The sequence below is a fragment of the Macaca thibetana genome, chromosome 6, assembly GCF_024542745.1.
Source record: "Macaca thibetana thibetana isolate TM-01 chromosome 6, ASM2454274v1, whole genome shotgun sequence".
NCBI lineage: Eukaryota > Metazoa > Chordata > Mammalia > Primates > Cercopithecidae > Macaca > Macaca thibetana.
The window spans coordinates 132654023-132909005 of NC_065583.1; the positions used below are offsets into that span (position 1 = coordinate 132654023).

The 254983-nt window shown below is 40.9% G+C and overlaps 3 protein-coding genes and 1 non-coding gene across 5 annotated transcripts; 2 read left to right on the forward strand and 2 right to left on the reverse strand.

Moving 5' to 3' along the window:
- Nucleotides 1-13062: 13062 nt before the first annotated feature.
- On the reverse strand, nucleotides 13063-148295 carry DROSHA (drosha ribonuclease III). The gene is made up of 38 exons (XM_050793002.1): nucleotides 148163-148295; nucleotides 146984-147110; nucleotides 145262-145327; nucleotides 141974-142807; nucleotides 137034-137126; nucleotides 131340-131450; nucleotides 130874-131105; nucleotides 126976-127117; nucleotides 124535-124689; nucleotides 120388-120533; nucleotides 117380-117473; nucleotides 116674-116774; nucleotides 112887-113074; nucleotides 112591-112781; nucleotides 110831-110917; nucleotides 103865-103936; nucleotides 102244-102325; nucleotides 100884-100958; nucleotides 87740-87909; nucleotides 83332-83456; nucleotides 81571-81670; nucleotides 79316-79423; nucleotides 66068-66175; nucleotides 63808-63946; nucleotides 63073-63133; nucleotides 51609-51668; nucleotides 49832-49931; nucleotides 45615-45717; nucleotides 43551-43621; nucleotides 36800-36844; nucleotides 35150-35307; nucleotides 33547-33652; nucleotides 22795-22936; nucleotides 21275-21357; nucleotides 21081-21184; nucleotides 18887-18979; nucleotides 17725-17771; nucleotides 13063-13473 (listed from the first exon to the last, which is right to left on the reverse strand). Exons 3-38 carry the CDS (start codon nucleotides 145279-145281, stop codon nucleotides 13343-13345), a joined length of 4677 nt encoding a protein of 1558 aa, XP_050648959.1. The 5' UTR covers nucleotides 145282-145327; nucleotides 146984-147110; nucleotides 148163-148295; the 3' UTR covers nucleotides 13063-13342.
- On the forward strand, nucleotides 56303-173401 carry C6H5orf22 (chromosome 6 C5orf22 homolog). 2 transcript variants are annotated; one of them, XM_050793846.1, is made up of 11 exons: nucleotides 56303-56306; nucleotides 148477-148645; nucleotides 150457-150602; nucleotides 151929-152078; nucleotides 154418-154847; nucleotides 157095-157157; nucleotides 157415-157536; nucleotides 160600-160666; nucleotides 163761-163958; nucleotides 167190-167329; nucleotides 171389-173401. In XM_050793846.1, exons 2-11 carry the CDS (start codon nucleotides 148565-148567, stop codon nucleotides 171516-171518), a joined length of 1527 nt encoding a protein of 508 aa, XP_050649803.1. In that variant the 5' UTR covers nucleotides 56303-56306; nucleotides 148477-148564; the 3' UTR covers nucleotides 171519-173401. The 2 variants fall into 2 exon arrangements, with proteins under 2 accessions (XP_050649803.1, XP_050649804.1); XM_050793847.1 differs by lacking the exons at nucleotides 56303-56306; nucleotides 163761-163958 and having other exon boundaries at nucleotides 148473-148645.
- Nucleotides 173402-216132: 42731 nt separating this feature from the next.
- LOC126957677 (U6 spliceosomal RNA) lies at nucleotides 216133-216239 on the reverse strand. Its single transcript, XR_007726863.1, has one exon. It is a non-coding gene; the product is annotated as a U6 spliceosomal RNA (small nuclear RNA).
- Nucleotides 216240-230230: 13991 nt separating this feature from the next.
- On the forward strand, nucleotides 230231-230676 carry LOC126956708 (40S ribosomal protein S26-like). Its single transcript, XM_050793891.1, has one exon. It carries the CDS (start codon nucleotides 230251-230253, stop codon nucleotides 230557-230559), a length of 309 nt encoding a protein of 102 aa, XP_050649848.1. The 5' UTR covers nucleotides 230231-230250; the 3' UTR covers nucleotides 230560-230676.
- The last annotated feature ends 24307 nt before the right edge of the window (nucleotides 230677-254983 follow it).

Consider the following 254983-nt stretch of genomic DNA (forward strand, 5'->3'; position numbering starts at 1 on the left):
GAGTTTCAAATCATGATGGGCTAATATTCAGCATACAAATGATTAGCTAGCGCAGGTCTGGTTTTTCTTGTTTTTTTTTTTTTTTAAACTTCATTTACAACTTCTTCTTTAACCTGACAAATATTTCAGCAGAAATGAAAGAAAACTTCCAGAAGCAGCTACTGGATGATGGGACAGCAGTGCTCATTCACTGCTGGGTTCCTGGCAGGGGTCTCTTCAAAGGGATGTCTCTGGGGCCACTGACAGTGCAAGAGAGACTGAGAATCTAGCTGGGGGAGTCTCGAGGAAAAATGGGGAGTTCTGCCCTCACTTGCTTACTCAGAGCAGCTCCCAAGTATCTACATGGGAACAGACCAGTGACAACAATCTAGCTGGAAATGAAAACTGGAGATGTGTTTACATAGTTTGATTATATAAGATTGAATGGAGATCACTTGTCCATAGCAAAGAATATTAGAGAGGGAGTTGTTCCTGGAGATGATGGGAGTCGGTGACTCAAGCCTGTCCCAAGCCACCCGATAGTGCTGTCACTGATGACTAAGCCTTTCCTTGGGTTTCTGGAGCTCTGTCTTATCATCTAAAATAATGCTACGGGAGCTGTTATTCAGCTGCTTTGTCCATTTTATATGAGCTCCCTGCCTCGAAGAAGTGGAAAAGCCAGAAGACAGGACAAGATAAGCTCCCCTGCTTCCTGCCAGATTCCACCAGGCTGGTGGGGTCTGTTTTAGCATTTAGCTCGCAGTCAAATCCAATGCAGAAATCCAGAAAGGGTGAACCTGCTCCTGTCTCCAGGGGGTCATTCTCTGCCTTAGCCGAGTCCCTGCAGGAGGGTTGCATCCAGGAAGCGGGAGTTCGGCTTTAGGGCAATTGAGGCTTGTGGAAGAATGGCAAGGAATGCCTGGCTATTTTTACTCAGCGAACAGTAATGCAGGGCTCATGAAGAGCCAGGCACTGTGCTAGGAGCCCATGGTTCCGAGGTGGGTCAGTGATGATCTTGTCCACCAGGGGCTTGTGGCCTAGTTGGGGAAGATGGGTAAGCCAAGAGACAGCGACAACTCAGTATGAAAAACGTGATTCAGGAAAGAGCCCATGAATATACACTGAACCTGGCTTTAAGGTCCAGAGGAATGTTTGCAGGAGATAGTGCCTGAGCTGAGGCCCGAAAGACAAGTAAAAAAATAATCAGCAAGGAGGTCGCCTATTTCAGGCATTGCCAAGTCCTGTAGGGGAGAGATGCAGAATGTATTTAAATATCTGCAACTGGCTCATGCCTGTAATCCCAGCACTTCGGGAGGCCGAAGTGGGAGGATCACTTGAGCCCGGGAGTTCGAGACCACCCTGGACAACACGACAAGACCCTGTCTCTACAAGAAATAGAATAATTAGCTGGGTGTGGTAACACACACCTGTGGTTTCAGCTACTCAGGAGGCTGACGTGGGAGGATCACCGAAGCCCAAGAGGTCAAGGCTGCAGTGAGCTGTGATCATGCCAATGCACTACAGCCTGCGTGACAGAGTAAGACCCTGTCTCAAAAGCAAAAACAAAAAATCTGCAACTAGTTCTGTAAGGTTGGGCTGAATACCTGCTCATGAGGCAATTAATGCCATCACAAGGAACTTGGGCTTTATTCCACAGTCTGTGGGAAGCTCTGGGTTGTTGTTTTATGTTTTGCTTGCTTGTTTTTGTTTTTTTGGAGACAGGGTCTTGCCCTGTTGCCCAGGCTGGAGTGTGGTGGTATGATGATGGCTCACTGCAGCCTCAACCTCCAGAACTCAAGTCATCCTCTTGCTTCAGCCTCCCAAGTAGCTTGGACTACAGTTATGTGCCACCACACACGGCTAATTAAAAAAAAAGAAAAAATTAGTAGAGAAGGGGTCTCACTTTGTTTCCCAGGCTAGTCTCAAACTCCTGCACTCAAGCGATCCACCAGTCTCCACCTCCCAAAGTACTGGGATTATAGGCATGAGCCACCATGTCCAGCTGACAAAATATTTTAAACACAATAATAACATGAAGAGATTAGCTGTTTAGAAAGAGAACTGGTGTGTATTAGGTGTTTTGGGGGGAGTTTTGAGACAAGGTCTTGCTCTGTTGCCCCAGCTGGAGTGCAGTAGTGCTATCATGGTTCACTGCAGCCTCGACCTCTCAGCCCCAAGCAATCCTCCCATCTCAATCTCCCCATCTCAATCTCCCCAGTAGCTGGGACTACAGGTGCATGCCACCACATGCACCTTTTTGTATTTTGTTGTAGAGACAGGGTTTCACCATGTTGCCCAGGCTGGTCTCGAACTCCTGGGCTCAAGCAATCTACCTGCTAAGTGTAAGCCACCATGCCTGACTGGAATACATTAGTTTTCTATTACTGTGTAACAAATTTCCTCAAACTTAGGTGCTTAAAGCAACATCTCTAGCCTGGCCAAACTGACATATAAAATGAACCATCACAATTATCTATTACCCCAAAGAATTTGAGAGCTGGCACTATTGAAATAATTATTTTGGGGGGCATGGAGGGGGAGAGAATCATGAGATACACATTTGCCACAAATTTTGAACCTAAGCCTTAAAATCAAGAGTTTATATCAAATACAGATGATAAAGGGAAGAAAAAGTAAATGACACCACAAGAAAGCAATGCATCATATGCAGAGTGTGGGAAAGATTGTGGGACAACTGGCCCAGTTTCTTCAACTAGTCATGAAAAAAAAGGGAGTAGAGAACTGTTCTAGATTCAAATGACCTAAGAGACAAAAACCAAATGCAATGTGTGGATTTCTCTAAAGTGCAAGACAGAGATCAAGAATCTAGTTAGGGTGGTCTCAAAGAAAAACTGGAAGTTCTGCCCTTATTTACCTCCTCGGGGCAGCTCCCAAATTTCTACATGGGAACAGCACAGCAACAACTATCTACTGGGAAATGAACCTGGAGATGTGTTTACAAGGCTTGACTATGTAAGAGTGAATAAAGATCATTTGTCCATAGCAAAAAACACTGGAGAGGAAGTTGCTCCTGTAGATCATGGGAGCTGGTGAATCATTACTGGAACAAACTAGCTGTACATGTGAATATGGACTTTTTTTTTTTTTTTTAAGACAGAGTTTCGCTCCTGTTGCCCAGGCTGTGGTGCAGTGGCAATCTCGGCTCACTGCAATCTGTGCCTCCCAAGTTCAAGTGATTTTCCTGTCTCAGCCTCCCGAGTAGCTGGGAGTACAGGCATGCACCACCATGCCTGGCTAATTTTTTGTATTTTTAGTAGAAATAGGGTTTCTCCATGTTGGTCAGGCTGGTCTGGAACTCCCAACCTCAGATGATCCACGCCCCCTTGGCCTCCCAAAGTGCTAAGATTATGGGCATGAGCCACTGTGCCTGGCCTAGACTGATCATTTTAAGTTATTAAGGAGTTTTTTATAATTTTGTTAGGTGTCATAATGGCAATGTAATTAAAAATAAATATATAAAATGTTTGGCCTGAAAACAAGCTTTGTGTCCTGGGGAGTATGGTGAGGTAGAGTCAACAGCATGGCAGACTAAAGTCACCCCTGAAGATTAAACTGATCTCTCTACCCTTCCAGAAGAAATGAGTCACTCTGTCTTCTATGACCTTCTATATGGCACCTTATATTCATGGATGTATGTGTTTTCTTTTTGAACTAGAGAGCTCCTTGAGGACAAGGTCTCTGCTTTTAACCTTCCACGCCCAGGATATAGTAGATGTTACAAATACTGATAAAATAAATCTCAGAATGCAACCCATCCTCAAAATCCCTAATTCATAAGAATTTGTTTTATATTTTGTTATATTTGTTATATTTTAAATTTGTTATATTTTAAATTTTCTTTTAATCTAAGAGTAGGGGCATTTCTGAACCACAGGTGAACAAGTCAACATTAAGGAACTATATTAGCCCATTCTTGCACTGCTATAGAGAAATACCTGAAACTGGGTAATTCATAATGAAAAGAGGTTTAATTGGCTCACAGTTCCTCAGGCTGTACAGGAAGCATGATGCTGGCATCTGCTCAGCTTCTGGGGAGGCCTCAGGAAAACTTACAATCATGATAGAAGGCAAATGGGGAGCAAGGTGTCTCACTTGGAGAAAACAGGAGAATGGAGGAGGTGCTGCATAAATGATATCTTGTGAGAACCCACTATCATGAAAACAGTACCAAAAGGATGGTGTTACAGCATTCATGAGAAATCCACCCTGCATTAGTCCATTCTTGCACTGCTATAAACAAATACCAGAGACTGGGTAATTTTTCAAGAAAAGAGGTTCAATCAGCTCACGGTCTGCAGGCTGTGCAGGAAGCACGGCAGCATCCACTTCTGGAAAGGCCTCAGGGAGCTTTTACTCATGGTAGAAGGCAAAGCAGAAGCCAGCGCTTCACATGGCTGGAGCAGGAGGAAGAGAGGGTGGGGAGGTGCTACACACTTTCAACTAAATGTAGGAAGAACTCACTATCACAAGAACAGTACCAAGAGCATGGTGCTAAACCATTCATGAGAACTCCACCCTCATGATTCAGTCACCTCCCATCAGGCCCCACCTCCAACACTGAAGATTACAATTCAACATGAGATTTAGTGGGAGACACAGATCCAAACCATATCACAACCCCATAATTCAACCACTTCCCAATGGGCCCCATCTCCAACACAGGGGACACAGATCCAACCATACAGTTCCACCCCAGACCTTCAAATCCCATGTCCTACTCAAACTGCAAAATACAATCATCCCTTCTAAACAGTCCCCCAAAGTCTTATTTCATCATTAACTAAAAAGTCCAAAATCCAGTCTCACCTGAGACATGGCTAGTCTTTTCCACCTATGACCCTGTAAAAAAAACAAGTTAGTTACTCCACAATACAATGGGGGTATAGGCATTGGGTAAATACTCCCATTCCAAAAGGCAGAAATTGGCCAAAAGAAAGGGTCTGCGGGCCCCATGCAAGGGAGTAGGGCAGTCATTGAATCTTAAAGCTCCAAAATCTCCTTTGATTCTATCTCTCACATCCAGGGTGCACTGGTGCAAGGGGTGGGGTCCCAAGGCTTTGGGCAGCTCCACCCCTATGGCTTCTCAGTGTTCAGCCCCTGCGCTGCTCTCACAGGTCATAGTTGAGTGTCTTTAGCTTTTCTATGTGCAGGATGCAGGCTGCTGGTGACTCTACCATTCTGGGGTCTGGAGAATGGTGACCCTCTTCTCATGGCTCCACTAGGCAGTGCTCCAGTGAGGACTGTAGGAGGGGGCTCCAACTCTACATTTCCCCTCCACACTGCCCTAGTAGAGGTTCTCCATCATGGCTCTGCCATGGACATCCAGCCTGTTCTATCCATCCTCTAAAATCTGGGTGGAGGTTCTCAACACTCAACTCTTACACTCTGTGCATCTGCAGGCTTAACACCACATGGAAACTGCCAAGACTTACAGCTTGCACCCTCTGAAGCAGCAGCCCAAAGCATACCTGGATCCCTTTTAGCCACCAGCAGAGCTGGAGCAATTGGGCTGTGGAAAGCAGTGTCCCAAAGCTGTGCAGGGCAGTAGGGCCCTGGGCCTGGCACATGAAACCATTTTTCCCTCTTAGACCTCTGGGCTGTGATGGAAGAGCCTACCAGGAAGTTCTCTGAAATGGCTTTGAGGTCTTTTCCCCATTGTCTTGCCTATTAGCACTTGGCTTTTTTTTCACTTATGCAAGTTTCTGCAGCCTACCTGAATTGTTCCCCTGAAAAAGGGCTTTTCTTTTCTACCACATAATCAGGCTGTCAAATTTTCCAAACTTTTACATTCTGCTTCCCTTTTAAGTTCCAACTTCAGGTCATTTCTTTACTCATGCATATGAGCATAAGCCGTCAGAAGCAGCCAGGTCACATCTTGAATGCTTTGCTGCTTGGAAATTTCTTCCTGGCTGGGTGCAGTGGCTCACGCATGTAACCCCAGCACTTTGGGAGGCCAAGGTAGGCCAATCACCTGAGGTCAGGAGTTCGAGACCAGCCTGGCCAACTTGGCGAAACCCCATCTCTACTAAAAGTACAAAAACTAGCCAGGCATGGTGGCGGGTGCCTATAATCCCAGCTACTCAGGAGGCTGAGGCAGGAGAAGCTTGAACCCAGGAGGCAGAGGTTACAGTGAGCCGAGATCGCGCCACTGTACTCCAGCCTAGCTGACAAGCACGAGACTCCGTCTCAAAAAAGAAAAAAAAGAAACTTCTTCCACCAGATACCCTAAATCCTCACTCTCAACTTCAAAGTTCCACAGGTCCCTAGGGTAGGGGCACAATGCAGCAAAATTCTTTCCTAGGGCATCACAAAAGTGACCTTTTCTCTGGTTCCCAATAAGTTCCTCATTTTCAGCTGAGACCTCCTCAGCCTGGCCTTCACTGTCCCATATCACTATCAGCATTTTGGTCAGAACCATTCAACTAGTCACTAGGAAGTTCCAAATCTTCCCTCATCTTCCTATCTTTTTCTGAGCCCTCCAAATTCTTCCAACCTCTGCCTGTTACCTAGTTCCATCGTTGCTTCCATATTTTCAGGTATTTTTACAGCAATACCCCACATCTGGTACCAACTTTCTTTATTAGGCTGTTCTTGCACTGCTGTAAAGAAATATCTGAGACTGGGTAATTTATTACAAAAAAAAAAAAGGTTGAATTGGCTCACAGTTCCACAGGCTGTACAGGAAGTATGATGCTGGCATCTGCTTGGTTTCTGGGGAGGCCTCAGGAAACTTACAGTCATGGTGGAAGGCAAAGGGAAAGTGAGGTGTCTCACATGGTGGGGGCAGGAGCGAGACAGTATGAGAGGGGAGCTACTGCACTCCTTTAAACAACTACATCTTGCAAGAACTCACTATCACGAGAACAGTACCAAGGAGATGATGCTAGACCATTCATAAGAAATCTACCCCAATAATCAAACCACCTCCCACCAGGCCCCACCTCCAACACAGGACTGTGATTCAACGTGAGATTTGGTGAGGACACTGATCCAAACCATACCAGGAACACATCAGCATTGGCTCAGAATAGCATTCAGTGACAGGTGCGAAAACATATTCATCTGGTTGGACTGGCAAATATTTTATTCGTGTTGTTAAGTACCTGCATCAAAGGGTGGTATCATTTAGGTTGACACTAGCTGCTATAACAGAGAAATCCCCAGACTAAGTGGCTTAACATATAGATACTTGTTTCTCACTTACACAGTCTAAGTAGGACCCCCCTATCAACAGAGGGGAAGGGGTAGGGTGGGGTATGAGTGGGAGACTGCTCCATGCAGCCATTCGTGTGCTCACTGGTGGTGGCTGTAAAGGTCACCCTCCTTGGGTATCGAGATCTTCTAGCCAACAAATCAGGACAAGAGGAGGAAGAAATAGCAAACCTGCTTCCTAACACCACAGCCTTAGTTCTTTACATTCCTTGGGTGGGAGCTAGCTAGCCACTCAGCCTCAATGAAATGCAAAGATACTGAAGCGTAGTCTCCAGTTGGGCCGTCATGTTCCGACAATAATTCTACAAGGAGAAGAGAAATCTTTGGGGGTCAAGTAACCATCTCTTGTGTAGGTTGTCCTTTTTTTTGTTTGGTTGTTTTTTGTTTTGTTTTGTTTTGTTTTTGAGACAGAGTTTCGCTCTTGTTGCCCAGGCTGGAGTGCAATGGTGCCATCTCGGCTCACCACAACCTTCGCCTCCCCAGTTCAAATGATTCTGCCTCAGCCTCCCAAGTAGCTGGGATTACAGGGATGCACCACCACACCTGGCTAATTTTGTATTTTTAGTAGAGACAGCGTTTCTCCATGTTGGTCAGACTGGTCTCGAACTCCCAACCTCAGGTGATTCACCCACCTTGGCCTCCCGAAGTGCTGGCATTACAGGAATGAGCCACCACCTCGGCCTAGGTTGTTCTCTTAAATGTTCTGATATTTATAAGAAATATGATAATACCTAATATGCTTATCTTTATTTCATCTTTCATGAGATAATAAACAAGTAATAAGTCTGGTGATGAATTTTGGGGCTGGTAGCTATAAGGAATATTTCCGCAAGGCTTCTATAAATATGTCTTTACTCCCAGTTCAGAACAATCACCTGAAGAATTCACAAGGGGTCTTCATTTTGTACAAGGTAGTTGTAGAGAAATTTCACAAAAACTTCACAAACTTATGGAAGAAGATGGAAATAATTCTTTAAAAGCCTACTGGTTTAAGAAAATCTCATCTAGTGATGAAATAATTCAAAGGAAAGTTGAGTTCCTTCGCCAGTATAAATTTATCTAATGTATTAAACCTAGTTTCAAAGCAATATGTCATTGAAATGGTTTTCTGTCTTCAGCCTGCAAAAACAATGCCCTCCCTTGTAGAAGTACATATGCCACTGATTTTTCTGTATCTGTTTCTAATCTATACTTCAGCCCAAGCATCTTTGTTGGGCTATAAAACCTTATATGAAACTGCTTGTTAAACATCTCCACGGAGCCATTCTACAGGCCCCTCAGGTTCAACACAGATAACTAAACACCTTACTTTCTAATACTGCTTCTTTGTTTGAGATGGAGTTTCACTCTTGTTGCTCAGGCTGGAATGCAATGGCATGATCTCAGCTCACTGCAACCTCTGCCTCCCGCGTTCAAGCGATTCTCCTGCCTCAGCTTTCTGAGTAGCTGGGATTACAGGAATGCACCACCACGCCTGGCTAACTTTATATTTTTAGTAGAGACAGAGTTGCATCATGTTAGCCAGGCTGGTCTTGAACTCCAGACCTCTGGTAATCCACCTGCCTTGGCCTCCCAAAGTGCTGGGATTACAGGAATGTAATCACAGTGCCTGGCCTAATCCTGCTTTTCTAAAAATAGTTTGCATCTTGATTGCGCAAAAACTGGCCTGGTGCTCTCTCACTTCCTTTCTCCTACGCTAGTCGTTCTTGACCAGGGGTGATTTTGCCCCCAGGGGATATTTGGCAATGTAGAAAGACATTTTCGGTTGTCACAACTAGGGGAAGGGGTGTTACTAGCACCTTGTGGGCAGAGGCCAGGGATTCAGTTAAACACCTTACAATGCACAAGAGGGTCCCCCTGCTCCAACAGAGAATTATTGGGCCCCAAATATCAACAGTATTAAAATTGAGATACCCTGCCATACCCCATGACCTGTAGATTTTTCTCTCCTATGTGTCTCCAATCTGTTCCATTCCAGCATCCATATTCCCATTGCCTTGTTTCAGACCTTCATCACATCTTTCATGGAACATCATAATAGATTTGCTACAATCTGAGTGTTGGTATCCCACCACACTCCAAATTCGTGTTGGAAACCTAATCACCAATGTGGCATTAGGTGAGGCCTTTTGGTATGTGATTAGGTCAAGAGGACAGAGCCCTCACAGAGATTAATGCCCTTATAAAAGGCCCAGAGGGCAACCTTGCCTCTTCTACGAGGTGAGGACACTGCAAAAAGTGGGCCTTCACCAGACAGCACATCTGCAGGGACCTTGATCTTGGACTGCTCAGCCTCCAGAACTGTGAGAAATACATTTCCCTTTTATAAGTCACCGAGTTTGTGGTGTTGGTATTTAGTTACAGCAGCACGAACGGACTAAGGCTCCTAACCCATTTTCTTGCCTCTCAATCCTGTTGCTTCCTTGGAAAGGCATGTCCTCCCCCACCTTGCAAACTCCCTCTCATCAAGCTTCAGTGAACTCCTCAAGTATTAACTCCTCTGTGAAGCTTTCCCCGCCTGGGCTACTTTCCCTTCTTTCCTTCCCTGTTTAGAAGCCCTTTGTCTGCGCACACACACCATCATTTGTCTCCCCAGCCAGACCCTAAGTGACTTGTGAGAAGAAACCTTCATATTCAGGCTCTGTGACCAACAGCACTTAATACTCAGCTGAGTGAATATTTGAACATACACTCTTGCTGACTCTTTTAGTCAAACTGGAACATGTGAGAACATTGGGTTGGGTAGGAGGCGGGGCTGGAATCTGTGGTCACAGGGACCTGCTGAGTTAGCCTATGTGGCTAGCTAGTTACAGAATTTAGTGTCGGCCTCACTGTTGCTCTGTAGAACCCTGAGAGCTACGCTGCACTGATGTGTGTGGCAGGTTCCACTACAAGAGGTACTTTAGTATTTTCTGGACTTGACTTCTCCAGGTTTCAAGAGCCATTAATACGGACAGAGAACTTGAAAAGGGTCAAAGTGCTACAGAGAGTAAAAGTCAAGGTCCAACAGAAATTCCTGAAAAGCATGTCGGCTTTGACATTATTTTTATGCAATTCAAGAGTAGTAAAAGTGCTTATTTTTAAAAAATTCAACTATTTCCCTGGCTTTTTTGCTTTTGCTGGCAACATTCTCAAGGCCATCAGCGTTCTTTTCCTTCCAGTCCTGCTGTCTGCTGCTCATGTAACTTAAATACAATGCTCAGAAAGAGCGCACCAAATAGGGTGGTGGATGTACCAAAACCAACATAGCTCAGAAGTGAGCTCTCTTGGCCAGGCGCGGTGGTTCATGCCTGTAATCCTAGTAGCGTGGGAGGCTGAGGAGGGTGGATCGCTTGAGGCCAGGAGTTCGATGCTGGGGTGATCAGACCCAACACCAGGTCGTGGGGGCAACGAAGTTCGGCGGAGTCAAAGGGTTAAGAAAAAGACTGTTTAAGAGAGAAAGGTGGGACACCAGGGGGGCCATCGCTATTGTGGAGGCTGTGAAGGCCCTGAGCTCTGGAAGCCCATGGTATTTATTGGTAATCCAACAAAGAAACAGGTGGTGAGAATGTGGCGGTCAAAAGGACACATTGCATTAAGCACATGATTTACAGCTATGATGGTTTATCATTTATATAGAACTTGTTCTGCTACTTGAGATAATGGGACTAGGAACCTAGGAGGGCTAGAAGCAAGGAGCCAGCAAGTCTAGACACATTCCAGAGGACATTATGCAAGCCCTGCCTCAGTTTTCCTCCCAACACTCAGCTTTTTCCCAAAGGTTCGAGACCAGCCTGGCCAACATGGTGAAACCCCATCTTCACTAAAAATACAAAAATTAGCCAGGCGTGGTGGTGCACACCTGTAACCAGCTACTTGGGAGGCTGAGGCAGGAGAATTGCTTGAACCCGGGAGGTGAAGGTTGCAGTGAGCCAAGATCACGCCACTGCACACCAGCCTATGTGACAAAGCAAGACTCCATCTCAAAAAAAAAAGAAGAAATGAGCTCTCTCTCCTCCTTCCCTAGTGATCTCCTGGCATCACTGGTGGGGAGGAAGGGCATCAGGACAAGCCTTTTTTTTTTTTTTTTAAAGGCACCACCTTACATTTTTATAATTAGCAAATGAAGACATCTTAGAGGTATCTCTCTCTCCAATATGTGTGTGTGTGTGTGTGTGTGTGTACACACCCTCAAAAAGGTATGTGGCAGCACTGTCTATGACAATAAATTGCTTACAACCTATACATTTTTTATGAGATTGGTTAATACAGTATATCTACAATTGGCATATAATTATGATGTGCATTACTATGTAGCCGTCAACAACTATGTTATGTAAATGTGAAATCGACGCACAAAGATATTCATATTATTTTAAGAAGTTAGAAAGGCTATGGAAACCATATGTATGGTATCCTGTTAACACACGAGTGCATGTGTGTATTTAAGTACAAAGACAGTCCAACAGAACATAATTCTCTGGGTGATGGAATCATAAGTGATTTATCTTTCTGCTTATGCTTTCTATTTTTTCCGTAATAGTTTCTAAGCAACATTTGTTTCTTTCTCCTGCTAATAAAAGTAATATATTTTTCAACTTTTTTGAGACTGAGTCTTGCTCTATCACCCAGGCTGGAATGCAGTGGCGCAATTTTGGCTCACTGCAACCTCCACCTCCCGGGTTCAAGCAATTCTTCTGCCTCAGCCTCCAGAGTAGCTAGGATTACAGGCACCCACCACCATGCCTGGCTAATTTTTGTACTTTTAGTAGAGATGGGGTTTCACCATGTTGACCAGGCTGTTCTCGAACTCCTGACCTAAAGTGATCTGCCCACCTCGACCTCCCAAAGGGCTGGGATTACAGGCGTGAGCCACCGTGCCCAGTCCATTTGTCAAAATTTTGACAATACATATGTAACATTTAATATTTATATAAGAAATACTTCCAGATACCTGAAGGGTTCACTTCGTCTCCTCTTTCCCATCTTAAATGATACCTTTTTAGGGAGAACTCCTCAAACACCTCATTGAAAACTGCAAACACAAGTCCCTGCTTTATTTCTTGCCATTGAGCTCTTGGTCTGTTGTGGGTGTTCCTGCACTAGCACCCAAGCTCCTCAAGGACCTCTTCACTGCTATAGCCCCAGAGACTAGAGCAGTGTCTGATACATAGGAAGCATTCACTATATATTTGCTGAAATGATGAATGAAACAGATTTGTTTTACAAAGAAGTTTTACCTTTATTAATAAGAAACCAGTGATATTTAGTTTTAAATAACTTTTTTAAAAATATCATGTCTTTTAATGTCATGTTAGCCTTTTACTGCAGGGCCCACTTAGAGAGGCTGATAAAAGCTCTAAACCCTCCTCCTTCCTGCTCCCCATGCCCTCTCAAATCTCAAACACACACAGAAAATGGAATTTGGTATTGGGAGGTTTTGACTTCCCTGAAGTCTGTTCATTACCTTCTTAAAGGTTCCACTAACCTCAGGGTGAGAGCACTTGGTTTAAAGTGTGGCCTGGCTTAGAATCATGATTTCTCTCCTATTCTAATGATTCAGAGAATCTATGTGACTTGAATATCAGTCTTTCCTCTTCTCCCATTAGCCAATTAATTGTTAAACGGATTCCTTCTACAAAACACTCACTGCTTAGAGACAGGTAAGTTCAATATTTGCAGCTGAGAACTTGATACAACAGCCACCAGATGAAAGCTGAACAATCTACTTAAAAATCCAGAGATTTGAAAAAGTATAGATGTTAATAGAGCATAGTCAAAATGTCTAGTAAAGTCAATTTTTTACTTGTCAATTGAAAGTCTAGGGTCACAATCTGGGACAGAGATGGAAAAAACAGGATCTATTCCACATAGAATATGCTTCTTGAATTTTATTATTTAAAGAGCAAAACAAAAGGAAGTAATGCACATTCACCAAAGTCAAGTTTTCCATTAAATAGAAGAAAAATCTAATCCTTTGTAATAAAGACCATCCAGCTAAAAACAGATCATTAAAACAATAGCAATTTGACTTGTATTTTATTTCAATGAGCACACTTCATTCATTGTCTGTAGGAAAACTAGGCTAGGTCTCAATAGACAACAGTCACAGTACTGAGCAAGTAAATACTCCACACTTGCATGCCCTCCTTTATTTCTTGACGTCTTCAGTCTCATCTGGCTCTCTCTCTTGATGCTCTCTTTCCCACCTCATTTCTTTTAACTCTTGTCTGTACTTCCGTTCGATGAACCGCTTCTGATGGGCCATCTGGGGAAAATTATCTGACACAAGGAAATATATTTTGTATTTAATAAAGGATAGCCACTAGTGCAAAGAGTGATGCAACTAAACATATACACATACAAATATACATGCATATGAAATGTGTATAATTATATTTCGTAAGGCACAAGATAGAAAGTTGTTTTCTTCCCTTATTCTTTCATCACTCAAAAACACATCAGAAGCCTGGATGAGCACCCCGATTGTAAATTTCAATATCTGATGTGAACTTGAGTATAACAGGCATCGAACATACAGAAATGTCAAAACACAGACATGTGGCTTGGGAATGTTACTAAGCAGGTGCTTTAGCATCACTCTCCTAGCAACAGGTGACTTTCAGGGAGAGATGAAAGGATACAGTAAAATGGAGTCACAGTTTTTGAAAAGCTCAAACTAAAAACTTCAAGCAAATGACATTATGACACCATTATTTACCAAGAATTAAAGTCTCAGAAAAGAGCAAAGAAAGATCAGGTGGACAAAAAGAGGCCACATTCTAAGTCATTATGTCTGATAATTAATTTTTAAGCTTACAATGACAGGCCCAAAACTGTATCTGCAAAAGTAACTCAAGTAGAAAACTTATTGAGTCAAAGCGGACATATAACTTCATGTTTCAAACACATGAAGAATCCAAGATGTAGGAGAGCATGGCATGCTTGGGGGCAAGTTCATTTATTTCCTTTAAGGATGATGCATAATGAAGTTGATCTACATATAAGACAGCAGGCCCCTCATCAGTGATCTTGCTCTCCATGGTTTCATTTACCTGTGGTCGACCATGGGCTGAAAACAGGTGAGTAACGTAAAATAAGATATTCTGAGAGACAGCAGACACAGCATACAATCAAGAGTACATTCACACAACCTTTATTACAGTATGTTGTTACTGTTCAATTTTATTTATTGTTAATCTCTTTCTGTATCTAATTTATAAATTACATTTCATCTTTCAATTAAATTTTGCACATGTAGGAAAAAATACAGCGTACATAATGTTCAGTTTTAGGCATCCACTGGGGTCAAGTATCCCCCAAGGATAAGGAGAGATGACTGTATAATATATCCTAAATTCTTTTATCCCTATTATATTACACTATCCCTAAATTGTATAGTGTACCATCCTCACAGTAGGTTGAAGAAAGGACAGGGTAGTAGGAAAAGCATCTGAAAGACAGGTGGGGAATCAGCAAAGACCTGATATGTCTGAGAGTCAGAGATTGATTGAATTAATTAATTAATGTATTTATTTAGAGATGGAAACTCACTCTGACACCCTGACTGGAGTGCAGTGGTGCAATCTCGGCTCACTGCAGCCTCTGCCTCCCAGGTTCAAGTGATTCTCTGCCTCAGCCTCCCAAGTAGCTGGGATTACAGGTGTGCACCACCACACCCAGCTAATTTTTGTATTTTTAGTAGAGACGGGGTTTCACCATGTCAGCCAGGCTGGTCTCAAACTCCTGGCCTCAAGTGATCCTCCTGCCTCAGCCTCCCAAAGTGCTGGGATTACAGGCATGAGCCACCACACCCGGCCCAGAGATTGATTTTTTAAAAAAAGAGGAACATGACATCTGTATTTTGGAAATAAAACAGTAATAAAATCCTATTCCTGAACTGATAAAATTTATTCCTTATGTAGGTTTCAAATATAACTACTTTTTAAAAAATAAATCCCACTGAGTTAACTGTAAAGCAAGTCTCTACAAAATGAACTCTATTTCCTCAGTAGTACAGAAGTATGTAATAATCCCCAGTAAATTCTACTGTAAAATCAAATTTGCATTTGAAAAACATAACTCAGATTTAACTATTGATAAAACTTTTTAAATATATCCTTATGGCCTTTATGAAGCTATACTACATATATATGCAGTGTAAATGTGTGTGTGTGTGTACATACACATGCGCACACACATATACCTAGACACTTGAACATTTAAAATCATTTTCCTATCTACTCTTTCGGAAAGTTCAGTATAGGTATGTATTTAATAAGGGTATGCTTTCTTATTCTAGTATAAGCATTTTCTCATATCATTAGTTTTTAAAACCACTAATGGATACAACATTTGGATATAGCAAGGGTTGGTAAACTCCTACCCACAGGCCAAATACAGCTATCCATCTGTTTTTATAAATAAAGTTTTATTGGTAGACACACCCATTAAATAGACACACTCATTAGTTTGCATACTGTCCAGGCCAGTGGGCTACAATGGCAGAGTTGAAGAATTGCGACAGAGACTGTATGGTCTGGGAAGTCTAAAATACTTACTATCCAGTCCTTTACAGAAAATGTTTCCTAACCCGGGGATATACCAAAATTTATGAAATATTTTCCTACTCTTAAACACGTAGTTTGACTTTTTTTCCTGCTATTATAAATCAAGTTGTCATGATTCTCATGGTCCAAACTTTTTTGGAGAGGAGGGGAAGAGACAGGGTTCTCACTCAGTTGCCCAGGCTGGAGTGCAATGGCATGATCATAGTTCACTGCAGCCACAAACTCCTGGGCTCAAGTGATCCTCTGGCCTCAGCCTTCCAAGTAGCTGGCACTACAAGTGCATGCCACCAAGCCTGGCTAATGTTTTTTGGGTTATTTTATTTTTTTAAATTTTTTGTAAGGACAGGGACTCACTATATTCCAGGCTGGTCTCTTAACTCTTGGCCTCAAGTGATCCTTTCCTTGGCCCACCAAGGGTATGAACTTCTTTAAGGACCTGCTACATACTGCCCAATTGCTTTCCAGTAGTTTAAACAACTCACTCCTATCAGTATGGATATGCAGGCCTGTCTCAGAACAGGTGATCTCTCCAGTACTGTTTTATAGTCGAAAACAAACAAAAAATGGAATCTCACTTTATTTCACTCTGACTGCAAATTTATATGTACAATGGATGAAGTTCCTAATAGCCAACTTAAAACTCTCTGTGAAGAATCCATGGATGCTGGACCCTGGCAGTACCAGCTTCTGTTCCCACTAACCTCCCTGCCCCCGAACAGGAACCTTTATCTGCTGATTTCCACTTGGCTCTTAGCCTGCTTGCCTTTCCTGGAATCTCTCCCATGCCTGAAGATTCTGGGCCTCTTCACTTTTAGCTTCCCGCACTGTACTGTCTGCTACCTCATTTAGCGGGGTACTTGAAGCATAATAGAATTGCACTGTCATGTTGTGCCCACAGGTTCTGCTGTGCAGCACAACAGACCTCAGAAGAAAAATCCCTTGCACTTAAGCCTTCAGTTTACAAAAGACTATGCAATTTCCTACAAGGTCAATCATGTAATTGAAGTTTCTTCAACCCACGCATCCCACTCCTGGGAACCTATTCCACAGAACTAAAAAGCACCAATATATGACATTTGTTGGTAATGATGATTTAAAAAAAAGTGTCCACCAATAATAAAAAGGCTGAATAAAATATAGCACACCTCTAGCAGGAAATATTATGCAGCCAATAAGAATGAATTGGAGCTGTTTTCTATAATCTGCAGGGCTGCTCATGATACATTATTGAGCCAAAAAAGAAAGGTATAGAGAAGTATGTAATAACAGCCCATTTAATAAAACAATGGCCAAAAACAAAAAAGAAAAAACCTTCACATGTATTCTTTTCAGTTACAGGATTTTAGAGAATACAGAAATGTATGAAAGAAAACACAGACCAGGCGCGGTGGCGCACGCCTATAATCCCAGCACCTTGGGAGGCAGAGGTGGGTGGATCATCTGAGGTTAGGAGTTTGAGACCAGCCTGGCCAATATGGTGAAACCCCGTCTCTACAAAAAAAACAAAAAAATTAGCTGGCCGTGGTGGGAGACACCTGTAATCCCAGCTACTGGAGAGGCTGAGGCAGGAGAATCACCTGAACCCGGGAGGCAGAGGTTGCAGTGAGCCGAGATTGTGCCACTGCACTCCAGCCTGGGCAACAAGAGCAAAAGTCCATCTCAAAAAAAAAAAAAGCACAAGAAAACACAGCAGGTTATTCACACAGGTCACCCACGCTGAGATTAGGACTCTAAGCAAAAAAGGAAAATGCAAATCAAAAAGCATTCAGGAATACTTTCATTTTTAAATATAAGTCCATTTTAGAATGTCTCACATTCTACTATATTCTCTGTGTGAAGAATAATTATGAAGAAAACAAAATCACATTTTATCAGTACTTACCATTTTTCTCCCTCCTCATTTTCTTTCCATAAAACACTCATTACATGATGAACATAATTATAGAAAAAGAAATAGGCTCACATTTTTCAAGGGCATCCATTGCTGCTCCCATTTCCGCTTGCTGAATACTATTACATAAAATAAAAGTAAGATACACTTTAATTTTGAGATCCTTTTTTTTTTTTTTCCAAAAATGCAACGTATGGCTACAAATTTTTCAGGTTGATTTTCACGTTTGGTGCATAAAATTTCCTCTGATTACTTCCACTGTCACACACTGAATTGCACAGATAGGAATATACACAAGAGCATGCAGAAATGTTGATTTGCACAAAGCCTCCTTAAGTTATTCACTCCACACTTTAATACTGCAATAAAATGCCTTCCATTTATATTAGGTCTGAAGTATTTCATACTTAAGTTTGAATACCCTCACTGTAAAGTTTAAAGAGGAAAAGAAAAAAAACATGTAGACAGGTTTCAAATCATTTCTCAGTTTAAGATACAGACTGGAGGGTTCAAAGAAAGGTGATAATATACATAATTCTTTTCACCTAAAGATGCTAGCATTTCTACACAGCTCAGGTGAGTAGTAGTAAATCAAATGTCTAACAGAGCTGGGCACGGTGGCTCATACCTAAAATCCCAACACTTTAGGAGGCTGAGGCTGGGAGGGGGGACCACTTAAGGTCAGGAGTTCGAGACCAGCTTGGCCAATATGGCAAAACCGTCTCTACTAAAAATACAAACATTAGTGGGCGTGGTGGCATGTGCCTATAATCCTAGTTTCTCGGGTGTCCGAGGTACAAGCAAAGGTTGCAGCGAATGGAGATCATGCCACTGCACCCCAGACTGGGCAACAAAGTGAGACTTTATCTCCAAAAAAAAGTCTAATGGCTGTGTCATGTGCGACATGACACATCTTACATGCACAGCTTGCATCAAAGTGCACTCTGCTGGGTAACTAAAACTAGGCAGGCCGTCTTACCAGGTAATGTGGTTTTCTTAAGGTAGCTAAAGCCCCTTACACAATGGTATTCCCATTGTCCAGGGCTGATTCAGGGCTTGGCTTTGAGACAACTAATGTGGGGGCATTAATCCCTGGAATTCACTTTGCTACTACTCTTGAACATTTTCTTCTCTGAGTTGAAAAAGACAGATGATTCCGTTTGGAGATACCAGCTAGGGAATGAGACACACAGGATGTTCATTAAAAGCAATTCCAGGTATTTTCTTCTCATACCTTGGTCCTTTCCCACAGCCTATTCTTTCTCCCTTGAAATAAACAGCCACAGTGTAGGTTCGGGCATGGGATGGGCCCACTGTCTGCAGAGTCCTGAAAGGGAAAAGAAAGAACATTTATTATGGTAAAGTGTTATTTGTCATGGTTACTATGAACTATGAGGAAAACCATGTACTTACTGCCTAGACAGAGGAAAGTAAAATAATAGGAAATGTGAAAATGGCAAAAAGGTAAAAAGCGTTTTTGATTTGCTAACCCGACAAATATTGAGAGCATTTAAAATAGAAATTCTTAAAAATTCTGCATTGCATTTTAATATTTCTTCCCAAAGTAGTAACATCCAAAGGCTAACAGTGAAGTATAAAATATTTTTAAAGAGTTTCTAAGTGTGCATATTCATAAACTTTTATCACGAAAAGAGCTCCAGTCTATTGTTTTTCAGTGCTAATCACAGCCTAAAACAATAAATATTGGGGTAATACACTTCAAGCCACATCTAATTGCTTTCACATCCTTTATGGATTCTTTCTAATGTCTGGTATCTTATCTAAAAGATCAGAAAATGTATTTAATTTCTGAAACATCTGAGATCACTTCAAAGGTATGCTTTAATGCCAAGTACACAACACAATCGCCAAAAAAACAAAGCTCCAGGTACTCTGGATTTTAATGGCATGGTGCAGACTTCAAATGCAGTAAAACTGATAACTTCATGGAAAAGGGAAATTAAAAGTAGCCAACAAAGATAATGGAATGAACACAATAATCTTAAAAAAAAAAAAAAAAAATGTAAAACAACCCCATGATCTTGATAAAAAGAGCAAACTCATCTTGTACTTTCATTTGGGGGATTTATGAGAAGGGAGCATAGCAATTTCCTTTGTGTTCATACGCTCCATGGGATGAATGTGCACGAGTGGCTTCTTGAAGGTAGTACTTATTACAGTGATCATGCCTGTGCTATGGAAAGTTTAGCATCCTCATTTTATTTATGGAACCTTAATTATCACTCGGATGAGGAAATGCTATGAGCCTTTCATAGAATACAGTTTGGATATTCATTATGCTTATTAGGCACATAATAAAGTGCTATTTCTAAACATTTGGGGCTTTTTTTCCCCCAATAAATAAAGGAAACATTGTTTAGCAGTGACAGCTTCTTGGCATAATTTATAGTAGCTTGCTGTGGGGTGACTCAACCTCTTCTCCTGGCCTTCGTTTTTCTTTAGCAAAAAGGCCTATAAAGTGTTGTGACTGTTAAATAAAAACATGTGAAAGGATTGAAAATTCCCAACTGCCAGTCTAATGTTTTTCCTTGTGTATTATGAAATTTGAGAAAGTCCAAAGGGGAGCTTTTACTCCATACAGAACACACACACACAGATGTGTATGCTTGCAACTGTGTATGCAGCCACCTGGGGTGAAACAGTTTTGAAATAATCTTTAAACATCCTTAAAATCACATACCCAGACAATACCTTGAGATGCAACCCGCCTATTTCAATAATCCTTTCATTTTGTAATTCCACTTTGAAAGCATCTTCTTAATCAACCTATGTGTGTCTCAAGATACTCTACTTCAGAGCTGAACCTCCTGTTTTCATCAAAACGGGTATTAAGTGGTGTAGTGACCCACTACTTACCTACATTCCTTTTTAATGACTTTTGGCTACCACTCAAAGGATAAAGATATTCAAAGTACGTGATGGCTTTTGATACACATTCTGAGAAGAAAAGTTCCAAGCTGAAGCTAATAGGGGTTCAGGGAAAGTGCAGAGAGGCACCCAAATATTGCTACAAATAATCATACATGATCTTCTCATCTGGAGGCACAGCCCGGCAGAAGTTACAAGCAAGAAGACAAATATACAAATGTATATAAAAATCACTGAATCCAAATTTTCTTTTCGATCTCATAATCTTAGTTTGTCTCCCTCTCAGGCAGTAGTTCACAGAGATTTTTAGGAATGGGAGAGAGCACAGAGATAATGGAGTGGGACCCACTTATTACAGCTAAGACTGAGAGCCCCAGCGAGTTTCCCTGTGGGGCCCAAAGTCACACTGACAGTCAAGAAGTCTGAATCCTGGGCTCCTGTCATGATCACCCCTCAATGACTCGTTCTCCAAGGCACATGGAAAGTCAATTCTAGGCATGCTGGATCCAACCAATGGCCTGCAAGCAGCAAGTACTTACTTGTACAGAGGAATGTCTGGCTCTTTTCCTTCTGTCCTAAGTGTCAAGCAACACTGCTGAAGCTGGGATTTGGGGTCATTCCAATCCTGATTCAAAATGAACTCCTGTGGAAGTCCCCAAAAACTCTTTAGTAACGGGTTCTGGAATCACCAAACATAAAGCAGACCACTAATTCAAACTTTATATGAGCTTACTTTCAATCGTGGAAAGAAGCAGACATTCATGAAAGTATGAACATATTCCAAATCCTTATCAATGTATAGCGCTGCAATAAATGCTGGGGAAAAAAGGATACTTTAAAATAAACCACAATCACTGCCATTTATCAGAAAGAGTAAGAGACCTAGACTTTTAAGCAAAATTTTAGTAACAGTTTCAACTTCCACGCCCTCTTTGTTTTTTAGCATTACCATTTCATCTTTCCCCACTTTTTATCATTAATATCAGAGCAGCAAGAGATGTGTAAGATGCAAATCATAGAGTACAAAGACCAAACTGCATTTAGCTAAGGGCTAAATGGTTAGTTTAAAAGGTACACAGAATGCCGCTGTATATCAGGGAAAACGTGCTATCTGAGCACCCAACCCTGTTCACATCAAATAAGTCAAAATACTACTTGAAGATTAGATATGATGCCAGAATATGCACATTCTTGGGTCTGGTCATTGTCAACACCAATCCTGAGATCCCCTGTTTTATAAGGATTCTGTTAAATTTCATGAGCAGAAATGGGATAATTTATAGATTCAATCTGCCCAAAAAGAGAAAAACTTACTACTGATCTTAATGACAACAGTATGTCAAATTTTGCATGAATAAATGGTGACCCCCTAGGATGACTTCATTTAAAGGTACCTCAACAAAGCAAACAAATGGTGGATTTTCAAAAGAAGGAATAAAAATAGCTTTCATTGAGCTAAAAAAAAAAAAAAAAAAAAAAAAAAAGTGAGAATGATCTCTCAATTTAATTTTTATGTGATTTTCATCTTTAAATTATTTTTCTTTCACTGAAAAAGAAGTTCTTTTAAGTTGCTTAGTCAGAATGCCTTTGCACTTTGTAAATAAGCTGGTTTTGCATGGCAGACTTTGATACTTGAATATAATTCCAATTGTCAAAAATACTATAACACTAAAAAAGAAAAAAAGTTCTAAGGCTCAGTGAATGGCCCACTTATTTTGAAGTAATACAAACAATACAACATGTGTATAATCCTTTCATTAACTATAATAGGATTATTTACAATGCTACCAGACCATATCAGAAACTGCAAAAGATGACATTTGTCCGCAGAGCTTTGCACTCATTCAAAACAATGGATAATAGTTTCAGTATTTAGTGAATAAATTACCCTTCTTTCTTCTGTGCCCTTATATGAAGGCTGCTGGGTGGCAAAAAGGTTCTGATTCACAACAACTGATCTTCATATCCTATTACTGTTTCACACAAAGGGATGTGGTAGCTGAGTGTTAGGATGGAGAGGTATGTGTAGGGGGTACACTGAGCATAGATTGAACATAAAATTCACTATTCACATGTCTTAGTTTCAAATTATTTTCCTTCAGAAAAGCTTTGGTAAAAAGCATAAATAAAAATTAAAATAGCAAAAAAGGTTTCTTTAGCCAGAACATAATAATAATGAGGAGGAGGACAAATACGGTTACTTGGACTTAAACTCTGAACCTGAAGGTTGAGAGAAAAGTGTGTGGCACTCACATTCCAAAAGGTCCGCCAAGGTCTTGGTGCGAAGGGCCACGGGCCTCTTGGTCTTGTCGTTGGTTATGGCATACTCCTGCATGCCCAGCTCCTCCGCTACCTTGGCCTGAGTTCTATTATTCACCAAAGAGCTTCGCAACAACTGCCCAAAAGGAATGGGGGTACATTGAGAACACATTTCATTTTTGACCTCTCTTATTCCTGGGTTGGACCCAACCAGTCTGAGAGGATCTCACTGATGGGGACACCAAAATAAGTGAGGTCTAGGTCCTCAACCATCACCCAGATGACGGTGATATGCTCCATGCCTGTCTACCCTCTCCTTAGTAACGTGCTCCACTCTGCTATACTGGATTTTTACCTTACTAATAAATGGCTCATTTACTTCTTTAGAAGCAGTGGGGCAGGGTTGTGCGGGGGGCAGGGATGTATAGTATGACTTAAGGTCATAGCTTCTAATAAGTTTAATGCTACTAAATGAGGAAGGATTAAGAGTTCTAAAAATCAATTTTATTAAAGTATAACTTACATTCAATAAAATGCACCCATTTTTAGTGTACAGTTAGGTGAGTTTTGAAAAACACGTACGTTTTTATCACTCCAAACAAATTCCCAGCATCTCCATGCAGTGAATCCTTCCCAACCCCTGTCCAGGCAAACTCGGCCTGCGAACGTTCTGTCACTGTACATTAGTTTTAAAGGATTCTTTTTTTAAAGTCTAAAATAAGCTTCAAGTTTCATGGCATTGATGCTAATTTTGATATTATAGGACTTAAGTGAGGTTTAAGTAAATATTATGAAAAGATTTAAATTATTTACATTTTTACTTTTATTATTATTTTAAAGATTTATGGTATCTAGCTTGAGTCTCAGTTTTTCATACTGATATCCTTTTTTTTTGAGACAGGCTCTTGCTCTGTTGCCTAGGCTGGAGTGCAGTGGCGCTCCATCTTGGCTCACGGCAACCTCCACCTTCTGGTCTCAAGCTATCCTCCCATCTCAGCCTCCTGAGTAGCTGTGACTATAGGCACCTGCCATCATGCCCAGCTAATTTTTGTATTTTTTTGTAGAGACAAGGTTTCACCATGTTGCCTAGACTGGTCTCCAACTCCACAGTTCAAGTGATCCACCCACCTTGATCTTCTAAAGTGTTGGGATTTACAGGCATGAGCCACTGCACCTGGCCCATACTGGTATCCTTTGTCTCTAATCAAATTAAAATATAATTTTCATATTTCAACTTTAGGAATTCAAAACAAAAATTTCTACTAGGAATTTCATCAGACAGCTAAGAGTCCTCCAAGAATTATCCAACTAGTAACACTATACGCTGCATGAAAATTATGCAACGAATCCATTATAGAAGTGTCCATAAAACAAGTATGGTTTAGGCATTTAACACTCATTAACCACTCACTAGGGAAGAGGAGAGGAGGACAGCTGGGAGCAAGTAGGTACATACAAAGATGGGAACTCACCAAACAAAAATGGAACATAATCATCCCTGATCTCTTAAGATTTGGGAGAATAATGCATCTACAACTACAACTTTTCTTAGAATACATATAACAAATTCTTGGTCTATTAAAAAACTTCCTGCTAAGAAACATTCCTGAAAACAGGGACGAGGAGCAGGAAGCAGCTGTGAGTTGTGCTGGTATTCCACTCCCTGCTGTTCCATGTCGCACTTTATTAGATGCAAGTTTTATGCTCTGTGGCTCCATGGTGTCAACAGAGCTTATGAAAATCAAGATTTATTCTCAGTGTCTGATAGTGAATCCTTGACAACAGATAAATAAGAAACAATATGTTCTTAATTTGTCTGACAATGATTCATAAAGCAGAAATATAACTTGATCTTCATAAGCCATGCTTGCTGTTGAATTTCAGACTATTATTCTTTGCCTGTCTCTGCTTTCTTTCCTCCTCCTATCTCCCCCTTAGCCCCATCTTTTCTTCAATATAGAGTTTCACTGAAATTAACATCCATAGAGGAGCTGAAAATTAAAAGGCTAGCATATAACATTAATAGAAGACCCAACCAGTAAGGAGCCCACTAGCCTAATATCTTGTAATTATGGAATAATTGAGCTGACAGTGATATATCTTTTTTGGTTTGGATTTCAAATGGGGACGGGGAGCTTTCCTAAAGTAGAGTCTGTGGGGGAATAGGATGGCTACTATGGGAACAAGGCTATGCTGAATAAGTTGAGTCCTCTCCGAATATATGCTGTCGGTATGGGAAGAAAACTCTTTAAGCCATGGACATGGAATGTTCATGCCTCAGATACAACAAGCCTGACGTACACATGAGCACACGCAAATTATGACACATCACTGGCTGCCAGGCCCAGCGGCCACCTTCCAGTGTCAGGGCCCCTCACTCAGTGCTGTACTGATGGGGAAGGAGGAAAGCAGTGAGGATGGAATCAGAAATGCTTCCAGTTTTATTTCAGACAAGCCCTGACAGGTCTGAAAGCAGAAGGGTGGCCAATAATAAGTGAGATCTGTAAGTTTTTGCCAAAAACTCAGAGGCTGAACCAAAAGTCAGTGGGGGAGAAGGAAGCTATACATCATCCATATTCTCATCGTCAGTTTAAATTTAGAAAATGAGTTGAAAAGAGGGAAGACCTTGCTCTTTACCTAGACAAGAAAGTCTGAATGGCAGTTCTCTAAATGACAACTTTCATCCTTGTCCTTTGCTGAACTCTACTTCATAATGAATCATGTTATTTGCCAAAGAACATGACCCAGGGGGATGAGCAAGAAAGAAAACCTGAGGTTACAGCAGTTCAGTGCACCAGTGGTGCAGGCCAATTACATGCCAGGCCCTGTGCGGACAGCTGAAGATCCTGAGAGGAGCAACATGCTGCTGCTGCCCTCAGGCACTGACACCCTCCTCGGAAGTCACGTGCAGACCGGCTGTTGCAATGCACTGTGGTGGCCGCAGTGCCAGCACAGAGACTGCAGGTATACACAGGTGCTCCTCTAGACCTCAGCCTTCCAGGGAGGCCTCCTGGAGGAGGGCTGACATTTGAGTAAAAGCATTTCAGGGCCTCATTTCCCTGGCTGTACCACCAGAATCGTAAGGTGCTTCTGAGAAGCTGGTGCCCAGGCTTCTTTCAAGAACCAACGAATCAACATTTCTGGAGATCAAACTTTTGAAAAGATTCATGTAGGTGGATTCCGATGAACACAGAATCAGAACTGAAAAAGACTGAGTCAGCCAGTTGAGAGAAGGGTGGGAAAGGGTTTCCAAGGAAGAGAGAGCAGCTATGGCAAATGCAAGGGGCCATTACACTGCTGGGTGGACCTGGAGGGGAAATCAGAGCCAGGTGAGGAGAGCTGATGCAGTGCGGCTGGCAGGTGATGTAAAGAAGCCTGAGCTTTCCTGTAGGGGAAGAAGAATCCCAAAAGGTATCAAACGGGGGCAGTTGTGAGGTAACTTTTTTTTATTTTACAAAGATTATTTTGGCAGAAGGATTTAAATGGGGGCAAGACATGAAGTTGAAAAGCCTGTAGATGGTGACATTATAAATTACTATTTTACAAAGAGGAAATATCTATATATTTTAGTGGAAATCTAGAAAATAAACCTTAAGCACCCAATTGAGCAGAAAACAGTTATCAGACTATTTTGCAAACAATGCCTTGTATTAAGAGATAGCAAAAAGCAAAATATTTCGCACCAAGTTACCTGGGTTCAAACTGTGGCTCTAGCACTTCCTAGCTAAGTGACCCTGTCTAAGTTATTACATCTCTCTGAGCCTCAGTTTCCTCATCTATAAAATGGAGAATGTAGTGCCTAGCTCTCAGGGTGGTTTTGAGAATTAGAGTGAATGACATATAATCTAACTACAATGACTGGCACATGATAAACACAACAGAAATGTTAGCTGTTGCTGTGTTATCCACAATAGCATCATCACAATTAGACAAAATACGTTTGCTCTTCAGTTATGGGGAAAAGTTTCTAGAAAATTCCAAGAATTCCTCTGAATTTGTTTTCAATGTCAAATGTTTTCGATACCTGTCCTGTCCACTCACTGTCCTCAAAATTCCCCATTTTACCAGGTGCTAACCTGTCCTTAACAACTTTTAAAAAAATACTTCCAAAAAGACAAAGTTTAATTTGAAATCACCAGAAATGACTAAGAATGCTATACTTAAAGCTCTCTGTAAACCTGAGAAAAGGACTGCTGAATTCCTGGTGCAATGTCACAGACCAATGTAAATATCCCAGATCTCAAACTCTGGTATTGAGAATCCAGGATGTTTTCTATTATCCCAGCATAGCACTCTTTCATCATTACTTTAAACTTTCATAAGAAAAAGATTTATTCGTTTAAATAAAACATACATATTGACAATCTTCCTTCAAGTTCCCTATTTCACTCTTGAATCTAAAGAGAAAAACCACAGTTGGCAGATGAGCTACCAAAGAGGGCCACCTAGTGTAAAATAAGCAGACTGTGATTTATTATTTTGAGGGCTTTAATATAAGAACACGGGGTGAAAGCAGAATATACTATTGAAAGTGACAGTGATATGCCACACAGGTCTATTATACCGAGAGTGGTCGCCAGATGGTCTCCATTTCCCGTGATAACTAAAGAAAAGGTACATAAATGCTAGCAGGCAAATACAGGTCAGATACAAAGAGCCAAATTATGTCAGTGACAGAAATCCTCAAACAGGAGGCTGTGGAATCTATCTTCTCAACGAGATCTTTTAGATAAAATACCTGTTTGTCTGAATGATTTATGCTCAGTGCTGTGTGGAAGCAGCAGGGCAGGATTAGATCACTGGTTCTTGAGCTTTGTATCTGTAATCCTTGCTCTCTTTCCCATTATCCCGAATCATTAAAAACAAACAAAAACTGTAGGTTCATCACCACTATAGTGCATGCCACCATTGGGTACAGTGCCTTGCACACAGTAGGCATGGAGATGAGCAACTATTTTTACCACACACTAAAGGCTAAGAAAAGAAGAATGATACAGAGGAGAAAACTCCTATGGCTAAAGATTTCCAAGTGTTACATGACAGGCATCCTGGCCTGTGTCAATACTTTCTTTGAGGCGTTCTCACAATTTATACTTTGACCCTACTGCATACACCATCCTAAAAACTAAAAACTTCAGCATGTGAAACAGAACCTCTTCCCTCTATAGCCCAATGCAGACTCAATTATCCTAGAACAATTGGATAAGCCTAACACTCCTTCCCGAGTAGGCCTTTTTGAATAGCCAACTTACAGAACAGAATGTTTTTCCCCATCAGCATTCAAAACTTGAAAACCATATTACATTTGCTCAATTGTCCTTATTCCCTTTAAGTGTGCAAGGGAATGGCTCAAAGCTAATTAATGCCTCCCAATGTGAATTACTGTAGCTGTGTGCTCTTTAATCACAATAATGAATCATTTGCCATCCCCCCACCAATCCAACTGCAATAAGTAATCCTCTCCAAATTTTAAATTAATTTTAATCCTTAGACACTCATAAGTAAGTCCTCTGCTTCTTCCCTTATACATAAAGCAACAGTCCACTTCCCTCCAGTGCCACTGCCTCTTCCCTCTTGACTTAGCTGACTGCACAATTGTCACTCTTTTATTTATTTAGCAAAGATGTACTGAGGGCCTATCATATGCCAGGATGAACAAAAACATGCTCTCAAAGAACTTCTAGTCTACTGGGGTATGCAAAGTGAAGTAAAGGCCAGGAAGGAAAACAACACAGAATTTTGATGGGGAGGGGACCAAGGGTAGGGAAGGATGGTCAGGGAAAGTTTCCCCCACATCCAGAAGTCACACCAGAAAGGACATCTAAAGGAACAGTAGAAGATACCAGGCACATGAGAGTAAGGGCTAGAACAGAACAGCTTCCGGGGGAGGAAGAGCATACACAAAGGCCTGCTGACAGGAGGAGGCCTGGAGAAACGCAAACAGCAGCCCAGTACAGAGGTGCAGAGCGAGAAGAAGAGCCTGTGGTATGAGGCTGGGCAGGCGGGCAAAGCCAGACCACCCAGGGCTTTGCCTGTTCTTTAGAAACTATCTGAAGAGTGACCGGGCGCGGTGGCTCAAGCCTGTAATCCCAGCACTTTGGGAGGCCGAAACAGGCAGATCACGAGGTAAGGAGATCGAGACCATCCTGGCTACCCCGGTGAAACCACGTCTCTACTAAAAAATACAAAAAACTAGCCGGGTGAGGTGGCGGGCGCCTGTAGTCCCAGCTACTCGGGAGGCTGAGGCAGGAAAATGGCGTAAACCCGGGCGGCAGAGCTTGCAGTGAGCTGAGGTCGCGCCCCTGCACTCCAGCCTGGGTGACAGAGCGAGACTCCGTCTCAAAAAAAAAAAAAAAAAAAAACTATCTGAAGAGCAACTGTAGAGAGTTAAGCTGGGATAGGATGATCATTCAGTCAAAGCATACTTGCTGAGCACTGATATGCCAGGTACTTCCCAGGGACCCAGGAATCAGGAATGGAGAAAACAAACAAAAATCCTGGTCTTCACGGAGTTTACACTCTGATGGGAGAAGACGGATAGTAAACAAGTACATTACATACTATATGCTAAGGAGGAAAAAGACATGAGAGGTTCCAGGCTGAGGAGATGTGCTAGGGACAAGGGGGAAGCGGTTGTCTATTTATTCAGGGTAGGTTAAGGAAGGCTTTATTGATAAGATGACATCTGAACAGAGACCTGAAGGAGGTGAGCAATTTGGCTGTATAGACTACCAGGAGAACAATACTGCAGCCAGATAAAATGCACGTGCAAAGGCCCTGGGGCAAGGGCTTGCTTAGTGTCCTGCAGGGGCTGGCATAGAGGCCAATGTTAACAGTCTATGAAACAGTCAGAAACAGGGAGCCAGTTCATATAAGGTGACTGTAACAACACTGTCTTTTACCCTTGAGATAGCAAGGTTTGAGAGGTTTTGTGCAGAAGAGGAATGTAATCTGGCTTCTCTTTAAAAATGATCCCTCTAGATGTGCTGAAAATTGACTAGGGCCCGGGGGATGAACCAGTTGGGAGGTTATGGCTAATAATCTGGACTACAGTGGCTCAGACCAAGTGATAGTAAAAGTGGTCAGAATCTACACAGAACTTAAAACAAATTTACAAGAAAAAGGAAAGAGAAAAGGCCAAAGACACAAATTAGGAAGTAGTGTAAAGATGTATTCAAAGCCATGAGACAGACAGAATGAGATCAGCAGAAGTTGACAGAGAGGAGGTCTGACGACTGAGAACTGGGCCACTCTAATGTTAATAGGTGGGGAGAGGAAGAGAAACAACCAAAGGGGACTGAAGATGAATGGCTGGTGTCGTCACAGTGTAGTCACTGTAGATGAAAGGCCAGTGTAGATTTGTTGTGAAGAGACTCCTTTGACTGCAGCATGTAAAATGGATTGAGCAGGGGCATGAGTTGACATAGGAAGACCTTGGTAGGAAGCTGCAAAAATTAACTTCACAAAGGCCTGAGATCTGGGCCTCTTGAAGGATTTCTGCCTGAGAGGCTGTCCATCTCTCAGATAGAATTCAAAAATGCCCGTAAGAACAGCAAAGGCAGGCTTTTCAAATATTAGGATACATCCAGGAGAAACCTGGGGACTCCAGGAGCACCCTCCTCTCACGGGAAGATGCTGCACTGCCTTATGTTTTGCATGAACACAACCTTCAGATTCCTATCCTTTGCAATTTAATAAATGTCACTTCTTTCAACTGGGTCTCTATCAATCACAGTGTGTGTGTGTGTGCGTGTCTGTGTGTGTCACACACAGACAGAGAGAGGACAGTCTTGCTCTGTTGCCCAGCCGGAGTACAGTGGTGCAACCACAGTTTCTGGGCTCAAGCGATCCTCCCACTTCAGCCTCCCGAGTAAATGGGGCTACAAATGCATGCCACTCTACCAAGCTAGTTTTTTAATTTTATTGTAGAGATAGAGTCTCATTATGTTGTACAGGCTGGTCTTGAACTCCTGGGCTCAAGCAGTCCTCCCAGGTTGGCCTCCCAAAGTGCTGGGATTATAGGCATAAGCCACCATACCTGGCCCTTGTGATGTTTTGATAGTTATGCAGAAATTAAACTGCAGTGGTCCAGGTGAGTAAGGATGGTAAGGAGGATGTGGGTGACAGAAAAAAGGTCATAAGAAAGAGGATAAATTAAAGAAATACTTGAGGAGTAAAACTGTCAGAGCTTGTGAATGGACTGGGATATAGAAAAGGGAGATAGAGAGAGGCATCCAAGATGCCTCCTAGGTTTCTGACATGCAACACTGAATGGGTGGTGCCACCGTTCAATTAGGGAATATTGGACGAGGACCCAGGCAGGAGACTATAAATTCGGTCTTACATGTGTTGAGACATTGAGAAGGCAGCTAGGGCTGGAACTCAGAAGGCAGAGAGAACTGAAGAGATCAGTTTAGAAGTCATCTGCCAGTAAGATGAAACTGATGACATATATTGAAAGGACTGGTAGCAGAGATTAAAAAGAGAACATGGCCTAAGAATGAGTGTTTTAGATATGGACTGTTTATTGGCCATAAGACTAAGATGTGTCTGCAAAGCAGGCTGAGAAAGAGTAGCTAAACAGGTAAGAGGAAACCCAGCAAAGTGCACCGTGACAGAAGCCAACAAAGCTTGTATTTCAAGGAGGACGGAGCAGCCATGTTAATGCTGATGGGAGTTGGTATCTGTTAGAATCTGCGTTTAGCTTATTCTTTGTCTCTGTCTTGCCCGCAGATCTGCTGGTCCTGATGATTTCTACCAAAGCATTCTGTGAATATAATTCAAAAAGCCTTCACATAATTTTATCATTTGTCAACACCATTCTAATAAGCTAGTCAAAAACTTTCTAATATTAAGACAGCAGGGCTGTTAAATTCATTTTGGATAAAACTACACTTCTGGCATTGCAGTGATTTTGGAAAGAACACAGAACTAGAGTCTCTCATCTAATCCTAGTTTTACCTTTCTCTAGATCATGGGCAGGACTCATGCCTTTCTGAGTTTTGGTTTTTGTTCAATGCTGGGGGTAGGGGAGTGGGGTGGGAGGAGAAATGTATGCAGTGAGCAGGTGGGAAACAATAAACTTCCCATCTCTGTAAGATCCTAGAGTTCACAATTAATTTTGTAGGAATACCAGGGGAAATGTGTATATTTAAAGCAAACATTTTCAAAAGTGGCCTCTATAGGGCCCTAAGACAAATTACTACTTCAAACTATTTAGTTGGTTTGGCGATTTCTCAGGCCAACCAGATACTCTGACACGTATGAAGTGTCAGAGGATATTGAACATGCAATTTATTGTTTTTCTAATGAACAGTGAGATACTAGACAATAGTTCATTTCTCAAAAATGTTCACATTTTCTTATGAATTTAATATTGTCATGAAAAACTCTTTCTTGTCCACCTAAAAACAGTTAACTTTAAATGGTAATCAAACTGTTAATATAAAAAAGAGTACTGCTGATTCCTCAGCACTTATGATGGAACTCAAGAGATACTCATTGAGTGAATGAATGCTAGGCTTAGAAATTCCACTGAAAAATGACATCTAAACAGCCAAGTCACCATATTCTCTCTAGTTCCAATATTTATGTCTCGCATAAACTATTTCCAGGGCTCACAGTTACAAAGATAAAATCCTATTCAAAGCAGAACACACATAAAAACCGTACAGATGCAAAGTTTGAAAGACTTGTTATCTGCTTCAACATAATAAAGACAGACTGCACTAAGTATCTTGTAGTGTACCAATATTTTTCTTTGCCCAATAAAGTATTTGCTTTCTCAATGTCCAATCCTCAAGAGACTTCTCAAAGGTTACTCCTTGTGCCTTAAGAGATTATCATGACCTCCTTCTGGACATTTTGTTCACTATTTCAGGATATTATTGACTGGTTTTACAGAGTAAAAAAAGTATGCAGCAAATAAAAAAGCTCACGAAAGTTTTATAAAATGAAACCAAAATTAAGAGGCATGGGGACCATTTCACTTTGTTTACAAATCAAACTTGTCTCTGTAACTCCCTTTCAACTCTGCCATGGTCTAACCAAACTAAGTCCCTACTGCCTCTCAGTCTTCTCATTGTTTTATGCCATGCCTTTTTGTTCTGCAGTCCCAGTGTGTGTACTGCCCTTGCATAGACATTTCTTCCCACCAAATCCCAATGGCCAAATCCCAACAGTCTTTAAAGCCTCAAACATCGTTATACCCATGAAGCTTTCTTTGAACTCCACAGATAGAAGAAACCTCGTATTTTCCTAAACTGCACAAGTGTAGCAATTTACCTAGGCTTCTTTATAATATTTAACATGTTCTACCTTGCATTTAGTTATAGTAACTTATGCTTTCTATGGTTCCAGGTTTATACATGTGTATCTATTTACATGTCTAAACACATGATATATAGAGAGTATAGTCTTTATTTTGTGGTTATTTATTTAAGCTTTAATCTCTAATAATTTTTAAGCTCCTTGTAAACAGACTTGGTGTCAATTTATCTTTGCTCCTTCCATGAGGCCTAGCTCAATATTTTGCAGAGTAGGCAGTCAGTAAATAAAGGAGTATAAAATGAGCTCTCATTGCGTATGTGCTTTGTATACAATTTGCACAATGAAATGAACAAAGCCATATGATAAGCTAAAGTCACTAAGAGTAAGAAATCAATCACATAGATATATATTTGACCCCTCTAATCTTCACTCTGTTTTACAGCAATCTTATTGGAGGAAGTGATTTAACAAACTCACAGTTAAGTGTCCTTCATGATGATCTGGGAAATGAATAAATAAGTACTCTGTGGCTACCAGTTGCATTATGGAGTCACCTAGGAATTCCATTCTCTGATTGTGGCCTCTGGAAAAAGAAATATCAAAGTAAAGAAATCAATAACCATTTATGGATTTCAAAAAAAACACCCAGAATTTTTAAAAAGGCATGACTTAAAAAGACAATGTATTCATTTTGTTTTAAAGCACAAAACCAAATACAATTCCCTAAGGCCCCTCGATTGAGAAGAGATCTGAGTTAATATAGGTTGAGTTTTAAAGAAGAATAAAGTGAATATTATCTAAGCATTAAACGATTGCCAAAATCAAGACTGGTAAACACTGCCTGGTCAGAAGCTGAAGAGCATAAATTGAAAAATCAAGCATAATACAAACAACAGTCTTGAAAGAAAGCAAACAGGTCCAAGAATTTTCTTTGCTAAACTTATTGAAATATATACTCTGGCCGGGTGCAGTGGCTCATGGCTCTAATCCCAGTGCTTTGTGAGGCTGAGGCAGGTGGGTCACTTGAGCCCAGGAGTTTGAGATCAGCCTGGCAACATGAAGAAACCCCATCTCTACAAAAAAAAAAAAAAAAAAAAAAAAATACATACATACATACATATATATATATAAATTAACCATATATATATATAAATTAGCCATATATATATATAAATTAGCCGTGTGTGTGTGTGTGTGTGTGTGTGTGTGTGTGTGTATATATAAATTAGCCAGGCATGGTAGCACACAGCTACAGTCATAGGGGACACAGCTATAGTCCCCAGCTACTCAGGAAGCTGAGGCAGGAAGAGGGCTTGAGCCCAGGAGGTCAAGGGCTGCAGTAAGCCGTAATCATGCCACTGCATTCCAGCCTTGGCAACAGAATGAGATCTGTCAGAAAAAAAAGAAAAAGAAAAAGAAAAAGAAATAACATACTCTGTTATTCAAAGCTGGAATCCAAATTTAAAAACAAAAAAAACTATGATAATCTTTCATCTTTATAGTTTAAAGAGAGTTGGGAATATTTGGTTTGGAAGAGGGGAGTAAAAAAATGAACAAAAAACAACCCCAAAGAAGTAAAATTTTGCTTATTTTCTTAATTGTTTCACTAGCTCACCTTCAAATCATTCATCTACAGCAGGGGTCAGAGAGCCACATCCAGCCCACGGACTGTTTCTAAGGATAAAGTTCTACTGGAACACAGCCATGTTCACTCATTTCCATTTCATCAGTGGCTGCTTTGATGCTACTACGGCAGAGTCGAATCACTGCACACAGGCCACATGGCCCACAAAACCTAAAATATTTAGTATCTGTCCCTGCTGGGAAAAAGTTTATACTTTCTTCACACTTCTCTTGACACTTCACAGGGAAACCAAGATGCATGACAATGGAACCAACAACACTGGATTGGAGCATAACCCTGGGTCCACACTGGGGTCTGTCTGCTCACCCATCTCGCAGTGTGACTTTCCTGGAAATATATTTGAAATCCCAATTCCTTCGAAGGGCATGCTCCAAAGGTCTGGGACTGCCTCGTCTAAATGGTCACATTGGGACAACATGAGAACTTTTCACTCACAGGGTCAGATGGTTAAATCCCACAGTTCTCAATGTGAATGCCCTTGCCAGAAGTCGAACATGAGTAAAAATTACTCCAATTGCTTCTTCAAACTCAGTAAGTTTTTGTAGAACTGGAGAAGTTTCAATAAGTTGTCTATCAGTATTTGGCTCTTGTAGCTACAGGAAAATAGAAATAAATAAAAATCATTTTTTTCACTTTTGGTTATAAGTGTAATGATCAATTCTAGGATGGTGTTTTGTAAAATTCCTTCTCCCATAAGCAAAAATTTATGAAATGCCAATAAAGCACGGAAGTTCCTTTCTCATCTCTTTGAATGGCAAACAAATCTAATATTTAAAGAAGGTTCAAATAATATTTTCCAATCTTCTATCAAATTTCAAGGCCAAGTACTGTACACAGATAGTTCAGAATCCAAGTATTATACTAACTCTCCAAGGAGATGCAAGCTGAAGAACAGCTGGTAGAGAATATATATATCTAGTAAAACAATGGTTCTCAAACTCTAGCATGCATGTTAAATGCAGTCAGCTAGGCCCTGTCCCCAAGGTTACTGATTTTCTATGTCTGGAATCAAGACTGGGAATCCACCTTCCTGACATGTTCCCAGGTGATGCAGATGCTGCTGGTCTGGGTCTGTCCTTCAAAAACTACTGCATTAAAGTAATTTGACTACTGTGTTTTCTAGGGACCAACCTATTTTGGCAATGAGAATCATTAAAACAGAATTCAATGTACATTGGAGATTATTATACCACTAGACAGGTGGTGCTCCAACAATGAGCCTTTAACAACTGGCAGAGAGCAAATATGAAAAGTGTGATTAAAATGAACATTCGCAACAACTTTGGGCACTCATGTATTAGTAAAACATTTTTAAAGTAAGCTGAAATAATGTCATTTCTCACTGTAAAGCCTCTTATGAGAGTTCAACCACTACTGATTATTCTTATATTTATTTTATATACATATATAAAAATATGTATATGAGGATACATATGCATGTTTACATATATGCATATATCCCAAAGTAAAACGAAATAAAAGCAAAGAATAGTAAGAATTCTTAAACCATCTGGGGAAATAGGTGTCATCACCATAAGTAGGGCTTTTAAATTCCAAAATCTTGATTGAAAAGCTATCACATTGTACTCATTTTTAAATTTATAGTAGGTTTTATACACTCTGAATTGAAGCTTTAAATTTCTAAGATCCAGATCAGATTATACTTTAACAATGTTAATTTAGTATTTGTTCTACTTTTTTAGTATCCTCAGATTTGCTTCCATACTATTAACACTTTCCCTGCAATAGCAAGTGTGTAGATACACTGGAGTCAACATTTTACACTTTGAATATCACCTTTTGGTGGTGATGGGGCATCCATAACTACACAGTAGCTCTTCCTTCCTCGTTGAGGGAGGATGACTCCCAGTGCTCCCCCTACCCCTTTCCAGACCACATAAACACAATGCATGGGTTCATTCTACTATTGTTCCGAAGTTTCCCAGGTCTGACACCTCAGCTTAAAGGCATAATGCCACTGAAGAGAATCAAAAGATAAAAGTGGGAGAGGAAAAAAAGGCAAAGGAAAGTAACATGAATAGTTGGAGTCATAAAGCTCACTGCAGACAGGGAGGTCATACTTACTTGGAGTGGGTGGAGAGGATAATTGAGCCAGACTTCGCGCAGGTCCTGGAAAATGGAGTGATGCCTTTAATGCTCAAGGGAGCCATTTAACGCACTCTAGAGTACTAAATAAAATGTCTTTATTTGAAATACTGAACTATTTCAGAAGCTGACTCCACTTATGGCAAATTCAATAGTGCTGGCAAACTAATTTTTTTTAAGTGTATTCACCCCTCAAACCGCCTGTAGTGACTCTAATTAGCCTATTAAGCTAGGGGGAAAAAGAGCCACCTCTAGTCCCACAAGTCAGACACCTTTTAAAACTAAGTTACACATTTGCTTAACCTAATACACTGCACTAAACTGCTCTTTTAATCATATTTTTTTCTTACCATTATCCAGAAATGTGCATCAGCTGTGCCTTTTGTAATTAAAAATAATTTCAAATGTCCTTTATTTTAGGCACTAATTCATTATCATCTGAGCTATTTTAAGATGGAGTGGAAAAGGCCCCACATCATCTTCATAAGATCTTACGTTTATGAGATCATGCTTTTACAGTGGGTCACTACAAATCCTCACTTGAACTACTGGAATGAGTGAATTTTATGGAAACGCCTAGTACATTACTTTATCCACTGAGTTAAATCTAGAGGCAGTTATAAGGAGAACTTCCTCAGGATTAAAGTGCTTTTCCTTTAGTTTCAGACTCTAGGGAGTCTCTGACTGAATTTACTTGCCGACCTTGATGTTCGATTTCTGAAATAAATAACAAAAAAATTCTTTAAGAGGAAACTTGTTTTTTTTTTTTTTTTTTTTTTTTTTAGAGGGGAAGAAGTATAGGAAAATTTAGTACCACTTGTAACACACAGGGTGATAAAGTAAAATACCTAGTATTTCTTGTACTACTGATATCTTAATAAAATACACTCAGGGTTTTTTAAATAATATTTTTTAAAAGCACTTAAACATCAAACTTTCTTTGGGGCACTTTAAAGGACTTCTCTTAACCAATTCAGAAATCTTTCCTTTGAAATCTCTGTAGTGCAAATTATATTGATTGTTCTTACCTTCTTACAACTTTCTCTCAATACTTTTTTTCTTCCTCCTTTTACCCTAAGTGGACATTTATCAAACTTCAGCCCCTTGCCTGACCTATTCATTACCATTTCCACTGGAGAATTCCACTATTTTCAATGCTTTACTACTTCAGTTTGGATTACTCATTCATTTCTGCTGCAGCACTGACGTCTTACCTAAGCTCCCAGTCCATAACTCTAAATATCACATGGGCACCTATTACCCCATATGGAACATGACCAGATGATAACTTTTCACCTTTCTCCTTAAACTAGAGCAGCTGTTACAGAAGATGGCAGGCTCAGGAGTCAGGCTGCCTGGGTTCAATCCTGATTCCATCTTGGCAAATCACTTAACCTAAGCTTCCATGTCCTCAAGCTTAAGACAAAGATAATTGTAGGACCTACTCGAGCTGTTCTCTGACGAACACCCTGAGCAATGCACTCAAAGTATTAAACCCAGAGCTGGCCCACAGAAAATACTACTGTTAATAATGATGACGACAACAACAATGATAAACAGCTATCTCTTCCAACCAACCCCAGTCTCCAAGGCTCAAAATTCCCAGGGATCTTGATTCACCTTTCTTCTATCGCCTTCATGTCTTATACTCAAACAAGACTTTGATTTCTCCTTTCATGTCTGCTGCCACCCATCTTGGTGTAATCGCCTAACACCCCATGACCAGACTAATGCACCTGTCCATTTCCTCTCTTCTACCCCGTAGACACTGAGATAGGGTTCTGCTGCACCTTGGTGTCAGTGGAAATATATTGAAAAGATCTAGACTGGAACCCCAGTGCTACCATTTATTAGCTCAAGGACCTTAGGCAAGGTCTCTACCTTTAGCTGGCTCTTCTGGAAAATATTCTGATCAGGTCATTTGTTCATGCAACATGTTTTTACTGAATATCTAGCCCTGTCCTAAAGGGGCCTACTGAGAAAGAATGAAGGTAAATAAGTGCAATTTAATACATTGTGGTAAGTCTCATAATAATGAGATAAAAACATGTAAGTGCTAGGAAAACTGCCTGTAGGTGTCAGATAAAGCTTCAATGAGGAGATGACTCTTCAGATGTGTCCTGAGAATATGAAGATTTTGGCCAATCAGTAGAGAGTGAGAATCAAAAACGGGGCACCAGAAACATACAAATAAGAAGTCTTAAAGTACACAGGCACGAAAAGGTGATTCCTAGTGAATGACACAAAGAGGGATTTAAAAAACAGCTGAGAGTCAGATTATGAAAATTATTAAATGCTATGTTATGTAGTATATAGAGCTTGGGAAGCTGTAACCAAAGATTTTAAGCAAGAAAGGCCATAACCAAATCTGCATATTGAAAAGAAGACAACACTAAATGTGGTATGAATGATGGACTGGAGCAGTGGGAGATAGCAGCTGGTTAAAGAGTTCAAGTGAGAAATGAGGAGGACAAAAATGAAAGCAGTAGGGTAGCAATTCAAGAAATATTAGGGTCACAATTGATAGAATCTTGCAATTGATCAGGTAAGAGGAGAAGAAAGCTTAGGGACAAAAATAAATCCTAAGGTTTCTGGTTTAGAAGATAAAAATAAGGAAGGAGGAACATGTTTGGGGGTTAAAAGTGATGGGTTCAATATTACACATGTTGAAATGAGGTATCTGTGGAACACCGATGAGAAGGTGCCCAGGGGCAACTTGAAAAGACACTTTTTCCTATTTCTGGAGCTCCAGAGAAAAGGCCTGAGTCAGAGGTACTGGTACAGATGTGTAAAGAGAAAAGGTGTGGAAAGCAGGGCACAGGAAAAATCACATTAACACCACTCTATCTTTCTAAGCGGGCTATTAACATAATCAAAATGAAACAATGGATCTGAATGTACTGGGTCAAACATGAAGAGTTACACAAAGACCAAACTACAAAACCAGCAACACTGGGGCTGAAAGAGTAAAACTCAGTTCAGGGTGAAAAAGAAAAAACCAGCCCTGCTGTTTACAAGGCTGAGCAGACAGACATAGATAAAGCCAGCAGCAAAGTGAACAGGAAACAATGTTTCCCTCAAGGTCTTGCAGCTGCTGAAAAATGCCATTATGACCCTCTGACTAAGGATCACTGCAGACACTCAATCTCCAAGCTGCCCTTGCCTTGTGACAGCACCCAATCCCAGAGTAATCTCTTGCTGCTCCTAAACTGGCCACAGCCAAGAACCTCCTGAGAATGATTCAGCACCAGCCCAGGCCTCACAAAGGATGTCTCTCTCCACCCCTACAACGCAGCCAATCCACCTGACTTTGTTGCCTACAGGTTTGTCCCTGGCTGTCTTTGGCTGATTAGGCTTTCATGACGCCTTATTCAAAAAAGAAGTACATTGGTTCACTAACATCTCTCACATGCTACAACTAATAGGTGGAAACCAAAATGGAGATGTCAAATGAGTTAGTGTCCAAGTTTGTGTACTTCAAAATGCTAGAGGAAAACCCATACATTTTGAGCCTTGTACAGTTTCACAAAAGACATACTAAAACAAATTCTGAATCTCAACCACCCCATTTGTAAGATAATATTCAGACTCTGCTTTTAATCCAGTCATTTACTCACTTCAGTCTTCTAACAAATATGTATTAAACGCTGCACATGCCAGCATTGCACTAGGTACTGGAAACACAAGATAAGCTCACTAAGTAGACAACTGGGAGAGAGGCAGTTTAAAGAGAAAAGAATCTAAACACCGACTGATGCAATTAAAGACGACAAGTAGAAAACTGCAGCAAAACAGAACAACAGAACACAGTGGACTGGGGATGCAGGTAAGATGGGAGAAGGGGACAAGGAAGAGGTCAGGGTGGGGGAGGGAGTCTAAAGGGTCTGGGGGACACAGAGGCAAGATGGCAGGAAGGAAAAAGAGCAAAGAGGTTGCTGAAATGACCCACAAAAGGTGAAGGCCAGAACAAAGAAAATTTAAGATTTGAGAAAAGGTCTTAAAACACAAACCATCTGGTACAGATGCAAATCAAGATGCACATGTGTTTAGATGTGCAGGACAAAAATGGGGGACACAGAACATCTCTAGATAATCTTCCCATAAGGAGGAAATTCACACATAAAAATCATCACATATCTCTAGAAAAACAAATACAAAAATCAAATTCTCAGATATGAACATTGTCCAGGTCATATTTTCCAAAACTATTGATCCTTTTTTAAAAAAACTACCCAAAGTAATACAGTAATAACGTCTGACAGCCATTTAAGCTGAATGTTTCACAGAGGCTTAAAACTGGCTTCCCGTGTTCTTTATTGCTCCACGAGGGCTATTTCATTCAATTATAATGACATTTCAATTTGGAATACAGAGTTGCTTCTCCCTTTAAATGTTAAATTGACTTGTTTTGGTGCAGAAAGCATCCAGAGTGCTCTATTATATGCAGGATTAAAAAGGTATCTCTGGCAATATTAATAGCTTAATATTTAAGTTAACAACAGAAACTATTTTAGAATCTATCATTTTTTCTTAAACTATAATTTGCTTTTTAAAAAAGTACTTTCATATTAATGACAAACCCACAGCCAATATCATACTGAATGGGCAAAAACTGGAAAAATTCCCCTTGAAAACTGGCACAAGACAGGGATGCCCTCTCTCACCACTCCTATTCAACATAGTGTTGGAAGTTCTGGCTAGGGCAATCAGGCAAGAGAAAGGAATCAAGGGTATTCAGTTAGGAAAAGAAGAAGTCAAATTGTCCCTCTTTGCAGATGACATGATTGTATATTTAGAAAATCCCATTGTCTCAGCCCAAAATCTCCTTAAGCTGGTAAGCAACTTCAGCAAAGTCTCAGGATACAAAATTAATGTGCAAAAATCACAAGCATTCATATACACCAGTAACAGACAAACAGAGAGCCAAATCATGAATGAACTTCCATTCACAATTGCTTCAAAGAGAATAAAATACCTAGGAATCCAACTTACAAGGGATGTAAAGGACCTCTTCAAGGAGAACTACAAACCACTGCTCAGTGAAATAAAAGAGGACACAAACAAATGGAAGAACATACCATGCTCATGGAGAGGAAGAATCAATATCGTGAAAATGGCCATACTGCCCAAGGTTATTTATAGATTCAATGCCATCGCCATCAAGCTACCAACGAGTTTCTTCACAGAATTGGAAAAAACTGCTTTAAAGTTCATATAGAACCAAAAAAGAGCCCGCATCTCCAAGACAATCCTAAGTCAAAAGAACAAAGCTGGAGGCATCACGCTACCTGACTTCAAACTATACTACAAGGCTACAGTAACCAAAACAGCATGGTACTAGTACCAAAACAGAGATATAGACCAATGGAACAGAACAGAGTCCTCAGAAATAATACCACACATCTACAGCCATCTGATCTTTGACAAACCTGAGAGAAACAAGAAATGGGGAAAGGATTCCCTATTTAATAAATGGTGCTGGGAAAATTGGCTAGCCATAAATAGAAAGCTGAAACTGGATCCTTTCCTTACTCCTTATACAAAAATTAATTCAAGATGGATTAGAGACTTAAATGTTAGACCTAATACCATAAAAACCCTAGAGGAAAACCTAAGTAGTACCATTCAGGACATAGGCATGGGCAAAGACTTCATGTCTAAAACACCAAAAGCAACGGCAGCAAAAGCCAAAATTGACAAATGGGATCTCATTAAACTAAAGAGCTTCTGCACAGCAAAAGAAACTACTATCAGAGTGAACAGGCAACCTACAGAATGGGAGAAAATTTTTGCAATCTACTCATCTGACAAAGGGCTAATATCCAGAACCTACAAAGAACTCAAACAAATTTACAAGAAAAAAACAAACAACCCCATCAAAAAGTGGGCAAAGGATATGAACAGACATTTCTCAAAAGAAGACATTCATACAGACAACAGACACATGAAAAAATGCTCATCATCACTGGCCATCAGAGAAATGCAAATCAAAACCACAATGAGATACCATCTCACACCAGTTAGAATGGCGATCATTAAAAAGTCAGGAAACAACAGGTGCTGGAGAAGATGTGGAGAAATAGGAACACTTTTACACTGTTGGTGGGATTGTAAACTAGTTCAACCATTATGGAAAACAGTATGGCGATTCCTCAAGGATCTAGAACTAGAAGTACCATATGACCCAGCCATCCCATTACTGGGTATATACCCAAAGGATTATAAATCATGCTGCTATAAAGACACATGCACACGTATGTTCATTGTGGCACTATTCACAACAGGAAAGACTTGGAATCAACCCTAATGTCCATCAGTGACAGACTGGATTAAGAAAATGTGGCACATATACACCATGGAATACTATGCAGCCATAAAAAAGGATGAGTTTGTGTCCTTTGTAGGGACATGGATGCAGCTGGAAACCATCATTCTGTGCAAACTATCGCAAGAACAGAAAACCAAACACCGCATGTTCTCACTCATAGGTGGGAACTGAACAATGAGATCACTTGGACTCGGGAAGGGGAACATCACACACCGGGGCCTACTATGGGGAGTGGGGAGGGGGGAGGGCTTGCATTGGGAGTTATACCTGATGTAAAGGACGAGTTGATGGGTGCAGCACACCAACATGGCACAAGTATACATATGTAACAAACCTGCACGTTATGCACATGTACCCTAGAACTTAAAGTATAATAATAAAAAAAAAGAAAGAAAGAAATACCGGATCATTAAAGAGCAAGCGTCCAAATAGCTGCTTGGCTTCCTCCAGGCTTCCCTCCAAGTAAACAGCTCCTAGATGAAAAACAGAGAACGCCAAAAGAGAGTCTCCATCAACAGTCAAAGAAAATGACCTATCTCTATAAAAAGCAAAAACGCAAGCCAAAAACCACTCACAGAAAACAAATCAACATGTTCAGAAGCAATTGTCTTAAAGGTGACATATTTCCTCTTTTTGCTATGCTTTGTGTTACAAATTACACTGAAATAATACGAAATTCAATTTACTAAAATCTAAATCTAATATTGTAAGTAAAAGAGGCCAAATATTAACTATCATGAAGGGTAAAGGTATAAACCTTACTAAGGGAACAATGCACAAATACTGGACTTCAGTAAAGAAAATGTTCAGTTTTATTTTATGTATTTATAGTTTACGTTTCAGATCAAATATATATAGATACCTAAGGGGAAAAAAAAAACCTGATAGACAAAACCTGGGTCTAGATCAATGAAGACATCTGCAAATAAAATATCAGAGGAAGCTTTACCTTTAATTTGGAAGCATTGGGCACACACACTCATGAATCATAACCAGGAAGTACTATGGTAACATTTTAACTGGTATCAATTACAATGGAGTAGTCATATTTTCTTGAAATCAAATGTTTACACTTGTCTTCAGAAAGGCTGCTTTTCCATGTAAAATGTTAAGGCACTTAGTTACCAGGGCTTTTGACAACTAAAGACATTTATTATTTATTGACAGTTGTAACAATGATAGTCAGAGTACACTGGTAGTAACTGTTGTGGTTGGGGAACCACTTATGTCCTGGGTACCATGCAAAGCATTTCCACATTCTTATCTTCACTAGCATGGGGTACCTCAGTCGGAGGACGTTAGAAAAGAGAGGATTTAGGTTTATATTAGTTGATTCGGGGGGACAGCTTAAGGAAGTAGAACTTTGCTTTGGATTGGATGCTGCCGGAATCAGATATTAAGATCATTACGACAACTCTGCAAGGTAAGTGACACCATCTCCATCTCACAATCTCACAGATGGGGAAACTGAGGATCAAAGAGATTAGGTAGCTTGCCAAAGACACAGATCTGATAAATAATGGAACAGGAAATTGAATCATGTCTGACTGGTTCTGGAGGCAATGGTAACACCAACTGTCAAAAATATTATGTGTATAGAGCAAAGTAATTCCATGCGACAAATTCTTTGAAAATAGACATATTTGTGAAAAACAGACACAGCTGTGAAAAGACTGCGGATAATTATTAAACATTCTCTTGCCACTATCATAAGCATGAAACTACAATGAGAAGCTTTTATATTCATTTTCAAAGGAAGAGGGCAAAAATGATAAGAACAAAGCCCTTTGAAAGCTAAAATGTACTTGATCATTACCTTAAAAAAAAATCAAATTGTCAATCTACTGTAACATTTCACTGTAAAGCAAACATACTTGCAATCACCAGCTAATTAACTCTTCATAACTTTCCTGTACCAATGGCTAATTCTGGTTACAGTCAAAAAGAAGCCAAGGAAGTAAAGTGCCTGAGTGAGGAGTGAAATGTCAACATCAGTCTTGCTTCAAGTGAATCAATAACAGTTATACAGACTCAAACCCTGGGTAGGGTTTTAAAAATGTGGTGTTTTCAAGATGTTTAAAACAGAAATATTACAAATAGTTTAATCAAAAGCAACAATGGAGTCTCTCAGCAACCTAATCTGTTCATTTATGTATGTGATCCTGACTCAAATCTGGAAAGTAATCCATCTCCATATTAATTCACCTCATTTCAATTCATGAAATGCTAAGCATCTACATGACATCAAGACACCAATTCAGGCAGTAAGAATGGAAAAAAAAAAAAAAAAGAGGCATGTTCACTGCTCTGAAGGAACTGAAATAACTATAAGGTGGTAGGTGTCATACTAGGAACGTCCTGTACTTTGGGAACAAATAATTCTGTCCCAAGTTTCCACACAAAATTTTATGTGCTCTCCAGACTGTTTAGACATGCAAGAAAGTAGACTATGAAGAGAGAAATTACCTATTAATGCTTCAAAACAATTGGCCATTGCATGTCGAAGGTCCGATTCTCTACAAAGGTCAGGCCCGTGAGCATACAGCATAAATCGATCCAGTTCAAGTTTCTACAAAATTCACAATGACAAAATGTAAGAAAGTTTGCCAAAATCTTAACTATAGGAACTCCCCATCTCTTGCAGAGGGTTGGTGTGGAAACGAGATGGGGGAAGGGGAATGGTTACAAATCCATATGAGTATATTAAGAGACAGTTTAGTTTAACATGCATTAGAAGTCCTATAAATACAGCTCAGTTTTCACCAACTCAATTCTTTCCCAAACAGGCTTCTACAACCTCCAATAGTTCAAGCAGGGTTCAGAATTGATCAGATCTGAACTTTCCAATTCCAAGTTCAGACCAAGCACTAGCCCAGGCTGGAATAAGACTCTGCTATGAGACCATAATCCCCTGGGTTCATCCAATATGCCTATGGAGAGAATTACAAACCTAACACAAACTTCTGAAAGTCAGTTTTACATCTTTGACTCAAGTCATGTGGTACTGACAATGTCAGCACCATAAAAAACAGATTTTTTTTTTTTTTTTTTGAGATGGAATCTGGCTCTGTCGCCCAGGCTGGAGTGCAGTGGTATGATCTTGGCTCACTGCAACCTCCACCTCCCGGGTTCAAGAGATTCTCCTGCCTCACCCTCTCGAGTAAATGGGACTACAGGCACCCGCCACCACGCCCAGCTAATTTTTGAATTTTTAGTAGAGACAGGGTTTCACCATGTTTGCCAGGCTGGTCTCAAACTCCTGACCTCAGGTGATGCAGTCACCTCAGCCTCGCAAACGGCTGGGATTACAGGCGTGAGCCACCACACCTGGCCCAAAATAGATTTTTATGCGGTAGAGTGAGGATCCTCAGAAGACTTCAAAATGCCTTACACTTCTAAATCTTTATTTTTATTTTTATTTTTTGTGAGGATTTGGGGACCCCGATATCTCTGCACTTGTGTCCCCCTTATGAGGTTTCCATACTCATCTCTCTGTGGGTTCAGTGAGACCTTCTGAGCAATGAATTGGATTGATCTTAAGGGCTTTGAAAATAGCACTCGTATTGCTTTGTGTTTCCTTTTCTGATTTGGCCTCAAAAGAGGTTAGAGCCAAATTTGTAGCCCAGTTCTAGGTGTAGGACTGATGAATATGTCAGTGTGTACTAACTTTACCTCTGGATTCATTTCACTATCTTACTCATAATTTTCCTTTACTTTGATCTCTGTGGCTGCTTATTTCTTATCCTATGGCATTACAACATACAAATCAATTCCAGCCTTTTAGAACTAGACACAACGTGAAAGAATATTTTTTATACAACTCCTGAGATTGAATAAATGGAAATCATAATTCTTTCCATAAAAAAGAGACAAACATTGCATAAATATGCAATAAATCCATTTCCTTTACCATGTAATTCAATTCAATAAATACTAAGCAATAACATGCCACATAACATGGAACAACTCACAAGTCAATGAACAGCCTAGGACAATATGAGTTCCACCAGTCCTCAGACAAAAGACATAGATTTTGTGTGTCTCAGTATGTATCTTATATCCATATTTACTCATAATGGAAAAAGACAAAGACAATAAAAATAAGACATATATGCTGTAGTATTTTGTACTGTTTGAAATCCGTGATTATAAAATATACTCAAATGAGTTTTGACTACCACAAATGCAATAGCAGAAAATATCTTTTTAAAAATTGATCCCAAAGTGCAAGAGTTTATACTAGAATATGTAAATTTCATCTGTTTCACAACTTCACTGGGAAAATCTAATTGTTTCCTATCTCTGGAGCCCTGCTTGCGAGCAGACTGCAAGCCATATTTTATCTTATAAACATCTACTGTATTCTGGAGTGCTGCGATGTGAATTTCCTGACTTCTTCTAGTCTCTACTCTATATCCTTATTTTTCCATGTAGGCATTAGTACAACTTTTTTTTTTTTTTTTTTTGAGGCAGAGTCTTGCTCTGTCGCCCAGGCTGGAGTGCAATGGCGCGATCTAGGCTCAATGCAAGCTCCACCTCCAGGGTTCATGCCATTCTACCTCAGCCTCCGGAGTAGCTGGGAGTAGCTGGGACTACAGACGCCTGCCACCACGCCTGGCTAATTTTTTTGTATTTTTCAGCAGGGACAAGGTTTCACCATGTTGGCCAGGATGGTCTCGATCTCCCGACCTCGTGATCCGCCTGCCTTGGCCTCCCAAAGTGCTGGGATTACAGGCATGAGCCACCGCGCCTGGCATCAGTACAACTTTTAAAAAGACTAGAGTGGTATACTACTGTTTATGTGTTAAAATGTTCATTAGTCTGGAAGGTGACCTAGAGCTTTCATTAGATTCTCAAAGGGGGTCAACAATTCTCCATCAATTCCCTCCCCTCCCAAATGGTTAAGGACTACTGGTCTAGACAGAAGAAAGGTGGGACTGCCACAGGCTTCTGCTGCAGCCAATGGGTGTTGAGTACTATGGGAATAGCAAGTCTTGGGCTTGGTGGAAGAAGACCACATAGAAACCCCTGAAGGGAGAAACTAGCCACCTCTGTCATTAGTCATGGCTTTGTACAGCACCCAATGGGTTATATAATAGCTTCTGTTTCGTGCTACGGCAATTCCCTAAACTTCGTACATATTCTCCCTATAAGTGTTTGAAAAATAATTATGCCATTCCATTACATCCTAAACTAAAAACAATAAGGAAAGGAGTGACAACCTACTTATTAATATGTATTTCCAGTGGCATTTACGTGAATGATCAGGAAGCATTGTGACAATTAAATCAACCAATCACTTAAGCAGTTTTACATAGAGTTGTGAAATTTCATTCATTGTGAGCCTACCAAAACCAAGTTAGCTTACCTGGTTGCTTACAGGTTTTCATTAAGACATCAGTATTTACTTTCTCAAATTCCACGAAAACCAGTTCCAAGCCTACCACTGTAGCTACAATGATGATGTTATCACATAAAATAAAACTGTGTTATTGCTAACACATAAGCTAAAATTAACCACATTTTGAATATAATTAATGCCTTGGCAAGATCAAATTAAGAAACCAGTCATAAACCTAGGATGAGCTTTACTCTTTCTATCAAAATCAAACTTTTATATCAAAATGAAGAAAAGATACAAATTAGGCAAAACCCACAAAAGTTTTTACAGTGGCTCCTCAGTGTTTGGGGATTTAAGAGCCACCACTCTACCTACTATTAAATAAACCCAAAGGTCTATAAAAATGTAAGGATTTATCACAAGAACATGGGTAGCATCAATAAAAACAGCCCCTACAAAATTATTAACATCTTTGTGTAATTACTATAAACAAGTATTATGCCTAGCACTTTATAAATGATGTCATTAAAGCTCATAATCTCATTTAATTCTCACAACCAGGCTGTATGCCAAGGGCTAATGTCATTTCCATTTTACAGATGAGAAAGCAGAGGCTTGGAGAAGAGAACAACAATTTGTCAATTTGTCCATAGCCACCTGTTTGTAAGAGAAGGAGTGTGGACTGGAACCCTGATGAGTCAGTGCAAGTGTCCATGTGCTTATCAGCTATGATTTATTCTAATAAGACATCATATGGAGATGGAAACATCAAATCAGATCACGTTTATCTGAATTATAAAAAGGTTCTGTTAGTTACTGAGCTAAGTCAATGAGGCTAGGGGAACAGCCTAAGCCCTAAATCTTAATAGGATTTGTGATTTGGGGGATTCTCAAAGGTGTAGAAAGTACCCCTAGTGGATAAAAAATGGTCTGTAATCTTCTGTTCAAAACTATCATTCGGCTTGTTAACGTAAATTAGAAACAAATGTACTACAGAAATATTACACAAAGGGAAAATACAGCATATTTCATTTCTTTTGCTTTGTTCCCATGTTCCTTTTCCTCAAATGTTTAACTCAGTTCATGCACATCTGTCAAATTTTTCTTCATCTGTTCTCAAGTTACCTCACTGTGGAGTTCATTAGCTGCTGGTGAAACTCACTAAGGTAACAAAACTAGTAAGACTGGATCCTTAAAACCCAACAAAAAATACTTCCTGGTCTGTAAAATATTAACACCCCTAATATATCCTAAAGAGTTACTTATTCAAATGCAAAATTATGCATGGGCCGCAGAAGAGCATGTCAGACATAACTACAAATGCTGCAGATGTTTTCTGTACCTTTGCTAGCATGGCAAGGTGCTGATTCTGAACAATGGCAGTTCGATAGGTTGCTAATCCTCCTTCTTCCAGACTAGGAAACAAATAGTACAAATGGACACTACAAAAAAAAAAAAAAAAGGAAGTACATGAATAAATACGCATCACAACATTCCGTCTGTGGCTCTGAGTCACAGAAACAGGGCTGGCACACAGTATCTGTGCAATGGACATCAGCTGAATCAAACTAAAGGATCTGATTAAAGTCTTTGAAAGTTAAATGGTAAGAACAATATATTTGAATGTGCTTAAACCTAGAAGGCACCATTCACTCATATTTTCACATTTATTTCTGTTAAAAGGTTTCTCTGAAATCTGTTCTCTGATGACAACAAAGAGCAGAATAATCAATTACACACTCTAGGAGTAAACACATTTAATACTAAAACTTGGGAGTGAAACAAATGCTTTTCCTTCGGCTATGTGTGGCCCCTGGAGAGAGGAGTCCCTTCTCCTGATTATGTCCATCTTGTGAAAAGAAATAACCTAAAGAGAAAAAAAACAGCTCAAGAGAGTTCCAAGAGAAGCATGTATTGTCTCCCTTTAAAAGAGAAATTGTGTCAGTATAGAAAAGCAACACACACTTTCCTGCCCCTATTTCGTTTCTTTTTTTTTGAGACAGAGTCTCACTCTGTAACCCAGGCTAAAGTGTTGTGGCACAATCTCAGCTCAATGCAACCTTCACCTCTCAGGTTCAAGCGATTCTCCTGCCTCAGCCTCCCAGGTAGCTGGGACTACAGGCATGCACCACCACACCTGGCTAATTTTTGTATTTTTAGTAGAGATGGGGTTTCGTCATGTTGGCCAGGCTGGTTTTGAACTCCTGACCTCAGGTGATCCACCCGCCTTGGCCTCCCGAAGTGCTGGGATTACAGGCGTGAGTCAGTGTGCCTGGCGTCCTACCCCTACTTTCAAATTAAGGATCCTAAAACACTTCTGGAGAGAAACAGACACACACACACACACACACACACACACACACACACAAATCTGGTCATTAAAATTACTTGTAAGCTTTACTTCCCTTGAGATCAGAAAGAATAAGAAAGGGATCAAAGACAAATCCTAGAAGTTGAAATGACATTTTAAAATATCATCGCTTTCAGGCCGGGCGCGGTGGCTCAAGCCTGTAATCCCAGCACTTTGGGAGGCCGAGATGGGCGGATCACGAGGTCAGGAGATCGAGACCATCCTGGCTAACACGGTGAAACACCGTCTCTACTAAAAAATACAAAAAACTAGCCGGGCGAGGTGGCGGGTGCCTGTAGTCCCAGCTACTTGGGAGGCTGAGGCAGGAGAATGGCGTGAACCCGGGAGGCGGAGCTTGCAGTGAGCTGAGATCCGGCCATTGCACTCCAGCCTGGGTGACAGAGCAAGACTCCGTCTCAAAAAAAAAAAAAAAAAAATATCATCCCTTTCTTTACAAATTGAATATAAGCTCTGAAGCATCTAGACCAAGACAAGCTGATCTCTTGTGGCTGTAAGCAACTTTAACATATACTTGACAGGACAGAGACACCAGCCTTTCATCTTGTAATCTCACTCATTACAGCATCAGTGAGTGTGAGTTGTCAGGGCAAGAGCCACAGACATGTGGCTTTTGAGCTCTACAAAACAGATAAAATACATGGTGTATCAATGCCTTATTTGGCTAATTACAAAGAAAGCAATGTAATAAGTATGTTACCTATAAAATGTAATTATTGAGGAACTGTAAAAAACAAAAAAGCCTAATTACCTGGTCAGAAATTCAACAACAGCATCACCCAGGAATTCCAACCGCTCATTGTGGTTAATCCTACAATGGGAATTAAGAAGATTACTTAATATAGCATACTAACACTCCCCCCCACCCCCGCAAGAAAAGAGCACATGAGGGTTAGCTCCTTTAGTAATCAAACCACCTTCCCTATTCCTCATAATTAAGAGCACAGACCACCATCTTAGCCCAGAGGCACCTGGCACCTGCCTAATGGGAAGGAGGGGTGCATTCCTTCACACCACGTGGGTCAGGCTTTCTACCAGGGGGCTTCCTTCCCCTGGGAACCAGACTTAAAGCATCCAGAGCCTTCAAAGTGGTATCTCACTAACAATCGTGAGTATTTCCTTACCAGTATCAGGTAGAAGACAGAAGAATACCTTCAGTGGATTTTCTGACCACTGAAAAATTCGTTTTGATACAATGTCCTAAAGCCAGTTCCACATCACTCCAACTCTACACTCAACCCAGCATCTGAAGTCCTTCAAAATAAGTGTAATCTACGTTTTCAGCCTCATTACCCACTCCTATCCTATCCTATCTACTCATCGGGCCCTGCACCAAAACCCCTGCCATTCTCTGAAAGAGGCATCACCTAAGACACTCAGTGTGCCTCTTCAGGCCAAGCTCCCTGCCACCCCAGAGCCTTCTACTCTCTCCCATACAATGAGCCACGCTGAAAATCTACTCACCCCTCAAGGCCCAGCAAAAATGTTATCTTCTTTATGAAGCCCTGCCCAATGCCACTCATCAAAATTAATACTTCCCCTTCAGTGCACAGATTACACTTTATTTACACTTTAATTATATGATGAAGTCGTATCTCACAGGCTGTTATTTTCTCATGTTCGCATACAAGGCTGAAAGGACCAAGAAGGTGGCCCATGGAAAACCTCCTCCTGCGTCTCAGTGAAGCCAATGGAGCACCTCCTCTCAGTACTAACGTGCTTCTCTCACTGCCCCTTTGGTTGAGCACAGACATGACATGAAGTGATTTAGGTTTTCAACAGGCCACACTGGCTGCTGCTGTGTAGACAGAGTGCAGGACACAGAAGCACTGAGGGGAGGTTGCAGCAGATGCAAGGAGACTTTCCCACATGGGAGGCTTAGGCTGGGGAGGTCACAGTGGAGACGAGGGAAACCGTCACATTTGGGATGTATTTTGGAGAAACAGCCGAAAAGAATTGTTGATAGCTGGAGTTGGGATTTGGAAGCTAAGTGAAAGAAAAGAATGAAGGTCAATGTCTAGGCTTTAGCTTAAGTAGCCTGTGAGAAGTGGTGCCATTTACTGTGGAGGGGAGGACCAAAAGGAAAACAGGTTTGGGGTAAAAGCAAGAGGTGCATTTTGGACGTTAACTTTGAAGTGCCCATCAAATATCCAAATGGAAAGATCCAGTAGAGTGCTAGATACTAAACTTCTGCTCATGGGCTAGGACAAAGTTGCTAATGAATCTTTAGAGTTGGTCAATGTTAGACAGAATTTCAGGTGATGAATCATATGACACCACTTGAGAGGATGCAGCCAGAGGGAAAAAAAGGTGCCAGGAATGAACCCAGGGAGTGCTGAAGTTGAGAAGTCAAGCAGGAGGGAAGCCAGAAAAGGAGACCTGGCCAGGGAGGTAGGAGGAAAAGGAAGTCAGTATGCTCTCCTCGAGGACAGCATGTTATCCTGCAGCCATAGGGAAGAATGTGTTTCAAGAGAGAAGTGGTGAGCCATGCCCAATGTTGCTTAGACTCCAGTCAGATGAGAACAGACCACCGATTCAGTCCTGTGAAGTCACTGAGGCCCTTGATAGGCTATATGTGAAGTGGTGGAAACAAACCTGCTTGTGACTACAGTAAGCTGGAGAAATAATAAGTTGTATGGAATTGTATAGTAGCCCTCTCATACCCATGGTTTCACATTCCACAGTTTCAGTTACCCCTGGCCAACCACAGTCTGAAAACATTAAGTGGAAAATTTCAGAAATAAACAATACATAAGTTTTAAATTGCATGCTGTTCTTTACCACATGGTAAAATCTTGTGCTGTCCCACCCTATCTCACTGGGATAATCCCTTTTTCTAGTATCTCTATGCTGTCACTTAATAGCCATGTGGGCTACCAGATCGACTGTCATAGTATCTCAGTGCCTATTCAAGTCATCCTTATTTTACTTAATAATGGTCCCAAAGCACAAGAGTCATGATGCTGGCATGCTGTTATTTATTTACTTTTTACTTTTATTTTAGGTTCAGGGGTACATGTGCAGGTTTGTTACATAGGTAAGCTGCATGTCATGGGGTTTGGCATACAGAAGGCATGTTGTTATAACTCTTCTATTTTATTATTGTTGCTGTTAATCTCTTACTGTGCCTAATTTATAATTTAAACTTCATTATAGGTATGTATGTGTAGGAAAAAACACAGTACGTATAGGGTTATGTACTATCTTTGGTTTCATGCATTCACTAGAGGCCTTGGAAGGATAAGCGGGGGGATGACTAAATATGAGGAAGAACCTGAATGTCTGATTCAAGGCTGGCTGCTGAAAGAGAAAATATGAGTCTGGGGATATACACAGTGAGAAAAACCAAAGGGATGCACTGAGGAGGGAAGGAGGACACATAGAGTCCCTGGGGTCTGAGCAAAAACAGCAAAGGACAGGCTTGGGCATGAGCAGAAGCTGGCCTCACTAACTACAGGGGTTTTCTTAAATCTCTCTGACACCAAACCACATCTCCCCAAAAAACTCAATAGCTGCCTGTCGACTCTCAACCTATCTGGCTTTCAAGGCCATTCTTTATCTAGTTTCATCATACCCACCCCTTTTATCTACTTTTAACAGCAACTTTCAACTCCATGTTGATCAACCTGCACAACTATACCATGCACATACTATCCCCTCTCCTTTCCCTGCTACCTCTCCCAAATCGCACTCATTCCTACAGTCAACTGGCAGGCCAACCCTAAGTACTGGAGCTTCCAGGGGTGCGGGCTAACTCCCACCATCCCACCCCCATTCCCCCAGAACTTTAACCCTTATCACTCCATTTACAACAAAATTAGATCATATCTGTATTATTCTGCTTCATGTGTGCCAGTTTAATTTCCATATGTAAAGTATCCCTATAGTTTCCATATATAGTAGAAAATTTAAAATATTTGTAAATTATTCTTAGCTACCAAATCATCTACTTAGAAATTTAAGCACAACTGCTATCATTTCACTTACTGCATTAGTAAGTTTATTCTTCTACCCTACTATTCCTCCACATTTTGGAATTTTACAGGAAATAAAAGGTAATAGGAAAAATCTGGTAAGTTGTGAACAATGAATAAGTGATTCTGAACCCTCCTTTCAATTTATGGCCTTTAATTTATGTGAAAACAATCATTTTTGGTAAGCAATTACAGGTGAAGCATCCATAATCCAAAATCCAAAGTATTCCAAAATTTGAAACTCTTGAGTGTCAATATGATGCCACAAGTGGAAAGCTCCACACCTGACCTTATGTGACAGGCTCAATAAAAACTTTGTCTATACAAAAGTATTAATAATGTTGTATAAAATTACCTTCAGGCTATGTTAGTCTAAACCCATCTGGTTTTCAAGGCCATTTCAAGGCCATCTTATATATATTTCATATATATAAAATATGTATGAAATATAAGTGAATTTCAGTTATAATTGTGTCCTATCCCCAAGATATCTCACTATGTATATGCAAATATTCCAAAATCCAAAAAAATCTGAAACACTGCTGGTCCCAAGCATTTTGGATAAGGGATACTCAACTGTAATAGCCAATAATGGGAAATGAAAAAGAGAGACAGAGAAAGAGAAAATACATTCATATCTAGCTGACAAATTCATAATCTCATAATTCAGTTAAAAAAAACGGGGGGCGGGGAGGCCAGGTGTGGCTTATGCCTGTAATCCTAGCACTTTGGGAGACTGAGATGGGAGATTGCTTGAGGCCAGACGTTCAGGACCAGCCTAGGCAACAAAGAAAGACCTTGTCTGTACAAAAAATTAAAAAATTAACCAGGTGCGGTGGCACATTCCTGTAGTCTCATCTACTCTGGAGGCTGAGGCGGGAGGACCACTTGAGCCTGGGAGGTCAAAGCTGCGGTGAGTTATGATTATACCACTGCACTCCAGCCTGGGTGACAGTGGGAGACCATGTCTCAAAAAAAAAAAAAAAAAAAAAAAAAAAAAAAAAAAAAAAAGCAGTAGGTCCTAAAACAAACTTTTCTTATATATACTAGAAAGTTTGTTGCCACTCCACTAGCCAAGAGTGACTCAAAAGTTCCACAGTGGAGTATAACACATTATATTAACAAAAAAAAATTTCAAAACTTTTCAATACTGAGATTTTGCTTTCTGTCAAATACACCAGAACTTCAAAAGCATCTGCCATCATTCTTGGAGAAAGCATCAAGGAATAGAGGCATGATTTAATGGTAAGACGATGTTAACTCCTAAGTCTTCCTGCAATTTCAAGAAACCTATTAAGCTACTGTCCTGGGTAAGGATAGAAATAAGAAAGAAATAGTGAGTTTTAAAAAATAAATTCTTTTTCATGAGCCAGTAAAATAAAAATGCATTTTCTGTGGCACAGGCTTTATCTTCTTCCTAATAGTGCAAAGTACTATACAGAAAAATCTTCACATGGAAAGCAAGAAACTGGGGGCAAAGGAGTTGGGGACAAACCATATTTGGATGTCTAATGCATTTTTAAAGAATAATAAGACATTTGGCCAAATATGACAATAAGTCATATTTGGTATATGCTTGAAGTCAAATATTATTTTAAATGAAGTCATACTGGCTTTAAGTTTTACCTTAATTTCTTTTATAAACTTTCATGGAGACAAAAACTATGTCTAGGGTTTTAATAACCACAAAGTTGAATTATTATTCATTTTGTTGAAATACAAGGTCATGGTTCTAACCAGGTTTATTCAATAGAGAGTCTGCCATTTATTAAATATCCAACATATGTTTTTCTGTATCTACATTATGACTAAACTCTGGCAATAAGCCATAAATAAGAATGGGGATTAAATACCACTTTAGTTTATTATTATACTGTATAATTCCTAAGCCAATGGTTTATCTGGAAAAATGGGAAGAGTGGGCTGCTAGTCCTCATAGCAGTAGCAAATCTTTTGTTCCTTCTTTCATTGCTTAGACTTTCTTTAATCACCCTCCTTATAAATACTAGCAGGTTCCAAGATGAGATGTTTACTAAGCAGTAAACACTCCAATTGTTTTTAAGAAGTGAATCAACAGAGGCATTATGAAATGTAGATTAACTGTAACATTTATACAGGACATTTTGTCTGAGGAATGCACTTTATAGAACACAACAATCTCCCTGTAACAGTAAGTACTGTAAGGTGCCATTCACTCCAAGGAAAGCCATCTCGGGATAGGCCAAATCCAGTGAGGGTAGGCAGAATCTTTCGCACTCTGGCATCCCAAGCCTCAAGCAGTGACTCACAGAGTAGAGCTAGAGGGGGCCTTGGAGGTCAGTGGGAACTTCTACCCAATTCAGGATTCCTTCACCTCACCGCATCTGCCTGGACACTTGTAGGGAGGACAGGCCACAGACCTAGTAGATCTGAAACTACTGGACTTGGGAATTAACTTGAAGCATTTAGGGTGGTAAATTCATTCAGTGGAATTTATATATATTTAATATATATTATTGTGCTTTTAATGCAAAATATACTTGCAACTACCATTTCCTTAAATACAGAGACATTAACAAATAGTCCATATGTGTCTCTCTGTTGGTCCAATAATTTTTTTTTTTTTTTTTTTTTTTGAGACAGAGTCTCACTCTGTCACATGATCTTGGCTCACTGCAACCTCCACCTCCTGGGTTCAAGTGATTCTCCTGCCTCAACCACCTGAGTAGTTGGGATTACAGGAGGCCACCACCATGCCTGGCTGATTTTTGTGTTTTTAGTAGAGACAGGGTTTCATCATGTTGGCCAGGCTGGACTTGAACTCCTGACCTCAGGTGATCCACCCACCTCGGCCTCCCAAAGTGCTGGAATTACAGGCATGAGCCACAGTGCCTGGCCAAGATTTTTATGCATTATATGTAGCAATGACTCTCCAAAAGAAAAAAAAATCAAATCAAACCAAGGCAGCTTGATTTTCCCCTTTTTTCCATTGCTACTCTTTTGGCCCCTCCTTCCCAAGGGTCTTACTGATAATACATGGATTACTTGAATGCCACCAAAGGCCTAATCCTTCAGACACCCTTTTTGTGGTAACAGTTCATCACAATTTGCATGAATGAATTAAATATAACTATTCAGCTCACATTTAGTTGGTTAAACACTGACGTTTTTAAAATTATGGGTGGCATATTCGCTTGAGATAACAGCATCATAAAAGTTAATTATTTTGTAGTTTTCATGGGCAGCCAGGCTATCAAGAATTATTTATTAATTTTAAGGCTTCATGCCTTTTTTGTAAACCCTAGCCCAACCCAAATGAGATTAAGAAAGATACTACCCAGCCATTTAAACTGCTGACCATAACCCTTCTTGATCCCCCCCGTTGCCCTATTTATCTAGTCAATAAGTAAATAGCCTGGGATAAAGTAGTATGATGAATGGCATTCCTTCCTTTAATACTTATTTACTGAGTACTTGTTCTGTGAAAGGTCCTAGTTACAAAGAATGGAGAGAAAAAACATGGGTAGGACCATAGAACTTCAAAATCCTTACAGTCCAGTAAAGAAAAATAGCCCCATAACACAATTATGGGTGCACAGAAGAACAAGAATATGTACCATAAAATAAATACCAGCAGGATTTGAGCCGGATATTACAAGGTTACATGGGCATTACAGAGGAAGTTTTACAATGCGATCAGCACACAGGGAAGGGACAGGGTATGCTTGACAACCCAGGTGAGCAGCTCTGTCTTACTGGGGTAAATCTGTGAGAAGCTGTGCCCAGCTGTGGACTGCTAGCTGATAGCAGTCAACTAGCAGCAGATCCTGGCAGCCAACGCCAAGAGGCTCTCTCTGAACAGACACTTGGGGTCAACTCTGCATCAGCAAAAAAATCATATTCAGGGCAAGAGCCTCTCAACACAAGCAGCAAAGGCCAAATGTCAAAGGACAAGAGAGATTATTTGTTTATTCTCTGTCAATATCATTTTCAAAATGGTAAATTCAAACATCACACAGTTTCTCAGGTGTCATCCCTTCTGCCATGGTAAGAAAGCCACCTGTTTGTAACAGGGCAAAAGAAAACATAAATCATGGGGTTCGAATGATGTTACCAAAAGACATAATTTACATACCAACAACTGCGGGAGGGGAAGATGAGACAAAGATGATTTAAAGCCAGATTTTCATCATTGAAAAGTACATGTCTATGGTGTTTGTGTAGCCATGTTAGAGGGCTATGGGTATTTAGGATTCTACTTATCAAAATACAGACTTTACAACATCACAGGAAAAGAAAACTACAAACCAGTATCTTGTGAATATAGACACACAAATCCTAAGCAAAATACTACCAAACTGAATACAGCAGCACATGAGAAGAATGAGATAACCAAACTGAATACAGCAGCACATGAGAAGAATAAAACCATGGTCACACCATCCCCAAGGGTGTGATTAAGAGCTGTTTTAATTCATTCTTTTCTGATCTTAGACTCTCACAGAATATCACGTGAGGTGTATGGGCAGATGATCATTTTCAAACAAGAATTTTAAAGCTCTATCCTGCTTTTCCTTTTACCTCTTGATTGAAGAGGTTTGGTTTATGATAACCTCAAAGGCAACAACTCAAGGCAAGTCAATTTTTTAAAAACCTGACACATGAAGGAGATATTGGAAAAGGAAGCCATGTCAGCCATTGCTGGCAATTTTTGTGGAGGCCAGTGGGCAGCTGAAGTAATTGCCTCAAATTCCTGTCACTTCCAACCCTACTCTGTCCACCTTTAATCCATCTGTCTGGATCCCCAGAATGATAAGCATAGCTATTCCACTTTCCAACCCCCCATCTTAAAAAGAAAGCCACCCTCAAGTAATTTCCTCTACTGGCTTTCCAAATAGAACCTGCTGTACCTCACACACAAAGATAATCCTCCTTGCAAGCAACCCCAGAACCTCATCAGCCATTAAGCATTTGCTTCCATTCAGTTTTCAAACTGGGTTAATAAGTTTATATAGACCTAGGCCATTCCATTCCCAGATTCTTCGAAGGCCTCAAGACCACACATAAATGAGAATATCAATATGGGAAGGTATCTTATAAAACCAGGAAATTAAATAAGAAAAGCTAACGTACAAAACTTTCTGACTCGTTATATGAGGCTAGTATTACCATTGTAATGAAACTAGACAAATCATCACAGGAAAAGAAAACTACAAACCAGTATCTTGTGAATACAGACACACAAATCCTAAGCAAAATACTACCAAACTGAATACAGCAGCACATGAGAAGAATGAGACACCACAATCAAGTGGGAGGCATTCCAGGAAAGCCAGGTTGGTTTAACACCCCAAATCAATTAGAATAAGAGAATAAAATGACATGATTATGTTAACAGCTACCGAAAAAGCATGTGACAAAATTCAACACCATTTCATGATAAAAACACTTAGCAACTAAGAATAGAAGAGACCTTCTTTACTCTGATAAAAAGCATCTATAAAAACCCAACAGCTAACATCATCCTCAATAGTGAAAGACTGAATGCTTCCTACTGAGATTAGGAAGACAAAGATCTGCTCTCAATACTTCTATTCAGTATTGTACTGAAGGCTCTAGACAGGGCAACTAAGTTAAGAAAATGAAATTAAAAGGATTACACAGGAAGAAGTAAAACTATTGCTATTTGTAGATAATATTAGTTCATGTATAAAAAAATCCTAAGGAATCCACTAAAAAACTATTAGACCTAATAAACAGGAACAACAAGGTTGGAGGTCATAAGACCAATACACCAAAATTAACTGTATTTCCATACACTTTCAATGAACAACCTGAAAATGAAATTAAGAAATCAATTCCAGGCCGGGCGCAGTGGCTCACACCTGTAATCCCAGCACTTTGGGAGGCTGAGGCGGGCGGATCACGAGGTCAGGAGATGGAGACCATCCTGGCCAACATGATGAAACCCCATCCCTACTAAAAATACAAAAAAATAGCCAGGCATGGGGGCGGGCGCCTGTAGTCCCAGCTACTCAGGAGGCTGAGGCAGGAGAATGGCGTGAGTCTGGGAGGTGTAGCTTGCAGTGAGCCAAGATCGTACCACTGCACTCCAGGCTGGGCGACAGAGAGAGACTCCATCTCAAAAAAAAAAAAAAAAGATTCCATTTATAACAGCACAAAAAAGAATAACATACTTCAGAATAAATTTTGCAAAAGATGTGCAAAATGTATACTCTGAAAACCATAAAACATTTTGAAAAAATTTTAAAAGACAGATAAATGGAAAGACATCCAAGTTCATGAATCAGAAAACTTAAGATTAAGATGGTAAGCCTGGGCAACATAGCAAGAGCCCTGTCTCTATGTAAAAAAAAAAAAAAGAAAAAGAAAAAGAAAAAAAAAGGTTAAGATGGTAATCATCAACCTAAATGCCCTTCAATGATAGACTGCATAAAGAAAATTTGGGGCCAGGCAGTGACTCAGGTCTGTAATCCCAGCACTTTGGGAGCTCAAGGCAGATGGATAACTTGAGGCCAGGAGTTGGAGACCAGCCTGGCCAACATGGCGAAACCTCATCTCTACCAAAAATATAAAACTTAGTCAGGCACGCTGGTTCACACCTGTAATCCCAGCTACTCAGGTGACTGAGGTGTGAGAATCGCTTGAACCCAGGAGGCGGAGGTTGCAGTGAGCCAAGATCATGCCACTGCACTGCAGCCTGGGCAACAGAATGAGACACTGTCTCAAAAAAAAAAAGAAAAAAAATGTGGTACTTCTACACCATGGAATACTATGTAGCCATAAAAACAAATGAGATCATATCCTTTGCAGGAACATGGATAGAGCTGTAGGCCATTATCCCTAACAAACGAACAAAGGAACAGAAAACCAAATGCCACAGATTACATGGACACATAGAGGAGGACAACACACAATGGGGCCTTTCGGAGGGTGGAGAACGAAAGGAGGCAGAGGATAAGGAAAAATAACTAATAGCTATTAGGCTTAATACCTGGGTGATAAAATAATCTGTACAACAAACCTCCATGACACAAGTTTACCTATGTAACAAACCACACTTTAAATAAACATTTTTAAAAAAGATGGTAATGATTTCCAAATTGATCTACAGAATCAACATAATGCCTATCAAAATCCCTACTGACTTCTTTGCAGAAATTGACAAGCTATTCCAAAAATTTGTGAGGAAATGCAATAAACTCAGGATAGTTAAAACTTCATCAAAAGTTTTGTACTTCAAAGGCCATCATCGAGAGAGAAAAGACAACTCACAGAATGAAAAAAATGTTTGCAAATCTGATAAGGAATTTGTATCTGAGAATATATTTAAAAACTATTATAACTCAATAATTTAGAATAACCCAATTAAAAATGGGAAAAGGATTTGAACAGATATTTCTCCGAAGAAGATGAACAAATAGTCAATAAACATATGAAAAGATGCTCAATTTCATGAGCTCTGACGGAAATGCAAATCAAAACCACAATGACATAATACTTCATATTTACTAGAATAGAAGGGCTAGAATAAAAAAGACAGACAATAACAAGTGTTGACAAAAATGTAAAGACATTGGATCCCTGCTATATTGCTGCTGGGAATATAAGATGGTGCAGCCACTTGGGAAAACAGTCTGGCAGTTCCTTAAAAGGTTAAACAGAGTTACCATATGACCCAGCAATTCTACTCCTAAGTGTATACCCAAGGGAAATCAAAATATATGTCCAAACAAAATCTGTACATAAATATTCACAGCAGCATTATTCACCAGCCAAAAAGTACAAACAATCTAAATGCCCATTAACTGAAGGACAGATACATAAAATATGGTATGCTCACATCATGGAATATTATTTAGCAATAAAAACAATGAAGTATTGACACATACCATACTATGGACAAATCCTGAAAACATGCTAGGTAAAAGAAGACAATTGCAAAGAACTGACTTACATGATACCTTTCACATAAAATGTTCAGAAGAGACAAATCCATAGAGGTTGAAAATAAATTGGTGGTTGCCTAGGACTGGGCAGGCTAAGGAACATGGGGAGAGATTACTAATGGGTACCGGGTTTCTCTTTGGGGTAATGTCAATGTTGCAAAAGTAGATAATGGCCATGGATACACAATTTTGTGAACTTACTAAAAACCCTGAATTGTATGCTTTAAATGAGTAAATTGTATAGTATGTGAATTACATATCAATCAAGTTGTTTTTTAAAAATCAACTTTACCTTGAGGGAGTTGGGTCATCTTGGCCAAGGCGTGACATAATATTTATCAAGGTGTTAATCCCTATTTAAAATAAAAACAAATACACAAGTAAATATGGATAGAAGAATTATAGGACCATCATATTACAGTAGAAAAAAATTATCTCATGTCAATGTGATTTTAAAAGATTTGGAATCTACCTGTCTCAAAGTGTAATAAACAATTATTTAAAACACTGGATAGGAAAAAGAAATTTTTCTAAAAAACTCATCAACCCTTATTATAGTTCTTGCTCAAAGTAAATATTATAAAAGAGTCCATGCGGTGGCTCTAGGCGCGGTGGCTCATGTCTGTAACCTCAGCACTTTGGGAGGCAGAGGCGGGTAGATCACTTGAGGTCAGGAGTTCAAGACCAGTCTGGCCAATATGGCAAAACCCTGTCTCTAATAAAAATACAAAAAAACTAGCCAAGTATGGTGGCATATGCCTGTAATCCCAGCTATTCAGGAGGCTAAGGCAGGAGAATCGCTTGAACCCAGCAGGCAAAGGTTGCAGTGAGCTGAGATTGTGCCACTGCACTCCAGCCTAGGTGACAGAGTGAGACTCTGTCTCAAAAAAAAAAAAGAGTCAGTAATCACTAGAATATGAAATGGTGAAAGAGTCACCCAGGGAACCATTCCTAGAAGCGAAATAATTTACAACAGAAAACACAGGCCAAAATAGGATCTTCACATCTTAAAATCATCCAGACATACCTTTCTTCCGCATGTGCATGTGATGAACTTTTCTGTCTCCATATTTGGGCTGCCGAATTCCACAGTTAGACAAAGAATTCCTGGCATGATCAGGATTCATTCCAAAATTTAAATGATGACTTGGATGAGTCATGGCCAGCTAAAATTTCAATAAAATAAGTTCAGTCTTTAAAACAGCATAAACTAGATGCAATGGTTCACACCTGTAATCCTAAGGTGGAAGGACCACTTTAGCCCAAGAGATCAAGACCAGCCTGGCAACACAGTGAGACGCCATCTCTGCAAAAAATAAAAAATTAGCCTGGTGTGGTGGCACATGACTGGAGTCCCAGCTACTCAAGAGGCTGAGGTGGGAGGATCACTTGAGCCCAGGAGGTCGAGGCGGCAGTGAGCTATGATCACACCACTGCACTCTAGCCTGGGTGACAGAAGGAGACCCTGTCTCAAAAAACAAAAACAAAACAAAAACCCAGCATGGGGGCACCATCTTTGTATCATCCTAAATTAAGCAGGAAAGGGAGCTGTCTGTCCATTTGAATTTTAAGCCCTGATCTTTCCATCTTATCTCCCCAAGTATCTGCAAACAGACGACCTACAGAATGGCAGAAAATATTTGCATACTATATATCCAACAAAGGACTAATATCCAGAATCCACAAGGAACTAAAACAAATCAGCCAGAAATAATAATAATAATACTAATAATCCCATTAAAACGTGGGCAAATGACATGAACAAACATTTTTCAAAAGAAGATATAAAAATGGCCAAACAACATGAAAGAATGTTCAACATCACTAATCATGAGGGAAATGCAAATTAAAACCACAAGGAGATACCACCTACCACTCTGCCCCAGTCAGAGTGGCCATTATTTAAAAATCAAAAAACAGCAGGTGTTGGTGTGATGCAGTGAAAAGGGAAGGCTTATAATACACTGAACTTTATATAAGCTATATGAATTAGTATAACCTCTACGAAAAACAGTATGGAGATTTCTCAAGAAACTAAAAGTGGATCTAACACTTGATTCAGTCCTCCCACTACTGTGTATCTACCCAAAGGAAAAGAAGTCATTCTATCAAAAAGACACCTGCACTTCTATGTTTACTGCAGCACAATTACAATTGCAAAGCTATGGAATCAACCTAAGTGTCTATCAACTGATGAGTGGATAAAGAAAACGTGGGACACATATACCATGGAACTCTACTCCACAATAAAAATAATGAAATAATGGCTTTTGCAGCAACTCAGTTGGAACTACAGGCCAGTATCCTAAGTTAATTAACTCAGAAACAGAAAACCAAATATTGCATCTTCTCACTCACAAGTAGGAGCTAAGCTATGGGTACCCAGGGTCATACAGAGTGGTATAATGGATACTGGAGACTCAGATGAAGAGTGTTGGGAGGAGGGTGAGGGATGAAAAACTACCTATTGGGTGTATGTACACTATTCAAGTGACAGGTACACTAAAAGCCCAGACTTCACCACTGTACAAATCATCCATGTAACCAAAAACCACTTGTACCCCTAAATCTACTGAAAAAAATTTTTAAGTGACCAAAACAAATTTCCAGATCTCTGACGCAAGCCCTGTTCTGGAAACAAACGTAAAAACCCACATCTTTAGGTTGAGCGCAGTGGCTCACACCTATAATCCCAGCACTTTGGGAGGTCGAGGTGGGCCCGGCGGATCACCTGATGTCAGGAGTTCGAGACCAGCCTGGCCAACAGGGCAAAAGCCCGTCTCTACTAAAAATACAAAAATTAGCTGGGCATGGTGGCAGGCACCTGTAATCCCAGCCACTCAGGAGCCTGAGGCAAGAGAATCGCTTGAACCCGGGAGGCGGAGGTTGCAGTGAGCTGAGACTGCGCCATTGCACTCCACCCTGGGCAACAAGAGCAAAACTCTATACCAGAAAAGAAAAAAAAAAAAAAAAAACTACATCTTTCAGAGAAGTTAGAATTCTCAGCACCTGAAAAGGAGAGACATAAAGGAGGAAAAGCTGGAAGAAGGTACTCAGATTTGACAAATTTCAGTTTTAGTCAATTTTTTTAGGGATGATCTCAAATAAATGTGAGAGAATGGGCTGGAAAGTAGCAGAGGCAACCAGGGTAGAGCAATGGAGAGAACTATGTTTTTATCAATCCCTGTCACTTCCCAGGATAGAAAACCCAATGTACCATTTGTGACGTGCAAGATGAATTACTCCTATCTTGTTATGACGTGAGTTTACAGGAGAATAATTCTTACCTGTAACAGACAACGATCTTGGAAAGTATATCCTATCAACTTGTCCAAATGCATTAGGCACTGGTGGTAGCGGATATGATGGGTCAGAACAGGTAACATCATTGCATGCTAGGAAAAAAAAAAAAAAGTATTCAATATGTTTAACTTTATAAAAACTTATAAAGTCACTTCATTTGTTTTACAACAAGTCAGAACCATTTTCACATTCCAAATTCCATCTCACTAAGTCCTCAAACAGCTTATTGGCTTCATGGCATTCGGAGAATCCTCTGTGAGAGACTGTAGCTGTTGAGAGTATATAGTCTCTAGAATCAGAATGCCTGGGTCCAAATCCTGCTCTGCCACTTATTCACTGTGTGACCTGGGGCAAGTTATCTTACCTCTCTGCTTCAGTTTCCTCATCTGCACAATGAGAATAATAAATATACCTACTTTCAAGGATAGCTAAAAGGATTAAAAGAGGAAATACAAAAATCTTCTTAGAACAAGGTCTGTTAGCCCTCATTCCATTAGGAATAGCCCTGGTTCTATCAGTATTCAGCAGGGTAGCTTTGAGTAAGTCACATGCATTTCTGTGCCTCCTTGTCTACCTTTAATTAAAGGGGAATGGATTAGGATTCATTCATTTTGAAACTTTTTTAGGCTCAAGATATTTTTGAGAATCCAAGAAAAATGATTCTTTCCCCAGAAAAATGTCCTTGTGCACAAACATGCAAAAGTTGTACACAATTTTAATGGGTTCACAAACCCCTGAAGCCCATGATTATCCTTTAAGAGCTTCTCAACCAGATATGCCACCCTAGGTTTAACATTTAATGATCTAACATTCTGAAGACAATTTTTAGAAAGACACCAGTACAGTTAAGGTACCCAAGGACACAGAATTTAAATTTTTCCTTCAATCTCTTTTCATTTGGCTATAAATTCCTTATTGGGAGATAATTTCATGGAAGGCATATCTTTTTCTTTTCCTTAATACTGTTCCCAAGAACACAAAAGAATGTAGGGAGTCATTCTTATTCATCAGAACCTGGAGGATGGACCCAGCCCACAGAATGACTGACATATGCTTTATATTATTTCAGTCTTTGAAGTATTTTAAGCTGGCATTGTTTAAAAGTACATGAAAATGGATTTGCTTCAAACTATAGAAATTAGTTATGTTATTAACTTATAAAGAAAGATTCATTCTACCAAATAGGATCTCTAATCAACAAAAAATCTTTCTTGCCAGTTCAATTCAGTAAGTATATAATTGAGCACCTCCACGTGCAAGGCCTTACAATATGTGTGGGAGACAGAAAAGGTGAAGACATTGTTTTTGCCATTAAAGCTAGAAATATGCCATTAGAATTTTAATTATCAGCACTTTAACCACTTTGTTTTTATAAGTGCTGTATTGATAAACACAACAATATGGAAACAACATGCACAATCAAAGTATAATAGCTTTCCAGCCATTTAAACTGCAGGAAGCTCAAGAGTTGATGCTAAAAACTCAAGGTGGATAGGACATGGGTTAGGACATGAAGACTACTCAGTGCAACTGCCTTTTCTAAAGCATGAACTCAACCTGGTGAATTGTTTACTTTCTTAATATTTCCTATGAGACATGAATCGCTGCCTGTCAGGAAAATAAAACCCTCTTTAGAGTCTGCTGATTATTTAAAAATTACCTTTTTTTTTTTGAGACAGGGTCTCACTCTGTCACCCAGGCTAGAGTGCAGTGACACAATCATAACTCACTGCAGCCTCGACCTTCCAGGCTCAAGAGATCCTCCCACCTCAGCCACCAAGCCCCAGCAGCTGGGACTACAGGTGTGCAACACCACACTCTGCTGATTTCTGTGTTTTTTGTAGAAATGAGGTTTCGCCATGTTGCCCAGGTTGGTCTTAAACTGCTAGGCTCAAGGTATCAGCCTGCCTCAGCCTCCCAAAGTGCTAAGATTACACAGGCATGAGCCAGTGCACCGGGCCCGAAAATTACTATTAACTTTAAGCCCAAATCTGTATCTTTGGAAGTTTTACCCCTTTAACCCGAGTTCTACCCAAAAACAAAATGCATTTAATGGCAGGCTTTCCACATCTTGTTTTAGCTAACCTACACCTTACTACCTTACTTCCTTTAACCTTTTCTCATGTAAAACAGCTTTGAATCCCTTAACCACTTTCTCTAAATCTGCTCCAAACAAAGCCTGTTTCTCCTTCCAAATAAAGCTTTTGTGAGTACCATGGAAGGGTATAGATGACCCATCTCCATCTTGAATCCCAGACATCAAGTCTCAGTGTTACCTACAAGACTTTAAATTTCTAGCTCAGTTTTTAAAAGTATCAGTCTTTGCAATATTAAAATACAATCATCTTTATGTCTGGCATCTTTATGTCTGCCAACCGCTTTAATTAAAAAAAAAAAAAAAGAAACTCAAATTCTCCCATAAAAATAGAGCAACTAGACTAGCAAAATGAAAGACCAATGAACATTATCTACATAAAAACTAAATGACAAGGTACCCCCTTGAGTCCCTAACTAAGAGTAGATGAGGAGAAAGAGCTACGTCTCAGCATCTGTGTGAGAGAAGAGACAGGCCCTGATAATGGAAGAAACTCAAAATTAACAACACATGTTCACCGGAAATAACCCAAACTGGAGAGAGCTCTGCCGAATCGAATTCATTAAGTGAATACGGGAGGACAGTCTAACTGTGCTGAAGACACCTGGGACCTACAAACACTCAAAACAAAAAAACAAAAGGTGAAGCTCCCTACAAGATAAAAGGCCCACAATGAGGAGAAAGTGCTGGGAGTGCAAGCCACATTTCGCTAGAGAGGGATAATGAAAGGCAAAAGAGAGAAGGTCCAGACAAAAGCAGAGGAGAGAAGCGGAGGGGGCAGATCTTAGTGTGAAGCCATATTATTTCTTTTATCACTGCAAAAACAACAGGAGGAGGAGCTCCAGAACCATGAAAAACTATCCTGGCTTATACCCCCTTTCTAAAAGTACAGGAAAATATTTCATTTAGTTTACTTAATTTTTAAGTTTCTTAAAGAGCAACAGAAAAGAATCATGATCAAATCCCATTCAAAGATGTTTCTAAGAAGAGGAGTAGAATAACATCCTTGCTGATAATAAAAACATTCCAGAGGCTGGATGCGGTGGGTCACGCCTGTAATCCCAGCACTTTGGGAGGCCGAGGTGGGTGGATCACGAAGTCAAGAGATCGAGATCATCCTGGCTAACACGGTGAGACCCCGTCTCTATTAAAAATACAAAAAATTATCTTGGTGGCGGGCACCTGTAGTCCCGGCGACTCGGGAGGCTGAGACAGGAGAATGGCATAAACCCGGGAGGAGGAGCTTGCAGTGAGCCGAGATCGCGAGACTCTGTCTTTAAAAAAAAAAAAAGAAAAGAAAAAATTCCAGAGAAACATACCAATAACCTTCTAAGCAAAGAAATAAAACCATAGGAGGATTAACACAAATTACAAATAAATATTACATAAATTCGGAAATGAGATTAGAGGAAAGGAAGATTTGAAAAGAAGTGACAAAACTCAGGAAAAAGAAACATAAAAGGAGATAACCACTTCAAGACTAAACAAGAAGGAACACAAAATCAGATTAACCCAATGAATAGTGCTTTTGAAAAATAGAAACGAAGAATTCAAGAGAAAATGATGGATCCAGAAGAGAAGCAAAACAGATATGACACAATATCTTATAAGAAGATATAAGATGCAAGAAGTAATTACTACTTCTTGAATGAAGAATTCAAGAGAACATGATAGATCCAGAAGAGAAGCAAAGAAAATATAAGATGCATATAAGTGGAGTACTTTAAAAATCAAAATAAAAGAAAATAATGAAATGTGTAATACAAGAAAAAGAAAACTTTCCTGAGATAAAAGACAACTTGAAAGTATATACTGAAAGTATATACAGCATACCTGAAAAAATTAACTGAAAAGAGCTGAGACATATTCTAGCAAACTATTGGTTTCTAAAGAAAAAGAAAAAATCCTTTGGGCACTCAGACAAAAGGACCAACTCACTTAAACTCATATTGTTATCACACTTTTTTTTTTTTTTTTTGAGATGGGTTCTCACTCTGTTACCCAGTTTGGAGTACAGTGGCATGATCTCGGCTCACTGCAACCTCCATCTCCTAGGCTCAAGTGATCCTCCCACCTCAGCCTCCCAAGTAGCTGAGACCACAGGTGTGCACCGCCACACCCAGCTAATTTTTTGTAGAGCCGGGGTTTCGCCATGTTGCCCAGGCTGGTCTCAAACTCCTGAGCTCAGGTTATGCACTTGCCTTGGCCTCCCAAAGTGCTGGGATTACAGTCGTGAGTACCTATACCTGACCATATTGTTACCACACTTTTGACAGCTATGTTTCATGCCAGAAAACAATGAGAATGTATTTAAAATATTAAAGAAAGAAAATGTGATCCACAGATTTTATATCCAGCCAAACTGACCGTTAAAATAAAGACCACAGTCAAACTGTGAGGAACATGCAGAAACTCAAGGACCACTGTTTCTATAAGGCCTTCTTGAGGAATGGTTTAGAAAATGAGCTTCAGACAAATGAGAAAGGGGAGGTGGGAGATTGACAATGACATATGATCTGATGATTACTTGCAAATATATTTTTATTGGTAGATAATCACAAAGGAGTCAATATAAGAAATAATTAAACATTCTAACACTGATTAGTACAACCATCAGAAAACAAGGGAGAATAAGAAATATATAAAGAGTAGGATGAGGTTGCTGCCTGCCTTATTAACTTGCAACAAAAGGATATCACTTCAAATTAGATGCCAGGTGAGAGAGAGGATTATGGGAAGAAGCAGAGAGAAGCTACTTTTACTAAAAGACAACAAGATACACACACACACACATATACACATACACACAGAAAGAAAGAGAGGTAAGGGAGAAATGTAATTATACTATAAAGCTGTCAGTATAAAGGTAACCATTAGAATAAAAATACAAGTCTTCCTGAATACAAAGGATATAAAAAGGAAAAAAACAAAGCCAATATAATGGATTTCATAGTACCCACTAACATAAAACAGTTTTACAGACAGAAAGCCGAACACATCAATAAGCTCTATACATTGCTATGGAGTGACCTCCAGACACATGGTTTGTTGTTATTGTTGTTGTTGTTACTGTTGTTTTGTTTTGTTTTTTAGAGATGGGGTTTTACTCTGTCACCCATGCTGGAGTACAGTGGTACAATCATAGCTCACTGCAGCCCCAAACTCCTGGGCTCAAGTGATCCTTCCACATCAGCCTCCTGAGTGGCTAGGACAACAGGTGTGCACCACCACACCTGGCTAAGTTTGCAATCCTCCTGCACTGGAGGAAGCACTGGAATTTATGGTCTGAGCCATCACACCTGGTCCAGACACATTGTTAAGTGAACAAAATCTCAGTAGAGAAAAGTGTGTTTAAGATACCACCATTCATACAAGAAAGAGGAAAACAAACAAAAATACATATATATTTGCTTATATAAAAATAAAAAATTAAGCCTTTTTTTTTTTTGGATGGAGTCTCACTCTGTTTCCCAGGCTGGAGTGCAGTGGCGTGATCTTGCCCCATTGCAACCTCTGTCTCCTGGGTTCAAGCTATTTTCCTGCCTCAGTCTCCCAGGTAGCTGGGACCATAGGCACACACCACCACTCCTGGCTAATTTTTTGTATTTTCAGTAGAGATAGGGTTTCACCATGTTGGCCAAGCTGGTCTCAAACTCCTGACCTCAGGTGATCTGCCTGCCTCCGCCTCCCAAAATGCTGGGATTACAAGAGTGAGCCACCGCATGTGCAGCCAGATCAAGTCATTTTTTTTTTTTTTTTTTTGAGACGGAGTCTTGGTCTGTCGCCCAGGCTGGAGTGCAGTGGCACAATCTCGGCTCACTGCAACCTCTGCCTCCCAGGTTCACACCATTCTCCTGCCTCAGCCTCTCGAGTAGCTGGGACTACAGGCTCCCGCCACACACCCGGCTAATTTTTTTTTTTTTTTTTTTTTTTTGTATTTTTAGTAGAGACAGGGTTTCACTGTGTTAGCCAGGATGGTCTCTATCTCCTGACCTCGTGATCCACCCGCCTCGGCCTCCCAAAGTGTTGGGATTACAGGCGTGAGCCACCGTGCCCGGCCACAAGCCATTTTTAAAAGACAGTTACCTATCGGGGGTGGGTGGCAAGAAAATGATACAAGGAACAGAGATAGCAGTTACGACTTAAAAAAAAAAATACAAGCCGGGCGCGGTGGCTCACGCCTGTAATCCCAGCACTTTGGGAGGCCGAGGCGGACGGATCACAAGGTCAGGAGATCGAGACCACGGTGAAACCCCGTCTCTACTAAAAATACAAAAAAAAAATTAGCCGGGCACGGTTGTGGGCGCCTGTAGTCCCAGCTACTCGGGAGGCTGAGGCAGGAGAATGGCGTGAACCCGGGAGGCGGAGCTTGCAGTGAGCCGAGATCACGCCACTGCACTCCAGCCTGGGTGACAGAGCGAGACTCCGTCTCAAAAAAAAAAAAAAAAAAAAAAAAAAAATACACTTGACTCTGTAAATCTTGACTGCAGAGTCATGTGAACATTTTACATAATTATAAAACAATCTTTAAATTTTAAAAGGAATCTAGGCCAGGCACTGTGGCTCATGACTGTAATTGCAGCACTTTGGGAGGCTGAGGCAAGAGGATCACTTGAACCTAGGAGTTTGAGACCAGCCTGGGCAATAAAGCAAGACCCCGTCTCTACAAAAAATAGAAAAATTAGCCAGGCATGTTGGCACACACACCTGTGGTCCCAGCTACTAGGGAGGCTAAGGTGGGAGGATGTGTTGAGCCTAGAAGTTCAAGGCTGTAGTGAGCCATGATCGCAGTGCCACTGTACTCCAGCCTAGGTGACACAGCAAGACCCTGACTCAATCAATTGGTCAGTCAGTCAATGGAACCCTTAAAATCAAAAGTAAAATGAAACAAATGAATTCTGTGTATCCAGTTTGTGGCATAACCACGAGATACAGAAAACTGAGTGTAAATCTCCAGTGAGATACAGCTATAGATAATCAAAGACAAAAAAGAACAGTCAGTCCCCAACTTACAATGGTAAGACTTAAAAATTTTTGACTTTACAATGACATGTAAGCAATATTAATTCAGTATGCTCCTCGACTTATGATAGGCTATGTCCCAATAAACCAATCATAAACTGAAAATTCAACTTATGATATTTTCAACTTACTCCAGGTTTACTGGGATGTAACCCCATTGTAAGTCAAAGACCATCTGTCCTCCCAAACAAGCAACTATTTTGCATCACCATATTGGTGGTGGTGCTGTTAAATTGTTAATCTGGGACTACTAGTTGTGCTTTATGGAATAAATCAAACGAGTAATTTTTGGTGCTGTCCCACAGGATCTGTATCTCAGGGTAATCAAATAGTTGATGAGGAAAAGATCCTTTTTTAAAAGTATTTTAAGTAATAAATGAATAAAGACAGAATTAGAATATCATTTTGGCAGACCTTAATTAATTACTGGGTCTAAGTAAACGATCCATCGATGACTGATAATGTCACATACAAATAAAGAGAGTCCTCACCACTACCTGTGAAAATATCTTGCAAAAAAACTGAACTTAAATTTGGTCAGTGCTATTCAACAGAGCACTCTATGATGATGGAAATATCCTATTATCTGTGCTGTTGTAATGGGCAGTAGCCACATATGTCTACTGAGCACTCAAAGTGTGGTGAGAGTAACTGAGAGGCAGAATTTTTAATTTCATTTAATTTATTTAAATTTAAATAGCCACACGCAACCAGTGGTACTGGACAGTGCAGTTTTAGATCCAACTACCAATTTATAGGAAACACAAGGGGCAGAAGTACCTGGTAAATGACACCAGAAAGTTGCAATCAGCAAAACTCAGACTACACTGTAGGAACTCTATAGGACACATAACCCAATTTCTTCAGCAACAGATGTTTGCAAGGGAAAAAAAGGAGAAATGGAATGAGAACCTACAGATTAAAGAGACTTAAACAACATCAACTAATCACAATGTATAGATCTCACATGGACCCAAATTTAAACGGACTAAAATAAATTTAATAGACGAGAAAAATGTAAACATTGACTAGGTATTTGATATTACAGAAATGCTTTTGATAACAGTCAAAGCTAAGTGATAGTTTACGGAGTTCATTATACTTTTCTCTTTCATCTTGTATGTTTTAAATTACTCCTAATAAAATATAATACTAGCCAGACGAGGTGACATGCACCTGTAGTTCCCGCTTTGGAGGCTTGAGCCCAGGAGTCCAAGGCAACAAGGCCAGAGTGCACTACTATTGCACCTGTGAATAGCCACTGCATTCTAGCCGGGGCAACACAGCAAGACTCCCATCTCTTAAAAAAAAAATTCTCTATCAGGTCAGTTAGTCTTTAAACAAATCTTTCCTTTCTTCACAAGCAGCACTATGCTCCAATTAAAAAATCAAGTATCTCATACAGACTAAAAATCAAAATTCCTTTGTTAACAATAACTATGAAGCCATTGCCCTCAGACATTCCTCCTTCCCTCTGCTACAAGATCTAATTTAGAAAATACATCCTTCAACTTGCTGTCCAAAGTCTGTGAATCCCTAGAGATGTTACTTTTCACTGTTGAGTCATTCCTTGACAAATCATTGAGCAAGAGAATCAGATAGTTTGATAATGCATGGCAGCCTTCCATCCCATTCCAGATGGCCACTCTAGGAAAACAGCACATTCATTAATTAGTCCAAAGACAGCTCTCTGTCCACTCAATACAAATACCAACCACCACGACTCAGCTTTCCTCAAAGGCCAACAGTTCTCCAGGCACCTGTGCTTCCTTTCTTTTCCTTAAGAAGTTACAGTGTCCCCGCATTTGGCATGAGTCTCCTACTGGTGATGTGACTGTGATGGTGTAAATTCTTTGCTCCTTTTTTCATGTCTTCCGAGTTAGTTTACTGATTTCCATGGACCACCTTCTCAGTATAGCACAGGGTCCAGGCGCCTCCCTCTACAGAAGATACCAATTTAACCTCAGTGTGTGAAACCCTTTTCTTAAAAAATGCAGGTCCTATTGCAGCATGTTGCTTTTCTTCCTCTTCTGAGTCATTATGCTGAATTTTTTAGACTCAGATTCAGGTTTTGATTCCTTTTTCTTCCACATTACCCAGAATTCACTCTAACAAGCAGCAACACAGAAAAAATTATTCAACGATTTATCTACAAACATAGTGACAGGTCCATATTCGGTTCACATTTAATTACAAGTTATAGCACCTACTCCTAGGTTTTCAATCCTCTTAACACTGGCTGGGGCACCAGATAGAATTTTCTAATCTCCTAACAATCCTTGGTAACTTCTCTGGTTGGGGAAATGTACTTCCAGAGGGAGATGCTGGTACTGAGGTCACTCCATCTCAGATTTATCACAATGGTTTCCATCTCCTGCAGCCACCAGATAGCATCTCAAGGCTTTTACTAGCAACCTACTAGCAATTATTACTAAAAAACAGTAGGTTCTATATCAATGAACTACTGAATACAGAGAAAAACTACCAAGGATTTTAGATAAATCCTTTCTTCTAAAAATTAAGTATGAGCCTATCTGTTCAAAGACTTTGAATAATCATAAAATTATTCAAAGTATTCGATGTATAAATTCACTTAACTGCTATTTCCCAATTAGATTTTTATTCTTTATTACCAAAAATACTAAATGCTTTTATTTTGGAGATGTTAAACTGCATTATGATATGCCACCAGCTTATGTGAGGAAAACACACCAAAAGAAAACATTTATTCTAATATAAGAAATTAAATATCATTGTAAGCCACAGCCAATTCCACTTGTAAAAAAACAATAAAAACACTCTTGGTCCCTTTCTCAAAAAATCACAGGTTTTATTAAACATCATCAAAATCTTTACATTAAGAACAAAGGCCAAATAAACAATAAAAAATGTTAACATATATGACTTGTGACTAGACAAACCTGCACTGGACTAAACATTTATTAAGGATGCAAAAAGACCCTATCCTAAAAATATGACTAAAATGGCTTCTAAAATATATTCAGATGTTTGGTCATTAATGCTACATGATAAAACATTTTGTCTGATTTCTTTACAAGAAAACTAGGGGGAATGGCTTTGCTGCCTTCATTGTTCACTGAAGGAATTTCAAGGTTAAAAAAATTCAAACAAAATGTATGGCAAACATCAATAATTTAAGGGCAACTGTTCAGAACCTTTGTGTGATGCATGTAAAATACCTGAGAATTTTAAAACATAAAAATTCCAGGAAGAGCTAACGTATCATCTGTGGCAAAAACTCTTAGTTAAAATGTACCCAGAGGTTCTCTACTTGTCAAAGGTTTTCTGTAAGATGTATCAGTAGAAAGGAAGACTTTCTGACCGTTAATATGCAATAGGACCGACTAAGAGAAAGCTCAGTGAGAAGAGTCAAGAGAGTTTCAAATTACTAGCACTGAAGGCTTCACCATGGAGCCCATGGCTTGCAGAGTCAGTGCTTTATTAATTCCCATATTCATAAAAAGAGTTACCACTTCAAAACAATTACAGAACAAGGAAAGGTGTAAATAAATGTAATGAAAATATTCATTGCAAAAATGCTTATTTTGAGCCAAAAGTCAACTACACTAGTTTACTTTTGGTATCTTCCCCTAAACCTTACTGTAGGGTTTTTTTGTTTTTTTTGTTTTTTTGGTATTTAAAGTTTGAACTAGGTTGCTCCCGTGTCATGAATGAGTTGATGAACACCTCCAAATTTCCATATGTTGATGTTTTAAGCCCAATGCAGGTAACAATTTACTTTCACAACCCCAAGAATATTCACTGATGGTGAAATAATATTTAATATGTCAAAATAAACAGATACTTCAACTGTTCATCTCACCTTGAGAGCTACAGAATGCCTTCAGGATAATTTGATTTTGGTGTGTAAGGAACTATTTCACCAAAGCACAAGGATTTTTGGTTTTAATAGTTCACTCTCAGCCCCCATGTTGCCACTGTGTAAGATTTCTTTCTCTTCCACTTCTATGGACTTCTCAGGTAGCCTGCTGGCTCATTTTCATTTATTTATATGCAGACATATTTCTTTTCAAACCATAAAGCAATTCCTTCTGCATTCAGTATATGAACTTATAGGCAACAATTCACATTTTTTTAATCAAGTCATTTACATATGAGGGTAATTTTATCAAAATCTGAAAAAGACTTCCATTCGGAGGACCAGAGAATGGAAGCATGGCTTCTAAACAGATGGCAGTTCTCTCTGGAAGAGTGAGAGTTCTACAGAGGGAGGAATGATTATTAGATCATAAAGCATTCATCTTCGCAGGGGTTTAATCAGGATCCCTTTTCTTCCACCAGTTAGGCAAGGAAACTGACTGAGTCCTTTTACCTACCAACCTCAAAACAGAATATAGCATATCACACAGCAAGAGACAAGATCACTTACGCCTCCAGCTGCTTCTCATCTAGCTGAGGGTAGAGGAAGACATTTGTGATATAGCTGAAGAATACAAAACTGTACTGCAACAGATAATTCAGCACTCTTGTTTGCTTTACAAAAGAAAAAAAAAAGGCTCAAAGCTTCAGAAAAAGAAAAAGATACTGTATTCAGTGGCCTTAGGGACTGCTACAGGAGGTGGGGGAGAAATCAAGTAAAACAGGATACTCTCTCCACTCCCATCTCCCACTAGTCAATCAGGCAGTTACTCTTTATCTTTTTACAAATAATGGCTCTAAAAGGGTTTTGTATGAAAAAAATACTTTGAAGTTAACCAAAAACACAAGTTCAAAACTACTAACTAGAAAGTCTGGAAGGTACCATCTAGTTCTTAATGCTCAACAATTTTATGATCTCTTAGATAATCAACTCTGATTTATCACTGAGATCATCAAATGTGGAGCAAACTGTCTAGGATTCTGCTCACTGTTCTGATGATGTCTACCTTAGGATGACATTACGCTGGTTTTGGGGAAACACTGACAAATAGAAAAACCGGGTGATACAGCTTCAAACGGCCCTGAGAGAGAATCAATGGAAGTAAAATATTCATCTAAAAGTACTGACAGTCATAAGATATTTGTCAATTGGTAAAATAACTGTGGACCTGATGAAAACAGCTGGTTACCACTGTAGATGATTACCCTGAAAATATCTGGCAATATTACACCAATAGCAGTTCATCTTAATGCAAAAATAGTTAGCTTTGGATATCACTTAGTAAATTGTGTAGCAATACTTTTAAACTCTGCTAGTCAATATAATAATTAAATGCCAAACTGATTTTTTTTAAAATTCATTATGATGAAATGAACACTAAGAGGAAGCTAAGAGGAAGCTGCTTGAACTTACTGTAACACATGCTACCATCGAAACAAATAAATGGAAGCCTGGAAGTATTCTTACAAAAGGATGAACACAGCAAACTGCATTACCTGACCGTAGCCTGTGTACTCATTTCCTTTACTGTAATTCTCATGGACTTCATCCAATATCAATTGTGACAAAAGAATCAAGTGAAAAAACAGAATGTGCTGGTTTGGGGGATCTTTAATCACATATAAATTCCACCCATAGGAAAAACAAAAATGCTTATTAGTCAGTCAGTTACATATAGCAGAAATGTTATTCTATTGAGTTCACCCAAAGAAAATATATTATCATTTGGTTCAAATATGAAGTATACACTGATTCTGTTCATTAATGCCTTCAGTTCTCTGCAATATAAATTGCAACATAAATTTGAGTCATCGGTCTAGAAAACATACACTTCAGGAGTCTGCTTGTAGGGCTGCTGGATTATCTCTTTTGTACAAGCACCTATACATGTGCTGCAAACAGGCAGATGCATGAGCAGATGCATGAGAAGGACAGACTTACCTTCATCCAAAGAGAAGAGACTGAACTGAACACTACTAAGTAAGCTTCTCCCCGCCCCAATACCTACAAGCACAACATACACACACATACCAGCGTCAAAACAGACAATGAAAACAAAATCCAAATAATAGAAAACAATTTATAGTTGGTATTCCATTTAGCCTCAAGGTAGTATTTTCTACAGAACATTCTCAATTAAGAAACCCTCAGTACTAGATTTGTGTTAAAGGAAGAAAAGTATGGGCATAACTGTGTCCTCAGAAGTGTCCCCACCTGACAGACATCAGAACGGATGCCAGTTTTCCAGAATCCTTGGCTACTTAGCTCCACTGTTACTTCTCGTCTCATTGTGTTCTTCTGCCGTATTTTTTGGAGTGCTTCCTAGAAAACAATTCATTATGAGTAACACAACTGCTATATAGCAATAGTAAGCCAAACATCAAGCATTAGAAAATAAGTTGGATTCATTTACTACTACCCTTACATTCAGATACTCAAACCTCTTCATACAAAATTACAGTATTTTCTTTAAAATGGAGGCTAGAATGCTCAGAGCTTGGGGTATAATGCAGCCCAGCCTTTCTTGGCAACTAGATAAGAAAAAATCTAAACCAAATCTACCATTCTGGTATTTTTGAAAAAAATATGCCCTTTCATTGATAAAGGAAGCAAAATGTGGTTTGGGATTTGAAATCAGCATGTAAAATTTTTATCATGCATCATGTTAAGTATTTACATCTAAGAAAGACAATCAGTAAATTCTTTTTTTTTTTGAGACAAAGTCTGGCTCTCTCGTCCAGGCTGGATGTGCAGTGGCACAATCTCAGCTCACTGCAACCTCCACCTCCCAGGTTCACGCCATTCTCCTGCCTCAGCCTCCCGAGTTGCTGGGACTACAGGCACCCGCCACCACGCCCAGCTAATTTTTTGTATTTTTAGTAGAGACGGGGTTTCACCGTGTTCACCAGGATGGTGTCGATCTCCTGACCTCGTGATCTGCCCACCTTGGCCTTCCAAAGTGCTGGGATTACAGGCATGAGCCACCACGCCCAGTCACACAATCGGCAAATTAACCTGAAACCCACATAATTCTAACAGTTGCCTTCTAACTTGCAAATCCCTTATAAAAACCCTTGCTGTAAGGGCATATTTTATATAAAAAAAGACTACGATCCAAAATGTCATCTGTGAGACATGATCAGGAACTAACTCTTCCCTTTCACGGTCCTTCGAATAATTGTAAAAATAATTGTATATTTGTATGCATGTAATTGAATCAAAATCTCATAGGAATTCATAACAACAGGAACCACCCCACCCCCACTATTGATTAAGTTCCTTTTACAGGTCAAATACCACAAGAGGCCCGTTAAACGGCGTATTTCAGAAGTTTGTGGAACTACCTTTTTTGTTGAGTGCACCAACGGAGGAACATTTCAGTCAGCCTCTCAACCTTAGTTCCCTCCTTTATAAACAGGCTGACTGGCTTAAATCACAGTAAGTGACAATGCCAGAATTCAAACACTTTTTCCACCTTCAAAGCTTTGCTCTTACACAACCCCAGCAGAATAAAACTTCTGAGACAAAAATCTATGTTGATACTGAAACCATTTTTTCTTGTAATTAAAACTAAAACATAAGTTATCCTGGATTACAGGGATACTACTACCCATTAGTAAGGAAATATGGAATTTGGGATATGAAACCTTACAAAATAAGTTTACCATGCTAAACTGGCAGACCAATGGAAGACAATCTTTTCCAACTTTAAGACCAAGAAATCTGAGTAGGGCCCAATGTTGTATAATGTGCAACCAAATTAAAGATAAAAGGCTGATTCATCAAATTTAAGCTTTAATATCTATAAAAGATATGTTTGATTCCCAATGGTAATAATCCATTAAGAAACTGGCATTTTAGGAGCTGATATAGATAGGATGTTTTGGCACCTCCAAATTTCACATTGAAATATGATACCCAATGTGAGAGATGGGACCTGGTGGGAGGTTTTTGCGTCATGGGTGGATCCCTCATGAATAGCTTGGTGCCTTCCCCATGGTAATGAGTTATGTGAGATCTGCTTGTTAAAGAGAGTCTGGGACCTCCCTCCTCCCTCTCTTGCTCCCTCTTCTGTCATATGATGTGCCTGCTCCCCATCCACCTTCTACCATGACTAAAAGCATCCTGAGGACAACCCAGAAGCCAAGCAGATGCTGGTGCCACACTTCTTGTATAGCCTACAGAAACATGCACCAAATAAACCTCTTTTCTTTATAAATTACCGAGTCTCAGGTATTCCTTTAGAGGAATGCAAAACAGACTAATACAGGGATAAAAAGGCTCCCTTAAATACTAAAAGATTTCTTTAAATCAATTGGTATAATAATGTGGGGAGGAGGGTAAAGCATGATTTTTTTTTTAAACATATTTTTCCATCTTGTACCAGAAGTACAGTGTGATACAACAATCGTGAAATACACCTGAACCACATCATCATTAATCACCTAGGAATGGAGTTTGATACAGACCTCCCTCTGTGCCAGCTTCTGTTTATCAGTTTGTTTGACTTTGGGACTATTTGCTAGGAGGTGGCGAAGTTTCACATAACTCTTCCACAGTTTTTGGTACCTAAGGAAAAGGACAGGCAAACATCTCAGGTAAACAGAAGGTAAATCTAAAGTGCAACAAACTCAGTTATTTTAAGAGGCCTCTTCAAATCATACATTACATTCTTTTGATTATTCTTAATGGCAGAAAGCCGTCATTCTAAGGAAGGTTATGACTTTGAGGTTGAGAGTCGGGATGGACAAAAGTCAACTGGAACCTGGTGATTAAGTTGATTATTACTTATTTTGGTTGGAAATGAGGTGTGACTATATGAATGAATCTCTGGAAAGAATTCCAAAGACACAAAAACACCTCAACCAATGGAATCATCCTGTTTCTCACTGTTTACCTCTTGAAAATAACAGATTTTATTTAAATATATACTTTCTGATATTTATTGACAGACCCCTTCTTTAATAGGGAGCCTGTCAGTTGCTGAACTACTTATACCAAATATAAGAGTTGAAGAGTATTAGAATAGAGAACTCCATTTGTGCCAAAACCCAAGCTACATAGCTATATCCATTTTTCTACTGGAGAGGGTAAAAGACTAATGGTGTATACCAATTTGTATTTACCATGACAATATAAGCATATTTGTTGTAGCCAAATAAGTTATAACCTAGACCAGTGTAAAGGATACTGTCAAAGCGTCCTGGAAATGAAGCGAATATGCAGTCCTTTATCAATTCACAGTCCTGCCATCTGAGAGTCCACGAGAGCCTCATCACATTCTACTAACATTTTTCTAACAAGAAGGGATTTTCCAAAGATTTTCTGTCGTATTAAAACTGCTCCTTTCTTGGCCTTAGCTGGGCCTCTCCTTTTTTGAAAACTTTTTTTTTTTTTTTTTTTTTAAAGAATGGAGGAAAGAAAGAAGTACTTACACAGTGCCTGGTTCACTGCTTCATACTTTTATCCAAAGGGGGAAAAAAAAGAACAAAACCCTTTAGCCTCTTCTAATATATGTCAGCCAGAACTGTATTTATGAATTGAAAATCTCCCATGCCCTTTTCTCCCACTATGAATCCTTTTTTTAAAAAAAAAAATTAAGTCAGGAAGCTGTTTGTGTATTTAGCAAGGTAGGAAATCCAAACAGTCCCAAAGAATCTAATGGTAATATCTCCATTCCCACACATCCTGAATCTTCTCCCAGACAACACTAACATGCCAGTTGGAAAAATCAAAATGTGGAAAGTTACATCAATTCTAAGAGTCAGAAGTCACGGCTCCTACTTCCAACACAACCTTGACTTTGCATGTGATCTTGAACTCTTAAGATGCCCCCAAAAAGAGAACTCTGCATAAATTCGGCAGTGCTAGGAACCAATATGTGCTACTTTCCTCTAGAGGGCACTGAAAAAATAAAAAATAATTATTATTATTATAAGGATGAATAAAGAAAAAGTTCCTTAAAGTTTAAAAACATACAAGGACTTATGTTGATCAAGTTTGCCAAAAATATTCTGTTGAATAATAGTTTCTTGCACTCAAATATGTGGAGAAAATAATTCTTCAGGAGCTACCAAAATTGTTTCATTTGGGTAATCTAAACTGGAAGCATGGCTCATTTCAGGTCTTAATTTTTGAAAAGGAAACATCCACTAAAGGGTATTTCTCTGCTAATTCAGCTGTTAGTAGAAGGTGAAATTGGCTAAGACAAACACTGAGAAATATCTTACTGTGGGTCTCCTGCATAACTCAACTGTGCAGGGCGTATCCCAAAGTGGACGATAATCGGAAAAGTAATCACATCAGGGTTGAACTGTTCACGATCCAGTTGATCGATACGGACAGAGCTTGGTTTCTAGAGAGAAAAATCAAAGCCATTTATTCCCATAAGAAGTCTTTACGTATTGACTTTAACCTAAGTAGGGAAGGAATAAATTGGACTTTTTTCTAGGAAAGCCTTGTCCCCAAAGGGAAAAGGTCATTTAAAACCCTTTAATTACAGCAGCTCTACTATCTAAAAACTATAATGTCATCCCTGTAAATGAGCCTATGCCATTTGGCATAATGAACAATGATTTTGTCCTTTTTTGCAGTCCACATAGAAACCTTTAAAAATTAAACTTTTAAAAGGACACCTAGTCAGATATAACTTTTCCTTAACCTCTCCGAAGGCACAGGGGAAGGATTCCACATCACAGGCAGAGCCTGTTCTGCTTTCATTTCACATTTCAGGATGCATAGACAGATGCCTCTATTTAAGTTTTTCCCCCACTTTTTCTCAGTGGATCTTATGTATTCCTTTAATTCTACATCTTTAAGTTAGATAGTACAGTGGTGCAAAGGCCAAATAGTTAAGCTTCTCTTATTATGTCCATGTAGGACATTTGTGTATTTTAACAGAGAGCCTCATATTTTTTTCTTCATGTCTAATAAAGGAAGAAGTGAATGGCTCATTCCTTCTGGATCATTTGTGAAATGGCTTTCATCTTGAAAGCTTAAATTTATGAAAAGATGGTAAAATCACAGAGAATAGGTTTCAGCAACCTCCTTATAATCATCTCTCAGGACAGTCTCAATTAGAGACTCAATTTTTACTAGCACACCGTAGAGTCTGTGGCTCAGTTGCTTTGGAGGCTGAGGCTGTAAAACTGATTCACACAGAGGCCAATAATCTTCATTCTGTCCCACAACAATGCCCAACAACTAGAGTCTGGGGGGCTGCCTGGTTTCTCTGGGACAGAGGAATTTCAATGCTAAAATCAGGAAATCTCTCAGCAACTGGGACAAGCTGGTCACTCTACCTGCAACTGTGACACCAGCCAGCCATCTGACAAATATTCAACGAGGTGACAAAGGGGATAAACTTGGGTGAATTCATCCACATTACTTAAAACACTCAAACCTTTGGGAGGCCAAGGCAGGTGGATCATGAGGTCAGGAGTTCAAGACCAGCCTGGCCAACACAGTGAAACCCTGTCTCTACTAAAAATACAAAAATTAGTCAGGCATAGTGGCGCACACCTGTAGTCCCAGCCCCAGCTACTCAGGAGGCTGAGGCAGGAGAAGCACTTGAACCCAGGAGGCAGAGGTTGAGGTTGTGGTGAGCTGCGATTGCGCCATTGCACTCCAGCCTGGGCAACAGAGTGAGACTCTGTCTCACAAAAAAAAAAAAAAAAACCTCAAACTTTTTAAGTGTCATTTAATAGTCAAAATTTCACTAGCTTCTTGAAAGTTGGTCTCTGCTCTCAAAATTTGAAAATCGAAAATATTTTATTCACATGTAACCTAATATAAAATTAATTAAATGCCCATCAACAGTAGCAATGTGCTAGGTCAAAGAATTGCTTTCATTATTTTGTACAACAAAACAGCAGGATACATTTTTAGAAGGGGAACTGTGGAATAGAATGCTACTGAATGATTCATGTTTCTGTGATTTTAAACACCATGCCATGGTACCAACAGAGGAAACAGTGATTTAAAATATGTATAGTATCTCTAAATTTATGGCAGGGGTTGGGGGAGCAGGAAATGAAATATATTCTAGACTTTGGCCATACCCTATAACATTTATTATACCATCTTTGTGTAAGAATAAAAAACATTCTCACTAATGACAAAAGTGTTCCTTGGAAGATTAATTCTTTTAAGTTCTGTAGCAATAAAGTATTTAGTGTGACCATAATGGCTTGAAAAATTTAATAAATTTTCCAATATTCTTGCCATTAAGCAATCTTTCAAAGCAAGTCCTACAGAGGATGAAACGTAGTGTGGTGTCTCCCTTGTCGTATGAGTAACTTGCACACTTCTCAGTAGGATATTTTCATAATACTGAGTTCTCAGATTTTTTTTTCCTCCTTTAAGCATATCTTTAGATAAATACTATAAAATAATTAACTTCAACACATTCCTAAGCCTGACACCAAAACTTCCAATATAAATCTTTCATACTGAATAGGTCTGACTTCATGTTTTTAATACTGGCTTTACAGCATCTCAAGTATTAATGGTTAATCATGCCAATAATTTCTACAATTTCTCAATTCCTCAGAGATCTTACTGTTTAGGAAGCACCCCCGGCAAGCCTATCCCAGTGATCTCTCCTAAAATGAGAGTCTTTCCTGATGGGTCCATAGGCTCAACCACTCATCAAAGACTCCCTTCATATGTTAGTGGTCTTTGGGTTTTCACCTGGGCAAGCATCATACATTAGTTTGGTGCAAAAGTAGTTGTGGTTTCTCCCATTACTTGTAATATACCTTCAGGTATATATACCTTAGGTATATAACAACCTAATATATAACGTCCCTAGCACCTGGCTCATATAATAGTCCCTCAACAAATTAGTTGAATGATGATCATGGTGATCATAAACTTCATCTAAGTCACTGGCTCAAAAACAAGCAACGAGAAAATCAAACTGTTTGAGGATTTTTTTTTAACTACAGAAAACTAGGCCTCACTGCCTGGAGCATATAGGGTAGTATATCCTTAAGCCAGGGTATCCTTAAGTTTTTTTTTTTTAACTCTCCAGCTGCTTCTAGATTTCAGGAAAACGTAACTATACCATGGAAGGAAGCCCAGGGTAATCGTGCTCCCGCAGTGTCTACCACAGAACATGGAACTCTCTAAGTGGAACCACCCAGCTGAAACTGGACCATCTCCCACCACCATCACCCCATCCTCTGACTCAGCATGAAAAATGACAGAGGGAATATCAATATATACAACTGTTTTAAGAATAAAAATAGAATTCACAGTCTAACTCTGAGAATGTTATTACTTCCATATTTCTTTTAAAGTTAATAATTACGTGGCTTAACAGTATAACAGTAAAAATTATATGAATTTTTGGTTTTAAACAAGTTTTATGTTTAAACATATTTTTATTAAACAACTTTACTTTCTGGATTTGTTTAAAAGAATCCATACTAGGCAGAATGTTTTATTTGCAAATAGCAACATTTTGTTTGTGCAGATGTTACTGTCATGCTACAAAAAGTTGATCCAGAGTTTTTAGTTTATGAATCAAAGCTATTAAGCAATTGGCAGCTTTTTAGAAAACAACAGCTTTGTTAAATAGATTATTCCATTTATTTTCATGGAAAATTTTAATTCTCCATTTCTATAAAATTTTATCCTTATGCCAATATGTAACTATTTTATGAAACAGTAACACTATTTTAGAAGGAAAAAAATTGTCTTATATAAAGAAAATGTTATGTCTTTATATAAGAACTAGTTTTCTTTTCATTATCTCCTTTCAATATTTACATTTTTTACTTCTAAAATTGAACATTAAAAGCTAATTTTAAAACAAAAAAATTAGCACCCAAAGAAATGGAAAATATTTATAATAATTATGGTGAAGGATCAATAAAAAAGAATACTACAAAAAGGTTCAGACAAAGGATATTAATAGGCAAGTATCAAAAGAAAACATGAATGGGCAATAAACATTTAGAAATCAAAATAAATACAAAACTGAACTAAGTAGTTTCCCGCCCCACCCCACCCCCATCAAATTCCCTTAGTATAACCAGCATGAAGATATGGTTGCTCTCATACGCTCCCAGAATACAAATTTTACAGCCCTTCTGGAAAGCAATCTGCAACATGCATCAAAAGCCTTAAAAATGTACCTATCTTCAGGTAGAATAAATTTACTAAATTAGGTGAATTTAGTAATTATAAAAAATTTTATAATTTTTTATTAATTTATAATAAAATTTTTATAAATTTTTATTATAATTTATAATAACCACATTACTGTTCTATGGCCACTATATACACAGGCATGCATTCACTCATTCATCCAAATATTCATTCATGCAACAAATATTTATTGAGTGCCTTTTATGTAACAGCCACTGTTCTAGGACCTGAGAACACAGCAATGATGGAAACAGCCAAAGTCTTGCCTTCCTGAAGCTTATAATGCAGTAGAATTATAAAAAATTTAGTAATTCACCTAATTTAGTAATATTTTCTTATTTATGTTTATAGAAAAAATTATCCAAGGACAAGAAGCAGTGAGTACCTAAAACTTTTAAAATGTGCTGTTACTGTTTTCATGAAACATTCAGATCTGGAAAAGAAGGTACTCCAGCCTCTGAATACACAAATACCAGAACATACCGTCCCAGGGTTGGTAACAATCATGCCTTTGCATTCTTCTGCATATTTCTGCCACTCCAGCTCCTCCCACTGAAGCATATTGGCAATCTCCTCCTCGGGCACCAGGGCTTTGCTGCACCTTAACAAGTACAGGAGAATCTGGTGCATGGACAGCACTTCCTTTCCTCCATCTTGGGTGGGAGTGGACAGAAGGGGAAAAATAAGGCTACTCAACTTACAGCAAATCAACAACTGAATAAGGAAAAAACAAGACAACGGAGGAAAAAGAGCACGTACAAAAAGGTAATGTAAAATTTACACTGTTTAACCAGGTGCCAAATAATATGAAAGCCATTTGTTTCATTGATGAACTGTGCTCATAAAGCATCTCATTTACTAAATTGGCAACAACATTATAAATGATAAAAGGCTCCATTTGTGAGGTATGAATATAAAAAAGGTGCCTATCTAAATAAATTTAAAACCACCTAACATAAAGAACCATAGTTTATAATATACAGAACCATGTTATGTCTTAAATATTTTATCATTCTTTCTGAGGTAACAGATGAAAGCTCTTTAGAAGTGATGTTACCATCTTAAGGAAATTCTAAGCTTTTGTGAGATATTTATGAATGTCTTCAATAAGCTATTGTTGCATTATGGTCTAATTTTTTGGTGCTAATGTGCTGCACCTGCCATGATGAACAGAGCCTGTGCTAATATCATGGAAGATCATTATGGGGTTAGTACATGGAAAAAATACCAAGTGTTCTGAGGCCTACAGAAGCATATAGCACCAAGTACAGGGGATAAAAATAACAAAGGGCATCATTCAAGTACCTTGGAAAAAGCCAATTAATCTAGTACTTAATGAACCAAAGACATCCACTTCATTTGGGCATTAATGTGGGGTCAGAGGCTTCTGCCTTCTCTTTGGACTTAACTTCTGGACCAACATGGGCAACCATTTGATACCTCTTTTCTTTGCCTACTCCCACCCAAACAAAGGACAAGAGCCCTGAGGAGGACAATCGTTACCCTCTCCCAGGTCATGAGATACACTATTAACAGTAGTACAGGACCAAACATTTCAGGGAAAAAGAAAGGGACCAAGAACACAAGATGGCAGCAAAGGGATGGCACAAAAGACAGTGTCCTCCTTGGTCAGAGGAATTAGTGTACCCAGTTCGAGTCTGAGGCACTAAACAATTTTAATGCGAATTGCTGTGGGCTAAGAACTTAAACAACTGCACGTCTGAGAGAAAAGAGAGTAGGTATCAACATCTCTATGTGAGCTGTGTTCCTCCAACTGAGATGTTACCCTGGAACTAGACCACATTGTTGTTCTACGGCCACTATATATGTAGGCATGCATTCACTCATTCATCCAAATACTCATTCATTCAACAAATATTTATTGAGTGACTTTTACGTAACAGCCACTGTTCTAGGCCCTGAGAACACAGGAATGATGGAAACAGTCAAAGCCTTGCCTTCCTGAAGCTTACACTGCAGTAGAAAGAGACAATAAAAAAGAGCTACATAAAAGATTGGGTTGAGATGAGTGCTATAAAGAAGAATCAAACAGGGCAAGGAACTAGAGTTGTATCTAAAAGGATGGTTAGGAAAGGAATCTTCTGAGAGGTTTCATGTAGGCAAAACTTGAAAGGAGCAAGGGAGGCTACCATGCAGCAGTCTGGAAGAGGAGAAGAAAGAGCAAATGCCCTAAGGTGGAGTGGAACTGTTGTGCCCAGAAACTGCTAAGAAGCCACTGTGGATGATGTGAAGTGAGAAGAATGTGAGAGAGGCAGCAGGGAAGTCAGATCTTACAAAGCTTTACAGCTCATTGAGAGTTCTGGAGTTGACTCTGAGATGGGAGCATGTTTTTCACCATATGTGCCAGGCACTGAGTGGTCCCATGTCAGCACCATTAGGGAAAAAAATGCCACAAGCTCTAGGCGCTCAAGAAGCATATAGGCTAATAATGATAGATCACAATGGTTCCTAAAGGAATCTTTGTAGATAACACTCAGAAAATAAAGTTCTCTCAATCAAAGTTCTAAAGACACTGTGCTTCTAAAAATATATAATAATTGTCCAAGAAATGACAAAGTCACAAAATACATCAACCCACATTACGATATGTTCTATCTACTAATTCATAGCAGTGACATTTTTTTATGCCTCATTACAAAGCAACCGCCTTAAACACAAAAGTCATCATTAATAAGCAAACTTGCATAGTGTTATGGACTCAATGTTTGTGTTCCCCCAAATTTCATATATTAAAATCCTTTTTTTTCTTTCTTTTTGATTCAGGGTCTCTGTCACGCAGGCTGGAGTTCAGTGATGCAATCACGGCTCATCACAGCCTCAACCTCCTGGGCTCAGGCGATCCTCCCATCTCAGCATCCCGCGTAGCTGGAACCCCACCATACCTGGCTACTTTTAAAATTTTTTTGTAGACACAGGGTCTAATTATGTTGCCCAGGCTGTTCTCCAACTCCTGGGATCAAATGACCCTCCCACCTCAGCCTCCCAAGGTGCTGGGATTACGGTGTGAGCCACGGCACCCAGCCATATATTAAAATCTTAACCCCCAGTATAATGATATTAGGAGGTGGGGCCTTTGGAGGTAATTAGGTCATGAAGGTAAAGCCCTCATAAATGGGATTAGAGACCTTATAAGAAGGAACATGAAAGAGCTTGCTTCCTCTCTCTTTTGTCCACCAGGTGAGGATATGAGAAGATGGCTGGCTGTGAAGCAGTAATAGGACCTTCACCAACAACCCAACACGATGACACCCTGATCTCAGACTACCAGCCTCCAGGGTTGTGAGAAATAAGTGTTTGTTGTCTAAGCCACCAGCCTATAGTGTTTTTGTTAGTATAGTTCAAACGAAGAAATATGGATAGGGACATATTTCTCTGAGTCAGTCTCAAAACACATTTCCAGCTAGGCATGGTGGCTCATGCCTGTAATCCCAGCACTTCGGGAGGCTGAGGCAAGCAGACTGCCCTAAGCTCAGGAGTTCAAGGCCAGCCTGGGCAACATGGCAAAACCTCTCTCTACAAAAAATACAAAAATTAGCCAGCATGGTGGCAAGGGCCGGTGGTCCCATCTGTTCAGGAGGCTGAGGTGGGAAGATCACCTGAGCCCTGAAGGTTGAGACTGCAGTGAGCCGTGACTGTGCCACTTCACTCCAACCTGGAGAACAAAGTAAGATCCTGTCTCAAAACATAAAATAAAATAATACAAACATATTCCAATCCACCTGCATGTGACATGTGTTCCTCAATCAGTAATGTTCCTCTCTTTGCTAAGGAGCCCAGCAAACCCCTAATACCCGTCTCTCAGTCTGAGTCCATGATAATCGCTAATCTTCTAAGAGGACTGAGGTGAACAGGTGGATGAGAAAATTCTAATGCCAGAATGCGTTGCCTATACACTTCACGTGCATACACACCGAACAGCAGGAATAAAAGAAACCTAGAGAACCTTGGAAAGAATCACCACACTAACTAGGTTCACAAGGAACTAAGGAAAGAGGAAAATAGTTTTTGGCTTATAATGCCTATACTTGGTGAGATTACTTAAGAGTACCAGGGACTTTAAGGACACAATAGGGGTCTAAAATACCGTAAGAAGGAGCAGAATGTTGCTTTGTGTAAGGATTAGAAAAAAGATTCATATTTTCATGGGGGGAGAGGAGCATGATGGAGGGAGTAAATATACACAGGTCCAGGTATATAAAACAGCACTAGAATCTCCACGCATGCATTTACAGTTGCCTGACTCCATGGCACTTCAGATAAAAGGGAAATGGACTGGGGACAGCAAATTTAATGTGAAAAGACTTTTAAAAGAGCTAGTGGGAGAGAGGAATACTTAAGACTACAAACCAAGACTCCCTTAAAGGCTTCAATTCTGTAGAAAATGATTAGCATAGATACTGTCCAATTTAGGAAAGGCATAACTAGATTAAGAAATAAGGCCATTGGCTGGGTGGGGTGGCTCATGCCTGTAATCTCAGCACTTTGGGAGGCCAAGGTGGGTGGATCACCTAAGGTCAGGAGTTCGAGAGCAGCCTGGCCAACATGGCAAAACCCTGTCTCTACTAAAAATACAAAAATCAGCCGGTCATGGTGGCGGACTCCTGTAATCCCAGCTACCCAGGAGGCTGAGGGAGGAGAATCGCTTGAACCTGGGAGGCAGAGGTTGCTGTAAGCCGAGACTGTGCCACTGCACTCCAGCGTGGGTGACAGAGTGAGACTCCCTATCAAAAAAAGAAACAAAGAAAGAAGATCACAAGGTGCTTATATGAATGCCAGTTATCCATCTTCTTATTTAGGTGCAACGCTAATGATGAGGCAGGAGTGAGTCACATAGCAGCACAGAAACTAGACATAATTAAAAATACACACATACACACATCAGGTGCAAAGTTAACAACACTGAAGGAGAAACCACAAATCCATGTTGAAATCTGCTAAATATTTTAAATGGCAACTAAGCCTTAAAAGAGATTTTATTTACCACTGTAAAAAAGTAGAAACTCAGGGCAGATAACCTGAGGTGAAAGGTATCTCAAGGAAGGGGGACTGAGACTCTGCTCCCTGTCTGGTTTTGGGGTTCAATTTCCATGGAAAAGTAGGAGGAGATCCATAAATTAGAGACTCCTGCCAGAGCCCGCAGGGCATAAGCTGTATCTCTCACACTCAGCCTGGCAAAAAGACACTCCATAAACATTTGTGGAATGACTTTCTAAAGCAGACTAATAACTTGGCCACTTGCACTCAGGCTGCCATGAATTCACTAATGTTAATGAATTGGCTCTTTTGGTTTGTCTGCTTTGCCACTTGTTTATGTTGGGGATTTATGGAGCCATGTCACTGAGGGCTAGGAAGTAATTTTTATCTTGTTGGCTGAAATAAATAGGACATGATATAAATGAGAAATTAGAGCGGGTAAGCTAAGGTTAGCAGGAATTCCGCCAACTCTGGGACTGGAACCGTGACAACAGCTCATTATTCGGGAAGAACTGGAGTTTGTGTTTCAGGGAATGAATCTGGACAGTCATTAATGAACTGACAGACTTTATAAACTGTTTCTTAGAGACCCAATTCTCTCAGTTTATATTGCTTGATTATTTATATGGTTATTTGGGGAGGGGGATAATTTGTTAGGGAATCTGTATTAAGTATATGGCTGCTTATAAGAGTATTTCTCAACTATATAGTACTCAACTTTAAGAAATACAAAAATATTATCCCCTTTCTCTACACTGACAGTAACTGTATGACTGCATTTCTGTGTCTTCTGGATATTCCCGCCGAGACATCCTAATAATCTTATTTTCTAAAACATGTATTAACAGGTCTTTTCTAAATTTTCCAAATGTATATTAAGTTGTGGTACTAATAGATGGTTTTGCAAACTACACTTGCCTCCTGGAAATTTTGCAATACTCTCCCACCTCCCGGCCCCCTGCCAGACACACCTGAGAACTACTGCTCCAAATGGGGCAATTTCAAAGAATCAATTTTCTAGACGGTCAATTTGCAAAACTGATTCAGGATTTGCAATGCTTTACTAGAGCAGTAATATAAGCAATGAGTAGGCTTTCCCCTAAGCGTGATCTCACTATCTTGAATTATGACCTACTTTTGCCCCAGTTACACTCAGAATAAAACCTTATACTCAGTCTAGTTCATATCAACTATTTTGCGGCCAAAGGTAGAGAGTTGGATAGGAAAGAAACAAAACTTTGAGAAAAATTTTTAAATCTCAATAAACTGATTGCTCTATGATTTGGTTTCTGGTAAACTGGTCAGCACTGAATAATCCTTGGTTTAAACTATCAAGCTTACTTTTGAGTTAAAATTGCTTAAAGCAACTGGGACAGCTATCTTCAAAATGGATAAACTGAAGAAATAGAGAAATATGATGATGACTTATAAAACTCGAATTTTCAGTTAGATATTATAACAAACCGACATAAATAAAAAGCAAGTAAGAATAAGAAGACCACAAAATACCTGAAAAATGTGGAAAGCTACTCATTCTCAAAGAAGTTCAAGAAACATGCAAATAGTAACATCAAACTTTTTGCTTATCAGATGGACTAAACCAGGAATGTCCAATCTTTCAGCTTCCCTGGGCCACAATGGAAGAATTGTCTTGGGTCACACATAAAATACACTAACGACAGCTGATGAGATTAAAAAAAAAAATCGCAAAAAAACTCATAATGTTTTAAGAAAGTTCATGAATTTGTGATGGGCCATATTCAAAGCCGTCCTGGGCCATACGTGGCCCCTGGGTTGCAGGTTGGACAAGCTTGGACTAAACTGTAAAAGACTAGTAACATCCTGGCCAGGTATAATGGCTCATGCCTTTAATCCCAGCACTTCAGGAGGCCAAGGCGGGCAGACCTGAGGTCAGGAGTTCAAGACCAGCCTGGCCAACATGGCAAAACCCTGTCTTTACTAAAAATGCAAAAATTAGCCAGGCATGGTGGCAGGTCCCTGTAATCTCAGCAACTTGGGAGGCTGAGGCAAGAGAATCGCTTGAACCTGGGAGGCAGAGGTTGCAGTGAACTGAGAAGGCACCACTGCACTCCACCCTGGGCAACAAGAGTCAGACTCTGTCTCAAAAAAAAAGACTCATAACATCCAGTATTGGCAAGTGTATAGAAAAAGAGTACTTTCTGTTGGTCAGAAAGAACACTGTTGGTCAGAATTACAAATTGGTATGTCCTTTCTAGAGAAAACTTGGCCAACATCATTCTTAATTTAAAATGTGCATACTACCTTAACATGTAATTTCACTTCTAGAACTCTACCTTACAGAAACAAACAAATGCAACAGGATAGACATAGACTATTTCTGAAGCATTTATATGAAATGGGGAAAAAATGGAGAACCCCAAAATATTCGTCACCATAGGAAGTATGAACAAATTAATGTCTATCCATACTATAAAATGCTAAGTATGTATCAAAGAATGAAGCAAAGCATTTACAGTACAGAGAATGCCTGAAGTATCTGAGTTTAAAAAAAAAAAGGAAGTTGTGTAACATATTTAGTATTCCACTTGAAGAAAAAAAGCATAATTCTCCTCACAGCAGTTAAAACAATACAAATCAAGCCATTTACAGCATTTACTCATTTTCACATGTTCAGAAAGAAGTGTTCACTGTTTTTACTTTACATACTTTTGTACTGTTTGTATACACACACATACACACAGACAGAGTCAATTCAATCAAAAGCAAAAGCAACACTTCCATTTTCTAAAGAAAGAAATTGTTCTTTACAATAAATGGTGCTGGGTCAATTGGATACCCACATTGAAAATACTGAGTTTTGACCCATATCTCATACCAACTGTGAAAACAAATTCAAGACTGATTACAGTTCTAAAAGTGAAGAAATATAAGTGAGTATCTTGACTTTAGCGTAAGCGAAAATTTCATAAATATGACACAAAAAGCTCTAATCATAAAGGAATATGTATCTATAAATTGGACTACATAAAAATTAAGAATGTCTATTCATCAAAAATCATCATTAAGAAGATCAAAAAGCAATCTGCAGAGAAGGTATTGGCTATATATATATACATATATATATATGTATCTGTCAAAGAACTCATATACAGTATATATTTCTAAAAACCTAAAAAGAAAAAAACTACTTTAAAGTTCATATGGAACCAAAAAAGAGCCCACATTGCCAAGACAGTCCTAAGCCAAAAGAACAAAGCTGGAGGCATCATGCTACCTGACTTCAAACTATACTACAAGGCTACAGTAACCAAAACAGCATGGTACTGGTACCAAAACAGAGATATAGACCAATGGAACAGAACAGAGACCTCAGAAATAATACCACACATCTACAGCCATCTGATCTTTGACAAACCTGACAAAAACAAGAAAAGGGGAAAGGATTCCCTATTTAATAAATGGTGCTGGGGAAATTGGCTAGCCATATGTAGAAAGCTGAAACTGGATCCCTTTCTTACACCTTATACAAAAATTAATTCAAGATGGATTACAGACTTAAATGTTAGACCTAAAACCATAAAAACCCTAGAAGAAAACCTAGGCAATACCATTCAGGATATAGGCATGGGCAAGGACTTCATTTCTAAAACACCAAAAGCAATGATAACAAAAGCCAAAATTGACAAATGGGATCTAATTAAACTAAAGAGCTTCTGCACAGCAAAAGAAACTACCATCAGAGTGAACAGGCAACCTCAGAATGGGAAAAAATTTTTGCAATCTACTCATCTGACAAAGGGCTAATATCCAGAACCTACAAAGAACTCAAACAAATTTACAAGAACAAAACAATCCCATCAAAAAGTGGGCAAAGGACATGAACAGACACTTCTCAAAAGAAGACATTTATGCAGCCAACAGACACATGAAAAAATGCTCATCATCACTAGCCATCAGAGAAATGCAAATCAAAACCACAATGAGATATCACCTCATACCACTTAGAATGGCCATCATTAAAAAGTCAGGAAACAACAGGTGCTGGAGAGTGTGTGGAGAAATAGAACACTTTTACACTGTTGGTGGGATTGTAAACTAGTTCAACCATTTTGGAAGACAGTGTGGCGATTCCTCAAGGATCTAGAACTAGAAATGCCATTTGACCCAGCCATCCCATTACTGGGTATATACCCAAAGGATTATAAATCATGCTGCTATAAAGACACATGCACACATATGTTTACTGCGGCACTATTCACAATAGGAAAGACTTGGAACCAACCCAAATGTCCATCAATGACAGACTGGATTGAGAAAATGTGGCACATACACACCATGGAATACTATGCAGCCATAAAAAAGGATGAGTTTGTGTCCTTCGTAGGGACATGGATGCAGCTGGAAACCATCATTCTGCGTAAACTATCGCAAGAACAGAAAACCAAACACCACATGTTCTCACTCATAGGTGGGAACTGAACAATGAGATCACTTGGTCACAGGAAGGGGAACATCACACACCGGGGCCTGTTGTGGGGTAGGGGGAGGGGGGAGGGATAGCATTAGGAGATATACCTAATGTAAATGACGAGTTAATGGGTGCAGCACACTAACATGGCACATGTATACATATGTAACAAACCTGCACATGTATACGTATGTAACAAACATGTACCCTAGAACTTAAAGTATAATAAAAAAGAAAAAAAAAATTCCTGAAATTTAAAAAAAAAAAAAAAAACAATGGGAAAAAGGCTGATATTGCCCAATAGAAAAACGGGCAAAAGACTTGAATGGACACTTTAAAAAAAAACACTCTCTAGGTACCCAATAAGTATATGAAATGGTACTCCATTGTATTAGTCATTAGGAGAATGCAAATTAAAATCATAATGTGATACTTCTGAACACACATCAGAATGGCTAAATTGACAAAGAAAAAAATAAATGCCAAGTGGTGAGAATGTGAAATAACTTGAATTTTCATACACTGTGAATAAGAAGGTAAAACAGCCCAGTCACTTTGGAGAACTGAAAGTGTCTACAAAGCTTAATATACACACACCCAGAATTCCACTTGGTATGGTATATATGTAACAGAAAAATATATATATGTGCTCACTAAATGATATGTACAGGTCTTTGGTGAACGTACATATGCTATTCAAATATACAGATTCAGATATATAGTGAATATATGTACATATATAGGAATATATAACATGAATATAAATGTCATGAATATATACACACACACATATATATATATACTGAAAATACCCAAATGTCCATTAATCATAGATAGGTTTATTTTAATTTAGTCATCCCATGTAATACTACATAGTAGTGAGAATGAGCCAACTACAGTTAAGTGCAACAGGATATGATTCTGAAAAACATTAAACAAAAGATGGAAGCAAAAGAGAATATAAAATTCTAGTTTTCATAGTTCGAAAACAGGTAAAACTAATACATGGTGTTTCAAGTCAGAATAGCGGTTACCCTTGAGGGTCTCGGCAGCGACTGGAAAGGGGTCCTAAGGGGGTTCTCGGAAGCTACTAATCTTGATCTGGGTGCTGGGTGGATGGTCATATTCACTTCGTAAAAACTCATTAAGGTCCTATATTCATGATACATGCACTTTTCAGGATTTATGTTACAGTTAAATCAAAAGTTTACTTTATAAAAATGAGAGATAATACCAGAGACTACTTGAAAAGCACAATCACTAGTAACCAAAAACATGAATATTTAGATAAGGCATTATTATGACCAATTAAATAAAATCAGTAAGCAAGTATTTACTGAGTCCCTGCTACGTGCCATAAAGTATGTTAGGACTAGGGATACAACAAGACAGACAAATGTTTACTCTTCAGCCTCATGTAACTCACCACTGAAATTTTTTAAAAGAAAGAAAGAAGAAAGATGAGCAAGCCTAAAATGCTAAAAATGAATAATAATGCATTTTTCATGGCAGCACAAACTGATGTTATTCTTTTGACAAGAAATTTGGCACTATATATCACGATATTTAAAAATATCCATCTGCTCAATGAATTATTAAAAAATAGATGCAAATCATATCTAGTAGATGACAACTACGTAAAAAATACCCTTATGCACAGAAAAAAATGAAAACATATATATCAAAATGTCTTTTGTTTTTAATTCACCATTTTCTAAAAGATCTTTAACAAGGTCACATTATGAAAAACAAATCAACCATAATTTCCTATCTAAGACCAAAATGCATTTTATATATTAGATATTTTTCAGTATCCTTCAGGGTCTTCCTAATATGCATATTTTCAAAGGGGAGTCTAATGAAAAGGTAAACTCTGTTTAAAAACAAATCAATAGACCTTTTTCTTTATGACAACCTAAATGTTATCCCTACATAGTTATGTGAGAGTTGAAATCCCACAAAGTAAATATCCAACATCAGATTTTTCTTTAAGGAGATTTTAAAACTGCCCACTTTCTCTCAGACATCTGTTTGGTCATAAAATGCCTAGAGGAAAGTAGATATAGAAAGGAAAAGGCTTTTCAGCAAATTCACTCTAACACCATTTTCTAATAAGTTTACTGCTGAAGCTCCAGTCTAAAATCAAAAGATTCATTCACCAGAAGAGAAGAAAGGGCATCTCAATAAAACAAAACCAGATACAAAGAGGAGAAAAGCTTTTGAATGCATTTCTAAACAAAATAAACATGAAGAGTAATACTAAAAATCTGAGTAATGCTAACCTAAAATAAACTAAGCCATTTTGACTGTCTGGACTGAGGAAACAGTATCAGGAAAAAATCTTGACAAAAATCTAAACCAGACAGAGTAGACAAGAAACTAAAGCCACACAAGAGGAGTCAAAGAGACAGGAGGAAAGTAAGGAGCACCCAGGCACCAGAGCAAGGAAGAGACTAACACTGAGGCACGTCCTCTGTACTTGGTCTGCAGGAGGCTGCCTTTGGCATCGGCAGCTGCAGTGGGCTAGGGACAGTTAGAGGGGGTCTGGCACTGAAGCAAAACTTGGTTGTGAATGGACAAGGGCACTGGAGAAAGCCAGACTCCGACAGGCTCACTGCAGGGCTCTCAGGCATGAGGGAGACAAGGGCTCCTGACCGAGGAAGACAAGGGTTCCTGACCGAGGGAGACAGGGGCTCCTGCCCATGGGAGGACAAGAGGCATAAGGAGGACAGCATGAACACAGGATTGAAATTCTTTAACTGCTGATACTGGGTGGAAAGGTTACACAAAGAAAACCTCCCCAACCAAGATTATAGACCGCAGATTTATAGCAGCAGCTATGTTTTATTCTCCAGTATTACTGAGCGGCCCACACACAGAAGAAAAGGCAAGCAGTTGGATTGATGACATTAACTTGGAGATGGTGGCCATATAAGCAGCTGAGACAGCTAGGACTGACAGGATAAATGTCAGAGCACAGGACCTGGTGGGGAAGGCAAAGGAAAGTAGCCGTACATAAGGAGAAGATGGAAGATCCAAGTAGAAGCAAAAGGCAATAGGGACACGAGAAGCTAGACTGAAGGATGTCACCAGAAAGTGAGATACTGGAGTCAAATTCTAGGGAGAAATTAACGTAGGGTGGTGGCGTGGTCCAAAGTTTTTATCTTAAGATTAAGCGACTGAGTGGTGACAATCATTACAGTAGAAAAAGTCAAATAATTATATAGCTCAGGGTAGAATCATAAGTGAAGTTAACCAGGCTGGTAACAGAACCTTGTAGAGAGAGGAAACCGTAAGCCAGGTTTCACAGCACTTGATAAAGCAGGTAATTGACTAGGAAATAAATAAAGAAGGAGTGGGAATAGGGTGGCAGAAGCCTCAAGGAGAAAGATTTTGCAATCAAAAAGGCAACCAAAAGATTTCATTAAATATATATATATATATATTTTTTTTTTTTTTAATTTTAGAGACAAGGCCTCGCCATGTTGCTCATGCTGGTCTCAAACCCCCACTGGGCTAAAGTGATCCTTCCTTCTCAGCCTCCCAAATAGCTGAGACTATAGGTACATGTCACTAAACTGACTCTAAGCATTTTTAAAAATACCAAATATAATGCCAAATATTACAGTTGGATTCTTTTTAAAAAATTAGAAAAGTTAAAATATTGCTTTTAAAAACTGTCATATATTTCCTTATATATTTTATTGGGAGAAAAAATTATTTTATATCTTTTTTTCACTGCAAAATGAATTCAAACACATGTCAAAAGACAGGAAAAAAATCACTATAATCCTACTACCTTAATGCAACTATTATTACAGTATTTTTTGCGGCACAGTTATAATCATATTACATTTAAAATGTTATTGTTTTCCAATTAGCCATATACATTTTTTAAGCCACAATCATTTTTCCACATTAACACATCTGCATGATGTTTTGTCAAGTAGATTTCTAAAATTTATAAATCTGTTCTTCCATTGTTCATCTAATTTGGGCTACCATAATTTATGCAGGGACATAAATCCACATGTATAGTTTACATTTCCATGCCTAACCTGAGAAGTAGATAATTAACAGTACCTAAGATGGGAAAGTTGTCCCTGAAGATTGAAAGGAAAACGGCAAGCTTATTTTCAGATGCACTATCTCACCAGGTCACTGACAAGCCAGAAGATTTACCTGGAAGAAATCTTACAAAACGTGGCATGAAATGAAATCTTGGGCAGCAGGGAGGACTGTCTTCAAACAAAGGACCTGAAGCAAACAAATGAGAGAAAAAAAAAAAAAGAAAAGAAAACTCAAACAATCTTAAAAAACAAGCACTGCAACTTAATTTCTAAGATTTATGATAACCACAAAAACTACCACCAGAAATAAAGGCATAAAAAATACCACCACCTCCTGCCACTCCTCCTCAGTGGCTAAATCAATCATTGGTAACTGCCACAAGTACCCAAGGACGACTGCAATGAGGAGACTACGCGAAGGCAAGAAGAGGATGAAAGCCCCAAGTGCAAATATATATAGTAAAATTATTTTTAAAATTCAAAGTTATCAAGACTAATTATAATTGAATTATTACATGATATAATGTGACTATGTGTTCATTCTTTCCCATTTTAATCACTACACTAAAAAATGTTGAGAAATGCTATCAGTTTGAAAAGCCATTCATCAATAAATAAGTAACTGTTTGTTAGAATACAGATACTTCCAAAAGAGTAAGCTACTATCCAAGAACCAAGCATCAAGTCTTTGAATTAATCTAGTTCACTCTAAGTATCTGCATGTGTGCATCTGTGTGTGTGTGTGTGTGTGTGTGTTTTTTTTCTTTTTTGAGACGGAGTCTCGCTCTGTCGCCCGGGCTGGAGTGCAGTGGCCGGATCTCAGCTCACTGCAAGCTCCGCCTCCCGGGTTTACGCCATTCTCCTGCCTCAGCCTCCCGAGTAGCTGGGACTACAGGCGCCCGCCACCTCGCCCGGCTAGTTTTTTGTATTTTTTAGTAGAGACGGGGTTTCACCGGGTTAGCCAAGATGGTCTCGATCTCCTGACCTCGTGATCCGCCTGTCTCGGCCTCCCAAAGTGCTGGGATTACAGGCTTGAGCCACCGCGCCCAGCCTGTGTGTGTGTGTTTTAATGACTAACCAAAGTTTTGCATTTAAATAAACTTCCATCTTAGAAGATTCATTGCAGCAAAGTTTACTAGATTTAAAATATTAACTAATGGTAATTTCCCAGGTACACATATATCGAGGTAGTTACACATAATAACTGGTATCATCTTTAAGCTGCTACCAGCTAATAATAAGCACTGTCAAACTGTATAAAGTAAAATCCATAGAAACTTATTCATGTCAAATGATAACAAGCATTCCTGTGAATAACACTTTTCTCTATTTTAAAAAGTAAGAGAAATTTCTTACTTTTTAAAAAGTAAGAGAAATTTCAACTATCTCCCTACAATTTTTATAAGAGTTTTCACATATACCATAGCATTCTTCTATAAGCATTACTCTCTTCTTTAAATCCTATTACTCACCTTTAAGATTCCAGTCATACAATTCCAAAATATCTCTGAATAGGAACAGTGAAAAGAGTTCAAGCCCTTTCACACAAAAATTCTGAAAAATAAACCAAAATTAAATTACTGTAAATTGGCAAAATATATATTAACTGAAGGTTCAACTTGTTCTTGTCAAGTGTCTTTAAAAATGTCTGTTAAAACTATACTAAGACCATATAGTTTTCTGAAAAGTTTAGCCACTGATCACTAGTTTCAGACGGAAATGAAATAGACAATAATGCCATTAGGATTCCTTAATGTCAACTTAGCCCTTCTCAGTATACAAATAAAATGAGAAATTTTTTAAAAAGTAAAGTCTCACTTATATTAATATATTTTTCTAATTCAATTATAAACTGTGTGAGAATCTTCTGAGGATGTTTTGTTAATTCAGATTACACATATGCACCTGATAGGCTTGTCCCCGACCCCCGCCTCACACATCCAGAATAACGGTCATGGAGTTACAAAAAAACAGAGGTCATGTGTACCCAAAAAGTTCAAATTCATAATGAATGCAAATAAAGGGCTAAGAAAAACTATACAACTCTGCACCAAAATTTCTCCTGTAAACAAGCTAAACAGATGATATATTTGCAAGTGAGACTTATCTCATAATTCTTCCTCCTACTTGTTTTGCTCGGGGTTCATAAATTACCCTGCGTGAGATCACGCCAAAAGTCATAAACTTTTACAATAGCAAATGAAGGTATATGACCTTAAAAACCAAAAGGAAGTTAAAAAAAAAAAAAAAATCCCTTCTAGAGCAGAAAAATGAAGGGGTGGTTCTTTTTATTTAATTCTTTTTGAAAGGAAGGTACAATGAACAAGACTTGCTCAGAATGAAACAGGTGCCAACTAGGCACACATGTCATGCCCATCAATTTCCCCCTCCATGCTCCCTGCCCATGACAGAGCTGTCCCATTAAACAAGGTTTGTAAGCAGAGCCAGGGGCTCCGGAAATTGACCCTGACTCCAACACAATGTTAAGTGCACAAGCTTGTTTGCTGTCTAGTTGTTATTTCTTAGTATGATTTGTCGGCACCACTAAATTCAAGATCAGACTATGAATCATTCTGAGATTCACATTAATCTTCCTTTGGAATTTTAAATCTCTTGCATATATTTAGATAAATCTGCTGCTGAGCACCCGCAATGAAAAACAATTAGGAAAAATATGTAAATATATGGGAAGAAAAATGAACCAAGCATTGATCTTGTCATTGGAGATAATGAGTGAGATGATTACAACAGCTATCAGATAGTTTCACTATTCCTATCTCCCCTCTGATAACAACCAGTAACCAAAATCTGTCCCCTACGTAAAAGAAACTAGAAACAGATGTAAAGTTAATATCAGCAGATGTAACACAAGGAGAAATGGGTTCAAAAACAGGTCAACAAGTTGAAAATTGGCCTGAATTTTAACCTTGATATTAGAGCTACATTTAACTGACTCTTTCAACAGTGAATATGATACTTTAGAGATATTCCTGGCAAAAGCCAGATCTGGCCAAGTTCAATGCTTTAAAATAGTAGTGTGGAATAAGCAAAAGAGCAAACGACATCAAACCATTACACAATCTTTTCCCTTACCTCTGGCATCATCTCTTCAATGAAATGAATCGTGTAGTCTATGTTGAATCTAATTACTTTACACAGTGGAATCTGCAATAAAAAGAAGTGAGGTTCAGTTCCCCAACATCTCCCTGCAGGCTCATATTACACACGTTTGTTACCTGACCCAAAAGGCCACGAACCAAATGAGAAGGCTTCACCTTCATCTCAGTGGCTAACAACACTGCACATGAAGCCTGACCACAACTGCTGGATTTTAATGACAAGAACCCAGCTGTCCTGGCCTCTCCAAGAAACCTGCATAATGTAGTACTTAATTAACAGGATTAGCAGCAGCAACACAAACATAACAAGAGCCCATTAAAACCACACATATCACATCTAAAGAATTAATAAAAGCATAACCATAAACATTTCTGTTTCTCAAGTTTTTAAAATATTTTAGAATCTCTGGCTCCTTAGGCAGATCAGGGATAGTAGGGTGATAACTCATCAATTATGGATTCATAGGTCACTGAAAACACCCAATTCATGCTGCCCAGCTGGTTCGTGAGCAAAGGCAATTGTGGTAATAAATATAATAATAACAAGTGATAATAAAAATAATAATAGCTAACATTTTTTGAGCCAGGCACTGTCCCAAATGCTTCACAATATTCATTCATGTAACCATCACAACATCCCTATGACATAGGTTTGGCTACCATGTCCACTGAACAGTGCAGGAAGCGAAGGCAGAAGTACCATCCCTAAGATAACAGCTAGCTCGGTGACTGGAAAGTCTTCCTCTAGACCCCAGCTCTTAGCCACTAGAGTATACCCTTCTCATTACCTGTTCTAACACTCAGGATACATGTGAAAACGAAGGAAGGCTAAGCATAAAATAAATCCACACCTATCTTACTTTACCAATGTATCATCAGACAATTGCCTACTGCCTACAAATAATAGGTTTTCCGTAAATATATTTTTGAATGAATTAAAGAATAAGAAAGGGAGGGAGAAAGATCACTGCAGAGAATTGGCTGGCTAGCTGGGGAAAATAACAGACTCAGAAGTCCCAAAGATGCGTTAACTGAGTTTTTCTGGATGCTTAATCTGTCCATAAGATGATTTTATATAGATGTAATCATTTTCATAAACCATAGCAATCAGAAAGAAACAAACTTTAATTCTATCAGTGAAAGGGATGGTAAGAAAAACAGAAAAATAGTCTTATAATGCCATCTACTGGAAATCTTTTTCTGAGATACAAAGTTTAGTTATTGGGGGCTTTTCCTTTTTATTCTAAAGAACAGTGGTTAATTTGAGTGAAATTCATAATAGCCATTATCATTTTTAAGTTCTACTTTGTTCTTATAATCATTTAAAAATATTTAAGAGTTACAAAATTTTGCATGATTCAACATATTTTTAAAATACCTATTCTTTGCTAACAACTACATTAGATTCACAGGTACTCTAAAATAAGCTACGGGTCCTATCTTAAGAGGTAAAGATGTATAAGAAGAAAGGCATGTAAGTAAATACAAACAGAATACAACGCAATGTAACTTCTAAGTTCAAGTAAAAAACAAACAAGCAACCAAAAAAAGTATAAAGTGCAAAAGAACCAAAGAGGAGGTAACATATGAGTTGTCTTCAAAGATGGGGAGGGGCTGGGCACGGTGGCTTATGCTTATAATCCTAGCACTTTGGGAGGCTGAGCAGGGTGGATCAACTGAGTTCAGGAGTTCAAGAACAGCCTGGCCAACATGGCAAAACCCCGTCTCTACTAAAAATACAAAAATTAACTGGGCATGGTGGCGGGCATCTATAATCCCAGCTACTCGGGAGGCTGAGGCAGAAGAATCGCTTGAACCCAGGACGTGGAGGTTGCAGTGAACCAAGATCGTGCCACTTCACTCCAGACTGGGCAAAAGAGCGAAACTCCATCACAAAAAAAAAAAAAAAAAGATGGGGAGGGGAGGAATTTTCCAGGCCATCCAGAAAAAGTTGAGGCAGAGCAGCTGTTTAGCTTCTAGCAAAATGGAGGAAAGGGAGCTGAGGAAGGTAGTAGTAATTTCACGGTTCAGACAGAAGTACGTGGAGAGAGAGATGCCAGGTGATGTAGAGAGGAAAATATGAACTCTATTATGCAGCCTTTACAAACCATGTTAAGGTCAGGGCTTATGGATATATGGCAAGAAGAAATCATTCAAGTACTTCAAGTTAGAGATTATCATCATCTACATTTCAGAAGAGACACTGTGGAAACAGTGTTGGAATGGCTTGTAAGGGAACAAAGAAGACCAGACTGAAGTCTAATGCAATAGTCCAGGAGCCAAATGAAGGGAAGACTGGAAAGGAAGAAAAAAATTTTAAACACAGGAGATATTACTGAAATATACAGTGACCATTCTGATGTGGAAGGAAGAGTGAAGAAAGAATTGAGGATCATTTCTGGGTTTCTGGCTTAAGTGACCAACTAGGTCACTTAATTCAGGAGGGTGTCCCCTGAGTACCTCAAATTCAATATGTAGGGAAGATGACGCACAGGTTGAGGGTAAAGTATCTGAGGAAACATCAAGGAGGTTCATTTCAAAAGGCAATCTAAAATGTGAGAGTGGAGTATTAATACAGAGGTACATGTCACAGCTATAAATATTGATCTGGTGGGGATCAGAATATGCATGGGTGGAACTGAATTACTCAGAGAGTACATAGGAGAGAAAACAACGGGAGCTCTTGGGAATTCTCAAGAGGTAGGCAGAAGCAAATGTGCAAACTTATCTCCTTGCTATCATAGGAAAAAGCACCCTGCTTGATGATTTATGCATGTACAGTCCTTTTCCTATTTCATTTTAAGTAAAATCACTTCTTGGAATTCCTTCTCTGACCTCTTCTCTTTGTATATACTTTATTTTCTTTTGGGCTTCCATCCATATCACCAGAGCCATTCTCAGACACACAAATTTGGAAAGGCAGGATCTCCTCATCTATTCAAACTATGATCTCTCTAAGTGTCAAGGAGAGCTTGTTATTTTGCTACACAATGGTCAACCAAAAAACTGTAATTTCAAAGATCACCAAAATACCTCCCAACAAATGCCATCAAATAATATAAATGACTACTATCATGTTTGAATACTTAAAAGTAAAGACTATCCTATACTGACTTATACTCCTATCTCACCCTAGCAAAAAACCCAAAAAACTAAAAAACTCTCCAACCTCCATCTTCTAACTCTACTATTTCCACATACTGATTGACCAAATCCAGGCGTCAGCAAGTCCACTCCAAATGGGAAGCCAACTAAAGTGGGAGGGAAATGATCCAGGGGTTTTCCTGTGCTTTTGGGAATATGACAAAACACTACGTAACTCATACATATATCTTACATTTTTTTTCTTTTTTTGAGACGGAGTTTCGTTCTTGTCGCCTAGGCTGGAGTGCAGTGGCGGGATCTCAGCTCACTGCAAATTCCGCCTCCTGGGTTCAAGCGATTCTCCTGCCTCAGCCTCCTGAGTAGTTGGGATTACAGATGCCTGCGACAACGCCCAGCTAATTTGTGTATTTTTGGTAGAGACGGGGTTTCACCATGTTGGCCAGGTTGGTCTCAAACTCCTGACTTCAGGTGATCTGCCTGCCTCAGCCTCCCAATGTGCTGGGATTACAGGCATGAGCCACTATGCACCTGGCCCTTTTTCTTTTTTTTTTTAAGAGATGGGGTCTAGCTCTGTCACCCAAGCTAGAGTTCAGTGAGGCAATCAGCTCACTGCAGCTTCAAACTCCTGGGCTTAAGTGATCCTCCCACATCAGCTTCCACAGTAGCTGGGACTCAGGCCATTTTGAACTCCTGGCCTCAAGCGATTTGCTTGCCTTAGCCTCCCAAAGTGCCAGGATTACAGGTGTGAGCCACCGCACCTGGCAAATACACATCTTTAAAACTTCAGATAAGTTGTCAAAGCTCTTAACATCAGGTATTATAACAAATGTGCTACATAAAAAGGTAAAATTCTCCCAGAATGCTCTATACTCAGCCAACAAGGCTTTCAATCCACTTCAAGACCTTAAGAGAACTTGTAGAACTAGATTTGGTGGAGATTCTATCATTACCATCATTTGCATGACATTCTTGCTGACATTCTCTCTCTAGCAAGAAAAGGAATCAGACTGGTAAAGCAGTTTAACAATTTTTTTCCTTAGGAGGCTATTTCAAATTCAAGAGGCCTTTGATGGATCTAATTCCTATGAACTGTACAACACTCAGCTTAAAACTCTATTTATTTTTATCAACATCTCTAATATAAATGATGGGGTTTGTCATAGAATAAAGTTCTCATCGAGAACTTGAACATTTACATAAAACATATGCTGAACAGCCAGGCGTGGTGGCTCAAGCCTGTAATCTTAGCACTTTGGGAGGCCGAGTCGGGCGGATCATGAGGTCAGGAGATCGAGACCATCCTGGCTAACATGGTGAAACCCCATCTCTACTAAAAAAAATACAAAAAATTAGCCGGGCATGGTGGCGGGTGCCTGTAGTCCCAGCTACTTGGGAGGCTGAGGCAGGAGAATGGCGTGAACCTCGGAGGCGGAGCTTGCAGTGAGCTGAGATCCGGCCACTGCACTCCAGCCTGGGCGACAGAGTGAGACTCCGTCTCAAAAAAAAAAAAAAAAAAAAAAATATATATATATATGTATGTATGCTGAAGCCAGAAATTTTTTCTGTCCTTTTGTTTTATAATGACAGTAATGACTGTGACTAATTTAGCATCAGTGGCCTCTCAAGTCAAACCTTGTGCTGGGGAACGTTTTTAAAAATGATGTTTTCTATTCACTTTTGCTATAAACCTAAAACTACTGTTTGTTTTTTATTAAAGTCCGTATTTTTTAAAAATTATGTCTGATTCTCACTAAAACCCCAAGCATTGCTATCATTAATGAAGTTCAAAGAATTCACTTGTCCAAGGTAAAAAAAAAAAAAAAAAAAAGGATTAGAAGATTCAAACCCAACTCTGTCTGAAATCCTTTCCAAAGAGAGAAGTGCCAATACTTACTATGTGCCAAACACCATGATAAACACTTTTCATGTGCCATCTTATTTATTTTTCACAAAAGCCAATGAGATTGCTCCAACTAATACCCTCATCTTACAGATGAGAAAGCCAAAGCTTACACAGATTGAAATGTCAAATCACAGAGCTATCACTAATTTTAAACCCTGGTCTCTCTAAAGCCACACTGCTATCCTTCTTTGTTTAAGGTGATCCTAAAAGTCAAAATAAGATCTCTATTAATTCTAGGGAATCAAGAAATAAGATGAAGAATAGTTTTAAGTATTTTCATGCTAACTAAATTCTGTGTATTTATAAGCCCTTTGTGGGGAAAAAGAGACAGGCAGTAGATGGTTGGGGGTGGAGGGTAATCAACTCTAAGGCTACGAGATTTGGTGAAACAAAGAGTTTGAAAGTTTGTGACACTTAAAAAAAGAAAAAAAAGCAAAGAAATCATGAAAATTCAGAAACCTCTTAGTACCTTTCCATAAAGATTATTTAACAATGGCCTAATATTATTGCTTTTCTATATTTCTTTATTTATTTGAGACACAGTTTCACTCTTCTGCGCAGGCTGGAGTGCGGCAGCACGATCTTGGCTCACTGAAACTTTTGCCTCCCAGGTTCAAGTGATTCTCATGCCTCAAACTCTCGAGTAGCTGGGTTTACAGACGCACACCACCACCCCTAGCTAATTTTGGATTTTTAATAGAGACATGGGGTTTCACCATGTTGGCCAACCTGGTCTCGAACTCCTGACCTCAAGTGATCCACCTACCTCGACCTCCTACAGTGCTGGGACTACAGGCGTGAGCCACCGTGCCCGGCCCATATTATTGCTTTTCTACATTAGTGAATAACAGATGGTCCCCCCTGAAGAAAAACGTAACATATATTATCAAATGATTTTATTTTTACATTTACAATGTAATCATCTTCTCAAAGAAAATTCTCTAGGATAAAAAATACTGTGAAATAAAGAAAATCTCATTAGGAAAACAATTTGTCTTAAATTAGCATCACTGCTATGGAATCATATCTACTTATATGAAAAAAATGACAAAAAAGGCTAAGGTAAGGCAAAGATCTGAGTCTTAACTGTACTCTCCAATGGAACTGATTTTCATCTGTGAAGTGAACAGTACTAAAATAATTTTTCAAATTGCAGATGTAATTTCATGTAACCAAACCAGAAAAGGTTAAACAACATTCCATTTGATGTGGATATATAATAGCTACAATTCAATAAGTTCTACAACAGCATCTGTACTGGGTCAAGTAAACTGCCACACATCTCTTCCTGTGCCACTGCCAGCCAATTCACTCTACATCCAACTGGAGTAAGAAAGACAATTCCTGGGACTGCCAGCATGGAGATGGAAAGATTCTGACTCACGGATCAGGAACTTCCATTTGAACCAATTACCAACAAAGCAGACTTAATACCTGTATAAAAATATCATGAATCCATATGTCAAAGTCTCTTGAAGACACACTCCTGGGATTCAAAAGCAGAAAATGTACTTCATGAATTCAGGCTCCAAACGTCCTGAATAAGCTCTGTTTCTTTTGCTCAGAGACTAAACAATGGCTTCTCCTTAAAACTTTCCAACTTTCTTTTGAAGGACAACCAACCCAAAATAGCTTTAACACATTACTCCACAGTTTATCCTCCTTTTCCAAGCTTTCACACTCTCAAAATGTTACTCTGACACATGTTTACTTACAGCATTTAATGCAGACCGAACCTGTGACTCATTAGCACAGACGTCACACTGCCACCTGACGCACTGCTGCAGACTTCCTGCAGCTCATTCACGTTACAGAGGGACACAGAGGAAACGTTTCTTAGGAGGCAGATGACAGGAAATGTTTTGACTTTTGGAAAGAAGGGATGAAGGAGGTAGAAGGAAAGAGAAAAGCAGCCAACTAGCACATACTTACATTGGTCAGGGGGGCATGTGCAAACATAGAAAATCCTTCAAAGATATACTCGTGATCATCGTATTCTATGACAGTTGGCCTGTCAGTCTAAAAGCAAACAGAAACATGAACCCCAAATTAAATAAATGACACGGTTTGCATGTGCAGAAATCCATCAGGACTCAAAGTAACCAACAGAACATAAGGACTTCCTTTCAGACACCAGAGAGAACTTTATACAAGGTTTAATTTTACATGAAATTCTCTGGCTTCAGATAGTAAGTATAATATTTACGTACTTAGACAATTAATGATGTAATATTATGGGTGCCATAAATAAATAAAAGGCTATATTAAGCTTCATTTTCTAAGAACTTGTTTTATTTAATCTCACAATACTACCAGTTCTGTTCTTAATGAACTATGTTTCTGAACTAACAGAAGTCCTAACAGGAGCAAGGTAAATAATACAGCTGACTCAAATGCGAAGTGGAAAAAGACTCAGCATCATAGAGTGGAGACTAGCAACAGCCTAGAAGTCTCTGAAAGGCCTCTGGGTGCCAGAAGGTCAACCCCTCATAGCTCTACTCCCAGCCTCTCCAAGAAGTCAACCAACCAAACACTGCAAAAAATCAATTCCCATACAAGTTCAAAGGCCTTAATTCCCAGAAAATTGGATTTGTAACTAAATAATACATATATCAATCTAAGCAAGAGGGATTCTATTCCTTATGCCATTCTTATAACCCAACATTGTGTGTGTGTGTGTGTGTGTGTGTGTGTGTGTTTGAGATGAAGTCTCACTCTGTTGCCTAGGCTGGAGTGCAGGGGCATGATCTTGGCTCACTAGAAACTCCGCCTCCCAGGTTCCAGCAATTATCGTGCCTCAGCCTCCTGAGCAGCTGGGATTACAGCCACGTGCCACTATGCCAGGCTAGTTTTTGTATTTAGTAATGGGGTTTCACCATCTCTACTAGGCTGGTCTCGAACTCCTGACTTCAAGTGATCTGCCTGCCTCGGCCTCCCAAAATGCTGGGATTACAAGCATGAGCCATGAGGCCCAGCCATTTTTAACCTTAAATGCTAAATATGGCAATAATTATTAAGACTGATGGCCTATAAGACAAATTTCTAACACAGATACTAGATTTCATTCTTTTAAACATTATCTATTAAGAACAACTTGGAATAAGGGGGAACAAAAGAATATCGAAATATATATTATTTGTTTTGCCAATATTATTGTTAATTTATATTTGAAAAACTTAACAAAGACGGTCTAAATTAAATAAAAGAGAGCCAGGCACAGTGGCACATGCCTGTAATCCCAGATACTTGGGAGGCTGAGGCAAGAGGATCACATGAGGCTGGAGTCCAAATTCAGCCTGGGCAACAAAGTGAGATCTCACCTCTGAAAAAAGAAAAAACTAATGAGCAAAAATGGTATAGCCACTTTGGAAACAGTTTCGCATTTCTTCAAAACATTTTTTGTTGTTGTTGTGCAGGCTGGAGTGCAGTGGCACGATCTCGGCTCACTGCAAGCTCTGCTTCCTGGGTTCACACCATTCTCCTGTATTTCCTAGATTCACATCTAACAAAAGAGATTTTATGTCTGTTCCTTCACAGACCAGTAGGAAAGAACAGTACTGGCTTTGCCATACCTAGACCAGTAAAAAAGGGCTGGCCAGTCTCCAGCTCTCAGCGACTTCCTCAGGTGCTGGTGAAGCAGGGATGTCCAATAAGGCCATAAATGTCTGAGGGTTTGGGGGCCTCCAAAATACCGTGAACTTAGCAAATGAGCAGTTATCATCCATGAGGGTGCCGGGGGACACCCGCTGGACCACGAGTACACATAGGGGGCCTGTCCTTGATGAAGACCTGGTGTTCCACTGCAGCAGAGGACAGGGACAGCTTATGGCTGTCTGCTCTATGCCCACAGCCCCATCAAGTTGTGCTTCCTGGATAAACTTGACTGGGTGTTGAAGTCATGAGAGACCTTACCATCTTTGGAGATAGCTACCATCATATTTTTCAGTCTGTGAGTTACAGACCACTTCCCGTGTGATACACACAGTACAGCCAGTGACAACTTTTTCACTGAGTCCTTGCATCAGGTCTTCAAGGAGGCTCTGAATTTCTGTCCTTGACAAAGGGTAAACCTCTTTGCAGACTTCTACGGTGTCTGGGGCGTGCTTCCTCATCTGAGTAAGTTGTGGAGGTGACAGCCACTGTCCTAACCATGACCCAAGTGGTGACTGGTAATGCCTGTAGTGCAACCAATGGTTATCCCGCAAACTCAGGATCATCATTCCACAGCTTGAAGGCCTATGGATCAGCCAGGCCAAGTGATGCGACTCTTGAGCTGAGCCTGTGTGACTGGAGTATGCGGCATGCAGCAGGCATCTGAGGATGGAGCACATCCCTGGAGAAGCTGCGCAGTCCCATCATGAGTGCAGAGGGGATAATGTGCCCTTCAGTGATTGTACAGGCTTGCAGGGGATCATCTTCTAATCCCCCCACTGGCAGACAACAACAGAGAGGCTTTCTGCAGATAAACCTGACCTACGACTTCCTGGCCTATGGTGTCACAATCGCAGGATCCTTCAGGCTGAGATGCTCCTCTGGCACAGCAAGGGCTGGAGACACACCAGCTGGCAGTCAGCTCTTGAAGCCAAGGGTGTCCCTGGCATCCAGACCGTCCTCTTCCACTTGGGAGCCTGTCCCCCCTTACTAGGGGCCTGGAAGGATCTTAAGAATAATTTTGGCAGGTTTTGCCTGGTGGCAATTTCCATAACAGAGGTGGAAAGTACACACAGTAGGTAGCAATTGGCCAGAAAGCAGAACAAAAACTGCCAGACCTGCTGTGGAATAGTCCATAGGGCTCACCCGATAGCTGGATCAGAGCTAACTCTCATGATTCTCTCAGAGAAATGAGTGCCACTACTCACCTGCTTAGGCAAATCCCATCACCATCCCCAACTGTTGTGTTGGTGGGTGGGGTGTTTCCAATGGACCTAATTAACCAGCTCTTTCAGGAGGGACTTCTCCCTTTCCATCTGATTCTCCTCAAAGATAAGTCTTAGTGACCAACCGATGCTCAAGCAGTTTGTTCTGCTTATTCTCTTACAAGACGGACAGCAGATGCAGGCCAGATACAGCCAGGGAGTCAGATGACCAAGTCACCAGGAGGGTCTTCATCCGGAGACCAGCCTCAAGTTTGCAGGATCCTTCTCCTTTACTTATACCTGTATTCAGTCCAGATCAGTTACCAGATGTCTCTTTTCTGAAAGGAGTTTAAACTATTCTTATAAGGGGAAACTTTGTTTTAAGACTTATGAAAGCTGCATCTGTGCCGAGGTGGCCTTGTCTCCTGGAAATCTCCAGGCTAGGTTGTAGACTGCTGACACAGGCTGACACGGACAACACTGCTGACATGGAGTATCAGCCCTGTGAGACACCTGAATGAAGTTATGGCTACCCTTAATCTTATAGCCACAATATGCCACTTACAGTATACTCCAGAGCGGGTTCAGACCACAAGATTTAAGGATCTTTCTAGATCTACAATCCTATGACCATCTTCCTTTTACTTGTAAAGTAACACAATAACTGACCTTTGGTTACACTTATGAATAAACTGAAAAAAAAAAAAGTGGTGAAATTAATCTGAGAACTAACAGCAGTGAGAGTTAATAGGAAATTTTAAAAGCTGGAAGGAATAAATATTCTGGGTAAAAATCAAAAAGGTCAGAAATGAAGAAAGCATGAGAGGTGGTGGAAGAGAATATGCATGGATCTTAAGACGGGAAAAAGCTGGCCAGACACGGTGGCTCATGCCTGTAATCCCAGCACTTTGGGAGGCCAAGGTGGGCAGATTGCCTGAGGTCGGGAGTTCAAGACCAGCCTGACCAACATGGAGAAACCCTGTATCTACTGAAAATACAAAATTAGCCAGGAGTGGTGACGCATGCCTGCAATCCCAGCTACTTGGGAGGCTGAGGCAGGAGAATCACTTGAACCTGGGAGGTGGAGGTTGCCGTGAACTGAGATCAAGCCATTTCACTCCTGCCTAGGCAACAAGAACAAAACTCCATATCAAAAAAAACAAAAAAACAAAAAAACCACGGGAAAAGGCAAACAAAGCCAGCAAAAGAAGTGTGCTGTGACAGCATCAGTTGTGATGGCATGATTGGGTGTACCTGTGATAGACATGGGGATGTGCCGCACAGACCCATGTTCAAGGAAAGACTTGCTGCCTGGCTGTGGAGGGCACAGATAGCAGGGAGCTTCCAGCTATAAGCTTCTTCAGGATCTCTCTCCACTGCAGATCTCCCTCCTCTGACCTCAGGCACGGCCCAACATCAGGTACTGAGCAAGGCAGAGGTATAAATGCCCAGCTATTTCAGCCCAACTCAAACGGGCAATATGCATTCCACAGATCACCCCCAGGCTGAATGCAGCTTTCAGTTCAGCCAATCCTTCTGTCCAATCCTGCTTCCACCTTTCATTGATGCCTAATAACCATAATGCACCCAAAACTCCATCTTAGCATCTGCTTCTAGAGAACCCAAGATGCGGCTGTTGGTACTAGGAGTGACCCAAGAAAACAGCAAATAAGATGGTGTTTCGGAGCTCAATCACCTCCCAACAAGCAATGAAGATGCCATCACTGGTGGTAAGCGGAACACAGACAACCCCTGGCACCAGATGGCAAGCAACTAAACTTTAAAGATGGTGAATTAGAAGCTGTACACTGGAAGCAGGCCAAACACCCAGGTGTTTAAAAATGGTAGCTATAAGAACAATGGTTATGATCCTTCAGGGATGGATGGCTGTCACTAAGCACCACTGATGCTCTACCATAGTCCCTAAACCTTAGTCTGCCCAGAAATCACCTGGAGGGCTGGTTAAATCTCAGAGTGCTTGTTCCCCACTCCCAGTTTCTGATTCAGTGGCTGGGATGGGCTGAGAATCTGCCTTTCTAACAAGTTCCCAGGTGAAGCTTGTGTGAGTCTCAGTTGGAAGCCTTCACTTAGAGAACCACTGCACTATAGAAGTATAACAGCAGAGGAGGAGAAAAGACTATTGGAAACCAGATGTGAAAGCCAGAAGAAACTCTCACTACCTACAGTGGGAGGTCACAGCAATGACCAAGCCTAAGGCTTACCTGTGAGAGTGGCTGAACCTCAAAGGCAATTAGCCACGGTCAGGGCCCAGGAAACCAGAAATGGGGACATTTAGGTTTTGACTCCCCAGATTCCTCTAAACCGTCTGACTGCAGAGATAGCACATCCCTCCCAATTAAGAGCAACTGCTCAATTGTGCCAGAAGACAATGGAAGAACCTGCAAGGCAACACTATGCCCCCTCACACACCCCTCAACCAGTCTCCCCTCCAGGCCAATACCTATAATTGGGGTCATTTCAGGGCCCCAAATGGGGAAGTGCTGGAAGGCAACAGATTATATTTCAAAAGAATTGCAGGAACTAACTAGCATGTAGCAACAGCCAGAGAAGTCTGCAGAGGACGTGATGATGAGAGCGCTTGATCAACAGAGCCAGAACATAAAATTGTTTAGAGAAGAGTATATTGACTTGGGAGTACTCAGGATACAACACCACCAGGGTATGTTGAGAACTCCCTACTAGCATGGCTCCTAAAAGCATGAAGAAGCAACAACCCACACTGAGCAAAGCTGAAATACCAGAATTGCCGTGGTAGACAGTGGAGGAAGGAATTCAAGGACTCAAGGAAGTTAGAATGCATACAGTATCTATGGCTGGAAAATATGCCAAACAATCGTGTTGCATGGGAAGCCCCAGAGGACACACTAAAACGAATGTGCAGGTGATAGGAGCACAAACATCATGAGGAAGATCAGTGGCGACCTCCTCTGCAGGCCAGGGCTGACCACGAAAGTGGTCAGAGAGCAGAGCTCGCCAGCAGTAACAGGGATGACAGAATCCTGAAACAAGAGATGCCAGGTGATAGGGCTAAGTACTGGAAGCCAGGCCACAGTGGCAGCCAAGGGGGTCTGACCCACAAAGGTCACGGAAATAGTTAATAGAACATGGTGTCCTTGGGTACAAAACAAGTGGGTAACCAACACGAGTACTACTTAGTTTGTACAAACATAAGAAACCAGGAATGGATAACCAAGAGACTGAAGGCAGGACATTCCAATAAACAGTCACACTATTCCTTGCCCAGTTCCAGACCTGATCACATTTTTTGGACTGAAATCCACTGACTAAAGAGGTGGTCAGATCCCAGGAGGAAGGACTCTGTAACAAAATAACAAGCAAAAACGGCCTTGACAACCCTGTCATTCACCAAAGGGGCTTATGGCCATTTACCTGGGGAGCTGTACACTGGGAAAAGAAGAATAGCAGACAGTTCAAGCCATGTTAGATGCAGTATCCGAATCATCATTGATACTTGGAGACTGGATACATCACTATGGTTCCCCAGTTAAGTAGAGAATATGAGGCCAAGGTAATAAATGGATCTTGGTCAAGGTCTGACTTACAGTGGGTCTACTGAATCACAGATCTACCCAGTGGTCCTTACCCTGGTCCTTGAATGTACCACTAGAATTGACATTCTTGGCAGATCCAATGTGCTACTCAACACTGGGTCCTTGACATGTGGAATAAGAGCTATCCTAATGCAAAAGTCAAGCAGAAATGAAATTACCACAACCCCCATCAACCCAGGCATCAAAACCAATATTGCACTGGAGGGATAGAGGAGATTAGTGCCACTCTTAAGGATCTGAAGGATATAAGGGAGATGGTACCGGTCCTATCTCTGATTAATTCACCTGTCTGGCCCCTGAAGGTCCTGAAGGATAACTGCAAACTACCACAAACTCAACCAAGCAGGAGCTCTGAGTGTAGCTGCCAGGCCAGGTGTTGTAGTTTAGCTGGAGCAGATATAAAGTATGTGGCAACTGATTACGTGAATGGGTTATTTTCTATCCCAATCAGAAATAAGGATCAGAATGGTTCACAGACATTTATAGTTTTGCCCCAGGGCTGTGTTAATGCTCCTACCCACTCATAATACCAAGGAGTTTCCAACCATCCAGGCACACTGCAGAACCTCACACTGCTCCATTACACCTCTGACATGATGATGATCAGGCATGCACGCATGCACCGCAGTGGATGTGAGATCAGCCCTACAAAGATTTAGGGGCCTGTCGCAGCCACACAATTTTTAGGAGTCCAGTGGTCTGGGGAATGCCAAGACATCCCCTCCAAAGTAAAAGACAATTATTTTATCTTCCACCTCCTACAATGAAGAAAGCACAACACCTAGTGCGCCTTTTCAGGCTCAGGAGGCAAGAGAATGCACATGTAGAAACACTGCTCCAATCCACTTACAGAGTGGCACAAACGGCACAAACAGCTGCCCCTGCTGAGGACAGCCCATGTGAGAAAGGGCCTCAGCTGTTTCAGACTAGAGTATAAGCAGCGCTGCTGCTGGGGCCATATGTTTCAGCAGATCCTACAGTGTTGGTGGGAAAAGATGCCAAAAGGAATCTGTGGCAGGCCACATTGGGAGAATCACAATGCTGGTCCCTGACGTTCTGGAGCAAGACCTGCTATCTATAGTGAAGACGTATGTGCCTTTGAAAGAATATTCCAGATGTGCTACTTGGCCCTGATAGAGATGTAAGGCCTGGCCAAGAGATACCAGATACACATGTGGCCAGAATCACCCATCATAGGCTAAATTCTGTCAGTCCCACCAGGCAATACGGCATCAGCAACAATCCATCAAAAGGCAGGCATGATACTGCCAGAGTCAAGCATACCCAGGAGCCAAGAGCACAAACAAGCTGCCTGGGCAGGTGGCCCGGATCCCCACAGCTCCACCACTGTTGCACCAGCTCCCCTCCCTCAGCTGATGACCTAGGGTTTATGGATGAAAGCAGAGGAAAAAGCCCAAGCTTGGTTTACAAATGGGTCAGTTGGCAAGAATGGGTGAGCCAAAAACAGATGGCACTACAGCCTCATTCTGGAATGGTTCTGAAAGACAGCGCTGTGGGGAAATCTCTCCCAGTGGGCGGAGTTTCAGGCAGTGTACCTGGTCATCCACTTTGTGTGGAAAGAGAAGTGGCCTGAAGTTAGAATAGAGAGGGACTCATGGGCAGAAGCAAGTGGTGGCCATGCCAGCTGGTCAGGGGCCTAGAAGAAAAGAGGACGGATGAGAAGGTCTTGGGGCAGAGACTTGCAGGTGGACAAATGGAAGGGAGCATGACGAGCTCTATCTCACACATGGAGGTCTGTCAGACAGCACCACCATGGAAGAGGTACCAAGGTACCAAGCAGACAAAATGACTGGGGCAGTTGGTGCCAGCCACCCCCTGACCTCAGCCACCCCAGAGCGACAGGAGGGGCACATGAATGAAATGACCACAGCAGCAGAGAGGAGGCTTCCCATGAGCCCAACAGCATGGACCCCGCTTATCAAGGCTAAGCTGTATAATTAAGCTAACTTCCACCGCCAAACATCCAACTAGCCAGATACAATGACCCACGCTGAGTCCCCAGAATGAGACCATTCTTCCAGGAGACCAAACTGTCACCTGCCTTTCCTGCCTACGGGTCCCTAGCTGGCACCACTGCCCATCTAGTCTCCCTTCAAGGAAGAGCCTGCTGTCCAAATGTGCACTGTGTAGTCAGCACACAGCCTATAGCTATTGGCTCCTTCAGGGTCAGCCTCAGCTGCAGAGCCCCCTCTCCCAGGGTCGTGCCCTTCCTGGGGCACCTTGCTGTGGGGACTGAGTCAGATGGGGGTATGACGGCCATTCCAGCACAACACACAAAAATTCTGATAAGCCAGGCCTGATCAGACCCACATCACAGGGGAATAGTTCCCACCTCTGCTCTTTTCCTGTCACAGGTGTTGATCTCTCATCAACATCTCAGAGCTCCCAACCTGAGGCATGTGCACAAACGCTCACAAGATGCCACCCTGTCCCACAATTCCTCGCTACACTTGCCTACTTTCAAAGACAAATGAGCAGAAGTGATGCAAGTATTTCAAATTATCAGGCACCATCTCCTAGTCTTTATTCCCATTATTATTGAGCCCTCAAACAAGTTTTAAATAGAAATTAAGGTTTTATGTATACTGTGTTTAAATATAATGCGCTGAATTATAAAGTGAGGAGCCTGGGATTAACAAAAATAGCTTATAAAAATAAAAGATAAAGGGAACAAATGAGGGACAATAATTGAAAGGGACAGACTAACAGAGAGAAGACATGCACCTCAGAGCACTTTAGTAAGAGCGTCTCTCCAGGGCCATTCATAGCCACTTATGATGAAACATAAAACTATAATATGTACAGTTGAAAAATACTTAAAATGGGAAACACATATCAAATACACCATGCCTATTTTAAATAATAAAACTACTAAAACTTTTGTTAATGTTTCCTCGAGAACACTCCCCACTCCACCCCCAAAACCCAAGTGCTTTCCTCCGCAATTATCAGTAACAGAGACTATCAGGGAATATGAAGAGAATTTTGATAGTATTATTTCATTTATGGGGGAAAGAACAGCAACAACATCTGTCTACTTCTGGCTTCTCGGCATTTACAAACATAATAACCCAAACCAGTTACCTCTTCTCCAGGATAAATGCTGTGCCTAATTCCTGTGCGTCTTGCCTTTGCGCTGCATTTGCAGAGTGGTCCATCATTCATCTGTCAGAAACACAATGTAATTCGTTTTTATTGGAGGGAAAAATCCACACCATGCACAATGATGCCTCTGAAAATGTGTGGGTTTTAATGTCATGAGCACTGAAGCTCTGAGAGGCTGTCACGGTTAGAAGATTAAACGGATGTTCCAAAACCAATAAAGCTGCAAACTCTCTATATTGTCTGATAAAGGGAAACTGTATGACAACCCTGCATTCCCGAGTTATTTGTGCAGCCAAGCAGAAAATATCAATGTCAGCACACTGTTTGCCCCCATCTTCTTCTACCAATTCCCAGGACATTTTTGTTTCCCTATTTCTTATCTCAAGAAAAATGACTCTTTCACAAAAGCAAATTTTATATCCTGGAGGAACACATAGAGTGTTTTGAAGGTGACCTGCGGATTCGATGTTTTGAAAAGAGAAACTGTAAGGCACCTCGCTAGCAGAGAGAAGAAAATGCTACTAAGCCAGAAAAACTTCCCACACTGATCAGGTTAGATTACATCTCTTTCCCTGAATTTGTTTTAGTGCCACAAACTCCACCCACAAGGCTCCACAGGCAAGCAATTCTTCAAAACTTCTGGAACGGATGAGTGCTAAGCAAGCGGATGATAAAGAACAGTGGGTCCATGTGCTCAAGGAGTATCTGTTCTAGACAGGAGAACAACATATATATGATATGCTTCATAATTTAAAAGAAAAAAAAATCACTCGAAAGTAGGTAATGCTGGGGTGTCAAACAGATGGGATGGACAAGAAAACAAGAGGGCTGCTGCACTAGAGGCACCAGCACCCATCAGAAAAGGAGAGAAGGCAGGAAGTCCACGTCATGCTCTGGGCCACGAGACCCATCTAAATAAAATGGACCATTTATGTGGGGGAGAAGACCAAAAGAAGCAGAACTAACATCAAAATCTGAAGGGCCTCACAAGCCAGGTTCATGAGTTCCTCTGGTATAGATGGTAATACTGAATGAAAAACAAGACCAGAGCTCAGATAGGGAAAATGAAGAAGTGGAGTTCCATTTCTCTTTCTCTGTAATAATTTAAAAATATAGGCTGGTCAGAGTGTAATGGTTTTTACAAATAATTGATCACAGCCAGTTAGACTTCTTCATTCCTTCTCCACTCCCACTGCTTCTTCACTTGACTAGCCTTAAAAGAAAAAATATATATACATATATACACACATATATTTCTTTAAAGTTATTGAGATTTATAACTCAGTATGTCCAATTAAAATATAAAAGTCAGTAAGACTTTTTGAAAAAAAAGTGTTAAAGTAAAAAGTTGTAACTTTGCTTTAGCCTCTTGGAAAATCTAAAGATCCAGGTGGTACAGCAGAGGAATAATATTACTACCAAAAAGAAAGATTCTGTTAAGATACTATCTAAAGTAACAGCTGGCAAATAAGAGATGTAACAGGATTTCATCAAAAGTCATAACACGGCTGTGCGCAGTGGCACACGCCTGTAATCCCAGCACTTTGGGAGGCTGAGGCAGACGGATCACCTGAGGTCAAGAGTTCAAGACCAGCCTGGCCAACATGGCAAAACTCCATCTCTACTAAAAAAACGCAAAAATTAACTGGGCATGGTGGCGGGCGCCTGTAATCCCAGCTACTCATGAGGCTGAGGCAGGGAGAATTGCTTGAACTAGATATGCAGAGGTTGCAGTGAGCTGAGAATGTGCCACTGCACTCCAGCCTAGGCAATAAGAATGAAACTCTATCGCAAAAAAAAGAAAAAAAGTTATAACACACTCCTAAGGCCAGGTGCAATAGCTCATGCCTGTAATCCCAGCACTTGGGGAGGCCAAGGCAGACAGATCACTTGAGGTCAGGAGTTCAAGACCAGCCTAGCCAACATGGTGAAACCTCGTCTCTACTAAAAATACAAAAATTAGCTGGGCGTGGTGGCACAAGCCTGTAGTCACAGCCACTGGGGAGACTAAGGCAGGAGAATCACTTGAACCTGGGAGGTGGAGCTTGCAGTGAGCTGAGATCACATCACTACACTCCAACTCCAGCCTGGGCAACAGAGCAGGAGTTTTTTGAAGACTCTATCTCAAAAAAAAAAAAAGAAAAAAAAAAGTTATAACACACTCTTAATGCCAGTCATGACTTCCGTGATGAAAAATATAAAAAATTAACTTAGTGCTCACTGATCTCCAGGGAAGTGGAGACATCCTACATGCTTGCCTTTTATCAAGGTCTGGGATCCTACATATTCAGCCCTTCACAAGGCTCAACTATACAGAGGACACAAAACCAGTAACACTAAACAGCATTACAGAGACTGTATACAAAGCACTGTTGAATTTCTGATAGAAACAGGTATCCACGGAAATCAGTATAGAGGCTTCTTGTGAAACAGGAAAACAACAGTCAAGTAAAAAGACTAGAGGGCCAGGTGCAGTAGCTCACACACCTGTAATTCCCAACACTTTGGGAGGCTGAGGCAGGAAGACTGCTTGAGCCTAGGAGTTTGAGACCAGCCTGGGCAACATAGCGAGACCTCATCTCTACAAATAATTTTTTAAAACTAGCCAGGCAGACCAGGCACAGTGGCTCACACCTGTAATCCCAGCACTTTGGAAGGCTGAGCCAGGTGGATCACCTGAGGTCAGGAGTTCGAGACCAGCCTGACCAACATGGAGAAACCCCATCTCTACTAAAAGTACAAAATTGGCCAGGCGTGGTGGCACATGCCTGTAATCCCAGCTACTCGGGAGGCTGAGGCAGGAGAATCACTTGAACCCGGGAGGCAGAGGTTGCGGTGAGCCAAGATCGCACCATTGCACTCCAGCCTAGGCAATAGAATGAAACTCTATCTCAAAAAAAAAAAAAAAAACCAGCCAGGCATAGTGGGGCGCCCCTATAGTCCTAGATACTTGGGAGGCTGAAGCAGGTGAATCGCTTTGGCCTGGGAAGTCAAGGCTCCAGTGAGCCGTTATTGCGCCAGTGCACTCCAGCCAGAGCAACAGTGTGAGACCAGGTCTCAAAAAAAAAAAAAACCCATATATGGAGGAAGTTTAATTTTAGGGGGGACAAAAATGTCCTAAAATTCAATTGTAGTGATAGTTGTGCAGCCCCATGAATATACTAAAAAATGCTGGATTATAAGTTTGAAGTACAATTGTATCACATGTAAATTATAACTCAACAAAGCTGTTTAAAAAGAAAACCAAGTTTTAAAATGCATTGGCAGTTTTGCAAACATTTCTGCTCAATTCCAAGAGAGTAAAAGGAACACACAAAATACATTTCTCCCAGACATTCTATTAAAAAAAGATGGATAGCTGTCGTCTAACAAGAACCAGGAGAAAAGCATTTTAATTAATATAGAATGTTATAAATTTACTCATGAAATATAAATTTTAAATTATCTTTTTATAGATATGCTTTATTATGCTTCCTAACTTTACATGCATTAAAGATACAATTTTTGTACGTATTATATATCTGTGTGACACAAATCTTTTTTAACAATGCTAATTTTCTTATGTATTACACTTCATATTAAGACAGTAATTAAAAATAAAAATAATTATGTCCACCTATTATGTCATTAGCTCAAACATGCTTAACAAGGAAGAGAACTTGTGACTGTTACCAACTAAAAAAAATGAAATTTTATAGGACTTATTTACTATTATGCAGCAAGATACCTTCCAGGTGAACTACTTCTAAAAAGACCTCCCAGTTCTCTCTCATCCTACCATGTGTCTTCTTCCATCTACTCCAAGTTTAATGAGGCAGGGCCATTACTCCTCTCCCCAACACGGAATTTACAAACATCATCAAAAATGATTCAAGGGACAGCTGCTCCGGTGCTTATGCTTTGGAACTGAACCCGAAGCTGAAAAAAAACAGCTCTGAAGGACACAAGCCTGAGAGTAAAATTCAGTTTCAATACAAGGCAACAAGCATCTTCTGAGCCCAGAGCAATAACCGTTATGTCTGGGTTTGCAACCTTCACAGCAAGGGCATAAAAATACGCACCTGGCCTGGATCGTTGTACCAAAGTTCATCATGAAGCCGGTCAGGGTGGGCCTTTTTGCGTTTGATTTCTGCAATAACGTCAAAAACTTCAGAGTCTGAGCTGCTAGAACAGGTGCTGTCCTCATCAGACTCACACTCGGATTCACTGGAACTCTCTAACAGGGGTTGGGAGAAAAACACAGAAACTGATGGAATTAACAAACTGGGTTTTTTCTTTTCCTTTTTTTTTTTTTGGAGACAGAGTCTTGCTCTGTCACCCAGGCGGGAGTGCAGGGTGTCTCACTCTGTCACCCAGACTGGAGTGCAGTGCATGATCTCAGCTCACTGCAACCTCCGCCTCCCAAGTTCAAGTGATTCTCCTGCCTTAGCCTCCCGAGTAGCTGGGATTACAGGTGCCCACCACCAGACCCAGCTAACTTTTGTATTTTTAGTAGAGACAGGATTTTGCCATGTTGGCCAGGCTGGTCTCGAACTCCTGACCTCAGGTGAAACACCCGTCTCAGCCTCCCAAAGTGCTGGGAGTATAGGCATGAACCACCGCATCCGGCTGACAAACTGGTTTTTGTGGAGACTTCCAAATGACCTAAACCTCTAAAGGTAAGAAGAGTTCTTTATTCTTCTAGAAAATACTTAAGGGCCTACTCCACACCAAATACTCTACTAAGCAACACCACAAAAAAAAAAAGAAAAATAGACAATGCTAAGTCACAATCTAGTTGGAGAAGCAAAGAAAATAAACATCTTTAGAGAAAAAGTAAGACTCAATGAGCAATGTCAGATAAAATGAAAAACCATAGTAGTAGTATGTAGTTTAACACTTGAGCTATGTATTGATCCACAAAAGGGCTGTTTCACTGGGATCCAGAAAGGCTGGTGATAATTTCAAAGAAGGAGCACATGTGACCCAAGCACTGCAACGGGATGGGAGAAGCATGATAAGGAGGAGAGAAGAAGAAAGGAATGAAGAGGGAGCACCATAGGCAAAAGCATGGAGCTAAGAATACAGTGGACTAGCTAGAGCGCGGGCCACACAGAAAAACACTGGAAGGTTAGGGCTGGGAGTGCTGAGAATGCCACAGTGAAGGCTGGGAATGCAAGACCAAAGACTTGACATTTTTTTCCCTCAATAACAGCAAGAGATGTTAGTCCTTAAAGTGACTGAATAAAAACAGACACAGACTTACGGTAACTGAAACAAGCCAGTCACAAAAAGACAAATATACATGATTCCACATATGAGAGATACCTGAGAGTCAAATTCATAGAGAAAGAAAGCAGCATAGTAGTAATAAGGGAACAGGGAATTGGGGTCTGGGGAGTTATTCCTTAACAGGTACAGAGTTTCAGTTTTATGAAAGGAAAATAGTTCTGGCAACTGGTTGCAAACAATGTCATGTTGAACCCTATTGAACTGTATGCTTAAAAATGGTTAAGATGGTAAATTTCATATTATGTGTATTTTACCACCATTTTTTTTTAAAAAGACCTAGAAGTTAATCCTACATAGTGAGATTCCATCACTACAAAAAGAAAAATAATTAGTTTTTAAAATAAATTAATCCTATAAGAGATTAACGTAGTAGTAGCATAATAAAATCCAACATGGAGTTGTATTTACATGTACTGCATGAGATAGATGCTACTGTCATCCCTATTTTACAAATGGGAAAAATCTGAGATGGAGACGAACTTCTGGACCAAGGTCACATATCAAGTAGGTGGTAGAGCAGGGATTCAAACCCAGGCCATCCAGCTCCCGACTCAGGTGCCTTTGCCCAGTATGGATAACTGCCTCTCAGCATGTGGGATGTCATGGAGGTGGGCAGATGAGAGCCAGAGAGAACATGCAGGTAAATGCACACTGAATGTCTCATCTGTGCACGGCATTCTGTTAGGGTCTAAGGATACAAAGTGGTAAAAAGTAATTTCCATCCTCAAAGATCTCACCACCTACTTGGAACCTCAGAACATACAAATGAAAAAACAGACCACTTTATGAAAAAGCTATGCAAACTGTGTACACGAGTGGAGAGAAACCTTCAAACAGAGCTGGGCTATAGTCGTCGTTTCCCTCATCAAACCAGGCACACCTGGCAAAGGAGAGGGCCAAGGAAGGACGTCTGTCCTCATGAGAGGCAGGGGGCACAGGCTCCTTCTTTTGGAAAGATGCTGAACTCTTCTGACTGGACAATCTCCAAGGGGCACCCTTGTTGGCAAGCCTTGCAAATGAGATCACGGCTGTATTCTGCCAAATGTAACTAAGGAAAAATATGATCAAAAAGAAGGAAGTTCCACTTCTATGTATCTTACTGACTGTAATTAAGAAAAATAAAATGAAAAAGAAGAAATCTCAATGTGGGACTCTCAAGGGTATTTCCCCAAAATTCAGGAATGAAGCTATAACAGCAACGGTCTCAGACTAGTTAATGACTCTGACTCACCTAAATCTTCATCGAGCTTCGTCTTCGGAGGTTCCCACGGAGGCCGAGCAGCTTTGGCCTTTTCTTGCCTGCTCCCCAACTCCTCCTCAAATTTGTCATATAAGTCACGAAGCCTACTTGTTCCAACTACTGTAGAATCTCCCTTTTAAAAATAAAGGATCACTATTAGGAACTATATCAATAACAATCATATCAAAGATATGTAAGATCTCACAGGTAATCAAAGCATTTTTAACAGCAAGATGCTATTCTTCAACCCTCAATTTAACAAACATTTAAAAACAAAACGCTCAAGTACTGGCAATCATACTCTGAATCAAACACACACTTATCGCTGACACAGTCCTCAGGTAAATGTGCCTTGCCAACATTCAGAAACATTAGAGCAGGCCAGGTGTGGTTGCTCATGCCTGTAATCCTAGCACACTTTGAGAGGCGGAGGCAGGAGGATTGCTCGAGGCGAGGAGTTCAAGACCAGCCTGAGCAACATAGCAAGACCCTAACTCTATGGAAAAGAAAAAAATTAGCCAGGTGGTATGTGCCTGTGCTACTTGGGAGGCTAAGGCAGGAGAACTGTTTGAGCCCAAGAGTTGGAGGAAGCAGTGAGCTATGACTGTGCCACTATATTCTAGCCTGGGTGACACAATGAGACCTCATCTCAAAAAAAAAAAAAAAAAAAAGAAAAGAAACATTATAACAGTTCATCTACGCCCTCTTAACATGACATTTTTTTTAAAAATCATGACCTCAGAGAATCGTAACAACTGACACCAAATACCCTCCTAGGGAATGTACACTTCCTACTGAAAAATCACTGATAATCTGTCTTCTCCTATACTAATCCAACAAGGAACAAGGAATATCATATATATCCTCTTTGTCTCTCTCTCTCTCTCTCACACACACAAACACTCATGCCTTAAACATGAGGATATAAACATGCACACATTCTCTTTCACACACACACACAAACACATAGAACAAACATGGGACCCTACGAAGCATTCCTAGAGGAAATTTTCCACTTTTCCTCACTCATTTTCCAGGCTGAAAATCATTTTACATGTCCACACTCTGACTTAGTAGCCTTAAAATGTAAAAACCAGACCTGCCAAATGTAAAATTAAGGCAAATCATAAAATCTGGTACCCAGAAGAAGGGATAATTCAGGCCGCATCTCATTGTTGAGAGTGGCAATGCCGGTATAGCTTTGACATCCTCACCACCTTCTCTGCACCACAGACGACAAAACTCAAAGGCAAATGTCAGCCTTTTGAGTTTATCAGTCTTCCTCCTACACTGGAGTTTTAATATACTCGTATAAATATGTAATAAAAAAACAACCAGCTCTGCCTGTTTAAACTCCCTGAACTTCAGTGTCTTCATCTTTATTGTTTTAAGAATAACACCTATGGCAGCCATTCTTTCCTTCTTCCTAATAGAAGCAGTATTCTATCAGATTTGGGGCAGAGAACTCCTGATCTCTGGGAAGGTAGACTGAGCCACCCACCCCTCCCAAAGATGCCCATGTCCTAATCCCCAGAAATTAAATATATATGTTAACTTACATGGCAAAACGGACTTGCAGCTGGGTGGACCCAATCTTAGCACAGGAGCCCTTAAAAGCAGGGAACCTTTGCCAACAGGGGTCAGAGATGTAACAGAAAAAGAGGCAAGAGATATTTAAACCATGAGAAGGACTCAACCACCATTACTGGCTTTGAAGACAGAGGAAGGGATCCACAAGTCAAGGAATGCACATGGCCTGGAGGAACGAAGAAGTGCCCTGACCTTACAGCCAGCAAGGATACAAGGTCCTCTGTCCTCCAGACACAAGGAACTGAACTCTGCCAGCAACCTGAATGAGCAAGAAAACAGATTTTCTCCAGAGCCTCCATAAAGGAACACAGACCTGCTGACATCCTGATGGAGCCAGTGAGACCCACGCTGGACTTCTGGCCTCCCGAGCTGTGAGAGGACAAATGTGTGTGGTTTCAAGCCATGCTGTTTGTGGAATTCTGTCATGGCAGTAAGGAAAAACAAATCCCTGGGGTAGGCATGTCACATGGCTCTGGTAAAGGGATGGAAGGGGAGTCAAGGGATGAAAGGAGAGCTTGGGCAAGACACTGGAAGAATGCTCACCCAACATGCCCTCTGCATCCTGCATGTGGGGACACAGGTGTATAAGGACCTGAGGCCTGCTGGTCCTGCATCATCCTGCAACTGTGGAAGATGCTCAGGAAGACAGCAGGGCCTGCCATCACTAAGCCACTCAGTGAACACCAGCCATGGCCTCCCTCCAGGTACCTTATCATGAGAAGAACAAATCCAGCTTGTTTAAGTCCCACTTAGTCAGGTGTTATTACTCCCAGCAGCATTTCTAACTGACAGAAAGACCCTCTTGCCAGGGGTATTTTCAGGGTTAACTAAGACAACATGAGAAGCATGGACTAACGTTCTGGCACCGTGAAAGCGCACAGTATGTGAGCTTTCCCTTCCCTGTACCACATCAACTATGACTTAAAAGCCTGCTCTAATTTATCAAATAAAATATCACACCACTATGAGAGACTTCTCAAATCCTTTGTTTCCAAAAACACAGAAATCTCAAGTTCCCCACAGATCGAGTCCAAACAGAAGCTATTTTCACAAAATTCCAAACAAAACCCTCTCTTATCTCTTACCTAATCCCATGCACTAAATCTAACATCTGCAACTTTTCATGCCCTAAATCTGTACATGAGTTCATTGATTAAATGAATGAGATGTCCACTCATTCATTTAATCAATGAACATTACTGCATGCCTACTCTGTGGCAAATATGCCTAACAGGATGGAGGCATAATGCCTAAGGGGAAGAGAGGAAGAGGGGAAGAGAGAGCAAAAAGGAGACAGGGACAGAAAATAAAATGGAGATGGAAGAAAGAAAAGAGAAGTGAGCATGTAGAGATAGTGGTGGAGTCTGCGATGGCAATGTACCACCACAGGCACCCCAGCCCTGGCAGCATATGCTCTAGGAGTCCTCCCTCCAGCCCATTAAGGGTGACAATGGCTCTCCCTTTCTGCAAAACTAGCTGATATGCATGGGCAACTTCATAGGGTTGGTGCTCTTTTGGTCAAGGATACACTTCGAAGAGACAAACTCAAATTCTTCCTTATTTCTCATTTTGGAGGAAAAAAACACATACATATACACATACACACCACAAACTGCATAAACTAGTTACACATGAAACCTTATGAAACCACCAGTATCAAGACTACCAGTATCATTAAAAATGTAGAATAGGCTGGGCACAGTGACTCACACCTGTAATCCCAGCACTTTGGGAGGCCAAGGCCAGAGGATTGCTTGAGCTCAGGAGTTCGAGACCAGAGTGGGCAACAGTATGACCTCATCTCTACTAAAAAATAAATAAATAAATAAATAAGCCAGTCACGGTGGCTCATGTCCCAGTAGTTCCAGCTACTCAGAGGGCTGAAGTGGGAGAATCACTTGAGCCTGGAAGATCAAGGCTGCAGTGAACCACGATCGTGCCACTGCACTCCAGCCTGGGTGGCAGAGCGAGACCGTCTCAAATAAAAAAAAATTCATTGTAAAAAGATACTTTAATTAACCTACTGCACTCTTGGCCTTTCGCTTTTTAAAACAGCTTTTGTCTGTAATAGTGATTCTCAACTGGGGGTGATCTTTCCCCCCAAGGGACATTTAGCAATATTTGAAGACAACTGGGGAGGGGTACTACTGGCATCTAATAGGCAGAGCCCAGAGATGCTGCTAAACATCCTGCAATACATGGGGCAGTCCCCACAATCAAGAATTATCCAGCCCCAAATGCCAATAGTGACAACACACAGAAACCCTGGTCTACAGCTTGTCTGCTACTTCGGACCTACCACCTGATCCATGGGGTCACTAGAGTAGTAGTTTTCTGAATGAGTGCATCGAATCCACACAGGCTTAAGAAGTTCTTCTTCCTCCTCCTCATTCTTGTCAGGCGTGGTCTCCTCAGGCTCTTTTTCCTTGATTGAGGTATAGTTCTTGTCTTTGCCAGAGCTCTGGTTGTCACTCCATCGGTCTTTTTCTTCCTCCCAACGAGCTCTCTTCTTCTCCCTACTTGGGGAGCGACTTCAAAAGACGGCAAAGGAGATTAATTATTAAAAATACTCTGCCATTATAAAAACTATTCTATTTCACCTACTTGGTGCATTTTTCACCTAAAATACGAATACCATGCCAAATCACCATGTGTACTTTTGTTAAACCAGTGATTCCCAAATACCAGTCTGGTGGCATCAGAATCACCTGAAGTTTACTTGTTTAAAAATACAAATTCCCAGGCGCCACCCCAGATCTACTTACTGATTCACAATCTCCAGGGGTGGGGCCCAAGAATCTGTATTTTTAATAATCTCCCCAGGTAATTCTGGTGTGCATCCAGCAGGTTCAGGAACAACCGATAAACCATAACTCCTAAAAGAAAAACATATTTGCAAAATGTTTGGAAATGTCCATGTATGGACAATTTCAGAAATGAGAATACCAGTTTTGAATCCTCCACATCTGTCTTTGCCAGGAAAAAAAGACTTTAAAATTTCACAAAACAGGGTCTCAATATGGCCATAAATTTAGCCTGAGGACTATAATTATAATCCAAGAATGAACCAGTTATGTCACCCCTAACTATGTCTCTGGAACCCCAGTGTTGGGCATTACTACTTGGCGAACCAACACTTGGCCTAATTTTGGTCCTCACAAATATTAATATTAACTCAGTCAATAAAGAAGGATGAAAAAACAACTCCATCTCCTTGACTTCCTGGGGCTTGAAATCTGCAAAGACCCATCCGATGGATGTACTTGGAGGGAAAAACCTATAGGATCAGCTGGGCATGGTGGCTCACGTCTGTAATCCCAGCACTTTGGAAGGCCGAGGCGGGAGGATCACTTAAGCCCAGGGGTTCCAGACCAGCCTGGGTAACATGGTGAAATTCTGTCTCTACAAGAAATACAAAAATTAGCCAGGCATGTTGGTGCACACCTGTAGTCCCAGCTACTCAGGAGGCTGAGGTGGGAGGATCACATGAGCCTGAAAGGCTGAGGCTGTAGTGAGATATGATCGTACCACGCACTCCAGCCTGGGCAACAGAGCAAAACCCTATCTCAAAACAACAATGATAACAACAAAACCTATAGGGTGGATTTTAATTTAAGCCCAAGAAATTTAGGTAGAACACAGAGACCTTGAGAATCCAGCTAAGTAGAAAAACTGCTTTGTAAGCCCAGCTGGTAGCCTTCACAGCTCCACTAATAAAGTTACTACTATCCATGAAAGTTTACATCCAGATCAAAGTAACAAGTATTCTCATTAACTCTACCACTAACTTGTAATTTTATAACAGGCAAAGTCTGTATGTATATATGTGTGTGTAGGTATGTATACTTGGGGAGGATTAGAAAGAGTATATATATTATTTATACAACTTCTAAACATTACAATATGCATCATTAGTTTTGTTACCAGAAAAATTACTGTCAATGTACATTCACTGTAGAAAAAAATAAAGCACAAACATCAACAAAAATAAAACAAAAACCACACATAACACCACTCAGAGGTAATCACTATATTTCACAAATGTTTTAATGTTATAGCCTGACCTTCTCATTCAGTAGTAAATCAGGAACAGCTATTTCAATAATTCTATATTTGGAGCATTTTTAATAGGTGTATTATTATTCTAAGTATATACCATAATTTAACAAATCTAATAATAGTCATTTAGGTTAACATTTACTTTTCTTCCACCATAAACAATGCTATCATGAACACATTTGTGTTCTTTGCACACTTGTCAGATTCTTTCCCAGATGTATACTTTTTAAGGCTTCTCTCTAGTTTGGTAGTACTCGTTTAGACTACCATCAAAACCACGTAAGAGTTCCCATTTCCACACATCCCGTCACCACGGTTATTTTTCATCTTTGCCATTCTGATGAAAAAGTATTTTCATATAATTTAATTTGAAATATTTTATCAATACTGAAATGAATATATTTCATGCTTACTTCTTTTGTGAACATTCTGGTCATAGGCTATGCAAATATTTTTAAAATTATGATTAGAGTCTTTCTTTGTTGAAACAGTTTTCATTAAGATATCTGTCCTCCCTCTGTCATATGCATTGTAACCGTTTCCAGTTTCTTGCTTTGAAATCTGTTTGTTTGTTTGTGGCTACATACAACTTTTATAAAGTTAAATCTAGAGATCTTTTTATGCTCCCTGCCTTAGTATGCTTGGAAGTCATTTCCTATCCCAAGGTTAAAAAAAGATTTTATATTTTCATCAGTTACTTTTAATACAATTTTTAAATTCTCTCTCTCCAAGGTGTAAGGCAGAAATCTAATCTCAATTTTTCCTCCAAATGGCTCACCAACTGCCAATTTCTCCTCTGATTTGAAAAAAAATATATTCTTTATCACATGTAACTTTATATATTATTTATTAGGTGTAATATATATTCTTGAATGTTGCTCTATAGTTGTTTCATTGATCTATTTAACCTGTATCAAACTTTTTTAATTATTATATATTTCCAGAACATTTAATACTTCCAGAGTAAGTATCCTTGCATTACTATTTATCTTCATTATCCTAACTTCTATCCCAAGGAAAAGTTAAAGAGTCATTATGAAGTTCTAAAGTCAGTACTCTGGGTCAGACATGGTGGCTCATGCCTGTAATCCCAGCACTTCGGGAGGCCGAGGTAGGAAGATCACTTGAGGCCAGTAGTTCAAGACCGACCTGGCCAACAAAGTGAGATCCCCATCTCTTTTTACATTTTTAAAACTACAAAAAAAAAACACAGTACTTTAACTGAAGTTACAATAAAATTATAGATTACAGTCATGTGTCACTTAACAACAGAGATACATTCTAAGAAATGAGTCCTTAGGTGATTTCATCACTGTTCAAACATCACAGTGTGCCTACACAAACTTAGATGGTATAGCCTACTACATGCCTAGGACAGGTGGTATAGCCTGTTGCTACTAGGCTACAAACCTGTACAGCATGTGACTGTACTGAATACTGCAGGCAATTATAATACAATGGTAAGTATTTGTGTACCCAGACACATTTGAACATAGAAAAGGTCCAGTAAAAAAATAAGGTATTATAATCTTTGGGACCAGTGTTGTACAGAGTCTGTCACTGACTGAAATGCCATGTGGTGCCTGATTATATTGTGAAGAAAACTGGTATTTTTACAACATGGTTATCCACTACAGGAACAGGACATACCTTCCTTTCACTACATCACCTTCTTTGTCATCAGCTACATTTTATTAGTTTTCTTCCCATTGGTCCTATGCATTATAAGATGCTTAATTAATTTATTAATAACTTTCCATAGTGAATTGTAAATTTAATTTTTCTTTGCATTACACTTTCTAACCAGGTAGTCCCTTTTATTAAAAAGGCTATTAAATACTGTCAGGTAATAATGGCAACTCTAGTGGCTCTTTTTTGTTTGTTTTGGTGCTTACTCTGAGGCTGGCACTCTGCTGAGCACTTTACTGACATTTCACATTTAATCCTGACAGCAACCCTAGGAGGCAGATATAAACACCCGCTACAAAGGAGGAAACAGCCTTGAAAATCAGTCACTTATCTAATATGATAAACCTAGGAAGTGGTAGTTAAATGCTAATATGGTTGATATAGACATTTCAGCATGTTCTGAAAAGAAATCCCACCAAATGTTTATTATTATTGCCAAGAAACACAGGCAAAAGACATCCTCACCCATCCTTTTAAGCAGGCGTTGTGAATGATGTAATGAATGGTCAGGGTCATCTGTTGTAAACATCAATTAATATTTCTTTTTAACACTTTGAGAAGGGCATTTCAACACAGAACAAAAGATCTTTTTTAGGTAAGTGTCTCAGGCACTCCAAAATTCAAAATCCAAACTCCCAATGTTTCTTCTTGCCAATATGCTATAGGGCAAACTGGTAACTTTTCCCCTTCATAGTTTTCCATCTCTCATTTTTATTTTCTACTGCATTAGTCAGAACTCAGAATTCAAGTCTACCTTCTCTGTAAGCTACCAACCATTAGAGAAGAAACCATTAAACCGAGGCTATTTCCAGCACTTATACCTTAAAAATCATCCACCTCAAATAGGTCCTCAATGATGTCCACTGACACAATACCCTCACTTTTCTCCTATCTCCTCTCCTTCTCCTCAGGCCCTCTTTTCATGCTTCCTAATTAATCCCATCTAATCCATGGCATTTCATCCTTCCTAATTAATCTCATCTAATCCACAGCAATATGTAAGTGTCCTATCAAACGCACTTACAGCACTTAACTTTCCTTTTCCTATTAAGTGGGGGCCTTTGTTAATGACTCTATCACCCATACCAGTACAATACCCGGGACACACAAACACACCATGTTTTTAATTAGCATGTTGATTGTATCATAAGGATATTCAGTAACAATTATAAGCAATGGGGTCACCTTGCCTTTTTTCAAATTTGTATGGGAAAGGCCTGCAGGTTTCAACACCACATTTGACTCTCTGGGGTGGTATCCATCAGGTTCATCATGAGCTAGCGTTCTTCATCATGTTAAAGACGTCTGCTAATATTTCTAGTTTACTAGTTTTTACGCACAAATGGATGTTGGTTTTACTTTAAATACCTAAAAGGCAAGTACTGAGATAACCCTACAGATCTTGACACAAAGAATACAGATTTTCTAATATTAACTTTTCTATCCATGCAGTCTTGGAATAAACTCTATCAGTTATCTTAACAAACTACTGAAAACATTTGCTAATATCCTAATTAGTGATTTTATATCCATATTTGTAAGAGAGATTGCTGTGTCATTTTTGTGCCATTTTTTTCCCTTGGTTAGGTCTCGCCATCTAGTTTTTCCTGCTACCACAGAATGATCTGAGCTTTCCTTCCATCTTTTTTTAAGTGTTCAAGATCACTTTAAAACTTTTTTTAGAGGTGGTGCAAAGTAAGCTTTTTCCATTTTTTCCAGTTATTGACCTATTAAAGTTTTCTGCTTCTTACGTGAAATTATTTTTGTTTTCTTAGAAATCAACCCATCACATTCAAGTTAATTTTTATACTGTTTTAAATTTTTAAATTTCCTTTCATTCCTGTAATAATACACTTTCTCAAACCTAATATTATGTAGATTTTTCTTTTCTTGATTTCCCACTTTAAAAATTGTATTTGCATTTACTTACAATATAGTTATATCACTATAGTTCTGTTTTCATTTCATTAATTTATCTTTAAATACCTTTTTCTGCTTTTCTTAAGTTCCACCAATTTCTATAGCCAAGTGCTCTGATAATAATTACATATATAGTTACCACTTATTTGGCACTTACTTCAGGCCAGTTCTAAGTGTTTGACATGCATTATCTCAATGACCCCTTATCACTCAAGAAGGTACATATAATGGTCCTTATCTTACAAACAAAGAAACTGATAACTGTGCCCAGTAATAAAAGTTGGGAAAGCTAGTAACTGACCCCGAATCTGTCAGATTCTAGAGTGCTGTTGTTCATTACCATTATATTAATGTAAGACCAAAAATTTTACTTTGGGATATAGAATTGATTACACCCTTTAAGTTGTGGGTGACAGCAATCTCAATGTCATTTTCTAATGAAAATATGACTGCAGTTTTGCTCTTTTTTTCTGAAACATGTAAATTTAAGAGCATAATTATGAATTTCCAAGGTTTTCTAAAATTATTAATGTATAGTTTTATAGCACTGTGGTCAGAAAAAGTGGTCTGTATAATTTCTAATTTTTGGAAATTTATCAAGATTTTCCCTGGGCATAATCAATGCATCTTGAAAGTAAAGTTTTTTAAATTAAAGGCTGTTTAGCTTTTCACAGGTCACCTTGGACAGACTGAGGCCATTATGAAGACTTGGCTGCTGCTCTGTACAAGCACAAAATTTGAATTCAAGGAGATAATCCTACGACTTCTTTCAGTGTCAACTCCTTGCTTACCTTCCAGATCTCTTATACTCTTTTTTGTAGGACCTTTCCAGAGATGGTGATCTTCGGTTGTCTCGATGCCTGTGTCTCTCCCGTTCTCGCTCTCTTAAAGGAATTAATACACAGAGCTGTTTTCAACAGAAAGACTCAAAAACACCATCTCTTTTCACTGAATTCATCTTCTAGATAAATGGACCACATCTATGAATTTTTCAGGCACTATTCACTAGGGGACATTTTTATGCCTTCTTAATTTATTAGAGGATAAAGGAGTTTTTCACTTTACAGAAGTTAACTAACTTGGACAATTTTTGCAGTTTTCTTTAAAGAAAGCAGTCATACGTGATGCTATGCAATAATGGGAATCTTATCCTAATCTTCCCTTAAGACTTTGCAATCAGTCAATCCTTGGTTATTTAACCTAGAGGGAAAACTCTAAAGAACTCCACATCCTATTGATTTCTAGAAAATGCTCTATCTCACCCATCAAATAAATATAAATTATAAAGCTTTTATAGTGAAAATTAGGACAAGATTCTATAATGAAAGAGTTCTTAATGCTTATGGCTTATATGCTTGAGTTGTAGTTCCAGCTATCACTAACCTGCCATGAGGCCATGACTAAGTCACTTGAATGCTATTTTTCATCTGGAAAAAAACTAAATGGAGATTTTGGGCTTACTTAATGTAAAAAAAATAGATGAGGAATTTTTAAAACCTTCCAATGTAAAACGGGGGTTTAATAATATTAATAGCTTTTGAGCCTATTTAACAATGAGGATCTAGAAGAGAAATCTGAACTCCAGTGTGACTGAATCAGAACTACAAGTCTAAAGGAAGTAACCTTCCAATCTTAGAATAGGAAAAATAAAATGCTAGATTAACCTGAGTCCAGAAAGAAGACCATAAAAATGTTTGAACTCAAAAATATTCCCCAACCTATAGCCAAACAGAAATGTCGATACATTGAAAATAGAACTTACAAAACTGACAGAGATCAGTGAGTGCTTAAGTATTAAAATAGAAATTGTTTTCCACTTAAAGATTCCCCTGTTCTAAAGGAAGACTCCTTTGAATAATGTTTCTGATATATACACAATCCTCACATATACACCAGCTAACCCAAATAAAGCAGTCAGAGATTCAGATTCTACATTCTTCATCTCATACATTTCTAAAATCACAGTTTACATTTGGGCAGTAAATTTTAGTTATTGTATAGAAATTAGTGAACCACGCCACATGTCAAAGATATATGTAATTTGTAATGACATGGCTGTTGAAAAGAATAATTGCCTACATTTCTAAATAAAAATTCTAATTAGAGAATATTTCTAATTTTTGTTTTTTAACATATAGCCAATAGAATTTTGCATTTAAGAATAACACTTCTAATGATGATTAGTACCTCTGAGTGGGTAGGACCTGAAAAGACCAATTTGGATATAAATAACATTAGTAACACTATTAAGACAAATTCATTTAAAGCAAGGAAAGCTATGTTTGTGTTACTTTTCCCAAGATTCTTCCTTGTTTGCAAACATTAAGATATTCCTTAGGTACATTAGGCTAGTTCTCCAATAGCTACACATTTACCGTTCCAAGGACAGCGGTGAGAATTCCTGTGTGGTAGTGCTCCCCAGCTAGGTGAAGCCCAGGGCACACTTCCTTACCACTCTGCTCAACAGTGTACTTGGTGCACTACATTTGCCTGTAGCGATTTCTTTCCTTATCCCCTGGAGTAACTTTCATTTTTCATGACAACAAATATATATATCCACTTCTTCACAGACCTTTTCTAAACACAGTCCACCCTAAGACAATCTTGCAATTATTATTCAACCACATTTTGGAGGCAGAGAAAAATAGGGAAGACAGAATTTGTAAAAGGATAGATTCACTTACCCCAAGAAGCAGGGGAGGAGCAGCCAGAGAACAGACTATAGAATTTGCATAAACTTAACACAGTCCAAATTTATGAAGATTCCGTTTTCCCAATATACTTCTAGAAGTTATATTAGGACTTCATGTGCTCCATGTTTGTTTCACAAAAGCATGTCATATAAGACAAATGACTGATATTCCACCTAATTAATATCCCAAAGGGAGCCAATTCTAATGTAGCTATGCCACTAGGCAGCTCCAAAACAAATGCCCCAAGCACATTATAAAACAACTCGAATATAAATAAAGACCATTTTAGAAAGATATAGATCCTCATAGTAAAGGAGTGTGGTTTAGAATAAATCAGGTTAGAAGTAATTCTTACGACACTTGATTTTACTGAGATCCTCAATTCACAGGACATTCGAGTTTCTTCAAACAAAAACATAACTCAAAGTTGAAGACTTGATGGAAAAATTTAGGACTTACAGCAGAGCCCTGACAACTCCTCTAATTACAGCATCTCAAAACGGAAGGGGAAATAAAACACTATCTAGAATGCTTGCTGCAAAATGTTTTCCCAGAAACGAAATTATTAACAATTACTTTGGAGTCTGAAGAGAACTATTTACAAACTATTTACCTATTACTCTTTCCAGTTTACGTTTGCACTACAAAACTATCATAAAAATGATAGTAACATTAACTATCACATGCCAGCCAGGAGTGGTGGCTCACGACTATAATCCCAGGACTTTAGGAGGCCAAGGCAAGTGGATCACTTGAGGTCAGATGAGACCAGCCTGACCAACATGGTGAAACCCCGCCTCTACTAAAAATACAAAAATTAGCCGGGCATGGTGGCAGTGCCTATAATCCCAGCTACTCGGGAGGCTGAGGCAGGAGAATCGCTTGAACCTGGGAGGCAGAGGTTGCAGTGAGCTGAGATCGCGCCATCGCACTCCAGCCTGGGGGACAAGAGCAAGACTTAGTCTCCAAAAAAAAAAAAAAACTATCACATGCCTATGACTCTGCCAACTCTGTGATGTATTCTGTACATCACAGAATATTGACCAGAAACAGTAGTTCATGCTGAAAAGATTTTTAAAGTCTACCAACTCTCACTCAGCTTTGGCCCACCAGAAATCAGTCATCCCTACAAGAAACACATTCCCTTCTACCTTCTACCAGGCCACCAGGGAGAGGCAACAAAGCATTTTCCTTCTGAACCTTCTAAGCACTAATCCCTCTCTTCAAGGCAGAGAATGACCACTATCATTTAATTAACTGGCAAAATGTTTAGTCAGAGCCAAATTGATAGAGCCATGAGAAAAGTGTGGAAACAGATGTGAATTGTTGCTCTTGTTTGGCAGAGCAACAAGAGCCAAGACCAGCTCTCTGCAAACCCATAGTGAAGTCACTTGGTCTGGGGAGCTCAAACACTTTCAGCACAAAAGTTCCACAAGACAATGAAGGTAAGTACACTACTGGGGAAAGAAAGAGAAGCACCATTATTAGCTTGACAATAGAAGACCTCAAATCTTCATCAACGTAAGAGTTCACCGAGGCATAAATAAACATTAGCACAATTGATATGTGTCTTTTATTTTTCCATATAAACCAATGGTTCTTACGCTTTTGGGGTAACAGACTCACACCCTCCTCTTTAAGAATCTGATGTAAGCTTCCTTATAGAAAAACACACACACACAAAAGTTGCATATAACTTCAGAGTATTTCTGTAAGCCCAGCTAGAATCCCAGTTTTAGAAATGCCTCCTTGAAACCTTATTTCTCTCATATTTATACATATCTGGCCTTTTGAAAAAAGAAATGTAATATAGAATGAAACAGTACTTTTTAACTACAACTTTCTTCAGTAAGAATCCATTTCAATGCAACAAAATCAGATTAAAAGCAATTTTGGGCCAGGTATGGTGGCTCACATCTATAATCCCAACACTTTAGGAGGCCGAGGTGAGTGGATCACTTGAGTTCAGGAGCTCAAGACCAGCCTGGCCAACATGGTAAAACCCTGTCTCTGCTAAAAATACAAAAATTAGGCCAGGCACGGTGGCTCACACCTGTAATCCCAGCACTTTGGGAGGCTGAGGGGGGCTGATCACCTGAGGTGAGGAGTTCGAGACCAGCCTGGCCAACATGGCAAAACCCCGTCTCTACTAAAAATACAAAAATTAGCTGGGCGTGGTGGTGCACACCTGTAATCCCAGCTACTCAGGAGGCTGAGGCAGGAGAATCACCTGAACCCAGAGGCAGAGGTTGCAGTGAGCGGAGATCGCGCCACTGCACTCTAGCCTAGGTGACAGAGCGAGACTCCGTCTCAAAAAAAAAAAAAAACAATTAGCAGGGTGTGGTCATGTGCGCCTGTAATCCTATCTACTTGGGAGGCTGAGGTGACAGAATCGCTTGAACCAAGGAAACGGAGGTTGCAGTGAGCTGAGACTCGCCATTGCACTCCTGCCTGGACAACGTAGTGAGACTCCATCATAAAAAAAAGAAAGAAAAACACTAACTTTCATAATGTGTAAATAATTTTACTTCATTTTACAAAGAAACCAACCAAGAAGGCAACAATGTACAATAAATTTCCATTTATCCTAAAAATCAGAAAGTCCTGCCTGTTAACTAATTTGATTCTTTATTAACATGCAAATCGCCAGTTCCAAAAACACTCAAATGCTATAACCTGACATGATGATCACACTGAACATAATTTAATCTATGCTAACACAGAAAATACAAGATCTTTCAACTCATGGGATCATCATTAAAATGCCAACTGTATTATGCAGAGTGAAAGTCTTATATTAACTGAAATGAATCTACACTGATATATTTGGAATGCTTTTTAAAAGCAATTTTTTCTGACATCAACTTATTTACTTGTCAGTTGTTTCTTCCTCTTGAAAACAGAGTCCAAAGTGTGCTTCCTTTCCTCATATAAATCAAAATGCACTACTGGACCCTTTTGGTTTGGTTGCCATAAATGGAGAATGACTGTGTCTGGGCCTCTGCAGTTCATTAAAGAACTACGCACAAGTGGTTTACCTGCTCCGCTCGTAGCTGCGGTGGCGAGATGGTGTTCTCCCTCGGTCATAATCAATTCTGTACCGGCTGTCTTGTCTTCTCCTGTCGGGACTGCGGCCTCGCTCCCGCCGATCCAGGGACCGATGCCTCTCACCTCGCCCATGACTGTGATCTCGGTGCCTGTGATCATCATAGTGTTTCAGCCTTTCTGGGGACCTTCTCTCACTGGGAGCCTTTGGGAGTGGGTATGGAGGGAGATGTCTGAAATGAGGACTACTGCTGTTATTAGCACTGGGCAAGAAAGAACTAGGGTTGTTCTGGAAACTATTAAAACTGGGAGGTGGGAAGTTGTGGTGAGAATAGCCCGGAGGGTACTGATAATTAACCTGCTGCGGCATTACTGGAGGGGGCGGGGGATGAGGCATGGAGGGAGGGGGCATCATGAAGGGGAAAGTGCCTTGTCCAGGAGGTGCCCCAGGGACTGGGGGGTTATTAGGACAAGGCATTGGTGGTGGCATGGGAGGAAAACAAGGAGGAACTGGGAAGGGATGCCTCATCTGGTGGTTGGGGAAAGGAGGCCTGATTGGGCAGGGGGGAAGAGGGCCTTGTGCTGATGGAGGCATGGGTGGGGGGAAGGGTACAAAGTCTGGTCGTGGAGGGAGAAAATTAGGGGCTGGAGAGTTTGAGAAAGTGGTGGAAGGGACACTTGGAGGTTCATATTGATATTGCACAGGAGGCTGCTGAGGGTGAAGCAGTCTTAGATTTTGGGGCCTAAAGGATGGTGCTGAGGGTCTGGCTCCATGTCCTCCTCGTCCTCGGGGACACCCTCGTCCCGGGTGGAATGACATTCTGTGACTTCATGGCAAAAAAGAAAAAGTGAAAAGTTTTTTTTAAAAAATAATCCTCACTATGTAAACAGGGTTTCACAAATGCCTGACCATCTTGATGAGCAACTCAAAGACCCCCTAGTCAAGCCACTGGAATATACCACCCATTTAACACTGAGTTCCTGCTAATATCTGAAACCCTCATGCTCAATAAACTCCTCTTCCCCTTTCTTGGCCACACAGCCCACTGCCATGTTTAGTCCCTGGACCGACCATTCCTTAAAGCTGCTCCATTTCCAAAATGACGAATTCAATATCCCATTGTTCACCATTTGCTATTATGCCTTTGCTCAAGTTCCCCTCTGATCTTGACCTCACAAGAACAAGGGGGCTTGCCTCCCCAGACCCCGCTCCCACTTCCAAATGCATATTTGGGATTACCACCCTCCCTCTGCAATCCTCCACCTCTCCCTGCTACCAGACCCATTACATCAGCATTTGAAAGTGCTCGGGTCTATTCCAATATAAAGTACTTTCGTTGGCCTCCAGGTCTCCCTTGACTTTGCCCGTTCTTTGCCCTCCTCTTCACAGTCAAATGACCTGAAAAAGTTGCTACAGACTGAATGTTTGTGTCCACCCCAAAATTAACGCTGATGAAACCCTAATGCTGATGCGATGCTATATGGAAGTGGCGACTCTGAGAGGTAATTATGATAGGATTAGTACCGTTACACAGAGAGGAAGAAAAAAGAAGCCCCCGCCACCCACCCCTTGCCAGGTGAGACTACAACAAGAAGGCAGCTACCTACAAGGCAGGAGGAGGGCATGCATCAGAAACCTGGCTGTGCTGGTACCCTGATCTCAGACTGCCAGCCTCCAGAACTGTGAGAAATAAATGTTTACAGTTTAAGTTACCCAGTCTGTAACATTTAGTCATGGCAGCCCAAGCTAAGACAAAACTGTATATACTTCCAACTCACTCTAATCCAACTTCAGCTTCTACCAGCACTCCAATAAGTGACATGATCAGTGTCCACCTTGTCTTGAAAACCAAAGGTCATTTTCAATTACCTTGCTTGATCTCTGTGCAGCAATCACCCCAGATACCTCCCTACTTGCCTCCCTAGTCCCCACCCCCATGGATGCGTTTCTTGGCTTCCTGACATGACGCCTTCACTGTGGCCTTCCTACTCTTCAGGCTGTTCCTCCTGGCAGTCTCCCATACCAGCTTCTTCTCTGCTAGCGGGACTTTAACCGTCTGGTATTCCTCAGGGGTCTAGCCCAGGCACTCTGCTCACTCTCTCTTCCAAAGTGATGCTACCCACCTGCACTGCTTCAATTAACACCAATCTGTCAGTAACTCCCAAGTTACACCTTTAGCCCACAACTCCTGAGTTCCAGACCCACCCTGCCAATTGCCAACCCCATCTCTCTCCTTGAGTGTCTCACTGACTCTGCAAATTCAACATACCATATGCTAAAAGGAATTAATGACCTTCCCCTCCAAGACAAACATTTGCTCTTTTCCTAGTATTTCCTATCTCAATAAATGATACCATTAATGGTCCTAAGACATATACCAGGGAATCATCTGACTTGTCCTCCCTCACCCCCCATCCTTAGCTAAAAATTTATTTTAAAATTGCTATCACTTATACGTCAACTATCCCTTAATAAAAAAATAAAGAAAAAAATCCTATTGTTTCTGCTTCATAAATATTTCCTGAATTCAACTACTTCACACTATCACCTCTTGCATGGCTATTACAATAATATCCTTGCTGGCCTTTCTATAACCACTGTCACTGACCCCAGGGCTTCATTAGGTTCCTTGCTCTCACGATCCTCTGTGCTGCTTCTTGGCAGGTCCTACAATAATTACAATCCACCTACTAAGGACCTAATTCCACCTTCTTTTTTTTTTTTTTTTTTTTTTGAGATGGAGTCTTGCTCTGTGGCCCAGGCTAGAGTGCAGTGGCACGATCTCCGCTCATTGCAAGCTCCGCCCCCCAGGTTCATGCCATTCTCCTGCCTCAGCCTCCCAAGTAACTGGGACTACAGGCCCCCACCACGACGCCCGGCTAATTTTTTTGTATTTTTAGTAGAGACGGGATTTCACAGTGTTCACCAGGATGGTCTCGATCTCCTAACCTCGCGATCCACCCACCTCGGCCTCCCAAAGTGCTGGGATTACAGGCGTGAGCCACCACGCCCGGCCCTAATTCCACCTTTAATGTCTGCCTGCACCTCGGAACTGCAAGCGCTATCAGGGTGGTGCTCTGGGATGTCTATTAACTGTTCTGGTCTGGCTTCCTAGCCCTGTGCATGGCCCTCTGTTGTATTGTGCCCACTGCTGAAAGAACGAGCACATCATTCCCTCTCCCCATGTATCTAAATCCTTTCCACCCTCCATAGCCCAGCACCAATGTTTGCTCCTCTCTCGGTTCTCCCAAACTACTGCCATTCCCATCACAGCACTCACCATGTGTTGCCCTGCATCATGACGTACCGCCTGGGTATGTCACATCTTCCACAGAGAATATAAGCTCTAAAAAACAGAAAGAATAAAACAGACATAAATATGTTTCCCAAACTTCCAATGCTACAAAATGTTTCTGCAATTACCATAACACTGATTTTGCAGTTTCCAATACACTTAGCCTACTAACAAAATTCAAAGTATGTTGAACTGTATTAAAGTTTCCAGCTAAATTTTTAATGTCCTTAAATTTTAAAATGTCATTATTACCAGTTTTGCCAACTCAAAACTATCAGCAGCTAAAAAGACTTATATCATAGGCATAGATCATCTCTAATTTGTTAAAAGACTTGGGAAAAAAATCATTTCCCCTCTCCCCCTTCATACTCTCACTTCCTTCATGGTAAAAACATGTAGGCATAGGCCGGGCGCGGTGGCTCACGCCTGTAATCCCAGCACTTTGGGAGGCCAAGGCAGGCGGATCACAAGGTTAGGAGATCAAGACCATCCTGGCTAACACGGTGAAACCCCGTCTCTACTAAAAATACAAAAAATTAGCCAAGCGTGGTGGTGGGCACCTGTAGTCCCAGCTACTCGGGAGGCTAAGGCAGGAGAATGGCAAGAACCCGGGAGGCGGAGCTTCACACTCCAGCCTGGGTGACAGAGAGAGGCTCCGTCTAAAAAAAAAAAAAAAATGTAGGCATAGACCAAACACAAAAATCACAGTGCGACCAGCATTCAAATTCAAACATAACCATAATCTTGTTAACACAACAGTTATGATTCTTGATTTTCATTCTCAGTTCCTCCCACAGAAAAACACTGTAAACATGAATGATTTTCCAAATACTTGAACTTCAGCAAAACATTAAAAAAAAACTCACATAAATATTGAGTACAAAAAGCTTTAACATAGAAACGTTTTCCTAAAGTCTTTCTAACTAAAAGTCTCACCAATAGAACTTAACTATGTAGACTTTCAAACGGCCAATGAAAATAATTTCAGATTATCTTAGCAATCAGTGTGCTTAATAAATAATAGGCACCAAATAATATCTTTTTTTTTTTTTTTAGAGACAGAGTCTCACTCTGTCCCTAGGCTGGAGTGCAGTGGTGCAATCATAGCTCACTGCTGTCTCTTACTCCTGGGCTCAAGCAATCCTCCCATCTTAGCCTCCGAAACAGCTGGAACTACAGGCGTGAGTCACTGTGCCTGACTCCTGACTATTATTATCTAGTCCAGTACCCTCATGATAAATCTAGGGCCCAGACAGGTGCTCCTGAGGCTACTTACCGCCAACAGAATCAAGTTCAAAGTCTGTGCTTGGCATTTAAGGCCCTATAGACTCTGCACCCAGGCTTGTTCTCCAGTACCTTCCCCACAAAGACCCTACTACCCCATGTTTTCCCAACGGATTACCATTCGAGTACAAAGAACCAGTTAGTTCTTTGCTCCCGTTCTACTTCTAAAATTTCTCACCCTAGGCAGAGGTTGCAGTGAGTTCAGATCGCACCATTGCACTCTAGCCTGGGCAACAAGAGCGAAACTCCATCTCAAAAAAAAAAAAAAAAAAAAAATCTCCCAACATATGAATCTGCCCAGTGATTTTTCTATCTATCTACCAATCTTAAATGCCACCTCCTCTATGAAGCCCTTCCTGATTCCCTTAGGTAATCCCATTCCGTCTAGACTTAGTCTATACTTAATTCTTCTACAGCACTTACCAGAGGCTGCCTCACATCACAGTGAAGTATGCACATGTCTAACTCCTCCACTAGATTATCAGCTCCTTGATGATATGGGTTGATTCACAGTCATTTCTGTATCCTTCACATCCCCAGGAAAAGGAACCTACACACAGTTGGTGGTCAATATATGTTTACTGTCTCACCAATAGTATATGTTTCCATGTTGCTACTGTACATTTCCCTTCCATGTATCTCTGCAACAGAAAGCAGACCTTTTCACTGATTCATGCAATATTTAATGAGCCATACATGGGAAGTACTATCCCTGGCCTTGTAGACTCAGAGATAAGTAAGACACACAGCCTGTAGGATTCAAGGAACTCAGAACCCACATACAAGTAAGTATTTTAAAAATACTTGCAAAATAATGCAATAAACACACAAAAAAGAGGTATGTTCAGGGCTTAAGGGAACACAAAGGTGTGTGCTGCACCTAGGGGTGGGAAAAGTCATTGTCATGAACACTCTTGCACAGTGTGAAACTGCCAGATCCTCATGGATGTTTCTGTAGTTAGAAAATCTAAAAATACTAATCATGAAATTGACCTATTGAAGGCATAGTCCGGCTATGTTGTGGATGCAGACTTTAATTCAAAAGTCAAGGAATTCACTGCAACTGGAAAAGTAACTCTCTTCTCCGTCTGTCTCTTCTCGGTTGCGGTTTGGAAGCAGAGACACTGAGGGAGCTGTCTTGAATAGTTAACACAGCCAGGAACGTCAGTGCATGTAAAAAGAATTGTAAAGTGTGACTACATTTTTACTGAGAACCCCCTCTTTCCCCAGGTGGATCTGCAGGGCAGTCACCTTCATCCTGATCCGTAACTGCATATTTACTGTTTGCATCTCCCGCCAGACGCTGCGCCCCACGAGGCAGGCGCTGAGCTCAGGATCTCGCTCCCCTCCGAGAGCCGGACGGCCCCAGGCCTGGACCATAGTGTGTGCTCCACAAATAAAGGAAAGGTCTCCTTTTTCACTTCCACCTACTTGCGGGATCCAGGCCTAGGGTCGCTGTTTTGCCCTTAGCTGCAGATCTGAAGTAGGGCTTCCCGACCCCAATTCCCGGACGCCTTTCACCCCAGCCCCGGAGACTCCAGCCCCGTTTAAATCCTGACACTCGGAAACTCTCTTCGAACACTTGCAAGGTCCCCTTTTTACCTATAAAAGGCTCTCGGGCCACGAGGTCGCCGTCAGAGAAAAGCCAGGCTACCACTCCAGGCACCAAGACAGTGGCGCCGCCCGCGCCTCCGGAACAGGAAACCGAGGGAATTAAAAAGCAAACCTGGGACAGCTGGGCCAAGGGAGGGAAAACGCTTCAGCCCACCACAGGGCCTTGTACGCGGTGATTGGCGCGTCAATGAAAGCGATGGACGTCTAGACCAATCGTCAGCAAAGGACCCTTTGGAGCCCGCCCCCCTCCTTCTACGTCCTCCAATCCAAAAACACAACCGGGTGAGGGAGCACGTCCGCCCGGAGAGGGAAGGCCGGGTTGAGGCGCCGGCTTTCCCGGGTCTTCTCCAGCTGCCACCGCTTTGCTGCAAAGCTGACGGTCGCAAAAACATGAGTGACTCCGCGGGAGGGCGCGCTGGTCTTCGGCGTTACCCCAAGCTCCCAGTGTGGGTGGTGGAGGATCATCAAGAGGTGAGTGGACCGCGGCCGGGCTCTGGGGCAGAATCAGCGGAAACCGTGACGCTCAGAGGGCCAAGCAGACGGCGCAACCTTAGCATCGGAGGCCAGAGAGTCTGGCCTCCCGATTCAGTTAAACTGCCCGATTCCCTTGCTGTGGGGAGGACCCCAAAACAACTAACTAGGAAGAATGAGAACTGACATTTATGGGCGCTTCCTACGTGTCGCGGCAACTTATTTACCTCGGTTTGCCCCCAAATCCCAGGACCAAACAACTGGTGGCGTCGGGATTCAAACCCGGACAGGCTGGCTGCAGAGCCCTGTGACCGTAACCTGCAATTAACTGTGGCTTCCAAGTGTCTCCTGGAATCGCCACCACAGCCCTGCTGTTTAGATGGGGGAGGCCTTATGCTTGAAACGTGGGCTCTGATCTGAAATGGGGACAGTAATCGTAGGACTCACAGGGCTGTTAGGAGTATTATTGTGTGCATATTGTGTTTAAAACTCTTTTTTCTTTCTTTCTTTTTTGAGACGGAGTCTCTCTCTGTTGCCCACACTGGAGTGAGTGGCGCGATCTCGGCTCACTGCAACCTCCGCCTCCTGGGGTCGAGCGATTCTCCTGCCTCAGCCTCCTGAGTAGCTGGGATCACAGGCACACATCACCGTGCCCAGCTAATTTTTGTATTTTTAGTAGAGAAGGGGCTTCGCCATGTTAGCCAGGATGGTCTGAACGTCTGACCTCACATGATCGGCCCCCGTCGGCCTCCCAAAGTGCTGGGATTACAGGCGTGAGCTACTGCACACGGCCCATATTGTGTAAAAAAATAGATATTTTAAGACAGTACCCTGCATAGATAAACACTAAAAGGGGTTTCCATGTTTATGACCGTGCTGATTTACAGTAGCTAAATTGGTGTCTTAATCTAGACTTTTCCAAATCAACAAAGGAGGCCCATGGATCCAATAAATTTGTTTTAAAGTAGCATCAGTAGGCTTGGGATGGGAGGCGGTTCTATGGATGTTAAAACATAAGAGGGATTTACTGATAGTGACAGTTAATAGGAGAGGAAGATAGGTTTCTCAGGACCTGGATATAGTGTCTATGACCTTGAGAGAATGAGAAAGCCTAGGTTAGACGGTGCTTTCAAATTAGGTATTAAACCTAGAATTAGAGAAGATGTAAGAGGAGAAATGGCCTTTATGGACCACCTAGCCCAACTCCACCATTCTAAGGGTACCAAAAAGACCCTAACCAGTCTGGACAGCAGAGCGAAATCCCATCACTACAAAAATAGAAGTGAAAAAATTAGCTGGGCGTAGTGGTGCATGCCTGTAATCCCAGCTACTCAGGAGACGGAGGTGGGACGATCGCCTGAGCCCAGGAGCCCAAGGCTGCAGTGAGCCATGATCACACCACTACTCTCCAGGCTGGGTGACTGAGCAAGACCCTATCCCTTTTTAAAGGAAAAAAAAAAAAAAATACTTTGAGACCTAGGATACCTTGAACACCTAGTTAATGTTAGAACAGGCATTAAGCGGTAGTTTGTTCCTAAGCCCCAGTCCTGGTCTGTTTCCCCACATGACCTGTTGAGTTGGAGGTGGCAGCAGGAAGGCAGCTAGAGGTGCAGGTTGGAAGTTCTGAGGACAAAGTAATGCTGGAGATTATTATCATCTGCACCATCTACAATAAATTTTATCTTTTTCCACTTTTCAGCAACATAGTATGCTTTCAATTATGTGCATTACTTAGCATTTTTCAGTCTGCAGTTGAGTGTGTGCTCATGGTTTCAGTGTTAATTCTGATTGTGTGCCTGTGTCTTTTACAGGTTCTACCCTTTATATACCGGGCCATAGGCTCAAAGCATCTTCCTGCCAGTAATATAAGTTTTTTACATTTCGACTCACATCCAGACCTCCTTATTCCTGTGAATATGCCAGCAGATACTGTGTTTGATAAGGAAACACTCTTCGGGTAATATGTGATTTTATTCATGGTCTTTTGTGTTTGAAGTACAATTTGAGGTAGATAATAAGTAATTATAGGAAATAGACTTTGCTAAACTCATGGGTTTGGGGGTTTTTTGTTTGTCTTTTTGCCTTTTTCATTTTATTTACAACAAGTGTTGACAACTTTCTTAAAGAGCCAGGTTAGTAAATATTTTAGGTTTGCTGGCCATATGGTCTTTGTTGCACCTATTTATCTTTGCCTTTGTAGTGTGAAAACAATCACAGGCACTGTGTAAACAAATGATAGTAGCTGTGTTCCAATAAAACTTTATTTACAAACTGGGCATGGTGGATGAGCCTGTAGTCCCAGCTACTCAGGAGGCTGAGGTGGGAAGATCACATGAGGCCAGCAGTTCCAGGCTGTGGTCAAGCCTGTGGATAGCCTCTGCACTCCAGACTGGGCAACATAACCAGACCCCATCTCTTAAAAGAAACAAACCAAAAAAACTTTGTTTACAAAAACAGCCTGGCCAATGTTTAATCCTTTTAATATTTGCCTTTATAGAGACCATTGGATTCTCATGTCTATTTCTGCATTTAGTCCATTGCCGTATGTTGTTTTGGTTGAAAAATATGATGAAAATTCAGGCTTTCACAGACATGTAATTGGAAAAGGAAAGCGTATTTTCATAGCCTCTTCAGATAATTGTGAATATTCTTTGATAGTGCACCAAAACTTGAAAAGTAGTAGTTTATTAAAGCTTATTTGAAATGTGGAATTCAGCAATTCAGTATCAAGTGTGAATAACCATAGTTTATTGATCACTCCTTTCAAGATAAATGGTGTTCACCTCAAATTTCAGTCACAAGTGCTTTTTGTTGAGACAACTGTTGTGCTTCAAACTACATAGTAGGAGAGCTTTCTGTGCATCTCTCATTTTGTCACACAGAATATTTTAAAATGTATACTCAAGATGGAAATTTAATAAAATCAAGATGTTCTCAAATGAAACTTTTATATTTATTTATTTATTTATTTTGGCAGTGCTCGGTAATGAGGAATATAGTAACTACTAACAGTTTGGTGCTGCTGCCTTAATTAATGTTGGAACATTAACCCACCAGTGCCTTTGTACCATCTTTGCAAATGTCAATAAATGAAAACAGGAAATAATACCTTAGTATTTTCATGAAAATAGTTTTGTAATAGTGATGTCCCTGAAAAAGTCTTAGGAACCACTCAAGGGACCATACTTTGAGACCTGTGGTCTTAAAATGTTGTGGATGAAATTACACTTGGGGAAAAAAAAAAACACCTTTAAAGTTCTAATGTTGTCTATTTCTTTTCCAGAGAATTAAGTATTGAAAATTGGATTATGCCTGCGGTTTATGCTGGCCATTTTTCACATGTAGTATGGTTTCATCCCACATGGGCTCAGCAAATCAGAGAGGGAAAACACCACTTTTTAGTAGGTAAAGACACTTCTACCACAACAATCAGGTAATTTCCTCATATTTGTGAATATGGACGTGATTGAATGTTTCTTATTTCGGATTCCTATAATAACTTCATAAGTCTCTGCACACAAATAGGATCAGATTAAGCCTCAACTTCTCCAAAGAGTTCTCAAAACATGAAGAACAAACTTTTTAAGTCTCTTGATGTTCTTCATGTACCATTTATATTTAGTTGCTGGTCAAATTAGATTTTGAATGTGATCTTTATCCTTTGGAATTTGGGCTTCATTGGTGACTAACTCCTTAAGCCATTGAAGTATTTTATAGATTTATATATTCAGTAGTACATTTTACTATTTCCTTTCAATGTAACTGTTGTCTGCTGAATTTGCTGCAGTGGCTCACACCTGTAATCCCAGCACTTTGGGAGGCCGAGGTGGGCGGATCACGAGGTCAGGAGATCGAGACTATCCTGGCTAAAATGGTGAAACTCCATCTCTACTAAAAATACAGAAACAAAAGTAGCCAGGCATGGTAGCGGGCACCTGTAGTCCCAGCTACTCGGGAGGCTGAGGAGGCAGAATGACGTGAACCTGGGTGGCGGAGCTTGCAGTGAGCCAAGATCGTGCCACTGCACTCCAGCCTGGGCAACAGAATGAGACTCCATCTCAAAAAAAAAACAATAATTAGTAGTGAAAGGGCAAAATTATCTCACTTTGATTTTTTTATAAATCCAACTGCTGAATAAGTAGATTTGGGCTTTAATTTTCTTGATTATAATATAAGTAGTTTCAGATAAGTACTTAATCTAAAGTAAGTTACAGTATCCTCTGACTTGAGATACATGTGCAACTGTTTTTATTGTGTAAGCTATTTAACCAATGTTTTGTGTATCTTGTGATACTATAATACTTTTAGAAATGTCAATATGTTCTTGACTTTAAAATTCTCTTATAATGGGATAAATATTTTAAGCAGTATAGCCATAACATTCTAGAACCTTAGGGATAGTGGAATGAAATGGTAATACGTTGAAAATCAGATGGTCTTCCTCATTGAAAATGATACTTTATTTCTAATTTATTCTTAATGACACAATTAACTTTTGTAGTATATATTCTTATCATTCACACAAATGGCTTTGTTGTGATATATGAAAATTGTATTTATTTCAGATATAATTCAAAAGAAATAATTAAGACTCAGCATATAAATATTGTACATACTACTGGTATGTGTGAAATAGTAGTAGGGTTTTTATTGAGTACTTCCGTGGGTAGGCCTGATTTAACCTACAAAATCAAATAATTTTCAGCAATCTGACACAGACATTTGAAACTCTGTGTCTGATTAACAATTTTGGAAGATTTTGATTCATGATTTTGGTTAATCCTGCAAGTAAAACTTTATGGAATAGACACATATACATGTAGGTGTTTAGTTTGACAAATATTTGTATGTTTGTATGATAGGAACACGGGAAAACTGCTGTTATTAAAAAGAATATTAATTTAGGTTGGGGGATACAGCCTCATCTTAGGGTTGTACAGTTTTAATAAGCTTGGACATTAGTTTTACTATTTTTGGAAAATAGTAGCTATTTTTGGAAAATAGCTTTTACAGTTTACAGCTGTGTATGCTGGGAGAAGGCAAGTGGGAAATAAATATTAACCATTATTTTAGGTGGGTAAGGCATGCCTCTAGAAGAAGTATTTGGCTTCACTGTTTATTTACCTAGTCACCTTTCATATTGAAAATATTACAGTTATATAGAAATTAACAAAGCTGTAAAATATGTCGGGGAGTTTCTATGAAGAGAAATTATTTCCAGATGAAATTTTTCTCTTCAATGATTTTTTGGATAAAGATTCAGCTGGTATGAGAGAGAACAAAGGAACACTGGCTTAAACAAGAGTTTATTCTTATATTAGAATTCAGTGTACACAGTCCAGGCCTATGTGGCAGCTCTAGAGTTTGGGGAACCCTAGTTCCTTCTATCTTTTTGCACCACCGTCTCTAGAATACTGCCCTTGTCTTTATAGTCCAAGGTGGCTTGCCACCTCTGTGTTCATATGCCAGTCAGCAGGAAACAGGAGAGCAGAGCTCTGTATGCTTTTCTTCCATTCACAACCACTGGCCTGAATTTAATCACATGGCCACACCAGGCAAGGCAGACTGAAATGTAGTCTTTATGTGGGGCAGCTGTGTGTCCAGCTAAGAATTTGAGGAATGCTATTTCTACAGAAGAACAGGAAGTACAAATACTAGAGACTGCTCTCAGTTTTTGTCAAATAGGTCCATTCTTATATTTCTGCCATGCCATAGTGAAATGTCAACTAATTTTCCCATTCTTCTTAAAAATCGTTTTTTCCTCTGATTCAGGGTTACAAGTACAGATCATTACTTCCTAAGTGATGGTCTGTATGTACCTGAAGACCAGCTAGAGAACCAAAAACCGTTACAATTGGATGTAATTATGGTAAAACCTTATAAACTGTGTAACAATCAAGAAGAAAACGATGCAGTGTCTTCTGCTAAGAAACCAAAGCTAGACCTGGAAGATTCGGAAAACACTGCCTCTACTAACTGTGACTCTTCTTCAGAAGGACTGGAAAAGGAGACAGCGACACAGAGAAGTGACCAGACTTGCCTAGAACCATCACGTTCATGTTCTTCTGAAAATCAGGAACGCCAGACTGCCGCCAGCAGTGGGGAGATTCTGGAAATTTTGAAGAAAGGGAAGGCATTTGTTTTAGATATTGACTTGGATTTTTTTTCAGTGAAGAATCCCTTCAAAGAAATGTTCACTCAGGTAAATATTATATTTTTAACACATAGATCTTGAGAATTGTGTGGCTTTTCTCTAGATGAGGAGTCAGCAAACTCTTTAAACAGACAGCTAGCAATTATTTTAGGCTTTGGGGTTCACATTCTCTACTAATACCCTTTTCTGTTGTTTTCTAAACCTGTTAAAGTTGTATATACCATTCTTAACTTGAGGGCCATACAAAAACAGGCTATAGGCTGTGGATTGCCAACTCCTGCTGTAGATAGTATTCATTATTTTGCATTTATTAATTGGGGTAATGTATACATGGGTGATGGATAAAAATTAAATCATACAGTACAGATATATACAGTCAGCCCTCTGTATCCATGGATTTAATCAGCCACAGATAGGAAATATTCAGAAAAAATAAAAAACAACAAGAAATAACAATACAAGAGTAAAAAATAATACAAATAAAAAACAATACAATATAACAACTGTTTACATAGAATTTACACTGTATTAGATACCATAAGTAATTTAGAGATGACTTAAAGCATATGAGAGGGTATGCATAGGTTATATGCAAATACTACACTATTTTATATCAGGGACTTGAGCAACCACAGATTTTGGTATCCACAGGAGGTCCCCGAACCAATCCCCCACGGATACCAAGGGACAAGTGTACATTGAAAAACAGCACTCTCTTATCCCTATTCCCTCAGTTCTTTGTTTCAGAAACGAATACTGTGGTCAGTTTCTTGTGTATCTTTCCAGAGATATTCTATATATAAATCCTGTGTAACGGATTATTCCTTAAACAGTGACGTGCCTGATTACTCACCTAAATGTTTGTAGTAAATATTTGTAATGAAAGTTTCTAGAAGGTTACATAAGAAATTCAGTGGCAGTTATTCCTTTTAGAGTGCTATCAGGAAACCTGGGAACACTTTTAGACCCTTTGGTACAATAGACTTTTTTTAAAACATGTATTACACTCTGTTATTTAGTGGCAATTTTTAAAACATCATTAGGAAAGACAGGTGTTCATCTTTTTTTTTTTTTTTAAGAGCATGTTCAGGCTGGGTACAGTGGCTCATGCGTATAATCCCAGTACTTTGGGAGGCCAAAGCAGGAGGACCACTTGAGCCAAGGAGTTTGAGAACAGTGTAGGCAATGTAGCAAGATCCCATCTTTATGGAAAAAAAAAAAAAATTTTAATCTAGCCAGGCATAATGGCACGTGCCTGTGGTCCCACTACTCGGGAGGCCAAGATGGGAGGATCACTTAAGCCTGGGAGGTCAAGGCTGCAGTGAGTCGTGATCACACCCCTGCACTCCATCCAGCCTGGGTGACAGAGCAAGACTCCATCTCGAAAAAGAAGAAAAAAAAGAAGCATGTTCAAAAGTTAAGGGAGTTAAGTTCTATTGTTACCTCTACTGTTTATTAGCTATATGATCTTAGGAAAATTACTTAATCTTTCTGACCCATAGTTTCTTCAAGTACCAAATCAGAATAATAGTCATACCCAACTCAGGATTGTTATAATGAATGAATAAAGCGCTGAAGATATGCCACAACATTGTGCTTAATGAATTTTAGCTCTTGGGTATAACCTCTTTCCGAGAATACTCCTAAATAGGATTACTGGGGCCAGGTGTACCCACCTATATAATGGATCCATGTAGCTGTGCTAAACAAGGGGAAACATTATCCTACAAAGTTTGTATGGCAAACCTCTTTCTCCCCTTAGTGGAGCCTCCTGACCGAGGTTCTATGCCTTTGACATTCTGCCTCCAGTATTGCCTTTGTACTTCAGAGTTCTCTTCTGTTGTTAGAGAAATGGCTGCAAAGTGGACATGGGGAGTTCTTTGTTGTTGTTATTAAAGATACGTGCATTTCCTGTAAATAGCTAAAGTCTGTTTATATCCTAGGACATGCCATTTATATAGTGGAATATTATTTAAAATATTTTCATGTCATGACCCATTAGCCACCAAGTATGCTTCCTTAGGTAATTTTTACATAGTATTGTCATGCCCAGCTGGATAGAGTTGCCTTGAAGAAGTGATATTTACAATAAAATAAATTTTACAATATTTACAATAAAATTATTATGATAAAAATCTAAAGTATACATTTTGCCTCATTGTCCCATACAAACTTTTAAATAATTATCTAAGATGTTCTTGTATCACAAGCAAGGCTGTCTCTTCCTTAAAGCATATCACTAAAAATTTTTAACTTTTTTTTTCCGGTATGTGGATTTTTTGTTTTGTTTTCCAGGAAGAGTACAAAATCTTACAAGAGCTGTACAAATTTAAGAAACCTGGCACCAACCTAACAGAGGTATCCTCCATTTGTTTCTTTGGGGTTTTATTCATTTATCGTATAACTAGTAGTATCTTGCAAATTACTACAGTGATCTCAAAGACTGCTCAAAGTGAGTGTGTGTATGTGTGTGTGTGTGTGTGTATTGGCAAAGCCCATGGTTAGTCCTTGAAAATTATGTTTTAACTAATAGAGCCAAGTTTTTTTTGTAATGGAATGTTGCTCGTTTTTTGAAAGAATAACTATGTAATCTCAGCTTTTCAATGTATTTTAAGGAAGATTTGGTAGATATTGTTGATACTCGAATTCATCAGTTAGAGGATTTAGAAGCCACTTTTGCCGATTTGTGTGATGGTGATGATGAAGAAACTGTACAGAGATGGGCTTCAAACCCTGGGTAAGACTCTCAAACATTTTTTTCCCCCAACTCTACTAACTTTCGGTCCTAGATATGTTCCTAAATTTGCAAGATACATTGCTTTTAAAAACTTAGTATTCAGCTACTTGGGATGCTGAGGTAGGAGAGGATCACTTGAGGCCCGGAGTTCCAGACCAGTCTGGGTAATGTAATAAGACCCTGTCTCTAAAAAAAAGTTTTTTAATTAGCCAGATATGGTGGCACCTACCTGTAGCCACTACAGCCGCTGCTCCCAGCTACTTGGAAGGCTGAAGTGTGAGGATTGCTTGAGCCTAGGAGTTTGAGTCTGCAGTGAGCTGTGATCATGTCACTGCACTCTATCCTGGGTGACAGAGACTTGTCTGAAAAAAGAAAGAGAGAGAAAAAAGAATTAGTATTAAATTTCAACACATTTACTAACAACAGTAGACATTATTGAGTATATTCTGTGTACCCTTTATCTAATATTTTTCCTTGCCTTATCTCATGTACTCCTTACAACAGCCTTATGGTTTTATTCTTATTATGTCAATTTTATAGATGAAAAAACCAAGGTTAAGGAAATTGGCCAAAGTCACATAGTAAGTAGGCATGTTTTTAGTCTCTGTGCGGTAGCTGCCCCTAAATATGAGATACTGTACGAGGTCTTAAAGAGAAGTAAAGATGAGTAGTACCTAGGCATTCCCTGTCCTAAGTAGAATAAGAAAAAAATACTAACCTAACAACAGAAAAGTAAATTACTTGACAAGTAAATTACAATGCGAAAACTTGGCTGGGCTCAGTGGCTCACACCTGCAATCCCAGCACTTTGGGAGGCTGAGGCGGGCAGATCATGAGGTCAGGAGATCGAGACCATCCTGGCCAACACGGTGAAACCCAGTCTCTACTAAAAATACAAAAAAAAGAAAAAATTAATCGGGCGTGGTGTTAGGCGCCTGCAGTCCCAGCTACAGGAGACTACAGGAGGCAGGAGAATGGAGTGAACCTGGGAGGCGGAGCTTGCAGTAAGCAGGGATCACGCCACTGCACTCAGCCTGGGCGACAGAGTGAGACTCCATCTCAAAAAAACAAACAAACAACACACACACACAAAAAAAAACCCCAGTGCAAAAACTGACATGAAGGAACAGTATTTGAAGGCTAGATTCTCCATCAGGTCATTTATTTGACTGACTGTTCATATTACCTTGAAAGTGTGAAGAGAGTTCTTTTTGAGTGAAAGCCTTTGGTATTGAAGCTGGCGTGAAAGAATATTGGCATAAATATTACAGTGATTTTTCTCTAAAATAAGTCTTAAATCATGTAATCTCAAACGGCCAGAAAACTAAAATAAAACCATCAGACAAACTTTTTGGTCTCCATGAGCATAGGAAAACCAGAACTAGCTTATTTTAAAACTAATCTCCCACAAACTGTCATATTATTCTCTCTAGTGTAAACAAAAGAAAATCAGTTGTAAGGTAGCAAGATAAAATGGGAAATTAGAATCAATAATACTTTAGGCCAGAACATGAACAACCACTAAGATTTGTCATGTTATGGTTATTAAAAATAATTCAGCAGATCTCTAGAAGAATATGGAAGAACCTGGAACAGTGGTTGCCTCTGGGGAAAGGAATTCTATGGCTAAATGACGAAGTATACGAGTGAGAAATTATTTCTTTTGCTATGTGCATGTATTATCTATTCAAAATACTCATTGTAATTTTTACTTAAAATATTCAGAAGCATCCCTAAAATGTAAACATCATAAAGCTTTAATTATTGACACTAACAAAGCAGTGATGTGGAGGAATAATTCACAGTAATATTAATCACATCAGTAAGTATTGATTAGGCACTTTAACATCAGTTAATGGCCAGGCATGGTGGCTCACGCCTATAATCTGAGCACTTTGGGAGGCCAAGGTGAGCAGATCGCCTGAGCTCAGGAGTTCGAGACCAGCCTGGGTGACATGGTGAAATCCTGTCTTTACAAAAAAATACAAAAAATTAGCCAGGCATGGTGTCATGCACCTGTGGCCCCAACTACTTGGGAGGCTGAGGTGGGAGGATCACTTGAGGTCAAGGCTGCAGTGAGCTGAGATCGCACCACTGCACTCCAGCCTGGGTGACAGAGGAAGGCCCTATCTCAAAAAAAGAAAAAAAAAAAAATCAGTTAATGCTTTTTCCTCTTCAGTATAGGGTTCTAAAATGATTCCTTCTTTTTTGAAATGATAGAAGAGGGAGATAGAGAAGTAAGTCACAGGACAGGAGTCTTCCTAGAAATACTGAAAAATCCTATTATTTTGTTATTTCATGAAGTCTCAAGCTAAGTTTAAAACTTTAACAACAACAACAAAATAGGCCTGGAAACCTTGGAATCCTAAGTCCAGCCCACAGACTTCCACTGAAACCCACTCTGCCTACTGAGCATGCCCAGTTAGCTTCTCGTCACCAGCAGGGAGTTCTAATACAGACTTGAAGATATGATGAGACTGCAACAGTAGTGAGTTTAGACTGTGCTTGGTATTGAAGGGAGAAAAAATAGCATAAAGGAAAAGTAGATGACACTGAAAGAAAAGTCTCCCCAAACTAACCATGACCCTAAAGAGCCAGACCCTCGGCATAGAGGCTTCACTATGTCTAGGGAAGTGAGGTGGTTGGTTAGGGTCCAGAAGCCTAGAAAATGTCATTAATAAAAAGGAAAAAGTAACAGGACAAGTGGGCAAGCAGGCAGGCCTCCATGCCTCCTTTTTTCTTTCTTTTTTTACTCCCAGCAAATTAGTGAATATTTGTGGAGGAGGAATTAAAACACTAGAAGCATTAGCCAATCAGAGCTTCCAAAAGGTCCACCTAAACTTAATACCTTAAAAGCCTCGATGGTTATATCAATGTTTTGGGTAAGAAAACAGGAAACATTTATTTCTTAATATTTTAAGATATTTGGACAGCATCTTTTATTTCCCAAGTACCATATGAAGCATGTTATTATGGTAAATGTTAGTATAATGTATCATTTACTATTGTCATTTTAGTTGCGGTGGTTGTGATGTTTAATTGAGTGGGATGGCTTTTTTCCAGAATGGAATCACTAGTTCCCCTTGTACAGAGTTTGAAAAAACGGATGGAAGTACCAGACTATGAAATGGTAAATATTTTATATTAACGTGTAAAATTGACCCTTTGTAAAGACAATTTTCTGGGTAGAAGAATTTGCTTTTTGTTAAAGTGGTTCATTTTTGTTTGTGTTCCTGTGAAGTGTGAAATAATTATTAAGAAAAGAAATGAGTGAAAAAAATACATACATTGAAACAGAATACTGTTTTCCTGGAAAAGTTTTCCAGGAAAAACATTTTTTCCTCAATTTTACTTATGAAGCAAAAGTCCTGTGTATTTTTTTAGTTTTGTCTGGGGTCAGATCTCTCTTCACCAGACAAAAGAAAAGTACACAATTTCTAAAATGGTCCATTTTTTATTGATGACTATTTATACTCCCTTCCTCCTTCCTTCTTTTCCTCCCTATTTAAAAACTTTTCTGTTTGTAAAAACCATAAGAAAAGAAAAAAGAGAGAGCTGTGACTAGCACGTTTTAAATGTGTTAGCTATTTGTCAACAGGGATCTGAATGCTATAGCCAAAGATACTTTTAGTCATAATTTATTTGTATATCATTTTGCAGTCTTTGAAGCATATATTTTCCCATTTGACCTGGTACTTGAGATGAGAAAGCTACAGCTTAAAATATTCAAGTGTCCAGGCGCAGTGGCTCACGCCTGTAATCCCAGCACTTTGGGAGGCCGAGGCCAGCAGATTACGAGGTCAGGAGATCGAGACCATCCTGGCTAACATGGTGAAACCCTGTCTCTACTAAAAATAACAAAAAATTAGCCAGGCATGGTGGCAGGCGCCTGTAGTCCAAGCTACTTGGGAAGCTGAGGCAGGAGAATGGTGTGAACCCGGGAGGCGGAGCTTGCAGTGAGCCCAGATCGTGCCACTGCACTCCAGCCTGAGTGACAGAGTGAGACCCCGTCTCAAAAAAAAAAAAAAAAAAAAAAAAAAGTTCAAGTGACTTTTCTCAGATTTGATGCCAGGGCTAAGACTTCCAAGTCTCCTGCCTCTTAGTGTGGTCTTTCTCTTACTTCAGTAAGCTGGGTTTGCATATTTTATTTACTTATGGAATACAGTCAGACCACTTTGACTAAAACTGAAGTATTGATTTAAGTATTGATTGCATGTATAAGAATTTGCTGGTATTCTTTAAAATAAGAGATGTCTGTTTTCACACTGCTGATAAAGACATACCCAAGACTAGGCAATTTACAAAAGAGATTTAATGGACTTACAGTTCCATATGACTGGGGAGGCCTCACAGTCATGGTGGAAGGTGAAAGGCATGTCTCACATGGTGACAGACAAGAAAAGAGAGATTGTACAGGGAGACTCCGGTTTTTAAAACCATGAGATCTCATGAGACTCATTGACCATCATGAGAACAGCACAAGAAAGACCCACCCCCACAATTCAATCACCTCCCATCGGGTTCCTCCCACGACATGTGGGAATTGTGGGCGTTACAATTCAAGATGAGATTTGGGTGGGGATACAGCCAAACCATGTCATTCTACCCTTGGCCCCTCGCAAATCTCATGTCCTGACATTTCAAAACCAGTCATGCCTTCCCAACAGTCCCTCAAAGTCTCAACTCATTTCAGCATTAACTCAGAAGTCCACAGTCCAACATCTCATCTGAGACAAGCCAAGTCCCTTCCACCTATGAGCCTGTAAAATCAAAAGCAAGTTAGTTACTTCCGAGATACAATGGATGTACAAGCATTGGGTAAATACAGCCGTTCCAAATGGGAGGAAGTGGCCCAAACAAAGGGGCAATGCAAGTCTGAAGTCCATCTTCAGTCAAATCTTAAAGCTCCAAAAAGATCATATTTGACTCCATGTCTCACATCTAGGTCACTCTGATGCAAGAGGTGGGTTCACATTGTCTTGGGCAACTCTGCCCCTATGGCTTTTCGGGGTACAACCTCCCTCCTGGCAGCTTTCATGGGCTGGTGTTGAGTGTCTGCAGCTTTTCCAGGCACACAGTACAAACTGTCAGTGGATCTACCATTCTGGGGTCTGGAGGACAGACAGTGGCCCTCTTCTCACAGCTCTACTAGGTGGTGCCCCTAGGGACTCTGGGTGGGGATCCAACCCCACATTTCCCTTCCACGCTGCCCCTAGCAGAGGTTCTCCATGAGGGCCCAGCCCCTGCAGCAAACTTCTGCCTAGGCATCCAGGTATTTCCATACATCTTCTGAAATCTGGGCAGAAGTTCCCAAACTTCAATTCTTGACTTCTGTGCACTCGCAGGCTCAACACTAACTGGAAGCTGCCAAGGCCATCTGAAGCCATAGCCCGAGCTCTATATTGGTCCATTTTAGCCATGGCTGGAGCAGCTGAGACACAGGACACCAAGTCCCTAGGCTGTACACATCACTGGGACCCTGAGCCCTGCACATGAAACAATTTTTTCCTCCTAAACCTTCAGGCCTGTGACAGGAGGGGCTACCGCAAAGGTCTCTGACATGCCCTGGATACATTTTCTTTATTGTCTTGGGGATTCACATTTGGCTCCTCGTTACTTATGCAAATTTCTGCAGCCAGCTTGAATTTCTTCTCAAAAAATGGAATTTTCTTTTCATTCACATTGTCAGGCTGCAAATTTTCCAAACTTTTATGCTCTGTTTCCCTCTTAAAACTGAATGCCTTGGCCAGGTGCAGTGGTTCACGCCTGTAATCCCAGCATTTTGAGAGGCCAAGGCGGGTGGATCATTTGAGGCCAGGAGTTCAAGACCAACCTGACCAACGTGTCGAAACCCCTTCTCTACTGAAAATACAAAACGTACCTGGGTGTGGCAGGACGCACCTGTAATCCTAGCTACTCAGGAGGCTAAGGCAAAGAATCGCTTGAACCTGAGAGGCAAAGGCTGCAGTGAGCCGAGATGGTACCACTGCATTCCAGCTTGGGTGACAGAGCAAGACTCCATTTCAAAAATAAAAAATAAAAATAAAAAAACTGGATGCCTTTAACAGCACCCAAGTCACCTCTTGAATGTTTTGCTGCTTAGAAATTTCTTCCACCAGATATGCTAAATCATCTCTCAAGTTCAAAGTTCCACACATCTCTAGGGCGAGGGCAAAATGCCACCAGTCTCTGCTAAAATATAACAAGAGTCACCTTTGTTCCAGTTCCTAGCAAGTTCTTCATCTCCATCTGAGACCACCTCAGTCTGGATTTCATTGTCCGTGTCATTATCAGCATTTTGGTCCAAGCCATTCAACAAGTCTCTAGGAAGTTCCAAACCGTTCCACATTTCCCTGCCTTCTTCTGAACCCTCCAAACTGTTCCAACCTCTGCCAGTTCCAAAGTTGCTTCCACATTTTCAGGTACCTTTTCAACAGTGCCCCACTCTACTGGTACCAATTTACTGTATTAGTCTATTTTCACACTGCTGATAAAGACATACCCAAGACTGGGCAATTTACAAAAGAAAGAGATTTAATGGACTTAGTGTTCCACGTGGCTGGTGCAGCCTCACAATCATGGCAGAAGGTGAAAGATGCGTCTCACATGGCAGCAGACAAGAAGAGACAGCTTCTCTGCAGGGAGACGTCTGGTTTAAAACCATCAGATCTCTGACCGGGCACGGTGGCTCACACCTGTGATCCCAGCATTTTGGGAGGCCGAGGCGAGTAGATCACCTGAGGTCAGGAGTTCGAGACTAGCCTGACCAACATGGAGAAACCCCATCTCTATGAAAAATACAGAATTAGCCAGGCGTGGTGGCGCATTCCTATAATCCCAGCTACTTGGGAGGCTGAGGCAAGATAATCGCTTGAACCCAGGAGGTGGAGGTTGTGGTCAGCCAAGATTGTGCCATTGCACTCCAGCCTGGGCAACAAAAATGAAACTCTGTCTCAAAAAAAATGAAACCGTCAGATCTTGGCTGGGCGCAGTGGCTCACGCCTGTAATCCCAGCACTTTGGGAGGCTGAGGCAGGCGGATCATGAGGTCAGGAGATGGAGACCATCCTGGCTAACATGGCGAAACCCCGTCTCTACTAAAAAATTAGCCAGGCGTGGTGGCAGGCACCTGTAGTCCCAGCTACTCTGGAGGCTGAGGCAGGAGAGTGGCATGAACCCGGGAGGCGGAGCTTGCAGTGAGCCGAGATAGTGCCACTGCACTCCAGCCTGGGCGACATAGTGAGACTCCGTCTCAAAGAAAACAAAACAAACAAAAAAAAAACCCCATCAGTTCTCCTGATATTCATTCACTGTCATGAGAACAGTGCCGGAAAGATCTGCCGCCATAATCACTTCCCACTGGGTTCTCCCATGACACATGGGAATTGTGGGAGTTACAATTCAAGATGAGATTTGAGTGGAGATACAGCAAAACCATATAATGAGCAAAAGAATATTTTGGTGAAACCTGAGCAAATCCAAGACTTATACTGTTTTGTTTAACTTTTTTTTTTTTTTCCAGGAGCATACATTCAAGTTACCCTGAGTAAATGCTTCCAAGACCTACATTTTTTTTTTTTTTTTTTTTTGGAGACGGAGTCTCTGTCTGTCGCCCAGGCTGGAGTGCAGTGGTGTGATCTTGGCTCACTGCAAGCTCCGCCTTCTGGGTTCACGCCATTCTCCTGCCTCAGCCTCCTGAGTAGCTGGGACTACAGGTGCCCGCCACCACACCCAGCTAATTTTTTGTATTTTTAGTAGAGACGGGGTTTCACCGTGGTCTCGATCTCCTGACCTCATGATCCACCTGCCTCGGCCTCCCAAAGTGCTGGGATTACAGGCGTGAGCCACCATGCTCAGCCAAGACTTACATTTTTTAAAAAATGGTATTTAAGATTATTACAAGATACTTAAGGTTTGAAAATATTTTGAGGCCAGGAACAGTGGCTCACACTTGTAATCCCAGCACTTTGGGAGGTCAGGGCAGGTAGATCACTTGAGCCCAGGAGTTTGAGACCAGCCTGGGCAACATGGCAAAACCCTATTTTTTGTCTCTACAAAAAATACAAAAATTAGCCAGATGTGGTGGCACACGCCTGTAGTCCCAGCTACTTGAGATGCTGAGGCAGGAGGATTGCTTGAACCTGGGTGGTTACGGTGAGCTGAGATCGTGCCATTGCACTCCAGCTTGGGCAACAGAGTGAGACTTTGTGTCATATTTAAAAAGAGAAAGAAAATGCTTTGAGCTCATACAATATTATCAAATATGTCTGCAGGCAGGTCTGCTTTAATCATTACATTGCATCTGGATTTTTTTCGCTGGGTGGGTTTGATGTTTTTTGGGGGACAGGGAATGGCTGGGGTTCAGTCACATATAATCAATTATGATGTGCCTACAGCTGCAGAGATAGAACGCTAAATAGTTTTACCATTTTGGCAAAATGAACATTCAGAATTCATCCTTTTATCACACTGACTGATTATTGCCAGTTAAATTGTTGATGTGTATCCAGAGCCTCTAGTAAAATAGTTGATTAGTGTGTTTTTTCATGCTTTGCACTTGTATACTCTAGGCAAAACTATGACATAGTTAAGTTCCATTTTTCAAAACATTATAAAGTTAAGGTTGCAGAATGGTAGCATGTGAGCCACTTCTAACTTTCAGGCAAGTTTAGTTTAGTGCTAAGACTGGACATCATTCATTTAAATTTAAAACACATATGTAGATGGCAGTAGTCTATGGTTACACATAAAGGATACACAAGAAAACAGTTGGTTAAATAAGGTAGGACAAATATATTTTATCTTGTATCCTCTCAAAGCTTGGAATATAGTATTAGTTGCATGTATTAATATTTTAAAAGTAAGTAAAATAATGTGTTAAAAATGAGATGAGAATATTATGTACAGTTTTGTATCAACTTTTTATTTTTATTTTTTTTTTGATACGGAGTTTCACTCTTGTTATCCAGGCTAGAGTGCAATGGCACGATCTCAGCTTACCGTAACTTCTGCCTCCCGGGTTCAAGTGATTAGAAGCTGGGATTATAGGCATGTGCCACCAAACCCAGCTAATTTTGTATTTTTAGTAGAGACGGGGTTTCTCCATGTTGATCAGGCTGGTCTCAAACTCCTGAGACCTCAGGCGATCCACCCGCCTCAGCCTCCCAAAGTGCTGGGATTACAGGCATGAGCCACCATGCCTGGCCTCAACTTTTTAGAATCTAGATGAAATGGATAATTTGATAGAAAATGCGAATTACCAAAATTAAGTAAAGACCAATAATCATACAATAAAGAAGTAAAGAATTATTCTAAGAAGAGGCATCTGGCCCAGACAGTATATAGGTGAGTTCTACCAACACTTCAGAGAGCAGATAACTTTTATGACATAGAAACTGTTAGAGAAAAAATAATCCCAAAGCATAAAGATATTAAAAATTAAAAGTTTGTCATATTTAAGGTGTTGGATAGTCCAGTTACCCTGATTTGATCTTTATATGCTAGTATGAATGTATTAAATTATCACATATACCCTGAAAATATGCACATCTTTTATGTATCAATAAAAGTAAAGATTTGTCAATAAGGCCATTAATGATTAAAGAAGCTTATAAAAACAACTGTCATACAGTGTAATTTTTGTCTTATTTTCAGGTTCACCAGGCTGGTTTAACCTGCGATTATTCAGAACTTCCTCACCACATCAGCACAGAACAAGAAATAGAGTATCTTATTCAATCTGTGCATTATTTACTGAAAAATTTACCAAATCCTACTCTTGTGACAATTGCAAGGTAAGTGTGTTCGGTAGAATAATGGCAAACCAGAGATGTGCACATCCTAATCTCTGGAACCTGTGAATGTGTTGCATTATATGGCAAAAGGGAATTCTCAGTGTGATTAACTCAAGGATTTTGAGATGAGATTGTCCTGGATTCACCAAGTGGGCCCAGTGTAATCACAAGGGTCCTTAGAAGAGAAAGGCAGGAGGGTCAGAATCAGAGAGAGTGATTCGAAAATTCTGCCCTGCCGGCTTTGAAGATGGAGGCCACGAACACAGGCAGCCTTTAGAAGCTAGAAAAGGCCAGGGGACAGATTATGCCTGGGATCTTACAAAAAGAATGCAGCCCTGTTGGCACCTTTATTTTAGGACTTCTGACCTCCAAAAGTATATGATAATAATTTAGTGTTGCTTTAAGCTACTAAGTTTGTGGCAATTTTTTATAGCGGCAGTAGGAAGCTAATAAAATTTCTGTAGGTAAATGTAATGATTACTAATAAAATAATACAATTTTTTTTACCTACTCAGCTCAAAATTTAGATGTTGTATTTTCTCTTCCCTGGTTTTTTTTGTTTGTTTGTTTGAGAGGAATTTCGCTCTTGTTGCCCAGGCTGGAGTGCAATGGCACAATCTTGGCTCACCGCAACCTCTGCCCCCCGGATTCAAGCAGTTCTCCTGCCTCAGCCTCCCAAGTAGCTGAGATTACAGGCATGCACCACCACGCCTGGCTAATTTTGTATTTTTCATAGAGACGGGGTTTCTCCATGTTGGTCAGGCTGGTCTCAAACTCCCGACCTCAGGTGATCCACTCAACTCAGCCTCCCAAAATGCTGAGATTACAGGCATGAGCAACCGCACCTGGCCTTTTTCTCTTCTCTATTAGTGATGATATGCAAACAATGTAGTTATTGTTATCTTGTCTTTGCAGTTGGTAAGATTCAGATGAACACAAGAATTCTCATTTCTGTGTCCTACCAATTAATATTTAGCTGCTGCCATGTTTTAAATTTGAATATAATTGCTGAATAGTTATAACAATTTAATAATGCTTTCCTATGTTAATTTTTGGGCTGGTTTTGTATGGAAGTATGAGGTTCTAAAATAAGTACTTTAAGTACTCAGGCTAATAATATGTAATTCATGACAAACATTTTGTAACATCCTTTTATCATTCTGAAACCTCATATAATGTAACCTACCTATATGTAATTTAAATATATATAGATAATATTCATAATATACATAGATAATATACATTATATATGTAATATAACCTACTATACACATAATACCTATACACATAGGAGGAATTAAAGTAATTGATAATAAAATATATTAAAATGCCAAACTAGACTCACATATTTAAGACATGCAGTTAAAAATGTACTATAGCAGTTACACTACATGATGTAAATGTAGCAGTTACAAATGCAGATACCATGTGTTGACCAGATGCCATGAACAGCACTGCCATAATGACATTTTTCAGTCATTGAACAGTCTCTTCATAAGGATCTGCAGTTAAAGTCCAGTCTTTCCCCAATTTACAGAGTAGTTGCATTCCTGGAAAATTTAGTTCATATTTAATGCATTTTTTAAAAATACTTTTCTATATAATAAAGTGTTCAGTTCTAGGCTGTATTAGTCTGTTTTCATGCTGCTGATAGAGACATACCTGAGACTGGGCAATATACAAAAGCAAGAGGTTTAATTTAACTTATAGTTCCACGTGGCTGGGGAAGCCTCACAATCGCGGCAGAAAGCAAGGAGGAGCAAGTCATGTCTTACATGGATGGCAGCAGGCAAAGAGAGAATGAGAACCAAGCAAAAGAGGTTTCTCCTTATAAAACCCTCAGATGTCATGATATTTATTCACTACCACAAGAACAGTATGGGTGAAACCACTGCCATGAGTCAATTATCTCCCACCAGGTCCATCCTACTGCAATGGGAATTACGGAAGATACAATTCAAGATGAGATTTGCATGGGGACACAGCCAAACTATGTCATAGGCTCAAAAAATTAAAAATCACTTTTTCACTTACATGAGTACTCAGTAGACTTTGAAAACATTCAAGACACGGGACAGCTATTCATATTGCAGGATGATCCTGCCTGTTGCAAGCCCTCTAGCAGCCCAGCCCTGTTGTCCCAGTCCCCTAAATGTCAGTAGCGTCCCCTATTCATTGTGTCAATCAAAAATGTACTAAGAGATTTTCAAAACACCTTCATGGGAGTAGCTCCCATCAAGAACCATTCTAATAGTGTTTAAAGAAGTCAAAAATTGGCCAGGTGCAGTGGCCTCACACCTGTAATCCTGGCATTTTGGGAGTTGGAGGTGGGTGGATCGCTGGAGCTCAGGAGTTTGAGACCAGCCTGGGCAACATGGCAAAACCCTGACTCTACAAAAAAACACACACACACACACACAAAATTAGCTGGGCGTGATGGCATGTGCCTGTAGGCCCAGCTACTTGTGGAGCTGAGGCTGCAGTGAGCCAAGATCACACCACTGCACTCCAGCCTGAGTGACAAAATGAGACCCTGTCTCAAAAAAAAAAGTCAAAAATCTTTCCAAAAGTATTGCAGTACGCTTTATTTGTTAAGACTTATAAATTGAGTTTTTACATATAACACTTTAAAGTAGGTCTTGCTGAGCATAGTGTCTTACACCTGTAACGTCAGCACTTTGGGAGGCCAAGGTGGGTGGATTGCTTGAGCCCTGGAGGTTGAGGCTGCAATCAGCCATGATCATGCCACTAAACAGCAAAGAAAGCTCTTGTCTCAAAAATAAAGTAGGCCTTTGTCCATATGTATATGTTAGTATTTAATAAAGTTTCTCAAGCCAGACCTGGTGGCTCACCCCTATAATCGCAGCACTTTGGGAGGCCAAGGTGGGCAGATCACCTGAGTTCAGGAGTTCAAGACCAGCCTAGCCAACATGGTGAAACCCTGTCTCTACTAAAAATATATAAATTAGCCAGGCATGGTGGCAGGCACCTGTAATCCCAGCTACTCAGGAGGCTGAGGCAGAAGAATCGCTTGGACCCAGAAGGAGGAGATTGCAGTGAGCCAAGATTATGCCACTGCACTCCAGCCTGGGCAACAGAGCAAGACTATCTCAAGAAAAATAAAAAATAAAAATAAAGTTTCTCTATATTATTTATTGTGTCTTAAATTTTCACATCAAGCCACAAAAATAGCCTGGTTACCAGAGTATGGAGTTTATCAGTGGTCTTACAGATTATCTCTTTAGGTTTGAAATACTTGTACTAAGGAGTAGGCCAGATAACTAATTCCAGTTCCTTCTATAAAGATTTCTGTGCTGCTCTTCTCACTCTATCCTCTAGAAGGCTTTATTCACCCTTATCCAGAACTAGGAGACACTGGTTAATCCAGTTGTAATTGGCAGCAGCATTGTAACTGCCCAGTGCAACTCAGGTTGTAGTTGGTAAGTTCTGGAAAGACTCCCAAAATACAGATATCTGCCCCAACCTACTTTGCTCTTTTCTGCTTCCTACTGCCTAGGAAAGTAAATCCAACACCAGCACATCGCCACATTTCATTTTGGACCAAGCCGTGGATCCTTTATAATTTTGTGGTTAACAAATCATTTTTAGAAATAGAATCCTTTTATCAGTTGGAAAACCTCGACTCTCATCATTTCTAGCCCTAGCGCACACATAATAAAAGATGTCTCATCACTAAGATACTAAGCCCCTGTATTCCCAAGCAACATCTCACTTTCAGGCAAACAGTGGTCTAGCAATCAAGCACTAAGGCTCACGCCACATTTCACCTTGCGCAGGTTAATCTCTTTGTTTCAGATATCTTTAAAGGGATACTGATTGTGCCTCTTTCATAGAGTTGCTGTGAAAATTAAAGAACATAATTTATGTGAGGTGCCTAACATAAGGTAAACTTTTACTAGCTTTCAACTGATATTGATCCAAAATTCAGCACACCTTACTTTCTGTTTTACATTGAAATCAACACATGCAGCTTTTCCTCACAGTGTGATTTTATCCTATGTGTATTTTTCTTCTTTCTCTTTCTCTTCTTGGTTCTAGGTCAAGCCTGGATGATTACTGTCCTTCTGACCAAGTTGACAGCATTCAAGAAAAGGTCCTCAATATGCTACGTGCCCTCTATGGAAATCTAGACCTCCAAGTGTATGCAGCAGAGTCTTCTCCATCTTGAAACAAACAAAACATTGGGCTCCTGTTGTATCTTGGTTTAGTAACAGGCCTTTAATTAATTTATTTGTAAATGAGTCTTCCAGAGAACACTTTTTATATTAACTTTCAATTGAAATCTTTCAGATATTTTGAATCTCTAAACAACTATTTTCAGTTGTGGAATGATGGTAAATTTTTTGGCATCAAATCTAATAACCCCAACTGATAGAACTGTTGCTTATCTCTCTTCCTTAAGTATTTTTTTAGGGTTTTTGTTTTTTCCACTTTCCCCCCAGGTCTATTGGACTGTATGAGATTCATTCATACTTCATTTATTCATTGAACTAATATTTATTGAGCACTTACATGTACCAGACATTATTAAGTGCTGGGGTATATGGTAATGAACAGAACAGACAAGGCCCCTGCCCTTTCAGAGAAGACAGATGAGAAATAAATTATGGGTTATGAGAAATGTTATGAAGGAATGGACAACAACAGGCATGTCTTAGTACTTAAGACACCCTGGCCTTATAGGAAAGTAACATTCTCTTTTTTTTTTTTAATTTTATAAAATTAGAGATGGGGTCTCACCATGTTACCCAGGCTGCTCTCGAACTCCTGGGCGCAAGCAATCCACCTGCCTTTGCCTCCCAAAGTGCTGGGATTACAGGTGTGAGCCACTGCCCCAGCCAGAAACTAACATTCTCAAAAGCTGCTATGGGAAAAAACCCACAAATTTGCCAATCCGTGAAATTATCACAGGAAGTCTACCTTTCCAAGGAATTTGGCATTGTGGTCCTGCTCTTGCCAAATGCTCTCCAGCATTGTTGGTATCAAGGTGGTCTGGTTGAGTAAACTTGACCAAACAAAAATTAACTGTTTTTTGCTTTTCTGATTTTGTTTTTGTTTTTGTTTTGCTAATCAAAAAAGTCCTTCAGGGTCTTTTGTGCCTCCAGGCGGTCGTTGTAGATCAATAATACAGTCCCTGAGTGCCACTTTATTGGCAAGTCTGGATTGATACTTTTTTCAGATAAACCAGCTTTTTATGTAAATAGTAAGGGAAAAAGTTAAATCTTTAATTCTGACCTGCCATAAATACCCAAAGATATAAACTGTCTTCCACCACCCTCTTCATGACTGAGACATCCTTCCTGAGTCACTCTTGTCATGAAACTGGATTTTCTCAATTTGCCAGTCTTCTGATCTTTAGTATCTCTTTAGTTCAGTGATTTTTACCTACCTACTTGATTTATTTTCCTTTAAAAGGTGAAATGACATTTAAAGAAAAACAAACACCCATCATTCCTCAGTCCCAACACAGCAGTTCTTTTCACCCTTGCATGTAACTTTCAGGCCACATGTGTTCCTACAGAGTTGCATGTAGCTAAAATTATAGTGTGCTGCCTGACTTTGTGCTAATAACCAAGGACACACATTATCATTGCCTCTCAGTGGATGGCACCTGACCCCATTTTTCCAAGGATTCTATTTTCCAGTGAATTTTTTGTCACCGAGTTAATTTCCCAAGTGTGATAGCATGAATGCTTATTTATGTTGTGAAAAGCAGAGCAGCCTGACTTAGCTTTCCATTTTGATAGAACAACATGTGCCAAAAAAAAGGTTTATTTTCTTGGTAAAATCAGAATCGTAGAATTGTGCTATTTTTAATTTTTAAAAATTTTGGTTAGAGCGTATAGACATTACTTTTATGGTTACTTTGTGTGCTAAATAAGTTAAAGGGTATGTTTTGAACTATAGCACTAATTAATGCGTGTTATCTCAGTATGTCGATGGCTTTGATTTTGTGAGTGGTTAACTATTCATTTATTATGCTTCCCATGAACTCTGATATGATTCATTGTGGTTTTAACTCAAGTTGAATAAAAGCATCCGTTTCTTTTATAGGAATGTTTAATTCTCATGTTCTGTGATCATCTCTTTGAGAATAAAATTCAGTCCCTAATAGTTGAATCAACTTAGTAAATTATGTCTTGCACATTCCAAATAGGAAGATACTTTATCAAGATGTGTTTCATTTGTGTTCTAAGTACCAGTGAGGGGATACCATGGTACAGTGTTTTGAATTGTGTACTAATATCATTAAAGCATGGGATTTTAGTGGCTTTTTAAAATATGTGACTTAAGTGTAAGCAAATACTTCAACTTAATAAGTTGTGTATTTTCTAGTATCTAGGGGGAAAAGATTTAAGTCCAGCCTTTCACAATAACCTTTTGACTGTCAATTTTAGATCTCTTTAGAAATATTTCCTATAGGCATGGGTCTCTGTGTGTTCTAGCTTCTCAAGGAGCTCTTAGTCAATGTCCTTCACAATTTTTTTTTTTTTTTTTTTTTTGAGGTAGAGTCTCGCTCTGTTGCCCAAGCTGGAATGCAGTAGTATGATCTTGGCTCAATGCAGCCTCAACCTCCTGGGTTCAAGCAATCCTCCCACCTCAGCCTCCTGAGTAGCTGGGACTTCAGGTGTGTGCCACCATGCTAGGCTTTTTTTAATTACTATTTTGTAGACATGAAGTCTCATTATGTTGCCCAGGCTGGTCTCAAACTCCTGGGCTCAAGCGATCCTCTTGCCTCAGCCTCCCAAGTTGCTGGGATAACAGGTGTGAGCCACCATGCCCAGCCTTCTTCACTCTTTTTATGATAATCTCTCCTAGTCTTGACTTTGTTTTTGCAGCAGCGGCCCTGGATTGCTGGCAGTAAATTCATCATACTACCAGTAGTTTATAGTCAGTGGTGTGTTTCTCAGTACAAGATTCTCTCATTCACCACACATCTCAAGAGAGAGCACTTTAGTGAAACTTCAGGAGTTTTGTTTGATATCTTTCAGAAATGCTTGACATACAGTCTTGCCTTCTCAAAGCATACTGATACTTTGATGAGGATCAGCATTTTTTATTGTAATTTTTTTTTGTTTTTTGAGGCGGAGTCTTGCTCTGTCACCAGGCTGGAGTGAAGTGGTACCATCTTGGCTCACTGCAAGCCCCGCCCCCCGGGTTCATGCAATTCTCCTGCCTCAGCCCCCCAAGTAGCTAGGACTATAGGCACCCACCACCACGCCCAACTAATTTTTGTATTTTTAGTAGAGACGGGGTTTCACCATGTTGGCCAGGATGGTCTCGATCTCTTGACTTCGTGATCCACCTGCCTCAGCCTCCCAAAGTGCTGGGATTACAGGCACGAGCCACCGCGCCCGGCCTGTTGTAAACATTTAAGGTGTACAACATGATGTTTTGATATACATATATCAATATATACATATGTATACTATGTATACAGTATATACATAGTAAAATGGTTACTATAGTCAAGTAAATCAACATATCCACTTCTCACATAGTTGCCCTTTGTGTGTGTGTGTGTGTGTGTGTATGTGACAAGAGCACCTAAAATCTCTTAGTAAAATCCTGAATTAAATGCAGTATTATTAACTGTAGTCCTCGTGTGCACATTAGATCTCTAGGCTCACTCATCCTGTGTGCCAGCCACATTGCATCCTTTGACCTACATTCCCCATTTCCTCCTCCCCACTGCCTGTTGGAACCACTGTTTTATTCTCTATCTCTGTGTGTTTGACTCTCTTTTTTAAGCTTCACATGAAAGTGAGGGTCAGTTTTATAAATACTCATTGTCCTACTCTGCTGTGTCAACTTCAGTGGTAGCACTTTTGTTGCAGTTGCGGTGCTTGTTTCTGCACTAATTGGTCTTGGACTGCCTCTTGCTTTTGCTGTTCTAGCTGCACTCTGGGATTCCAGACATCAGCACCATCCTTTCCCTTTATTCTCATTGGCATTCACAAATGAAGTTATAATAACTAAGGAGGTTCCCACAAACCTTGGTTCTTAGAAAAAGTTCTCTGAACAGTCAACATTCTGGTCACTCACTAGGAGGGTCTATCTTAACATTGCAAATTAGCAAATTGGCATTCTATATATTAATATCTTGTCAGTTTGATTCCTGTAGTTCAGAAACAGGAGTTCTGTTATGGAGGCTAAGACAAGGCTGAGATGGCACATTTTTACTTCCTTGGAGGGCCTTCACTGAATAGTCAGCCAACCTCCAACTACAGCATCTTTACTATTTTGCTAACTTCACAACGCTCCTTGACAGTAAGCAGATCTCTGAAGCCTGTCAGTCAGCCATCAGCACTATTAAGAAGCCCCTGCACCCCATTTCAGGTGACTCATGCCAAGATTGAGCTGAGTGAGAAGTTCCATGACTGCATGCAGGAGAACATAGTGGTAAGAATGTGGGCTCCAGGGGCCAACTGCCTCACTCCAGTGTCTCCTTCCCCACGTTCAAGCTCTGTGACCTCTCTAAGCCTCAGCTCCCCTTTTACAAGAAGAGAACTTAACTTAGCAGGGCGTAGTGGCTCATGCCGGTAATCCCAGCACTTTGGGAGGCCAAGGCAGGCGGATCACGACGTCAGGAGTTCAAGAACAGCCTAGCCAACATAGTGAAACCCCATCTCTACTAAAAATACAAAAAAATTAGCTGGGCATGATGGCGGGCACCTGTAATCCTAGCTGCTCGGGAGGCTGAGGCAGGAGAATCGCTTGAACCCAGGAGGCGGAGGTTCCAGTGAGCTGAGATCGCACCACTGTACTCCAGCCTGGATGACAGAGCGAGCTGCTGTCTCAAAAAAAAAAAAAAGAAGAGAACTTATCAGGACATTATGAAGAAAAGTACATACAAAGCCCTCAGCACTGTAATCATTCAGTAAACATTGGCTGTTGTTTCCAAACTCAGCCCAAATTAGAATATCCTGTGGTGGCTAGAAGTAAGAGATCACTTTAGGCAGAGTTACTGATAATTTAAAACTTTTTTCAGTTGGTGCAAGCATTCATTTATTCACAATTTTGAATCTTATACTCTCGTGCAATTACAGAGGGTCAGAGAAGTCAAAACTTGCCCCAGCTGCTGCTTTATACCTTTCCTTCTGCATGCTTGCAGATAAAACTCAGATTTGTGATGCCAAATTTTTGATGTAGACAGTGTTTGGAAGTTGCTACCCCTGGACTTACGAATTACCTTCATAGAATCTAGGGTTATCCTTACCATTTTTGGTACAGCTGATTTATAGGCAACTTGAAATAACAACAACAAATCCCTCATGAATCAGCCGAAGCATGACAGGGAGGTGGGGTAAAGTGGGATCCTCCAACCAGTTCACCAGTATTTCCCAACCACTCCCAAGCATTTCCTTCACCTGGGCCTCAGCCTGATCAAAGATCGACCTCAGGTTGTTGAGGGGTAAGGAAAATGGGATCATTAGAGAAAGGGGGAATGCCTTTGTCAGCTTGGCTTAATAAGGTCACAACCCCTCAGCTGACTCAAGGAGGGAGGCCAAAGTCAGGGTTAGCGCTAGGCTCAAAGGCCAGCTTTTTGGGCAAATTACTCTGAGAACTGCATAGCCACACCGTCTGCCCTCTGCAGCACTGCCCCATCTGGAACAGGTGCAATGAGGAGCAGCAGCATCACAAAGTGGCACCTAAGGTATCAATGGCTTTGGAATCAGTCTAAGTCCAAGTACTTCCTCTGCCAGTTACAAGTTATATAAAGTTAGACAACTTGAAGTGTCAGAGTCCCTTGATTTAGGCATGATTCAAGGCCCAGTTTGTGTTCCTACAGGACAGCTGTGCTCTGTCAGTGCACTTCAGTGAGCTATTTCTGCCCTCCCCATCTGTCCATGAGCTCCTAGAGTGCATCCTCACACATCTTTGTTGCTCCAGTCTCTGGCATAGTCCTTAAACATGTATAATGAATTAATAAATACTGAAAATTGTGATGGTCACTGGAGGCTCGGTGGCAATAAACCTTATTATCTGCCCTATATTATACATCCTATTATGAACGTGCCGTCTTTGAGAGCACATTAAACAAATGCATTAATGCAAGGATGAACTTTACCAAGGATTAAGTGTATTGAATACAAGAATCCAGAACAGCTAAAAGAAAGATACTTGTAATATAATGATCGTGTCCATAGAACAACTGTGTTATAAACAAAAGAAGGCCAAGGCATTTTCCCAACAGTTTTGTGATCTGTTTTGTGTTCTTACAGTAAGGCCTGATAAGAACCATGTTCCACAATGCATGTGTAAGCATGACCTAAAAATACATATAGTTTAAATTCCTGCCTAACATTCAAAATCTAACATTTGATATATCCAAAAACTGTATGAACTTATGATCCCTAAAAATACATTGTTTTTCCATTAAAGGAGTGACAATTGTTCTCACTTCTGATACTTACTTCTATTTTGAGGTACCTTCTGTTACAATCCTACTTTGTTCTGCCCTTTTACTCCTTCCTGAGTGAGGAAAAAGGAAAGAGAATTACAAGATGCCTTCTCATAGAAAAATGTGTTCTGTTTTGCCTGTCCATGCCTTAAGTTTGTAAGGATGGACTCCATGGGAGAGGCTTACCGTTGTCCCGTGCTGCCAGTGCATGACAAAGTCTGTCTCGGTGCAGTATTAGGAAGCTAGTTGTTGCCACAGACATAAACCATGTTCTCTAATATCAGTTTTATCAGTAATAGTGATATAACCATCTGCCTGAAGGCCTGCACCGATTTCTGAGTTATTAGAAACGGGAGAATGGTGAGGTTTCTTGTGCTTCCTTAAACCCCAGCACAACAGTGCTTGCTCGTTAAATAGTATGGACAGTTTATAAAATAGCAGCTCTTTGGAATACTGATGAAAAAGGAGGGCAACTCTGACCATTGTGAATTAACCCAGAACAACATGCCTTCTCTGAATGCAGTCTGTTTTTCTGCTATACAGTGTAAACGTTTTTAAACTTAAGATTTATTTTGTTTTTAGATGTTTTTCTTGGATGTGTGACTGGTCATTTCGTTTTTATTTGACATCATGCTAAAACAGGTAACACAGCATCCTTGTAGGCATCCTGTATAAGCAACAGCCAGTTATAAAATATTATAGAAAAAAAAGATCCTGTTTATAATACCATAACTTCAGAAAAAACTATGAGTAAACAAAATAAAAAATTATTACCACCTATGCAAATAAAACTTTATAATACTACTAAAGAATATAAATGAAGACATGACCATCTATGAAGAGAATAATAGTGCTTATGTAAGATGATTCAATATTATAAAGGTGTCACTGCTTCTTATATCAAATTCTAATGTTTATAATTTCCATAAACATACCAAAGGAGGTTTTATTTTAACTAGTGAAGCTGATTCTAATATTCATATGGAAAAATGATCATGCAAGGAGAACCCAAAAAAATTGTGAAAAATTAATGAAGTTATTAAATCCTACTAAGTACTAAAATACATTATGAAACTATATAAATTAAAACAGTATAGTATGGGCATATGAGCAGAGAAACTGAGGAATGGAACAGATTAAGGTCCAGAAATAGACCTATATTAAAGTAAGGACTAAAGTAAGGACTGATTTAATAAAAAGTAACTAATGCCTCATACAAAGTGCAAGTTTATTTCTCATTTTCATAAAGTCCAGAATGTGTTCCTGCTCAGCAGACTTTCCTCTTCACAAGGATTCTGGACTCAGGCTCTTTGCATCTTTGGCTTTGCCATCCTTAACATGTGGCTTTCAAGGTTTTCTTAGAGAATATCTCTAATCCACCTAGCAAGAAGGCAAAGAGGATGGGGCATCTTCTGGGAGGCTTTTATGTACCAGGCCTATCAGTTTCTAACTACAGGAAACCTGGGAAACTTAGTCTGTTGTATGCCCGGATAGAAGAAAGAGCAGGTTTGGAGAACACCTAACTTTCTCTCCCACAAGACCCAAGTACATATGGAATTTGGTATACAATCCAGGTGGCATTTTATATCAGTGGGGAAAGATGAGTTAGGAAGTTGCATTCCCAATTTACTCTTTACAGCAAATTAATTGCAATTGAATCGAATTTTAATAAAAAAAAAAAAAAAAAGAAGGAAGGAAACTATTTCTAGATCACAGGAGAAAAGGAAGGATTCTTAATAAATAAGCATGCTTGGTTTTTTGTTTGTTTGAGACAAGATTTCACTCTGTCACCCAGACTGGAGTGGTGTCATGATCACAGCTTACTGCAGCCTCCACCTCCCAGGCTCAAGCAGTCCTTGCACCTTGGCCTCCCAATAGCTGGGGATCACAGGTGCGTGCCACCACACCCAGCTAATTATTATTATTATTTTTTTTTTTTGTAGAGATGGGGTCTCACTATGTTCCCCAAGCTGGTCTCTAACTCCTGGGCTCAACTGAACCTCCCACCTTAACCTCCTAAAATGCTGGAATTACAGGCATGAACCACCAGAGCCAGCATGATTTTTTTTTTCTTTTCTTTTCTTTTTTTTCTTTTTAAGATTCAAAGGAATGTGGGATTCGAGATCGTGTAGCATGACCATTCCAGGTTTCACAGTCCTACTGCTTCCCTTTCTGGGCCCTGATGTTAACATAGGACATCTGCCCTAGCTGTGAATTTGGTATCCATTGCAGTGCTGACATTTTTATGATTATATTCTGAGTCTAATATGCAGCATACTCTGCACTCCTGCAGCAAGAGATGAGGATCTAATTAAAGTTGGCCATGAAAGCTTTTTGGCTTTCATAGCATGCCCTGAGTTGATAGTTGGCTTACCTGCTGTTCTCTGTGCTAGTCTCTTCAAGAACTCCAGAAAAGTTCACAAAAGTCAGCCACCTCCACAATCCTTCCCTAGCCAAGGCTTCCCCTTCTGCCTGTACCTCATCCTAAACAATCATTGGTGAAATTCTCAGTAAACATGCTAAGCCATGGGCCATCACTTCCCCCACTTAGACCAGCAGTGAGGTTCTTGCTGCTTCTAACTGGGGCATAAGCAAATTCTCATATCCCATTCTGAGGGTCTCCTTTCTAGGACCAGCTCTAGTACCATCCATCTTAGTTTAGGTCTCCCCAAAAGCAGACATTGAGGCAAGGATCTGGGTGTAGTTTATTTGAGAAGTGATAGCAAGAAGTGAGGGAGTGGGGAAATAAGGAAGGTAGCAAAGTGATTAAAGGATGTGCTAACAAGATTACTGCTCTAACCAACAAGAGCTCAGTTTCACTAGGGTCCCCGGAAGAACTGGCAGGAACATGCTTCAGAATTGCCTGCTGAGAGATGGGGAAGTTTGTACATTTATCCGTTGGTTCTCTTTCCTCTTTGGTTGAGGGTTGCCTCTGAGAAGCAGATAGGCTGTTAATTCCCAACCACCCTGGGAAGCCCACCCTTGGATGGGCTGAGCAAGTTCCTGTGACTCCTCAAAATAACTCAGGAAAAGAAGCAGAAAGATACAGACACTATGTCAGATGCTGTCAGGATGGGCGGGAACCATCCTCTGAAGGTAAACTTGGAGGGAAGATGGAAATACTGGATGGGACGTCCACAGCATCTGATACAGCAAGAATTGAGAGGCCATTTCTGTATTCCTTTCGGGCAGTTTTAAACCAAGTGTGTTCCTGAAGGTGTGGGAAAACAAGCATGCTGATATATTATGGTTAAAAATACATATTGGTACAGCCTCCGGAGGGCACTTCAGTGGTAGCTATTAACACTGAAGTATATTGCATACACTTTAAATTCGGGTTTTAGGAATTTCACTTCTAGGAATTTATCCTGCAGATACTTGTCAGAGACTGACACCACCTTTGCAGATACTTGTCAGAGACTGACACCACCTTTGCAAAGATTCTGACAATGAGAGAAACCTGACATGGCTGGCTCCATCTTGCTTCCAGCCTCACAGTCTAGCTGTTTCTGCTCATTCCTGGGTGTAGGCAAAGCTAACCATGAAAGGAATTTAGTTTACAGTTTAACTTGGAAGCAAGGACGATAACAGTCCTTCCCTAAAACTAAACTCCTGGCCGGGCGCAGTGGCTCAAGCCTGTAATCCCAGCACTTTGGGAGGCTGAGACGGGTGGATCACGAGGTCAGGAGATCTAGACCATCCTGGCTAACACGGTGAAACCCCGTCTCTACTAAAAAATACAAAAAACTAGCCGGGCGCGGTGGCGGGCGCCTGTAGTCCCAGCTACTCGGGAGGCTGAGGCAGGAGAATGACGTGAACCCGGGGGGCGGAGCTTGCAGTGAGCTGAGATCCGGCCACTGCACTCCAGCCCGGGCGACAGAGCGAGACTCCATCTCAAAAAAAAAAAAAAAAAAAAAACTAAACTCCTCCTTGCTCAAGGACCAAAAACTAATGAAAGACTATGAAATTAGCATTATGGGAGGGGCCAGAATTCTGCTAAAATGTGGGCATAGTGTCTATAATCCCCTACTGCTCAGTTGTGGCCAGAGGTCACAAGGTTTGTGACTTCCTCAATTGCTCCTATAGATAACATCACTATTGTGGAACCTGAGACTGGCCTTTTTTTTGTTTTTTTTTTTTAGATGGAGCAAACTCTGTCACCTAGGCTGAAGTGCTGTGGCACAATCTCGGCTCACTGTAACCTCCACCTCCCAGGTTCAAGCGATTCTCCTGCCTCAGCCTCCCAAGTAGCTGTGATTACAGGTGCCTGCCACCACACCTGACGAATTTTTATATTTTTAGTAGAAATTGAGTTTCATCATGTTGGCCAGGCTGGTCTCGAACTCCTGACCTCAGGTGATCAACCTGCCTCAGCCTCCCAAAGTGCTAGGATTACAGGCATGAGCCACCACACCTGGCCCCAAGACTGGTCTTTGGAGATGCTTTTCAGACTTTTGCATTCTGGCAACTGATTGACCCCACCCAGACTCATGACCCATAACTCAACCTGTCCTGTGGCCCCACACCCAGAGGAAGACTCAGCACAAAAGGATCATTTTCCACACACCTATGATTGCATCCCCAACCAGTCAGCAGCATCCATTCCCTAGTCCCCTGTCAATCAAACTATCCCTGAAAAATGCTTATCTTAAAGCCTTTGAAGAGACTGATTTGAGTGATAACTCCAGTTCTTCTGCTTGGCTGTATTAGTCTGGTCTCACACTGCTATGAAGAAATACCCAAGACTGAGTAGTTTATAAAGAAAAGAGGTTTAATTGACTCACAGTTCTGAATGACTGGGAAGGCCTCAGTAAACTTACAATCATAGTTGAAGACAAAGGGGAAGAAAGGCACCTTTTTCAAAGGGCAGCAGGAAGAAGTACCAAGAAAAGGGGCAGAAGCCCCTTATAAAACCATCGGGTCTTGTGAGAACTCACTATCACAAGAACAGCATGGGGGTAACAGCCCCCATGATTCAATTACCTCCTACTAGGTCCCTCCCACAACATGTGGGGATGATGGGAACTACAATTCAAGGTGAGATTTGTGTGGGGACACAGCCAAACCATGTCATTCTGCCCCTGGCCCCTCCTAAATATCATCTCCTCACATTTCAAAACACAGTTATGCAACTGGGCGCGGTGGCTCATATTTGTAATCCCAGCACTTTGGGAGGCCAAGGCGGGTGGATCACCTGAGGTCAGGAGTTCAAGACCAGCCTGACTAACATGGTGAAACCCCATTTCTACTAAAAATACAAAAATCAGCTGGGGGTAACACATGCCTGTAATCCCAGCTACTCAGGAGGCTGAGGCAGGAGAATTGCTTGAACCCAGGAGGTGGAGTTTGCAGTGAGCCAAGATCGCACCACTGCACTCCAGCCTGGATGACAGAGCGAAACTCTGTCTCAACACACACACACACGTCTTTCCAACAGTCCCCCAAAGTCTTAGCTCATTCTAGCATTAACCCAAAAGTCCATGTTCAAAGTCTCACCTGAGACAAGGCAAGTCCTTTCCGTCTTTGAGCCTGTAAAATTGAAAAAAAGTTAATTACTTCCTAGATACAATGGAGGTACAGGCATTGGGTAAATATACCCATTCCAAATGGGATAAATTGTCCAAAACAAGGGGGCTAGAGGCCCCATGCAAGTCTGAAATCCAACAAGGCAGTAATTAAAACTCTGAAATAATCTCCTTTGACTCCGTGTCTCCTATCAAGATCATGCCAATGCAAGAGGTGGGTTCCCATAGCCTTGGGCAGCTCTGCCCCTGTGGCTTTGCAGGGTACAGCCCCCCTCCTGGCTGCTTTCATCAGCTGGCATTGATTATGTGGGTTTTCCAGGCGCTCGGTGCAAGCTGTTGGTGCATCTACCATTTTGGGGTCTGGAGGACAGTGGCCCTCTTCTCTCAGCTCCACTAGGCAGTGTTCCAGTGGGGACTCTGTGTGGGGGATCCAACCCCACATTTCCCTTCTGCACTGCCCTAGCAGAGGTTCTCCATGAAGGCTTCGTCCCTGCAGCAAACTTCTGCCTGTACATCCAGGCATTTCCATACATCCTCTGAAATCTAGGCAGAGTTTCCCAAACCTCAATTTTTGACTTCTGTGCACCCGCAGGCCCAACACCACATGTAAGCCACCAAGGCTTGGGGCTTGCACCCTCTGGAGCAACAGCATGAGCTGTACGTTGGCCCCTTTTAGCCATAGCTGGAGCTGAAGCAGCTGTGACACAGGGCACCATGTCCTGAGGCTGCATAGAGCAGGGGGGCCCTGGCCCAGGCCTACAAAACCATTTTTCCCTCCTAGGTCTCTGGGCCTGTGATGTGAGGGGCTGCCACAAAGATCTCTGACATGCCCTGGAGACATTTCCCCCATTGTCTTTGCTGTTAACATTCAGCTCCTCGTTACTTATGCAAATTTCTGCAGCCTGCTTGAATTTCTCCCCAGAAAATGGGTTTTTCTTTTCTATCGTATCTTCAGGCTGCAAATTTTCCAAACTTTTATGCTCTGCCTCCTCTTGAATGTTTTGCTGCTTAGAAATTTCTCCTATCAGATACCCTAAATTATCTCTCTCAAGTTCAAAGTTCCACAGATCTCTAGGACAGGGGCAAAATGCCACCAGTCTCTTTACCAAAGCATAACAAGAGTCACATTTGCTCCAGTTCCCAATAAGTTCCTCATCTCCATCTGAGACCAGCTCAGCCTGGGCTTCATTGTCCATATCACTATCAACATTTTGGTCAAAACCATTCAACAAGTCTAGGAGGTTCCAAACTTACCCACATTTTCCTGTCTTCTTCTGAGCCCTCCAAACTGTTCCAACCTCTGCCTGTTACCCAGTTCCAAAGTCACTTCCCCATTTTTAAGTATCTTTATAGCAGCACCCCACTCTCTGCAGTACCAATTTACTGTATTAGTCCATTATCATACTGCTGTGAAGAAATACCTGAGACTGGGTAATTTATAAAGAAAAAAGTTTAATTGGCTCACAGTTCTGCATGGCAGGGAAGGCCTCAGGAAACTTACAATCATGGTGGAAGGCGATAGAGGAGAAGGCACCTTCTTCACAGGGCAGCAGGAAGGAGAAGTGCTGAGCAAAAGGGGAAAAGTCCCTTATAAAACCATCAGATTTCATGAGAACTCACTCACTATCACGAAAACAGCATGGGGGTAACCACTTCCATGTTTCAATTACCTCCCACTGGGTCCCTCCCATGGTGTGTGGGGATTATGGGAACTACAATTCAGGATGAGATTTGGGAGACACAGGCAAACCATATCATTGGCCTTGTGTTAAACTTTCTTTACTGCAGTACCACAGTCTCAGTGAATTGCATTTGTCTGTGCAGCAGGCAGGAAGAACCCATCAGGCAACTGCAAGACTTTTATACAAGGATTTTCATCGTGACAATCTTGACAAAAGACTGGGGGGAAGGTCTTTCAACAGGAACTGGTTAAGTTATCAGACATCCATACAGTGGTACCCTTACATAAAAGGGGGCTCCCATCTGTGTACTGATATTGAAAATTCCACTAGGAGGAAGCAGAAAATATAAAAAGATTAACAGTATATACACGATGCCACTATGTATTTTCTGTTTCTTTTTTTTTTTTTTCTTTTTCATGTGTTCTAGGAGACAGGGATGTATTTTATTTTTCTTATAATTTCTCTGTCATTCCTATGGATTTGAGATAAAAGGGGGACACTCCAGGGTATGATTAATCTACCACATAATAGATTACGAAAACTAATATGGTGAAAACTGACAAATAGTAACGAAGTTCAACAAGGTGGCTTAGATAGCAGATGGACGTTCATAAATTAGTAGTTTTCTGATACACCAGTGATGTGGTTTGGCTGTGTCCCCACCCAAATCTCATCTTGAATTGTAGTTCCCATAATCCCCATGTGTCATAGTTGGGACCCAGTGGGAGGTAATTGAATCATGGGGGTGGTTACCCTCATGCTGTTCTCATGATAGTGAGTGAGTTCTCATGAGGTCTGATGGTAAGGGGCTTTTCCCTCTTTGCTCAGCACTCACTCTGTCCTGTCATCCTGTAAAGAAGGTGCCTGCTTCTCCTTTGCTTTCTGCCTTGATTGTAAGTTCCCTGAGGCCTCCCCAACAATGTGAGACCATGAGTCAATTAAACCTCTTTCCTTTATAAAATACCCAGTCTCAGGTATTTCTCCATGGCAGTGTGAAAACGGACTAATACAACCAGCAATAGATGGAAAATGTAATGGAAAGGAATTCACAACAGAACCTAAATAATAAATATAGAAGATCTTTACAAGGAAAAAAAGGAAACTTTATGAGATATAGAAGAAATCCAAAATGGAGAACATTATTGGTTATAGACGGTAAATCTCAGTACTTTAACATGCCAAGCTGGGTGCAGGGGCTCATGCCTATAATCCCAGAACTTTGGAAGGCCAAGGCAGAAGGATCACTTGAGCCCAGGAGTTTGAGACCAGTTTGGTGAGACCCTTTCTCTACAAAAATACAAAATTTAGGCCAGGTATGGTGGCTCACACCTGTGATCCCAGCACTTTGGGAGGCTGAGGCAGGTGGATCACTTTGAGGTCAGGAGTTCAAGACCAGCCTGGCCAACATGGTGAAACCCTATCTTTAATAAAAATACAAAATTAGCTGGGCATGGTGGTGCACACCTGTAATCCCAGATACTCAGGAGGCTGAGGCAAGAGAATTGTTTGAAACCAGGAGGCAGAGGTTGCAGTGAGCCGAGATCGTGCCATTTCACTCCAGCCTGGGCAACAAGAGTGAAACTCCACTTAAAAAAAAAAAAAAAAAATTAGCTGGGTGTGGTGGTGCATGCTTGCAGTCCCAGCTCCTGGAGAGATTGAGGTGGGAGGATCACTTGAGCCTGGAAGGTGGAAGTTGCACTGAGCAGAAATCATGCCACTGTGCTCCAGTCTAAGCAAAAGAGAGAGACTGTCTCAAAAAAAAAAAAAAAAAAAAGCCAGCTCTCTGCAAGTTGATATGTAAAATGTAATCCCTAAAATAACCCAACAGTCTTTAGCATGCAGTTTGGCAAGTTAATTCAAGAATTCATAAGTAAGGCTAGAAGTGTATGCATGTATGCACAGCTTAGACAATTTTAGGAGGAAAAAATGGGAGGAACTTGCCCTGGCAGATATCAAAGCATGTGTTTAATATAGTTTAAAATGTCATACTGATGCATGAATAAACAGACAAAATTAATGAAACACAATGAAGACCTCAGAAAAAGGTTTCCACGTACATAGGAATTTAATATCTAATAAAGGTTGAAATTTATCAGCGGTGAAAGGCTGGACTACTCAAGAAATAGTATTGGGAGAATTGGTCATGCATTTAGAGAAAAAAAGGTTGGTCGCTCACTCACACTTAATAAAAAATCAATTGCATATGGATTATATATCTCAGTAAGATTATAAAAGTATTATATAAAAACATAGGAGACTGTGTTTATGACTCTGGGGCAGAAAAGCCTGAATTAAGCAAAGTTGCAAAGGAAGAGATTTGCATAACCATGTCTAAATTTAAACCTTCTGTAAAAACCTAAAGACATAAGCAAACTTAAAATATAAGTACAAAAAAAGTACAAACTAGAAATAAATATAACATATAACAAAAAATTTTAATTTGGATATATATAAGAATAAGACAACTCAGCAGAAAAATGAACAGAGAATGTGAACTGTCAAATCACAGAAGAGAAAATACAAATGATCAGTAAACAAAGAAATAAATTTTATTCTCCCTAGTCATGTACAGACATGTAAATTAAAGTAAGATGTAACTTTCACCACATAACTGGCAAAACAATAAAAAATATTGGTAATACTAATCAAGAATGTGGAGACGGCCGGGCGCGGTGGCTCAAGCCTGTAATCCCAGCACTTTGGGAGGCCGAGACAGGCGGATCACGAGGTCAGGAGATCGAGACCATCCTGGCTAACATGGTGAAACCCCATGTCTACTAAAAAATACAAAAAACTAGCCGGGCGAGGTGGCAGATGCCTGTAGTCCCGGTTACTCCGGAGGCTGAGGCAGGAGAATGGCGTAAACCCGGGAGGCGGAACTTGCAGTGAGCTGAGATCGCGCCACTGCACTCCAGCCTGGGCGACAGAGCGAGACTCCACCTCAAAAAAAAAAAAAGAATGTGGAGAAATGGTACTCTCCTACTAAAACTGGAATAAATTACTTCAGCTTCTCTGAAAAGCAACTTGGCAGTAACTCAAAATAGTAACTATTGTCAGTGACCCAGTGATTTCATTTCTCGGTATCTATCCCATGAAAATACACAAACATGTATTTGAGGTAGCATGCACAAAGATTTCTTTCTGTATAGTTTGTAGTTGAAAAAAAATGGACAACAACCTGAACATTTATCAATACGTAATACAGCAAAGTTTAGAATAATGTGTTCAATAGCATTGCATTTATGAAAATATAAAGACCTCAAAAACGATATTATATGTTTGTACAGGTACTTACATACACAAGTGTTGGGGCTTAGAAATTGATGCCCCAAAGTATGGTGCTATGGCATGCTGAGTGCTTTTCACTAAAGGAAAATCAAGGTCTGGCTCCCCTCCTTCCCTCCCGAAGCGCGAGAGTACGACTTTCTCTGAAGTTGCTCTAAAAGGAATGCAATTGTGAACCCCTCCCTATAACCTCATTGAACAGGGAAGATTAACTCACAGGAAAGGAGCCTAAACACAGGCCTAATGTATTCTTTTGAAGACTGCTACCTGGAAGACTATCTGCACAACAAGACAACCTCTGTTTGCCAGACATTTCCAACCTTATCCTTCCATAATGTGATGCCACCTCCCCGCCCCTGGAAACCCCAAGCTACTATTTCTTTCTGTAGCCCAAAATGCTATTTAAGCTTCAGCCATCTGGTCCTTCTTTGAATCTCATAGTCTGTGGGACCCCCATGCATATGCACATAATCAATCTGTACGCCTTTTCTCCTGTTGATCTGTCTACTGTCTAATTTACTCCAGAGACTAAAATTAGCAAGCCTTCAGAGGGTGGAAGTAAAGTTCCCTTTGCCCCTGAGCATGATACACACACACACACACACACACACACACACACACACACATATACACATATTATTTTATTTTATTTTATTTTTTGAGATAGGGTCTCACTCTGTCACCCAGGCGAGAGTGCAGTGGCACAACCTACAGCCTCAACCTCTCTAGGCTCAAGTGATCCTCCTACCTCAGCCTCCCAGACTGCTAGGACTGCAGGGGCAGGCCCCCATCCCTGGCTAATTTTTTATTTCTGTATTTTGTAGAGACAGGGTTTCACCATGTTTCCAGGCTGGTCTTGAAATCTCAGGATCAAGCATCTTCACACCTCAGTCTCTGAAAGTGCTGGGGTTACAGGCATGAGCCACGGCACCCATCCTATATATATGCATTTTTTTTAAAGGATATTCACTGTTTAGGGTGATAGCCACTAACTGTATGTGGCTATTTTCATTTACACTCAATTTAATTTAAAATTCAGCTCCTGGTCTCACTAGCCATAATTCAAGTGCTCAGTATCCACACAAGGCCTGTGGCCACTGTATTTGGCAGTACAGACATAAAGCACTTCCAGTATTTCCGAATATTCTATTGAATGCTGATCTCAATACTTAGTAAAGATCTATACTCTTCCTTGTCAAAGAGGGCTCCATAAACCTGGAGCATCAGCATCAGCATCACCTGAGCACTGGTTAGAAAGACAGAATTGCAAGCCCCTCCCAAACTTACTGAAACCAAAGTCTACATTTCAACAAGACCCTTGGGTAATCTGTATGCACATTAAGGTTTAAAAGCACTGCACTAGCATCATCCTCACGAGCTTTGAGAAGTTCCTTTAGCGGTCGATCCTCTTTTGCACCTGGCGAAGACTTTCCAGAGACAGAGTCCAGCCATCACCCACTGCTTATCAAGCAGTAGCATCTTGGTTTGAATTTCCTCAATTATATGAGTTTGAACAACGTTGCATGCTTTGTAGGATGGAATTGATAAAAAGGAGGTAAAGAAATTTACACAGATTTACTAATTATTCCTAGAGGATGGCTTCACAGTTGCAAGATATTATAAATAAGCCATTCACAGAGATCATTGAAAAGAGATACAGTAAGTGGTTGTTTTGTAGATAATGAACAATATATGAGTACTTGGCTCAGAACAAAATTTCCAGCAATATCATCACATATAAATTTGTACTCTCTTGAAAATTTAGATGGAATTGAAGATGATGGCCTCTTGAAATGTGTTAAAAGACTCAAAAAGTGATGATGAAGCTACTGATAACAGGCATTTCTGCTACTAAACGGCATTCTGTAAAAGGCTTATCTTCTGCAAGCTTGCACACTAAAAATAACAGGGCTTATGGGGAAAAGTGTTGAAGCAGGACACTCATAGCCCATGCAATTTTATAATGAGAATTTTTTTAAAAGCAGAACTCAGTAAGAAATACTAGCATAATAATAAGAGACACATTAAACTCTTAATAGAAAAATACTCCAGTAAGTATAGAATCTTACCTTTAAAAAAAAAAAAAGCTGAAAGTAGCTTGATGAAAGAAGGTGTAGTAAGGAATTGGGGCTTCTGGGATGTAACAACAAAAACAAAACGTACAAAGATGGTGGAAACAGTATTTTGCACAGCCAAGACACAGCATGTGACCGACATGAGCAAACAGGAAGAAGAGGGTGTGAAAAAATGCAAAGTACAAAAGAGTTAACTATGCCGGGTGCAGTGGCTCACGCCTGTAATCCCAGGCACTTTGGGAGGCCGAGGCTGAGGGGATTGCCTGAGCTCAGGAGTTCGCAACCAACCTGGGCAACACGGTGAAATCCCCGTCTCTACTAAAATACAAAAACATTAGATGGGTGTGGTAGCAGGTTCCTGCAATACCAGCTACTCGGGAGGCTGAGGCAGGAGAATCGTTTGAACCCGGGAGGCGGAGGCTGCGGTGAGCCAAGATCACACCATTGCACTCCAGCCTGCGCAACAAAAGCAAACTCAGTCTCAAAAAGAAAAGAAAACAAAAGAAAAAAAGAGTTACTATAGCATGCTACCCTTCATGTAAAAAAGAAGTGGGGGTGGGGGTGGAGGGAGCCAGGCATGGTGGCTCACGCCTGTAATCCTAGAGATTTGGGAGCCCAGGCAGGAGGACTGCTTGAGCCCAGGAGTTCAAGGCCAATCTGGGCAATGTGGTAAGACCTCATTTCTAAAAAAAAATTTTTTAAAGAAAAAAGGAAAAAAAATTAAGAAGGGAGTATAAGAGAACAGATTTCTTATTTGTGCAAAAAGCATACAGAAAGATAAATAAGAAACTAAAGATGTTGGTTACCTACAGGGTATGGGTAGCAAAGGGGTGAAAAACGGGGAAATTTGAAAGGAGTTATAGAGAAGGGAAGGAAATAGTAATGACTGAACAAATTAAATATACTACAAATGACTAATGACCATACAGAAGGGGATGAGGAAAAAAAAAAATTAAGTAACTTTGAACAACAGTATTTTGCCTGGATACTGAAAAGCTAATGGCAAAATGAACTATTTACAAATACTATACTCAGCTGGCCGTGGTGGCTCACACCTGTAATCCTAGCACTTTGGGAGGCCGAAGCAGGCAGATCACCTGAGGTCATGAGTTCGAGTCCAGCCTGGCCAACATAGTGAAACCCTGTCTCTACTAAAAACACAAAAATTAGCCGGGTGTGGTGGCACACAGCTATAGTCCCAGTTATTTGGGAAGCTGAGGCAGAATTGCTTGAACATGGGAGGTGAAGGTTGCAATGAGCTGAGATTGAGCCACTGCACTCCAGCCTGGGCGACAGCAAGACTCCGTATCAAAAAAAAAAAAAAAAAAAAAAAAAAAAAATACAAATACTGTACTCTAGCTAGTAAATCAGTTTCTCAAAGGGCTATGGATTAGCAATTCAATAAATACTTTGCGTATATACTAGTATTGAATAAATAAATTAACATTAATATATGAGCCTTGTGTCTCTCAAAGAAATAAGTTACAAGGAGGGAAAGGGAGATGGCTAGAATGAGCCTTGTGTTAAATTGGAATCAGATATATCAGTATTACGATTTTTTTTTTTACATTTTGTATTTATTATTTTTATAGAGATGGGGTCTTGCCACGTGGCCTAAGCTGGTCTCGAACTCCTGGCCTCAAGCAATCCTCCCACTGAGGCAGGACTGGTAGTCAAGGAACTGACCATGTTCTCGGGACAAACAACCATGGTGAGCATCCGGTCAACACAGTAAGCCTCAGCGTTTGCACTGGGCTCACTCAAGCAAAGTATCTTCAGCAGGGACTCTCCCTTCTAGAGCACATGCACATTTGGATTTTACCCATCCTCAAACTGACCCTTTGCTCATTATAAAAGTAAAAAACACACCCCGGGTGAAGATTTAAGATGCTAATGAGACATGCAACATATGAACAAGCATGTACAGTTACTGTGCACGTGCACCCAGAGGACCCCCCAGTACATGCTTACTAGCAACACCTCTTTCCACCTCCTTATGAATAATCATGGGAGACTCCCATAAAGGAGTCTCCCTAGTGCCAGTCTCCGCTGTCTCATCCTTACGAGCAGCCCACCCTGAATCCTCTCTCTCGGTGTACTATCCATTCTGCACTTAACTTTCAAAATATTCTTTTTTTTTTTTTTTTGCAATAAATTACTCTATGCTGCACTTCTATTGCTATGTGTCTCTTGTTTAAATTCTTTTAAACCAAGAAGACAAGAACTGAGGTATCACATCAGCTATCAACACCACCTCGGCCTCCTAAAGTGCTGGGATTTTAGGCATGAATCATTGTGCCCAGTCCAAAATAATTGTTTTTAATATATCGAATATACACATACACACACACACCTTTACATTTAGATGTGTGTATATGCATGAGTTAGTATACATACATAAATGTCCTTAGCTCTGTCTGCTAAGAGTGCCTAAAGGCAATGGTACTCCAATGGCTATGAGCATACCTGGATCCTAGGTCTTGAGTTCCAAACACCATTCTCCTGTGAAAGGAACCAAGTCTCCTTTGCAAAATGCAAAATGAGCCTGGAATAGGTTGTTGCACTAGAAAATAAGGAGGTGCTTGAAAGGATGGAAGCATGTTGAGAAGACACTGGAACTAATGTGAAGGAGAGCTCTCAATAGACAAAGCTGGAACAACTGGAGTAACCAAATTAAAATAGTATTGGATTTTAGCTCAGAATAAAATAAATTTCCATGAGTCCACACTGATACAAATAAGTAATTGAATAAATAAATAAATAAATGGGAGAAACAGGGTATCTATTCCTTACAAATAATTCTAATTTAAAAACATAGAAGGAATAATAGAAATACAAAATTACTAGGCAAACACCACCATAATTGCTGCAGGCATGATTCATCTGATAGATGCTAACATTGGTCATGAATATTGGAGGAGAAACAGAATATTTCACAGTATCAAATTATCTCTCTAAGATATTTATCAATTACAGAAGACATTTTGTGCAGAACTTTATTGAGAAACCACAGTAACCAAATTACCAAGGTTAACATCACCAGTAACAAGTCTCATTGATGTCATTATGTACTGACATGCACACAACATTACTTCTGGGGTAATCTTACCAAAAATGCATAATCTCAATATAATCATGAGAAATCATCAGAGGAATCCAAATTGAGACATTCTGCAAAATAATCATTAGGTCATGAAAGACAAGAAAAGACTGAGGAACTCTCACTGATTGGAGGAGACTAAGGAGACACACGATTTAGTAACATGGGATCCTGGATTGGATCCTGAAGCAGATACGGCACTTTAAGGGAGGAAACTGGTGATAATGTAAAATCTGTAGTTTGGTTAATAGTATGGTACCAATGATATTTTCTGGTTTTGATAATTGTCTAAGTTAAAATTGGAAGAAGCTGGGAGAAAGGCATATGTGAACTCTTTGTGCTATTTTTGCAATAATTTGGAAAATTATTTCAAAAGGAAAAAGGAGGGCATGGAGAGAAAACGCATTGGTTTCAATACTGTACTCCTTTATATTTGGGGTATTCAGCTGTGCTTATGTGCTTGCATCCTGCTGCTCTTTCTTGGTGGCACAAAATACTACATGCTGGGTAATTTTGCAGATGAACCAATACAGTTTCCAAAGCGTACTGACCTAATTTCTCTACTTTCAATCTCATAGGAGCTAATCCACCTTAAATAATTGTAGCAGAATAAACCATATTAAAATTACATGTGATATGTTTAAAATGGCATCTTTGGCTGGGCACATCCTAGCACTTTGGGAGGCTGAGGCAGGTGGATCACTTGGGGCCAGGAGTTAGAGACCAGACTGGACAACATGGTGAAACCCCATCTCTACTTAAAAAATACAAAAATAAGCCAGGCATGATGGCATCCACCTGTGATCCCAGCTACTCAGGAGGCTGAGGCATGAGAATCACTTGAACCCGGCAGGCAGAGGTTGCAGTGAGCTGAGATTGCGCCACTGCACTCCAGCCTGGGTGACAGAGTGAGACTGTGTCTCAAATAAATAAATAAATAAATAAATAAATAAATAAATAAAAATAAAATGACATCATGAAGAATAAGTGGAGGAAAATCAGTATTTGAAAGTTAATATATGAGCACAAATAGCCAAAACAATCTTGAAAAGAAGAACAAATTTGGAGGACTCACACTTCCTAATTTCAAAACTTGCTACAAAGCTAAAGTAATCCTAACAGTGTGATACTGGCATGAGGGCAGACATACAGACAAAGGAATAGACCATACAGACCAAAGACTAGAAAGCTCAGAAATAAACTCTCACATATTGGTCAATTGATGAAAATCGACCATATGTACGTGGGTGCCAAGATCATTCGATGAGGAATGAACAGTTTTTTTTTTTTTTTAAACAAAAGGTGCTGAGAAAACTGTATATACATATGGAAAAAAATGACATGGAATCCTTACCTTACACCATATGCAAAAATTAACTGAAAATAGATCAAAGACTTAATTTTAAGAGTTAAAACTATAAAACTCTTAGAAGAAAATATAGGGGAAAATCTTCATGACATTAGCATTTGCTAGTAATTTCTTGAATATGACACCAAAAGCTTGACCAACAGAGAAAAATTGGACTTCATCAAAAACTTTCGTGCATCAAAGGACATCTGCATTAGGGTTCTCCAGAGAAGCAGAACCAACAGGAGGGAGATACACAAGCACACACACTCATGCGCAGAGAGAGGGCAAGAGACAATAAGGAATTGGCTCATATGTTTATGGAGGCTGAGAAGTCCCACAATGCACCATCTGCAAACTAGAGACCCAATGGTAAGTTCTAGTCCAAGTCTGAAAGCCTGAGAATCAGAAGAACCGATGGTGTAAGTCCCATTCCAAGGACAGGAAAAGAGCAATATTCTAACTCAAGCACTCAGACAAAGAGAGCAAATTCTCCCTTTCTCCACCTTTTTGTTCTATTCATTCCTTCAGCGGATTAGATTATGCCCACCCACATTGGGCAGAGCATTCTGTTTTACTCAGTCTATCCATTCAAGTGCTAATCTCCTCCAGAAACATCCTCACAGACACACTGAGAACTATCTGGACACCCTGTGACCCAGTCAGGTTGACACATATGCAATCAAGAGAGTGGAAAGAGAATCCATGGAATGGAAGAAAATATTTGCAAATGATATATCTGATAAAGGATTAATATCAAGAACATATAAATAGGGTCAGGCACGGTGGCTCATGCCTGTAATCCCAGCACTTTGGGAGGCCGAGGCGGGCAGATCATAAGGTCAGGAGATTGAGACCATCCTGCCTAACATGGTGAAACCCCATCTCTACTAAAAATACAAAAAAATTAGTGGCGGGTGCCTGTAGTCCCAGCTACTCAGGAGGCTGAGGCGTGAGAATGGAATGAACCTGGGAGGCGGAGCTTGCAGTGAGCCGAGATCATGCCACTGCACTCCAGCCTGGGCAACACAGTGAGACTCTTCAAGAAAAAAGAAAAAGAACATATAAAAAACTCCTACAACTCAACAGCAAAAAAGAAACAATTCAAAAATGGGCGAATGTCTTGAATAGATGTCTCTCCAAAGGATATACAACTGGCCAATAAATACACAAAAATATGCTCAGCATCATAAATCATTAGGGAAATGTAAATCAAAACTACAGTGAGGTATAACTTCAAACACATTAGGATGGCTATTATCAAAAAAGCAGAAAATAACGAGTGTTGGCAAGAATATGAAGAAACTGGAACTTTCATGAATTACTGATGGGAATGTAAAATGGTACAGCTGCTGTGCAAAAAAGTCTGGCAGCTTCTCAAAAAGTTAAACATGGAATTACCATATGGTCCAGCAATTCTACTTTTACATATATACCCAAAAGAATTGAAGGCAGGCACTCAAACATATACTTGTACACCAGTGCTTTTAGCAGCAGTAGTCACAATATTCAACAGGTGGAAACAAACCAAGTGTCCATCACAGATGAATGAATAAATAAAATGTGGTGTGTGTGTGTGTGTGTGTGTGTGTGTGTATAAAATGGGATATTATTCAGCCACAAAAAGGAATGAAATTCAGATAGGCTACAACATGGATGAACTTTAAAAGCATATGCTAAGTGAAACAAGCCAAACACAAAAGGACAAATATTGTGTGAAGTACCTATAATATGAGGTACCTATGATAGGTATATGATATGGTTTGGCTGTGTCCCCACCCAAATCTCATCTTGAATCGTAGCTCTCATAATTCCCATGTGTCATGGGAAGGACCCAATGGGAGGTAATGGAATCATGGGGGTGGGTTTTTACTGTGCTGTTCTCATGATAGTGAGTAAGTCTTATGAAATCTGATGGCTTTATAAATGGGAGTTCCCCTGCACAATCTCTCTCACCTGCTGCCATGTAAGACGTGTATTGCTCCTCCTTTGCCTTCTGCCATGATTGTGAGGCTTCCCTGGCCATGTGGAACTGCAAGCCGATTAAACCTCTTTCCTTTATAAATTACCCAGTCTTGGGTATGTCTTTATTAGCAGCATGAAAACATTAATGAGGTACCTATAGTGGGAAAATTGATAGAGACAGAAAGTAGATAAAGGCTAGCAGGGGCTGTGGGGACGGAGCATGGGAAATTATTGCTTAATGAGCGCAGAATTTCTGTTTGGAATGATTTAAAAGTTCCACAAATGGCCCAGGCACCGTGGCCCACACTTGTAAACCTGGCACTTTGGAAGGCAGAGATGGGCGGATCACCTGAGGTCAAGAGTTCGAGATTAGCCAGGCCAACATGGTGAAACCCCGTCTCTACTAAAAACACAAAAATTAGCTGGGTGTGGTGGTACACACCTGTAATCCCAGCTACTCCAGAGACTGAGACAAGAGAATCACTTGAATCCGGAAGGCAGAGGTTGCAGTGAGCAGAGATCACGCCACTGCACTCCAGCCTGGGTGACAAAGCAAGACTCTGTCTCAAAAAAAAAAAAAAGTTCCAGAAATGGGGAGTGGGGATGGCTGCATGGCATTGTGAATGTACTTAATGCCACTGAATTGTACACTTAAAAATGGCTAAAATGGTAAATGTGTGTGTGTTTATATATAGTATAAATACATGAAAATATGCTCAGCATCATAAATCATTAGGGAAATGCAAATCGAAACTACAATGAAGTATAACTTCAAGCACATTAGGATGGCTATTATCAAAAAAGCAGAAAATAACGAGTGTTTTTGTGTGTGTGTTTTTATATAGTAACACAACTAAAAAACTCAATATATAATTTGATTTAAAGTGCATATGTATAATCATAGTAATAGTAATTACAAGTTGGTATTTATCTGTTTTGTCCACATCCCCCAAAGTCTATACATTCTCGTGTCCAAAAAACATTTTGGGGAACCTATTATGGGGAAAATGAGGAATGTCCCAGATAGCGTCTGTTTTATCTGTAAGCGTGCAGGGGTTTCTAGATGATAAGAAATAGAAGAAAGGGGAAGAGGGTGCTGGCCTCTCCGTAACTGAAAGAAGATCATCCTTTTCGCCCTGCCTGGGAAAAAGGACACTGCTGCGGGAGACTTTGAGGATGCTCCAGAGAAGAGGGAAAGCACACATTCCCAACCTCAAACAGAAGGAGCGGAGATCACCACAAAGCCTGCAGATGGTAACTTTATGCTGATAAACGTGACAAGTCAGGTGAAAGCGGATTCTTGAAAAACAAACTGCAGACCCAGATGGTTTCCCTTGGGAATTCTCTCAAACATTTAAGGAAGAAATAATACTAATCTTACACAAACTCCTTTTTTTTTTTTTTTTTTTTTTTTTGATTTTTTTTTTTTTTTTTTTTTTTTTTTTTTTTTTTTTGAGAAAGAGTCTCCCTTTGTCACCCAGGCTGGAATGCAGTGGTACGATCTTGGCTCACTGCAACCTCCGCCTCCCGGATTCAAGGAATTCTCCAGCCTCAATCTCCTTATAGGCACAAGCCACCGCTCCCGGCCACAAACTCCTTTAGAAAATAGTTTCCTGGCCAGGCACAGTGGCTCACACCTGCACTTTGGGAGGCTGAAGTGGGAGGATTGCTTGAGCCCAGGAGGTCAAGGCTGTGGTGAGCCATGATCACGCCCTGGGCAACAGAGGGAGATCCTGTCTGAAAACAGAGAAGAAAGAAAGAGAGAAAGAGAGAAAGAGAGAGAGAGAGAGAGAGAGAGAGAGGAAGGAAGGAAGGAAGGAAGGAAGGAAGGAAGGAAGGAAGGAAGGAAGGAAGGAAGGAAGGAAGGAAGGAAGGAGGGAAAGAAAGAGAGAGAAAGGAAGGAGAGAAAAGAAAGAAAAGAGAGAGAAACAGAGAGAGAAAGAGAGACAAAGAGAGACAGAGAGAGAAAGAGAGAGAAGGAAGGAAGGAAGGCAGAAAGAAAGGAAGGAAGGAAGGAAGGAAGGAAGGAAGGAAGGAAGGAAGGAAGGAAGGAAGGGAGGGGGAGGGAGGGAGGGTGGGAGGGAGGGAGGAAGGGAGGGGAAGGGAAGAGAAAATAGAGTGTTGAAAGGAGCAATACATAAAAAGGAAGGATAATACATTATGACTAAGTGGGGTTTATTTTAGGGATGCAAAATTGCTTTAACACTTGAAAATCAATTGTTGCTATTTGTCACACTAACAGAGTCAACAGAGAAAAATCATATGATCATCTCAATAAATGCAACAAAATGCCTGTGACAAAATTCAATAATAGCCATCATGATTTAAAAACGAAAATCTCTTAGTAAACTAAGACCAGAAGGGAACTTCTTGATAAAAGTCACCTAGGAAAAAACCTGAAGATAATAGCATACTTAATGGTGAAATATTGGCTACCTTTCCCTTATGGCTGTGAACAAAGCAAGAATGTTCACTTTCCCCACTGTTATTCAATATTATACTGGAGGTCTTACCAGTGTTACAAGGTAAGAAAAATAAAGTTACACATATGGGAAAGGAAGAAATAAAACCATTACTAATTTTTTCTTTTCTTTTTTTTTGGGGGGGGGCGGAGTCTCACTCTGTCACCCAGGCTGGAGTGCAGTGGCGCAATCTCGGCTCACTGCAAGCTCCACCTCCCGGGTTCACGCCATTCTCCTGCCTCAGCCTCCCGAGTAGCTGGGACTACAGGCGCCCGCCACCACACCCGGCTAGTTTTTTTGTATTTTTTAGTAGAGACAGAGTTTTCACCGTGTTAACCAGGATGGTCTCGAGCTCCTGACCTCGTGATCCACCCACTTCGGCCACCTGAAGTGCTGGGATTACCGGCGTAGGCCACCGCGCCCGGCCGGCATTACCATTTTTAAAAGCATTAAAATTTACAAAATACTTAGGAACAACTTTAACAAAACACATGTAAAACCTCTACAATGAAAACTATTTAACACATACTGCCAAGACTTATGCTAGCAATTTAATGACTGCTATTTATTAAAATACTTTAATAATTTTAATTATTAAATATTTAATTAAATTATTAAATTACTTCAAATATTTATTGTTATACTTACTGTTAATTACTAAATTTAATAATTAAAAGTATTGAATTTTAATTAATACATAACTTCAATTAAGGAGGTTCTTGGAGGTATTTTCATGCTTTCATGAAGCCTTCCTCAAACTGGACAAAAGCCTTACATAGGTCCTGGAAAGACTCTCTTTACTACTATCAGTACTATTCACAGTTGTTAAAGCATTTTTACAACAGAAATAATTGAATACTCAATTATTATTAATAGTTGAATATTCTAAAATGATTCAATTATTTTGAATAATTCAATTCTCTTTTTTCTCATTTACCTAGACAATACTGATGTCCCCTTACCATAGCCCCTTATATATGACATTCCAGAAAAGGCAGGGCAGCACTATTGAAAACCCAAGCATTTTTTCTGGCTGATTTTCCACTGAAGTTAGATGAGCATACACTGCCTACATTCACAGAAGAGAGAAGGACTGTGTTTATCTTCCACACTCTGAAGGCCACTTCAGTAGCAACCGATTCAAATCTCCTGGGTATGGAGGGTCACTCCTGCCCTTGCAGGCCAATGACCCACATATGCAGGGTGTTCACCTGCTACTGTAGTGAAGAGGTACAGGTAAAAACAGACCCCTGTTATCTTCCTCTTTTCTCCTCCTTTATCCCTTTCAGAGGTCCCTATTCTTCCATTTTTGTGAGCTTAATTCTAACTAGTTTGCAGATAAAACCATTTTGCCCAGTAAACAAACAAACAAAACCTTCTACTTGTATGTTTTGTGTACTATCAAGCAGTATTTGGGCTTACACCTGTAAAGACAGGTCAACTTGAATTAATTTTAAGATTAACATTTTTACATATTTAGTTTGGGTTTTTCTAGCTAAGATTAGTAAAGAAAGCATAAATAAAAATTCACTGTGGGGGTTTTTAAACCGTTGGTTAATTTTACAGGCATTGGCAGAAGCAATGTTTCTCTTCCTGTTCACTGATTCCAAGTTATAAATAGGGACAGAGAATTCCAAGTTACAAATAGGGACAGTTTAATGTCTTTCCCATTCAACTGAAACTTAAAAAGTAGCATATTTGCCTCCAGCAAAAACTAACGGACTCTATGATAGGCAAAATAATGTCTTTTCCCCAAAGAGATCCTCATCCAAATCTCCAAAACCTGTGAATAGGTTATGTTACAGGGCAAGGGAGAATTAAATGTGCAGGTGCAACTAAGAAATCCACTGACGACCAGGTGCAGTGGCTCATGCCGGTAACCCCAGCACTTTGGGAGGGCAAGGCAGGAGGATTGCTTGAGCTCAGGAGTTCAAGACCAACCTGGCAACACAGCAAGACCCCCCCCCCCATATCTGTTAAAAGAAAAAAATCCACTGACTTTGAGATGGGGAGAGTAGCCTGGATCATCTAGGTGGGCCCAGAGGTAGTGTCAGAGGGGTACATCATGGAAAAGACTCAACAGTCATCACTGGCTCTGAAGACAGTAGGGGAATGCCAGCCAAAGAATTCAGGCAGCCTCTAGATGGTAGAAAGGGGAAATAAACGAATCCTCCTCTAGGGCCTTTAGAAGGAACAGAGCCCTGCTGATACCTTGATTTTAGAGACTCATTATGAACATATAATTCCAGAATTATAAAATAATAAACTTGTGTTGCATGAAAACACCAAGTTCGTGATAATTTTTTACAGCAGCAATAGGAAACTAATACAGAATCTTTCTTCATTAACACGTGCGTGCCATCACACCTAGCTAATATATTTTGTTTTAATTTTTAATTGTGAGGAATATCTTCTTTTAATTAGGGAATTTCAAGTTTAAAAGAGTAAAGCACTGCCCTGCTTTCTGTTTCTATGGATTTGCCTGTCTGGACATCCCATAAATGGAATCATACCAGAGGAAAAAAAAAAAAGTATCCTTTTTATCTGTTAAATAACATAATTAAATAGTTTGGACACCAGGTGGCACTAGACTACCAAATTTATCAAAGGAGGGCTTTTCAGTTTTGTGACATTAACATACTACTATAAAGGCAATGATGTAATTTTCTTTTAATAAGAGGAATGTTAAAAAAACATCCCATTACATTTGCATCTAAGTTTTTTGACTATTGTTGGTCAGTCACTTAAATTAGTCTTGAGAAATCTCTAAGTTGGTTTCTGACAATTTTTTTTTAATCTAGAAAGATGAACTAAAAATGAATAGGTGTCACTAGAATATGACACAAGGGTAAGAACTTTTTTGGTTCCCAGTGCCTTGAATACTGACAGTATCCCATAGCTGGCACCCGATAAATAACTGTTGAATGAAAGAACATCTCTTGTCCAATTTGCACATATAAATTTGTTTCTGAATAATCTGGAACTTGAAGAAAATCCTTTTGTCCAAGAATTTTTAATTTAGCACTATTCATACAGCACTCGTTTATTTAAATGTGCTTGCGATGCATTCTCCTTTGTGCTAGAAATGAACAGCCATTCCTCATTACATGGAATCTGCCCTGCCCCCCAACCCAGGTGTTTCCAGTTCTAACCCAACAGCCCTAGGCTTCCTATTCTCCTCCCAGTGTCTGTGAGTGATCTCAGGGGAGACTGTGAGTGTGGTCAACAGTGGACCAGAAGTCACACACCTCTCTGGATGCAGGGGCTTGCACGGTACCTACCTGTGCCCTTGGACACTTGTGCCCCTCTGCCGCAGGGCATTAAGCCCTCTCCTGTTGCCTGTTGCCTGTCATGCCCTCCAAGTCAAACTGAAAAAGTGTCCGCTTCAGAGACTTCTTTCCAGTTGTAGGGATGGAAAAATAATTTTCTCTCTACCCTTAATAGGTCTTAATTGGGACTACCTATAATAAAAGAGAGATTAACGTGAGAAAAACAGTTTATTACCATATATACCTCATGTATATTTGGGAGAAAACTCTGAGAAATGTGTCAACATTTAGAGTGGATCTCAAAAGAAGCGTTTAAACTTCAAGCTTAAATATCATCGTTCCAGGAAAAAAAAGAAAGAAGGGTATAGGGAAAGGTCTGGAAAACACCATAAAACAAAGGTAAGGTTTTTTCATGCAGATTTAAATTCAAGCCTTCTCCCTTGATTATGAGTCTCTACTGATTTACTCTTTTTCCCTGGTGCAGAGAGAGACACCCTTACAAATGGAGACTGCCTTTAAAGATGTAAATTTCTCTTTTAAAGGGTAACTTTTCAGAAATACTCCTGAGTCTGCAGTTTCTCAAAATAACCAGCTCAAAATAAGCAACATGCCAAGGAGGCATATTTGGGGGTGGCATATTCTGATCTCTTACAGTCATATTTGGTGTGGTATGTTCTGATCCCCAACACAGTATACTCTGTCCCCAGACATTGTGTAAATTCTGATTCCTTCATAGTACTTTGTTCTCGCTGTGTTCATATTGTTTTACATTTAGAAGTGTACAGTGGCACCAGATTATAATTTCTGGAGATAAAAGGTAATACTTTATCCTTTTTTATATTCCCAATACCCAGCCAATACTGGGAATAAATAGGAAGAAAAGAGAGGAGAGGAAAAAGGAAAGGAAAGGAAAGGAAAGGAGGAAGGAAAGGAGGAAGAAAAGGGGGAAGGAAAGGAGGAGGGAAAGGAAAGGAAAAAGGAAAGGAAAATGAAAAGGAAAAAGGAAAGGGAAGGAAAAGAAGAGAAGGCTGTCTCATCATCAGGCTCAGATTGCAGATAGGTAAAATAACTGTTGCTGATTTCTTAAAATTTAAATATGGGTGTGTGGCCAGTGCGATAGTTCACACCTGTAATCCCAGCACTTTGGGAGGCCGAGGCAGGCAGACCACCTGAGGTCAGGAGTTCGAGAACAGCCTGGCCAAAGTGGAGAAACCCCATCTCTACTAAAAATACAAAAATTAGCCAGGCATGACACGTGTAATTCCAGCTTCTTGGGAGGCTGAGGCACAAGAATCGCTTGAACCCAGGAGGTGGAGGTTGCAGTGAACCAAGATTGCGCCACTGCACTCCAGCCTGGGCACCAGAGCAAGACTCCATCTCAAAAAAATATATATATATATATATATATATATATATATATATATGGGTATGTGCATATATGTTTAATCCAGGAAAAGCATAAACAGAATTACATTTATCATTTCGATATAATTTCCATTTGCAAACTCTTGGATGGTAAATATAATGAGACCTAAAATTAACACTGTCTTTCCTCTTTAAAAAAGATAAGGAATTTGAATGCAAATTGTAATATTTTTCTTCAAAGGGGAATGATTTGCCACTCTTTAATTTGATAAAGTTCTTTATGCTTCAAATACATATCCAGGCTTTAAATATTAATAAACTTCAGAAAGCAGAAATAAAATCCTTAACCCTTCATGAATTAATTATCACAATTTAAAAACTCCAGTTTTACAAGGCATATCACAAAGTGCAAAATGGATTTTCCAAATCATGTCTTCTTTGTGGTAATAACGCATATGATTAAATAAAATTTTACATGTGTTAAACTGAACATTAATACTATAATTCAAACTTCTGATTTTGTGATATTATATAATTTCACCTATAAAGTTTTGCATTATATGAAATAACTATAATTATTTTTAATCAACTTTTATTTTTTATTACAGTGCTATACTTGAATAGTATGAAAGATCAAAGATTGACCAGTGCAGTGGCTCAAGCCTGTAATCCCAGCACTTTGAGAGGCCGAGGTGGGCAGATCACCTGCGGTCAGGAGTTCAAGACCAGCCTGGCCAACACGGCAAAACCCCGTCTCTACTAAAAATACAAAAATTAGCCGGGTGTGGTGGTGTGCACCTGTAATCCCAGTTACTCCAGAGGCTGAGGCAGAAGAATCGCTTGAACCCAGGAGGTGGAGGTTGCAGTGAGCCGAAATCATGCCACTGCACTCCAGTCTGAGTGACAGAGTGAGACTCTGTCTCATAAAAACACGAGGTCAGGAGATCAAGACCATCCTGACTAACACAGTGAAACCCCGTCTCTACTAAAAATACAAAAAAAATTAGCTGGGTGTGGTGGCGGGCGCCTGTAGTCCCAGCTACTTGGGAGGCTGAGGCAGGAGAATGGTGTGAACCCGGGAGACAGAGCTTGCAGTGAGCACTCCAGCCTAGGCGACATAGCAAGACTCCATCTCAAAAAAAAAAAAAAAGAAAAAGGAAAAAAGATCAAAGATTACGAATCTTGATTTTTACAAAATAGCCCCTTCTCTTCACTGTCCTACTGCTACTATTCACCAAGTAACTAATTTCAATTTTTGTAAGTTGTTTTCACTGATTTTACTTTTTTATTTCTAAGCAATATGTACATACTGCTGTCTCTTGGTTCATCTCAGTAGACATATCCATTGATTTCCAGTTAGGAGTAATAAGGATTTTAGCTTACTTATATCTTTTCTTTTCCTTTCACCACCTTCCCAAAAAAATAAAACCTTAAATACCTATTTATTTATATGTATTTTATTTACTTATTTTTTGAGGCAGAGTCTTGCTCTGTCACCTAGACTGCAGTGCAGTGGCATGATCTCGGCTCACTGCAACCTCTGCCTCCCAGGTTCAAGTGATTCTTATGCTTCAGCCTCCTAAGCAGCTGGGATTATAGACATGCGCCACCACACCCAGCTAATTTTTGTATTTTTAGTAAAGACAGGGTTTTGCCATAATGGTCAGGCTGGTCTTGAACTTCTGACCTTAAGTGATCCACCTGCCTCAGCCTCCCAAAGTGCTGGGATTACAGGCATGAGCCATTGCGCCTGGCCAAAATCTCAAATATCTATAAAATTTATATTCAGTGTTTTTATAATTTTGTCTATGTATATGTGATATGCAGTTTACTTTTGAGCCTAGTAGCACGATTATATATCCTTCCTTATGCAACTTGGTTTTTTCTAGAGTTAATGATTGCCTCATTTTAAGACAGTTTCTTAATTTTCTTTGGACAGCTGACTATTTCCACACCCTCAATAGCTCTGTAAAATGACTTTCAATTAAATTTTATACATGCCAGATAATTGAAGAATTACATCACTGTCTGCCCTGCTTCAGTTCCAGACTCTTCCTAGTGCCCCCATGTTCCTATTCCAATCTGGATGGTTCCACTGTGGGACTGTTGCTTAGTTGGTGTATTGGAACTTCCATTTCCCATCACCCTGGAAATTCTTTTTGCCTCTCTTGGACCCTCTGTTTCTTCAATCCCACGTATGCCAAAATCCCAATATCCTCCTCTTAATTTAGTTTTTTTTTTTTTTTTTTAAATGTGTTAGAGCAAGTGTGTGTGTGTGTGTGTGTGAGTGCATGTGCATATATGTGAATGTTCTAACACATCCTTAAACAGCTTTCTAAGAAAGGCGATTGGGAGTGTCAACCTTAATGAGATTCAGAAAATACGATTAAGAACAGAATTTATTTGAATACAAAACTTGAGGATGACCACCCAGAAACACTGACTCCAAATTAACAGGATCAGTATTCCAGAGTGGAGAAGTTAAGGTTTCACTAGTACATGCAGAGACAGAGAAATTTTAGCAGATTACATTTTCCTTAAAAGACCAGTGCATGCGGCCGGGCGCGGTGGCTCAAGCCTGTAATCCCAGCACTTTGGGAGGCCGAGACGGGCGGATCACGAGGTCAGGAGATCGAGATCATCCTGGCTAACACGGTTAAACCCCGTCTGTACTAAAAATACAAAAAAATTAGCCAGCCGTGATGGCGGGCTCCTGTAGTCCCAGCTACTTGGGAGGCTGAGGCAGGAGAATGGCGTAAACCCGGGAGGCGGAGCTTGCAGTGAGCTGAGATCCCGCCACTGCACTCCAGCCTGCGCGACAGAGCCAGACTCTGTCTCAAAAAAAAAAAAAAAAAAAGACCAGTGCATGCATTACAGTGATTTGATTGGTTATGGATTGTTACATTCCAAGGCAGATTACTCTGTGAGAAGGAGTAGTGATCTGAGAGGGTCTTTTCTCTAGTGATATTTAATCTTCCTAATTATTTACAGAAGAAAAAAGGCAGAAGTTGCAGCTGCGTGTGGCATGACTCAGGCCACATAGCCACATTTCTCTCAAGGCTCAGAATAATTTAAAGTTCCAACAGCTTTAAGTTTGAATTACTTAATTTTACATTTCCTTCTTTTCATCGATCTTTTGGAGAAACCATCATAGATGAACTCAAATACTTTTGCTTCCTTTTAAGTTCAGGAGCTTAGTCCTGCGTTGCCAGGTAGGCTCATACCTAGAGTGTCATATCCCATGGCAGGGGTAATTTGTGAGGCAATAAAACTGTTGGGGTGGTGGGGCGGTGGCTCCTGCCTGTAATCCCAGCACTGTGGGAGGCTGAGGTGGGCAGATCACCTGAGGTCAGGAGTTCGAGACCGGCCTGGCCAACATGGTGAAATCTCGTCTCTACTAAAAATATAAAAATCAGCCAGGTGTGATGGTATGCGCCTATAATCCCAGGTACTCAGTAGGTTGAGGCAGGAGAATCGCTTGAACTGAGGAGGCAGAGGTTGCAGTGAGCCGAGATTACACCACTGCACTCCAGTTTGGGAGACGGAGTGAGGCTCTGTCTCAAAAACAATGAAAACAACAACAAAAAACTGTTGGGGTGTAGGCTGAATTTATTTATTTATTTTTATTTTCATTTTTATATTTTTTTGAGACGGAATCTTGCTCTGTTGCCCAGGCTGGAGTGCAGTGGTGCGATCTCAGCTCACTGCAAGCTCCAGGTGTAGGCTGAATTTAAAGCAACATGAAGGAAGTGATTTTGTAACCTGAGTCACACAGTAGTTGCAGAAGATGCAACTACACAGTTGTATCTTCAATTAATGCAATTCTTTGAGCAACCATTATTTTCGTTTTTTCAGTTGTATGTTGACTCCATTGCAAACAAATGCCACAGAAGCAATAAAGACAAAAACAGGACAAAATACAACAAATGCTTATAATTCCAAGAATGTATAACAGCTTCTGTGGGCAAAGTTCCCCAAGATTCAAACCTGCTTCTTGGCCAATCATTTAGAGTGGGTGTAGGATCTTAAAGTTTAGTTATTTAGGTTTTCATATCAGCCATTAATTTAGTGATGTTATCTGACTCTTCCAGGACAGAAACACAACACTTCGTCTTTATGATAACATGGGTTCCCCATGTGTTATCACAGGGGATACAGTGAGTATGTCTAAAGCCATATGGTTCTGTAATGCAGCCTTTCTCTCTCTCTTTTTTTTTGAAACAGAGTCTCATTCTCTTGCCCAGGCTGGAGTACAGTGGTGCAATCTCGGCTCACTGCAACCTCCACCTCCCAGGCTGCAACCTCCACCTCCCAGGCTCAAGCGATTCTCCTGCCTCAGCTTTCTGAGTAGCTGGGACTACAGGCATGTGCCACTACACCCAGCTATTTTTTGTATTTTTGGTAGAGACGGGGTTTCACCATGTTGGCCAGGCTGGTCTGGAACTCCTGGCCTCAAGTGACTCACCCACCTCAGTCTCCCAAAGTGCTGGGATTTGAAGTGTTGTCGTTTTCCTGGGGTGATACCGGAGGTTTGTTGTCCCACGACCATGGAAAACTAGGATGCACACACACAGAGTGAAGTTAAGAGTGGAGATTCAATAGGCCAAAGAGAGAATAGCTCTCTCTTCTGCAGAGAGAGGGGTCCCAAATGGGTTTCTGCTACCACCGTGAAACGCAGAAGGTTTTATAGATGGGCTTGAGGAGGCGGTGTCTGATTTACATAGGGCACGAAAGATAGGCCAGACTGTCGTGTCATTTGCATAGCACACAAATAACTGCTTAGGACTAGGTGTGCCGTTTCTGTAGTACCCTGAGGAAGCTGGCCACCCCACCCTAATCCTTTACTATGCAGATGAGTTCTCTACCCAGCTGGTGCCATGTTGCCTACCTTTTTACTATACATGTAGTGACAAAGAAAAGGAAAGATGAGGCCTCCATGTTGAACATACCTGGCTTCCAAGTAGCCCTTTTCTATTGGCACAGCTGCCGGCATTCACCTGTGCAAGTTTCCAGCTTGCTTATCTGTGTCTGCAGCTTGATTTTTTCAGGTTGCTCTTTGTTAGAAAAGAAATAATTCTGTGGCTGCTTTTTGTTAAAACGGAAATTCCACCAAGGACTGTCGCCCTTACTATCTAAATAATTTCTCTCTACCTCCTGTTTCAGCGTTACAGGCATGAGCCACTGCACCTGAACAATGCAGCCCTTCTCATAAGAGAAACTTTATTTTTTAGTAACAAGATAATCATGCAACTATCATTTAATGTCTTTTTTGTGTAATTGGTTAGGGCCTTTACATGCCAAAGGACCTCTTCTATATCCCATTGTGCCGGAAAGATGGAAGCTAATTGATCATACCAATGAAATACAGAACAAACCCAATAAGATTATAAATGAAGAAGATTTGCAGGCTTTGTAATTCACAGGATTGTAAATTATTCAATCTTGTGCCCAGGCATAGTGCAAAGAACACTGCTGCAACCATCCTGGGTGTAACCATGGCCATAGCTTGATGCCACACAGCCAAGATGTCCAATTTGGAGCTAGCCAGTGTTGGAAATAATTGCTCAGTGCCACAAAGAAGAATCAGCCCTCTGGCAAAAAGTTTTCTCGGCAAGGCAATTTACCTTTGCAGAAGGGTGTCACTTGTACCTGGTGTGGTCACAAGAGCACACTGAGTGGGATAGGGCAGGGGTTTTTATCTCTAAGACAGCGGCTCCTGTAGGTGTGTCCTTTCCCCATTGGCTGGAGTCGTACCACACAATCTAAGCTGACCTGATTGGCTACTGTTTAAAATTGAATAGGGCTAATTAGGTGGGAAGGGAGAGGCTGTTCATTACAGTAAAGGCAGAAGGATAGTTTTGGCAGGAAGGACAATTGCAGAGTGCGTAATTGAGGGGATAGATGTGAATTACAGATTAGGGCTGGCAGGAAGGTTATTTACCATAACTAGGGGTAGGGAGAGGTACAAAGAATGAGGAAATTCGGCTTAGAAAATAGAGAACAAGGAACAAGGAAGCTGAACGAGCTGACTCTTTGAAGAGGAACTTACTGTACCTCACACCAGTTAATACCTGTACCCCTTCAGTGGCACATCAATCAATACTGTGTAATATAATGATGTGGATGCACTGTTCCTTGGGTATCCATCCCATATCTCTTGTGCTACTGGGCTGTGTATCCTTGGTGTAATTCTTTCATTCTCAACATTTAGGGGCAAGCTGACTGAGCTGACCAAATAGGGGGTAAGCCAGATAAAACCATCCCAAATTTGTGTTATACTATCTTGAAATAGAGTTGTCTTATCTCTCATTTGGGGCAGTACCAGCAATAAAGCTAATGAACTGGTCTCTTTTTCTGAAAAGCCTTCCTATGTCCCTATGTCCTTTGCTCCTTTGCTTTTAAAGTTTTGTTTTGTTTTGTTTTGTTTTAAGATGGAGTCTGGCTCTGTCACCCAGGCTGGAGTGCAGTGGTGCAATCTCCTCTCACTGCAGCCTCCACCTCCTGGGTTCAAGCAATTCTCCCACCTCAGCCTCTGGAGTAGCTGGGATTACAGGCATGCCCCACCCTACCTGGCTAATTTTTTTTTCTTTTTATATTTTTAGTGGAGATGGGGTTTCACCATGTTGACCTTAAGTGACATGTCTGCCTCGGCCTCCTGTAAAATATTATTAAAAAGGCCCAGACACAGAGGCTCACACCTGTAATCCCAGCACTTTGGGAAGCCAAGGCGGGCGGATCACTTGAGGTCAGGAGTTTGAGACCAGCCTGGCCAACATAGTGAAACCCTGTCTCTACTAAAAATACAAAAATTAGCCGAGTGTGCTGGTGGCCACCTATAATCCCAGGTACTTAGGAGGCTGAGGCAGGAGAATTGCCTGAGCCCAGGAGATGGAGGTTTCAGTGAGCCAAGATCATGCCACTACACTCCAGCCTGGGCGACAGCGTGAGACTACTTCTCGAAAAAAAAAAAAAAAAAAAATTATTGGCTGGGCACGGTGGCTCATACCTGTAATCCCAGCACTTTGGGAGGCCGAGGTGGGCAGATCACCTGAGGTCAGGAGTTTGAGACCAGCCTGGCCAACCTAGTGAAACCCTGTCTCTACTAAAAATACAAAAATTAGCTGACTGTGGTGGAGCATGCCTGTAATCCCAGCTAACACTCAGGAGGCTGAGGCACAAGAATCGCTTGAACCCGGGAGGCAGAGGTTGCAGTGAGCTGAGATCGTGCCATTGCACTCCAGCCTAGGTGACAAGAATGAAATTCTGTCTCAAAAAAAAAAAAAATTATTAAAAGGCCAGTGATACTTATTATTTCTAGTCATGCTAGTGTTAAGTACCAATGAGTATTCTTGAGAAATATAGATATATTTCTTTCTTTCTTTTTCTTGCTCTGTTGCCCAGGCTGGAGTGCAGTGGCATGATCTTGGCTAGCTGCAACCTCTGGTTCCCGGATTCTAGCGATTCTCCTGTCTCAGCCACCTGGGTAGTGGGGATTAAAGACACCCGCCACCACGCCCAACTAATTTTTGTGGATATATTTCTGACATTCTATCCAATCTTGTTCTTGGAAAGGAGATGCCCACCATGTTAAGCCAGAACCACCAGAAAAGGGCATAAGACCACACACCCATTAAGTGTTTTCTGTAATCCATTTGCATTGTCCTGAGCCTATTCCAAAAGAAGTTTGCTTCATGGACAAGAGCTGGTGACAGTGGCAGCAAAACATAAGAACTAGGAATGAAAAGAAAGAAATTTGACAGGTGGGGCATGGTGGCTTACACCTGTAATCCCAGCACTTTGGGAGGCCAAGGCAGGCAGATTACAAGGTCAGGAGTTCAAGGCCAGCCTGGCCAACATGGTGAAACCCTGTATCTAATAATAATACAAAAATTAGCCAGGCGTGGTGGTGAGCACCTGTAGTCCCAGGTACTCAGGAGACTGAAGTGGGAGAACTGCTTGAACCCGGGAGGCGGAAGTTGCAGTAAGCCGAGGTCGTGCCACTGTACTCCAGCCTGGACGACAGAGTGAGACTCCATCTCAAAAAAAAAAAAAAAAGAAAGAAATTTGGTGAGAACTTGCAAGTGAACACCTTCTCCATCTATTAGTTATTATTAACATTAAACATTTACCGGCAGTAAATGAGTTTAATAAAATAAAATTAAATATTCACTTAGAGATGCAGGCCTGGTCCAGTGTCTTGGGAACGCTGACTACCTCAGATGTCATCTTTTTCTTGTTCTTGTTGGTTCTGGAGAATTTCCATTTTAGCTCACTGGTTTGAGATGAAGTCCAAATTGGCAAAATGGCTTTCTTTACATGGTGATGTATATCCAGGAATCATTGGTTGGCACAAGAGTTTTTGGGGCACCTGATAAGATTCCTTCCACCTTGCTTGGTAAGAGTCCTTTAAAAGATAGCATTTCCAATCAACAAAATCTCCTGGTTGAAGTCCATGGTCCTTGAGTTTTTTGTCTCCTGGGAGCTCAGTGTGGAAAGAGTCTTTCACTAACTTACAGTTTTTAGTTAGCTGCCTTATAAGGCTACTGCAATAATAGAACACATCCCCTTTTAATATCATAGATTCACAATTTCCTACAGACAATTTAATAGGTATGCCTGTAATAATTTCAAATGGAGACAACTGACATTTACCAAAAGGGGTCAATCTTAGGTTAAGCAAAGCCGATGGAAGAGCTTTTGGCCAAAGGAATTTCTTTTCTTTTCTTTCTTTTTTTTTTTTTTTTTTTTTGATGGAGTTTCACTCTTGTTGCCAAGGCTGGAGTACAATGGCACGAACTCAGTTCACCCCAAATCCCTGCCTCCCAGGTTCAAGCAATTCTCCTGCCTCAGCCTCCCAAGTAACTGGGATTACAGGCACGTGCCATCATGCCCAGCTAATTTTGTATTTTTAGTAGAGATGGGGTTTCTCCATGTTGGTCAGGCTGGTCTCGAACTCCCAACCTCAGATGATCCACCTGCCTCAACCTCCCAAAGGGCTGGGATTACAGGCATGAGCCATTGCGACTGGCCTTGGCCAAAGGAATTTTTAAAACCTCAGTTAATTTTGCCAATTGAGTTTTGGTGATTCCGTTTGTGCATTTCCCTGTCCCAGGTGACTGGGGGTGATAGACACAATGGAAACATTGGAGAATGAGTAAGATTTTACATACTGACTGGATTATTTGTCCAGTAAAATGAGCACATCTGTCCTCTGTCACTGTGAAGTTCTAAAGGGACTACCCACGTTGCAATAATTTTTTTCTAAAAGAATTTTACTTATCACTAAAGCTGTTGCTCTTCTGCATAGAAATACTTCCACCCTATGACAAAACATACAAACTGTTACTAGAACCTACTTATATTCTTGCAATGGTGGTAGCTGAACAAAATCTAGTTGCCACACCTCAATTAGGCTTTCTGGTAAAGGAAAATGACCCAGAGAACTATGTAAAGATTTCCCTGGATTATGTTTTGGACAGATGTGGCAGCAATTATATATCTTATAAGCAACAGTTGGAGATTTCTAATAATCTTGTTTTTCCCAAGCAATCATCTTATCAGGGCTCCAATGAGTTAAATCATGCACATGAGTTAAGAAAGATAACTGTAATTTGGTTGAAAGCGTGAGTAGACCATTTGGTCCATATCATAGCCCAGTCTCAGAGAAGTACATTCCCCCTTTACTTTCCCAATTTTCTTGTTCTGTTTTTGGAGCTTTGGATTGAGCTAATTTTATATCAAAATCAAGTGCTTTCTTAAAAGCTAAAATGGGTTTTCTTGTTCAGATGCGCTTAGTACAGCCCTTTTTGCTGTACTATCTGCTAATTGATTTCCTTTGCTTTCTGAAGTATTTGACTTTGAATGGCTTGGAATCTTGATAAAGGGTAATGATTTGGGCAATAATATAGCTTCCAATAATTCTGAAATAAGGGGTCTATTTTTTGCAGACTGACCAGAAGAGGTTAAAAATCATCTTTATTTCCATAGCATTCCAAAGTAATGAGCTACTCTGAAAGCCTATCAGCTCTCTGTATATATATTAGCAGTTGTTCCTTTTGCCAGTTGACAGGCTCTAATTAATGCTATTAACTTTGCTTTTTGAGCCGAGGTCTCTCCTGGAAGATAAGCATTTTCTATTTCCTCAGTCAAGCATACTATAGCATCACCTGCATGGTAAATTTCAGATCTACCCTTTAAGTAAGATCCATCTGCAAACCAAATAACATCAGCATTAGTAAGGAGGGTTTCTTGCAGGTCCTTCCTAGGAGAGGAGCTGGTTGGTTAAGATTATGCAATCATGTGGTGTTTCATCTGAAGGCAGGGGCAGTTGAATTTAGAAAAATTTAGACTTTTACATCTGGAGATTGATTGGGGAGCAGAAAGAAGAACTTTTTATAAGAAGCCAGTCTACTAACTGAATAGTGTTAAATGTGGTGCAAGTTGAGAAGTGCTTCCACAGAATGTGAAATGAAGACAGTGAGGGGAGATCCTATCGCTCTTTGTTTGGTCGCTGTAGGGACAGTAGCAGTTATTGCTGTCATGCATGGTTGCAGTTCTTTAGCTGTGGGGTCCAGTTGTTGACTATAGTATCCCACAAGTCTATTTGGATCTCCATGTTTTTGAATCAGAATGCCTAAGGCAGTTCATGAACAAACAATGAAAATGAAATGTTATAATTCAGATACCCTAACACTGGGGCATCTATAAGACTCTTACATTTCTTCCAGTGTTAGCCCAGGGTGGTGGCTCACCCCTGTAATCCCAGCACTTTGGGAGGCTGAGAAAGGCAGATCACCCAAGCTCAGGGATTTGAGACCAGCCTGGCCAACATGGCAAAACACCATCTCTACTAAAAATACAAAAATTAGCCAGGTATGGTGGCGTGCACTTATAATCCCAACTACTCGGGAGGCTGAAGCAGGAGAATCACTTGAATCCAGGAGGTGGAGGCTGCAGTGAGCTGAGATGGCACCACTGCCCTCCAGCCTGGGCAACAGCAAGACTCTATCTCAAAAAAACACAAAAATTTCCAATGTTAACTGATTTTCCTCTGTTCATTCCAGGGGGTCTAGTTCACCTTATTTTAAAAAAGTATATAAAGGTTAAGTTTTTTAAGGAGAAGTTTGGAATTCAGTTTCCTCAGTATCCTGTGAACCCCCAAAATTCTCTCAGTTGTTTCTTAGTTTCGGGGTAAGGAAGGCCAATATTCCTTTTATTCTTTTTTTTCTTTTTCTTTATCTTTTTCTTTTTCTTTTTTTGAGACAGAGTCTCACTCTGTAGCCCAGGCTGGAGTGCAGCGGCGCGATCTTGGCTCACTGCAACCTCCACCCCCTGGGTTCAAGCCTCAGCCTCCTGAGTAGCTGGGATTATAGGCACCTGCCACCATGCCTGGAAAATGTTTGTATTTTTAGTAGAGACGGGGTTTCACCATCTTGGCCAGGCTGAATCTTGAACTGCTGACCTTGTGATCTGCCCACCCCTCGACCTCCCAAAGTGCTGGGATTACAGGTGTGAGCCACCGCACCCAGCCCAATATTCCTTTTATTCTATCTGAATTGATAAAGAGGCTTTTCTTGGATACTAGATAACCTAAATATCTTGCTTGTTTTTGACAGAATTGAAGTTTTTTCTTTGAGGCCTTGTGTTCCTTTGAAACTAATCATTGTAATAAATAAATTCCATCCACTATGGAGGCTTGTTTATCTCCTGAGCAGAGAAGTAAATTGTGCCCATACTGTATCAATGTGTATTTCTTAAGGAAGTCAACATCTGAAAGGTGTGCTATTAATATTTGTGAAAAATAAGTTGGACTCTCAGTATATTCCTGAGGCATAACTGTCCATGTGTATTGTCTATCTTCCCAAGTGAAGGTAAAGAGAAATTGATTATCTTTATCCACAGAAATGCTGAAGAATGAGCTACATAGGTCTCTTACAGTAAGGAACACACCTTCAGTTGAGATGGCAGTCAGCACGTATGCATGTTTGGTAACCATTGGATGTTGAGGAATGACGATGTTATTAATTGCTCTCAGATTCTGTACAAATCTCCATCCTCTACTGTTTGGAGTATGGGCTTGTATATAAAATAAGCTCCTTTTCATATAATCCAAAATTATAGACCTTTTCCCTTCCTATGCCTCTGATCTTAGAGAATATTGTTTAAGGTTTGGAAAAGGTTTTGATGGATTTATTTGAATTTTAATTGTGGCAGCTAAGATAATTTTTCCAATATTGGTGGAGAATTTTGACCACAATTGATCAAGTACTATTTTTAATCTTTAAAAAAAATTTTATTAATATAAAATATGGAACATTTCATGAGTTTGTGTATCATCTTCATACAGGGGCCATGCTAATCTTCTCTGTATCATCCCAATTTTATTATGTGTGCTGCTGAAGGAAGCACTCAAGTACTATTTTTAACTGCTCTTGTTAAATAATTCTTCATTATTTAACAATCTAGTTTCCTTCATGACAATATTAATTGCTATTTGTGATTTAAAAGCATCAGAATTTGAGAAAATTTTGGACCTAATCTATTTTATCTTCTAATTCTAAGTACATCTCCCACCCCCGCTTTTTTTTTTTTTTTTTTTTTTTTGAGACGGAATCTTGCTCTGTCACCATGCGGGAGTGTGGTGGCACAATCTCAGCTCACTGAAACCTCCGCTTCCCAGGTTCAAGTGGTTCTTCTGCCTCAGCCTCCCGAGTAGATGGGATTACAGGCACATGCCACCACGCATGGCTAAATTTTTTTATGTTTAGTAGAGACAGGGTTTCACCATGTTGGCCAGGATTGTCTCGATCTCCTGACCTCACGATCCACCCGCCTCAGCCTCCCAAAGTGCTGGGATTACAGGCATGAGTCACCGCGCCCGACCCTCCCCCTTTTGAAAGAAAGATATGTGAGTATTCTATAACTCTAGGAAGTCTCTCCCTATCAAATGGTTGGAGGCTGAGGGGGCAAAGAGGAAGACATGTTAGGTTCCCTCTAGGGGACCTAACTGAAAAACTATAGGTTGAGATTGATATAGTGATATAGGAGTATTTGTTTCACCCATGATTTGTATTGGTTTTTCACTCTGAGGAATGGAACCTCATAATAAGGTGAGATTTATCACTGATAATATACCTCCAGTATCATTAAGAGTTTGTGTTTTGTCTCCATTTAAATTAATTCTAACCTTCCCTAAGGTATTTATAAGGAGGTAAGAAAAGGTCCATTTGGTTTCCTCAGAGCATCCTTATTCTTTTTCTTTGACCTGCTGCTGTCCTTTCCTTTTTTTTTTTTTGAGACGGAGTCTCGCTCTGTCGCCCAGGCTGGAGTGCAGTGGCGCGATCTCGGCTCACTGCAAGCTCCGCCTCCCGGGTTCACGCCATTCTCCTGCCTCAGCCTCGCGAGTAGCTGGGACTACAGGCGCCCGCGACCACGCCCGGCTAATTTTTTATATTTTTAGTGGAGACGGGGTTTCACCATGTTAGCCAGGAAGGTCTCGATCTCCTGACCTCGTGATCCACCCGCCTTGGCCTCCCAAAGTGCTAAGATTACAGGCGTGAGCCATGTGCCTGTCCTGGCTTTACTTTGTAACACTAAATGTGAACCAATTGATATAAATCAGAAAATCTAGGATCATAAGTGTGAATGTTTAATTCAAATTCTCTAGCAAATTGTGCTCACTTCGGCAGCACATATACAAATTCTCTAGCAAATTAACCAGGCATCGTGGTGCACGCCTGTAATCCCAGCTACTTGGTAGGTTGAGGTGGGAGGATCATTTGAGCCCCGGAAGTGGAGGTTGCAGTGAAGGGAGATTACACTACTGCACTCCAGCCTGAGTGACAGAGCAACACCCTGTCTCCAAAACAAAACAAATTCTCTAGCAAATCCAGTAGGGTCCTGAAGAGGATCCAGGAATTCCTTAAACCAAGGCAGATTCTCCTCTACTGGACATAGGGTATTCCCAAAATGGAGTCAGAACAGCAGAAGGAGGAGGGAGAGGAGGAGGAGGCAGAGGTGAAGGAAGGAAGGGAGGGAGGAAAGAAGGAAGGAAGGAGGAAGGAAGGAAGGAAGGAAGGAAGGAAGGAAGGAAGGAAGGAAGGAAGGAAGGAAGGAAGGAAGGAAGGAAAGAAGGAAGGAAGGAAAGAAGGAAGGAAGGAAAGAAGGAAAGAAGGAAGGGAGGGAGGGAGGGAGGGATGGAGGGAGGGAGGGAAGGAAAGAGGGAAGGAGGGAGGGAGGGAGGGAGGGAGGTGGGGGAAGGGAGGGAAGGTAAGTCCAAACAAAGAAGTTTTGACAAAAGAGAAAGAAGAGCTGAAGAAGGAGAAATTTCAGCAGTCTTTTTCAACTTAAAAATTGTTTTAGGCACTTTTGTTTTCTTCTTGCAAAGAAATGATTTTATCAGAACCTCCTTTAGATGCTTCCAAGTACCACTGAAAATCAATCTGCCAGTTGTTTTATTTTATTTTAGTGCCAGCCTTTTCTAATTGAGTGTGCAAACTAGTTTAGGTACTTAAAAGGTACCGCCATTTGGCCATTACAATTTGGTCGTTGTGAGTTATGTAAGACCATTTTTCTAAATATTTGCATATAAAGGTACCATAAGTATTAAACATGAATCTAGCTGGTGTTCCTAAGGGTGGATCTCTCCATAAGGAAGAAGACTCAGTTTTAGAAATATGATTGCTCATAATTTAGACTTTACTTTTGAATGACCAAAAAGACCTAGTGGGAGGTGTTTTGGATTGACTGTGCTGATTGTGGGAATAGCTCTTCAAAGTATCACCCTTGAGTCAGTTCTTCTCGTTTACGTGTCTTGGTGGTCCCAAGAGACTTGAGTGCTTAAGGCACTAGGCGATCAACTTGTATGTATGCTCACAGGATTAAGCAAAATTCCCTGTATATTCTTCTGAAGGGATTCCCTCTAGAACAGTTTATGTCATGAGCGATAAGCTCCAACACTCCCTCAAGACCTTACTCACTAAAGGTGCCTTTTGGCTGGGAAAGACAATGTCTCTTATCTTCAGGACTTATCTTGTCCTCATAGAGAGCCTTTTATAATATTGTCACTCAAAAAAAAAAAAAAGTTTAGATTTGTTAATTGAACCGAGCTTCAGAATCTGACCTGCTCTAAAGTTTACAAAATTTTCACCTAAGCCACAGAGATTCACATCCTCTTTTCAAAGAGAAACTGTTTTCTCCCTAACCAAAATTTGGTACAAGAGAAAGTTTGAAAAACTCCACGCAGTAGTTCCAAACAAAACCTTAAGCTCAGAGAAAAGTGAAAATCACAAATCTGCAATTAGCAGAATCTCTAGAGAATAACAAACCAAACTCCCACCTTGTTGTAGAACTTCAGTTCTAACCCCACTGAGTTAGGAATGTGTGTAATGCAAATAAAGTCTGAATCCTCAACCAATCCAGGAGAACTCAAACTTGAAAGGGGCCTTACCAGAGATTTGCATGGCCTGTGAAGTCAGGAAAATGAAAATCATTTGTGCTGGTATCAAGGCTCAAGTTGTTGACAAAGCATGGTTAAACAAAAAAATAACTTTCCCTTGGAAATTTGAAGGTGTAGCTCCGTTATCTTCTACCTTCCATTTGAGAAGTTTGATGCCATTCTTATTCACAATCTTCTATTCATTAATTTTCTGTCTCCACCCTATTTCTCCACCCCTACCAGAGCTTTCAGAGACTTCTGTTTATCCCTAGGGTTTGAAATTTCATGCTCCTTTGTTTTTTTGTTTTGTTTTGTTTTTTGTTTTGTTTTGTTTTTGAGAGGGAGTCTCGCTCTGTCGCCCAGGCTGGAGTGCAGTGGCGCGATCTCGGCTCACTGCAAGCTCCGCCTCCCGGGTTCACGCCAGTCTCCTGCCTCAGCCTCCCTAGAAATTGGGACTACAGAAGCCCGCCACCACGCCCAGCTAATTTTTTTTGTATTTTTAGTAGAGACGGAGTTTCACCGTGTTCGCCAGGATGGTCTCGATCTCCTGACCTCGTGATCCTCCCGCCTCGGCCTCCCAAAGTGCTGGGATTACAGGCGTGAGCCACCGCGCCTGGCCAATAACGGGTCCTTTGTTGTCACTGGTTTATATTATTTGGTGGGAATATTTTTATTTTTATTTATTTATTTTTTTTGAGACAGGGTCTCACTGTGTCGCCAAGGCTGGAGTGCAGTGGCATGAGGATGGCCCATTGCAGCTTCGATCTCTTGGGCTCAGGTGATTCTACCACCTCAGTCTCCCGGGTAGCTGGGACTACAGGTATGTGCCACCATGCCCAACTAATTTTTTGTATTTTTTGTAGAGACAGGGTTTCACTATGTTGCCCAGGCTGGTCTCGAACTCCTGGCTCAAGCAATCCTCCTGCCTTGGCTTCCCAAAGTGCTGGGACTACAGGTGTGAGCCACCGTGCCTGGCCTTGTGGGATATTTGTTTGTTTGTTCATTTGTCTTTTACTCATTGGGCTAGATACCAAAAAGGCCTTTTTAAGAAAAGGCTCACGTTCTTCAGCTCTGAAAAATTATCTTACATTATTAATACTTTTCTCCACCAGTCTTTTCTGTTCTCTTTCTGGCACTCCTATTAATTAGCTGTCAGGCTTCCTGGATTGAGCCTCTGATTTCTTATGTTTTCTCTCTTATTGTCCAATTATTTGCCACTTTGCTCTGGTTTCGGATTCCCTAACTATATCCTCTACTTTACTATTGAGATTTTCATTTCTGCCATCTCATTTTTATTTTCCTGATGTTTTTGTTGTTGTTATCTGAATACTCTAAGTCTATTTATATTTGAGAATGGGACACAGAAAAGCTGAGAGCTGTGTTTGTGAACAAGTGTGTCGAGAGTGATCAGGTGTGGGCAATGACCATTATCTCAGGGAACTCCCAAAGGCCAAAATGTGGCGGTCTTTTCCCTATGACTATTTAATTTCTCTAGAGGAGGAGCCTGTAATTTCTTGCCTACCTGGTAGATACCTTGCTGCTGGCCTTCTGAGAGAGAGAGGGAGAGTTAGGGTAGAGATGGGAAGAGTAATAGTCACGTTTCTTCTTGATCATCCTACAGCAAAGAAGAAAAGTGACAAGCCCCAATAATAGACCTAGACTTCCCAATTATCTGTTCAATACCTCATTTTTTAAAATGCATACATTTGTACAAATAATCAGGGACACTAGACATCTGTTTTCACATCAGTTCTGTTTTGAGCCCCACTTCTTACTCTTGTCCACCAGTGCATGTCCACTCTTTGCTCCCAAAGTTTTTAAGGGTTCTATAATCAAAAATTATAGATCAAAAATTTTTTAAAAAGTCAAATAATCTTCCTTTTTTCCCATAAGTTCCCCTGGAAACCCTTTAAGATATTCCTACCTCTCACTCTACATCAACAACCGCTCCTTTGTCTGGTGTTCATCCACTGATGCCCCTTCTACCCTTTATATCATCATTTGGGCTTACATATTTTCCTTTCATTAGCTGTCATTACAGAGGAGTCTCAAAAGAGACAAAAAATAAACAAGTGGGTCAACTATTTTTCATCAAAAATATTTAGAAAAAATAAGATTTTTTTGCAGAGGGTCATAGTGTGTTTTTTGTTTTTGTTTTTTGAGACGGAGTCTCACTCTGTCTCCCAGGCTGGAGTGCAGTGGCACAACCTTGGCTCACTGCAACCTCCGTCTCCCAGGTTCAAGCAATTCTCCTGCGTCATCCTCCCGAGTAGCTGGGACTATAGGCACGTGCCACTGTGCCCAGCATCCCAGGCTTTCTTGACAACTGGCTTTCAGTAGCCAATGCGATACCCTAGCAGGAGATCAGAAGGTAGGAGAAGAGAAATATATGGGTTATTTGTTCCCCTCTTCCTCTCTGTTCTGGTGTTAGGCCTCTGATAGTAGTGACACCCCTCCGCAACTATAGATTCTGCTGGATGGCACCTTCCCATCTCCAGCTCTCACCGGACTCCAGGAATTCTGTTTCCTCCCCCTTGTCTCCTTTGCCCTTGGTGTGGTCATGGCTACCCTTGCTTGCTAGCCTCTGGGTGTCTCCATAGCCTTTGTTGGTTCCTTTATCCATCTCTCTGAAAAAAATTCCTTTACTAAAGTTCCTTCTTTGGAACTAGTTGAAGTGAAGCCTGCTTCCTGCTGGGATCGTGGCTGACACACTTCATCTCTCTTTATTTCAAACAAGTAAGACTAGTGAAGTAGAAAAAAGAAGGGAGAAAATGCTTGAGGAAGAGAAAGGAACAGTGTGGTTTTAAAAGGCAATACTTAACAAGAAAACAACTAGAGTAAAACCCACCAAAAAGAAAATGCTCTTTTCTTTGCAATGGACCCCCTAGTAAGATGTCACTAAGTAAAGTGGTCATCAACCTACTCTTGAGCTTTGCTTTTACCAAAGAAGTCCAGTCTTGATGAGCTTTATCACTCCTTGTCATCTTTTGTTTGTTCATTTCAAAGCAAAAAGGGAACTTATATTGACTGAACACATTCTACGTGCTCATAACTCTTGACAATACTTGAGGTATTATGAATTGCATTTTAAAGAGGAGGAAACCGAGGCCCTTGAGAAATCCAATAATTTGCTCCAAATCATATAACTAGCAGGTAGTAAAGCCAGAATGAATAACTTAGCATATATGCTTTCATATAGAATATTGCTTTCTTTAAAATATTTCTCTTTGACTGCAATCTTAAGACACCATGGGCGCGGTGGCTCACGCCTGTAATCCCAGCACTTTAGGAGGCCGAGGCGGGTGGATCATTTGAGGTCAGGAGTCTGAGACCAGCCTGATTAATATAGTGAAACCCCGTCTCTACTAAAAATACAAAAATTAGCCAGGCATGGTGGCAGGCACCTGTAATCCCAGCTACTCGGGAGGTTGAGGCAGGAGAATCGCTTGAACCCGGCAGGAGGAGGTTGCAGTGAGCTGAGATCATACCACTGCACTCCAGCCTGGGTGACAGGAGCGAGACCCTGTCTCAAAAGAAAAAAAAAAGAGAGAGAGAGAGAAAAGAAAAGAAAAGAGAAAAGAAAAGAAAAGAAAAGAAAAGAAAAGAAAAGAGAAAAGAAAACCTGGGAGATATCCTCCCAGGGCCCTGAGCAGAGCTGAGAGAGCCTCTGCAGGGGACAAAAGGAGAATGTCAGTACATGAAGATTCTAAAAATATCTGTTACATTACTTGGGGGGAAGCAAGATGTGTGAAAAGCCTAAACATTCTCAATAATATAAAGTGGTTGAAATAGAAAACCCATCTTGTGAAAAAAAAAAAAAATTCTTCACTTTACTTTTGATGCCTGTCATATGTAGAAATAGATTAGAACAGAAATGCAGGAATTTCTATTTAGCAAATAAGATTGTTTCATATTGCATGCTTCATGCCTTAAGGTGACTCCTAATTTATCACCTCAGTGAGGGAACCAACTGCCACTCAGGGAAAAAAACTCAAGAGCAAAAGAGTCAGCTCTGAATTAGTGGAACTGACCAGGCTAAGGTGTCAAGCAACTCTTTCTATGAGTGCAATTTTAGGAAATGTCTCAGCCCTGTCATGGATGTCTCTAAGGATTTGTTTAAAGATTCAAATGCCATTGATTTATCTATTGTGTGCTGAGAAATCCACTGTGCCTTCAGTCATAAATTCTAGATGATGCTTGGTTTAACATGCTCCTGGAGGTGAGACAATTTATTCCTTGCATTTTACTTAAAGCCTAATGGTATGCCAGGCTACTTTCACCTTTATTGACACAAAAACTCTATTACAGTATTTTATCTAAAAAATATACCCCGCCTTAAAAAGCTGTGGCTGACATTTTGGCACGCTGTATCCAGTAAAACTATCTGTCAAGCAGTGTGTCCTCTTTCAAGCTGGTGGTGTTTTGGTTTTTTTTTTTTTTTTTTTTTTGAGATGGAGTCTCAGATCTCAGCTCACTGCAAGCTCCGCCTCCAGGGTTTACGCCATTCTCCTGGCTCAGCCTCCCGAGTAGCTGGGACTACAGGTGCCCGCCGCCTCGCCCGGCTAGTTTTTTGTATTTTTTAGTAGAGACGGGGTTTCACCATGTTAGCCAGGATGGTCTCGATCTCCTGACCTCGTGATCCGCCCGTCTCGGCCTCCCAAAGTGCTGGGATTACAGGCTTGAGCCACCGCGCCCAGCCTTGTTTTTGTTTTTTAACTAGGAATCAATAGATGGGACACAGAGGCTGGGAAACTCCAAAAATTGATTGCGAAATGTTTGGCATGCATGCAGTTTTTCTGGGAAAAAAGCTATTGTTCCCATAAATACTCAAACGCTATGCCTTCCTCTGCCTCTAAATCAATTAGCACTCCTCTATCAAGTTTTCATCAACCTATGACCTGTGGACCTTTTATTTCATCATTTGGCTTATATAATTTTCATTCATTAGCTATCATTACAGAGGAGTCTCAAGAGAGAGGAAAGATACACAAATGTGATCAACTCTTTTTAATGTTAAGAACCACGGCTGACTATAAATATATTGAAAGGAAAACATGGGTGAAGGATGAGAAAGCTAGAAAAAGCTTTTTTTTTTTCCCCCAAAATGGGAATAAAATTTGTAAGATACCCTTCCTGACAGTCTTATCAGCTGGCCTTACAGTACTTTATGTAAGAGAGTTTGGAGTATAAGAAAATAGCCAGGTGTGGTGGCTCACACTTGTAATCCCAGGACTTTGGGAGGCTGAGGTGGGCGGATCACTTGAGGTCAAGAGTTCGGGACCAGCCTGGCCAACATGGTGAAATCCCGCCTCTACTAAAAATACAAAACTTAACCAGGCATGGTAGCGTGCACCTGTAATCTCAGCTACTCGGGAGCCTGAGGCAGGAGAATCACTTGAACCTGGGAGCTGGAGGTTGCAGTGAGCCGAGATCAAGCCATTGCACTCCAGCCTGGGCGACACGGCAAGACTCTGTCTCAAAAAAATAAAGAAAATAAAAAGTGGCCCGGTGCAGTGGTTCACATCTGGTGCAGTGGCTCCCAGCACTTTGTGAGGCTGAGGCGGGTGGATTACCTGAGGTCAGGAGTTTGAGACCAGCCTGGCCAACATGGTGAAACCCCGTCTCTGCTAAGAATATAAAAATTAACCAGATGTGGTGGTGCATGCCTGTAATCCCAGCTACTCGGAGGCTGAGGCAGGAGACCCTCCTGAACCTGGGAGGTGGAGGTTGCAGTGAGCAGAAATCATGCCACTGTACTCCTTGGCAACAAGAGCAAAATTCCTTCTCTAAATAAATAAATAAGTAAATCAAATGAAAAGTGAGATAACATTTTTGCTGAAAATAATGATTTGTCCCTGAACAGGAGTGGTCTCATGATTCTGGATTATGACCCGTTCTCCTGTTGAGACTTCCATCATATTTATTCAGGGGTTTTACATGATGGTTGGGTGATATTCCTCACCCTGAAGAGATAACTCTAGGCAGTCCCATTGATAAAACAGTTTGTATACCTAGGAATAGTACATTGATATAAAGTGATTGCTTTCTGCTTTGGCAGGTATTATATAGACCTATAATAAGAAAGGGATCTCAAACTCAAATGCCTATTGGGAAGTGGGGCCCTTATGAGGTAGGCAAGTAGTATTGAATTAGAGAATTTATGCTGTATCTGAAGGGGGCAGCCTTTACTCAACACCATCTTTTTGGGATAAAAAATTACAATGTGCAGAAGTTGGCAACTAATTCAAAACATTTTACAACACTGTGTGGGATGAACATATGTTTTGAGGGTGTGTTTGGCCCAAGGGCTGCTGGTTTGGGTCTTTGGTGTAAAGTAGTTGTTCCCAAGCCTGGCTGCAGATCAGAATCATCTGTGGAGCTTAAAAAACACAGATGCCCAGTCCCCTCCCCAGACTTGCTGAATTGAATCTCTGGGGGTGAGGCTGAGGCACAGCCAAGATTAAGACTCACAAGAGCAAAGAACCAGTAGATGAAACAGCATCCATGATTTTAATGATTTACCATCATTAAAACTATAAAACTTAAAAATGATCTCAGTAAGTCCAGGCGTGCTGGCTCATGCCTGTAATCCCAGCACTTTGGGAGGCCGAGGCGGGCGGATCACCTGAGTTTGGGAGTTCGAGACCAGCCTGACCAACATGGAGAAACCCCGTCTCTACTAAAGATACATAATTAGCCGGGCTTGGTGGTGCATGCCTGTAATCCCAGCTACTTGGGAGGGTGAGGCAGGAGAATTGCTTGAACCCAGGAGGCAGAGGTTTTGGTAAGCTGAGATCATACCATTCCACTCTGGCTTGGGCAACAAGAGCAAAACTCTGTCTCAAAAAAAAAAAAAAAAAAAAAAAGATCTCAGTAAAGGAAGTCAGAAGACAAGTGAACAAACTGTCCTGTGGAAGAGAAAAAAACGGTGAAGGCCTATAGGAATTCCTTTAAACATTTTCCTGTTTCAAATTTTGTTTTTCTCATCTTTTTATAGAGCTATGCTTTCCAATATTGGAAGCCACTAGCCACATGTGGCTACTTAAATTTAAATACAATTTAAAGTTCAGTCCTTAGTTGCACTAGCCACATTTCAAGTGCTAAGTAGCCACATGTGGCTAGTGGCTCCTGTATTGGACACAGATACAGAGATTATATATGAAAATCAAGAGAACTTTATAGACCTTTTAAGCCATTCTTGTGGGACGCTGATATTTCAAGGTCTGTTAATTTTTTGTTGTTGTTGTTTGAGACAGGGTCTTGTTCTGTTGTCCAAGCTGCAGTGCAATGGTGCCATCTCAGCTCATTGCAACCTCTGCCTTCTGGGTTCAAGCGATTCTTGTGCCTCAGCCACTCTAGTGTCTAGTAGCTGGGAGTACAGGTGTGCACCACTACACCTGGCTAATTTTTGTTTTTTGTTTTTTTTTTCAGTAGAGATAGGGTTTCACTGTGTTGACCAGGCTGGTCTCGAACTCCTGGCCTCAAGCAATCTACCTGCCTCGGCCTCCCAAAGTGCTGGGATTACAGGCATGAACAACCACACTTGGCCAAGAACTGGTAATTATTAATAGAAAATACAGCATTTCTAAAGCCTGCAAGGACTTTTCCCCTTAGAAGCAGTAACGCTGGCTGGACACAGTGGCTCACATCTATTATCCCAGTAATTCCAGAGGCTGAGGCAGGAGGATCGCTTGGGCCCAGGAGTTCTAGGCTGCAGTGAGCTATGATTGCGCCACTGCACTCCAGGGTCAGCGACAGAGGGAGACCCTGCGTTTAAAAAAAACAAAAGAAGAAGAATAAGGCCTCATTTAATGCAAATTAATTAGTAGATATGGAGATATTTTTAAAGTAAAAGAAGGATTTGTGCAATCGCTGGATAAATATCTACCGAGTGCCTCCTAAATGCCAATCACTCTGCTCTTTGTATTTTCATTCATGAAATCAAGGTTACAAAATTGGCTTGGGCAGCTTCCAAGAGATATTCCCAGGTATGCATATTACCCTAGTTTTTGGTCTACATTTCCCCTTTAATTACATGGAATTTCCCTTAATACAATAGCTTAAATACAATAGGTTAAAACATGTTGTTTGGTGTTGTAAAGTAACCTAATGGTTAAAAGGAAGATGAGAAAAGCAGCAATGGCTAACAGCAAAGAAGTGTTCTCTTTGCCAAAAAGTGCACCTTTCCTGGTGATGAGTTTTGATCAGACTATGACTAGATGTAGACATGACTCTCCTCTACCCAGCAGTGACCTTCTAACACCATCTAACTAGAGTAGCATTCCACATAGTCATTAGCCACAGCCAATACATATATCTGACTCCTATTCAAACTATATTCTGGAGGATAGCAATCTACAAAGACAGACAAGACAGGTAGAGCCCTAAAGTTAAGGGCTTCAGGCCTTGGGGTTAAGTGTACACTTTTAAATTTGTACAAAAATCTGGATTCTTGGGAAGCAGAGCATCTTAAATTTAAAAGCAGAATTTAAGGTACAAAAAGAAATCATAAAATGATACAGGAGAAAACACTGCTGGATAAAAAGAATTGCTTAATATAATACATCTTTATGGAGATCCTGATTAAGGTAAGACCAAGGTGAGTGAGAAATAGCTGCAGGGCACAGGATAGGCGCAAAGGTGATGCTGCGCGGTGGCTCATGCCTGTAATCCCAGCACTTTGGGAGGCCAAGGCAGGCGGATCACATGAGGCCAGGAGTTCAAGGGCAGCCTAGGCAACATGGCAAAACCTCGTCTCCACTAAAAATACAAAAATTAACCGGGCATGGTGGCGTGCACCTGTAATCCCAGCTACTCAGGGGGCTGAGGCAGGAGAATCGCTTGAACCTGGGAGGTGGAGATTGCAGTGAGCTGAGATCGCACCACTGTATTCTAGCCTGGGGGACAGAGAGAGACTCTGCTCAAAAAAAAAAAAAAAAAAAAAAAAAAGAAAAAGAAAAAGAAAATGAAAATGAAAAAGAAAATGGAATGGCTTGGTGCCTGGGAGTCTTTTCTAGTCACGAACTGTTAATAAATTTCCTCAGGGACACATGGACTAAATTTTAAAATGGCCTAACAAGTTAATGTATTTTTTGTCGGTGGTATAAATTTCACTGGGTATTTTATAGTCTCCATGTGGCTCTTCAGATAATGATAAAGGCTGAGGCTGCTTCTGGGATGCAGTTAATACTGGAGTCCTTGTGTTTGTCATGGTTATATGTCTCTGATAGTGTCAAGGTGTCATTACTAAGGAACTTAATTCTGGAGTTTTGCTGCTAGTCTCTTTTTATATTGGAAACTTTGGTTATCTAATCTTATTTGAAGTATGAGCTACTTTTTTTTTTTTTTTTTTTTTTTTTTTTTTTGTGACGGAGTCTCACTCTATCGCCCAGGCTGGAGTGCAATGGCGCAATCTCGGCTCACTGCAACTTCTGCCTCCCAGGTTCAAGTGATTCTCCTGCCTCAGCCTCCTGAGTAGCTGGAATTACAGGCATGTGCCACCATGCCCAGCTAATTTTTTGTATTTTAGTAGAGACGGGATTTCACTGTGTTGCCCAGACTGGTCTTAAACTCCTGAGCTCAGGCAATCCACCCGCCTCGGCCTCCCAAAATGCTAGGATTACAGGCGTGAGCTACTGTGCCTGGCTTTCTTTTTTTTCTCTTGGTAATGTCAGCCAGATCTATGGGTTCACCATCATCAATGAATGACTTACACAAAGTAAGTACCATTGTCACTTGCATCTCTCTCATAAACACATGCATGCTTACATCTATCTGTATTTATAATTTATAAATTATAAATACATTATAAATTATAAATTATAAACACACCAGGCTCAGTGTTAGGTGATGGGGGAAAATATTCACAAAGTACAGACCCTCTCTTGAGGATTTCATATTCTTAAAGGGGAATTCTATGTGTGAACAAATAATTACAATATGAGGAGGTACAACATTGAGGGGATGACATAAATACATATAGGTGGAGATTGGAGATTGTGGAGAGTAAGTCCTCTTTGACTTGATGTTGAGTTTGTAACAGAGATAAAGAACAACAAGGATAGGGAGTATTTTGGTGTATGTTCGGTCTAAAGCTGCACAATCCTGATTGAAATCTTGGTCCTCATCCTGGATTGAAATGGCCCTTAAACCTCTTGCCCATAGACTGAAACCAGCTGAAGGAAGAACCTGAAATGAGGCCAAGAGAGAACTAAGTAGTGAATGGGAACTAAAGTCTTAAAACCCAGAAATGTCAGAGATATAAAACACCAAATAGGTGAGCCTATGATTTTGGCAGGGCAAGAGAGGGTGATAGTGGCAATGTGGAGTGGCACATGGCGAAGGAGGACTGTCAGGAGTAGTTCCGTGGACTTGTCTTTCGAAATAGCAAGTGGGGAGCTGACTGGTTTGTTGTGAGGAGCAGTGACATGAAACGGCACAAAATGCAGCTAGATCCATTGAGCAAGTTTACACAAATATAATTCAAGAAACAGAAGCAAAACCCTGGGTTTTGGCTAAATTGCTAAGTGACATTATTCATGTTAGGTAAACTTGGCCATGGGTGAACAGTCATGTTTGTATTGATAGTATGAAAACTAGTGCTATCGGCCGGGTGCAGTGGCTCACGTCTGTAATCCTAACACTTTGGGAGGCCAAGGCAGGTGGATCACAAGGTCAGGAGTTCATGACCAGGCTGGTCAAGATGGTGAAACCCCGTCTCTACTAAAAATACAAAAAAATTAGCTGGGTGTGGTGGCCGGCGCCTGTAATCCCAGCTACTCGGGAGGCTGAGGCAGAGAATTGCTTGAACCCGGGAGGCAGAGGTTGCAGTGAGCCAAGATCACACACCACTGCACTCCAGCCTGGGTGACAAGGCGAGACTCCATCTCAAAAACAAACAAACAAATAAACAATAAACGAAACAGAAAACCGGTGCTATCAGCTGTAATTATAAAATATGGGTGAGGGCTCTCTTCGGTCCATATGACCAAGATGACAAAGAAAAGAAGGAACAACGGTCGTGCCAAGAAGGGCCGCGGCCATGTGCAGCCTATTCGCTGCACTAACTGTGCCCGATGCGTGCCCAAGGACAAGGCCATTAAGAAATTCGTCATTCGAAACATAGTGGAGGCCGCAGCAGTCAGGGACATTTCTGAAGCGAGCGTCTTTGATGCCTATGTTTTTCCCAAGCTGTATGTGAAGCTACATTACTGTGTGAGTTGTGCAATTCACAGCAAAGTAGTCAGGAATCGATCTCGTGAAGCCCGCAAGGACCAAACACCCCCTCCCTGATTTAGACCTGCGGGTGCTGCCCCACGTCCCCCACCAAAGCCCATGTAAGGAGCTGAGTCCTTAAAGACTGAGACAGACTATTCTCTGGAGAAAAATAAAATGGAAATTGTACTTAAAGTGAGGTAAGAAGCTTACATAAATTTTTTTTTTTTTTTTTTTTTTTTTTTTTTTTTTTTTTTTTGAGACGGAGTCTTGCTCTGTAGCCCGGGCTGGAGTGGAGTGGTGCGATCTCGGCTCACTGCAACCTCTGCCTCCTAGTTTCAAGCGATTCTTCTGCCTCGGACTCCAAGGAACTGGGATTACATGTATCCACCACCACCCCCGGCTAATTTTAATAGAGACGGAGTTTCGCCATGTTAGTGAGACTGGTCTCCAATTCCCGACCTCAGGTGATCTGCCTACCTCAGCCTCCCAAAGAGCTGGGATTACAGGTGTGGGCCACAGCGCCCGGCCTTAAACAAATCTTTACTAACTGTGAATATCCTAAGTCCTTGACTTTTTCTCAGCTGGACAGCAAAAACTCTTGCTAGGAACTGTTTGTTCCCTGAGTGGTCTTGTCCCTGCCACAGTTCATCTAGTGTTATCACATTGTCTAAGATTGGGTGTTCTCGAAGGTAGAACTTGTCCTTCACATGTAGCACTAAGCTTTAAATATCCCCAGACAAGGCATGTGAATCCTGTTATCTGTTTTTCTGCCCAGTATTCAACCAGCATGCCCTGGCACCACATCAGGCTAGGTGTGTTCTGACGGCTGGGTGTACTCACTGTGCCGATGTTGAATATCTTGAATATGGTAAGTGCTCACATAATGTAGTTGCTAGGTTCTTAGAAACTGCAACTTTAAGTGAAATGACGAATAATGAAACTGATTTTACCCTAGGCTAATTGATATAAACAAGAATTAAGATGCTACGGCATATTTCTGGTAACAAAAACATTACCAAATTTCTTTTTTTTTTTTGAGTGGGGAGACAGAGTCTTGCTCCGTCTCCCAGGCTGGAGTGCAGTGGTGCGGTCTCGGTTCACTGCCAGCTCTGCCTCTCAGGTTCACGCTATTCTGCCTCAGCCTCCCGGGTAGCTGGCACGACAGGCGCCCGCCACCACTCCCGGCTAATTTTTTGTGTTTTTAGTAGAGACGGGGTTTCACCCTGTTAGCCAGGATGGTTTTGATCTCCTGACCTCGTGATCCACCCACCTCGGCCTCCCAAAGTGCTGGGATTACAGGCGTGAGCCACCACGCCCAGCCCCAAATTTCTATTTTTAAGGCAGGGTCTCATTCTGTTGCCCAGGCTGGAGTGCAGTGGCATGATCATGGCTCCCTGCAGCCACAACCTTCTGGACTCCGGTGATTCTCCCACTTTAGCCTCCAGAGTAGCTAGGACTACAGGCTCACACAACCACATCTGGCTAATTTTTTAATTTTTTGTAGAGATAGGGTCTCACTATGCTGCCCAGGTTGGTCTCAAACTCCTGCCCTCAAATGATCCTCTCTCCTCTGCCTCCCAAAGTACTGGGATTACAAGAGTGAGCCACTGCACCAGGTGCAAACGTCTAAAAAAAGACCAAAACACTTCTAATTTTAAACACTGAAATAAATGTGAGCTATCCATACATTTAAGAAAGATGATAAAAACAAGTAAGATCATCGCTTATGCCAGTTCAGAGTCACAGGTGGCTGGAGCATCTCCCAGCAGCTCAGGGTCCAAGACGAGAACTAGCCTGGACAGGACGCCATCCCATCACAGGGCGCACTCACACCTCCACCCTGACTGGGACCTTCTAGACATGCCAGCTCACTTACTTTCACAACTTTCAGATGTGGGGGAAACTGGAGTTCCCGGAGAAAAGCCACATATACAGGGGGAAAACGTGCAAATTCCAGACAGACAGTGGCCCCAACCAGGAATCCATTTTTCTTCTTATGGGCATTATAATGAAACAATGTTGAATGAAATAATGTGATTTGAGGACCTGCTGTGTTCACCTCACTGTATTAACAATAGGTAGGGATGTATATGATTTGGAAGAATAAAATAAGGCAACTGCTGGTTTTTTTTGTTTGTTTCTTTGTTTGTTTTTTTGAGACAGAGTCTCACTCTGTCACCCAGGCTGGGGTACAGTGGCATGATCTCAGCTCACTGCAACCTCTGCTTCCTGGGTTCAAGCGATTCTCCTGCCTCAGCCTCCTGAGTAGCTGGAATTACAGCCGTGCACCACCATGCCTGGGTAATTTTTTGTATTTTTTGTACAGATGGGGTTTCACCGTGTTGGCCAGACTGGTCTCAAACTCCTTACCTCAAGTGATCTGCCTGTCTTGGCCTCCCAAAGTGCTGGGATTACAGGCATGAACCATCGTGCCCGGCCAACAACTGCTTTAACAGACACACTTAAATTTGTACTTTCAACTTGACAAACTTTAAAATAATTTTCTTGGATGAGTCCTCTTCAGAATATGTTAAAAACAACTTTAAATTTTTTTCCTTCAGATATTTCTGGAAGGAAAAGATTCATTTGGATAAGTTGTGGCCTGATGGTTAAGAAAAAATGATTTATAGTATTTAAAGTTGTAAGGCCGGGCACTGTGGCTCATGCCTGTAATCCCAGCACTTTGGGAGGTCGAGGCGGGTGGATCACTTGAGGTAAGGAGTTTGAGACCAGGTCCACCCATCACCTGATCCATCGAACTTGGGAGTTCAAGACCAGCTTGACCAACATGGAGAAACCCCGTCTCTACTAAAAAATACAAAATTAGCCGGGCATGGTGGTGTACACCTGTAATCCCAGCTACTATCCCGAGTAAGCTGAGACAGCAGAATCACTTGAACCCGGTGGGTAGAGGTTGCAGTGAGCCGAGATTGCGCCATCGCACTCCAGCCTGGGTGACAAGAGTGAAACTCCATCTCAAAAATAAGTAAGTAAATAAAGTTGAACTTGTATTAAATCTCATGTTGTTAGACCATGGTCAGATCCTGTTGTTAGAAACTGCAAACACCTTTCTTTTGAGCTGCACCTTATGCCCCAGAGATGGAAAATAGATCACACATTGTGACAACGTTAAGTTGCACCTAAATATAAGCTCTAAAACAAAAAACAAAACAAACACTGGAAGAGCTAAAAATGTGTAATTTTTCATCTTTATGCTGGGGCAGACATATTTGTGGCTGAGAAAAAAACGTAAGAAGCTACCTTTATTGTCTGTAAGTTTAGCTCTCTGCTAACTCAGGTGCTATCATAAGGATCTGTACTCCTCATGCTTGCTATCTGAGGAAGTAAGCATGGATTCCCATTATGAGAGGAGCAAGAAGAGAGATACGTTGGCACGGGGTGGTGGCTCAAAAATCCCAGCAATTTTTGAGACTGAAGCAGGAGGAGTACTTGAGCTTAGGCATTTGCGACCACCCTGGGTAATATAGTGAGACCTCCTCTCTACAAGAAATTAAAAAATTAGCTGAGTGTGGTGTTGCACATCTGTAATCACAGCTATCTGGGAGGGTGAGGTGGGAGGATCACTTAAGCCCAGGAGGTGGAGGTTGCAGTGAGCCATGATCATACCAGCACTCCAGCCTGGGCAACAGAATGAGACACTGTCTTAAACAAACAAACAAACAAACAAAAAACCACACATATACTCATATAAAATAAAATAAAAATAAAAAACAAAGAAGAGAGAGAAGAGAGATATTTAAGACCCTAGTAATAAGGCTTGCAAACCTGACCATCCTCTGTATTTGTCTCTGTGGAAAATGGTATAAAATGCACTTGTCCCAGGACCAGACATGTATTAAGTGACAGGCTCCACTCAAGTGATGAATCTAGATCTGCATAGGTGTACAGTGCTTACGGTTTTCCAAAAATTTTTCCACCCACTATCTTGGTATGGAGTACCTTCTCTTTTTTTTTTTTTTGAGACGGAGTTTTGCTCTCATTGCCCAGGCTGGAGTGCAATGGTGCGATCTTGGCTCACTACAACTGCCACCTTCCAAGTTCAAGTGATTCTCCTGTCTCAGCCTCCTGAGTAGTTGGGATGACAGGTGTGCACTGCCACACCAGCTAATTTTGTATTTTTAGTAGAGACGGGATTTCTCCATGTTGGTCAGGCTGGTCTCGAACTCCTAACCTCAGATGATCTGCCCACCTCGGCCTTCCAAAGTGCTGGGATTACAGGTGTGAGCCACCGCGCCCGGCCCTTTACCCTCTTTTTATAGATAAGGAACCTATGACTCATGGAGGTTGAGGGATTTTATTCATGGCCACACATTCCATGTGCAGCTGAGGACAGACCCCGGACCCCAGCTCTCCACAGTTCTACAGTGTTCTATGGAAGTGAGCAATAAGGAATTCCAACCCCAAGGTCCATTAGTTAACATGGCTGGTTCTGTACTGGATCTGTGGCTACTGCCGTGGCAGCCAACTGGGCTACCCTTTGGTATGGAAGAGTTCCACGCTTGCATCTCAGGCTATTCCCTGCCCTCTTGCAGAGTCAGGACTTACACTGTCTTAGTATATGCCCCCTAGTTCCTAGCACAGTGCCTGGCACATATAAGGCACCTAGCAGGTGTTTGAATAAAGGACTTGAAAGGTTGCCAGGGCATGAAAGAGAGAGCTGGCCTTGCTACTGACCTCACACAATCCAGGCCTCAGCTGTTAGCACTGTATGGGTGGACCCACATTTTGCCAACTCAAGACATCTCCTTCCTTGGACACTGGGGCAGGAAGGAGAGTTGCTTTCCTTTTTAACCAGAGGAGAGTAATTGTGACTGGTCTCATCACTGCCCAAGTACTGGCAGCCACTTGGGAAATGAAGGAAGTCCACTGAGTAAGTTTTCATTCATTTGGAAATTGGCTTTATTTACTCGGTAAGACCTGTAAATGTAAGATAAAAGAGCAAGGCCTCCAGAAGTTCCCTGATTTACAGTAGGCTACTTGTGTGTGCATTTAGGGATGGGCCTGGGAGTCAGATGTCACCCTCTGTCTTTTGGGAGAGCCCACCCCGGAGGCTGTGGGAGTGTCTGCAACACCAGCTCTGCCAAATGAACTCAGTGAGGGATACCTCATTCACAGAAAGAGCTCGCAGAAGCAGGGACAATCCTCTATCCTACGTCACATCAAACTTCACTTTTTAACTTGCTGCTCTATATTGCTACCTAGTCCTAGACCACTAACTGTCGCAATAAAATATGCCTGTACCATTAACCCAGTTTCACCCTGTATAAGCCGAAAGTTACTCGGAGAAAAGTTGAAACACGGGCCAAATTCCATTTTGCTAAGAGTGCTTTGACAGTCTCTAGCTTCAAGATAGTACCCCCGACACAGACACCTTTTACGTGACATCGGTAATTCTTTTTAAAAACTGTTTTAAGTCACTGTTAGTGTGCGCTTGTAGGCAATCAAAACTCACTGCAGCCTCAAACTTTTGGGCTCAAGCACTCCTGCCTCAGCCTCCCAAGTAGCTGGGACTAGGCGTGCACCACCACACTCAGCATTTTTTTTTTTTTTTTTTTTTTTTTTTTTTTGAGACAGGGTCTCTCCATGTTGCTCAGGCTGGTCTCAAACTCCTGGCCTCAAGCAATCCTTTCCAAATGGTCTCCCAAAGTGCCGGGATTACAAGCGTGAGCCATTGCAACCATCCAGTTGTTTTTTTTTTTTTTTTTAAGGGCTAAATGTTTATTTTATTTTATTTTTGATTTTTTTAAATTATACTTTAAGTTCTGGGGTACATGTGCACAATGTGCAGGTTTGTTACATAGGTATACATGTGCCATGCTGGTTTGCTACACCTATCAACTCGTCATTTACATTAGGTATTTCTCCTAATGCTATCCTTCTCCCAGCCCCCCACCCCTGACAGGCCCCGGTGTGTGATGTTCCCCACCCTGTGTCCATGTGTTCTCATTGTTCAACTCCCACTTATGAGTGAGAGCATGCAGTGTTTGGTTTTTTCTTCTTGTGTTACTTTGCTGAGAATGATGGTTTCCAGCTTCATCAAGGTCTCTGCAAAGGACAGGAACTCATCCTTTTTATGGCTGCATAGTATTCCATGGTGTATATGTGCCACATTTTCTTTATCCAGTCTATCACTGATGGGCATTTGGGTTGGTTCCAAGACTTTGCTATTGTGAACAGTGCTGCAATAAACATGCATGTGTGTGCATGTGTCTTTATAGTAGAATGATTTATAATCCTTTTGGTATATACACAGTAATGGGATTGCTGGGTCAAATGGTATTTCTAGTTCTAGATCCTTGAAGAATCACTGATTTCCACAATGGTTGAACTAGTTTACACTCCCATCAGCAGTGTAAAAGTGTTACTATTTCTCCACATCCTCTCCAGCATCTGTTGTTTCCTGACTTTTTAATGATCACCATTCTAACTGGCGTGAGATGGTATCTCATTGTGGTTTTGATTTGCATTGCTCTAATGACCAGTGATGATGAGCATTTTTTCGTAAGTTTGTTAGCTGCATAAATGTCTTCTTTTGAGAAGTGTCTGTTCATATCCTTCACCCATTTTTTTGATGGGGTTGTTTGTTTTTTTTTCTTGTAAATTTGTTTAAGTTATTTGTAGATTCTGGATATTAGCCCTTTGTCAGATGGATAGATTGCAAAAATTTTCTCCCATTCTGTACGTTGCCTGTTAACTCTGATGATGGTTTCTTTCACTGTGCAGCTCTTTAGCTTAATTAGATCCCATTTGTCTATTTTGGCTTTTGTTGCCATTGCTTTTGGTGTTTTAGTCATGAAGTCTTTGCCCATCCCTATGTCCTGAATGGTATTACCTAGGTTTTCTTCTAGGGTTTTTATGGTTTTAGGTCTAACATTTAAGTCTTTAATCCATCTTGAGTTAATTTTTGTATAAGGTGTAAGGAAGGGATCCAGTTTCAGCTTTCTAAATATGGCTAGTCAGTTTTCCCAACACTATTTATTAAGTAGGGGATCCTTTCCCCGTTGCTCGTTTTTGTCAGGTTTGATCAGATGGTTGTAGATGTGTGGTGTTATTTCTGAGGCCTCTGTTCTGTTCCATTAGTCTATATATCTGTTTTGGTACAAGTACCATGCTGTTTTGGTTACTGTAGCCTTGTAGTATAGTTTGAAGTCAGGTAGCATGATGCCTGCAGCTTTGTTCTTTTTCCTTAGGATTATCTTGGCTATGCAGGCTCTTTTTTGGTTCCATATGAAGTTTAAAGTAGTTTTTTCCAGTTCTGTGAAGAAAGTTAGTGGTAGCTTGATGGGGATAGCACTGAATCTATAAATTACTTTGGGCAGTATGGCCATTTTCACAATATTGATTCTTCCTGTCCATGAGCATGGAATGTTCTTCCACTTGTTTGTGTCCTCTTTTATTTCCTTGAGCAGCTTTTTGTAGTTCTCCTTGAAGAGGTCCTTCACATCCCTTGTAAGTTGGATTCCTAGGTATTTTATTCTCTTTGTAGCAATTATGAATGGGAGTTCACTCATGATTTGACTTTCTGTCTGTTAATGTTGTATAGGAATGCTTGTGATTTTTGCACATAGATTTTGTATCCTGAGACTGCTGAAGTTGCTTATCAGCTTAAGGAGATTTTGGACTGAGACGATGGGGTATTCTAAATGTACAATCATGTCATCTGCAAACGGAGACAATTTGACTTCCTAATTTTTTAATAATAAAAAATTGTTTTCATTATTACAGCATTACCATTTGTATCTTCAAACTACAACACTTCTCAGCAACTACTAGTAGCTCACAATGATTGGCTTGAGCCTTCTAGCATGAAGTCATTTTTTATTCTTCATTTTTCCTCTCAAATCCCCACTGGAACTCTTCCGTGGATTCTACGGGCATGGAAAGTCTTTTGAAGGACTGATAGAAAATAGGTAAGTGGAAGGAGAAATTATGCTTAAAAAAAAAAATCTCACTGTGCTCATCTTAATTTCTGGGTCAGTAGATTTCCTTCAGGGAGCTTTGATTTTTAATTAACAGAAAAAGCATGAGCCTTGGTCAAGACCCCGGGTGCACATATAAACCACTGTGGGAAGATCCCGCAAAAATCAGTGTCATTTGAACATTGTAAGGCACCTAGCCACAAAAACACAACAACAAACCCCAGTGCATTGTGAAAGCCAGAAAGCCCTGCCTTCCGACGTGGGCAGAGTGAGATGTGGCTTTACCATGTACCCCTGGGTCGTGCAGCCCCTACAACGTTAGCGAAACTGGCTGGCTGTCTACATCTGTAATTGCACTAAAAGGCCATTAGCCTCGGCCGCTTCCAATATTTTTCTCTCTAGGCAGCTATACCAGAGAGTAGAAGCAAGGAAAACCCAAGGTTATTTCTTGAAAACAAAACAAAACAATGAAAAACTGGGATTATTGTGACAGGCTGAGCTTTACATACTGGTCTTGGTGGGGAATTGCGGGGAAGATTCCCACAGGATAACAAGCTGTTCCCAGGCATGGGACTGGCAAAGGGGCTGGACTCATCTCTGAATATCTCACAGGGAAAATACACAGGGGTCCTCTCCCCCAGCGATGAGTGTGAGATGCCCTCGCTTCCAGCCATGGGAAACCAGAGTGACAGGCAGGGCATCTTGTGTTGTCAACTCTTGATGCCTGCTCCAGTTGGGAGCCACAGGGAGCTGGCGCAGGGCTGAGGCTGCTCACAGCAGCACCTTGTTCTGAGTTTGGAAGGGCTGTGGAGCTCTTTGTTTTTTGGGTGCCCCTGAGGAGTTGCCCACACCTAGTAGAATTCCTCAGAGGCTCAGGAGAGAAAAAGGAACTCTGTTCTGTGCCCAGGATCTGTGGCTTTGGTTTACTGAACCACCTGACCTAGCTCACACTTGATCTTCCTCCGAACTTCTATCCCCTATCCCCCTGGGCCATCCAGCTACAGCATTTGCTTCCCCACTTCCTTGCTCAGAGGCTGCCCTCCCCTCCCCTCCCTTCTCTGCTCATGGCAGCCTATCTCCTCCTGTTGTTTGACCTCAACACTACCCCGCCCCCGCCCCGCTTTCATGCAGTCATTTCTTTTCTCAGAGTTTTCACACCCTGGGAAGAGTCTCTGGGTCCTGCCTGTCTCTGGCCCCTGTTGTGCTCTTCTATTCTTGTTAAAAGTTGATTCTCTGCCGGGCATGGTGGCTCATGACTGTAATCCCAGCACTTTGGGAGGCTGAGGCAGGCAGATCACTTGAGGTCAGGAGTTTGAGACCAGCCTGGCCAACATAGTGAAACCCTGTCTTTACTAAAAATACAAAAAATTAGCCAGGCGTGGTGGTGGGCGCCTGTAATCCCAGCTATTCAGGAGGCTGAGGCAGGAGAATCTCTTGAACCCGGGAGGCGGAGGTTGCAGTGAGCCAAGATCACACAGCTGCACTCCAGCCTGGGTAAGGGTGCAAGACTCCATCTCTCATACACAAACACACACACACACACACACACACACACAAAAGAGTTGATTCTTACAAAGGCAGCACAGTTGTCACTTGATTCTACTCGAATGCCTCTCTGGGTGCTAGAAACTGCTCTTTTCACATGTGGGCAAGTATAGAGGATTTGTGCCACTTGGCTTGCTGTGCCAACTTAACATGGCCGCCCAGGTAGGTAGCAACAAATCTTGGCCAAAGATATACAATGGAAGCTGCCTAAGGCTGTGTATAACCTTTGTTTTTTTTGTTTTGCTTTGCTTTGTTTTGATACAGAGTCTTGCTCTGTTGCTCAGGCTGGAGTGCAGTGGTGCCATCTTGGCTCACTGCAACCTCTGCCACCCGGGTTCATGTGATTCTCCTGCCTTAGTCTCCCAAGTAGCTGGGATTACAGGTGCCCACAACCACGCCCGGCTAATTTTTGTATTTTTAGTAGAGACGGGGTTTTACCATGTTAGTCAGGCTGGTCTCGATCTCCTGACCTCAAATGATCCACCCGCCTCGGCTTCCCAAAGTGCTGGGATTACAGGTGTGAGCCACCACTCCAGGCCTGTGTATAACCTTTGGCTCAGGAATGATTAAAGATGGGAAATCCCACCTCCTAGTAAGCTGGGAGTTCCGGGATGGGTTCGGCTACTAGAGAGATAGATGTTCACATTGGCATTATTCCTTCCCAGCCCACAGCCCAACTCCACCAGGTCACTGGGAAGCTTCAGGTGGAGGTGGGACATGGTGATGCCAGGCTGGATCTTTCTTCCCTTTGGCAGAATGAAGTGGCTAATCACGCATAGAGGGAGGGGAACTTTTCACTGGGAACTGGAGATCAAAATGGCCAAGGACCCAGTGTCGGTGAGGCCAGGAAGTCCATGTAGAGAGGAAAAAACCAAGAGCGGTTGGGAAAAGTGGGCCTTCATGGCAGGTGGTGGAGCTGGTAAATGGAGAAGGGAGTGTGTCCTGAGCTGAGCCCTCTAAGAGGTGGACTCTGACGTGGAGATTTGCATGCGGTAAGTTGATCAGGGAGTGCTGCTGGGATCAACACCCGTAGAAGGTGGGGAAGGAAGCAGAACTGGGCAGAGGGAGGAGTTGGTCTGTGATGCAGTCTCAGCAGAGGCCTCAGCTAACCTTCCGGGGAACTCAGAAGCTGGGATAACTCTGGGACAGCTCTTCCTGAGCTGGGGCAGGCATGGGGCCTGGATCTTTATTGTGCCTTAGGAAGGGGGGTGTGTCCTTGGGCAAGGCAGTTCTTTTTAGCTAAGGTAATTCCCAAAGAGGACTGACACCTGAGCGTTATCCCTGAAAGGCGATCACAGAAAGCAGTGCATGGCAGTATTCACTGCACTGTGGAACCTGAGGACTCGCGGCCAGGACACTCAGAAAAAGGAACTCTCTAGAAGCACTGTAAAGAATTAACAAAGAGGCCAGGCGCCGTGTCTCACGCCTATAATCCCAGCACTTTGGGAGGCTGAGGCAGGCGGAACACCTAAGGTCAGGAGTTTGAGACCAGCCGGGCCAACGTGGTGAAACCCCAGCTCCACTAACAATACAAACATTAGCCTGGGTGCGGTGGCTCACACTTGTAATCCCAGCACTTTGGGAGGCCGAGGTGGGTGGATCACCTGAAGTCAGGAGTTCAAGACCAGCCTGGCCAACATGGCAAAACCCTGTCTCTAATAAAATACAAAAATTAGCCAGGCGTGCTGGTGGGCGCCTGTAATCCCAGCTACTCAGAAGGCTTGAACCGGGGAGGCAGAGGTTGCAGTGAGCAGAGATCGTGCCATTGCACTCCGGCCTGGGCGACAACAGCGAAACTCCATCTCAAAAACATAAAAATAAAATAAAAACAAAAATTAGCTGGGCGTCATGGTGCACACACCTGTAATCCCAGCTACTCAGGAGGCTGAGGCGCAAGAATTGCTTGAACCCAAGAGGCAGCAGTTGCAGTGAGAGTGAGCCGAGGTCATGCCACTGCGCTGTGACCTGGGCAATAGAGCAAGATTCCATCTCAAAAACAAACAAACAAACAAACAAACAAATAACAAAGAGTTTAGAGAACCGTGGGGGCCAGAAAGGTCTCCCCGACCCTGTCTCTCTGTGTCTCGTTTTCCTTGGTAATGGTGGCAGTGGCAATGTGGTTAGGAGGACGGTGGCCTGCCAGGATTTTAGCCTGCCTGGGATCCACAGACAGTTTTTGACTTTATAATATGCAGGGAGTCACTCCCTGCTGCCCAGGTTCCTGACATTGGGTTGGCCCTTGTATGACATCTCTCAAACTGTCAATACCACAGGTTACTAGAAGATTGCCAGTTTTCTATTGTTTAGAGGGCCATTTTGGGAAGATGAATCTGAATGAATTCTTTTACCACCCAGCTTCCATGTGCCAGCATGTGCATGTGAAGAAAATGATCATGCCCTGTTTCATCTCTCTGTCTGTCTCCAAAGTAACCTCCCAACCTCACCTGTGATCAGGATCAGGGCTGGACTGGTAACTTTTCACAGTGCACTTTAATAATTCACATCACAGGGCCGGGCATGGTGGCTCACGCCTGTAATCCCAGCACTATGGGAGGCTGAGGCGGGTGGATCATGAGGTCAGGAGTTCAAGACCAGCCTGGCCAAGATGGTGAAACCTGTCTCTACTAAAAATACAAAAATTAGCTGGGTATGGCGGTGGGTGCCTGCAATTCCAACTACTCGGGAGGCTGAGGCAGAGAACTGCTTGAACCTGGCAGGCAGAGGTTGCAATGAGCTGAGATCGTGCCACTGCACTCCAGCCTGGGCAACAGAGCGAAACTCTGTCTCAAAATAATAATAATAATAGTAATAATAATAATAATAATTGATATCACCTATGTTTCAATTGTGTGTGTGTCTAAAGCAATGCTGTCCTTCACAAGAAATGCCACAGCCTTCACTTTGTGTATGATTTTCTAACAAAAAGTTCTTGGCAAACATTAGACAGCATCATTCATTTTTCCAAGGATCTATTATAATTTTTTGACATTCAAATCATTGTTTTTTGAAACCCACATTCCGTAACCATCCTTGTTGATTTTTCTTCTCTGAAAGTGAATTATTTTACCTAGTTTGTCAATGTTTTTTCTCTGCATTTCCAGCAATACTTTAAAACTTTTATCTACTTACCAGATACTTCCCAAACACATTTGTGTTTTTTGAGATAAGGTCTTGCTTTGTCACCCAGGCTTGAGGATAGTGGCATCATCACAGCTCACTACAGCCTGCCTCCACCTTCTGGGCTCAAGCAGTCCTCCCACCTCAGTCTCCTGAGTAGGTGGGACCGCAGGTATGCACCACTAAGCCTGACTGATTTTATTTTTTCTAGAGACAAAGTCTCCCTGTGTTGTCCAGGCTGGTCTCGAACTCCTCGACAGGGACACATTTGAGAATGTTCTCCCATCTGGTTCCTCCAGGTTTCTTCCACCACTCCACACCTGTGTCCTCCCACCCCTCACTGTAACGTACTAGTCTCTGTCCATATCATTTGCTACTGATAGTTTCAAATATAAGGAGCTCCTTTCTGATGATGGATGTTTCCTTTCTTCAGTCTTTCTAGCCTCTTCATGTCTCACTTTAAAACATCACAAATCATCATTTTGAACATTTTAAGCGTTTTTAAATGATGTTATTGGTTTCTGAGCTAGGATTCAGTCAGTTTTTATGAAACTGAATGTCATCTGTGAGCTTGATGGGTCTTAGAGAGCCGAAGGGTAGATATTTCACAGGTGCCACACACACACGGCCGATGACACTCATGTGCACATTCACTTCTGTCCTCTGCCTTGTCTTCCATTTATTTATTTATTTATTTATTTATTTTTTGAGGTGGAGTCTCGCTTGACACCCAGGCTGGAGTGCTGGAGTGCAGTGGCGCGATCTCGGCTCACTGCAAGCTCTGCCTCCCGGGTTCACGCCATTCTCCTGGTTCAGCCTCCCGAGTAGCTGGGACTACAGGCGCCCGCCACCATGCCCGGCTAATTTTTTGTGTTTTTAGTAGAGACAGGGTTTCACTGTGTTAGCCAGAATGGTCTCGATCTCCTGACCTCGTGATCCACCCGTCTCGGCCTCCCAAAGTGCTGGGACTACAGGCGTGAGCCACCGCGCCCAGCCTCTTCCATTTATTTATAGAGTTGCCCATTTATTTGTAGAGTGTGATAGAAAAGAAGATAGTCGGCCGGGCACCATGGCCCACGCTTGTAATCTCAGTACTTTGGGAGGCCGAGGCAGGTGGATCACCTGAAGTTAGGAGTTCGAGAGTAGCCTGACCAACATGGTGAAACCCCGTCCCTACTAAAAATACAAAAAGTATCCAGGTGTGGTGGCACACACCTGTAATCCCAGCTACTCGGGAGGCTGAGGCAGGAGAATCACTTGAACCCGGGAGGTGGAGGTTGCAGTGAACCGAGATGTGCCACTGCACTCCAGCCTGGGCAACAAGAGTGAAACTCTGTCTCAACAACAACGACGACGACGACGACGACGACGACGACATTCCAGGGTGCCTTGGCCTCACAAAGGGCATGTAACTTGTTTCGGGTGACTTAGAGGTAATGGAAACAAAGGGAAGTCCTCTTCTTTGGGACAGAAATAGTGCAGTGGTTAAGAGTGTGGACTCGAGGGTCAGGTTTCTGAGGCTGGAATAGAGCAATTAAAGTCAAGCCATTTAAGATGGATTAAAATTTCAAGTGAGGCTTTTTTCTTTTAATGAAAAATGAAGCTATAAATTATAAAAATAACATTTCATCTCATCCAGTAGAACATAGATTATAATTGCAACTATGTGCTCATTCTTAGAGTGAATAAAAATAAATCTCATGTGGATTTTTTGGCATAATTTTTAAACTAAAATTATATGATGGCATGATACAACAGCCTTCGCTTTGTCTATGATTTTCTAGCAGAAAGTTCTTGGCAAACATTAGAGAGCATCATTCATTTTTCCAAGGATCTCTCATAATTTTTCGACATTTAAATCATTGTTTTTTTGGAAACCCACACCCTGTTACCATCCTTGTTGACTTCTCTTCTCTAAAAGTGAACTGTTTTACCTAGTTTGTTAATGGTTTCTTTCATGCATTTCTAGCAATACCTCAATGTTTTCATCAACTTCCTAGACTTCCACATCTTTTGAAGTAACGCAAAGGTATTTTGTAATCAATTTGCATTTTATTTGCATTGCATTGTTTTGTTTTTCTCCTTTTTATTTTGAAATAGTTTTAGACATACAGAAACCTGCAAAAACAGTAGAGTTCCTGTATACTCCTTTCCCAGATGCCCCAAATGGTAACGATTTTCATAACCAGAGAATAATGATCAAGCCCAGGACATCAACACTGGCACATAATTTTTTTTTTTTTTTTTGAAACAGGGTCTCACTCCATTGCCCAGGCTGAAGTGCAGTGGCACAATCTCGGCTTACCACCTCCCAGGCACAAGCAATCCCCCCATGTCTGCCGCACATCACCATGCCTGGCTAATTTTTTTGTAGAGATGAATTCTCACTATATTGCACAGGCTGGTCTCGAACTCCTGGACTCAAGCAATCCTCCTGCCTTAGCCTCCCAACGTGCTAGGATGTAAGCATGAGACATTGTGCCTGGCTGCTGGTACATAATTTGTATCTGAGCCACAGGCCTTATTCGAATCACACCCATTGTGACACTAACGTGCTTTTTCTGTTTCAAGATCCAATCCAGGATCCCACGTTGTGTTGAGTTGTTGTGTCTCCTTGTCTCTCTCAATCTGTGACAGCTCCCCAGGCTTTCCTTATCCTTCTTGACTTTGGCATTTTGGAAGACTACGGGCCGGTTATTTTGTACAAGGTCTCTCCATGTGGGTATTTCTGAAATGTTCCCGTGACTAGATTGAGGTGACAGATTTTTGGTAAGACCACAGAAGGGATGTTGTGTCCTTCTCTGTGCATCCTGTCTGGAGGCATGTGGTGCTACTACATTTTTACCACTGATGAGGTTAACTGTCTGCTGGGTTTCTCCACTGTAAAGTTACTGTTTTTCTCTTTGTAATTAATGAATATCTTGAGAAAGATATTTTGAGAGTATAAAGTAGGCAAGTATCCTATTTTTCCTTAAATTTTCATTCTCTAATTAATAAATGTAAAGGTAATGAGGGAAATAGAACATGCCAGAACATGCCAGAACATGCCATGTAATGCATGAGTGGACCTTGGATGCACCAATTATTACCATGCTCTTTGACAAATGGTGGTTTTCTATCCATTTCCCTCATTCCTTCTACATTTGTTTTGTTGCTGTTGTGTGTTTTGTTTAGAGACAGGTGTTACTCTGTCACTTGGGCTGGAGTGCAGTGGCATAATCATAGCTTACTGCAGTCTCAAACTCCTGGGCTCAAGTGATCCCACCTTAGCCTCCCAAGCAGCTAAGACTATAGGTGCGTGTCACCACCCTGGCTAATTTTTTATTTTTTTTGTAGAGACAGGCTATGTTGTTCAGGCTAGTGTTGAACTGGGCTCAAACAATCCTCCCGTCTTGGCCTCCCAAGGCAAGAGGCCTGCTGGGATTAAAGGACTGAGCCACTGTGCCGAGCCTTCTACATATGTTCATTGAAATTTGGATTTTGAAGACTTAGTACAAAAAGTGAATATAAAATAGCTTATTAATAATTTTAAATTGAGTGCATATTGAAGTGCCAGTTTTTAAGATGTATTTGGTTAAGCAAAATATATTACTAAAATTAATGATCATGCCACTGCACTCTAGCCTGGGCAATGGAGCTAGACCCTGTCCCTAAAAAAATTAAATTAGCTTTCCTTGTTTCTTTTTACTGTTTATAATGTGGCTACTAGAACACTCAGAATTACATCTGTAGCCCAGATTTGTGGCTCACATTATGTTTCTATAGGACAGCACTGTTTTAAGGACTTAGATAGTGAACTCTTGTGCCTATTTCATAGCACTACCGTGAGAATTAAATGTGAATTTTATATAAAGTATTTGACATAGTGCCTCATAATAAATGCTCAATAAAAATCAGCAATTAGTACTAAGATATGAAAGGACAGCCACTCTTAAGGACTCTTGACTGTTCTCTGGGGAACCAAAGTGTTTTCATTAAGAATACCAGATGATCAGGACTACCCTAAGAGGAGGATTGCTGAAGACACTGAGCTCCTCCTCAGACCTGGAGGCCTTGTGTTGTACTTGAAAGCCAGTGAGTGGCTGGGCAGAGTGGCTCATGCCTATAATCCCAGCACTTTGGGAGGCCGAGGTTTGCAGAACACTTGAGGCCAGGAGTTCGAGACCAGTCTGGCCATCATGGCGAAACCCCATCTCTACTGAAAATACAAAAATTAGCTGGGCGTGGTGGCCCACACCTGTAATCCCAGCTGAGGCTGAGACAGGAGAATCACTTGAACCCAGGAGGCAGAGGTTGCAGTGAGCCAAGATGGCACCACTGCACTCCAGCCTGGACAACAGAGTGAGACTCTATCTCAAAAAAAAAAAAAAAAAAAAAAAAAGAAAAAAGAAAGAAAAGAAAAGAAAAGAAATGAAACAGAATGGAAGAAAGAAAGAAAGCCAGTGGAGAAAAACCAAAACTTGCTTATAGAAAGCTGGGCAGGTTATTGATCTGAAATGGGAAATTGAAGAAGAGGACAAAGGGAAGAGCACACAGTAATTCAGCCTGTTAGGAGTGGAAAGATGCATTTGCTCGTGGGACAGATGCCTAAGTGAAAAGACCTTTGTGTACGATGGATGGGGAATCACACTAGGCCTTCAGTCAGCAGTGATGGATGTCTGCTTAAAAGGCCTCTCTTCATTCTGCATCAGGCCTGCAGGTAAGGCCACCTGGTGCTTCACCTTATTCTTTGGGCATAACTGATTAGCTGCCAGGCTGAGGCCATGCACCAGAATGAGCTTTTCCAATTATCAGCATCCACTTATATTCTTTTCCTGATGACAGCTAAGACACAAGCCAAATTCCCTTGATCTAACAATTGGCAGTGCTAGCACAGCGGATCTGTTATTTCATCCCAGAAGTTATTTGGGCTACAGCCAAAAAATGTTAAAAAACGGATCAACATTCCAGATAAGTCTATCTAAAGATACATGAATAATTACTAAAATCACTATGTTACTGAATGACTTACACAGTCTTTACCATATACTAGGCATGTTCAAAGTGCTTTCCTTATAATAAATCATTTAATCTTCATATCAACCCTATGAGGTAGACATGATCATTATTCCTACTTTACAGATAAGAAAACAGAGGCACAGAGAAGTTACATTACTTTTCCAAAATCACACAGCTAGTTGCTAGCAGACTTAGAATTCAAATACAGGCAGTCTGGCTTTAGAGTCCATGCCCTTAATTACAATTCATACTGCCTCTATATGGGACCTACCTCCTGCTTAATAAAGGAGATAAAACAACATTAGTTTTGCATTTGAGGTTCTTAAATTGAGGCTTGTGGAGATTTTTGCTCACCTTAGTGGGTGACTGCTCACCTTTCTGCCAATGGGTAGAACCCCATTTTTTTCAGAGAGGGAAATTGAGATACACAATAGAGAGATGGGTTGTCTGTGATTTGCTTGAAGCCTTGGACAGTTGCTTTTAAGACAGAGAATTGATTTGTTAGGAGGATAGAGGACCTTCCACACTGGCTGTCTCTTGGCTCTAAAGAGTGAATCAGTTCAGCTGGGTGGATAGTCTCTCTCTAGTTCTTTGGCTGTCTGTGTTTTGTGTGTTATCATTTGCTAAAGATATGACAATGTGCTCTTTGCTTGGGTTTGCAGCTAGGAGACCTATGTGTGTTTTCCCACTTCCCCCAGGAACGCAGCCAGAAAAAGCAATGACATCCAGGAGCCATCTGGGAATGCTTCCCAGACCTGCTCTAAATTGGGGCACGGAGCCAGCGGCACACTCCCGAGCTTCGGCGTTCACCTGGATTAGACTCACCGCAGAGGGGTTTATCATCAAGGATGATTTATCTGGGGTCCCAGCTCTCCAGCTTTTGGTGGGTGGTCCCCTTAGAGGGAAGTAGCCATGATGTAGCTCTGAGCTCAGTGGGTAGGGTTCAGAGAGGAGAAGCAGCTCTGACTTTGCCACTGCCCGCCTCTGGAAGTGTGGGTACATGCCTCAGATTGCTTCCAGACTCCTTTGGTCTACTGAGAAATGGGAATAATGGCACCTAACCTCATGTGACATTAACCAAGCTTGCAGACATACTCAGACTACCAGAGAGATCTACAGAAGCAGCAAGAACCTCTTGACATATTTTCATTCTATTTACTTAGGTGATGGAATTGTATGAGTCAGGGTTCTATCTGAGAACAGAACGCACACTCAAGCAGGGATAATTGAGGAGAGTTTAATTGGCAAAGGTGTGGACAAGTTGAGAGAAACCAAAGCGATAATGAAGCTTGCCACATCTAGCGAGGGCAGGGAGCTGTAACTACCACAGGCTAGCACAAGCAAGAGGAGGGAGTACCTGAAGAGAGAGGGCCCGTGAGGGTGGCGGGTTAAGGAGCCTCCTGGTGGGAGCTATGACCTTAGGTAGTGGGGCAGTCACTGTCAACCTGCAGCCCAGGGGAGGGGAGGAGTGGGGGAAGATTAATATTTTCTCCTTGCTCTCCTTCTTCCTCCAGTCTCTGGCCAGTGGTACACATTGCTCAAACCCAACCAGGAGGCAGAAGTCAAAGGAACATAACAGGAGGTCAGCCTCCTAGGGCATACAGCAGGGTAGAGAATAGAGGCCAAGCAGAAACCATTCCCCATAGAGCCACGTGTTATTACGATTTCAGGCTCCTGGGCTTGGACACTTTTTTTTCAAGGTCTCACACTCTGAAAAGCCAGTTATGCCTGTTACAGATGGCCAAAGAGAAGAAATCAATTGAAGAACAACTCACACTCCGTGTTACAAGAATAAAACACATTATTGGTCCTCAGTTTTTTGCCAAATCAAGAAATCCAGAAGTAATTCGAAGTCAGGGCCTCATGATCATCACCATCATTAAAAATATAAATGTTCTCTGCTTTTGCCAGGACTAAGCAATTAACTAAATTGAATGTGTATATTTCCTCCCATTATTCTCACCACAACCCTATGTTATTGCCAATCATCCATTTATTCAATAAATATTTTCTGAGTATCTGTCATGTGCCAGGCTGTGTGTCAGGTACTGAAGATTACTTTTCTGAATCAGATAAACAAAGATTTTTCTATCATGAAGTCTTCAGTCTAACCACAGAAGCAAGTATTAAATCATTTCAAAAAATTAAGAGCATTTGAGACAGGAGCTTTAAAACAAAAGTGCAAGCCAGGGATGGTGACTCTCGCCTGTAATCCCAGCGCTTTGGGAGGCCAAGGTGGGTGGATCACTTGAGCCCAGGAGTTCATGACCAGCCTGGGCAACATGGTGAAAACCCTGTCTCTACAAAAAATACAAAACTTAGCCGGGCGTGGCCGCATGTGCCTGTAGTCCCAGCTACTTGGGAGGCTGAGGTGGGAGGATCGCTTGAGCCCAGCTGGTCAAGGTTACAGTGAGCCATGATCATGCCACTGCACTCCAGCCCAGACAACAGAGCAAGACCCCATCTCTAAATAAATAAGTAATAAAAGTGCACGCCCGAGGCAGTGGCTCACACCTGTAATCCCAGTACTTTAGGAGGCCAAGGTGAGGATTGCTTGAGCCCAAGAGCTCAAGATCAGCCTGGATGACCTAGTGAGACCCAGTCTCTACAAAAAAAATTTTTAAAGAAATTAACTGGGTGTGGTGGTGTATGCCTGTAGTTCTAGCTACTTGGGATAATGAGTCAGGGGAATCCCTTGAGCCTAGGATTTCAGGGCTGCAGTGAGCTATGACTGTGCCACTGCACTCCAGCGTAAGACCCTGCCAATAAAATAAATAAACAAATGGGCCAGGCACGGTGGCTCACACCTGTAATCCCAGCACTTTGGGAGGCCGAGGCAGGCAGATCACCTGAGGTCAGGAGTTCGAGACCAGCCTGACCAACATGGAGAAACCCCATCTCTACTAAAAATACAAAATTAACCAGGCGTGGTGGTGTGCACCTGTAATCCTGGCTCCTCGGGAGGCTGAGGCAGGAGAATTGCTTGAACCCAGGAGGCAGAGGTTGCAGTGAGCCGAGATTGTGCCATTGCACTCTAGCCTGGGCAACAAGAGTGAAACTCCATCTCAAAATAAATAAATAAATAAATAAATAAATAAATATTAAATAAAAGTACGTAATGCTCTGAAACAGGGCACCTAACCTAATTTGGGAGAAGACTTCCTGGAGGAAATAAGGTTTAAGCAGAGTCCTAAAGACTAAGTAGGAATTGGATGAGGGACAAGTTAAGAAAGAAAAAAGAGCCTCCAAGGCAAAAGAAACAAAGTATTCCCAGTTCTGTGGTGTGGAAGAGCATAGTGCATTGGAGGAATGGAAAGGCAGACAGCACTCCAGCATTGTTGGACTTGGCGAGCAAGGAGCATACATACAAGGTGAGGGTGGAAAGGTAGACAGGGCTAATCATGGAGAGCCGTGCAGGCTGGGCTAGGGACACTGCATTTTATCCCAAGCGTGATGTTTGTGCTCTGATGAGTTTCCAAGGATGGTGATAAGACATTTTAAAAAGATGTGTGAGAACAGAGTACAAGATTTGGTGCAGGATGCATTCAGGAAGTTCTTGCAATTTTTCCCGTAAAGGAAAAGCTAGTAAATATTTTCATCTTTATGGGCCTCATGGACTCTGTTGCAACTACTCAACTCTGCTCTTAGAGTGCATGCAGCCATAGACAGTCCATAAATGAATGAGCACAGCTGTGTTCCAATAAAACTTGTTTGCTGGCCCGGCGCGGTGGCTCACTCCTGTAATCCTAGCACTTTGGGAGGCCAAGGCAGGCAGGTCACCTGAGGTCAAGAGTTCGAGACCAGCCTGGCCAACATGGTGAAACCCCATCTCTACTAAAAATACAAAAATTAGCTGGGCGTGGAGGTGCACGCCTGTAATCCCAGCTATCTGGGAGACTGAGGCAGAAGAATTGCTGCAACCTGGGAGGCGGAGGCTGCAGTAAGTCAAGATAGCGCCACTGTACTCCAGCCTGGGTGGCAAACCGAGACTCCATCTCAAAAAGAAAAAAAAAAAAAAAAAAACTTGTTTGCTGGAAAAAAAAAAAAAAAAAAGCTTTGTTTTGAAACAAAAATTAAAGAAAAAATTTTAATTTACAGCAGAGGAACCTCTGCTGTAAATAAAAGATAAAGGTAGCTTGGACCAGACAGGTTTAACCAGCAAGTGATTGAGAAAGAACTGATAGGATGCACTTTTTTGGATATGAGACGTGAAGCACACTGAGGCTTTTTTGGTTTGGACAGCTCGGAGTATTAGGGCCCTCTTTACTGGAATGGCTAACAATAAGGGATAGGTTTTGGGGAGGAAAGAGCATGAATTCAGTTTGTACTTCAGTAGTTTGAAGCATCTGTGGAATATCTAAGTGGAGAGATGCCGCCTCCAGGAAGGAATAGGGAGGTGGTTGCTTGAGCCCGGGAGGCGGAGGTTGCAGTGAGCCAAGATCGGGTCGTTGCACGCCAGCCTAGGTGACAGTGAGACTCCATCTCAAAAACAAACAAAAAAACAAAACCAAACAAACAAACAAACAACAAGGGAGGTGGGTGCTTATTCAGGGAAGACCTACTAACCTGGAGGTAGGAAGTTAAGGGGCTCCTATCTGATAACTTTTATCTGGGCATTTTAAAATAAGGTCATCTTCAGTTAAGAAGGGGGTAAGAAAAAGGTAATGCAAGAGCAGTCAGAAATTTTACACAATGCAGAAGGTTTGAAATACTTATTTCATACACGGGGGAATGGGTTGATTAGAGAAATGGTTCCTGGACATTGTTGAGAGCCAGTTGAGATGGGCAACCAGGAATTTGTCATTTACCCAGGTACGTATTTTCTTCCATCAGTGCTTTAACTTCAAGGCACAAGCCCAGGGAGGGCAGGTTTCATCCTGGACTGCAGTTCTTCAAGTAGATGCAACCAAGGCACAAGAGAATTTAGATAAGAAAGTGATGGAAATGACAGGCCATGGAATATATGGGCATGGGAATCCCTCACACCACTCCTGACCTTGAGTTATAAGGTAATGTGTATTGTGATCAAATAAACAGACTACCTAGAGAGAGCTGCAGGCGAGGCCATGTCTTCATTGGAGGATGAAGATCTAGAGATGAGAAGGAAGAGGAAACGGGATACGTGTTAATTACAGAGAGGGAGTGCTAGTTGGTGCAGGGGTTTGGGAGGCAGTGAGGGAGAGGAAACTGCATCAAGGTCGAGACAGAGCATTATGGGGATGAAAACAAGGCAGACGGTGCAGAAGCAAGGCGTACAGCAGGCATGGACCAATGAAAACATTGTCAACGTCTCTCGGAGGCTGCTGAGCACTCCGCCTACCAGCACTGCGTTGAGGTGTAGAAATTAGAAAGCATGTGTACAGTGCTGCCAGACCTGCCTCTGCAAATCATCTGTGCAGTGTTGACAGCTGCGTGTTGCTCGGTGGCCTGTGTGTGGTCATTCGCGAGGGAAGGAGGGAGGTGGGCAGGGCAGGCAGCCGCAGCATGGCATCATGGGGTTCTGTGTCTGGATCCAGCCTGCCCAAGGTCAAGCCCACAGTCATTGGCAAAGCCCAGGCTGATCTCTGTGCTGTTAGTCACTATTGCTACACTCCCTTCTGCTGATGAGCACCCAGACCTTTGAGGATGTCTTCTGCATTCTAAGTGCTCTGTCAGAGAACCAGGGCCAGGGATAGGGTGATGCAAGAGAGGAAGCTAGGGAAAATTTGAAGGACAGTGAGATGGAAGGAATAAGTTCTAGTATTTGACAGCAGGGTAGAGAAATTATAGTTAACAATAATTTATTGTGTATTTCAAAATAGCTACAATAATTCTATTGTTCTCAACACAAAGAAAAGAGAAATGTTTGCAGTGATCAATGTCCCATTTACCCTGATTTGATCGTTACACATTGCATACAGGCATAAAAATATGACGTGTACCCCCCAAGTATGTACAACTATGATATATCAATTTTAAAAAAATATAAGAAGGACCGGGCGCGGTGGCTCACGCCTGTAATCCCAGCACTTTGGGAGGGTAAGGCGGGCAGATCACAAGGTCAGGAGATCGAGACCATCCTGGCTGACATGGTGAAACCCTGTCTCTACTAAAAATACAGAAAATTCGCTGGGCGTGGCGGCGGGCGCCTGTAGTCCCAGCTACTTGGGAGGCTGAGGCAGGAGAATGACATGAACCCGGCAGGCAGAGCTTGCAGTGAGCTGAGATCGTGCCACTGCACTCCAACCTGGGCGAAAGAGCAAGACCCCGTCTCAAAATAAATAAATAAATAAATAAATAAATAAATAAAATTAAAGAGCAAGACTCCATCTCAAAATAAATAAATAAATAAATAAATAAATAAAATAAAAAATGTAAGAAGGCACTCATTCTCAGTGTTGTGCACCCACTCTCAGGGCTGACCTTGAAAGTGGGTGCCTCCTTAAATTTTGTGCCCCAGCATCTCCCTTGCCTTGCCCTAATTCTGACCCAGCAAAGAACTGTAATTTGAAGTGGTGTCTATGCGACTATTCACTTTGATTTTACATAAAGGTTTGTCAATTAACAATTCCAGAAAAAAAAAGTATCTTTTTTTTTTAGTAGATTGTGAGCCCTTGTTAGGAAAAAAAAAAATTACGTGTCTACAATAATTCTCAAACTTTGCTATATGCCATTCCACATTACTGCATTTTCTGTGGACTCTTTTGATCTCTAAAAGCACTATCTTGCAGATTCATGCAAAGATACAATATTGATAAGCCCCATGACATCTGACTGATGGTACATGTCTCAAAAGACTTTAATAAGAAAAACATCATTCTTTGAGGAGCATTTGGAATTTATCATAAGGAATTAATTTATAAGTCTGCTACCTTTATTGGAGAATATTTCCTCGTCCAGGGCATAAAGCAGAGATACAT

What these genes read in the sequence shown, in the direction of transcription:
- DROSHA (XM_050793002.1), bottom strand. Translation starts at nt 145,281, where the DNA reads ATGATGCAGGGCAACACATG. An exon ending in TGGTACATTCAAGGACCAGG is followed by an intron (nt 116,775 to 117,379) that starts GTAAGGACCACT and finishes CTCTTGTTTCAG; the next exon opens with GATTCTGTCATCCCTGTTAC. An exon ending in GCTCATTTGCTAAGTTCACG is followed by an intron (nt 110,918 to 112,590) that starts GTATTTTGGAGG and finishes GTTTGCTTTTAG; the next exon opens with ACTGACAGGCCAACTGTCAT.
- C6H5orf22 (XM_050793846.1), top strand. Translation starts at nt 148,565, where the DNA reads ATGAGTGACTCCGCGGGAGGGCGCGCTGGTCTTCGGCGTTACCCCAAG. An exon ending in ACTTCTACCACAACAATCAG is followed by an intron (nt 152,079 to 154,417) that starts GTAATTTCCTCA and finishes CCTCTGATTCAG; the next exon opens with GGTTACAAGTACAGATCATT. An exon ending in CTGGCACCAACCTAACAGAG is followed by an intron (nt 157,158 to 157,414) that starts GTATCCTCCATT and finishes ATGTATTTTAAG; the next exon opens with GAAGATTTGGTAGATATTGT.
- LOC126956708 (XM_050793891.1), top strand. Translation starts at nt 230,251, where the DNA reads ATGACCAAGATGACAAAGAAAAGAAGGAACAACGGTCGTGCCAAGAAG.